A 288,358-nucleotide genomic window follows, 5' to 3' on the forward strand; every position below is an offset into this window, starting at 1 on the left:
AGCATGTCACTTGACTCAATGACAGACCTTATGAAGCCTATTCGTGCGTGACTCAACATCTTTATTGGCCAATAAAATCTGTTAGACCAATCAATGCATGTACATGTAGTCTTCATTTTCCTTATTTCAAGCAAAAGTTAAAGTAGTGGAAAAAATAAAGGGCATTATATCCAACTATTTTTCCCGACTCGTGGATTGATAATAACCTGCTCGCAGTAAGACCTTACCACTCAAAAATTATCCAGTCCTAAATGATAACCTCTCCTTATTTCTTGGTTAATCCTTACACATGCATGATGTCTAAGCATATTTATTGATGAATTGTGATTGGGTCTCATTCATGGCTGTACTATTTTGAGAGGTCTGTGTGTAACTTGTACTACTGATCAGAGACTGAATCCAAACTATAGGGGAAACAATATTTATTGTTACTATTCTCTTTTAAATCTAACCAGCGGTTGTCAAGCAACAAGTTAAAAAAAGCAATTTTTCTTACAATCAGGGGCCATAATTCAGGAAGTTATGGTCTAAAATGCGCGAATATTGAAACATTGAGATATTTGGGATATAAAGATATATTTTAAGTTTCATCAAAATCAGATAAAAATTGTGACTTATAGAGGGTGCACAACCTTGGTATTACATACTTTTACACTATTTGGGTACAAAGGGCGGCCATTTTTGTTCAGATTTTTTACGAAATTATAACTCAACCTTAATTGATGTGTAATGGTGATATATTAAAATTGATTACAAATTATGAATTCTAGTGGGTCAACAAGCTAAAAATGTGCGACTTTTCGAAAAAATCAGGGGCCATAATCCAAGAATTTACGGTCCAATATGTGCTAATATAGAAAGAAACAAGATCTTTGGGTAATAAATATACGTTTTAAATTTTTATAAAAATTGTGACCTCTAGGGTGTCCACAAACTAAAAACAGATTTTTCCTACAATCAGGGGCCATAATCCATAAAGTTATGGTCCGATACATGCCAATATCGAAAGGAACCGAGATCTTTGGGATATAAACCTATATTTCAAGTTTTGTCAAAATCAGATGAAAATTGTGACCTGTGTAGTGTCCACTAACAAATTGTGGACCTACGGATGTCCAGGGGTGACGGATGTCCAGGGGTGACGACAGTAGGGACTATACGTCCACATGAAAACGTGGCCATAAAAATTCTGCTATTGTCAGAAATGCACAGCACTTGGCTACAAGTAAACGGGACTAACTATAAACTTGAGGTTGACAGGTTAGGTAACCTTCATTATTCTATTTATTGTAAGATTATTAATCATTTCCTGCCAGTGCGCCCGAACGTCCCTTTTCTTCTCCCAGAAAAATTTTGAAAATTGACAACCGCAAACCCATTTTCCAAGCATTTCAGACCAAAGCAGAAGGCAAATTTTTGATTTCCTGATACAATTAGATAACAGAATGACCTAAGAGCACTACCATTAGATGAATTTGAGAATTCTAGTACACTTCTTTTTTTGTGTTGTTTGTCAGTCATTTTTTTCCTATCTTTTCTTTCTCCTGTCCTCTCCTTCTTTCCTCCCCCTCTCCTTTCTTTCTCTTTTCTTTTTTTTTTCTTTCTCTTTTTTCTTTTTTGTTTATAGGCTTTGGCCCACTTTTTTTTTAATGAGCTTAGGCCCACCTGTCACGGACAGGTGGACCCAGTCCGGCACTGTTTCCTGCATATCATTTATTCTTAATAAAGAAATATATTTCAATTAAGAATAATTTATGAGAGTGCAATAGATGATCCAATTAAGTTCCAGGGAATACATCTTTAATTGTCAAAATACATAACCACATATCATTCTTAATGTACCTAAATGACTAATCACAATTTCGGTAACCTTCATGATTTGCAATTTTAAAAATATAGGTTGCCAGGCAACGAAAAATGCCCACACAAGCTAAATTGCCTGTCAACAGGGTTGTCATATATTTTTTCTTTTGTAGATGAGAGCATTTATAAGCCACTGATAGCAATTTCATACCGATTGGATGATAACTTTTGTCGAAATGGCATTCACAAGTTTCTATACATTTCATACAGATCAGACGATTACTTATCATTAAAGCACTCACAAGGTTTAACAAAGTGAAACAAGGACCATAACTTTGGTAGTAATTTACGAAAATTGCTGAAATTCAAGAAGCTTCTTTGTTTCACCAATTTGAATGATGCATATAAATTTCATACAAATCGAATTATAACTTTTGTCATTAGTGCATTCACTAGGTTCTACAAAGTGAAAAAAAGGACCATAATTCTAGAAATAATAAACAGAAATTGTTGAAATTCAATAGCCCTCTTCATCTCACTAATGTAAACAACATCAATAAAAGATCTGATGAAAAATGTAGTGGGTAGAGTGTTCCCAAGAAATAGTGGATGACGGACAATTATATACAACCACATTTCCATATGGTCATATAAAAAGAGCTACAGCAAGTTTGATTTCAACAGGGTAGATCTTGCAACTTCTGCCATACAGATAATAGAAACAGGAATGCTAGTAAGAGCTTACCAATACTAAGTTGTTTAAGACACAAATGCACTTCAAGAAAGGAGTTATAACATACACTCTACACAAATTAGCTACTTTTGGAACCCACAACTTGGTTACCCAACATTTCAAATACACTTTGATATAATAATGCAGATGTTGTCAACTTAGGTCACACCCACTGTGGTTCATGAACAAACTTTCAAATAAAAGAGAAGAAATGATTACTAAACATTTTTTTATTTTTTTATTATTGCATTTTGGTCTGTCTTTGTGGATTGACCATATGAAATTAAGTAATAACATTCATTCATCCACTAAACAATTTCTTTAACTGTACAGAAATAGTGGATTGATTTTCCTTCAAATCTTAATATTGTGTTCATAACAGAAACTGGGCTACCATGCCTATACTGCCTAGATTAAGCAATTAATGACAACCCTAACAATCAAAATGGCAGATTTAAACAGATTTGTTTAGAAATGGTTTATCAATCAACTAGAACTTCTTTCCACATTAACTGTTTACTTTAGTAATATATTTTAAACATTTATAATGTATTTTTGTTGTTAATAAATTATTTACTTTTATTATAGTTAATAAATTATTTACTTTTATTATATACAAGCACATACACATAACTGTTTTAATTAACTAATAATCATTTACACCTAAAAGAATATAATACACCCATTCATTCTCAATGTACATGGATTACAAATTGTATAAATTAAAATATTGATAAAATATCTTTAACTACATGAATAATCATTTCTATGACTTTACAATACTCTCTTCTGTATAAAAACAATCACATATAATTATATACATTGACTAAAACATCCAGATCTACTTTATTGCGTAATTTAAATGTTACTAACACTCAACATTCTAATACATCCTTCTCATCAAATAGGTTAATAAGCCCCTTCAAAACCTTCCACTGGGTTAAAGTCTAAATGCAGTCTGTTGACTTGCCAAAATGTAAAAATATTTTGAAAACATCTTTCTAAAATAATTTAATATTTTGCATAATATAAATGATCTGTTATAGGAGATTTCAATTCAATACAACATGCTTATGATTACAGAATTCTTTTTTTTTTTGCGAGATTCATACAAATAAGTCCCTTTGATGATAAGATATATATATATATATCGAGACACAATGAAAATGCAGCATTGTAAATCTTATTTGGATGCTCACATAACCATCTGGAGACTGATCAATCATTTCCAGCAGACAGTGTCCACTAGAGATCAGCCAATGTCTGGTCATCAACCTGTGACAAAGCATTGACAAGACTGGCACATCATGCTACAACAACTACAGCAGTGCCTTTTCATTGTGTCTTGGTATATATTAAACAAATAGAAGTCATATTGCCAATTACAATAATTAAGTATACTATAACATTATTTGCTACAGACTTTGCACTATATTTTTATGATATCAACAATATAATAAAAATGTACATGTCCCATTTGGGGATCTATTGCTTGTCTTATCACAGATAATTTTTAAAACATTAAATGGAAATTAACAAATTTATGGATGGATAACAAGATGATGATGATTATTTATAATGATGATGAAATATTTTCTGTACAAGTAATTATGAATTATGAACAATCTCATTACAAAAAATGGCTAAAGGGACTTCTGTGAACAAGGCAAGTTTGTGTGGGGTTTAACTGTTTCACAAAGGTTAAAAACCTTTTTGATAAACATGGTAAGTCTGATGTATTTGGATGTCACAGTATAAAATCGTACCCTCTATACCACCAATGTCTATGTAATTTGTTGTAGTTCATATAAAATAGAACAATAAATGTTGATATGATAATAAATAAGTTGCCCTCCACATTGTGAGATCACACGCATATCTTTTGGTATTATACAAATAACAGTTTTATATAAAAAAAATAGCACCTGAAATTAAAAAGAAATACATGATCAGTCAATTATATAAGCAATTTTTAAACAAGAAGTTTGTATAAACAGATAAGTATGTGCTATACACATATGATACTTGATGATCGGGCACTCAGGGGAGTATTAGCACTATAAAGTTCTTTTATTTATGGTACATGTGGAGACTTGTTTCCCTAACAAGCGCTATGAAATTCACAAAAATTTAATGCGCTCTTTTTAGGATAGCAGTCAGTACTCCATACACACACAGCAATTAAATACTGACTGCCAATGTTTTAATTTAATTAGACAGTTCCAGTAAAAAGATCTTTGAACTTACCTAAATATCGTCATGAGTATTGTCTTCGCTTATAGTTGGTAAGCCAGTTTCACCATAATAACTAGGTCGACACCGCATTTTAAAGAATAAACTATTACTTAATCGCTGAGATTTAGGAATAGGCTCTGGTACTGATTCTTCGGCCTTTAATAGAACTAGTTGACATTCAAACATCTCAGAATCAGTTATCTAGAATACAAACATTTTGTTTTAATACTAATACAAATTTAAACATGAAAACTAAACAATGCCTTTTTTCTAATTGTTGCAAATGATACTGCCAAAACATTAACTAAACCATCCCAATTAGAAGTTTAGGTAGCCTCTTTAGTTACCATTTGGATCAAAATATTTTATTAAAAAAGAACAATTCATCCAATTGTTTATTTAAGATCACCAAACTTGAAGAATGTAAAATACTTACTGCACATATTGATTGTAACTTCATTACAAATACTGACATGATGGAATCTAAGAGATCAGCTTCTCTTAAATACTGATAGAAAACACATATAGCTACAGTGGACGGCTGAAATACACAATATAAAAATATATAACATTTTAATTCAATTGAAAATAAGGATATATGTTGTCACTTTTATAGACTCTAAATATAAGATTTCATTAATATCATTTTGATTGAACAAAATGGCACTGAGTACACCATAAAATCTATGTCTATTTAAAGATTTATTTGAAAGCTCAATTTATTAACAACTTACTTTAAAGAAATGACTATAGCCAAATCTTAAATATTTTTCAGCCATATCAATAATTCTCTCCACAGAACATTGAGATCTAATAGCAGGGTAGTTCTCTTGCAATATTTCTAGAAAATGGTTGATACAGGTAAGATATGTTGTCAGTGGAAGTCTCCAACCAAGTTTACGTAAAATAACACTCTCCATTCTACACAGGTCAGATAACTTCCAACGATTTCCATGTAATTGACACAAACCAGTCCCTGATGGTAAATCCTATAAAAACAAATTAAAAAAATTATTCTACACTGATAAGATGAATATATTACATGTTGCACGATAATCACTACATGGTACAATCACCACAAAGCCAAGCTGTCATTGGATAATCACCAAGACTATTTATAAGGGAGGGTCAGAAGCAGATTGGTATTAAAAAGAACTATTCCTGCAAGAATGAACAACTGTAGCCCCCACCTCTAATCCCAACGGCCAATGCATCACACCCTCTTTTTCAGTACACCTGTCTGTCTGTTCAATAATAATGCACGATGACTCCGATGAGCTAGACTTTTATGTCTAAAATGCATTCCAACCTGAAAGTTATTCAGGGGTAGATAATCATTCTTAAGTTTTATTTACCTCTTCCTCTTCATGGATTTTTGTTGCAATAAAATAACAAGCAGCAGCTGCACATGACAAATGTTGAGCTTTAACCTTAAGAGAAAAAATTTATCAGTCAATTTATGATGTCATTATCTTAATTCATTCAATACAAAAACTAAACATTTAAAATTTGGTTAACTCTTCCTCTCAAGGAACTTGGAAATGTCAGTAGACTTGAACTCTTATGATCGATAGATAGTGCATTTAAGATTGATTTATACATTAAATTGTTTTTTGGTTATTGTACTTGTACTGTAACTAGTTTAGTCTACAGTTGATAATAATGGAAATAATAATATTACCTTTATTGTTGCTAAAAAGCTATCTAAAACTCCAATAGCCAGAGCAAATGTATCCGGGGCCCCATCATAAAAAATATGAAGACAGCGAATATTACTTAATGCTGATATACGGGATGTATGAAAGCCTTCAGGTAGTTTATTCACTTGCTGTAAAATAAAATGAAATATGTAAGTTATGCAAGAGAAAAATCCTAACAATAACTGAAATAATTGTCAGGCTGTTGATCTTTACTAGGATTCTATTGTTGTTACCTACACAGGTTTATAGATGCCACAGCAATGAAGGATATACAGTGATGAAAAATGGTATGGATAACTTTCAGGATTGGACCAGCTCATATACTGTAGCTACATGTACCAATTAAGTAGAGTAGATACTTTTAAAACTTATGAAATAAATTTTATAGTCTGCAATTTTTATCAAAAATATATTTTGTACAATCTTACGGTTACAGGACTTACCTGATTAGGAATACTGGCTTGCTTTTCAATAGTAGCCTTTAACTTTTCTACTGCTTTAATCACGGGGGTCTTAAAATGGATGGGGGAAAAAAAGAACATTAAAATTATGTAAGAAAAAATTACATACAAAAAATGAAAACTTAGAATTAAACTAGGCTTGAATTTTTGCTAAAATAACAAATTTCTCATGGCTTAATCCATGCTAAATATGTACCCAGATCAAAATATCAATGCTAGATAATCTCTTGGCTTGAATTCAAACTAGGCCCATCAGGTTCTCAAGTATCAATAAAAGATGGCTCGGTCTTGTTAGCAAGCAGCATAGAGATTGATGAAATTTCAATTTATAACTTTATAATAAATACTGTATGGAATTGACCCATTTGAACAGATATTCATATTAGAGAATCAACTTTAACAATATTGTACATTATGTAGATTGTAGTTTGCATTTTGCAAGTGATTCATGTAGTGCCAAAGCCCAAAATGACGCATCCCGACATTTTACGACCTAAACTCTGTTCATGCAAACTAGTTTAATTACTAAGACGGGGCTAGTAAAATAATAGATTGTAAATAATTTTTAATTTACTTTATCCAGTTATATAAAGGTTGTTTTGGGACTAACAACATTTAGGTTAGGTTAAAGTAGCTAAGTCTAACTCAACAATATCATCAAAAATCTTCGACATTGAAGAAAACGATCTTACAGGGAAAAGATGGGCTTCTGATATCCAATATTCAAGACAAAATAAACATTTCACCATTGGTTCCAAATCGTGTACCATAATGCGTTTCAGCGCCATTTGGAACAAGGGGCTCAAAAAAACTGGGCTAGACAAATTCCACAAGTCATGTCAAATGGTGAGGCTATATTCTTATCAGGAGAGCATGCGCAATAAATAGGCCTACCATCGGTGTAGACTGAAAAAAAATAGACGCTAAAAATTGCCATTCACATGAGACTTCTGCCGTATTTCTCTGTAGAAATTACAGTAAAAACAGAAAGGATTGAATGTAAATCAGTTTATATGAAATGAAATGGGGTTTAACATCCTCTTATTCTGCTCTTATACTGGGCTAATGAAGACGGGCATACGCCATACAGTGTACTATGAGGGAAATTTTGCCCGGGCAGCAGCACTATCGCCTACTCTTATATCAAATTCCAACTGCCAGGGGATCTTTTATGTGCATTCCAATATATACACGGAACCTCGGTTTTTCGTATCATTCGAAGGACTAGACAGCTGTCCTTGTCAGGCCCTCTGTTCTGCACCACTGACAAGAGGAAACCATGTCGGAAAATCCTGATGAACTTTCTCGGCCAATGCAGGGATCGAACACCCGACCTCCAGGCTAGCGAGCCAGCGTCTTAACCAGCTAGCCACCGTGGCTCCCCAGTTTATATACATTCATATAACATTATTATGTGTTGCGACCCATTTGTGTCAATTTCTAGGTCCCAAATATTAGCTCCTTTACAAGCTCATGATGAGGTTAGAGAAACAAGAGATCTTTAGCATACCGAGATCATTTAAGATTTAATTTCAGCCAACTACTGCCAATTTGGCCTAGTAAAACAAAAGGGCTTACACAATGACAGGACACCCAGCAGTAAGCTCTCTACTTAGTCTTAGGACACTAACTAACTAGGCTAGCAGTAGCATTAAAGGACAATATTGGTGCCAGTCATTATCACATATGTGATAGAGCTGGTTAAACACATTCCAAATATAATTTTAAAAAAGAGATCATTGCTACGATAGCTGAGTAATACAGTTTTCCAGAATCGGAAGTGACGAACGCCAAAGGAAAACATGAGTCATCACTCTATATAACTGACTGATGTGACGAGTGATAACTATGGGACGAGTGATAACTATGGAAGCCTATAACTACCATTCATAATTTCTACTTTTCACCTCTTCAGAACACGAAAGTCGAAAAGTCGGAAAAGTAGAAGTTACGACAAAATGTGAGGCGACAAGACGATATACAAGCCAAAATCAACTCGAAAATAGGAAATTAAGAAATAACACACCGCGATAATAGTGCCCCCCGTTATTTTCTTAATTTCTACTTTTCGACTTGCATTTTGGCTTGTATACCGTCTTGTCGACTTTCGACTTAGTCATATTTTTGTATTTATTGATGTCAGTAAGGCGCCAACACGCTATACAAGCCAAAATGCAACTCGAAAAGTAGAAATTAGGAAATTAACACACTGTGCTATTAGCGACCTATGATCTGTCGTACTGTCGACTTTTCTACTTTTCGCCTAGGAAGTTGTTGTAGTCTCTGCCTTGCAGGTCACATTTGAATACGCGCATACCGACATTAGGAAATTAAGAAATAACACACCGCGATAATAGCTCCCCCCACCCCGTTTTTTCTTAATTTCCTATTTTCGAGTTGATTTTGGCTTGTATACCGTCTTGTCGCCTCACATTTTGTCGTAACTTCTACTTTTCGACTTTCGTGTTCTGAAGAGGCGAAAAGTAGAAATTATGAATGGTAGTTATAGGCTTCCATAGATAACGGATATACGGGCGGATGTCTGCTCACTTATAATTCATTCGAAGACCAAAAGTTGTTGTATGAGATTGTGAGAGGATATCTGACAATTCATAAAAAGAATTGACTGCCACTAGATAATGAACACGAAAGAAAAACAGAAAAAATCTGTACATAACCATGTTTTTATAAGATATAGAATGAATAAACAAGGGAATGTACGGACTATTTCTATTTTTCTGGTGTTCTCTTATCTAATGACATTCAATTACTTTATATTGAATTGTCAGGAAATCTCTTACAGTCCCACATATCAACTTTAGGTCTTCGAAGGAATTATTAGTGAGCAGAAATTCGGCTGTATATCCGTTATCACTCGTCACATCAGTCAGTTATATAGAGACTAAGAGAGATGACTCGTGCTTTCCTTTAACGTTCGTCACTTTCGACTCCGGAAACCTGTATTACTCAGCTATCGTAGCAATGATCTCTGTGTTAAAATTATATTTGGAATGTGTTTAACCAGCTATATCACATATGTGATAATATCATAATGACTGGCACCAATATTCATTGTCCTTTAAGCATACCAGCACCTCCCCATCCCCTCAGACACACACCATTTAAGTCCCATAGAAAATGCACTTCACTGACTTCACTGAAGGTAAAATAAATTAGTCTCACCAAAGTCTCTGTGACAATAGTATTTTTTAATCTTATTGTTTTCATGTCAGTGGAAGTCTCAACAGTCTTATCAGATTCAGCTGTCACTGGCAACTTCTTGTTGGTTTGCTGTGTCTTTTTATTTCCTACTTGCTTCTTTTTATCAGATTTAGATCGTCTTAAATTCTTCTTGACTACCATTTTGGTTTTAATATTCTGTTCTTTTTCTCTTCTCTTCTTTCTGTCTTTGTCGCTGGGATTTTTTTCTGCGACAAGAGACGCCTTCCCAGCTCTTCACTTCTGCTCCATTGTGTTGTTAGTCTGACAGCTGATGGTTTCGAAGTTGGCGCGCGTGCGGTTAACTGTTATCTCTTCTGTGATTGGATGATCTAAATGAGAAATGGTTTGATTGGTGGAACCATGACATTGACATAAAGAAATAACAACAACAATAAAATATTTCAATTAGCTTTAAAAACATAAGATTAAACTAGTCCAATGGTTTATTTAGTATCTATGTGTTCTTAATTATGAAAAACTTACCTCATTTGTGCTTAACGGATTGCCGATTACTTGATTATAGCAAGTAAACGGGCACCTGCAATTTTGACAGTTCTAGGGAAACACTTCTAATTAGGTTAACCTTTTGTCCGTTTTCATACGACGCTGTTGAAATAGGTCGCAATTAACACACTATTATTTTGGTTTTTTGGAACACATGTACTTAAATGTACTGTATGAATTATACGAAAGTGTTTCTGTCTGTATCCAATATTTGCTGAAACAGAACAGAAAAGGAAAAACTGATGTAGGGGCCCAGAGATTTTGACAGCGCGCAGTAATATTTCCATCAGTGAATATACCGTGATTATGTTGTTTCTATTTATAGCACACGCAGAATCGCTTTCATTACGTCAATTTTAGATCCTTTTTTCGGGTGAAACTAAACAACTTAATTCAAGATGTGCTAGAAGAAAAGGAACGGCGTTTAATGGACGGCATTGTGTCCTTTTCCTCCAACATTTACCGAGAATTCTCCGAGGTAAGGTTACATACTGCTTTCATCATAAAATTGAGTTTTGACATTGAAACTAAATTGCGAGATGGAATGACCTAGAATATTGTACAAAATACATAGAAACTGCAACTGGCTATGTGAATTTCCATCAGTCGGAAATATTTGCAGATTATCCCAGTAAATACTGAACGCTCTTTTTGCTTTTATCAAAGGAAATAGTATGCAAACGTCCACGATAGCGACAAAACTGGCCAGTATTCATAGTTTATGCTTTTATTTCAAGCTATCGTTCCCTTTATTCTGCTTGTAATAATGGCCGACAACAGAATATTACGGACTTCTTTTTGAAACCCCAGTCAGCAAAATTCAGTGAGCCACTTATTCTGCAATTATTAAATTTAGTTATATCCATATCATTTTAAGTCACTACCCTCGAAAGAAAAAATAATGAATTAGGCCAACATCTTTTCTTTTTTGAAACGTAAATCTAGATAAGAAAACAGGATTTATTTTTTAGGGAATACAAGAACTGGGTCAAGATATTTTAAATGTCAAAACATGATAAGGATATCTTGGGATTTTTAGTTTAAAAAAATATGAACAGATAAAAATATATTGGTGAATTTCAATTTTTTAAAGAAAAATTTCCAAAAAATGTATAATTATATAGAAAAATTAATGTGTTGTAAAATATATTGACCAAAGGTTTTGGCTATTAATATTATGACCATTTTGACCAAAGTGAATTATGGCCATATGACCACATCTTATTATGTAAGGCCCATGGTAAAACAAAGGTAGAAAAAAAAAAATGTAGAATTAAACATCAAGTATACTAGATATCAAACTGAATCAAAAATGCTGTCTGACATTTTGTTGACTTTATCTTTTGTAAAATATATTTTTAGGTGTTGTGGTGTGTGGGTGGTGTTACAAGCAGGGATGAAACTTCACAGTGGTATGACTGCTAGATCACTAGCGCGGCTATTAGGGGAGGCTATTAACAAAGAGCAAAAAAATTGGAAACCAATTGAATATAAACCAACAGATATGGTAAATATAGTTACATATGAGCATTTTATACCAAAATATAATTCAAACCATTAAACACTTTGTTGCCATTTACCAGAGTGGCCCATGAGGTTCAAAATTTGATGCTGACCTGTGGTTTATCTCATTGAAAATCACTACTTTAGGAATAACAACAACCTGGATTTCAAAGCTGCATGTATCTGTAGTTGATAAAGGTGAATGGATTGAAATGTTATAAATAAATTCCCCGTCTTCATTAATAGTCCAGTCGGAGCAGAAGGGTAGGGCATTAAATCCCATTTCATTTCTAAATAAATTCATTGGTGTTGCTATCCATTTGAAAGATCCTAAAATGGTTGCAATCTTCAGACTTTTCATAATGAAAAAATGTAAACAGTAAGTCCTAATTTTAATCAGTAAAAATAAATTTCATAACATTAAATTCATGCTCTAGAAAACATTGTTCTCAAATTGTAAAAGAAAATAATTGTAATTTGATAAGTTTTCTGAAAGAAATACATACATGCATTTAGCATACATTTATGGTTTGATACTATATAGGTTAGTGCCTAAGGCAAGTTTTGTGTATTTTTGGTCTGATAGGATGTTAATATACATGTAGGTTGTAGCTTTAGGGTTATAGTACCTATACAACCCATAAATCATTTATTTTAAGTTTATAAGAATATATTTAATACAGCATGTGTGTGGACTGCACGTAAACATTCATAAAGTCCTCAAAGACTTCTTTTCTAAGGATACAATTTGCATGAAAAGCAGTATGACTACCAATTCTTGATCTTTATTATATTGTCTATACTTGTACAGACTATAATTTTAGTATCTATTATATACTGTATACATGACATGTAGGTAGGCCTATATAATGTTTAGTACTATACTCATACATTAATCAGCTGATTGTATTTGACAGTTCTATAAATAGTAATATGTATTGTGTAGGTCATACATGTATCATATGTTAAACATGTACCCCACATTGAACATAGCTGAAAAACATAAAATATGATTCATGATTTATATATTGATATATAATTCAGTAATCATGTACGATTTTAAACTATGAAGATTGTATATTCATATTAAATATGAATATGTTTTGCATACCTCCATTGACATGTATTATCATTATGGAATGTTTCTTAAAATCTATTTATTTTGACTTTTCGGATGAAGTGCCAGACCAGGAGAATGAGGTCTCAAGTAACTTTGATTAAAATGTGTGCAAACATCCTGCCCAAACCAAAAGGGTTAAAAGTTAACAATCAACACCTTTAAGAGTACTGGTTTGACAGATGCTAGGTGTTTTTTGTTATCATGCCTCTCTAAACACTGCATCCTCCATTGACATTTAATGACCCATTCAATGTTTATTGCACACTGACAAATTCCATTGCATAATGTAAACATTTATAACCCCAGTTTACAGGTCACAGAAATGTGTGAAACCAGCTCATGACACTGGTGCAAAAATTCATCATTTCAAGGTTATCCCCCAAACACTAAATACTGCCCTGTTTAACAGCTTACCCCATGTTGAGTTAACTGGGTCATAACCTCAAATGAATCTATTGGTGGATGAGTAGGCCCAATAAAGTCTTATACTAACTTATAGTAAATAGCTAAACAATTTAGCCTATCTTTAATATTAATTGCAACTTGCAAGAGTAGAAACCTGTTTTCAGCACCTTCATTTTTATGAGGCAAAGTATATCTTGATGCCTTACAACTTGGCTCTATTAATAACATATCACATGGTAGCTAAGACATAAAAATTACGTCAGTATAAAATTATTAGGGAATATTTGGACATTGTTACTGTGACTAAAGTTGGGATTTTTGTTTTCTTTTTTATAATGAGTCCTATCAGCTTTTAAATAAAACAGTTAATCTGACTTGAATGTCTTCTATCCTGGTATTATGCAAGTACATTTGTATATATTTTCATGAAATATTTCTGATATAAAAAATAATACAGTCTGGAATACTTGTTTTTGGACAATTTCTTTTTGTAACCTTTTCAAAAAATTTAGCCATAATTTCCCAAACTGCTCAATAATCTAAAACTTAAACTTTCACACAATCGATGGAAATCAACTATTTTAGAATAATTGAATCAACATTTACTTGTAAATCTCTTATACCTAGTAAAATCTGGGACTGCTCTTTCGAATATGATTACGTATGTGCAATATAAAAACATTTATATTTTCATAAAATTTTGGTCATTTGTTATAAAATGAAAAAATATCATAAAAATTTAAAATTTCATTGTTTCTCATAAAATTATCAAAAAATTTTCAAAATATAAAATTGACCATAAATCGCTACTCCCAATAATAAATTTCTATACTAATAAATCCGAATGTGAATAAAAAAAGTCATCCAGGCAATCCCCAGCTTGATCTTTCTTTCATTTTCTATTTGACAGTGTTCAGTCAATGTTATGTGTGTATACATGTATGAAGATGGAGAAGGTGACTGCAATGCAAATTAATACCACCAGTGCTACTGGTGGGACATTCTTATCCACATACCACTGGCTGAACACGAATTCATGGACCAGTGATAGGTTATTTACTGTCAGTGCAGTTATTTAAAAAAAAATCATAATATTTGATAATGATAAAATCATAAAAAGTCATGAAATGTGATAAAAAAATTATAAAATTCCACTAGAAACTTCCATAAAAATATAAATTTGACAAAAAGCTGTGTACGTTCTCTGAAATGTGCATTCAGGTTTTGAAATAAATAAAAGGCCTGTGGCTGATTTAAACTGTAGGAAAACATGTCTGCCACTGACAATCCATTGTACATACATATAAACAGTGGAGTACCATACCATCAGACATGCACAACACATGTATGTGTAATTTCTCTGATTTGATTGATTTGTAATCAATAAGTCTATTTTTTAATTGAGAACCTATATGTACATGTATGAAATTTCTGACCTCAAACCTTATGTCCTGAGTTTCGAACATTGCTTACATACTTGCATATATGAACATAAAAAGAAATTAATTAGAATATTTCATACTAAGACAATTAAGTTACTTTTGTATTTTATAAGCACTGAATATTTTTATTTTGGTGGGGGTGGGACACACGTACATGTAGTTCTGATAAGTATTAATAGAATGCAATGATTGGCAGCATATGTTGTAAAATACTGATCTTGTAAGTGGATTCTGACGTATGTACATGTACACACCCCCACAATAATATTGAACTGTTAATACTACTGGAACAACAGGTTGTTCACAATGACATCAATATTTTTGTTGTCCCCATTCTATCAGAGAAAGCAGGAGACATATTAAAATTGGTTCAACAATTTGATTTATCGAAATTTTGAAACACAACAACACTGCTTCTACAGTAATGGAGGTAGAATATTCATTAGATCAATATCTTTGACAGTGGTCAAGCAGAGTAATAACCAATTTAATTGGTTGATTTGATACTTTATAAAAAAGATAAATGTGCATATAAATAATGAAGAAAGCAGGGGACTATTAAAAGGGGTCCATCCGACTGTTTGTCTGTCCGTTACTCTCTTTCGAACACAATAGCTTTCCTTCTAATTGATCTAGATTGTTCAAACTTAATGTAGGTGTTTATTAGGTGAATGCCTTGATAGAGTTCGAAGATGAACATTTTCTGCTTAGGGTTATTAAGCAGAGATAAGTGATTTGATTGGTTGATGCTTTGGAACCCAATAACTTTGGTTCTAATTGGGTGAGAGCAATGAAACTCTCAATCTGATTAAAATACAGATCTATATTTCGTTTTATTTTTTTTATACTTTCGATGGCCTACACTACATGAAGATCTGACAAGTTATAGCGATAGGTCACGTCAGGGGTCAAAAGACTGACTTATGACCCTATGACGTCAGACATTTGATTAACCTATCAGCATTGATGTTACTAGTGGATTACCCACAGTTCCGTGAAAAACACGCCCAAAGCTCGCCGTAACAGACCGTTTCATTGGCTTATCCCTGACACCATTCAGAACACAAGTTAAATAACAACTCTTCCAGATCCAAGTGTAGTAAAGACAAGTAAAACGAAACTTTGAACTATAAAAACGAAACGAAATAGGATCTGTGTTTTAACCAGATTGTGAAACTCTTGAGTATATATTAATACATTGACTTAAGTTCGATGATGAGAATTTTCTGCTTAGGCTAAGTAGCGATAATCAATTTGATTGGTCAAGACTTTGGAACATATCAAATGTGCTTTTAATTGAGGTATAGATGTTTATTCAGCGAATGTCTTTACTGAGTTCAAGGATTAATATTTCCCGTTAAAGCTAAGCAGAGCTAAGCAATTTCATTGGTCGATGCTTTGGGACAAGATATAACTTTGAATCTAATTTATGGTGAGTGACAAACAACAGGTACTTCAAAGCTTGACTGAGTTTGATCGTGAACATTTTATGCTTAGAGTAAGTATAGATATTCAGTTTGATTACTCAACACTTTTGAAAAAGGTAAATGTGCAATTACTAATTAGTTATGTGTCATCTGTTTATTTTGGGATTTCAGTGGGGGACATCAGCCTCACTTTTGGCTTGAAAAGGCCATTATTGCCAAAATTGAATAATTTGATTCACCAGCAAATGCAAATTTATATAGAGGTGAAATTTTTAGGTTGTTTATGTGTTGACCTACATATAATTCTCTACACTATTTTTATTGACCTCATTTCCCTTTACCCCTGGTATCTATTAGAGGTGAAAATAATACATGGTTGTATACCTAATCATAAGTCAGTAGTGACCTTGACAAAATCTCTGCCCAGATTTAGTTGATAGAATATTGTTGGCACCCTGACTGTACATTAATATATAGTTATTATATACTATGTGTTAATTTATAAATGATTACTGATATGTATAGTGGTGATACTGGTATTGAGAAACAATAACAAACAACATGTAGAATATTCTAGCGATTACTGTTAATAACCACGGTAACAGATGGAGAACATGTGTTATTCATCATTTCACTCATGTTTATATGTCATTCCTTATTTACATAATACACTACATTGTACACATTGTTATAAAATTCAATAATAGATAATATGTCATTAAAATTAATGACTCATCTACATTATGATTATTTGTAACTTTTAAATATTGACTTAAATATAAACCTGAATAGACAGATGATAATAGTAATTCTAATATCTTTATTTCAAAACAGTAGAAAGATCAGGTTTTTCTGCCTGCCTTATATTTTGCCCTTAGTAACATACAGTTCAAGAATAAAATAATGTTGCTAAAACAAACTTATTTATATGGCTAGCTTTATGAGTTCATGCATTGCATATGAGTTCATGTGTTGCATATGAGTTCATGCGTTGCATACAAATAATTATTTGTACAATGTAATAAATGAGAAGACTAGAATAATAATGTGTACTCACTTATATGCTTACATTCTTGTTTGACTTGCATTTTAATGAATTCTGACATGTTAAAATAAAGCAGGTAAATTATGATAACATTGAATACAACATGACAGAAAGGTATAATAGTGAGCATATCCTGCCTCATGCATGAAATATCACTATATATAGCTTACTGGAGCATTTGTGGATTTTCACAGTAAGAGTTAAAAGATTAATACAAAACTATAGTTTTGTTGTCGGGAATCCCAAATTTCAATCTTCCTTCATTATCAACAGTTTTGTTGTTGGGAATCCTAAATTTCAATCTTCCTTCATTATCAACAGTTTTGTTCCTTATCAATTACCATACAAACCTATCAAGATCTTTATTATAACAATGTCTTAAAAAGACTGACATCTAAGGTATGCTCAAGAAATGTTTTATTATTTAAGTCTATGGATAGAAATTGAGCAACTTATTATAATTTTTTGTATATTTTCAGATAACCAGTGAACATAGAAATGAAGGTGTGATATGGTTGCTAAATCTTTTTAACAAGTTTCGATTTTCACCAGAAACATTTGGTGCTGCTGTTGCTATATTGGATAAATTTATTGGTCTTGTTAAGGTATGTGAACATTTATCTCTATAAATACATCTGAATCAGAAATATTACAGGTACCTTTAATTACAAGTACATAGTTCAACTGGATAAATAGATCTCAAATTGATGCACCTTCCTGTATTGGTTCTGAGCCAAGGTGCATCTGTTACAGACATAATGTGATCCAGACTCATGACTCTGCTATCCTATGGTAAAATGTTTGTACCTATATATATTGTACTTTACAGGTTCCCCCTAAATATCTGCGCTGTGTTACTATTACATGTCTTTATCTAGCAGCCAAAACATTGGAAGAAGATGATGTAAGTGTGTTTTATATTAGGTCTTTGATATGATACATGTATACTGATATTAACATCTTTTATATATCATTATTTATAGTGATGCGACCAGTGGGACATTAAATTTCATTTCATTTAATGTGGTGTTTTTAATGTTTCTCAAGCACTTTCAAATCAATTGATCCATCAATCTGTAAAATGAATACTACTAGGAGTAATCATTGCTTTTAGCATTGGTAATTTTAGATATTTTACACAGTTTTATTAGTATAAAGATATGGGTATTTAAACTAATGTTGATCTATTGTTTCTGTTATAGATTGTCCCAAGCACACAGGGTTTTGCTAGAATCAGTGGATGTGGATGTTCATTGTCCGAGATTTTACGGATGGAGCTGGTCATTTTGAAGAAATTGTGCTGGTCTTTACCTACGACCTCATCCATTGATGCATTGCATATAGTAAGTACCATATATAAACTCACTAGGGTGTAAGGGACAAGAATTATAAGACTTACAGTGCCTGTCTGGTCAGGTATGGATGGGGTATATTTGAATTATTTAATTTTGAAAGAATGTGAATTTCGAATGGAGATTAATGAATACGTTGGCTAAAAAATTATAGAAGTTAAATAGCTCATGAATATGTTTGTCAAATGGATAATTAAAATAAAAGACTGATGATTGTTTTATTTTAGATCCATACTGTGCTGCTTCAACACCACCCCTATCTATTGGATGGTCTGAAAGACATGACCCCGTCACGTCACATGTCAATAATTACACGTAAATTATTGACATGTCTAGGACAACATAGATTGTTGATGTTTCCACCTATAACAGTTGTTGTGTCTATGTTAAGTCTAGAACTAGAGCAGATGACATCAGCCTGGTTTCCACTTATTGCTTTACTACAGCAAATGACTAATGTAAGTTTTCTTAAATCCATTTTGGGAAATTTCTTTTCAGTTATTGTACAGGCAATTACTGCATGTTTAAATAAAGATTATCCTTGCCAGAAATTTTGTTACATATACTTAAGATACTTTCCTTGTTGTCTTGAAACCTTAATATGATATCTTCAAATCATAATATGATGCCTTGAAACCTTAATTTGATGCTTGAAAGTTGAAACCTTAATTTGATGTCTTGAAACCGTAATTTGATGCTTTGAAACCGTAATTTGATGCTTTGAAACCGCAATGCTTTGAAACCGTAATTTGATGCTTTGAAACCTTAATTTGATGCCATCAAACCGTAATTTGATGCTTTGAAACCATAATTTGATGCCTTGAAACTTTATTTGAAAAGAATAAAATGTAAATTAGTACCATGTCCCTACTTGCTGATAAATTTTCATACTTTATAATTATTTGATATTTTTATTATTTCAGATTGATAATCAGAAGTTGATTCACTGTAGAGAAGTTATAGCCAGTTATTTGAGTTCTGTCAGAATGTCAGTTACACCATATCAGAAGATCCTGCCACAGAAATCTAAGAAAAGGAAGGTAGAACAGATTGATGATGATGATGATATATATGACAGCATTAAACGGCTCTACAATGAAGATCATATAATGGAAATACCAACAATTCACGGGTCTTGTAGTTCAGAATTACACCAAAACACTGAGGAAACATTCTCAGTTCATACTGTTTGTGCAAACTAATTTGTACAAACTAGTTTCATTATACCCATTTTCATTCATCGTTGATCATTATTCTATATAGTTTATTCTAGATTCGTTCAAAATATATGTTGACAACTGTCAAGCACATGGACGGACAACTGTCAAGCACAGCTATGCAAGACAACTGTCAATAGTAGTGTAAAACAACTGTCATGTCTGGTCAGTATAGAAATGCTGACAAGATTTGTCTGTTCAGTGTGAGACAATTGTCAAGTATCTTTTGTGGAAAACAGCTGTTTGTCTTGGTCAATGTATGGCAACTGTCAAGCATAGTCTATGGCACAGCAGTCAAGTGTAAACTGTACAGCATAATTATGTGTGCATTATATGTTATAATTAGCTGTATATCATATATGATTTGCAATATGCTTTAGCTAATCAAAAAACAAATGTAGAGGGCCACATTATGAATAAATCTGATTTAGACATGTGGTATGAACGATTGCTGTTGATAGTAATAATGTATTATAATGTAGATAAGTATAGTAGCTTTTGATGATTGCTAGAAATACAATTCTAATCCAATATTTTACATGTATTTAACTCATAAATATTGATGTCTAAAATTACAGTTTGCAGAGATATATTTAAACACATGATCTTCTCAATAATTCAAATTTAGTGTTATCTCTGGTGGATTTATTTTTATTTGGGCTGAACATATATTTTAATAACATTACTCTATATAGATTAAGTTATTAATGCTTAAAGGAATATCTGCAGTTGATAAGATAGAAAAAAGCCCTGTGCAATTAAGCTTATTATGAGAGCCATCAAAAGAAGCATAGATATGACAAGGTTTCCAAAATGTCAACTTATTAAAATATTGTAAATCATTTGTTTATAGGTCATCATCATTTCATTTGTTTATTTTCCCCAATAAATAATGTTGATATTTTGTAAAGCCATGTTTATAACTTCGATACTGAATAATGATTAATATCTTGTGATATTGATATGCACCAGTTGTAATTCCAATATTAAGCAGTATTCTATACATATGCCATTAGATTACAAATGCTTGAGACCTCTAGACCTTTTTATTCCTTTGTTTTATCTCATTATTTTAAACTGCTACCTATGGGGAAGTTAAGTAGATGGAAGCCAAGAAAAATATATAAATATTTTCTGTTTTTATTTATTAAATTTGTTTTTTTTAAAGTTTATTTTAGTATACTTTCAAGATTTTAAAACAAAGCTTCTGTTTTAATTTTTGTAATTTCTAGTAATTGTTGTTGTTAATTTAAAAAAAAAAGATTATTATGTAGTTGCTTAGTATGTTATTCATTTATTTATCATTTCATTATTATTGAGTTTATTCATTATTCATCATAATCTTATAAAGTATTAAATACAAAAGAGGAAAAATCATGTTTTATGTAATCAAAATTTAAAACATTATCATTTTTCTTCACCAAAAAAATCACAAGAAATCGTGAGAAAAAGTATCTCAAAAAAGGAACAAAATGTTTTCGAAAAGATTTAAAAAATATTAAAGTCTTTCATTATGTGTATGTTTTATATATAATCTTACTGTCAGCTCTTTATCTATGTACTAATAGAAGGCGTATGATTTATTGATACTATATTATGTTTTTCGAAAACAGTTAGTATATTTCTGATTTTATGTTAAACAATTCTTAGCTGTACTTTATGAATAACCATTTATCTTTTCTTCTTCCTGCAAAAATATTAATTAATTTATTAATTAATACTTTTAATGTAGGGTTATTCCAAAAGAGCTGAACAGACAAATATGTAAGATGCAGGTACATTTTCTTTTAAATGGTTATTAATTTTTGTAAAGATAAGGTATTTTTAAATACTTTTTATGAGTGATAATATAAAACTTTTAATATATTCAATCACTCGGATAAGAAAAGTCCCTTATATTGTAATGTTATCCATTTGTGGATAATAGGAACAAGGCAGCAACTAGTTCTGTACATTTTTTCGATCAGAGCATAGCTTGCTATCTATGTATTAGGTTATAGTTGTGTTTATTTAAAGCTAGAAACCATCTAGAATGTCAGTTAATTAAGTTGTACCAAAAAGATATTATTTAACATTCCTGTGTATATTTGGAGGAAATTTATCAAAGACATTGACAAGTATTGAGTAATTCATATTATAAAATGAAAAGTTTTTTCTATGTGAATTCCAATTTCTTTTTTATCAGAAAGAATACTTGATTAACAATTTATTAAGAATATAAATTTGAACTATTTCCTCCATTTATATACACATCTTTAGTTATTGTATTTTGTAAAAGACCTGCATCATTTTATCATTTTGTATATAGTACCTTGTAGTGACATTAAGTTAAAATGTTTCATGTAACAGCAAGTTGATACAAACTCTTATCACTTTAAATTAAAATCTTTGCACTAAACAAACTATTTTTCTGGACTAATTATTTTGTTGAAATGATGTAAAAACCATGATAGACAACTAAATTAAATGTATCTACATAATAGTTTTTGCAGTAGTGCTGTTAGTTATATCATCTGTTGCAGTATTTTGTCCTACTATCATCATTTCTTTCAGTGCATGATATAAAATATTTATGGTCAGTTTAGGTTATATTTTATTTGAATGTATCAGTCATGTTGATTGACATTTGAACTGTTATAAATTATGGTGAGTTTTGATTATATTTTATTTGAATGTATCAGTCTTTGATTGATATTTAAATTGTTAACTGTCCATTATATTCAGCATTATTAAATCTTCTCTTCATGCGAAAAAATAGTGTCATTTAAAATTCATTATTGGATAAAGATCCTTGAATTATTTTGTAAAAGTGAACAAAATGGTTTATAATTCATTTGGAAAAGAATAAAATTTGAATATTTTTTTAAGGAAAATTTAAGTCCATTTAAGACAGTTATTTGGTGTTTGATAATTGAAATTAGTTTTGATAGAGAAGTAAAAGCAAGGGATTTGATAAAAAGAAGTAAAACCACCTGATTGTAGGAAAAATTACCTGTAAACAAAAGACTATTTGTATTGTATATGTCATTGTTCTACTGGATAATCTTGTCTCTGATTCAGATTTTAGGTAGGGTGAGGTTTAAGTTTTGTGATCTGTTCCAATTGGGATTCATTACTCTCTTAATTAGAACTGTTTGTGTCTGCTCATGTTTGAAACCGGTTGTATCCTTCCCCTTCTTATACTGTACAGAGACTTATTATTTAGTGAATTATTAGGGTTGTATGATATGATGCTGTGGATTCACTGCTGCTCATAATTGCCGAGCTCAAGAAATTCTCAAAAGTTTATGGCGGAAAATACTGATGCTCTATTAAATACAATTTTATTACACACTGTATAGTGTCTGATATATCTGGTACAACTTGCTTACTAATATTTGTTGCTTGATTGTTCTCCTGTAGGATAATGGTCAGGTTTGATCTGAGAACCAATTTCTTGCATGAGTTCACAAAAGGGTGCACTACCTGAGCAGTGTATGGAACTTTATTGACAACTTACTGTATAGTTTTCTTTTACTTGGAACTATGAGCAGTAATGAATACATCATACTTATTCAGGCATACAATGTTTAATGCTATGTAAAAAGATATCAGCTGATACCAGCCAGGAATTTTTATTTAATGTCTATGATAGAAGTAAAGAAAGTTTTATTATGAAAGGAAGGATGAAGTGAGAAAGAAAGGTTGATTTGTATGATTTACATCTATCAATGATATATACCTTACAACTTGTAATAAATATTTTAAAATCAATTTACTGTTTGTGTTTGTCTAGATGATTTGGTCTAATGCATGCACTGTAGATCATAAGGCTTGTTATTTATGCATGCCATAGGGTTGATTCCAGGTTTATACTTGAATTTAGATTTATAAATGTTTTGGATCTTTTAACTTGGTAGCCTCCTTGGGAGAAACTTCAACACATATTGATAGATATATTGATGGGATTTAATTTCTTGCTTACTATGTCAGGACTGCTGAAGGTGAAATTATGGTTAATCATAAATTTTAGACTAAATAATGTTTCCAGAATATAATATGTGGTCGGCAAACAAAATGCCCATTTAGTAACGGTGGTGGTTAGATTCTAAAGTTAAAACCAATATTTCAAGAATTGCCATTGACCACTGATATCCTCTTTTACCAAATCTAATCTGACATAGTGTGAGGAAATATAAAAAGATGAATTTACAGGGATATGTTCGTATTGGTTAATAAATCTAGTTATTTCAACAAGCATGTTGAGATTCTTATTCTCCATGTTACATAAAGACTATATATATAGCAGGTTTAAATATTACATGGTGTGCCTGATAACAAGATTAAATTACTTTATTAAATAAGCAATTAATATAGATTTCTTTATCATAAATATGGGTGGCTTTCGAGGGTATCTTTGTCTATAAAATGGCTATCAGTCACTATTTAAACATACTGAATAGGGTATGCCACATTTAAAAGTAATAGGGTATGACATAAGCTGGTGATTTAAAACGGACTACTTTTTATCTCCATATTAGGTAAATTGACTAATTTAGGAATGTAACCATTCTATTTTTAGATACACCTACATATTGAACTGTCATAATACCAATTGTGTAGAAAATAATATATTTGGGTTTGTAAATTATATAATAAACAGTAAACAAATGGCCTCCCGCCCTAAATACAACACTATTAGTGTTATAGTAACAGTATATACTTTGATCTGTTTATGACAACATAAACAAAACAAACAATGCATATCTATTTATTCTACTTCCTTTAAATAGTCATTGTTGTATGTGCCCACACACATTATTCATACTATTTTAATTCTTCCTTAAACTGAACAAATAAACTTATGTAATGGTGGTATAATTTCCTGTAATAATATTATATGAACGCATAAGTTGGCCATGATCTTTTAGCACAAACCTAGTAAATCTAAAAAATAGAACTGTCAAATATTCCTACAAGAATATCTAACATGAAACCTATAATATTTGATATTATATTAGATTCACTTTTATAGGCCCACATTTTAAATAGGATTATTCTAAACACTCCTGTCCATCCAATCGTGTGAGTCACAGTGAGTAAGATGCTGGTTCACTAACCAGGGGTTTGAGCTTGATGTTGACAGAGAAAGTTCTCAGTGATTTTTCAGTGTGGTTCGTTCCCCTTATCAGTGCTGCAAGATGGGGCCTGGCAATGAAAACATCTAGTCATTTGGATGGCATGCATGTTTAAGACCTCTTGACAGTTGGAATTCGATATAAAGAGTAGGCCGTTGTGCGGCTATCAGAACAAAATTACCTTGTAGCACACTTACTATATGGCATATCCCCGTCTTCATTAGCCCAGTCAGTGGAGCAAAGTAGGACATTAAACCCCATTTCATTTCCATACAATCATTTTTTGAAAACTTTCTGGCATTGTTTTTTTTTTCAAAAGCTTTTCGTCTTGTACAGCTAGAAATGAGGAACCCTAATAAATACAGAAACCTTGTGAATAATCCAGAAGTGACAGATTTTGAGAACACTGCAGTACTGTAGTATAACATTCTTGCCTTCCTTGAAAATTCTGCCAGTTAGTGTATATTCACACTTCACAGCCTGGCAACATTTGTCATAAATATTCCCATGCCCAACAGTAAGTTTCAAATTAAACCCAATGAGAAACCAATTTTACAAACCAAAGCAACCCCAGTTATTAAGTAACTAAATTTATTTGAAACATTATCTGAAAGTTAGATACTTCAGTGTTTGTGTGGTAAATCCTCCATCTGAATTTTGATGTATCTTCTCCTTAAAATTTGCCAAACAATCAAAGCAAGTTTGAAAAAAAATATATGAAAATCTCCAAAAAATATCATTGTGTTAAATTGGATGTAAAAAATTCAAATTGGTTTCTTAATTCTGATGTAATTTTATATAAATAAAAGTTAAGTCCCTTAAGTAGAACAACACAATTTATATTTTCATTCTAGATAATATCAATCTTTTACAGTTTATTTACTGATAACACATTCCATAATGTTTCTTTCGATACATCATCATTACATACACAGCAGTCTCATTTTTCATGGTGTATTTGTTGATATACTGGGTTTAATAAACAATAGCTATGACATGACATCTAGTGCATGACACACTCAACAATTATAAATACAAAGCCATACAACGGACTTTAACGTTGACAACTTATTATTTCCATTAAGTAAATTATGTGGAATTTTACGCCATCATCATCAATGAAAAAGTATAAAACAGTCCCGATAGACGTGCTTTGATTTTAGGGTTGCCTAAATATTGATGTTTATATATGGGGGAACCACCGCTGCTCAGTGAATAAGACGTTGGCTCGCTAACCTGGAGATCGCTGAATTTTTGGTTGTGGTAACCCCTTGTCAGTGGTGTAGGACGTATAGTCATTTGGATGGGATGGAAAACCAAGGTCCCTTGTACAGATTCTCATACACATAAAAGAACCCTTGACAGTTGGAATTTGATATAAGGGTAGGCAAAATTTCCATCACAGCACACTGCGTGGCGTATGCCCATCTTCATTAGCCCAGTCGGTGTAGAAAAGTAGGACGTTAGACCCCATTTCATTTCACTTTGGTATAAATGTCTAACAGGAAAATTTTAAAAGAGAAACCCTGGGGTATATGTATATCCAAACACAAACGTATAAAAATGTAATATTTTAATATTTTTATTTAGGTTTATGATACAAGTTAACACACAAGACATCACACAATCATTATGTGAGATTTAGATACATAGCTGGTCATTATTGCTATAATAGTTCCAAAATAGATAATGAAGAAAGAATAAATTGAAGATTTCAGTCAAATTACTTTATTCTGAGCGAAGTTATCAGTGTTTGAAGATGTCGCGTAGATTGTTTATTGTCTTACTTGACAAAGGAGACTGAGTCTAGATTATTCATTTTTAAATTAAATTATTAAATGGCAATCGTGATTCGATCCACTTAAATCTTGTCCATCCGATAATCTAGAGAGTTAATTATTAGCTTGCCATGTGAATAAATGTCTAATTAATAGTTTATATAACATTTGAAGCCAAAAGAAAGATCTGCAATAGGCAGATTTAGCTTTTACATAAAGCATCTTTGATGTAAACAAGCCATTTAAAATATACATGCACTTTTTTCTTCCATTTTTGTACAATTCTGATGCGGACTTATTATTCGATAGTCAAAGAAAATTAATTTTATTATTTTGCAGTCAATGCTAAGCTTCATGAGCTAATTTTTCGCTTTCTGGTCGGGGCTAAGATGCAATTATTTCTGTTGGTTGTGGGGGTATCCAAGACATACTCCTTATCACATATCTCGAAAGGAATTTTTGAAAATTTTCTGAGACTTACTAAAAAATTCAATTTGATCAACTGTACAAAATCATATGTAACTGGGTTTTAAAACTTTAAATACACAATGTTTTTTCACTGCTTTTATGAAAATATAACACAATTAACTCTGTTCTTCTTTAAGTAACTTTACCATTGTTTCTTCAACTTTATCCAGATTTGTTTTTCCCTGACATTCTTTCATTACTCTACTACATATACTGTTAAAGGCAGCCACCTTACCTCGTTTACTACTCCTTACCTATAAATATTTATATATTTAGTACATTACAAAAATTATTAAATATTTACTAGTATTTAGACAGGGCCAGATTAGGTAGATGGTCTACAAGATAGTGCCTGATCCAGATTTGTCTAATAATTTGCTCTGTCTGGCCGCACATGTTAAGTCCAACTTTTGGTTACTCAAACTCAAGATTTCTGACTGGCTTATCACAAAACCACATTATTTTATTGGATTTTAATTTTTCTAGGCAACCCAAAACAAACACCATGTTAAAGAGTACTTACCAATTTTGGATTATTTTTAATAATGAGTTTACAAAGTGATTTGATGTCTTCTGGATCAGTTATTTGATATAAATTCTCTTTTTCTATAATATCTTTAACTTTACTATCAGGTCTTGATAACATTAATGCTAATACCTTTAATATATAAAATATATAAATACAAAAAACCTGACACAATATTCTTTTATTCAAGCTACCAATTTAAATGAAATAACCTATTCTTTGTTAGGGTTTTGTTATTGTTAAATATTTTATGTATATATGTACATTCCTGTGAACATAGCAAACCCCATCAGTGTTTGTTTTTTTATAGTATTACAGTCAGGTATTTTTCAACATGGCATCAAAAATGTTATTAAAAAAATGTTGAAATTCATAAAGCATTTATCTGGAGAAGGAGTAAAAACAGAAGTGACAACCTAAGCCCTTTGGCCTGATGGGCTAAAAATCTGAAATCTATGATTATGTTTATCTATATTATTACTATTGTTATTTCTTGTAAATATTAATAGATTATTCGGTTTTGGAACTATAATAAACCTATAGATTTTTAAAATTTAAATGATAATTCCAAGATTTGAATATGAAATCTCAAGCTTAGATTATTATAGTTACTTACTTTACTGATTGTCTCTGTAGAAATGACATCAGCCTCTACAATATCATAAAACTCTTTAAAATCTTCAACAGACAAGGGACTAACATAAAAAAAATAGTGATACCATATCAACCGTAAACTAAAAGCGTGACAAGATATTAAACATAATTTATTTTATATTGTAGTGTACCTTGTAGTGCTTTTCAAGGAGTGTAACATGCATTGTTCTAAGTATGACAGTGCTTGGATTGGTAAATTGTCAATAAGGAAATTGTTGCTATCTCAATAACAGAAATAATACATATAATCTGTATTAAAATCAAGTTGTCAAAATATCTCAAATATAGACACACAATGATGTAAACTCTAAATGGACTTGACATCTGGTTTTAAGACATTGCGTAAGTATTATAAAAATTATAATATACTCTTTAAAAAAAGTAGGGGATATTCAGAAACAATACAAAACTGGGGAAATGCAATGCTGTTTTTATTAGAGGTAACCAGTGTATGTTAATAACAGGCCAATTGCCTACACATGAACATAAACAGTTCATATGGGCGGCTTTCTGACGGCCCCATTGCACTCGCAAAGAGATACATTGTCAAAAGTGAAAATGGACGTTTTTGATTTTTGTTTTAATAATGAGTAATTGCTCCACCAATCCACATTCAGCAATTCGTCGTGGCATGCTCCTAATCAACCATCCAATCACGATTTGGGGCAATCTGACCCACTCCTCTTGCAGTGCCACGACCAATTCTTGCAGTGTTGTCAGTTGACGTTGACGTCGACAAACAAATCTTCCGATCAAATTAAATGTAACACACTAAAGCAAAGATTCGCTAAACAGTAAATCGTATGCAAGAACCGATAGGAAAGCAAACATGGAAAGGATAAACCAGCACGCGGCAGTTTTCATCAACCCTTCCTTGAAGTGTCAAATTTGACAATGAACCCCTCTCACGTGTATGGTGCTACTGCGTGTCGCATATGCAGCTCAGTGGTTCTGTTGGGGCGATAAGTTCTTCATCTGTGAACATACTCTCAAAGTATGTCAAGTGTCCATGACTATTTATCATATTGCAACCTGCATAGGTATTTGCATTTCAATATCCCCTGGGTTTTTTTGAAGAGTACCGGTATATAAAGGAAATATCTGATACAATTGAATTCACATTTGTGGTGTAAGGGCAGACAACAGGTAAGTGGAAGAGTTATCTCCCCTGGACAATCTGTACACTAAACTTGATGACTGTTTCTAATTTGTACAGTACCCAAATCAAAGTAACCTACCTGTCTTCAGCATGCATCTCTACAGCCTTTAACTGTCCCAGATATTGATGAGTAAGCAATGAAGCTACTCTCTTTACATTCCGTTTACCATCTTTAATAACTTCTTCAAAATATTTTAACAAACTATCATCATTCTGTAATTATATTAAAATTTATACATCAAATGTTCTAGGACACAGATGGCCTCAGACATAACAAGCCAAATATGCCCCACCAAAAGCTTACTGTATGGAGCATATCATCTGACTTTTGAACTGAGAAGAAAAGCTTGTTGCTTCATATTCATGCTATACTGATATACTAAACTGTAAGTTACAAAAAAAAAAAATCACAGAATATTTCTCACCTAATTAAAATTTGTTATGGATATCTAAAATTTAAGTGTCTGCCTCCATGTAGTATAGGTTTTTATTACTTGACAATTGACATAATGTAATTGATTTTAGAACCACAAATTCTTTTATTTTATGATTGTGGAAGCATTTCAGAAAGAGTTGACACTTAAGCTATTTTTTGTATTGTATAACACTAATAAATACAGATAGACAAACTCATTTTGATTTTATTTTTGTGGTGTTTTTTTTAAATCATACATGTACCGGTACATTATTTTTGAAAAATATTTAATGAATAATTTTTTGAAAACTGACGTGAATATATACTATTCCTTTGTGCTAGTCATTTTAAGACATACATATGGCCTGGAACAAGAATTCAAAAGTAATTGTAACTTCTATCCCCCTCATTCACATACATAGATAGCATCTATTTATTGATATCATTTTCCTTGCAACAAAGATGCTCTGGCTAATACTTGCTCTCTTGTTAAAAATGTCACAACTTACAACTAAAGTAGCAATAGTAACTAATGATATATCTTCATATTTCTTTTGAAGACGGTTCCGTTTCTCACTGGGTAATTCTGGTATGTTATTTTGTAACTGGTCAGTAAGGACTACTCTGTCTGATGGGATATCAGCTGGTAATGACTGACTGTTATATATATGTAATGGTGGTAGATTAGGCTCTGGCATAAAACGATAGTCTAAAACCTTTTCTTTATCTCTCATGGCAATTGTCTTGCTGAAATATTAATAATAACACATTGCCATTTGCATTACTATCACAAATAATTTACATACAAAAACATCAAAGAGTCATAATTTGCATTTACATGTAATTAGACACATTACTTCTATACATACTTTTTGAAGGGAAGTAACTCTTCCATTTACCTACTTGTCTCCCCTTAGACCACAATGTGATATAATAAACAATCACAAAAATGTTTTGTACAAATAATCTAACTATCAGTTCATTGCCACTGATAACTTACAGATTTGTTCACATATATTACCTAATACTAGCTTAGTGACCCAACATTGCACATCTAAAAAAAAATCAATTTTTCTAACATCCATAATACATTAATTGTCAATTTCATCATTAATGCTACACCAAATGCAGCATAAGTAGCACCATCAAATTAGTTGCAAACATTGGTTGTTGTGAAGTTATTTTAAATTTGTTAACTTTAGTCAGTTGGTTTTATGTACATGCAGTAAACAAAAAACCCAACTCTTTTATACATATATATTACGATAAACATAGAAGTACTTGTACTATATCTACTTCCAATTTCTCTCTACATATATATAGATTCTTCTCTAACATTTATTCTGCACACTTTAATAAAGTATATTAAATTAAATCTTACTAATTTCAGTGATTTCAAAGGCCTAAAGAACTCACCCTGTATTAACATCAAAATTCCTTGTCTCTGTTGTAATTTTATTTCCAGCTTCAAGCTCTTTAATTTGTCTTTTGATTTCATACTCTTTTAAAAAAATAATAATTTATCTTTAAAATAAAGAAGCCAAAAGTTTGACAGATGTTTCCCCCCCCCCCCACACCCACCCACACTCCAAAATAAGTACCTCTAATTAATTATTTACACAAGCTATTGATGTACCGGTAATGAAGCTTTACACTGAGTTTCATCATTCCCTCTCAATTAGATTCATAACTATTGTAAATCTCCACAAATCATATTACTTATCTCTGCTTAGGCTTAACAGAAAATGCTCATCATTGAAGGTAATCAAGACATTAACCTCACGGACAACTAATCCAAGTTTAAACATTCTGACTCAATTAAAAGCAGGGTTATTTTCCTTAAACCAAAACTTGAAATGACTCAATATAGATCTTAGGTCAATCACCTATTGGGTATATAGCGAGACCACAAATATATGTACCATTATAAATAATTTTAGAAATTCATGATGATTACCTATAGCTTTGACCATATATCTTATACTATTGAGATTTTTAACTTCTGTTCTGGTACCATAGGCTTCTCCTGGTTTATTTACAGATATATTCGCATCCACTCTCAATGATCCCTCTAAATATATAAAATAAACATTTATACAACATTCACTCTCAATGGTCTCTCTAAAATATATACAATAAACATTTATACAGCATACACTTTCAATGATCATTCTAAAATAGATACAATATACATTTATACATCATACACTCTCTATGATCCCTCTAAAATATATACAATAAACATTTTATACATCATACACTCTCTATGATCCCTCTAAAATAGATACATTATACATTTATACATCATACACTCTCAAAGATCTCTCTAAAATAGATACAATATACATTTATACATCATACACTCTCAATGATCCCTCTAAATAAATGTAATAAACATTTATACAGCATCTTTTCTTATTGATCTTTCTATATACGTTATTTACAACTCATCTCTAAATTCATTTCACTCATTTCACCATTGTCCTATAATTCAGTCTTCATTCAAAAACATTCTACAGCAAGAGAGTTAATGGTCTGAAATGTTTGACACTGGTCCATCTAATAGCTAATTTGATGGTTGACAGATAGTTTACTGAATTACTTTAAATCATAAATTTATAGAAAACTTCATATTTCTAAAGATACATTTTCATTTATTCAATAGGTTACTTATTGCAAGATGTACCTACAACAATACCAAATATTGTGTCTGCAAAAATGTTTGAAATAGTAGATACCAGTATCATATATACCTGACATTTTGCCATCACAAGTTCCAATAATTTGCAGGATTTTCTGAAGTTCTTTCACAAAACCAGCAGCTTCTTCTCCAGTAGTAAAATCGGGCTGTGTAACAATCTCCATTAGTGCTATTCCTAAAACACATATGCACAGAAGGTTCAGTTCTGTCTATAAATATTTATGATACCGAACAAGGAGCAAAGTGAACTATATGGTAGTAAATTTTTTATATTTTTTTCTTGGGTGGGGTGGGATGGGGGAGTATTTACAATGCCCATGTCTCACAGTCTCAGCGACTAAATTGATTCATCCTGCAAGTCTGGATAATTTAATCAATGTCCAATTAATAATTCAGATTACATTTCATACCCAAAGAAAGACCTGCAATTGGCAGAAAAAAATTCTAGTTGTATATATATCATTATTATTACCAGCTCTGTTAAGATCAATAAGACTTTTTTTATCTTCATCATCATGTAGACTTTTACCACTGTCTTGCTCTAGCTGTATTTGAACTAAGTTGGCTGTTTTTGTCATTGGTTCCTTACTAACAGTAGGATCAAATACAATAAAATCTACCTGACCTCCAACACCTATTGGTTCCCTCTGTTGTGTAATCTGATAACCTGTCTAAATAATTAGATAACATTTACATTAAACGCTCACAAGCAGCTAAGTTGACTGAGCAAGACTATCATAAGGTTTCCATAAAGAAAATTCTTAAATCCTGATAAGGGCCTTATTCTGTATGACCAAGTTGATGAATAATCCCATTATATAGTATGACCAGTAGTTACATTGAAGATCTCTGGGATTTGTGCTCCAACACATTTTCCCTATTTATAGCCATTTTGTGGTTTGGCTTGCAGAGGAGAGATAAAATGGTCAGGTTCTATCATTCTGGAATGTTTTGATATATTTCATATGGATATACATGTAGCATTTCTGCTATTATTTAAATTGACAGTTTAATTCTTTCCAATAATAAAGAGAAAAGGGAGGAGCTCTATGAGATTAACTTTTTTCAAAAGATTAAGTAGAAGTCTAGTTGTTGACTAATTCTAGTTTCAGATTTGACTTGCAGTATTGACATAAACATACAATTGATTATATTTTAACTTTGGCTTTATCAATGAACATAATATTTTGAACTAAGATTGTTATCTGTCAAAAAAAATCAGCACATAAAATTTAATGAAATTTACCCAGATCAACTAGACCTAGCTATCATAAAGTACAACAAGCCAACAGTCATGATGAAGTCCCCCACCGTACTTACTAACACATTTACCATTTTATAAAACATTGAGCAATCCCATAACTTATCAATCTGCTGAACCGGAGTAGAAAATGTTATTATCAAACTTGTTGAAATGAGCATGTACAAAATAGTATTGATATTATGAAAATACACCAAGTTTCAAATTGATTATCTTTTGTTTAGTCTAAGCAAAATTAGAAGCAGAGTTATTGTGTTCCAAAAGGGATGACTGCAGAAATACAGACAGCTGCTTCGCAAAGTAGAAAATGTTCATCACTAAAGACATTCAACTGATGGGTAGTAAAATTTACTTACTGGCAAGTCTGCATAAAAATAATGTTTTCTATCAAACTTCGAAACTTGGTTAATTTTAGATTTTAGTGCCAACGCTGTCTTTACACCCGCTTCAACACATCTTCTGTTTAGCACCTACAATAAAATCACTTTGTTAAAGTTGTTCATTAAATTTAAATCCACAGACATTTTACAAAATATTACAACATAGATGGAGATTGGTGAGGTTCCCTAAAACGCCTACCATCCGCACCGAACATGCTAGCTATAAAATCATTGTCGAAACATCCTACAAAATTGTCTTCTATGGAAATGGTTAACTTCAGTTAACTTTGAATTAGAATAATTGCAGAACTTACAGGTAATGTTCCTGGTATTGCTGCATCAAAAAAAGAAACTTGGCTGTTTATTGGTGCAGCAAATTTAGTAGATGATCCAGAAAAAAGTTTGCTTTCTGATGAAATCTGGGCATGAACTTCCAAACCAATTACACTCTCCCATTTCGATGACTGATGCTTTGTACTGTTAAAATAATATTATCTTTCTTATCAATTCATTAATTATGCACCAAAAAAAATTACTTCGGGCTGTTGGCTTGCGTATAGTATTATTGGCTGGAATTCTTTTTAGACCGATAGCATCAACGACCAATGTGTAGTACCATGCATTATGTACAGTAGGGTAGCATGCAGTTCTAGATAGCAGACAATATATATCAACCTCGCATGTACTGTGCGCTACGTAGCTGACAATATATATCAATCTCGCATGGGCTGTCCAGTCGGTTGTTGATTTACATCTTTTGTGTTAATTGGCATAAAATGATGTGGCGTAAAATGAGTAAAAGGCACCAATTCTGTCCAGACCATTTTGGGTTACTACGTCCGATTTATACCACCATGGCGTGGATTTAGGAGGGGGGGGACGCCTTTTCCCCTTAGAATCGGAAGGGGGGGACGAATAGGTCTCTGTCCCCCCTCCCCCATGATTTTGATCGCCAGGACAGATTTTCAGGTTTATATCCACATGATGGTGAGCTTGTTTCTACGTATCTGGAGCTGAATCGGGACTTGGAACAAGAATTGCCATTCTTCGAGCTCCAGTGTTCAGCCAAATCTATTTCACTTGTGCACGAAGCGTTCCTCATTATGTCACCTGAAGTGAGGCAGATGTTCCCTTCTGTCAAAGCTCTTTTCGTCTCACACTGCTGAACCCTGCTCAGCCGAGTGATCCTTCAGCAATTGATGGCGTGTGCGGTGCATAATGACCCCCTTCATGTCGCCAAGATATTCAAAGAGAACAGTCCTGATCGTAGAACGAACGTCTTTGGACGATTCACTTAACAATTAATATTTATGCAGCTTTGATGTAAGTAGTCAATTTTTCCATATTGTCATCATATTACCCCTAGTTACAGCTTTCATCGAAATAACACTGGTACAGTAAACTGTTCGTAATGATTTATTTTGTTTGGTAATAAAATGTTCAAGATTCCAGGGTTCATCCATCCCCCAAAATTTATGACAAATCCACGCCCTTGTATACCACACACGTTATCAATGCCATATGATGTGGCGAGAGAGAGAGAGAGAAATGGGGTTTAACATCCACTCGACACAAACTAGGTCATTTGGGGACTAACATATGGTTTTTAATTTTATTTCAATAATTCACTTGCACATAGGGGTCTTTAGCAGTGGGAGGAAACCGGAGGACCAGGAGAAAACCCACGAGGTTGGACAGGCGACCCTACTCCTTGTCACGTACAACCGGGGATTCGAAACCACGTCAGTCGACTCAATGACAGACTTTATGATACAGAGCGCGCACGCTAACCATTCAGCCATCCAACCCCCCCCATATGATGTGGCATCACACATAGAACAAATTGGGCGTGACCTTAAAGGTCAGTCATCTTGTACAGTACACTACAGAGTTAAAAGAAAGCTTTTGCATTACCAACTGTGCAACAGATAGAGTTGTATGGTAAAGCTTTTAAAACAATTTGTTTACTGGATTAGAAACATTGTGAAATAATTAAACACTTAGTAATCCAGTGTGAAGACTGTAATGCATAGTTGTCTTCTACAATCTACATCAGACCATTCTCAGCTTTCGGTTTTTTCTACTTCATTTACAGTATCATAACATTCCATTCCTAGATTTGTAATATTGGCTAAGCACTGGCCATGAACCCATGACCTCCAGTCTGCACAGACGTAAGTTTAATCATGGCAGATGAATTCGAACGAATGTTGATTGTTTTTTGTATCGCACAATTCTAGCCTACATGAAAATTTTTAAATAGTGTTGAAATATTTTAAATTTGTGTCAGATGTGGTAAGAAATGATTTCTTTTGGCGAACAAGGAAGAATCACAGTAAAAAATATACGGTACTTAGAGTTAGAACCGAGGTGAAAAGAAAGCCTTATTTTTATATTAGACGTGGACAGGGTCAGGCAGTAACGGATAGAGATTGATTAGACTAGAGAGACGAGCCGAGCCGGCGATAAGAATCCGTTACTGTTGTTACTAAAGTAACTAAGACTATGGCAGAAGTGAATCAACATGACATGGAAAAATATACGACTAACATACACAGTTGAGTGACTAACTCATTACCTATAGAGAGATCTGTTTCTAGCAACATATATATTTTGTAAATACTCCCTACCACAAAATTTACAAGCAAATGCGACACTTCTCATGGGCGCTGCCATTTTATAAATATACCTTTCACACCTTCCAGAAAAGAGAATATTCAAGGGATACTAACGGATGCAGACCACAATTAACAAATTTTGCTCCAAATTTTGTACGAGGTTTGCCACTGAAATTTTGAGATACACATACTAACACGTGTAATTATCCGCCGTACATATCACAGTAACCAACCTCCTAACTATGTTATCCTTCTGCCTCTAAACCATGAATACTTACCAAAAACCTGACAGAAAATATTCTTCTTCAATTCTTGACCAAAAAATCAACACAAAAGGCCACGCAAAACGGGAGAGAGAATTGCTATTAATAGACGAACTGTGATCTGCCTCCTATATGCTTGGAAATAATTCTGGTACATTGCCTTGATTATCTAAATTATAAATGTGAAGGTATTGCATGTACCTCTCATAACTAAGAAACCAGTGACTCAGACTAAAATTAAAAATAATTTCAAAATTTCAATCCCAGAAGTTGACCATTTTCGTATTTTCAGTGTGCAGTATTTTTCTTGAATTCGAACTACAAAATGACCCCCCTTTTCTATTTTAAAACAGAAAATGGGGGATAAGTGATATCTCTCTGAGGTCTCCAATATTCTTAAGATGGTAGAGCAAGAATAAATTGTCTCCTTTAAACAAAAGAATAGTTTCTTTATTTTTAATTTGCATTTCTTTTGCATTTTAAACATAAAATTAAATACCCCTTATGTAAGAGATAAGAAGAAAATGTACATGAAATTAATACATGGAAAAAAATATAGCTTACATATAAGAAATTCTATTAATCTTGAGAAACTATTAATTATGATGAAACTTTAAACCTTTGTACCTATTTTTCTAGAAGGATCTAATGTCATATCATCTATCAAAAAATGCTTATTTAGGATTAAACCCAATTAATTTCATGATGCATACTTGACTGACCTGAACTGAAATAAAATACAGGTTAAACATTATTCAGTAGAAACTGTGACCCAATTAGCTTTTCTATTTTTTTTCTTACAAATCATCAAGAACAGATTAATAATTATTAACACTATGTGAAATATTTTTGATATAATATGTACAATTTCACATTTTAATAACCATACAATGAAGAACCATGATATCCAATAATTTACAATTACATGTACATATACCTTTGGCACTACATTATAATATCTATAAGACATGACATTCATTACATTATCAAATCTATTCCATCTTTTTATGACTAAACACTGCGTATGAAATCATATTAATTGAATCGGTCAAGTAAAATTTGAATAGTCAACATTAATTCATGAAAGATGATTACTTTATTTTTTGCACATGGAATGTAGAATAATAGAAACTTTTTTTCATAACACAAAGGTACCTAAATCCAAATACCTTTTTTAAGGACATTAATGTCAAAAATTGAAAAGAAAGCCTTGAAGAAAGTAATGACATCATATCGATTGTTAGTAATCTACACTGATAATTATGTCCACAATGGATACAAGAAGCTTCTTAATATATGATTCCAGTATATACAAAAACAATGTTATAATAGATATATAAATGATATTTTTAAAAAGATATACACCCTTTTTAAAGCTTAACAAGAACTCTATGGGAAGAGTTCCATTGTGGTGTTGACAGCAGTATTTAAAAATAAGGTCATGGTTCACAAAAGGCAAGGGTGGAAGATAATACTCATGATGAAATAGAATTACGTGTATATATAATACAAAAGACATCAATATAGGTTAAAGTTAGTGCTAAATTTTGACATGTATGGCAAAAACAATACATATTGGTACTAATGGTTACCAATGTTACAAATTTAAACAAAAAAAAAACATTTGGTGGTTTATTACATGACAATTATCTAATAGAAGTTCTAAATATTTATTATTTTTATCACTCACATTAAACTCAAGGTCTAGAAGAAACAGTACTTTCCCTAACCTTGGTCATAATAAAACGAAATTGGTTTTAACATCTTAATATTCTGCACGGACTGGGTTAATGAATGTAGAGTTAAACAACACAATTTTTTTGCATTCATAGAAACATGGGTTTTCCTCTTAGTGTTTTAATGTCGATAATGAGCTACTAAAGGATAATCCAGAATATTTCATACAATATTTGATACATTTTTCATTTGAACTCCACATAAACTAGGAAGATCTACAAATAACAGTTGTTAATTTGATTTGTTGCTATGTACAGATATAGTTTACAATTGTTTTTTACAAAAGAATCACAGTGTGTACATAAAATATGCATTATGCAATAAGCAAATAAAATAACTTTAAAGATGCATAAGAGCTAAATCTGCCTATTGCAGATCTTTATTTTGGCTTCAAATGTTATATAAACTATTATTTAGACACGTTATGGATAGCTGAGATTTAAATGGATAGAAACACGATCGCCATTTAATAAGTTTATTTAAAAACAGATAATGTAGACTTAGTCTTGATTGTCAAGTACCGTTGCTACGATAATAAACAATCATTGCTACATCTTCAAACACTGATAACTTGGCTCAGAATAAAGTGATTTGAATGAAATTTTCAATATATTAATTTTTCAATATCCATATTTGAACTATTATAGCAAGAAAGGTCAGCTCTTCATCTAAATCTCAAATATAATGCATCTTTAAAAGTCTCTCTTTATCAAAAAAAAAAAAAAAAAGAAATAAAGATATGTATTGTTAAAATACAGACAGCCATTTCCCCAAAGACATTATGTAATTCAACAATGGCCTGTCAGGGAATTGCCAGGCATGTACCACTTGCTTAGAAATACAAATAATATGTTGACCAATAATTCGTTGTTGTAGTTTAACATTAAACAGATCAAAGTGTCTAAACATATAACTAAGTAACTCATAAAAAAGAAAAGTTTTACAAAATAAATTCATTCCAAAGACTTCTCCACTCTTGTCCAACCATTTTACCACATAATAACAAAAATGTCTTGTGTGTTATAATGTAGCACTGGACTGGACCAACAGACAGGTACCTCTTTACATTCATAATGTCATAAACTTCTACCTTTTTTATGAAGCATTTAATATTTTCAAATAAAATGCATAGAGAAATACAAGATTATGTTTTTCCACAGGGTAAATGAAGTAAAAAAACAGGTGGATGATTCTCTACGCTAGTTTAAATGCATTTTCTAGTTTTTTGGTTTTTAAATAATTTGTTACAATAAATACAATTTATATACAAACACAAAATATATGGTCCTTCAATTTCAAATACACGACACACTTATAGTTATACAGACAATTAAGGACATTTATATTTACATATATAGGTGATATAAAAATTCTGATAAACTATATATATATATATCTAGGAAAAAAAAAATAATTACTACCCAAAGCCTCTTGTTGATCTTTACAGATCTAGACAATGATAGAAGACTCATTTTTTAAATAAATTTGATCACATTATTACATTTGATTAGCTAAGAATATGTCTATTGAATTATCAAGTTATAATAAATTGCAATGAGCTTCTGCCTCATAAGAGGACGAATGAGATCATGATCATATGACCAGTAGCTGTGTAATAAATTGAACAAGTATATGAACTCTATATTATATAATTTCTATGATTAAATGTATATCTATAAATGATGGTGTCTATAAATGGAATTCTACTCCCTTTATGTCTAATGTGTCATACTTCATTAGTCAGGTCTGAATATTGGAACTTTGGGAATAAATTCAATGAGCAAAACCTGAAAAGAGAGAGTTGAAATATATGAACAATAATTACACCATGTCAATATCTATCTATACTAATATTTGTGACTTTTGTTTGTCTCTCTGTTTGTCTGTCTGTCTGTTCGGGGTTGGCGGCTACACTAGGTCTGCCCCCGAGTCTGAAATTTGGGGTATAGGGGTAGCTCGGACCGGGGAGTAACATAGGCCAGGTGGCGTTAGTCTACCATTTTCGGTTTCGGGGTTATGACCCCGGACAAAGCCGGGCATTCTTCTAGTAAGAAATAAAGATAAATGTTGCTCTCTGACGTCCAATTACCAAGAACTAAAAAATAATTTAGGTGTCCAGCGCTGCCCAAATCAGTCCAATTTCGTACAATGTCATATTTACTGATTTTAAGGTTCCAGATTTTTATTTTTACTTTTCTACCACTCGGTGAAAAGCGCTCTGAAAAGTACAAAATTGGCTGTTGTTGTTTGCTATGGGTTTTGCTTTGTTTATGTCAGTACTGTGTATAAATTTAAAGTCAATCAGATATTAACTTTAGCCTCTAGACCATCCACAAGACTTTTCAAAGTGATCAAGGGCCATAACTCTGGCAGTAATTATCGGAAATCGCTGAAAATCAATAGCCTTTTTCGACTCATGACCTTAAACACTGTGTATAAATTTAAAGTCAATTGGATATTAACTTTGACCTCTAGAGCGTCCACAAGATTTTTTGAAGTGATCACGGGCCATAATACTCTGGCAGTAATTATCAGAAATCGCTGAAAATCAAAAGGCTTCCTCGTCTCATGACCTTAAACACCGAGTATAAATTTAAAGTCAATCGGATATTAACTTTAGCCTCTAGAACATCCACAAGCAATAGTGGACGCCAGTCGGCCGGGGGCGAAAACAATACACAATCACATTTCAATGTGTGCGCATAAAAATTAATGTACATGCCAATTACAAACTACAGAATTCAAATTTATACAAAGCTGTGTTTTGATCTTTTTGTCCCATGAGTCCTGAATACGAACTAACAGTACATGATGAATAGATTTCATCATTCATAAATTCAGTCAGATCCATATTATATTATAATGTGATGGTAATCAAAAGTATAAAACACAAAACAGTCATTTTCTCCTGTATCGATTCACATTTGACGAGCTGAATACGAACTAAAAGTATAGTACATGAAAATAACTTCTAGACAACCCAATCATGGAACAAATCAACATAGTAAGTATAAACTCTTGTGAACCAGAGTGATCACTGATAACTACAAGGTAGCATAGGAAGTGGATTTCTGGGAAGTGCAAACCAGTGTTGACATACTTACATATTCCATCATACTACTTGAATCACAACGCTGTTTACTTAATCTAAAATGTAATCCCAACTAAAATAAAACATAAAAAAGAAAATCAATAAATATCTTATGGCTAATTATTTCAACACTCTTCTTACAGCAGTAAGATTCTGCTGAAAGTTAAAAATCAAACTCTTGTAGAAGGTCAAATTATATCGGTTTTCAATTGCATGAAAAAACTGGATTATAATAACAGATAAAAGTTGATAATGATAACTCATTTATTTACAGGTATAATAGTCTCTTCTGAAAACCAATATAAAATGATTAGATTAAAATCATATGGTAACCTACTTTATGGTAAAGATGACTATTTTCCCAATCTAAACATTTTTCTATTGCATGTCTTGTCTGAAAAAGAGATAAATTAAAATCACTTAGACTATAAACTCAATAATAATACTCCTTCTGTCATGTTGATAATGTATCTTTTAAATATCTACATATCTGATAACAACCAATTATTTTTACATGTACATATATCATATGCTTTTCACATATATGAAAACAAATGAAGTCGGGTTTAACTTATTCATTTTCTGCACCAATTGAATGAATGAATGAAATGGAGTTTTATGGCATGTCATCTCCAACTGGGCTATATTGTGCCAAAAACATATGGTGAATTTAACAAGACAAATTAAAACAATATCACAGACATTTATATATGTAAATAAAAACAAATATCACATTGTCTCCTTAAAAATGTTAGCAATTTATCATATAGCTCTGGTTGAGCAAATAGCCTAAGTACTGATTGGCACTGCACCAATTGGGCTAATGAAGACAGGCATTTCATCCACTCTGAATTCCGACTGCCAAGGGTTCTTTTATGTACATGCCAATGTCTACACAGGATGGGATCTTGATTTTGCATCCCATCCAAACTACTAGTCACTTTCCACAAACCATGTATCATGATTGGTATTATGGGCATGGCTGTAAACAAACAAATTTTCTTTCAAAACACAAATGTGACTTTAATGGAAGGAAAGAATACTAAACCTATTTACTTACTCGTTTACTGAGACAAACAACTGGCCATAAAGAACAACCTAAAGTACAACAACAACACACACAGCCACAAAATAACCATTTAACATTGACAGGTAAAGCTTTCTTTAATACACTATTTAAACGAGTCATAGTAGCTTTAAACTCTTCTGGTGCTACCTGAAAATACAAGGTCATTGATATCCATTTTTAAATGGACAATTACAAATTTACAGTTTAAGGAAGAAAGAAATGAAATGGGATTCAACATGTTACTTGTTTGTAAAGGGAGAAACTTCCACTTGAGACAAACCTGTTCATTTCAGGAGTAACATAATATGTTTTAAATTTATTTCAATATAAATTTGAATGCGGTATGGCGCTTGCGAAAAGGGATCTTTAGCTGTAGGAGGAAACCAAACAAAACCATGCCATGTGACTCAATGACAGATCTTATGATCTAAAGCATGCTTGAGACAATTCAGCCACTGACACCCCCCCCCCCCATGACGTATATACATATACATTTATGAATATCTACAAATTAAGTCAATGACTTAAACTTGTCACTAATATTTACTAAGGTAAATGAGTGTAAGACTTAGACAATGTGTACAATCTCATCTACATATCAAACAAGATCTAACTATTAAATTGTACCTTTGCTGAAAGACCTGGTGGAAATTCTGTATCGAATTTATTACTGAGACCAAATCTGAAATTTGAGAATCAAACTTTTAGTATAGGTTGAGTATTCATGGTTATATGGCAAATGGTTAAAGTTACCTACCCAAACACATAGCAGGCTGTAAAATTTGATTCTACTACATGTTGCATCTAGTTCTACTCTTACATATCAAATGATAAACTTAGAAAATATGGGCACGGAATTAAGTATGTTTAAAATACAGATGTGACGTCATCCTTTGATGTTGGCGTACCATTATTTCAAATAATGTACAAGTAGCTTGCCAACCGTACACTATTTATACTAGATGAAATATTGGACTCATATGATGATGTATTTCATTGAAATGCACATGTGGGATAGTAGGGTGACCCACCATAAATAAATATCTCCATATATCTCGACAATTACGCCACAATATTTATATATATGCCAAGCCTTAAATCAGTTTCACACAATTATAGTCACTAAATAAACGATCATGTTGTACTTAATAAGCTATGACCATTAATCATGTATAAATAATAGACTGAAAACTGGTTCCAAGAGTCGTCCATAACATCCAGACACTTTTGAGTAAAAGATAGGTTATGTGCCCTTTTTTTGAAATTAGTCTCGCTTAACCAGTCTATCGACCATTCTACGTCTGATTGACAGGTCGGGATAATCAAGACTACTTTTTTACGAAACATAACAGAAAGCTAGAACAAGAAATTGAATTTAGAAATAAGCACGTTAGGTAGCTCAACAATCGTTTTAAGAAGCTTGTAAAAGTAAAATGAAACTACTGCTAGTATCATGTTCCTGTCTAACCCGAGTGATTCAGAGATACTATTTGTACTAAACCAAAAGATGCCGCTCTTAACGGTACAGTTAATGATAAAGCGATTTAAAAAATGAAACGAACGTAATTTCTAAATCTGCTGTAATAACCAAGAAGCTTAGTTTTACTGCTTTTCAAAATCGTCAACAATAAATTTTTTACGGCTGTAATAGTTGATAGATTTGTAGAGAATTGCACGTGCCATGGCTATTTATAGTATCATACTGTCAGAAAGTTGGTCTCGGCACGGCGGATGTGCAAGCTTCAGTGGTAGTCTCAAACTATCAGCGGTGGACTGTATTTCTGTGAGTACATGGGTCACCCTAGGGATAGTTTCTGTATTTCATAGCGCTCCTTGTATATTACTTAATGCAGTGATTCTCAACCAGTGTACTGCGGCACACATCTGTGGAAATGCGAAAAACCATGTGATCCCAATGGAGTATTCACTGGTGTCTACTGATAAGTTCATAGAGCTGTGTTTTTCTTTATTTAGTTTGAGTCATGTCTATGACTAGTCTCTGTCCATGGTTGTATGTTTTTATTTTGAAAAATTCAAATATTTTTCATATATATACTGAGCGCCATGGAAAACGCATCACTTAGTTTTTGTATAACAAAATGATCCTGTAAACATATCTTATTTATTTTGCTTCTTATTGTGAACAATATTCAAATGGTAACACATCAATAACAACACATTTGTACACTTATGGATGTTTAATCTGTAATCAACGGTACAAAGTCAGAGGGGTCAAAACCAAAAGTACGACACAGATGTCAGTAGCACGTGTGTCCTCCACTGGCTCTTACGCTCGCTGTGCAGCGACGTCGCATGGAATTTACCAATGTTTGAAAGAAGGCCTGGGGCAAATTGTTCCATTCTTGGACAAGAGCAGCTTCTAAAGCAGCAATGGTGTGCATCTGTGGTCACGATACAGACGGCGTCCAATCTCATCCCAGACATGTTCTATCGGTGCCATGTCCGGAGACATGGCTGGCCAGTCCAAGACATTGATGTTGTTAGCAGCCAGGTAGTTCATACTAAAACGGGCGGTATGCGGACGTGCATTATCCTGTGCTGAAGTGCTGAAGTTGTGGGTGCGCTCGAAACATCGGAACAACAATTGGTTGCAAGACATCATCACGGTAGGCTACAGCATTAACGCGACCCCTGCAAATGTGTAGGGCGGTACGGTGATGAAATGTGAAGCCTCCCCACACCATTACACTTTCCCCACCCCATTGATTCGTTTCGAAGACGCAGCAGTCTGCAAGATGTTCCCCAAGACATCTCCGCACACGTTGACGGCCATCAGCGTGACAAAGTTGAAAGCGACTCTCATCACTGAAGAGCACACTTTGCCAGTCTACTCTTCTCCATGTCTGGTGTCCTTGAGCCCATATCAAAAACGCCGCTGACGGTGATGATCCCTGAGGATAGCTCCAACATAAGGTCATCGTGCACGGAGTCCTACTTCTCTTAGACGACGTCTTACGGTGTTGGCACTTACTGGTCCTTGTCTTCCGACGACTGCTGCACCTGTTCGAGTCGCTGGGTGGAATCTGTCACGCAGATGAGTGACCCGGATGTAGCGGTCTTGAGCCTGGGTTGTAACGCGTTGTGGACCAGGACGTTGACGGTCACGTGTTGATCCAGTAACTCGAACACGTTCCACCAACCTTACAATAGTGGACTGATGACAATTGAAGTGTCTGGCAATAGCCAAGTGGACATGCCAGCGCTGGACATTCCCATGGCTTCATTCCGTTGATTTTCAGTAAGTCTCAGCATCTCTAGCTCGATTCCTTCACACGTCCAACAACAAATTACGACAGATTGACGTTTCACAGTTCATGTACTGCACATTAAGTTGAAAACATGCTTTTAAAGGGCTCACACACAATGCTGCACGTGAATATTGGGTTTTTCATGTGCATCTTGTGCAATTTTTTTTTGTGCACACGGGCAGATATTTTTTGTGTGAAACAATAGTTCATAGTATTGCATAATATTATACATTCAAAACGACCTAGTAATAAAATATTTGGGAAAAAAAGTGATGCGTTTTCCATGGCGCTCAGAGTTTTTAGCCAGTTGTGCCGCTGTTTTTTCATGTGTTCCATCCAAGGTGTTTAAGATCATCTCTGGTAAAAGAAAATCCATTGTAACCATAATGGCTCACACAGTAGTAGTCCAGTTCTTAACGTAGGTCTCATTACACTCGCTCTGTACATTTAGGGGTGATGATTTTCCGTGATCGCGGAAAAAAACGCGGAAATCGCGGAATTGTCCACGCAAAACGGAATTTGAAATCGCACACGGAAAAAGACGGAAAAGTCGATATTTGCTGATACTAAACACAAACTCAAAACAATTTTGCAGTTATCCAAGTATTTCATCTTTTTATTCATAAAAATCGGAAATATTGAATGATATCGCCTGGTTTTGTTACTGTCTATTTTAGTATTTAGCTACTTTCATTTCATCATTTAGGAATCATAATTTTAATCGAAACGAAAACCCGTCTTTCATGTATCCCTGTATAAAATTACTCTGTAGTTTAACTTGAATTAAACATTGTAATGTATATATATATGGCACGTCGAATTACCCAATAACACCCAATAACTGCCCAATAACACCCAATAACTCCAAAATAACACCCAATAACTCCAAAATAACAACCAATCACTACAAAATGTTGACTTTGGAAACACAAAATAACAATTTAGTTGAATTTAAGAAGCATCGGTGCTTTCTGTCCAAATCGGAGTTTCACGCTCACTCGCCTGAAGGGAGATAACTCGTATATGTGATTTTTGTTGACAAGAAATTAATAACACCCAATAACTGCTTAATAAAACCAAATTGTTGACTTTGGAAATACAAAATAACAATTTAGTTGCATTTAAAAGCCTCGCAACGTTGATCCCAAATCAGAGTTTTACGCTCACTCGCCTGAAGGGAGATAACACCCAATAACTGCTCAATAACACTCAATAACTGCCCAATAACACCAAATTGTTGACTTTGGAAGTACAAAATAACAATTTAGTTGAATTCAAAAGCCTCGCAACGTTGAGCCCAAATCAGAGTTTTACGCTCACTCGCCTGAAGGGAGATAACTTGTGTATGTGATTTGTGTTTAAAAGAAATTAATGTACGCTTTCGTTGCAATTCGTTTCAATTATACATGGGCGTCAAATATGGAATAACTATTTCAGCCCCTCCATGGGTATCGTCTTGTGTGTGTGTGTGTGGGGGGGGGTCTTTACCAGTGTGATGACCCAGAGAGAACCCACAATTCTGGACAGACGACACTACTTCTTGACTTCTTGTCAGGTATAACCGGGGAATCACATACACAAGTTATCTCCCTTCAGGCGAGTGAGCGTGAAACTCCGATTTGAATATCAAAACCAGCATAGTTGGATCTGCAAGACCTACACATGTAGTCTTCACTTGAACATTGAAAAAAATTCAACTGAGTAGTATCTATTTTTTCACAATCTGAATGGCACCAACGTTGACATACTTCACAATATAAGCTTTGAATATGGCGAGTTTCTTTCAAACATGATCCGCAAGGATACTCAAATCGGGGATTTTTCCTATCATGTATAATTAAAACAAATTGCAACGAAAGCATACATTAATTTCTTGTAAACAAAAATCACATACACGAGTTATCTCCCTTCAGGTGAGTGAGCGTAAAACTCTGATTTGGGATCAACGTTGTGAGGCTTTTAAATTCAACTAAATTGCTATTTTGTACTTCCAAAGTCAACAATTTGGTGTTATTGGGCAGTTATTGGGTGTTATTGAGCAGTTATTGGGTGTTATTAATTTCTTGTTAACAAAAATCACATATACGAGTTATCTCCCTTCAGGCGAGTGAGTGTGAAACTCCGATTTGGACAAAAAGCAGCGATGCTTCTTAAATTCAACTAAATTGTTATTTTGTGTTTCCAAAGTCAACATTTTGTAGTTATTGGTTGTTATTTTGGAGTAATTGGGCAATTATTGGGTGTTATTGGGTAATTTGACGCGCCCCATCAGAAATAAGCCGTAGCCTTGTGAATCCAGCCCTTATTCTCGAAGAAACGGTAGTAACTACGAAGATGTCTGGATAAATCGCGACTACAACTAGCAGCTGAGAAAAGTGGCTTTGTCTGCTAAAAAGATGAAACGAGCTCACAAGATGTAATTTTCTGTTATTTAATTCGGGAAACAGGTTTAAAAAATAACTAGTCATTGAACATTACAAGTCATTCACAATTCAACATTTGTTATCATTGGTTTAAAATGATCCGTTTTGTAATAAAAGGCATTTTAAGATGTTTTATTCATTTATTCATAAAATAACATTTTATCTCGAAAAAACGGAATATGGTCAGCTCTGAAACGGAAAATAACGGAATTAAAAATACTTAAAACAGAATTTGCTATTTTCTGAAATGGAAAATCATCACCCCTATACATTCAGGAACTGGCCTATTGATTCCTTGTCCAAAACATTTCAGGGGGGGGGAAATTGGAATCTTTGAAAAATTGAGAATCTTCAGTCATTTATTGTTTTGCCTAGCCCAATTACAGTCAAATTTTTTTCACAAATTCCAATTTCGACTCACCTGCTCAGTGCTCACCTAAATTTTGCTTCATCTTACATGGTCGAGATACGTAAATTTGTGCGTTACCCTATAGTTAGATTTCAATGGCTTCTGCCAAGCTGTTTAGCAGAAGGGGGCGTACAAAATGGAAATGGACGAAAATAATGTAAATATTGGAAACAAGTGGCTATGATATCGTTTTGTGGGAGTATTTATGCAAATCAAAACGACTAGATTGAAGAAAAAACATATCTGAGTGAATCGACAGAGGTTTGATTGCCTGACATTACGAATCGTTGAAAAAAACGTGCCGAAGCGAGAGCAGGTAAAATCGAATCTTCAACAGGCATTGCATTCCTGTTCCTTTTTATTATATATTGTCTGGTTGGACATGGTGTATGCATATAATATATAGGAGCTTTTACGTGTGACGTACTCCCGGTGTCTATTTTTAGCCTGTCCCTTTTCTATCCGTATCTTAACATGGTAAATGCTAGGGAAAGCGGGGTTTTCCCTCTTTTTCTCTTTATAGAAAACGTATTCTTTAATGCCACTCTTGTTTTAAGTTGCGTGTAGCATTCAAAATAAATTACCGATTTCAAATCATGTCTAAGTTATTATTTTTTTGTTTTAATGACGATATACTGCGTTGTAGCAGACGATATATGTCAAGCTCGCACACGGCCCAGTTGACCGCAGTACGCAAAAGCATTACAAAGATGCATTGCTGTATGAAGCCGATTTATATGTTTTGTTTTAATTTTACTGCAAACAATTAATAGATAACATCTGTTTGGTTGTAAAATGCCATGAAATAGAGCATAAGAGTAAATTATAGAATGGGTAATTGGAGATGTTGACCTGCGGTTCCACGAAAGAATTATTCAAGACGATATTAAAATTTAAGCACGACCGTAGCACATCATGCCACATCTAATAAAAAAAGAGAACAAATAATAATCACGATGTAAAGATTGTACCGAGTCCAGTTACATATTTCCATTCAACAGTTGTTCTCTGAACCAAATACTGAATAAGAAATTGATAAAATGGACACAAATGAATCGTTCTTCTTCTTGGTTGCGGCAAGATAAACTGATTGGATTAAAATTTCACTGAGTGCCAAAAGCTGAGCCAAAACGATTTATGTGACTACAATTAACAGAAAAAAACAGTTTTAAAAATATTCACAGATTCAACTTGATCGTCGTTTTATTCTTTTTGTTATTCATATCCCATCAATCAAGAGGAAAATTTATAAAAATGGCTGAAGTTTTACCCCGTGCACCAAACAACTATTTTATCATTGGTTAGAGCCGTCTAAACGTGGGGAAATTTACAATAGCTATTGGCTAACAGCACGCATTCATAAACAATCTTATTTGCATATTGCATACTATTTATAGTATTATTAGCTGGAATTATTTTCAAGTCGACAGCCCCAAACAAAGACCAACATAGTACCGTGTTTTGTGTCGAGTAGGGTCGTAGCATGCGTTATAGCAGACGATATATCAACCTCGCAAAGAACTGTCCAGTCGGCAGTTGAATGTAAATAGGATAGACCATTTAAATCTTTTGTGTTAATTAATATATAACATCTATTTGACCGTAAAATGCGTAATAAACTTCACTTAATTCTAGTTCGGGCCATAGAGCACGGGTCAGTCATCCACTTGTTTCAATTGCAAACGGCCAATTACGGGTCTGGTAACTTGCCGTATCTTTCCTATATCGAAGTTTTTGTAAATATCGCTTTCTGACATCGGTCGGTAAACCTTACGCGTATATAGAAATGGCGTTCAGTTCCATTTTATGTAAAAGAAGCTTAATGTACGACGGTATTTTCACAAAAAAACACACACTGGCCTATGGGTTTCAGTCTATGAATAAGGCCAATGTCTGCGCATGACCGAAAATGACGTCAAAATGGAAACCCGTAAAAGCTCCTATACGGATAGAAGGTAAGATTGCTGTGATTACTGCTAGTCCTAGTTTAGATTAGTTTAGGGTATTTGTTAATTGTTGATCAAAAATAAAAAGTTTAAAGGCTAGTATATTATAATATTTATAAATAATATAGCATTTTTTAATTCTTAATCCTGGAATAATTTTCCAATCTGGCACTAAATACTACATGGTAACCACCGCTTCCACGGAGAGTGATAATCACTAATTCAGACTGGCATTTGAAAGTACGACTGGTTGACCTCGTTAAACAGTTTGTTATGGTTTTTTTTGTTATTATTAGAACGTGAACACAAAGTCGACAGTGTAGCGTGAGTGAGTGACGACAACAATAAAATAAGCCACTGGCAAAATAATCTAATCTGGCCTTTTCTCGTCCATTTTACTCCCTTTACTTACATCGTGACATTTCCTCCTCCCCTAACAACAATTGGGTCTGGAACAGTTATCATTAAATCGTCTGGAATTGGTTCTTCGTCTTCACCTTCCTCATAAATCGTGTCGAAGTCAGCCATTGTTGTTTCCGTCAGTCACCTCAACTAACTGTGACGTTTGACTCAATTTTGTGAAGGGAAGCAACTCTTAACTGTGTCAAGAAACTGAAAGTAAACCAAGGAAGTGAAAATAGGTCACAAAATAGGTCACAAAGATTGATTCCATAAATGTCGACAACTTAAATAAGTTACAGACAAAATTTTGTATATTGTTCGTGGGTCAGGAGACCTTATTTTATACCAGATTCGACCATTTTATTTAATGCCGTGTTACGATTAATTTTATACAATATATGAGGTTAAAAATGAAAAAAAAAACCCCCAAAACCCACAATATTCAGCTGGGAGTGCACTAACCTGATAGTCTACAATTCAGACTACATGTTTACAAACTAGAATTTTTGCACCTGCTCTTTGCTTTTACTTGTCCGCGTTCTTTTGAGAAAGCGTGCTTGTCTGTGGTGACAAACCGGTTCAGAGATTTACCTAAAACAATCACTATAATTATTATGCAAGAGCTAAATATGCCTATCGGATCGTAGGTTTAGACATTAAATGTTATATAAACTATTAATTAGACATTATAACATGACAAGACCATAATCAACTCTCGATGCCATCTGATGGGTCCGTTTTTGAACAGATTTGAATCCGATCTGCGGTTCAACGGCAGTTGATCGAGACTTCGGTGATTATCGTAACAACGGTAACAATGACAATCGAGGTTACAGTGTTATTGAAATGAGAATTTCTCGGCCCAGACTGAAGTAATTTGACTGAAATTCTCAGTATATTCCCTTTACATTAACTAATTTTTAACTATTACAGCGAGAACTGTCAGCTCTTATATGTAATCTTCCATAATGCCGTTTTAACCAAAACAACCTGTATTTTTATGTTTTTTCTTTCTTTTTATATGTATAGATATTTAATTTTCACTTAAAGTAGCTAAGTCTCTATATTCGGAATTAAAATCACAAATTATAATTCAATATTGGTCCATTTCAACATGATGTTGTTATGTTGCCGTGAAAATGTGGGATCCTAATATCTAATATTTAAGACACAAAGGACGTTTTAAAATATGGTACACGAGTCGTCTGCCACATCGTTTCGGGCGTAAAACCACTGGATAAAGAAAAACATATCCTTAATTACAATGCGGCAGTAAATAGTAATGGCTGATTCACAAATGATTAAATAATAATAAAAAACGTGAAGAATGGGCTAATTAGGCGTAAACCATTGTCGTTTAGTTTGCACTGTTCGTGTATTTCACAGAACATAATTGATTAGAAATTACTTTTTAAAAAAAAAAAAAATGAATATAAATCACTTTATATACACTCATATTACATTAATTATGTGCTTTTAGACCGATTTATGGTTTAAAAAATAGAGCCATACGCCCTTTATCTTTACTTTCTTAAACAATTCTGGCAAAAAAACGTAAATAAATGGACGATAAGAGAAAGAAAGACAACTCTTATTGTCATAGGAGTGATTATGCAGTTTTTATATATTAACTAATGTTTCAATTTAAAAAAAATAATATAAGCAATATAACCAGCGGCTGCCAGAAAAGATACGCCCACATTTTGCAAGAGATGGATAGAGAACAAGCTTAAAAAAAAAGCAAAAAAAAAAAAAAAAAAGCGATTTTTCATACAACAGGGCCATAATCCAGGAAGTTATGGTCTGAAATGCGTAAATATCGAGATATTTGGGAACCAAGGACCTTGAGTTATAAACATGCATTTCAAGTTTCATCAAAATCGGGTGAAAATAACTGTGACCTCTTGAGTGTCCACGAGCTAAAAACGTGATTTTTCGTACAATCAGGAGCCATAATCCATGAAGTTTCGACCTGATACATGCTAATATCGAAAGGAATCTTTACAAAATAAACCTATATTTCAAGTTTCGTCAAAATCGGATAAAATTGTGACCTGTAAGTGTCCACAAACAAATTGTGGATTGACAGACGGACGCACGTCCGGACGGACAGGGGCGACGACAATATACGTCCACATGAAAATGTAGGTGTTTAAAAATAATTGTAATTTTACGGTTACTTGGCCCCTCAATATAGGGTCGGGTGGCATCCCCTTGTTAGTGGTGCAGGTCGAGGAACAGTGTCTAGTCGTTCATATGGGATGAAAAACTGAGACTCCTTGTACACATTGGCGTGCACGTCAAAGAACCTTGACAGTTGGAATTAGAAAGTAGGCCGTTATATAGTACCTATATTTCCCCCAAAGCACACTGTATGGCGCATGCCCGTCTTCATTAGCCCAGTCGGTGCAGAAAAGTAGGGTGTTAAACCCCATTTCATTTTATGCAGATCCGCCAAGTTATAGTGCAATGAAAAAACCCTCGAAATTTTCTTTGTTTTTGTTTTATTTTTCTATTATATACATTAATCATTCTTTAATAAGAAATTCTTTAACGACAATTATTGAAAGCGTTGACTAGCAAATACTGATGTTCAGAAGTGTGGGAAACTAAAGTGACCGGGAAAAAAACGCACAAGGTTTAACAGACCTTACAACTTGGCACTTACAATCCTTAAAATGCCAGTTCAGTGTTTCTCGGATTTGGAAATGCAATGAAATGAAATGAAATAGGGTTTAACGTCATACCCATTGTTCGCAGTATTCTGTAACAAAACTAGAACACTCGAGAGGTTACTATTAAGTGTAAATTATGGTGGCTGATTGGTATCATGTCCTAATGTCGTGATGTCGCCTTTCATAACGCGACAACCCGACAACCCGACATCACGACATTACGACATGATACCAATCAGCCACCATAGTAAATAGAGCTTTATCACCCAATAATACATTCTACAGTAGATATCGCTTGTGTGATATATTTCATAAACTACTGCGATATCTCCTTAGGAGATATCGCTTTACATGAATTTGATTGGTCAGTTGAAAAGGAACTACTTTTTTTTGTTTTCAAAGAACGGTTCATTTCTTATTAAAAGTACCTTTTTTTTTAAATTAAAAATGAACTATTGTTATTCAATTGACCTTGATGGAAACACTGGGTCAATATAGATGAATTCAAAATATTTAATATCAAAATTAATTAAAGATACATTATGGGAGATTCGATAACGAGTTGGCAGTTCTCACTATAATATTTAAAAACTACATAACGTAAAGGCAATTTGCTGAAAATTTCATTCAAATTGATCCACTATGAACCGAAAACTAAGCGAATGAAATTTCTGCCTAGCCTCGGTCATCTTTACTAAAGTCAGTACGATAAACAGCATAGTCTCGATTATCCATTTAATCGTTTAATCGAGAAAGAAAGTTATGCAGTAAATCGGCTCACAATCCACTTAAGATCGCAGGCTAGCGATGCCATCTAGAGTCGATTATGGTCTGGATAAGTTAATTAATGTCTAATTAATAATTTAGATAACATTTCAGGCCTAAAGAAAGACCTGCAATAGACATATTTAGCTCTTGCATAATGTATGTTTAATTAAGAACTTTGAATTAGTTTTTCATTGTTTGTTTGTCTTTTATTACTGTTACCTTCTTTGTCTCAAAACCTCAAACTCTAACCACGTGCTTGCCGGATTGTTCATGACTTATTATTGTTTACGTTTTGAATTGTATACTATGGGCACCAAAATCTTCTAAGTTCTTAGGCATAGGCGTACGGGCCGATTTTCCCGGACTGCAGTTTGAGAACTAGACATCCTGAAACAAAATCAGAATTGTATGATTTTCCGTAACTCTGAACTCCGGTTGGGAATTGCATCACACCACCCAATGGTCATTAAAAGTCACAGATTTCGGGCACTTCATTTTGTGGGTAGAATAATTTTCAGATTTTTCGTTTTATAGCGCCTAGCGGAGCGAATTTTCTGGAACTGCAGTCTGAGAACTAACTATCCTGAAACAAAATCAGAATTGTATGATCTTCCGTAATTCTGAACTCCGCTTGGGAATTGTATCATCCCACCCAGTGGTCAGTAAAACTAACAGATTTCGGGCACTTCATTTTACGGGTAGAATAATTTTCATATTTTTCCTTTTATATCCACTAAACCATCACTTTTTTCATCATCTGGCCACTGTCCGAAAAATTTGATGATCGTCCGAAAAGAAATCTTCCCCCCCACCATCTGGGAGAACAAATCGGCCCTTACGCCTAAGCATTTAGAAGATTTTGGTGTCCCCATATAGTATACAATTCAAAATGTAAACAATAATAAACCATACATGCGCCCCCCCCCCCCGCGCCCCTCCCACTCATACGCCTATGTGCTCGGGCCTCTATAGGCCTTAATCCGACCCTGCGTTTCCGTTTCTTTTCTATACGCCCACATTAGCTCTTCTGATCACTTAGTTGCAGTGGGTGTATGTTTGGTTTCCTGACGGCTTATCTTTATGTTTTATATTACATTTACACTATATATATATATATATATATGGAGAGAGAGAGAAATGGGGTTTAACGTCCACTCGACACAAACTAGGTCATTTCGAGACTAACATATGGTTTAATTTTATTTCAATAATTCGCTTGTGCGTAGGGGTCTTTAGCAGTGGGAGGAAACCGGATTTACACTATATAACAGTGAAGTTTAACACCATTTTAAAGGGCCAATCCCGATAATATGTTAGAGAATAAAACTGCTTAATTTTGGGTTAAAATCCCTTAAAATGATCTACATAATGGCTGTGCAACTAACTCAATATTTGTGATACATTTTCAAACAACTCAAACCTGTCAGTCTTCATCTGGAACTGGAGACTGGTGTCCCAAGCTGTATTATGCGGTGTCTGGATAAAACCAGACTTTTATTTTATAAAAATAAAGTGTAGTTGAAATTTACCTTTCATTATCAAGTACAGCACATGGGTCATTCACTGTATAGATCTCTTTAGGAACGGGAATCGATTATCAGGTCATTCAACGAAAAAAATTGGCCCGAAATCTTGAAAGGGTTAGGTGTCCGCTAAGCATTTTTTACGTTCACGTCCAAACGACTCAATATTTTGAGCTGAAATTTTGGGACAAGTTAAATAAACCATTCCTCTGTATTTTGGCGCTTAAATTTCTTACGTACTCAGACTTTTTGAGACTCAAATCGGGATAATCCCTTTAAATAAGTTTAAATTCAGTTGTAACATGAACGTGAAATCTTCCATTTTTTCTTTTCGTTGAATAAGCAGATTGTTTTCCCTCTAGTAGATTGGGTGGAACTTAACCGTGCAATAACTAGACATGTTCAATGTTATTGCACGCTTTTGCTGGTTTACACTAGTTTTAGTAGAAATCATATAGAGAAGTGGGGTGGGTTTCCTGTGCAATAACAACAAGCATGTTGAGCAGGTGTCAATGTTACAAGTCATTTATACCAGGCTTTATTCGTTAACTCATGAAAACCGTGCTATAAATATAACTTGACCTAACCCTTCATGCAGCCAATGAACAGGTAACTATTTTACCAACCATGACGATGTCTTGACTTGGAAATGGTACCAATAATATTAGCATATTTATATTTATTTTGATCTTAAATTATCATCCTCTAATTTTGCATATACATGTACAATGGAACCGCCAAGGCCATAGTTCAAGGATTATATTTGTCGACAATTTCCATTCCCTAAAATAACATTACTCTAATGTTCTAACCCTTAATAATTGATAGGATAGGGTTCGTCCTCTCATGACCCCAAGCTTCACAAATCATTTGAATCAAATCAGTTACAAACTGTAGCCTCTATCGCGTTCACAGTATTCAGAAGGGAGGGGGTAACCCCGGAACGGAAGGCCGTAACACGTAAAAACGAAAACATTCGTCCTCTCACAACCCCAATGCTTCACACATGATTTAAAAACATCTGTTAAATACTGTAGGGGGACAGGTTGGCGACATTATACGCTCACACTAAAATGTGGCAGCATAAATAAACCTGCGAAACGGTACCATGGAACTTCAAATTGTTGTTTACGGAACAAGATTTTTAAGGGCCTTTAACATATAATGAAGCAGATTGCAGATTAGGTCGACCCGCCGCAGATATAAAGCAATAAATTGGAAAAATTGAAGTTTTAGTTAGCTTATTGTAATTTTTGGACCCATGGTGAGTAGATTCATCGCCCTTTTTGAGTAAACAACAAAAACGCTTCCTTGCATTTTATACACTACGTTTTTCTTTCCATGTTATAGAAAAATATAGAAAAGGTTTGGAAAATAAAATTTATGTACCTTTATCCTTCAGTGGCATATAGCATTGGACACAATACAAAAATATACAATTTATATTGAAAACAATCACTGGCAAAAATGTCGAAACGTCGTGATAAGGCCTATATGTAGCAGGGATTGTTTTTCATGTTGTGTCCATGTGATGTTTTTCGGTGTGAATTAAACTCCACATTTATATAAAGAGCAGTTTTTAATTTCTTGACGATTTTGTATCCAGTCGATTATTATGGATCTGTAGGCTACTTAATTGTCAAAGTCTGGAGGATGTTCGATGCAGCGGATTTAGTGAACCAATAAAATAAGTCAATTTTTTTAAATAAAAAAAAGGCTAAAGCATATTTTTCAGTTTTCAAACTGCGGTGGGATATGAGTTGAAAGTGATCGCTTTCTCATCAAATGGTTAAATCTGTCCTGTAATGTAGGACTACAGGAAGCTGTGGGGTTTACAGGCTGGTGAATACTCCCGGAAATTGAATCTCTGCTACTCCCGGTGACGTCAGAACAAGTGTTTTCCAAACCAAGCAGACAGCGTAATCCCAGAAATGCAAACAGAAGAGCTTCCTTGTAATTTATCGTCTCTTCGTCCGTCTCCTGTAATTCAATCCCATGTTCGTGTAGCTTCGAAGTGAGAATTTCCACGAAATACTTGTTAAAAGCACCACCTCCTGTGATTAAAACCGTACAGTTGTGGTCGTCCTCTTTTGGGTATAAATTCCCAACACACGCTTCTGTTATCTTGTTGACCACGTGCTGTAGAAACGTTCGCATCAAGTCTTGGATAGTGTAAACCGTGTCCTGAAATTCAGAAAAAAGTCTTAACGTTACCTTGGAATCTGAAATTAACAAATTATTAAAGAGCAATTGATTTATATTAGCGAGAACTAACGTTTTTACAAATTATTATTTAGACAACATTCATTCACATGACAAGCCCTGATCAACCCTCTAATCCACTGAATGGCTTAGATATTCATATCAGCGTTAAACGCTAATATGGTCGTCCAAGTCGAAACTGCAGATAATAGGACTGACAATAGAGACTTTGTTTAATATCTTGGCAATGATACTTGACAATCAAGAATATGAACTGTGGACGGAGTTTCCGTCTGCTACCGATCGGTAATTCTCAACAATCGTCGGAGACAGTTTATGACCATTTCTTGCCAAAGTTTCAAATATTCATAACTTCACTTGAGATAAAGACTGAAATTTTCAACATATTCATTTAAATGAACCCCTTTTAAATAGATAATCGGGTGTGCGTATACGTTGATTCAGCATTCACAAATGAAATAAAATAATATCATCTTTGGAGACCCTCCACAGCCCAGACTCTGAGGCCCCTGAACTGCATCACCTTAAGTTCACTGACATGTTCTAACGCGGCCTTGCTTAGGCCATTTTTATACTTGGGGCGGCTGTGGCTCAATGAGTAAGACGTTGGTTCGCTAACATGGAGGTCCCGTGTTCGACCCCGGTGTTGGCCGAGAAACGTCACCGGGATTTTACGGCGTGGTTCCCCGTTGTCAGTGGTACAGAACGGACTCCCGACGAAGGTACTGGCAACGAACAATGTCGTTCTAATGGTACAAAAAAAACGTGGCCCCGTGTAGACATTGACGTGCACGTAAAAGAACACTTGACAGTCGGAATTCGAAACAAGAGTAGGCCGTAGTGTCGCTGTCCGGGCATTTTTCGCCATAGCACAATGTATGGCGTATACACGTTTTCATTAATCCAATCGATGCAGAACAGCAGGACGTTGAACCACATTTCATTTAATTACTCCCAGTGCTATGAAGACGGCGACTCTATGGATTTAACTGACATTTCTTGCGACTTAGATGTTACTGTAGATGCAAATAATCAATACGATGTTAATAGATAACAATAACAAAGGGACAGATCAGTTCTTGGCTGTTATAAAAGAGGGGTCATGTGAAGGTGGGGTGTTTCACAAATCTGATCTGGAAACCCTAACCCTAAAGCGCAACACAGGTAATGGTAGTCGTGGACCTCAGATTCTGTATTTAGCCGTCATATATTGTATTGACTATCATAGGCACTTACATCTAGTAGTGGGAAAATGTGCTGGATTATCCATTCCATTCCTAAAGATTTTGGAGGTTCCATTTTATAGTAATCCAATTCATCTAACTGCTTCAATAAATCTATTTTAACTACTCCCATAGATGCTATTTGACCATCTTTGTCATACTGCAGGTCTGAATTATGTAATTTTGCCAATCGATTAAATACGATATTACAGGGAGATACATCGTAACCCTGGCTTCCTCGAACCCCAATATTAGCGATGCCTCCAAGATTAATACAAATATCTGTCTGTTGGAACAAATAACGTTCGCCCGAAGGTGCTAAAGGAGCCCCGTGTCCCCCTAAGGCCAGGTCTTTGGACCTGAAGTTTGTCACGTAGGGCGAAATCAAGTATGCAGCCGCTGTTTCTCCGTCACCAAGCTGAAACGTAAACCCCTTGTCCGGCTGATGAAAGACGGTATGTCCATGTGAAGCAATAAAATCAACCTTGATCTCATACTCATCGACGAAAGCTTTCACTGTCTTTCCAATATAATGACCGTAATCAACATGCAGCTGAATCAGTTGTTCACCAGATAATTTCATCGATGTTTTAAGTCTTTCTCTCCACTGATCCGTGTACGGAACAGTCTTCGCTTTTTCAATGCGATAACTCCACACGTCTGTTTCGATATCGCCGGTAAACTCTGCAAAGCAAATATCCAAACCGTCCAAGGACGTACCCGACATAACACCTATACCGTGGAAAGTGGCCATATTGCAGCTGAATTTGGGTTAGTCAAAGTTATAGCTGTTTTCTGTTTAGTCTTGTATCGTGTCCTACATAATATTGTTGTGATAAAGTTAGGTTAAGCTTGCCTTGACTTGTAAGCTACAATCTAAGTGAACATGTGGTATAAAGCTGTACTACCCGGTAATAATCAAGTATTGATCTACAAAAGGGCATGGGCGTCGATTGGATGGAGAACGAGAGGCATGTCATCTCAATTTTTATACGCCAACATTTTCATGTGGACCTATATTGTCGTCGCCCCTGTCCGGACGTCCGTCCGTCCACAATTGTTTGTGAACAGTCTACAGGTCACAATTTTTATCCGATTTCAATGAAACTTGAAATATAGGTTTATCACCCTAAGATCTCGGTTCCTTTCGATATTGGCATCTATCGGACCGTAACTTCATGGATTATGGCCCCTGATTGTACGAAAAATCATGTTTTTGGCTTGTGAACACTGTAGAGGTCACAATTTTTATCCGATTTTGTTGAAACTTGAAATGTAAGTTTATAACCCAAAGATCTCGGTTCCTTTCGATATTCGCGCATATCGGACTGTAACTTCCTGAATTATGGCCCCTGATTGTACGTAAGAACACGTTTTTTGGCTTGTGGACCCTATAGAGGTCATAATTTTTGTCCGATTATATAAACCGTATTAATATATCACCGTTACACCCTAAGGACGGTTGAGTTCGAATTTCGTGAAAATCGGCCCAAAACTGACAGACAAAATGGCCGCCGTTCGTTCTGAAATAGCGTAAAAATATGGTATATCAAGGTTGTGGACCCTATAGAGGTCACAATTTTTATCCGATTTTGTTGAAACTTGAAATGTAAGTTTATAACCCAAAGATCTCGGTTCCTTTCGATATTCGCGCATATCGGACCGTAACTTCCTGAATTATGGCCCCTGATTGTACGAAAAATCGCGTTTTTAGCTTGTGGACCCTATAGAGGTCATAATTTTTATCCGATTAAAAAAAACGTATTATTATATCACCGTTACACCCTAAGGACGAATGAGTTCGAATTTCATGAAAATCGGCCTAAAATTGACAGACAAAATGGCCGCCGTTCGTTCTCAAATAGCGTAAAAATATGATATATCAAGGTTGTGGACCCTATAGAGGTCACAATTTTTATCCGATTTTGTTGAAACTTGAAATGTTAGTTTATAACCCAAAGATCTCGGTTCCTTTCGATATTCGCCCATATCGGACCGTAACTTCCTGAATTATGGCCACTGGTTGTACGAAAAATCGTGTTTTTAGCTTGTGGACCCATTAGAGGTCATAATTTTTATCCGATTTAAAAAACCGTATTATTATATTACCGTTCCACCCTAAGGACAGTTGAGTTCGAATTTCGTGAAAATCGGCCCAAAACTGACAGACAAAATGGCCGCCGTTCGTTCTGAAATAGCGTAAAAATATGGTATATCAAGGTTGTGGACCCTATAGAGGTCACAATTTTTATCCGATTTTGTTGAAACTTGAAATGTAAGTTTATAACACAAAGATCTCGGTTCCTTTCGATATTCGCGCATATCGGACCGTAACTTCATGAATTATGGCCCCTGATTTTACGCCAAAACGCGTTTTGGGGCTTGTGGACCCTATAGAGGTCATAATTTTTATCCGATTTAAAAAAAAAACGTGTTAATATATCACCGTTACACCCTAAGGACGGCTGAGTTTGAATTTCGTGAAAATCGGCCCAAAACTGACAGACAAAATGGCCGCCCATCGTTCTCAAATAGCGTAAAAATATGGTATATCAAGGTTGTGGACCCTATAGAGGTCACAATTTTTATCCGATTTTGTTGAAACTTGAAATATAAGTTTATAACACAAAGATCTCGGTTCCTTTCGATATTCGCGCATATCGGACCGTAACTTCATGAATTATTGTATGACAAATCGCGTTTTTAGCTTGTGGATCCTTTAGAGGTCATAATTTTTATCCAATTTAAAAAAACCTTTTTATTATATCAACGTTAAACCCTAAGGACGGTTGAGTTCACATTTCGTGAAAATCGGCCCAAAACTGACAGACAAAATGGCCGCCGTTCGTTCTCAAATAGCGTAAAAATATGGTATATCAAGGTTGTGGACCCTATAGAGGTTACAATTTTTATCCGATTTTGTTGAAACTTGAAATGTAAGTTTATAACCCAAAGATCTCGGTTCCTTTCGATATTCGCGCATATCGGAACGTAACTTCCTGTATTATGGCCCCTGATTGTACGAAAAATCACGTTTTTAGCTTGTGGACCCTATAGAGGTCATAATTATTATCCGATTTAAAAAATCATATTATTATATCACCGTTACACCCTAAGGACGACTGAGTTCGAATTTTGTGAAAATCGGCCAAAAACTGACAGATAAAATGGCAGCCCTTCGTTCTCAAATAGCGTTAAAATATGGTATATCAAGGTTGTGGACCCTATAGAGGTTACAATTTTTATCCGCTTTTGTTGAAACTTGAAATGTAAGTTTATAACCCAAAGATCTTGGTTACTTTCGATATTCGTGCATATCGGATCGTAACTTACTGAATTATGGCCCCTGATTGTACGAAAAATCGCGTTTTTAGCTTGTGGACCCTATAGAGGTCATAATTTTTATCCGATTTAAAAAAACGTGTTAATATATCACCGTTACACCCTAAGGGCGGCTGAGTTTGAATTTCGTGAAAATCGGTCCAAAACTGACAGACAAAATGGTCGCCCTTCGTTCTCAAATAGCGTAAAAATATGGTATATCAAGGTTGTGGACCCTATAGAGGTCACAATTTTTATCCGATTTTGTTGAAACTTGAAATGTAAGTTTATAACTCAAAGATCTTGGTTCCTTTCGATATATTTGCGCATATCGAATTGTAATTTCCTGAATTATGGCCCTTGATTGTAGGAAAAATCACTTTCGTTTAAGCTTGTTTTCTATCCATCTCTCGAAAATGTGGGCGTATCCTGCCTGGCAGCCGCTGGTCTAAAAAGGAGGGGTGGAGACTGGGCCTCGGACTGTCAGGCGTGGTCCAAGGACCCATCGACCCCGATTGGAAAAAAAAACATTGACATTTTCATTTCTAAAATACATAAAATTCATTTTTGCATCCACTACAAAAATATAAAAGCCTAAATCCGCGGAGATCTTTCTTTAAACCTTAAATGTTACCTAAATTATTAATTGGACATTAATTAATTTACCAAGACCATAACCAACTCTCGATGTTATCGGATGATTGCGATATTTAGTGGATTTGAATATGATTTGTGATGGATGAATTAACCGTAAAAAATGGATAACTGAGACTTTGTTTATTATCGACATTCGTAACAAAGATAGTTATGACGATCGTTTCTAGTCTGAAATTGAATCGCTAATATCTAGGTTCAGAATTAGCATATTGTCTTTTTATTATCTATTTTTAAACTTTTATAGCGAGAACTGTCAGCTCTTTATCAAATCTTACCTAATGCCTCTTCTATGACCTTGGTCGTATATTGTATCACCTTTTTCCGTCCGTCGGTCCATCCATACTTTCTTGTAGATGCTTCAGTTTTTATCTGACTTTTATGAAACTTGTATTATGACAAGACAAGTATCCCTATATGCAGCCAAAATTTATAGCTTGCTTAGAAACATAATTCCGCTAAAAGGTCTTCGAAGCTAAACAAACTATACATGTTTTAAAAGTTTATAAAACCAGGAGCACAAATCCGAGACTTTCAGGAAAAATGTTTGCAATAACTCGATTTAGGGCCTGATAAACATCGTCGCGTAAATGCTATAGTTATACCAATAATTCTGAAGTTGGCATAAAATTGAATATTGGCGAAAACACCCGATACCTCCTTCCTTGGCAAAGAATAGTGTATTGGTTAAATTTTGATTTAAACAAAAATATCCAAAACATAAATGGCGAGACTGAACAAGGAATCGTCTAAATCCATTAACAATACAAAAGAAAGAGTTATTTCCCTTTATGTCAAATGTCTGCAATCGATAACAGACAGTATTTATGTTGCGTGATGCTGTTGTCTACGATATCATCTTAGGTGGTAGTAGACGTAAAACTCTAGAAACGTACGAATGCTGATGCTGTAGGGCGTACAAGACCGGAAATTATGGGCTGGGTGGCTAGAGTCTGGTGTGCCAGGAGATATGTTTGGTAATGGTTGGGCAATATGGTTATGAAGTTATGGAGACCAGAATCTGTCAATAGTATTGTAAATCACATTTAAACCACGTGATCTTTTCCACTAAAATAAAAACCCACACCCACATACCCTTTCAATAAGACTCTACAGTACGTTTACTACATGTAGCTGTAAACCTCTAGTTCAGATATGATTTAAGACCAAATTACAAACATATTTAAACTGAAACCGTATCTATAATTGTGTAATTTGCTAACAAATATAGATATAAGGAGGGCCCGCGACAGGGCACTGCGGGCCCTATCACAAGCAACTCGGTGAAGGGACCGGGTGGGGGGGGGGTCTTCTCGCCGTTCGGAATCTAAAATTTTTAAAAGATACATATATATGTATTTTGGCGTACATCTGGACTGATATTCAAATACTTCCCACGCCAATATACCCACATTTAGAAAATTCATCGATTTCCTTCTACTTAACGCTCGAGTAACAGTGTGTGTGTGTGTGTGGGGGGGGGGGGTCAATAATTTATACCAACAACTTTTTTTAATAAACATTATTCGGCATACCTCTGGTCCCCTCTAGGCTTCGAGCCCCTGGACAAATGTCCCAGTTGTCCCTCCCTCTCACTGACCCTGGATATACGGTAAAAACTAATTATTTATTGAAGTAAATCAATGAACTCCGTGTTAAAATTATATTTTAAATGTGATTAACCACTTCTATCACATAGTATGTGATATTGGCTGACACCAACATTGTCCTTTAATACAAACATAATTATCTGATACGGAGTGACAGAGCAACTCAATAGCTACTCGTTTCATAAGTTTGTTTCTGGTTCGTCTGGGATTTTGTTTTAGCGTACCTAGGATGACGAATACGGTAATACTCAAAGTCGATATAAGGACCATCTTTACTCCCGATACTAGCTATTCCTGAAAATCTGTCAGTAATTTTGTCTCAGTAGTGTGAATAGTTCTACGAGCGCGGTATATTAGTGTTTATTATCAACAATGCAACATCACATTAACTTGTCGGTGTATAGCTAAATAGATAGATAGATAGAAATGTGGTTTAACGTCCACTCGACACAAACTATGTCGTTTCGGGACTAACATGGTTCAATTTTATTTCAATAATTCGCTTGGGCGTAGGTGTCTTTAGCTGTGGGCGGAAACCGGAGTAGCCGGAGAAAATCCACGACGTTGAACATGCGACCCCACTCCTTGTCACGCCCAGGCGGGGAATCGAAACCACCCCACTCGGTGAATAAAAACAACAAAAGTAGGCTAGTACTTTAACAACTTGTATAAGATCTTATTCTTTATTAGTTATCATAACCACAACGAGGCCCCTCTTCTTAATTAGGTATCTAATATTTACATTCACCTAAATAACACAACATTCACAAAACCTGGTATATACATTTTAAATTTACACATAACCATGTCAACCGTCTAACAAATTTTTACCCGATAGCCTAATATAGCTCTATATAAATGATGAAATGTCACGACAAAAATAACCCAGTGTTATATACTTCCAGATTACTATTAGTATAGCAGTTTTAAATTATTTTATAGAAAACCTGACTTTTTTCAATTCGTTTTATATTCCATAGTACAATTTATTTTGTTACTCAACATCTGATAGTCTCGGTCATTCCAGTATATACTGTACTGTTTGCATCAAATTCGTTGCAGTCGTCGAAACGGAACATCTGATAAATCTTGTAAAGGCTAAAAGTCAAGAACCATTGCAGATTTCGTCAAAGGTCACGAATTGTGAATAGGGTTAGTGAACGCAATGTTAACGAAATTTAGGGTTAACCCTAACCCAGGACGTAACCCAAATTATATCTAGCGACCTTTTCGATACTGTGACGTATAAATAGCCTACGAAACGAAATAAAGAAATAAAGTTTTCAAATATGATTGGAAGAGAAGATATCTACCACCACTAATTTACCTTGAAGGTAATTGGTGGTATGTTTCTGATTGTTCATCAGCTGTTGCTTTTGTTTCACAGACCAGAGCACCATGGCATTCATGGACGAAACATCACTCAATAATAAACAATAAATGTACATCATACATGTATTTGTGTGTATATTTTAAATCCCATTAAAACAATTTAGGTTTTAGTAATTATTTGGGGCTATAAACTGTACAAATTGTTTAGTTTCATCCAGAGGAATATGGAGTTGATATTCTCGTAGTCTTGCTTTAACTATGTAAATACTATTTTTAAATCAAGTATAGTCTACTAATATACATATAACCAACATAACCGTGCTTTCAGCTTATCAACTGAAAATTTATCGATGTCATTGCACCCATTTGCTTTTATATGTTACCGATACATGTAAACGAGTTTGTGTTAATGTATATAAATTTTAACATCTGTTTTATCCATCTTTTACGATTGGGCGTTGACCCCATTTCTTATGCCAAATGGAATATCGCCATTATATAAAAGAGGCAAATTAAAGCCTAGATACCCGATAATCTAATCACTTCTTTACCAAAGCGAAACGAATGACGCAAAAAGTCCGACTGATAAAAACAAATTAAAAAACTTAGTATATTAAACTACTTTAGAATTTAGAATAAATTAATTAAAAATAAATTTGGCACATTCTTTAAGTATACCATTGTCGTGAGTAAATAGTACTGAAATCAAAAATACTAAACTAAATACAAAATCTTTGGCACTATAACGTTAGTTATATGGGCTGATATTATCAACCATATCTAGGCTGGCACAAACAACGCCCATTTCTCATTTCTTTTCGCCAAAATGTCGGACAGCGAACATCGAAGCATGGATCATTGTTGACTGTCGGAGCAGGGGTGGTGGTTGTGGTAGTTGTAGTTGTTGTGGTAGGTGTGGTTGGAGCTAATGTGGGTAGTCCTTGGGCACTATCAATACTTCCGTTATTTTCTAACAGGTATGCATCTATGTCCGCTTGGCTCATAGTTCCCCCGAGAGCAATATTAGCCTCTTGTGCTTCTTCTAAAATTACACACCTTAAACAAAGACAAGAAAACAATTAAAAGACGTTTCGGGAATCACTACAGCTGTGTATTTTAAGCTGGCTAGGGGTGGGGCAGGGCAGCAAATATCACTAGCATTTTCTGACGGGACCCCCATTTCAAGTTCACATAACCTTTTTGTATCTTGGCAACATGGGGAATAACCAAAATGATCACTGGAATTACTATGATCGTGATTGGGATTAACTAGAATGATCAATGGAATTCCCAAGATGGTCATGGCGAATTAGCAGAATGATCACTGGAATTACTAAGATAGCCATGGTATATAACCAGAATGATCACGAAAATTGCCACGATGGTTATGGGGAATTACTAGAATGATCACTGGAATTACCAAGATGGTAATAGGGAATTACTAGAGTTATCACTGGAATTACCAAACCAAGCATCGTAAATACAGACCTGCATTGGTTTTCGTCATATACGGTATTACGCCCACAATCTCGACTTCCTGGACAGATACAAGTACAACTCTCGCTATTCCACCTTTGTCTGGGGTTGTTGCATATGTATTGATGTCGACAAACACAGCTACATTCATCGGAAATAAACCTTTGGTTAGGTTTACAGTCCCTTGAAGTCAACCTGCATTGCAATCGACATGATCTGTGAATCGGAATATTTACAGCCAATGGACCAACCCAGTCTAGATGTAACGAACCCTCTTCTCTGGCAATTGCTTTTAGGACCTGCAAACGAAAAAAAAAAACGATAATCATGACAGATTGGAGTAGATATATGGTTAATTCAGACTGAAAGCCTCTTCGAAACTTTTATCATCTACAATAAAATACAAACTGTCATTTTCTCGCCATATGAGTGCCTTGTTAACAATGTCTATATACTTCCAGAGTAATGTAAGCTAGTTATGCAAATGTTTGCTAAATTTTGATTCGAAATTTTCAGGCAATGTAAGTAGACTGTATCGTCACAATTAGGCGTTCGGTATGCATACTTTAAAAAAAACACAGGCGTAATGGCAATTTGCCCGAAAATATTCTTTGTCGCCCGAATATTCAGAATGAATTAATTATTAACTAAAACGAATTTTCCACAAAGCTGTAATGGTTGTTTATTTTGAAGTAATTACACAATTGCAAAACAATATAAATTTACAATATGTTAAACAAAAAACAATTTAATGTTGCCCGAAAAAAGGAAATAACGAAAAACGGTTTGGCACTTACATGAAGTACTGTGGTTTCAACTTCATCAGCTACACACGCAAGCTTAGCTGAAGGGCAGCACCCTCCACATCGCATGACCCTCGTGCATTCCGGCCAGTATATCGTATTGGCTGTATCACCTGGAGCCCTCGGAATCTCCACCGCCATTGGTCTCGGGGAACACTCATCAGGAGCAGCAAGAACCAAACCTATGATAATAAAATACAACAGAGCAGTGAACACACAGTACACGAAATTTATGAATTATAAACATATGAATTATAATAAATACCATAAATCTCTTTGATTCAGGTGAAAATAAAGTATTTAATAGCGTTGATTATGATGATAATTTGATTATTTATGGGACAAGCTACCTGACATCACCACAACTTGTACTTTACAAATGAGCTTAGCGAAAAAAAGGTGATATTCAGGTGTCCTGTGATAGTTAAAATATTATGCCCTTTCATAATACCTATCATAATTGTGGATGAAGGCAATATATGCTACATTTTATTTATCAGGATTTATATACAATGATCCATTGTTTTATCTAGTAACTAATTTTAAGCGACAGAAACAGCTCCAAGCAATGTACACGGGCATTATCAGCTCATTAAACATAAATTATGCAAGAGCTAAATCTGCCTATTGCAGGTCTTTCTTTAGGCCTGAAATGTTATATAAACTATTAATTAGACATTTATTAACATGAAAAGACCTTAATCAATTCTCGATGCCATCTTATGGGTCGGATTTCACTGTATTTGAATCCGATCTTCTGCTCAACGCCCATTGATGGTTTGATGGTTAAGTCCAAAATTGGATAATCGAGACTATGTTTTTTATCGTACCGACTTTATTAATGATGATCGAGGCTAGGCCTAAAATTCAATCGCTAATATCTCGGTTCAAAGTGGAGCAGTTTGATTGAAATTTTCAGCATATTCCCTTATCTAGTTTTTAACTATTATAGTGAGAACTGCCAGCTCTTTATCTATGGGTTTGATGTCTGCTTCCGGATCAGGTTCCTTGAAAATGTTGTTCTCTGTTAAAGAACTTAACAATTCCGTAAAGCCTAATTGATGCCAGTTTGAATAATATATAAAATGTATATCCACAAACGAAAGGTGATGACCTATGATCGTTCATAATTGCTATCTGACAGAAATAGGAGCGTTCACTGACATACGTTCTTTCGTGTGTGTGAATCGTAATAGTTCCGTGTACAACATGATTCATGGCCTAGTTTGTAATCTCATACTGGATAGACACTACGACATGAATCAGAAACAGGTAGGTTTGACGTTTCGTCATCTCGGAGAATAAGTGTACGAATTTGTGCAAAGCAATAAACCACCCTATATATTTCTGACAAATTACTATTATAGGGTTCTTGATTTCCGCCCTATCCGAGTAAAAGGTAGGCTACAATTCAAGTATATTCTTTAAAGTATGACATCGAAAACGAGGGGATCACTTTAATGTTCAAAAGGATACACTACGATTAAGGCCGATTGCAGTATTAATTAAAGATACATTATGGGAGATTTTAATAGATTTGGCCATTCTTGCTATAACAGTTCAAAAATAGATGATGAAAGAAGAATATATTGCAAATTTCAGTCAAATTACTTTATTCTGAACAAAGTTATCACCATTGTAATTTTTGACTAGAAATAGGAGTCAACTCTCTCTTCACCTTCTCCGAGAATGGCCGATCGTTTGATTGACAGGCGTTAACTCCACCTACATAATCTCGATTATCAAGTAACGTTTTCAATGGCTGTGGTACCGTTAGCCTATTCAGTTTGAGACGGGGTTGTAATTCAATTCGTATCACATTTATTTTTACTACAAATTAAAACTAAGACTTTTAATATATAGATAAGAAGCGAAAGTTTGAAAGGAATGGACCAAATCAATGAGGCATAATTATAGCCGACTTCTTGTTAGCCTGCGTGTAGGCCTACTCTTGTTCTGTAACTGGTAGGCGTACGTAACTCTTGAAGCAGACAAATAGGAAACAGTAATCCAATGGACTGGAATTCAACTGGGATGTTTATTAATTTCCATAATATATAGATAAGAAGCGAAAGTTTGAAAGGAATGGACCAAATCAATGAGGCATAATTATAGCCGACTTCTTGTTAGCCTGCGTGTAGGCCTACTCTTGTTCTGTAACTGGTAGGCGTACGTAACTCTTGAAGCAGACAAATAGGAAACAGTAATCCAATGGACTGGAATTCAACTGCGATGTTTATTAATTTCCATAATTTTTCTGTAAACGCAAGTGACAAAAGAGCGTATAACACCGATATCCAAACTCTCATTTTAACCACAACTAAACATAATATCAGGGCCGTATATATCGATCTTTCAATCAAATTGACTGACATGCGTCCTCGCTCAACAGCGGCTTTGCTTCGTACACTCTATCATTTAGCCTCGATCTAAAATTTCCGGGAGTATGACGTCAACGTAACGGTTAATCTCCGCTTACGACACCATTTAAAAATTTAATCAATCAATGAAATCCTGTTTAAATCCAAGCCGAATCCAAGCCATCCGTAGGTCTACCGACTTGATTTTGTGCTTGTTGTGTAAATAAAGACCTAATTTATAATTTCTATGGCATCTGAGGCCTAAATAAAGACTTGCAATAATCAGATTTAGCTCTTGCAGAATGTAGGGCCTATGTTTAAGTGTAATTTTACACCACAGCTAGCGTTTTTGAATGTAATACATTTCCAATGGTAACCAACTAAAAGAATTACATTTAACAAGTGTACCCGATATTTAACACCTGAATAGGTGTAATTGTGAGGTGTTTTGGATAAGCTACACCACTTATACCAATGTTATACTGCATTTACACCAACGGGTGTAGCTATTATTGGGGAATAAATCATAGAACAGCGTTAATTTTACAACGTTTATTGGGTGGCAAAAGTGTAATCGATATTCATGGGTACTGAACACCAGGATAGGTGTAGTCCTAATTGTAGCCGCTAAAGGGTGTTTGGGATGAGCTTCCCCTCTACAAGCGTTTTATTGCATTTACACCAACCCGTGTAATTATTTTAGGGAAACATTCCTCCGAATAAAGTGTGAATTTTACACCGTATCTTGCGTTACAAAAGTATTTTTTGTAAAATATGGCGTTAAATTGCACTAGTAACAAAACTATAACTCATAGATTAGGCCTATTTTAGCTTGTATACACTTAGAGACGTGTAGGCCTAAATGTTCCAAAATATTACCAAGAACAATATCTTAATTAATAATTCTTAATTCAGGTGAGGTGCATAAATGAATAAATCACATTATTCAGCTAAGTTTTAAGGACATGTGTATTGGTTTTTCCTCATCATTTATATTCATTGTAAATTGATACAGATTGTCTAACTGCCCAACAGCAGTTGAATTTGAATCAGCCTGATTGGGTATTTTTCAATTTAATGTCGTTGTAAAATGAAGCGAAGTAGCCGACGGTCTATATGTAATCTGGGTCGGGCTAAATGCCCTATAGGGGCCTACTAATTATCATTGAGACCGATAGCCAATTTCAAGTTTTCTGAACTTAAAATGGAAGTGTAAATCACAAAACATCCTTGAGGGGTAATGCTTAATCTACACCCACGGGTGTAAACTATTTAAGTGTAACATTACACAGTCAGGTTACACTACTGGAAGTGGCAGCTAGTTTCCACCTGATTTGATGTAATGTTCTACACTAGTTGGGTGTTATCTGTTTACGCCACTAAAGGCTAAGAGTTACCCCTATTTAGGTGGCAACTAGTTTCCACCGGAATTGGTGTAAACTACCCTGGCTAAGAGTTACCCCTATTTAGGTGGCAACTAGTTTCCACCGGAAGTGGTGTAAACTACCCTATTATTTTTAACTGTGTAGTAATTATTCACAAAGCATTATGGGCTATAAACACCTGCTCCATAGAAGTGTAACTGTAATGGTGGCTAGGGTCGGGTACTTAGCTGGCGACCCCTATTAGAGGCTATCTTCAAGATTCGATTTGTAAAACCAACATCTAATTTGTCACTCAGTTTTGCTTAACGTCGAGACGATTGTCATATGCAGGTCAGGGTATACACCACACTGATCTGCAGTGAATATTCGCTAGGCCGCTACAATCACTGATAAGGATGACATCAATGCGACTTAATGAGTCTCAAATATTAACTTTTTTCCATTCTAAAACATTTTTTTGATGTATTAGAAAAATAAATAAAGACGTTTGACGTATTTGTAGGTAAAAATTATTTCCTATTTAGTGTAAATGGGTATTAAAATGACTAAAAGGCAACATTCTGCCCGAAACAGTAACGTCTTATGTAAACAATGCACGCGCCATTCAGTCAATCTTTTACAGAGATATTTTGTAATTAATTCTCTGTGAAACAGATTGGGTATACACATATTCGTGGTTTTAATCGTGGAGATCTATGCATTGAGTCGTAGTCGTAGCAATCGTGTTGATCGTATCAAAAGGTATCCGAACGTATCTGCACGTACCAGATCGTGGACTCAATAGAGACTTTTGGCAAGCGGAATTTTCCCATCCGTATCACGTATTCGTATCGTATACGTGATACGTTGCGTCAATGTAGTTTTAGAGTTTTGGCAGATTTTCGCGTCGCGTACGTGTGCGTCGATCAACTGAGCTTAGTTCTATAACAGCATGATGGCAGATATCTACCAAGATCACCATCAGTACTAGTCAAGTGCCTATTAGAGCCGACAATTTCCCGGAGGGAATAAAGTCGCCCGACACTCGCTGAGCTATTTCAGCGTCTAAAAGTAGCAAAAAAGACGTTAAAAGGACACGACAATGATATACGGACCTTTTCCGTATGAAAGCTGTTCGATACGTGCTGCCGTATCCGTGTGACGTATCACGTATGAGAAATGCACACACATTGATGACGTCACACGCAAAATCCATACGGATACGCGATACGGACCAAAAGTCTCTAATATAGGGACAATCCTATCGTAACGCATCGCACTACAGTGGGAACCTAGCATAAAGTTGGCTAAAGCTACCGATTCTACTCCACCTCTCTAAAACACATGATACCAGACATTCAATTTGGAAGTTCTAAATATAACAATTTATGCCATGCTCTTGAATTTAAGAATATTTACCTCCGCTAATATATTCTTTCTCGCCGCTAGGGCTGTTAGCTGCCGCATATGGATAAACTGAAATTAAAAATACAGTTAAAATATATAGAAATAAAACCGAGGCTGATGTTCCTCGCTAAATTCCCAAAATAAATACATAACACTCATTAATTACATTTACATTTATCTTTTTATATAGCATCGAATTCAAACTGCAGTGAAGGGTTCTTGATGCACGCCAATATTTGTATACGGTATCTCGTTTTTTTTGCACCATCCATACGACTAGATGCTGTCCCGCACTACTGACATCCCGAGGAAAATGAAATGAAATGGGGTTTAATGTCCTACTGTTCTCCTCCGACTTGGCTAATAAAGACGGGAATACGCCATACAGTGGCGCTACGGCCTACTCTTATATCGAATTCCACGCCACTTGACTCATGCCAGATCTTATGAATTCACGCGCACAGGACCACCAACCACCACTTTATATAAAGTGCTGACAGTTCTAGATATACTTGTTTAAAAATGGATCATGAAAGGGGAATATAGTGAAAATTTCAGTCAAATTACTTCATTCTAAGCGGAGTTATGAATGCTTGAAGAATAGCCTAGTCTTTTAATATAATTGAAACATAATTGTTGGTGGTATTTATAAAGGAATCGGTGGCTAAAATACTAATATAATTCACAGAAATCATAATCTTTGTATAATAGCTAACTGTTTAATTCGTTGAAGATTAATACCGGAAAAAAACAATCCCTTCTTACCATCTTCAATAGACATGGGTTGGCCATCTTTAACTACCATAGCGAGGAATTCTTCAACACTTCCAATATTTCTTAATCTTTCTAAATACGTTTCTGCTTGTGTAACTGCTAACTGAAATATAAAAATGTAATTCTAGAGGTAGGGTTCATTGGTAGATTGATTTTATTTTTTATTATTATTGTGCGTCGATTATATCATTTTTAAGTCGTAAATAGTCATTGTAATTTTGTTTTTCAATTACATTCAATATCTAAATGTATTTCATTCACATTCACATTTCACTTCACATCTTTACAAACAACTAACTCGTTTGAGGTTAACAGAAATGTAATGAAACTGGGTAGACCTATAACGTTCTATTGCTCTCCTCCGACTGCGCTAATGAGGACGGGCATACGCCATGATAGAAATTTTGCCAGGACAGCTGCGGCACTACGCCCTACTCTTATTTCAAATTCCAGCTACCAAGGGTTATTTTACGTGCACGCCAATGTATACACGGGACTCGGGTTTTCGTTCCATCCAAGTGACTATACGCTGTCCCTTGTCAGGCCCTTTTTCCTGCACCACCGACAAGGAGGAAACTTCATCTGCCAACACCTATGACTTTGTCGGCCAAAACCGGGATCGAACACGGGACTTCCAAGTTAGCGAGCCAACGTCTTACTCACTGAACACCGCGATTCCTTTAAAATATAGAGATACATGAATAAGATTTTGTAATTTGACTATATGCCTATTCAAAATGCGTATAACACAACACAGTTCCACCCATACCCCGTGTCGAGTGGACGTTAAACCCCATTCTCTCTCTCTCTCTCTCTCTCTCTCTCTCCTATTCCCATGGACGAAAATATAGCCTATTATAGTGGTGTTGATTGTTCCACCCCAACATCACCAAATAGATGCTTTCAGTCGACTTATTCTAATTAAACTTTTTTTGATTATTTTTATTTTGATTAATTCCATTATTTTGATTCTTTACACTGTAAAAATATTTGTGATGTTGTCGATACGCATACAGATCAGGCATGGAATAGATACGATGAGAACGTGACACGATCCAGCCGGTAAAAACTGGGTTTATTTGTTCTTGGCGCGACCTTTGAACCATATGACGATAGCCAACCAGTGTTTATTTATACTTATGGGGGGAGCCAATTTGTAATTATTAATTAATGTTTATCTGACACTAATTAGTTTCTTTAGTGTATATAGATCGGGTGCCAACTACGTGGCCATGGTGTTTATAAATAAAGACAAAGAAGATAAGTGATGCTATATCTGCGGTATCTTTTGTTTAGAACGGACGTTATAAAAACTAGGGAAGATGTACAGATAATGTACTCCTAAAGAGGCATATGTAAGATTTAGATAACGAGCTAGCCGTTCTTGCTATAATAGTGCAAAAATAGATAATAAAAATTAACAAGCGGTTGCCATGGAAGATACGCCCACGTTGTGCAAGAGATGGACAGGCTAACAAAGGCAATTTTTCGAACTAATAGGGGCCATAATCAAGGTAGTATCAAAAGGAACCCAGATCTTATATAAACATATAATGTTAAGTTTCATCAAAATCAGTCTAAGTATATTGTGACCTCTAGCGGGTCCACAACCTTTGTATTACATTCTTTTGCACTATTTGCGTATTTAAACGGATAATAATTGTGACCTCTAGTGTGTCTATGAGCTAAAAACGCGAATTTTCGTACAATCAGGGGTCATAATCCAAGAAGTTACGGTCCGATATGCGTAAATATCGAAAGGAGCCGAGATCTTTGGGTCATAAACATGATTGTTTATAATCCATGAAGTTACTGTCCGATAAATGCAAATATCGCAAGGACCCGCGATCTTCAGGATACAAATCTATATTTCAAGGTTCGTCCAAATTGGATAAGTATTGTGACCTGTAGAGTGTCAACAAAAAATTGTGGGCGGACGGACATGGGCGACGACAATATACGTCCACAAAACATTTCAGTCAAATTACTTTATTCTAAGCGAAGTTATGCATGTGTGAAGATTTGAGAGGCTGACAATGGCAAATCAACAGGTCATATCCTCGATTGTCCAATACTATTGCCGATAGAATACATCAAGTCTCGATTTCAGTCCGCTATTCGGCCTGAGTGCCGCCATATTAACGTAGATGTGGCGAACATTGACTAATCCACTCAATATCTAAGTCATCCGCTGATCTATAAAAGAGTTGATTATGGACTTGTTATGTGTATAAATATCCAAATAATAACATTTGAGGCCATGAAAAGACCAGAAATATGGAGATTTAACCCTTGCATAATGCATCGTTAACATTTATATTTGTTTCAGTCTCTGAATCATTAGGTTCGTCGTTGTATTTATGTTATACAAATATTTGTGGTTTTCAGGTTTTGGGTCACTTGTGAAAATCATACTTTCTTTGTTGATATCAGTTATCTACAAAGGACAAGTAGACAGAAGATTCACACAATGTACTGAGAAGGATGAAACAGCTCTTGCCTCTTTGAACGACAGGAAAAGGATGAACAATTAAACCTACTTACATATGACACGGTAACATTACCAATAAGTGCAAATTAAAATGTCGCGTGTGAAAGGAAACATGCTGCAAGATTACAAAATGCGCTAAAATTTCAAAAACTAACTCCGTTTTAATAGAATGATGCCTAATAATTATGCAAAAAAAAGGGGGGAGAAAAATATCTTTCCTGCGTCATCGATAAAATACAGGAAAAGTCCTGCGGAGAGTTCAGTTGCCTAAGTAATTTTTGTTCCATTTGAGATGGTGCCCAATATAAAGTTTTAAGATATCATTTTCCAGGCGTTATACATTAAATATTACACGTGGTGTGAATGGTCTATTAGTTTTAATGTCAAAATGTCGTCCATGTTATATTAATGAATTATCTCAGCAGTGAAACTGGAAATATGTCTTTAGTTTCTGATTGAAATATAAAATGCGCAATTATTATGGGAATAGTACACGGGGTGTATTTTAATTTGACTACCGGTACACCTCTTCGTTTTTACCCCGAAACTGGATTAAATTAAAAGTATACCAATATTTCGTTCCGTTTTATTTTCAGCTGTTGACTCCTTAGAGTGCGCGAATAGAAATGAAATTAAATCAAATGGAGGGGAATTAACATGATGTATGATTTTCATCATTCAATATTGACATTATGAGTTCCGTTTAATTTTCGGCTGTTTTTTCCACTTCATCTTGGCATGTCGAACGTCATATCATTTTAATTAGATTATACACTGAGTAAAATATATGACAAGATTGACTTTTGGTTTTTAAAGAAGTGCATGCATTAACATTCGAAATTGGTTTGCCAATTTAACTTCCAAAGTATTTGAGAAGTGGTATTAAAGGCTTTAGAAATATATCCTGTCCTATGCACGATACACCTCTGAGAGAAATTGAAACTTCATAACGAGTGGTGTTGTTGGGTGTTTTTACTACAAATACGGCTAATAAATTTATTTTCAGAAAACATATAGGTATATTTCGTCAACATTGGCTTTGAATGGTGCAATCTGAGGTAGGTTTTGCTCGGATCATTCAAATTTGACATGTGTATCATGGGTGTTATTGTTTATTTATTACATGTGGTATAAATCAATGATAAATAATAAACCACACATTTACCATTGTTTAACATATTTCATTTCGTTGTTGCACTCAAATTAGAAACAGCGTATACAGTATATCTTATATTTTGCGGTAGGTTGTTTCGTAATGTTGGTAAAGATTACAGCAGCCTACTGAGTAGGGCGTGTTTAGTGTGTGTATAATTTATCGGTAAATTATAAGTTTAAAAAATAAGATCCTGTTCCAGTTTATTTTGCGTTATTAACGCAATTCTGAGAACGGGATGTATTTTTTCCGATGTCTGAAGAAAACGTCTTACCGAATGCTTCAAGATACATTCTTACGAACAATTATGGCAAATTTGGTATATATGGAAAGCCGTGATTACCCGGAAAACACCCATGGGACAAACACTGGGCAAAAGTGTCTAAGTATCACTAACTGGCAACCCGACGGCTTATTGTCTGCCAACTTGACTAAGGGAGCGGTTATTTCTTGACCGAATGGTTAGGCGGTTTAGGGAACATTGAGGGGTGTAAACGTACAACAGACTCTACAATTAAGCGGTGTAAAAAGAAGTTGACAGAAGATAATCCAAGAATTTACTTAGGCTTCAGTATGTATGGTAAATGGACAGTAAGTAACGACAAATACATTCTGAAAATGGGCCCTCCCTCAGTGACAAACATGACTTCTTAAAATAGATTTTATATATCTTGGGGTATTTCCTCCCGATACAATGTTTTGAGGGGGATCTGAAGCAAATTATTGATGCTTGATAAATTAGTTTGAATATGTTTTAGCCCAAATATATCATCAAATCACCCAGTTTGTACACGGGAAGGGATCTTTGAGGCGTAGTTTGATGTGTTGAAAGTATAGAATTATGAAATAAACAATAAGATGACAATCTATCAAACCGGGATACGTTACACGAAACGTTCAGAATTAGTCTAATTTCAAATAGCTATAGATAGCACTGCGGTAGTTAAATTCCTCCGCAAACATATAATCAGTGGTGTATTCTATGGTTTCTCACGCCATTTGTAATAAACAAAGAAAACCATATTCTACAAGACAATGCAGAAGTAACCAGTATTGGCTGAGTCATAAACGACAAAAATAATAATTTTTAAAAAAAACCGTGTAGAATGGACTGCCGGTGAATTCGGGCTGTTCACATATTTCACAGAACATAATTGATTAGAATTACAATATATTTTTTTTTAAAATGTGGATATAAATCACTTTATTTACTTTCATATTACATTAATATGTGCTTTTAAACCAATTCTCGTCTATTTTAATATTCCTGTTTGAGAAATTTTATCATATACGATCGGTTAATTTATTATAAATTGAAAAAAGTTTTTAAATGTTTTTGAACTATGATGCGTAAATACTTGATAAATAAGAAAAAAAAAACATTTCAACATATCTAAAACACCAGGTGTGAAACAGACGTATACGTCATATTGTTTTAAAATGTGGGGCTATGTTTACTTTTCCAAAATAAAAAAAAACTCAGTTGGTTGTTACTTTATCAATGTATGAAATGTTTTCTCCACGGGAGATTGCCTTAAATAAATTTTCATAACATTGATATTAAGCATAACTTGGCGCACGGTTATTAATGTCAATATCAGAAGTTGTTCATATTTTTAGAGTGCAAATGAAATAAAAATGTATATTGTATGTTATACGGTTCCGCACAATAATAAATTAATGTTTGTATATTTTTTATTGCACACGATTCAGTAAAATTAACAGCTATTTGACCACTCCGATCGTTCCGACCCAGACCTCCAGAAAAGAAACAAAAACGAAAAATAAATTTATACCAAAATTCATTGATGTTGTGAGCTCAAGATTGTTGCAATATTATCAATTAATTTTAAATGTATTCTTAAAAATTAACGGGACACATTTTTTAAAAATTTTTTTGCTTTTAACGGTCAAATGATTCTTTTCTCCAAGAATTCGTTTTTAATTTTTTATCGCCTTACAAAACGGACTTTGGATGGCGTTTAAATAGTCTAAGATATCAATCCACGGGGAAAGTGAACGTTAACCCCTATTATTTATTTCTAAATTTATTCTCTCTATTTAAGCGGTTTTATTTTTATTTTTGTTAAGAAAATAAAGCTTTTAATCAATTGAGCCGTAAAACATAAAACAATTTTAATATATCAAAAAAGTTTTTACTTACCAGGTAAGTCGCGTACGACAACAAAACGACAAAATTCGGCATCATTATTATCTTTTCTTGCGAGAGACAGATATTCAAAGCTGTGATTTCAATACTGGCTTGACTCGGTTACAACGATTATTTATATAGCTCTTGGGCACTGCCAAACTCAAGAAATTTGAGTAGTTTCAATCAACACTTGCCACTTTAAACTCGTTTACCATGCCATTATTTTTCAATGTGAAATGCCTATGTCTATTTTGAACTGGATAACCTAGTCAACACGCACCTGCGTTAGTTCACGTGGTTTTACGTAGGTCCGCGAGATTAGAAACCGGAAATGGCTAATGGGGCGCTTTGTGCAAAATAGAAAGTTCAAGTTGTTATTGTGTTTTTGAAGACAAAGTAACATTCTGCAAGATGGAATTGGTTTATAATGTTGATTTTCGAAGCATTCCACGTTCCAGGGATTGGAATATAGAAGAACAGAGTCATTCGTGTCTTTCCTGCCGAAATATCTTTGCATTTAGTCGACCAACTGTCCAAAATATTAACAACCGGTACGGTGCCAGGCTTCAAAATAGTCGCATCACGTGACATTATTTACATTATTTACATTACCTCCACTTCAATTGACTCACTTAATTAATAAATGGCCTAATACATGTGTAATTTGCTATCTATTACGTCAAAGTATTAATTAGTCTATTCGGTGAGAAATAGTACAGTTGAAATGTGTTGTTCAGCGATATGTTTATTTTCTAATTAAAATGTAATTGACTTATATACTATTACTAGACACCACATTATTAATATAATGAAATAAATTTTTGTTTTGTACTAATAACTATAAAAACTATGGTGGCTGATAGTGGCCATGTTAAATCTCGCCCTTTTCATAATGCGACAACGCGACAACACGACATCACGACAGTATTGGCGCAATCATACGACACTTAACTCTGTCGTATCATCGTGTTATTTTTATCCTACAAGTCACAAAAATACAGCTGTACTCATTACACTCATTACATCGGATTAGATACAATAAGACTCGTCAAAAGAGATAATAGGAAAGTGTTGATTAATTATTCGTTTTCTCAAAATAATGAAACATTTTGCGCCCAAAATTGAATTATTGGTATTATATTCAAAAAATCTAGAATTATAATAACAGGACAAAAGTGAGTCAGCTATGTTAATTCCTTGAATAAGAAGTGGTGTCGGTAGGTATCGAACACACTCCGAAAGTCCCCTACGCACCCCCCCCCCCTCTTATTTTGTTTAACAAATAATTTCGGAATCAATAAAATGGCAGGTCCCTATCAATGATGTTTGATACGACTGGAAATTAATGTGTCTAAAATTGATTAAACAACATAGGGTAGTAAATATTACATTTCGAATCCGTATCAATGATACATTTACTCAAAATGTTCCTTCCAATGGATCACCATTTAACTTGAAAACAAGGGAAGCAGCCGATCGAAGAAAAAAAAGATTTTAAAAAACAAGTTTCAATATGACAGTCGTGGTTCGGTCATGCATTTACATCCGTGGGTGTCATCCTTTCTTTGAAAGTAATGATTGTGCCAAATTTGAACAAAGTCCATCTAGATTCGCGGCCTGTAGGTAAAGTGTTGACAGATAAAACGAGAAAAAAAAAACAGACCTATAAAAATATATTTTCTAAAACTATTTTAATTTTGAAATTATATTATTTTCACATTTGCCAAGTGTTTTAGCGAATAGTTATAGAAAGGGTCTTGTCGATTAAGACTGTAGCGCATGTGCAATGTGCAGTTTTAAACTTCCGAGACGACAAGTCGATGATACGACAGTTTAGTGTTTTGTCGTACCGTCGTATCATCGACTTGTCGTGGCGATAAGTCGATGATACGACAGCACGACAAAATAAGGTCGATGATACGACAAAATCAGACGATCTTACGACAGTTTGTTCTGTCGTAAGATCGCGTGATTTTGTCGTAAGATCGTGTGATTTTGTCGTGCTGTCGTATCATCGACTTATCGCCAGTTTAAAACTGCACATGCGCTATAGTCTTTATCTACAAGACCCTTCTATAAATAAAAAAACAAAACTGACACAGTTATATGGGACAACAATCACTGTTTTATTATACACAAGCACAACGTTTCGATAAGTATTCTCTTATCGTTATCATTGTGCTTGATAACGATAAGAGTATATTTATCGAAACGTAGTTGGAATTCGATATAATGGTAGGCCATAGTGCGCTGTCCTGGCAAAATTTCGCTCATAGTATGGCGTATGCCCGTCTTCAATATGACAGTAGTGGTTCGGTCATGTATTTACACCCGAGAGTATCATCCTTTCAGAGGATCGCGTGGCTACGTGGGCAAGACGCTGGCTAGCTAGCCTGGAGGTCGGGTGTTCGATCCCACACTGATCAGAAGTGAATATTCGCTAGGCCTCTGATAAGAATGACATCGATGCGACTTAATGAGTCCCCAATATTAACATTATTCCTCCGACAAATTTAATTCTAAAATTTTTTTTTTTATGTATTAGAAAAATAAATAAAGACATTTGAAGTATTTGTAGGTAAAAAATATTTCCTATGTAGCGTAAATGGGTATTAAAATGAGTAAAAGGCATCATTCTACCCGAAGCAGTTACGTCTTATATAAACAATGCACGCGCCATTGGTCCAATGATTGACACCGCGTGACGTGATTGCAGGTGTTGAAAACAGACGACTTTTTTCACAGATTGGTTCGATCCCTGCATTGGCCGACAAAATTCATCAAGATTTACCGACGTGGTTCCCCCTTGTCAGTGATGCAGGACGGAGTGCCTGACAATGACAGCTGTCTAGTCGTTCGGATGGGACGAAACACCGAGGTCCCGTGTACACATTGGCGTGCACGTAAAAGATCCCTTGGCAGTTGGATTTCGATATAAGAGCGGGCCGTAGCGCCGCTTCCCGGGCAAAATTCCCTCATAGCACACTGTATGGCGTATGCCCGTCGTCTTTAGCCCAGCTTAGGAGAGAACAGTAGGACGTTAAACCCCATCTCATTTCATTTCATGCCATCCTGTCTTTGAAAGTAATGATTATGCCAAATTTGAACATCTAGTTCCGCAGTCTGTAGTTATACCAGAGGGTATAACTTAAAAAAAAACAGATATATGAAAATATATTTTCTAAACCTTTTTTAATTTTGAAATTATATTGTTTTCACGTGTGATAAGTGTTTTAGCGAATAGTTGTAGAAAGGGTCTTGTAGATTAAGACTATAGCGCATGTGCAGTTTTAAACTTCCGAGATGACAAGTCGACAAGTCGATGATACGACAGTTTGGTTTTGTCGTATCATCGACTTGTCGTCTCGGAAGTTTGAAACTGCACATGCGCTATAGTCTTAATCTACAAGACCCTTTCTGTAACTACATGTATTCGCTGAAACATTTAGCACACGCGAAAACAATATTATTTCAAAATTAAAAGAGTTTTAGAAATATATTTTTATAGGTCTGGTTTTTTCTTTGTTTTTTTGTACGTTTGATCTGTCAACACTCTACCTATAGGCCGCGAATGTAAACTGACTTTGTTCAAATTTGGCACAATCATTACTTTCAAAGAAAGCATGACACTCTCGAATGTAAATGCATGATCGAATCACTACTGTCATATTGAAATGTGTGTGTTTTTAAATCTTTTTCTTCGATCGCTGCTTTCCTTGTTTCATGTTAAATGATGATCCATTGGAAGGAACATATTGAGTAAATGTACGTTATCACTGATACGGATTCAATATGTAATAATATTTCTCATGTTTAATCAATTTTTGACATATTATTTTCCAGTTGTATCAAACATCATTGATACCATTTTATTGATTCTGGAATTATTTGTAAAACTAAATAAGAGACGGGGGGTGGGGTATGAGGCTTTTAGAGTGTATTCATAGTTGAAGATATTACTTGGCCTTTTTTTACTCATTTAGGCCCCAATCCCATCAGTGATGTCAAAGGGATGCAAGCCTATATGCGATTAAGGTCAATAACGGCTGCGAATCGTTTTCTCCACCTCATAAAAAAACTCCTGCATCTATTTGGGTGACGTGGGGGGGGGGGGTATGAGGCTTTTAGAGTGTGTTCATAGTTGAAGATATTACTGGGCCTATTTTTACTCATCTAGGCCTCAATCCCATTAGTGATGTCAAATGGGAGAGAGAGAGAGAGGGGGTTTAACGTCCACTCGACACAAATTAGATCATTTCGGGACTAACATATGGTTTAATTTTATTTCAATAAATCGTTTGCGCGTAGGGGTCTTTAGCAGTGGGAGGAAACCGGAGGACCCGGAGAAAACCCACGAGGTTTGACAGGCGACCCTACACCTTGTCACGTACAACCGAGGATTCAAAACCACGCCAGTTGACTCAATGACAGGCTGCGAATCGTTTTCTCCACCTCATTCAAAAAAAAAAAAACTCCTGCAACTATTGGGGTGACGTGCTGCACTATGATAATGCTGTGATTTTAAAGAATGTGACCCGATTTGTTTTTTTTACAATCCCCTTCCCACCCTGTCTTCTGAAATCATTTTTAAACTATCGCTCCAGTCATCTATAAATATTGGTGGGTGTCGTACACATGGCAATGAATGCTTACTTGTTCGATACCTCCCGACACCACTTTTTCTTCAAGGAATTAACTCACTTTGGTCCTGCTATTGTAATTCTAGATTTTTTAAATATAATACCAAATATAATTCACTTGTGGACACAAAATGTTTCATTATTTTGAGAAAACAAATAATTAATCAACGTTTTCCTACTATCTCTTTTATATTTATCAAATCTACTACTTAGGCCTATATATGATGTAATGAGTACAGCTGTATTTTTGTGACTTGTAGAAAGAGACCAGGACAATAAGTCGACACCTCGACGTTACGATAAAAATAACACAATGATTCGACAGAATAAAGTGTCGTATGATTGCGTCAATACTGTCGTGATGTCGTGTTGTCGCGTTATGAAAATGGCGAGATTTAACATGGCCACTATCAGCCACCATAAAAAACAGCTTATAGACTATAATATACACTGCTAGTCTCGGTTCTCAAAAATATTTAGGCCTACTCTACATGTAGTTCTACCGACCTGTTGGTCCCGATTCCATTTCAGCTCTGAGTAATTGTGCTAAGGCTTTTACTTTTATTAATATATTTTAAAGTTAATTTTGATTGTAATTCACTTTAGTACTTGTTTGTTTATTATTTGTCAGCGAAAATAATGAAGATAGGTGACACCAAAGTATCTTTCTAGACGCCTGCAAATAGCATTTTGCAAGGCATATTTGATAAAATAAAAAAAAATAAGTTTGATAGCCTATGATACATTGATGTACTGGTATAGCTAGAAAATAGGTTGACAAAGGGATTGTTTACAGTTAGATCTATCCATTTTCATTGACTGCACCAAATTTCATACACGGTCGCTGAATCTTGAGTTTTCAAACCTTTTCACTAGTTTTATCTTGTACTAATTCTACATTTAATTTGTGTTAGTGATGCTTTGGCTCGCGAGAAAAATTTCACCTTCTTTCATACTTTAGTAACTTTACCCACTTATTGAAACCCCTGCATTAGTACGGTAAAAATTGTGGGTATTGGGGGGGGGGGGGCAGGGGGACTGTTCTTTACCATGTGTATTGACATGATTTTGATAATTTACAATAATCATTGTGTTAATAAATAACTGTATAAAACTAAACAGAACGATCTAGTTAATTAGAGAAAATAGCCTGATTCTTTGTGTATTACGCTAGTTTGATTTGATTGATGTTTTGCTTCTGACTTATCTTTTGAAGACCTTGCCATTATGTATAACCTGGCTCACATACCTCACTGAAAAGGAGGTTCCATAATCTATACAGTGGTCATGTCTGTTTTGCAGTCCATGTTTTTATACGCCCACATTTTCATATGGGCGTATATTGTTGTCGCCCCTGTCCGTCCGTCCATCTACAATTTGTTTGTGTACACTCTACAGGTAACAATTTTTATTCGATCTTGACGAAACTTAAAAATTTATAGGTCTATCTCCCAAAGATCTTGGTTCCTTTAGATATTGGCATATGGCTGACCATAACTTCATGGATTATGGTCCCTGATTGTACGAAAAATCACGTTTTTAGCTTGTGGACACTCTAGAGATCACAATTTTGAAATGCATGTTTATGACGCAAAGATCTTGGTTCGTTTTGATATTTGTGCATATCTGATTGTAACTTCCTGAATTATGTCCCCTGTTTGTACGAAAAATCACGTTTTTAGCTTGTGGTCCCTCTAGAGGTCACAATTATTATCCGATTTAAACAAAAATGTTTGAATATAACACTGTTACACCCTAATGACAGCGGAGTTCGAATTTCGTGAAAATCAGACCAAAACTGCCGGACAAATCGCCGCCTCTCGTTCGCAAATAGTGTAAATATATGGTATACATGTATCAAGGTTGTGGACCCTCTAGAAGCCACAGTTTTGATCCGATTTTGATGAAACTTGAAATATATCTCTATAACCCAAAGATCTTGGCTCCTGTCAATATAAGCACATATCTGATCGTAACTTCCTAAATTATGGCCCTTGATTGCATGAAAAATCACTTTTTGTTTTAGCTTGTTCTCTATCCATCTCTTGCAAAATGTGGGCATATCCTGCCTGGCAGCCGCTGGTTAAAAATGTATAACATAAAAAACAAAGCTGAAAAGTGATAGAACTAGCCCATCAGATAAAAAAAAATATCATTGTTTACACTTTAATAATACTGACCATAAGGTCAAAATTTTGCTAGTTAAAAAAAAAGAAATACATTTAGCTGTTATCGTATCATTTTGTAGTGAATTGAATAAACTTTATAGTGAACTGAGTTTGTAGCCTTAAAATATAGTACAAAGTTCTCATATATAGGTCAGAAGTGAGAAGAAAAAATACTTTAAAGCCAAACTGGTTTGACATGCTCTGACTTGTAGTCTTGGTAGAAATTTGATATTTTTGTGAACTTTGGCACGTAACATATCTATACATTTCATGGTGTTCAACACAACATGCATAGTTTGAGTGTCATGGTAGCCAGTCACCACTGATATGTGCATATCTGCTGCCATGACGATCTGTTTGGGGATAACCAACTGATTGACCCATATGCATTTAGTCCTTACATGTACTTACAAGTTTTGAAATTGATTCATCATATGCTTTCTATATAAAAATTCCACCAAAATACTTAGATCAAAGTGCTGCAAAACAAGACCTTAATGTGAGCTAATTAATGATGATGTAATTATCTAGTAAATGCTGTTTATCTTAAAATTACAAGAAACCAGATAAAGACATTGTTGAGATCCACTTATTGCATTCATATGGAGCTTGTCCCAGCGATAATCAAAATCCGATTAACCCAATTTGGTATTTTATTTTTAGCCTAAATCAAAGAGGTTTTAATTTTTTAAAAACACAAAAGAAATCCCATCAAGACCCACCAGTAATAAGGCTAGGTGTTGTGAATGAGACTTTCTTGTTTTCAAACATAGAGTTTGTGTCATCATTTACTGTACAGCTATTCTACATTAATATGACAATTTTATTCTGCATTCAGTATTTACAAATTTAGCTCTACATCACTTGATTTGTTTTATACAGTTAGAGATTTTGTCAATCCAAAGGCAACAAGCCATTTACAGTAATGGAAAATATTTTAATTAACTGTACAGCTTGGCACAGAATTTGCAGTGAATTCAAGGAACACATAAGATATATTTTGCCTTAAGTACATGTACATGTAGGTCAGTGCATGGATTTGATAATAGGGTGAAGGTCTAACTTGTGGCATGTTCATGGTATCATATCTTTGGTTTTTTATTTGAGTAATCTTTTGCACTATACATGTACATGCTGGGTGTATAGAATAACAACCAATATTAAATGTATCGCCACAATAACACATTCATTGAGCAAACTGGATTATTAATACTACTCTTAGAAAACAAGCTCTTCACATTGAGAGACTTACAGTATTTTTCTTTCATTCTATGCTTTACCAACATTAACCATTTTGTTTTTCCACTGATATAAATGGGTACTCCATCTTTGATTTGAATGTCTTCAATAGCCCAGATGGTGCAGTAAAGTAGGACATTAAATCCCATTTCATTTCTTCTTTGATTTTGGTCCAAAATAAATTGTTGATATTATGTAATATTAAGTACATTTGTGTAGAAAAAAAAATTCATGTAGAATGGGCTGGTTTGTACGAAAAAGATAGCCTAATTATTATTACCGTATTTGTGTAATAGACACAAAGTTAGTGGTAATAGTGTTGATTGATGCAACCATTTTTGGACTAGGAATTTTTTTTGGAATAAAAGTACTTTTGATTGTGTAAGGTCTCAAATTCTATTAAACTTTATTCTGGCACGTCAATGTTTTAAAGACTTCTAAATAAATGTTTGGGTCTTGATAAAAAAGTATTATATGATGAAGTTTGATTGTGTATATTTTCAGTGATTGTTACCTGTATGAAATCCAGTATAAAGTATGTGTATTAGATCTAGATAAACCATGGGATGTATATACTGTTACTACTGGTAATATACCTATATCTTATATACTCTGGGATACTTCTGGTTCTAAACTCCTTGTCATCAATACCCAGGGTATGTTTCAAGTATGGACAATGCCGGTAAGTTCTATTTAAAAAAAAACATCAATGGGTGGGGGTATGTGACTGTGCACTAGTTATAAGACCATTCATTTATGCAGGTGTAATGAATTTGGTTCAGGTTGACTGCCTAAATTCATGGGTTTTCTCAAGGATCTTCACATTTCTCCCTCTTTTTAAGTCCCCTACTTGCAGTTTATTGAAATCAAATGTAGCATATTATGTTACCCAAAGTGACCTAATTCCTGGTGAGTCAACCTTAAATCATGTTTCTCTCCCCATGTTTTTAAAAAATCTAATAGATTAATAGGGATAACTGCTCAATAAATCACATAATAAAAGATTATGAATGAAATTATTGGGTACTTTAAGACAAAATGGTTGATTGCCTTCTTGTCTCATTAGTATCTTGTTTTGTAGTATTTAGAATATCAAATTTGAAGGAAATTTTCATTTTGTTCTTCATTATATTCATCAGTTCTAAATGGATTTTGTCTTACGAATTTGTTTAAATTTCTTTAAGGATCATGTACTTAGTCAATGGAAATTGTTTGGTTCAACTTGTTTAAAAGGAGAAGAAATAATTAAAGTGGCATGGTTACATAATGGCATACAGGTAGGTTGGAACAGAACATTTCATTTCTTTGATTAAAATGATAATCTTAACTGATGTCTAATGCTCAACCTATATGACTTTCCAGGACTATTTAGCGTTTAACACTTGTCTAGGTCAGAAAAGTAAGTGTCTAGTCGCTTGAATGGAACATTAAATAAAGGTCCAAAATATAAATTTTTGTCGCCTATTAAAGATTGAGTGTAAGTTGAACGAGCAAACACATCCAGGCAAAATTTGTACCCCAATTTGCACACATTACCATGTTTGGCATATTAATAAGACGTTATATTCCTTTCAGTTCCATAAAATTTGTTTACTGGATCCTATAGAATGATTAAAACAATATAAAAATCAATTGAGAATGGATCAAATTCCTCTTTGACCACACAATGTGATTCTTCTAACCATATTTGTTTTATATAAAACTAAATGGCTTGAATGTTTTGTTTATAGGTAATGTTTAATCCAGATAAGAAAGATGCTGTTATGTATAATGAAAAGTTTTTAAGGAATCGTATAACTCCTAGTGTTAGTAATTTTGGACGGAAACCAATGGATGGATGGATAGCTGTATCAAGTAGTGGTTTAGTAAGTTCAGTCTAATCCAATAATAATCAACCTAAAGTGGTATTAAGCTGGAAATATTTTTCAGAATTTAACAAATAGACAATTTACTGGTGTTGCCAAGTCAATATGCTATTTTTTGAAGAAATATTTGAGATTTTCAATTCATATTGAATATAATTAATAAAAACGATCTTCCACTTTTAAAATAGTTCATATCTCCTTCCTAACAACATCTTGATAGGTGTTTTGTGTGTTGGTAAACAGATTTCAGTTAGTCATCCCCTATTTGAATCCCTGACTGACCATATGAAAGCCGTACTCTGTCCTGTTTCGCAGAAAAATCACTCCTTACTTTCTTGGATTTAGTCAGAGATACCTATGGTGGTTGGAAAAAATTTGTCAGTAACTGCACTCATTGCTCTCTGAACAAGTCTGTAGGAAAATGTTATAACCTAATTTTAGAATATTAAAATGACTTTTTCAGGTTAGTGTTGGCTTATTGCAAGATCAAGACCCCCATATTATAACTAGTAAAACTAGTCTAGCTTCTGGTCATATACGCTTAACTCAAGTTGATATAGCCTTTAATACCACTGGTGAAGTGGTACTTGTTGTTACTGATGGCAGTATATCTACTACTGTACTGTGTTTCTACATCAACATCACCATACAACATATAACATGTACAGTAACATCAAAACCCGGACCAGGTCTCTTCATGAAATCACAAATGGAATACAGCAATAAGGATACTCAACTGGTTCAAATAACACATCTTAATTTCATGAATAGGGACAGTGCCGATACCTTATTAGTCTGTGCTGGTAGTCATGGATACAGTTGTGTGGAGGTTTGGCAATTAGTGGAACAAATGATGCCTTTAAGTAGAATATTCCAGAATGCAAAACCCGATTATTCTTACAAAACTCCAAAATGGATGCATAAAGCAACTTTTACCTCAAATTCCATGCTTACAAGTATTGCCACACCCATTTTATATATGGGAAAGAACTATATTGATGCCCCTGGCTTCATGTCGTATTTTGCTTGTACTTACAAAGATGGAAATATCAAAATAATTCACAGACATACGATCCAACCTATTCATTCGTGTACCTTGGAATCTCTGGGAGTGTCTGGACCACAGAAATTGGATAAAAAAATTAGAAGTATAAGCCATGTGAATTCGTTAATTCAAACAGGATCTGGGTGTGGTTTAATTGGTGTTAATGGTAATAAAATGGTGTTGATCCGTGTATTTAATATGAGAGAAGGACCTATACAGTTATCTGCACCTATTGTTATACTATTGTTGGAATATATGATGTGTATTGGCAATGATTGGTGGGATATCTTCCTCGCAGTTAAACAAGGTACGTTACTCAAAGAGAATCAGTTTATTGTTTAGTTTCTAATAAAGGTCACAAAAATTTAAAAGGTTGGAAATTGAATGTGTTGTGTGGATTAGGTTTTCATGCATTAAAGGCCAATGTTGCTGTCCAACACGTTTACATACATGTATGAGATCAAATATGTTTAACAGATTAAAAAAAAATTCTTTGCTATGATTTATTTGTAGCTTCTGTAAATTTCAGCTCTTTTGATTCGTCAAAGGACAAGTTGTAATATGAGACTCTGAGAGGATATTGTCCTGCATGATATTTATCATTGTTATTTTGCTGTTAACAGTGGACAGTTTAAAATAATATTACATTAGCATACTCTGGTGAAATGAATATTTAATTGTATGGATTTTGACAAACTTTTTATAAGCCCACATCAGGTTCTTAATCCATTTTAAAATGAACCGGCCACGGGTAGGCCTAACGGATAGTCGTCTTTTCAACAACAAACATGTTGGTTTATGCATACTCTATTCACGACAGTAATTGCATAATTCACTAATTGCATAACGTATTCAGGATAATAATAGCTGAAACTCCGAATAAACAAGACCTTTATAATTGCATACTTGTATTCATACATCGGTATAATATCGACATTAATAGTCATATTATTATTTCACCAACTTGCATTGCATATTCCTACTTTTGCTTTCATCCAACTAAACACAAGTTATGAATTAGTAAAAACTACAAGTACATGCAAATGTTTTTTTAAATTATATTATTCGTAAGCACATGTTAATATATATAAAAATAACAAAGTATATAAATAACAAAGTAGAACAAATCAGTTTCCGTATATAGTCGGAACTCGGAAATATGCTGTGCGTGCGAAAGGTCACGTGGCCAATTGTCGTGATTGAGTTTTGTTTTATTTTTAGTGTTACCAGTATACAATTGTCGGGATTTAATGCAGCAGGAATAGTTCGGATATCTGAGAGGATCTCTTTCTCAATTTCACTGGATATTAAATAAATAAATTCACCACAACAATTAAAATCACGATATAATTTTTTTGTCATTTCATGTACACTGTACCTGCTGTTCTGTCAAATCGTTCAATTATTGTTCATATTTTTCGATGGCAATGTTTCTTTTTGCTATGAAATACGCATTTCGGATTAACGCCCGGTTTGATATAATTTTTATAGATTTGGGAATTAAACTCTTTGTTCTGCCATCGTCTTTCTTTGCTGAGCAGGTATGATTGTCAGATTGATATGGTCTTTTATTGCCAATAATTTGGTTGACCTATATTGGACGTGGGAGGATCTCCGGCTTTTGGAATTTCCATTGACGACGTGCATGCTTGAAGTTCAAGGTCAACGCCGCCATCACTATCTTCAGTTAAATCTCATTTACGTTTCCTGGTGTCATTCTGCGAGCCGTTCAAGTACTTGGCATGATTACCTCAATTAAGTTGTTTATTTATGAAATAAGCCGAAGGTATTCATTGTAATGATTGACTCTTTGATGGGTTTCTTAATCGACGAGTTATAATTAACTCTTTGTAATCGGCCGAAAGTAGATTGATTTATGATACCATAGTGGCTGGTTCATTGTTTTACCAATCGGCCTGATAATTAATTCATTGTAAATCGGCCGAAAGTAGATTGATTTGTGATACCTTAGTGGCCGGTTCATTGCTTTACCAATCGGCTAGATTAAAGATCAATCGGCTAAAGCCGACAAAAAACAGCCGATTAAGATCCCTGGCCCACATGGAAATGTGGTTGTATATTGCCGTTGGTCCGTCCGTCCGTCCATCGTCCTCAATTTTTTGTGAACACTCTACAGACTACATTTATCATCTGATTGTTTTGAAATTGATATATGTTGTTTGCATAAGTGAGATGAAGAAGCCTATTTAATTTCAATAACTTCCGTTAATTTCTACTGGAGTTATGGCCCTTGTTTCACTTTGTTGCACGTTGTGAACGCTCTAACGACAAGTTATCGACCGATCTGTATGAAATTTATATTTATATGTATCATTTAAATTAGTAAAACAAAGAAGCCTATTGAATTTCAGCAATTTCCGTTAATTACATCTAGAGTTATGGCCCTTGTTTCACCCTGTAGTACCCTGTAAATGCTCTAACGACAAAAGTTATTATCCAATCTGTATGAAATTTATATGTATCATTTAAATTAGTAAAATGAACAAGCCTATTGAGTTTCAGCAAATTTCCGTTAATTACATCTAGAGTTATGGCCCTTGATTTACTTTGTTGAACTTTGTGAACGTTCGAACGACAAAAGTTATCATCCGATCTGTATGAAATTTATATGCATTATTTGAATTAGTAAAACGAAAAAGCCTGTCGAATTTGAACAATTTCTGTAGATTACTTCCAGAGTTACGGCCCTTGTTTTAGTTTTTAGAACCTTGTGAACCCTCAAACGACAAAAATTATAATGTCATCTGTATGAAATTGTCTATTAAATTCCCCTAATTACCTGCAAAATAAAAATTATGTGACAACCCTTGTCGACTGCTCGGACGATTTAGCTGATGTGGGCGTATGTTTTGTTGCCTGGCAACCTATCTTTTATTATTCAAGTTGAGAGATCATTGCTTGTTATCAGTTTACAATTTTCTTCCTCTGTAGGTATGGTGGAAGGGATATGTCAGCGTTTATCAGATAATTTCCAGAAACAGCATGGCTCTATGCAGGAATTTCTTAGAATGCGTTTAATATCTCTTCAGATGGCTCTGTATAATTTTGTTAATAATGGACAACAGAAAGCTGCTGATTGTCGAGCCTTACTTATATGTAATTCCATCTCCTCAGTTCTTAAAGGCATTCTTCGACCAAAGACTGTGTCAGCTCAAGATAAGGTAATTTTGATTCATGATTATTCAGATATGAAATAATTTGTGATAAATATGGTAAAGTAAATGGGAATGATTATTTTGGAGAGGTATTAAAACAAGAGGCACAAAGACCTTAAACAACCACTGGTTAAGAGTACATTTATGTGTTAATCGAAGATATCGCTTGATTAGAATACAATGTATGAGCGCCTACAACAAAGGACCATTTTTGGAGGAGAAGTCAAGTGTTTAAATCATACCCCTCTCAGGTTGCTCTAACTTTAATCTAATAATTCAGGACAAGCAACATGTGATAAACACACTTACTGTATTTAGTTGAAATCCATCAAATAGTGTAGGAGATAAGATGAAAATATATGAATTTACCCAATCAACATGCTTCTGCTGCATCGCTATGGGGTTAAGCAACTTCATTGGATCAAATTTGAATAACCGTAGCCAGTTTGATCAGAATTGTTGAAATCATCAAACACTTTGGCAAACAAAGTTGAAAATGACTAATTTTTTATGGACGACAGACATACATGTAAGCCATTGGGGTTGATGAACTAAAAGATTAAATTCTGTTGTTACACATGGAAGGGCATTTAAAAGTGTCATTCAATCTTCCAAAGTACTTTAACTTGAGGTTTTTTTTCTGATCATTGCAAAGATAATTGATGAAAACAAAGTACATGTACATGTACATCAGTGGCAGTTGATTTTTGGCATATTTTTTCAAATCATTGATTGTTTAGATTGAATTATCTTCTTTCTTTTGTTGTAGAGCCCAGCTGAAAAACTTACCATGGTTTGTACAGGTCAGAAAGAGGCTGATATAGACAGTGTTATACGTAATCTTGATACAGAAGAATTTATTGTAGAAGCCTTAAAGGCGGGAGGTAATTCTGAAAGTAAGTGAACTAGAAAATGTCACCTTGTATTTTTATACACCCACATGGAAATGTGATCGTATATTGCCGTCAACCCCGTCTGCACGTACATACGTCTGTCATCCACAATTTCTTGTGAATACTTTACAGACAACATTTATCATCCGATTATTTTAAAATTATCATATGTTATTTACATCAGTGAGATGAAGAATCCTATTTAATTTCAATAATTTTTGTTTTTTTCTTCTGGACTTATGGCCCTTGTTTCACTTTGTTGAACCTTGTAAACGCTTTAATGACAAAAGTTATCATCCAATCTGTATGAAATTTATATGGATCATTGAAATTAGTGACACGAAGACTCCTATTGAATTTCAGCAATATCCAATAATTACGTCTAAGAGTTATCGCCCTGGTTTAACTTTGTTGAACCATGTGAACATTCAAATGACGAAAATTTTCACCTTACCTGTATAAAATTGATATGCATCATTTAAATTAAGTGAAACAAAGAATCCTCTTGAATTTCAGCAATTTCAAATAGTTACTTGTAGATTAATGGCCCTTGTGAACACTCGAATGATGAAAGTTATCATCCAGTCTGTATGAAATTTATATGCATTATTTAAATTAGTGAAATGAAGAAGCCTATTGAATTTCAGCAATTTCTATCAGTTACTTCTAAAATTATGGCCCTTGTTTTACTTTGTTGAACTTGTGAACGTTCGAATGACAAAAGTAATAATCCGATCTGTATGAAATTTATATGCATTATTTGAATTAGTAAAGCGAAAAGGCCTGTCGAATTTCAACAATTTCTGTAAATTACTTCCAGAGTTAAGGCCCTTGTTTCAGTTTGTAGAACCTTGTGAACCCTCAAACGACAAAAATTATAATCTGATCTGTATGAAATTGTTTTGTAAAAAAATACCCCTAATTATATACAAAAGAATAAATATACAACAACCCTTGTTGACCGCTCTGACAATTTAGCTGCTGTGGGCGTATGTTTCGTTTCCTGGCAACTTATCTTTATTGATCATTGTAAATTTGATTATTTTCTTTATACATACATGTACAATGTAGCTATAATTTGAACAGATTAGTTGTTAGATATTAAATAATTAAAAACAAAACAATAATACCAATATTTTGTTTTGTTTTCTGTATCAACTTGGTCTACAGACATTTCTTTATAAGGCATTTTCCAGTAATATACAGGGGGTTGGATGGCCGAATGGTTAGCACGTGCGCGCGGTACCATAAGGCCTGTCATTGAGTCAACTGGCGTGGTTTCGAATCCCCGGTTGTACGTGACAAGGAGTAGGGTCGCCTGTCCAATCTCGTGGGTTTTCTCCGGGTCCTCCGGTTTCCTCCCACTGCTAAAGACCCCTATGTGCAAGCGAATTATTGAAATAAAATTAAACCATATGTTAGTCCCGAAATGACCTAGTTTGTGTTGAGTGGACGTTAAACCCCATTTCTCTCTCTCTCCCCCAGTAAGGCCACACAAAATAAATGTCTTGTTTCTCGGGCAACTGACAGCTGAAACTGTAGGGAGGGAGGGCGGTTTCTTTTTTTTTTTTTACTCATTGATGGTGCAAAATAAAATTTGGCTATTGCTGAAAATTGTTGGGGCGGGAGGGCGGTCTTTCTTTTTTTTTTTTTTTAAATGAGAAAGTCATTACTTGTTTACGTTTTTGCTTTCCGTTATATTCAACTTTATTGTACATACTTAAAACATAAACCCAAAATCAAGTCTACTAAAACACTGAGACTGAACACTGACTGAAAGGAAAATAATTTTCCATATTTAATTCACATAATTGAAATTGGTTTAAAATAAAATTCCATATACGACTATGTAATAGCCCTCCATAAAGACAACAATATTTTTAAAAACTAAGCCTCTTTCACCAGGTGTATCAAAAATAATAATCATGGTAAACAGTATTTAAAACTAAATCTAGTATCGCCGGTTTATTTATAATTATTTACCGAATTCCAACCAATGCATGTCACACCGTGTCATCGGTATTGGAGATTGCCGGAAATACTGTTTCTTGGGATATTCGGTGTGTTTCTCAGGATATTCGGTGTTCTATCCGGTGTTTATATTGAATGACTATTTAAATCTAACTAACAACTGGTCAGTAAAACCATCAAATCGGTAATCCAATTATTATTTTCCGGATTATCGAAACTACCGTAAATGTGCTAATAATGACCCAGATTCTAAGGTATGCATTATGACGACTATCGTCATCGTATCGTATTCTTAGCTATAATTAATTAACCTGTTCTACGGTTCATTATTTTATCAATAGGATTTTCCAAACAAGGACCGACTGAAGCCGGCAATAATGAGCCGATTACGATCGAATGATTGAAATATTGTCGCCAATGACTTTTAACACGAATCAAATTCTAGTTTATCAGGGGAGGTAATTAATATCACGTGATACAAAATGGAGGTTCTTTCGATATCAATAAAAAAGGCAAATCTGCCAAACTTCGCCATTGTTCGGATAAAAAAGACAGCATGTTCATCTGAATCAGTTTTAATACATTTGAATAGATATACATGTATGGCGGATGTAGGTACATGCGGGATATTTTTTTTACGACTTGCTTGTCGATGTGCGGGCGGGCGTTACATATTTATTTTTTTTCATCAAGACTAATAAATAGACTGCACGCGCAACCAATTTTGCGTGCGGGCGGTGCCCGAGAAACAAGTTATTTTATTTGTGTTGCCTAATATACAGGTTATACAAAAGTTCGGTGAAATCTTTTGAAAGGCTTTGATTGGCAGTCTATTCGAGGTCAAAAGAACTATTACTTAAAACATATTTTTAGATGTGAATGGAATGACCAACCAAAAAAACAAAAATAACATCTAATTTTAATAAGATTGTGTAATTGTGGTCGTACACTGGGGGGATGGTTTGATTGTCCCATCTTGATTGTTCTTTCAAATTATAAAAATTCTAATTTCAGTGTCTCTCCAGTTTTTACAGCCATTAATACAATGGGTAGCTAATTTCTGTCTACATCTATTATCATCTATACCTTTATATCAGAGTTACTGTAGTTTCCCTGGATCATCCTTACTACGTGATGTTGTTGTACTTAATAATTTACGTGAACTCTTAGTAATTATACGTATCTGGGGTTTAATTAACCCCGGGTGTTTACCAGTATTTACAACTACATCACAGATTGATTGTTTGTCCATCTTATTCAAACTTTTAACAAAAACATGGCTATGCAGCAAAGAGGGAAATATTGAATATGATGAAACTTTGAATGACGAATGTTTGTTATTACCAAATCAAGTTCTTATACCAGATATTAAACAGAGTTTTGGTGGAGAGAATTACAGTTATTCCGTCTTCTCTCAGCAGCTTCCATTATTTTTATCCACAGGTGAAGAGCCAGATTTTCTCTTCACATTACAGCAGACACGAGCGTTGTATATACCAGAATCAACAGTAGAATCACGACAAAAATATGACATTGTACGACAGATCCATCTCGGTATCAAACCATCAGGTCCAGTTCGAGAATGTTGTCGTTGTGGATCCTCATCATTATTAAATGCCCCTGCAAACTCCTCCATTTTAAAATCTTGGGAACAAAGATTTGTTAAAACTTGTATTTGTGGTGGACATTGGAAAGTTGTGAAGTAGTGAACAAAACCATGAAAATGTCTGATCATTTTGAAATTATTGCACAATGCAGATTTAAGGGGCTAATCCCGATAATTTTTGGGAGAATAAAACTGTTTAATTTTGTTTTAAAATCCCTTAAAATCCTCTACCTAAGGGCCGAGAATCTAACTCAATATTTGTGATAAGTTTTCAAATAACTGAAACCTGTCAGTCTTCATCTGGAAATGTAGACCGGTGTCCCAAGCTGTATTATGCGGTGTCTAGATAAAACCAGACATTTTTTGTATAAAAATAATGTGTAGGTGAAATTGACCTTTCATTATCAAGTACAGCATTTGGGTCATTCACTGTATAGACCTCTCAATGAACGGGAATCGATTATCAGATCTCCCAACGAAAAAATTGACCCAAAATCTTAAAAGGGTTACGTGTCCGGATAAACAGTTTTGATGGTCACGTTCAAACGACTCAATATTTTGAGCTGAAATTTTGAGATACGGTCAATACACCATTCCTCTATATTTTGGCGTTTAAATTTCATACATACTCAGACTTTTATTTTTGAGACTCTGTTCAAATAAGGGATAGTCCCTTTAATGTTTATTATTTGACTTTGTTTATGACAAAAGTCATTGTGAAAACATCTTCTCATTGGAATGAGAAATATGAAATTAATATTGATTAAATTATCAAATTAGTGTTTTAATATTGATGACCCAAACACCATTATAATATCTCCAGTAAATGAAGAAAGTCTGATAACAAATATTGTAAATGTTATTGTATACTGATGTTTGTTTTTAAAAAAATCGATTACCTGTATGAAATGTTCATTTTCTTTGTTGTCATCCACCAATTTCCCATTAGTGTATTCTTTAAGATGTTGATTTTTCTTGGATTATTTCTTGCCATCCACCATTTGATTTGAAAGGTTAGATTCCAGATATAATGTAGCACTTTGGTCCTTAAGACAATATTGGATCTTTGAAAAATTGTTGCTTCATTCTGTTTATAGTGTCAAATCACACATAGTTAATGAACATGAATATGAATATATAGTTATACATAAAAAAAAAGTGATATTTTGGTAAATCATAACCATTGTCAAAATATCCATCAAATTCTATCTGTTTATTGACCTATGGTTGGTAGACCAAATAAGGTAATGTTTCCTCCTCTGGTCTTGTGAAATCAAGAGGTTTATTCAAGGCTACCTAAGATGTGAAGAAATTAGGGGGTTATAAAAGAGGGTGTCGAGCGAGACTGGGCAGAGCTTACCCAGATATTCCTAGCAGCTATTATTATTGAGAACGAGGAACCTTCAAAGCCATTACAGCTTAACAATAAAGTTGTAAGAACCATTTATTCTGTAGTGTTATTGTGATCACGAAGAAAACAAACAAGAAAAGAAGTCTGATAGTACGGTACTACAATAATACTAAAGTAAAGAAATTTGCTGTGGTTGTTCAGCTCATGTTCTGAATATGACACAAATACAGGAAACTGGTTATTGACAACAGAGTTGTAATTGGAGGATGTTAGTTCAAACCTAAATATCTATACCCTGGGTATCATACTGAACAATGGCACCTTGTCTGAGGATACATGATTTGTATGAACATTTGATGTTTATTGGGAACTGCATTTAAATATAGTATTTGATAAATAAAGATGGCCTCATTTGCAAGTCACGGCTCTCTACTTGTCAGTAACAATAACTTTGATGATGTGGATCAAACCATACATGTAGCAAAGGTCTTTTAAATTTATTTATTCTGCTTTTTGACAGCTCTCCTTTTCTTTATATTTAACCGTATTGGTTTATGGGAACTATTCAGATTGTTCTCAGTATTGTCAAAGCAAGAAATAATTCTTGATGATAATCTTTATGATGTTTGAAATACCCCTTCAAATTAGATTTAGAAGTGTTAAGAAAATGCAAATGGGAAAACTTAACTAGAATGGTCGTTTTATTAAGGATCTACTTGAATCTAGCATTGCATTGCACACTTCTCTGATCGAAAGTTAAAAATTACATGTATGTGTCTTCAGCTAAAACCTTCGGCTAGAAAGTACAGTGGCCCAAGAGAACAGGCAAATAAAAATTTGTTTGTCCAACGGGATTGATACATGTATTAAAGAGAAACTGATATGTTTGTTGCTTACTTTTAAAAAAGTGATCTAAAAAAAAGAATTTATATTGCATTTTATTTATTAACAAAGGATAAAAATAAATATTTGTCAAATAAAAATAAATATTTGTCAAATAAAAATAAATATTTGTCAAATAAAAATAATATTTTATTAACAAATATATACATTAAACAACATTTTTACATTATGAATTTAACTGACACAAGTCGATATTTACAAAAGTATAACAGAATCCTCAAAATAAATAATTGAATTCCATTATTAATGACATCACAAAAATAATCTTACAAGACTCTTCAAATAGTGTGCGTAGATATATCTGTAAGACCAATTTCGGTAAAAATGGCCATTAATCAGAACTAATTATTACGGTAGTGCTTGTTCTTTCAAACTAAACCAACAAGTCATACATTAAATTATGTCCATTAAAAGTTGAGGATGAAAATATATTTAAATTCTTTGCCATTTAAGTTTGTCATTATTAATAAAATAAAAGCATGTCAATGGATTAAAATCAACATATTAACAAATATATACAATAAATAAACAATTTGGCAGTGTTTATATTTCTGCCTGTACAATGGAGACGCATGTTCGCAATAGCATTTTTGGGTTATTTTTTTTGTATTTCATTTAAAGTAATAAAAAATAAGAAAAAAAAAATCTGTAAAATTTAAAATAAAAATCTTTTAAAAATCTAAAATAAATCTATATATAATTTAATCAAGACACTACTGCAACAATGGGCCACAAAGTATTTCTGGTCGCTCTAGTCTTGCTGTATACTGGGTCTGGATACTCAAAACGCTATTGCGACCACAGGCCATGTCTGGAATTATTTTTTGTTTTTCATTTAAAATTTTATTTCTTTTCTTTTCTTTATTTTAAATTTTAAAAGATTTCTTTATTGTAAATTTAAAAAGAAATAAAAAATTTTTGGTTTCTCTTTTTTTTTTTACTAATATTTTTTATTACTTTAAATGAAATACAAAAAATAACCCCAAAACACTATTGCGACCATGGGCCACCATACTGTACCCATCATTTCTGTGACAGGAACAACAAATCAACATTTCCGAATTTTTTAACTTATTGAATAATACCTATGTATAAAACAACAAAAATAGTAGGGTAGAGGTGCACCTGTGGCACATGATCACTAACATCCAATTATCGAGTCCTAAGCTCCAAAACAACTACACTCCATCTTTCCTTGGGGTGAGGTCAACTTGGAGTACATTTTATTTCCGCATTTTCGAACTAGGAAACCTGAATGCTGCAAAAGCTGCTTTTCATGATTTGTCAACTGGAACTAAATGCAGCATTCCAATACATAGTAACTTGGCAAATAACTAATTTCAAAAACTCTTATATTGTTTATAAATTCTTATCTCTTAATTGAATTCGAAAAAATCCTGGTTTCTCTTCTGCATACCTGCAACATATAATAAACCCCCATGGCATTAGTTAAATATAAATACCAATAAGTTGAAAGTAACATTCAGAGACAATATTAAAGGAGAAGTTAAGCTGTTGCAGATTCTTAATATTTTATTTCTTATCTTGTATTGAAATTGTTTCGATCATGGGAAACCTTTTAAACACACATGTTGGATGTGCTATCGTAAAGAGACAGAAACTAGGTCATTTCGGGGCTAACATATTCTTCAATTTTATTTCACTAATTCTTTTGCGCGTAGGGGTATTTAGCAGTGGGAGGAAACTAGAGGACCCACAGAAAACCCATGTCAGGTAGAAGTGGGGAATCAAAACCACACCACTTGACTTAATGACAGACCGTGTGATCCAAAAACGTGCATGTCTTAACCATTCGGCTGATACAACCAATAAATTTCTTTGTAGAAACATTAATTTTTCCTGAATGAAATTTAAACTTTTGTGTTTCGAGAAACTTACCTGAAGTTATTGGACGATAAAAAGTTGATTATAGCTGGTCGTATTTTAGCTACACCACCTCGACTATTTAAACCTCGACCTGTTATAACGAAGAAATGGGTGCGTCTTCTTTCAGGTCTCAAAAAATTCTCTATAAAAATATAATATTAGAAATTTATATTTATTCAAATTATGGATGAGAAAACATTTTAGCAGTGTTTATATGATACATCTTTTGTCACCTTGAACATTTAACAGAATGATCCATTTCTAAAATGCAAATTGATCAATGCCTCATCTACTCAACCATTGATCAATGCCTCATCTACTCAATCAGATTGTTTGCTCCAAGGTTTCAATTCGTGTAAATATTTACCTCTTTCTTTCTGAGCTATAACTTTATTGAGAGCTGATATAGCTTCGTCCACATGGAATCCATGTAAATCTAATGTCATACCATCTTGTACTTCACTTCGTCTACAAAATAACAATACTAAATGTGACCATATTTATTCTGACTAATACTACATGTATCAACAATAATAGTCCCTCTCCTAGGGTCACCCCTCTTTCTATGATATGCTGTCTTTGAAGTTTTACTTTGAATTATTTAAATAGTCAATCAAGGATGACCAGCTAACAACTACTAATTTGTATGCCAAAAGACAACATCTGACATTCTCCCTAACCTAACCACTGAAATAAACATTATTTAATTGTATGTAGATAATAGTGTAGAATTATTATATACCTCATATCTAATATCTTTTGTGAAGCTCTCTTATTTGCTTCTTTGACTTTAGTGCTATGAAGATGGCCCTGTAATAGAGAATTATGTAAATTATTAAAAGCACTTGAACTTTGTGTCATTAAATATATGCATCGCTGAATAACAGCACTGTCTATCTAATATATTCATCAATGAATAACACCATCACCATCTATTAAATATATGCATCACTGAATAACAGCACTATCTATCAAATATATTCATCAATGAATAACACGATCACCATCTATTAAATATATGCATCACTGAATGATAACAGCACTATCACAAAAATATGCATCACTGAATAGCAACAGCACTAGCTATCACAAAGCAAGATTTGCATGACAGCTAAATTAATTATATCAGGTTAAAGATTTTTATAGCTCACCTGTTGTGCATAGAATGATGAGACTTCTGGCATACCACGTTGAAAGGCTTCTTTAGCTTTTATAAAACAATTTTGTCGGAGCATATGATGAAGATTGGCTTCACCTCGAAGCTCCTGGTAATTTACATCATCCGAATCAAACGTTTGATATTCACGATGCTGGACTTGTTTATATGATGGTGTCTCCAACTAGAAAGAGAATAAAATATAAATTATCTTGGGCAAGAGATACTTTTATGTTTAGCCTTGTGAAAAACTATCTGGGTTTGGAGTGGGTCTAGAAGAATTTGAAAGGGGGCCTTGAAAAATGTTCTACATATTTTGCATGCAAATCTTGGTAGTAGAGGGTTAAAAAATACAAATATTGTTTTGGTAAAGGTGTATAAATGAAATTAACCCTAATTTATAACAACATTATATTTCTAATTGAATCAGGATTGGGGAACAAAATGTGAAGCATGTCTTCCCTCTTCATGATATTTTTGTTTCACAACACAACTTGTGCAAATGTCATAATAAATTTTAATGTCAATCAATATCATCATATCCTACCAAATCTAGCAGACTTTTTTGTTTAGCTTCATCTATAAGTTTTTTGTAATATTCTTCTTCAGCTCCTGGTGTCATCACTGGACCAATAACAGATTTAATAGCTGTATCTGTATCTTCATAACTATATCTGTATAAAAAAACCCAACAGTCTCTTCTTTAATAAAGGCTTACAGTGCAAAGATTGCTTTTAAATCCTAAGGAATACTCAATTAAATTCAAAAGAATACAAAAGAACTTTCAAATTGTGTCTCTAAGCATATACAATAAAATGAACTTTTAATTTTTCAAATGGAAACCAAAATTTCTTCTTAGAAAACATTTAGATTACATAAAAAAAATCCCTACCCATTAGCTTGAAATATTTCTTCAAAAAGCCCTTCTTCTAGACCTGGGAACTTTTCTAACAGTTTCTGTCTTTTTAATTTTGTTGCTATGGCAATGTGGTCTCCTGTAGATTCTAAATACTTTAGCTGAAGAAATGAAATTATAAATGTATTTATATTTAGACAAGCAACTATTCTACACCCCGATCATGATAATAATGTTGGCTGGCTGATCATGATAATAATGTTGGCTGGCTGATCATGATAATGTTGGCTGGCTGATCATAATGTTGACTGGCTGATCATGATAATGTTGGCTGATCACGATAATGTTGACCGGCTGATCATGATAATGTTGGCTGACCATGATAATGTTGACGATTTGTTAATATATGGAGCATATGAAAGGGGCATATTATTTAATATTCTGTTTAAAATTCATTTTGGCTCAATCGGTTATTTTAGCTGCACCTGAAAGTACTGAGTAAAGCTATTTGAAGGGCCTCTTTGCAATTTAATTGAATCAACCAGGATATTATCTGCCATTGATATTCTGGTTTTTTTATTAAATGTAAAACAATCAATTTAGATACATTTTAGCATGTATTATCCCTTGAAAAATTGGATATTGTTCCAAAAATGCCAATGATGATCAGAAGTTTTTAAGGCTGTCTATATAATTTTGTTCGGCGTGACCAGTATGTGGATCATTTATTGTATAAGATTGTAATTTATAACTTACATGTTTTTCTCTAACCACTTGTCGATCTAGTTCTTCTTGTATAATATCACCCAATGATACACCTTTATTTTTACGCTTTATTTTCCTTTTAGTATTATCTGTTTTTTTATCCTCATCTTCTTGTATTATTCTAGCTAATGCTTCATCTATAGAAATAAAGTTTAATTGGTTTTAAATTTAAAGGTAAGCTGGATTATTTCATTGTTGGGGGAATCGCTTGCTTCATTGTTTTGTTATTTCATTCACTCATTCCCGCTAATACATGTATCTCTCTCAAAATTGCCTTTATTTTACCCTTGTTTTTTTTTCTTTCATGCAATGGGTATTTGTTTAACAATACTTTCAACATCAAATGTATTGACAACTTTGATTGGTCGCCCAGTATGATGAAATTGCAAACAAAGACAATGTAATATTACAGGGATTTGTCAATATGAAATATCTTGTAGAAAAAAGGGTGTCAGATATAGTAAAATAAGTTTAAATTTATTGGTTTAGATGTCCTAAATGCTTAAACTTAACTATACTCACCATTCATAAGCTGCCTTTTTTTCTCTATGCTGCCATTTGCTATTGTAGATTTCAAACATCGATGAATTTGTTTAGCTGCCTTTAGATCTAAAAATACTTCCTGATCTTCTGTAAAATAATTCAAAGGGAAAATTTTAACATATTCGTGAAAATTAACTAAATAAATCATAATTTAATTGCATTACAGATAAAATACAACAAAAATTGATTTGCATGGTACCCAAGTGTGTAGCTACCCCAGTATACATGTAGCTTATTGTCAATTTAAGTGAGGCACAAAACTTTTCTACAATTATCTTTTAAGAATTTTCCTTCTTTTACATACAAAATGGGTCACTCTAAATGCGCACGGAACTTACATCAAAATTTATTACAAACATCCATATCTAATTCTCACCTGATTTTGATTTTGAGTGAGCTGGTATTATGTGGCCAAATAATTGTTCTAATTGATGTACAAAATCTGATGATAATGATATAGATAATTCAGTTCCAATATCATCAACCATTGGTAAACTAATCTCAGCTTTATCATTACTAGTTTTTGATTGGTTCTGTGTATTAATACTATCTACACATACAGAACTATTTTCTGTCACAGCACTATTACTAGTAGAAACAAAGTCTTTTTCTGAATTAATATCGATTGAGCACTTTCCAGTCAACTGTTCAAGATGTTGCAAGTTACTAGTTTTAAGAGGTGAACTTGAAGATTCATTTCCAAATGTCAACCTTTGACCTTGAATCTCATTAACATATTCCTCATTAGAATCATTAGAGCTATCATCATATTCGGCAAGCATTTCAAGATCGTTTGTTGATTCAAGCACCCCTTCACACTGTAATCTATCTTCATTCAAAAAATAACTCATTGAAGTATAGTAATCAGGGTTTTGTACTATCGTTTTATTAATCCATCGTCCTGATGCACCTTTAAAAAGATCATTATCAACATCGTCCTGTGAAACACTTCTCATTCTTTTTAGTCCATGAGTTTCAATCTGTTCTAATCTTTTCATGCCATTTCTGATTAAATCATTCTGAATTTCATTTGTTTCGAGTTTATATAATTTAATATTTTTTCTACAAATATCGAAGAGAGATGTAGGAGAAGTAGCATTTATATTTTCGGCATGCTGGGTATCGTCCGACCTTGATAAAGAAACACTTTTACTAAGCTTGAGCATTTCTGTTGCAATTTCTTCTTTATCGCAAGATGTCAAAGACAAAGAATCACAATCTAAAATCAAATTAATAGCCCATTCCACATCATTATGACACATTTCCAAGACCTCTTGCCTTGACATCTCAGATAAATCTGGGAAACTGTTGCGTAAAAAGTCTAAATTAGGCTGTAGATAAGATAAAATATTGTCCGTGTTGCAGCCCCGGTCAAGTTTATTTACTCTTTTATTAACAGAAGAATTTTCTCTGATAGGTGTTAATTCGTTGATATCACGACTTTTTACAAACATTGTCTTTAGAAAATCTTTTTTCGATTCATCTAAATGTGAACCATCAGTATGTGTTGAAGCATCACAAGTTTCGATGGTTTCTTTTTTGACGTCTGACACAAGAGGTATAACTATTGAAGTGTTCTGGTTTTCATCAATAGCAAAACTATTCCAAGTTTGTGATTTAAATTTATTTTTCAATTCTTTATCAATAAGGGCAACACGATTTTTTCTCTTTTTTCTAGATTTTGGTTTTGGCGAGTTGCTAGCAGATGCTGAATCGGATGTGTTGTCACTTTTACCAGAACTATCAATCACCAAAGACACTAAATCTTTCTTATCAACATCTCCACCATCTCCTTTTCCTTCCTTGTCAAGGAATTCCATATCCTTTTTTTCACTTTCTTTTAAAGTTTCAGAAACTTCTGCAGCAAATTGGTTTTGTTTTTCTATAGAAACTGTATTTGCAACATCACAACCCCCCTCTGTATTAATAAGATCAGGGCCTAAAACAGTATCGTGAAACTCATTTGTTCCACTTTCTTTATTGACTTTATGTATTGATCGGACTGGGTCAATCTTTTCAGAAATCTGTTTATCATCCGCGGAAGGGTTTAAAATTAGTTTATCCATATTCCAACTATCATTTAAAACAATATCTTTTTCTTTTTTAATGGACTGGAAATTTTGATTAAAATCATTACAATTATTTTCTGATTTTTCAACTTTAATGTCTGTAGATTCAGTTGTTCCATCTGTTTGAGAATTTTCAGATGACTTATTTCGCACTCTTTTATTTCTTTTAGGTTTTGGGCTAAGTGGTTTAACAGAGGTATTTGTATCTGTTGGATTGGACCAAAACAAATCACTAGTCAAATGCAGTTGACTAATCTCAGTCATTTCTGTTTTCGGTTTTATGTGACATGAATTATTAGTCTTATTAGAGTCAACTTTTTCTTGATTGTTTTGCAATGATTCTTCAGAATCTTCAACACTTTCTCTTTTGATATCAGAGATAAGACCTGTATCATCAAAATTTTTTTCCAACACAGAATTATTGTTATTTCCCTTCTTTAGGACATGTAGAGTTTTGTTCATTTCCTCTTCTTTCACCATCTGTGGCTGTATTGTCTTTTCTCCTTGTGATTTTAACTGAGTTGGAATAGATCTGAAAACAAACAATAAAAAACAATCATTATAAATCAATAGATGTTAAAGACTAGAACATTGTGGGATACATCACCTAAGTTACAATTTGTATTGTCAGGATTCTCGATAATAACCCAAGTCCAAGGATTTTTTGAAAATGGTACAAAATAGCAGAATAAGACTCAAAGTCTATTTCCTTAATTTCTAGAACCTCTTACACATATTCTAAGCCACAAATAACAGATTATTATTACAATTTTTCAAGTGGGATCAAGGGGATGCTGCTTTAAAGAACTGCTCTTTGTTGTAAAGTTAAAGGGTAACAATGAAGTAAAATTGGGTTATACTCATTCTAAAACTGAAAACACTTGGTTAAATGTGTGTATCAATTCGGTAATTGATAAGAAAAATTATTTTTGTATACAAAGGTGAACCATCATACTGCATTTACTTTATATGACAACGCAAAGTAGTTCACCTGATTGGGAAACCCAGTAAAAAAAAGGGGTTCAGGCAGAAATTTTAGTCACCATGTACACAAAGAGAGTAAGTTTTTACATGTTTTTAACTATCCAATGTTGACCAACATCTAGAATTGCAAAGGGAAAAAAGACATACACGTAGCACTATGTCCAGAATATTTCAAAATAGTCAATGAGATGTTAGCTTTCAATATGGGTCCACATTATAACATCAATCCAAAAGAAGTAACCACCTTCCTTGCCATAAAGAACAGTTGATAAAATAAAAGTAAAATCTACCTATCTGTATTAGTAGATAAAAGTTGTTCAACAGTGACATTCTTGTCATATCTATCTTTCATTTTATGTATAACATCCTTACTCACTCCATGTATATTTTTCCTGAAAATTTAAACATATGTTTTAAAAAGACCTTAAACATCTTTAAAATTTAATAGATATCCACACAAAGCATGGAAATACATGTATGGCCACATAGTAGCTATGTCTCAACAGCTATCCAAAGGAAAACTTGGATGTTGACCAAATTTAATAAGGATCTAGCATCCGTCGATGATGATGATGATAATAGTTCTTATATTGCATACAGATCCATTAAAGTAAATGCTCAAGATGCATTTAGCTCTCCGCTTATCACAAGATAAAAACACAGTTAATGTTAATAAGCAGTCAAACAAGATAGGTCTTAAACTGCTTCTTAAAACAGCCAAGAGATTGTGGATTTAATCGTTATGTTATGTTATGTTATGTTAGATTGTGGATTCTTTATGGTCAAAGGTAATAAATTCCATGGGTTTAGTACAATGTATGAGAAGCATCTATGACCGAATGACTTAAGTTTATAGTTAAGAATTCTATACATGTACATGTACTTCACAAGCTTTTCTGGACAAATAATATATCTCTGAGATTACTTAAAATCAACAGGGTTCATCCTGGTTGAGGAACACTGAATAGCGGTAGGATGATCGCCAACTCAACCAAAATTTGTCAAATCTAAAAATACCACAATTATGAATAAGGCTTCACTTAGCTATAGATAACGGATGTGTGTTGTACCTAATACCTATAATCTATATTTTACATGCCATAGCTGATCTCTTGACAAGCTGATAACTAGCTGTGAACTTTGACCTGCACAAACAATTGTCTACTAAACCTGTGGTTGACAGGATGGATTTCTTTCTTCGGTAGGAGAATAGGAATTGCCTGTAACCTACGGATTGGTAGGGTAACAGGAATACAGTATTCAGACTACACTAGATGACCTAGTTAATTGATATTTTCTCATCAAATTTTCCTTTATATAGCTAAACCATCTATTGGTGTAATATCATATGGTATGTTAATAAACTTACGCTTGTAATTCTCTGGCTTTAAATTTCCATGGTGTATCTGGTTCCATTATAACAATATTATATCCATTCTGTAATGCCTAAAATTAATAAAACATTACAGATTTAACTAGAAAAACTGTCATTGGTAATATTTGAATCTGTATAAATGAATAAATTGACTAGATATATATTTCAATACTAAAGATGCATTTCACAATTTGGAGTAACATAAAATGAAAGTTGCATCAGCCATTGAAACTGTATGTACATGTAACATTCACTTCAATGTTGAAAGCATATTTTCTATTTCAGGAAGGATGTAACACAAGCCAAAATAAATGTGTGTACAGTAAATTAATAAATAAACTTAAAATCGTAACTTTATACATTTTTATAATTTTATTTTAAAAATGTGGTCAATATACTTACAGATTTAGCATAAGGTTTCATCTCCCATATCTTGGTATTAGTATTATCTATAATAACAGGATTGGTACCAGCTTCCATGGCATTTATAGCTGAAAAACATATCATTTAATTAATCTTATATATCATAAATAACAACATTTAAATATTCATATCCCATGCATATGCATTTTCCTGATATACATGTAGTAAGTATGTATCTAACCTCTGATGTCTAGCGTATGACAAGAGTTCCCCACACTTATATGTGACAAGAAGTAATGTCACCTGCCTAAACTTTAGGGTTTTCTTTGGGTTCTTGATTGTTTCACAAGAGTTGTAAATACATATAAGCATCCTTCGAAAATAAAGGGTTGTGGAAGTACATGTATATCAAGCTAAATGTCTATAATGCTAATTGTAAACTGTCATTAATAGTTGAGATGTGTTCTTGGGATGTTTATAGTTGTGTTGGGTTTAATGTATAAAATGTATATCATTCCTATTTATCATCCAGGAGTTTTTAACATTCATGTACATGTTATAAGTTATATTAAAGGGATATAATACATGTACAAACCTGGAAATACTGATTTTGGATGTATAACGTACCTGTTAAATGAAGTACATGAGTACATGTACATGTACTTGAGATTTTGAAATTTACTATTTAAAAATATCAATAAAAGGCTGAAAAAAGACAAATCTGTGCCCGACAAAATAAACGACACCAGACGTTTTGTGCCAAAAAAAGTTTGAATAAGTAGTGCCTGATATTGTGACAGGTGTTTTAAGTTTCCAGACTTGAAATAGCTAGATATTGTTTTAGATGTATCAAAACTAACCCCTCTGTCTATTCCATATATGAGCTGTAGGGAGGTCATTAGGTTCAAACATATAGATACCATCTTGTATAAAATAATCATCTGTTGATAGTATTATACCGTTACCTTTAATCTCTCTATAATATATAAACAAACAATTCTTAAGACAAATTATACGCTGTAATAAGAAATTCAATTAAAGTACCCTACACTAAGGTTAAAGTAGACATGGTTTTTACTGTATCCCAGTATTCACATGATAGAGGTGATCAGAACTGAATAGACTATATGTCAACAATGAAATTGTATCAAATCTTTTTAATCTGATTAAATCCAAGTTGGGAGATTATCTACTGTTGATATTTTAATTTTGTTTTCTAAATCAAATGTTAAATAATAAATTTGTTTAGTAGATTTTAGCATGGATTTAGCTGTTGAGAATTAGGTCTTGTCTGAAAAATGCAAATAAGATGATCAGCTTGAAATAATAACGGGTTGAAAAATGTGGATAGCTTTTGGGATTCTCTAAAAGTTTTCATTTTTGGAATATTTGTGAACTATATGTTGTTTCAAGAAATTAATAAGTACAAGTGACTGCAAGATGGTTTTGTTTTGAACATATACATGTACATGTATATACATGTATTTCTTGATATTTTGGAATTTTTGTTTGTGTGTATTTTAACTTTAAAAGAGGGCCTTCAATTCATAGCTTGTCAAGATATATAAACATTAGGCTCTACCTTGCTAAATGTGACTTGCCACTTCCAGGTAATCCTCGTAATAAAACAAGGACTAACTTTCCTTCTTTTAAATAATTACTCAACAACTCCCTTGGTGATAAAACCTTCTTATTGTTCATATGATGATAGGCATGTTTGTTGACCACTCTCACAAAACCGTCTTCCGATATTTTTGGCATGGTTTTTGGAATATATGGCATCCTTGGAAAAGGAACATGGGGATATCTCTGACCATAATGCAATTGTTGGGGTAGTTTTGGTCTTATACGGTTGGATGTAGATGGTCTGGGAGAAGTGGTTGATCTTTGATGAGGTGTAGAAAAATGGGGTCCCTTAGGCATCATAAAAAAGGGTTCTCCAAGATAAGAACTTGATTCCAACTTATCACAGTGTAGTCCCGGCTGCTGAGGAACAAAAACTGGTGCTTGTGGAGAAAGTTGCTTTAGATCTGTTGTATCGCAGTTAGTATTAACAGATGTATTTGATGTTTCATACTTTGTGTTTCCCATCATATCTTTCAAACGATCATATGTAACAGAAGTTGAAGTGGATACTGGTAAATGTTTATAAGCCATAACAATACTGCTATCATCCATGATTGTAGAATGACTACTTTTAGTTTGGTCACAATCCTTTTTAAATTGGGTATTTGTCACTTCCCTCAATGTTTTATCTCTGTTTTTAACAATATTTAAATGTGCATGTTGACCTTTTGTCTTTTTAATATGACCTTTAGATAATTCACCAAGGATTGGTTTTGAGCTGATGAAATCTTTGCCATTATCGTCACAAGTATTTGGCCTAGATTTACATGTGTAATTATCGTGAATGATGTGACAGGTGTCATCTGGTCCACATTTATCTGCATCTGTTATCTGACGGTTTTCAGTCTGCTGTTTGTCTATACTAGTACATGTATTTACATGTGAAAGATGATTAACCAGTGGTTCAGTCAATGTACATGTAGCAGATGCATTTAAAACTTCGCTCGATAACCCAAATGATCCACCATATAAGGCCATATAAGACTGCAAAGAATCTTCTGTGACAGAGTTTGATTGTGGGATAAATTTATTAAAGGCATCAAAATTAAAACCATTCTGAATTTCAACTTTCGTCTGATCTTCTTTGGCATCACACACTTGTGTCATGGAAGTACCTAAAGAAGATGACTCTGTCTCCCTGGAGTCATTGCTGGACATTGATTTGGGAGTGATTGAAGAGTTATTTCCCTTGACATGTGATTTTATAAACTTTTGGGGTAATTTCTTAACATGATCTGATGCATGTGTTGGGGTTTTCTCCTTCATTTTTCTATTTTCTTTTTTTACAGGAGTAGTAGTATTATTCGAAGAACCCATGGAGGATTTTGCTATGGATGTTAAAGCAACATTTTTATGACTTTTAATTTTTTCTTCTCTATTTGTCGCTGTGGTCATTACAACAACATCTTGATTAGGAAGTGATTCATTTACAGCTGATGATGCTACTGTCGTCTCTACACTATCCAGAATCTGTTGCTGACTTTTGACTACTTCACTTGTTGGTTCAACAGTATCAAGTAAACTGAAGGCTATCAAATCAAGTTCTGACAAGGAGCTAGTTTTCACTGGCTTGTCACTTAATGGTACCATAGAAGATAAAAATTCCACTGCTTCTTCCACTGTTAAAAATAAATTACCCCAAATTATTAATCGTTATCAGTTTCCATATAAGCCCCTACAATCTGTATAGTATAGAGTATTAAATATCTGAGGTTGTCCAAATTTATCACTGGCAAATGTAGTGATTATAAAATCAGTGTTATTTGATTTCACAATAAATAATAGGCCTATCAGTTCATTGATGAAGATGCAGATTGACACATTTGACACTTTGTAATTCTTTTATTTTTATGAATTTCTGTTCCAATGTCAAACAAAAGGAACGTAAAGTCGTAAGTTGGATTGTGATTAAAACATGGGCCTTGTGCCCATGATTAAACCATTAAAAAAATACTTACCTATCCATGATTTTTCTATTAGCACCATTTGGATAACATCTGGATCTATCTGACCGTCAAACATTTCCTTCACGGTTTGTAACATTTGAATCTGTTCTTTTTTCGTTGGCGACTTGTCCAAAACGATTGGTATGGGGCCTTTGACTTTCTTTTGAGGGCTTGAACTTCGATTCCGTTGATGTTTTGACATTTCTGTAGATAACTACAAGCATTTCTTATAGAATGAATAGAACCTGACAAATCGTTAGTGATTGACATTTACAACTTTTCAAGGATTGTTATTGTCCTGAGGTGCACTTCTTTACGTGTTGACTATTTTTGTAACTCTGCGCATATTTTATGCGCACTCGTCTTTGCCTAACATGCATGAGAGGGGCGTTTTGATTGGTTTTGCTTATTTTATTCCCAGGAGTTAATTTAGAGTTATCACTAAAACCAAATAGATTACAAATAATTTCCATGATTATAAATCGATATCAACACCCAGTCAATTAGTTAATATGGTTGGACATAATACGATATAGACTAAATACATAAAGAGAAAATAAAGTAAAGACTTTCTGACAAATTTATTCAACCAATCAAATCGTACGGCTGAATATTTGGTCAGAAACAGTATAGTGCCCTTTCGCGCCGTTTCCTGCTACAAACTCCTAAATATTTGTTATTTTGTGCATGTCAACAAAGGTCAAATTGATTTACGGGACAGGAATATTTACCGTATATAAACCAAACGTTGAATGACATCAGGCTTATAAACTTAGGTCACATATATTCATTAAAGCAGGCGATACAGGTAACTTGCTAAAGAAACTCCCGATAAATCCAATCCATCATGGCGGCTGAAATTTCTGTGTTTGTTGATCAACATGATGAACCTATATATAACTTGTGTTCTTTGTTACAAACCTTTTATTACTTTTGTATCATCACCGGTAGTAATAAATCTGTGAACTCTTTTCGTGGATATCCACGTTTAAAAGAGCAAGGACGTTGACTGGACCCCGTTTGAATAATGTCAAAACTAGACAATCAGAAAGTGTTTATTAAAATCGGGTATTTATAATTTCACTGACGATTGATTTAATCAGGGTTTGCAATGCAAACATAATTTTTCGTTTTGAAATAACATAAGACAAAATAACAGTGATAAGCATAGGACACTTCCTATCCTTCAGAATCAGAATTAATATTTACAGAACCCAACTAAGCCTAGTACGGACCTTACTCTTAATTCCAATCATTTGTATTCAAGTTGAAAAATGACCCAAATTGTGTAACTTTAACAAGAAAATCATGTGAAGAGCCAAATCAAATATGTCATTAATGGCCTTTATAAGATATTGATTATTACATACATGTGTAATATACAAATTAATTGAGTAGGCAAATATCTTAAAGTGAAGCCATTTTATTAGAAACATCTAATAATCAGACAGACAAGGCCCAAATAAACTTCAATGATAGATTCAGATATAAGCTTTTCATTTATCCTGCAAATAAACAATAGAGAAACGTATGTTTAATTGCATATCGCAGGGATAAATCTACGATTATTGAAAGTCCTAAACTTAACTGATAGAATGTACTAAAAGAATATACCAGAATCCATTCTCACTATAGGCTACTCAATATTGTTGTTGCACTTTCAAGGAAAAAAGGGTAAAACAGCTAGATTTCTTTGATACCTTTGGCTTCCGTGGAACTATATATTAAGTATAAATTGGTTTAATTTTGACAAACTGGAATATTTTTACAAAGTTAAAACTTGTTTATATATATAAATATTGTGGTATAACTGTCGGAATGTTTGGAGATACCGGTATTTATTTATCGTTGGGCACCATATCAATATGTTTCATTATTCTTACTTTTAACACTTAGTAACCTATTTTGCACTAAGAAATGGTCGGATGTAATGGCCGCTCGTCTTTTGCCTTTTCAGTCTATTTTTTTTTAATTGATGTTTAAATTGCTATACCTTGTTTAATACAACATTTAGAGACTATAAATGTGAGAAACTAAGTTAAGGCTTGTCATATATAAATATTGTGATATAATTGTTGGACTATTTGGAGATACCAGTATTTATTTATCGTGGGGCACCATATCAATGTTTCATTATTCACACTTTTAACAACATTTTGTCCCAAGAGCTCTTATTTAAAAAAAATATAACTGAATGTTTATACTTTATTGAAATTTGTGACTAAAACAAAAAGACTACTATGGCCTTTATAAATGTATATTGTTTTTTGTGCAAATCTTTAATATATTTTTTACTTTTTTTTATCCTAGATGCAGTAAACAATAAAGTATGAGTAGTAAAGCTATTGGGAAGTCCACTAAGGTGGTCTATCCGCCTGGCTGTAAAGAGATCAATGAAGAACTCAGTAAGGATGAGTTAGTTAAGCGTCTCAAGGTACATTGCATTAAATTTCTAAATTTTTTATGTCCACTTCTTGATGTTGTCCTATATTGCAGTCTCAGTGGAGGCTACTGTCTGTAATCCATGTCTTTTAAAATTGATGTGGGTTAAAAGTCTTTTTGAAATGAGAAACCCTTTTTCAGTATTTTTTGATTGATTATTTAAAATTCAATTAAAGATACATTATGGGAGATTAGATAAAGAGCTGGCAGTTCTCACTATAATAGTTAAAAACTAGATAATGTAAAGGGGATTTGCTGAAAATTTCAGTCAAATTGATCCACTCTGAACCAAGATTTTAGCCATTGAATTTTCGGCCTAGCCTCGATTATCATTACTTAAATCGGCACGATAAAAAACATAGTCTCGATTATCCATTTCACGATTAAATTATGGATGGAAGTCGAACAGGAAATCGGAACCTAATCCAATAAACATTGCAGGCTAGCAATGACATCCAGAATTGATTATGGTCTGGATAAGTTAATTAATGTCTAATTAATAATTTAGATAACATTTCTGGCCTAAAGAAATACCTGCAGTAGGCAGATTTAGCTCTTGCATAATGTATGTTTAAGAAATCAAAATCCCTCGGATTAAAAAGAGGCCCACCAAATATTTTAGCGAATATTGTATGTGGCACAGACTTCTTTTGATCATAAACATGTAATATTTATATTGTCAGCAGAGCGTTTCATTTGATGACAAATTTCCAATTTATCATGGAATTTACTATTTTTGGATTGATGGTGGTATTCATTTTAGACATTCAACTTGTACAATATATACTGATATCTGTCCTTTCTTATTTCATCAGAAAATTTATTTGTAAAATAGACTACACTAATATTTTGTGTATTTCAGTTATTAGCAAGAGCATTTCAAGATATGAGTCAAGATGAAAATGCACAGTTTTCAGGACTTGCATTGATGTTGGCTTCAGAATTTTTCACAGATCATCAAAACAAAGATGTTCGTCTGTTGGTTGCATGTTGTATTGCTGACGTGTTCCGTGTTTTTGCTCCCGAGGCTCCTTTCAACGACAACGACCAGTTAAAAGAAATATTTCTCTTTTTGATCAAACAGCTACGTGGTTTAGAAGATCCAGAATCTCCCTCTTTTAAACGTTACTTTTATCTATTGGAGGTACGTTTTTTAATTAACACCTACAACAAATGTTTGATTTTAAGAAATATTATATCATTACATGATGCTGTATAGTTTGAGCTTTTGTAAACATGAAAATCCTTTATTAAATGCATTAATTATGATCTTTTTAATCTCCTACTTTTAGTGAACCTTTTGTCCTAGAAAAGGAAGACTATCCTCATCAAAATAACTATTTTCTATTGAGTACCATTTATTTCACACAGGCAGGCCTCAAAAAATGTTAGGGTAATTTATATGTACTACATATGAGCCAAGAAGTGCCTGAAAGTCCATAATTTAGATTATGCAGAGTCTGTATGAACAAGGAGGCTAAGTGGGTACGACACTGGCTCTCTAGCCTGGAGGTCACGGGTTCACTCCCGGTGTTGGCCGAGAAAGTTCACGATTTTCCGGCGTGGTCTTCTTGTCAGTGGTGCAGGATAGAGGGCCTGACAAGGAAGGCTGTCTAGTCATTTGGATGGGTCCCGAGTACACATAAAAGATCCCTTGGCAGTTGGTATTCGATATAAGAGTAAGAGTAGGTAAAATTTCCCTCGTCGTAACACACTGTATGGTGTATGCCCGTTTTCATTAGCCCAGTTGGAGTTGAACAGTAGGACGTCCAACCCCGTTTCATTTCATTTCATTACTCTATGAACAATAATTTACATCTTGGTTATTGCTCTCACAAATAAAACTATTCATGTTCCTCTTTATCTGTTGAGTTTGAAAGGGAAAGGTCTTTGTCTATATAGAACTATTTTATTCTTAAAGCATCAACCAACCCACCTTACCGTCTAAATGTTTATTTGTTTTATTTTTTTCTTTCAGAATTTGGCTTGGGTAAAATCGTTTAATATTTGTATAGAATTAGAAGATAATCAGGAGATATTCCGTTCATTATTTAAACTGATGTTTTCAATTGTCAGGTAATCTTCTTATCTTTAAATTCCTTCAATTCTCTGAAAGTTCACCTCTTTCATTTTACTGCTGTGCACGTTATGGTATATTCAAATTTTGTGTATGTGTTATTTAATAATAGTTTTGAATATTCAAAAACAAACAAAATTATATTGATTGGAAAGATTTATAGTTTCTAGAAATCTGAAAATTGACCAAACCTGGTCTCTATATTGGTCATGTCAAGTAATTCAAATTACATTCAACTATTAAAGATACATTAGTTAAGACTCTAAGAGTTTAATAAAGAGTTGGTCATCCTTACTATAATAATTCAAAAATAGATGATAAAAAAAAGAAAATATTGAAATTTTTTTCAAATTACTTCATTCTCAGCCAAGTTATCATTGTTTGTAGTTTTGACAAGATGTGTGCACATTGGTTACCAAAGCACTGGTATAATCGGGACAGCCTCGCTTTTCCATTTTTAAATTAAATTTTTAAATGGCGAACCGTTTTAATCTATTTAAAATCTTGAGTATCCGATGCCATCGAGAGTCGATTATGGTCTTGTTTTGTTAATAAATGTCTAATAGTTTATATAACATTTCCGGCCTAAAGAACGACCTGCAATAGACATATTTAGCTCTTGCATAATGTATGTTTAAATGATGTAGAATATTAAAATAGTAAATTTAGGGTTTGTATTAAAAAGCACTCTGTGGCCAATTTGAAGACTTCTAAACATTTTATTTCTCTTTGAGGGTTTAGCTCAATGGAACTAGTTAGATGAATTTAAATTGAAAGTTTTTATTTTTATTTGTAAATGTCATTTTGCATAAGTTATTTAAACATACATTATGCAAGAGCTAAATCTGCCTATTGCAGTTCTTTCTTTAGGTCTAAAATGTTATCTAAATTATTAATTAGACAAAAATTAACTTATCAAGACCATAATCAACTCTCGATGCCATCGTTAGCCTACGATATTAAGTGGATTTGAATATATTTTTGATTGATGATTTAACATAAAAATGGATGATCGAGACTTTTATTATCGTATCAACCATATTAATAACGACCAAGGCTAGTCTGAAATTGAATGGCTAATATCTCTGTTCAGATTGAAGCAATTTGACAGAAATTTTCAGCATATTCTGTTTTCATTTTCTATTTTTTAACTTAACTATGATAGCGAGAACTGTCAGCTCTTTATCTAATCTTACCTAATACCCTTTAAACGTGTATTTTTTTAGTGATAAGCATTCGAATAAAGTGAAGAATTTTATGTTGGATATGATGGGACCTTTGATATCCGAATCTGATTCTGTTTCACCTGAATTATTAGATACTATATTAATCAATGTCGTGGAACCACAGAAGGTAGGAGATTTCATAGATACAAATTAATACAAATTATATTGTGTTATGCCTAAACAATATTAGTTAAATTTCACTAGTCAGTTAATTTTAACATTGTTTTGTTTTCATTATACAGATTTGTCTGGAATCTAGTTGGGGAATTCATTGACTTTAAATTTTTGTAATTAATAAATTAATTTTGAGTGTGTTTATTGTATTGGTTGTATTTTAAGATACATGTTTTTATTATATGTAAATTGAATTTAATTTGAACCCTCTTTGATTTATTATCATTTATTAGTTCCGTTTTGGGTGAATTAAAGTGACTTTTCTTTTTACTTTCAGTCACAGAATAAATGTGCTTATAATCTGGCAAAAGATTTGTTGAGAAGAACGAGTAATGCTATAGAACCCTACATACAAGCTGTAAGTATAGATGCTACTGATGAGAATCCTATCTTCTTGTAATGAATGTCAAGAAATGTATGTTTCTATAACAATAGTAGTAGACTAGTAGTCGTGTTGTAATCCATCCATGCATTTTTTATTCTTGATAATTTATCTTTTTGAATTGCTAGGAATTATACAAACATTCAGGTCTTCTGGTTGTTACATTTAATATGAAGTTAGGCATGCTTGAAAGAGGCAAAGTTTATATTCCATCAAAAACAATTTGATGTCATGAATATTCTTTTACTTGTATTTGTATTTTGTTTATTTCAGTTCTTCAACAATACATTGATGTTAGGAAAGACATCTAAAAGTGATGTGTCGAATCATCTGTATGATCTGATATATGAGTTAAATCAGATATCACCTAATGTATTACTGGCTGTTTTACCTCAGCTAGAGTTTAAACTCAAGGTACATCACTCAGTTTATTCAATCTATCTATTAGGCTACACAAAATAAATGTCTTGTTTCTCGGGCAACTGACAGCTGAAACTGTAGGGGGGGGGGGGGCGGTTTATTTTTTTTTTTACCTCATTTCTGGCTAGAGGATGGTGCAAAATAAAATTTGGCTATTGTTGAAAATTGTTGGGGCGGGAGGGTGGCCTTGTATTTTTTTTTTTTTTAATGAGAAAGTCATTACTTGTCTACGGTTTTGCTTTCAGTTATATATTATACATTCTTATAGAACATAAACCCAAAAATCAAGTCTACTCAAACACTGAACACTGACTGAAAGGAAAATAATTTTCCATATTTAATTCACGTGATGTAGCTTACTAATGGTAATGGTGACAACCATAATTTAAATTGGTTTAAAATAAAATTCCGTACGACTATTAATAGCTGTCCATAATAACGACAATATTTTAAAGAGTAAGCCTCTGTCAGCATGTGTATCAAAAATAATCATCACGGTAAACGACACTTAGATCTAAATCTAGTATCGCTGGTTTATAATGATTGACCTAACTCCAACCAATGCATGTCACGTGTCATCGGGATTCGGGAAATGACTGTTTCTCAGGATATTCGGTGTGTTTCTCAGGATATTCGGTGTTCTATCTGGGGTTTATATCGAATGACTATTTAAATTTAACTAACAACTGGTCAGTAAAACCATCAAATGTGTAATCCAATTATTATTTTCCGGATTATCAAAACTACTGTTAAATGTGCTAATGACCCAGATTCTGACTAAGGTATGGTGACTATCATCGTATCGTATTCGTAGCCACAAGTTATAATAATTAACCTGTTCTACGATTCATTGTTTTATAAGTAGGATTTTTTCAAACATGGACCGACTGAAGCCGGCAATAATGAGCCGATTAAGATCGAATGATTGAAATACATTGCATTGTTGTCAATGACTTTCGGTGTTTAACACGAATCAAATTCTAGTTCACAAGGGGAGGTAATTAAAATCATGTGATACAAAAATGGAGGTTCTTTCGATATCAATAAAAAAGACCCGTAAATGAGCGTTTACATCTGAATCAGTTTAATACATTTGAATGGATATTCACGTATGGGGCATGTAGATACATGCGGCATATTCTTTTTATGACTTGCTTATCGATGTTCGGGCGGGCGTTACATATTTTTTTATTTTTCATCAAGACTAATAAATAGGCCGCACGCACAACCAATTTTGCGTGCGGGCGGTGCCCGAGAAACAACTTATTTTATTTGTGTTGCCTTAGACAGTTTTCCCAAATTGTTTAACCCATCCAGTAAAATACAGACCAGATATTAAAGTACTCTACCATCAATTTATTGTAACGGACAGCAAAAGCCTGTTCCCAATTCAATTCAGATATTCTGAATAAAATATTGCTTGTATATAAAAAAAAAAAGGGAATGACAATGCTTTTTGCAAGGAGATTATTACTAAGTGCTAGAACTATCCCGATGTTAACCCTGACTGAGTAAATGACCTTTGGCTGCATGTGACACTAAAACTTAAGATGAAAAATAATACCTACCTAATGGAGGCCGTGGTAGCCAGGTGATCCATATCAATTTTAAGCAGGTTTTCCTCATATTGTCTTTCAGATCTGTTTGGATAATTGAAAAGTTTATAATGAAAGTGTGCCATGAATAAAATAAGTAGAAAATAAATATTTGTTATATGAGATGTGGTGTCTAGTTAAATATTAATTATTTATATATTTACAGAGTAATGAGGAACCAGAAAGAAAGAATGTTACTAAATTGTTAGCTAAGATGTTTTCTGAACCTGAATCAAATTTAGCCTCTCAAAATAAGCCGCTGTGGATATGCTTTCTTGGAAGGTTTGTATTTCTTTTAAATTCTATATCTATTAGAGGTTAATTTCTTCTTTATAAAGAATTTAAAAACTGTATTTAAAGGAGCTAAGTCGCTAATATTTGGGACCTAGAAATTGGCACAAATGGGTCGCAACGCATACAATAATGTAATATGAATGTATATAAATTGATTTACATTCAATCATTTCTGTTTTTACTGTAATTTCTAATCAGTTAGGTTTGGCGAAATACGGCAGTATTCTCAATCAAATTTCAATCTCTAGCTTCTGGTTATTCCAGTTTACGCCGATAGTATTTATTGGGCATGCTCTCCAGATAAGAACATAGCGTCACCGTTTGACATGACTTGTGGAATATGCCTAGCCTCGTTTTTCAAGTCCCTTATTACAAATAGCGCTGAAACGCATTATGGTATACGATTTGTGTACCAATTTTAAAATGTTTATTTTGTCTTAAATATTGGATATCAGAATGCCATCTTTTCCCGGTAAGATCACAACATCAATGTTGATTTAAACCGACAAATAAATCATGTTTTCAATGTTGAAGATTTTGGATGATATTGAGTTAGAGACTGAGCTACTTTAAGTTATTAGAGATCTAATTTATAATAAATGGATCTCAATTGCGACTGTTAGAGTGGAATTCGAATGACACAACCGTATGGTTTCAGAATAAATTAGTCTATTGAGTGTACAAGATCTCTGCCTACGTTTAATCCAATTCTCTTCATTTTGATAAATGTTTATAGGAATGAATTTATATATTACAGGTTTAATGATATCAGTATATCAGTTCGAACTATCTGTGTTCAATATGCTCAATATTTCTTTCTACATCATCCAGAATTAACTAAAGAAATATTAGGTAAGGATTTATTATAATATTATTTATTTCATTATATGGCTTCATAAATTCATGCACATACTTTGAACAAGAAAGAATATTAAATGAGCAAGCTGTGTCGACTTTTCTTAAAAAGATAAATAAGATAATTATGAATTATTTTTACAGAGCAACTTAAAGTACGACAACATGATCAAGAAGAAACAGTACGAGTGGAAGTTGTTAATTGTATATTAAATGTTGCTAAGAAAGATTTTGATTGTTTGTCCATGGAAATGTTTGCATTTATTAAAGAAAGAACAAGAGATAAAAAGGTTAGTTTTCACTTCTTCTTAGTGTTGTGATTCATTAATTAAATTTTAAAACCATTGACATTATGTTCTGTTCATAACACAGTCGCATGTAATACCACATTAGTGATATCTAGGTACATAAAATTTAAGGCAAAGACAGATTGTCATCTCATAATAATACCATTATAGTCCGATCGTCAATGTAAATCCGTCGGCTTTTTGGGTAGAAATCGTGGAATAAGCTTTATTTTGTAGGTTTTGATGTTTGATTACAAAAAACCAATGTTGACATTTTTTTTGAGTAGGTCTTCACGGTATGGGTGGCCATTATTTGAGGGTAGCCATTTTGCGATAATATTCCAAATTATTTTTTATTTTCACATTATTTATAATGTTATCGACATATCAACTGTGATTTGGCAGTGTATTAATATTGACGGCATTCATGACTATATCTCAAATTGTTTTCAATCATTTCATGATTATATTTCCAAGATGGCACCCATTTTTAGCGGTAAAATCAGTCGATGTGCTGATTTCGATTATGAGTAGTGTTTGGTGTCAATATATATGTTTTCGGGGTCACAAATTCCATTCCTGACATTTACAACCTTGTAAAATGATCACATGTTCATATACTTAGCATATTACCAAGATGGCGGGCATTTTTGGCCTGAAAATGAGACAATGTGCAGATTTTGATTTAGTGGTAGTGTTTGGTGTCAATATATATATGTTTACGGGGGCGCAGAATCAATTTCTGACATTTACAACCTTGTAAAATGATCACATGTTCACATATTTAGTATATTTCCAATATTGCTGCCACTTGTGGCGGGAAAATCGAACGATGGGTTGATTTCGATTAAGTAGTTGTCTTTGGTGACAATATATATGTTTTCGGGGAGGCAGATTCGATTTCTGTCATATACAACTACGTAAAATGGTCGTATGTTCACCAATTTAGCATATTTCCAAGATGGTGGAACGTTTTCTAAACCCATTATTAGCATTTATTTATCATCGATTTTCCTGGGAAAGTAAAGCCTATTCCTGGCATGAAGGGAAAACGGGCATAGCGGCAGCGTTGTGCTTACGCCGCGTGCCCATCTTGCGCCTGCAACGACCACACCAAGCGCTTACTACAAGATCTATCTACGCTCATTGCCAAGATCTTGCTGCGCGAAAAGTGTTCCCACCATGATCTCACGGTTACCAGTCAGACCGGGATACTTTCTCACCACACTCCGGTGACATGCCTACCAGGCGTAAGGCGTTCTCTCGCCACGCCTATAGAGACTGTGCCATGCTCATCCGTCCTCATTCACTTTCAAAGCAGAAAACAAGCAATCAAGAACATTTCATGGTTTTCTTGAGGTTTCCTCTTTGGGTGCTAGACTGGAGCTGATGGACGAGGCTCAGTGTCTTCCCTATATATACATAAAGGTCGTAACAGCGTAGCAAGCATATGGCCAGGAGCTTCGTTCCAGCCTGGCAGCAACGTGGATGATAGTGGTGGGGACGTGCCTGAAAATGAAATACTTGCTAAGAAGCCCTCATAGCATAGATTATGTTATCAACTGACTTCCAAGATGAATGTAGAACGAACATGTGGAATGATATTGCGCTGGAGTTCAACTACTACATTGTTGGATAATATACCTAATGGGTAAACTCGGCACAGGCTTCCAGGAACATGCTACAAGCTTATACATAACAGAATTGGATTCAGAAACCTTTACAGTAATTTGTTTAGAAAACGTCCTGCCACAAACAAAAATATGCTGAATGTGTGAACATACCACCATTTCACGCAGTTGTAAATGGCAGAAATCGAATCTGCGCCGCCAAAAAACAAATATTGACACAAAAACGCGACTACGTAATCAAAATCAGCACATCGTCCCATTTTCCTGCCTGACATGAAAGCCATATTGGAAATATGCTAAATATGTGAACATGTGACAATTTTACACAGTTGTAAACGGCAAAAATGGAATCTGCTCCCAAAACAATATATCCTGGTACCATAGATGACTACTTATTCAATATCCGCACATCGTTCCACCTTCCCGCCAAAAATGGCCGTCATATTGTAAATGTGCAAAATAATCATTTTACACAGTTGTTACTGACCGAAATGGATTCTGTGCCCTTGAAAACATATATATTGGCACCAACGACGACTACTTAATCAATATCAGCACATGTCCTATTTTCCCGCCAAAAAATGACCGCCATCTTGGAAATATGCTAAGTATATGAACATGTGATCATTTTGCAAGGTTGTAAATGTCAGGAATGAAATCTGTGGCCCCAAAAACATATATTTTGACACCAAGCAAAAATGGTCGCCATCTTGGAAATATCAAACTGAAATGATGGAAAACAATCTGAAGTATAGTCATGAACCCTGCCAATATTAATACATTGCCAAATCACAGTTGATATGTCGATAACATTATAAATAAGGTGAAAATAATAAAATAAGTTGGAATATTATCGCAAAATGGCTACCCTCAAATAATGGCGTCCCATACTATGAAGACCTACTCAGAAAAAATGTCAACATTGGATTTTTGTAATCAAACATCAAAACCTACAAAATAAAGCTTATTCCATGATTTCTACCCGAAAAGCCGACGGATGGGAATTAACAAACCGAATCCGACTATTAATTGGACAATTTTGTTTTTGCCCCCCCCCTCCCCAAAGGCATTGCCATTTTTTTAGATCAATTTAGTTAAGCATTATTATGCACAACCAACTTAATAGAAAATTTAATTTTTTTCTTTTGTAGTTTAAGATACGTAGAGATGCTTTGTTAGGTCTAGGTCAGATGTATAAACATATAATGAGTCAAGAACCAAGAGAAGAACATAATGTAGCTAAAGTAGCATGGATTAGAGATAAAGTCTTCCATGCTTATTATCAACAAAGCAATGATGACAGGTAGATCTATTTTATGTACACATTTCTTTTTGATTTTAGGGAGCCATTGGCTTGCTAACCAGATGGTCTCGGGATCACTCTGGGTGTTGGTTGAGAAAGTTCCTCTGGATTGTCTGGCACAGTTTTCTCTTGTCAGTGGTGCAGGACGGAGGGCCTAGAAAGGACAGTGTCTAGTTGTTCAGATGAGATGAAAAACTGGTGCATGTACACATTGGCATGCACGTAAAAGAACCCTTGACAGTTGGAATTCGATACAAAGAGTCAGCTGTAGCAAAATTTCCCTCAAAGCACACTGTATGGCGTATGCCCGTCTTTATTAGCACAGTCGGTGTAGAAAGTTGAACCCCATTTCATTTTTATACGGCTGTCTGCCTGTCGTCCACAATTTTTTTTGAATTCTCTACAGACGGCATTTAATTTTTAGAGTTGTGGACCTTGTTTCACTTTGTTGAACCATGTCAACACTATATCAACAAAAGTTATCATCCGATCTGATTGAAATTGATTTCAGTGTCTTGTAAAAGTTCCCATTATCTAAAAAAGATTAAATATGCGACAACTCTTGTTGACTGCTCAGACAATTTAGCTACTGTGGGCGTGTGTTTCGTTGCCTGGCAACCTATCTCTGATTTCACCACTAAAGATGATCACAGAAACTTTATTTTTTTAATAATCCATGACATAGTTATACACATGTATTGATGTTATATTTTGGAAGAGGTTATTTGTAACTGCAATATTTAGTGCTAGGGTATGGGCAACTTCTTATTGATATTGAGACAGTGTAAAATAAACAAGCTCATGGAGTGGTTGGTACATGAAACTTCAATGATCTGGGGTTAGGGTTAGTTCATCAATGCTTCAAAAAATATTGATAAGGCCCGTTTTCCATGTACGTCTTGCATTTCTCTTAGACCAACTTTTTTGGCAGCTTGTAGATGTAAAACTGTTCTAAATACAGTATTTACAAGGTAATTGTAATTGATAAAAACTGTGGTTTTGAATAACCTCATCCTCATATTGTAGAGAAAATATATAATATAATTAGTAAACTATTAAATGTACATGTAATATTTTATATCTTACAGATTATTAGTAGAGAGAATATTTAATATTTATTTAGTACCATACCAGATATTGGTACAAGAGAGAATGCAGAGATTGTTACAATTATACTGTCAATTAGATGAAAATGCTGTCAAGTAAGTAATAAATATTCATTGTATAAAATGAAATGGAATGATTTTATGAGAGAAAAAAAATAGCAATGGCATTGTCTGATTATATGGAATGTTACTGATTTTTCTAGATGGTTCAGTAGTTGGCAACAGATTACTTAATAAAGAAATCTTCAAGAAATCAATTGAATTAGACATCTTCTTGAAATTACTATCTTCAAAATATTTAGCATATCTTGCACTTGAAAGTATTGCCCTTGTTATAACAAGACTGTAATTTTTTTATTTTTTTTTTTGCTTACCTTATAGAGCAATGAGAGAAATGTTCAAACACAGAAGCAAGTAAGTAGATTTTATGAAAGAAGATCTTAGACTGCTGGTCATAATTTTGAAAAATATTTATATATATTTTATCTCTTTTGCTGACAGTACATTTTTCAATTATAAGAATATTCCCAACAGATAAGATTTTTTAAGGGTTTGAGAAATACATTGAGAGGTACATTTCTGTTTGAGAGAAAGTAACCATTTTTAATGTCTGCTCTTTTCAGCATAAAAAAATGAATGTTTATATTTACTTTTATATCAAATAAAGTCATATTATGATCATATTTTACATTGTATTTTCAGTGCCCGTCTTAGTACAATATCTTTATTAGAAGGCTATGACCTTGCTGATCAGCCCAATGCTCCTGCTATATTACCCAGACTCACTGCCTTAGCCAGTAAGTTTAATATATTTGTTTATTCAGACAATATATCTACACTACCTGTCTTTTATATACATCCATGTCGGGACTAATTTTTCATCATTTGTTATAGGTTTGTATTCTCATGACAGCAATCAGCGAGAATTGATTAAAACCAAAGATGCTTCTTTTTAAAGAACTGAGCATAGATGAATTTTTTCCTAAAGGAACTTGAGTTTGTGTACTGAATACAGGCATATTTTTATTGTCCCAAAAAGTGGCAGATAAATTTGGTTCAATTTTTGTAATTTTTGCAAATACTTTGTCAGGATTCAGATGTTAAGATCACCAAAAAGTTCTGTGCTAATCAACTGAAAGATATTCAAAAGCTAAATTTGCCTATAGCAGGTCTTTCTTTAGGCCTTAAATGTTATATAAATTATTAATTAGACATATATTAACATGACAGGACCATAATCAACTCTCGATGCCATCGGATACTCAAGATTCTAACTAGATTAGAATGATTCGGCCATTTAATGATTGAATTTAAAATTGAGGAAGTGAGGCTAAGCCTCGAATATACCAGTGCCAATAATAAACAATCAATACACACATCTTGTTAAAACTACAAAAACTGATAACTTGGCTCGGAATAAAGTAATTTGAATGAAATTTTAAGTATATTCATTTTGCTTTATCTATTTTGGACGTATTATAGCAAGAAAGGCCAGCTCTTTATCTAAATCTTACATAATGTATCTTGAAAGATATTCTCAAAATTTCTCTAGCTATTATGTTCTTTCAGATATTTTTTGTAGTAAACAATTGAATCTGTGTTCTGTTATAAATTAGAAATACATTTCTTGTTTTACAGGGTCTCTACCTGAACAACAAAAACCTCAAGAACAGTTGAAAAAGTTTAACTTAATTCTACGTGATGATCGTAGGATGAGAAATCTGCTCAAAATGATTATCTCCCCAGAATGTACTTGTAAAAAAGCTGAAGAAATAGTGGTAAATTTATTATTAAAGATTGGGAGTGTTGAGTGGTCTAATGGACTAACGTGCGCTTTAGATCATAAAGTCTTTCATGAAGTCAAGTGGTGTTGTTTCGGTTCCACACTTGCACATAGGGGCACCTGTCCAACCTCATGTGCTTTCTCCAGATCCTCTAGTTTCTTCCCACTGCTAAAGAACCCTACACAAAAGTAAAATATTAAAATAGAATTGAACCATATGTTAGTCTCAAAATGACGTAGATTGTGTTGAGTGGACATTAAACCCCATTCCTGTCTCTTTCTCTCTCATTAGTAAAGTTATAAACACATCTGATTTATCGTTAGAAAATCTGTTTTAATGGTTTTGAGAGTGCTCTAGTATAAAGCACTCTTCTAATAGCTTTTGTAATTTAAAATCTCTTGTGTCATTTGCTTTTTTCTGAAATATATCCAATTTTCTACACCTTAATTCACGCTAATATGTACTCAAATTGATTATTTAACATTGGATTAAGAAAACAGAATCAAAATATCTAACGGATTAAAAAGTAGTCCATCAAAAGATTTCCACAAAAATTAGAGATGACTCAGACTTTTGATGACTATCCTATATATTGTCTCAACAGAATTGAATCAATTTTGGACCGATATTCACGATAGAGATTAAACTTTCAAAATATTGTAGTTTGCAAGTTATTAATAATCCATCAAAGAATAATGAAAAGCTTTAATTTTAAAGGTAGAATTGTAATATTGTTATTATTATTGTATATTATAGAAAGAAGTCTTAAGAAAATTGGGTTTTAATTCTGGTGGACCCAATCATCTTTATAATATGGTGAAATCTTTATTAGAGAGAATAGCACCTGTGATGATTGATACAGAAGCTATTGATGTATTAGTTAAACATATAGATGATGTAATTACTGGTAAAACATCCCTAGAGGGTGGTATAGATAACACACCAGAAAAGGGAGTTAATTTATTATTGGTAAGATGGCATTTCTTTAATCATAATTCATGAAAAAAAATTTTAACATACAAAATATTCTGAGACACTTTCTCTTTGGTAAATTGGTATATGTAATAAAGATGACAATGAAAAAAATAATATAAAATATAATCTGGTTTAGTAAGATAGTGAAATTAATTAAATGAAATTACAGCAATTAACAAAATAAAAATACTACAAAAATGATCTTGATACATAATATATTATTGATTGATACTATGTTTAGAGTGTTAGACGGTGTGTGTATTATGATTACAATTTAAAACATCTAATACAAAAAAAGAAACTGAGAAATAATTTAGCACATTTTATTTGTAGAGGAACTGTTTTGTAAATCCTATTGTTTCAATATATGTATTGAATTTACGTTGTTCTAGCATTTATCAATATAAATTTTATTATTTTCAGGGTTTGTCTCAAGCTTTTCCACATTATTTCCGTACAGCTGATGTATTTGAAAGATTTCTTTCTTTCTTAAAACAGGATGATGATGTTGTTTGTAAGTATTTATATAGTTTACATTATAGTTTTATCGTGTTTATCTTTAATGTCTTGGTAAGAGTTGTAAAGCTGTGATCTATATCGGCTGTTTTTCATCAGTAACAACTGATAAGCCGATTTATAAAACAAGGATCTAATCTACTTTTGACTCAATGATAAAAGGTTAATTATTACGTGTTGATTAAGAAATCAATCAATTTGTCCTCTAATCCTTAAATGTGATGGAGGGTTGAAATCACAAGGTCTGTCGTTGAGTCAAGTGGCAAGGTTTCAGTTCTTTGTTTGAGGGTGACAAGGAGTAGGTCACCTGTCCAACCTCATGGGTTTTCTCCTGGTCCTCCGGTTCCCCCCCCCCCCCCAGGTGCTAAAGACCCCTACACACAAGCAAATTATTGAAATACAATTGAACCATATGTTAGTCCCAAAAGTTTGTGTTGAGTGGACCTTAAGTCCATCTCTCTCTCTCTCTCTCTCTCTCTCTCTCTCTCTCTCTCTTAACTGTGATACCTTTGTGAATGATAAATGTAGACCAATTCAGTTTACTGTACACGTAATTACCACATTGAACTGATTATTCATAACATGTACAGTAAGCAACCTATTGGTATCCCAAAATATTTTCTATGCACTCTGAAATGCCAATTTATTTTAGTCATTTTCTCTGTCGGTGAAAGTTTGATTAATTTTAAAGTGAGCCATATTGTTATTTACATTATTAGGTGGTGTAACATTACAGATATTAAATCATACTGGAGCTAGAATACAAACCATGCATCCTAATATATATACGTAAGTAATCATTGTATCTATATCAAAACATATAATTGGAAGTCAATTCTTGTTTTGGGTTCTTAGACTGGTTTCATGCTATGTAAGTCACAGATTCACATATAACTCCTGTTTAGTTACCCCAACCTAGTTTGTGTCAAGTGGATGTTAAACCCCATTGCTGCTGCTTTTTCTCATGGTGAGTGACATCAAAGAATAGTTCCTTACAGATTTGTCATATTCCTGATAAAAATTGTTCAACATTAATGGTTTGAGAATTAATTTTTGTGCACAATGGAAGTAACTTGCATTATGTTTATAGTTCTTGTGATATGGTACTTGCATTATGTTACATATTTATATTTTCAGTGATATAGTACCTGTATTATGTTATATATTTATATTTTCAGGGATATGGTACCTGTATTAGTGAGTATAGCGAAGATGGGTAATCCTAAACAAACTAAACATGCTATACGTTGTATCAGTACAATATGTGCTCAAAATAAAGCCAGTGTATTAGGACAGATTTTCGAGGTAAGAGACATATTTCATCTTTTCGCCACCATCTTTTATTTCTTGATTCAGTTACAGAAATTTAAGAAAAATTTATTGCTCAGATCAATTACAGATTTCAGACCCACTTTGATTTTAAATTTTACATGGGAATGATGCATCATTTGCATTTTCGCAATATCAAATTTCTCACGGCTTAATCCATGCAAAATATGTACTCTGATTGATTAATCAACATTTAATTAAGATAATCTCCTGGTTTGGATGAAATCAGATTTGAAATGGGGTCATAGCGAGCAGCATAGATCTATAAATTTAAATTCAACATAACTTTATAAATACTGAATGGAATTGGACTGATATTCCTATTAAAGATTAATATTCACATATTGTAGTTTGCAAGTAATTTCTATACCGTTAATTGATGCATCGAGTCTTTAATCTAGGATCTGTACATAAAATGTAGTTAAAATTCTCTCTTGTCTTTAGGTGATCAGAATAATGTTTTACTGGATTCTAATCACTTGTTTTCTATTTATAGCATGTCAAGAAAAATCTTCATCCTGATTCGGCAAATTATATCAATTCCATCGTAGCACTTGGTCATATAGCACAACTTTGTCCAGAAGAATTTGGTGGTGAAATGAAAAATATAGTATCAAAGATAATTGTAAAAGATTTAATGATGCATGATAGAGTAAGTATTTACTATTATTCTTTGTCAGTCTTTATATGTTTAGATTTCATTTGAATCATCAAGTAATTTGCAAACATCTTGCAATCTGTTGGGGTAGGATACCAAAGATTACATTTCTTGGTTAATGGAAGTGCCATATTTTATAACTATTTTAAATAGATGGGTTTGGACGGTGTCATGGTTTGATTCGGTACCTTATTTTTCTATACGCCTACATTTTCATGTGGACGTATTATGCCGTCACCCTTGTTTGTTTGTTCACATTTTGTTTATGGACACTCTACAGGTCACAATTTTTATCCAATTTTGACGAAACTTGAAATATGGGTTTATAGTCTTATACTCAACAATCTTTGTTCCTTTAGATATTGACATATATCGGACCGTAACTCCAAGGATTATGGTCCCTGATTGTACAAAAAATCACGTTTTTAGCTTGTGGACACTAGCATGATAAATCATTTCAAATAGGTTCAAACCATGTCAGTGGTATTGTTACTAGGTTGTATGCTTTTAGTACACCATCAGTAAAATATAAGCACATCATTCTCAGATAGGTTCTCATGTAGACAAAACACATGGAAGAAATTACACATTGATCTTATTAATAATATTAAGTATGCGAATGTATATTAATGATGAAAGGCGTCACAGATGGCAATTGGTTTGAAATGCTGGGAAATGGATCATTAGTCTGTTATATATATGTTATGAGTCTGATCACAGTGTAATTCTGGTGTTTACTCTTTCTGCTCCCTCTACTAAAGGAATCTATGTGCATGGAAAATGATGAAATAAAGATAAGCTATTGATTTCTCTTTCTCTCTATAAATAGACAAGTGGACCTGAAACTGATGAAAGTTGGTATGCTGATCATTTAGTTACAGAAGAAACACAAGCTAAGGTATTTATTTTCTTTTCTCTATATATTACTTATATTTAATTATAAAGGATTATTTAATACATCAGAATTTGGAAACTTCAGGTCAAAATGTATGACTTTATAAATGATAATCCATTTCTTGCAATCTGATGAATTCTTAGGGCAACCATATCAATTTAATCAGCAAGTAAACAAAGTTTATTGTGTAATTTGGGCATGTTTACCATATTAAGATAGACCTTTAATAGACATTAATTGTCCCCCGCCTTTCGAAGAAAGCAGGGGACTATTAAAATGGGTTCGTCTGTCCGTCCGTCTGTCCGTCTGTCTGTCTGTGAGAGAGATGAAACTTGGTGTATAGTTTCATTACATCAATACCTTGACTAAGTTCGATGATGAGCATTTTCTGCTCAGGGTAAGCAGAGCAATAAGCAATTTGATTGGCCGAGACTTTGGAACACAATAACTCTCCTTCTAATTAAGCTAGAATGTTCAAAACTTGGTGTAGGTGTTTATTAGGTCAATGCCTTGATGGAGTGTGAAGATAAACATTTTCTTCTTAGGGTAAGCAGAGATAAGCAATTTGATTGATTGATGCTTTGGGACACGATAACTTTAGTTCCAATTAAGTGAGAGTGATGAAACTTGGTGTATAGTTTCATTACATCAATATCTTGACTAAGTTCGATGATGAGCATTTTCTGCTCAGGGTAAGCAGAGCGATAAGCAATTTGATTGGCCGAGACTTTGGAACACAATAACTCTCCTTCTAATTAAGCTTGAATATTCAAACTTGGTGTAGGGGTTTATGAGGTCAATGCCTTGATGGAGTGCGAAGATCAGCATTTTCTGCTTAGGGTAAGCAGAGATAAGCAATTTGATTGGTTGATGCTTTGGAACACGATAACTTGAGTTCTAATTAAGTGAGAGTGATGAAACTTGGTGTATAGTTTCATTACATCAATACCTTGACTAAGTTCGATGATGAGAATTTTCTGCTTAGGCTAACGAGCAATAAGCATTTTGATTGGTCAAGACTTTGGAACATAACAACTCTTCTTCTAATTGAGGTAGAATGTTTAAACTTGATGTAGATGTTCGTCTTGACTGAGTTCAATGATTAACATATCGAGCTAAAGCAAAGCAGAGATAAGCAATTTCCTGCTTTGGGACAAGATAACTTTGATTCTATCTGATAGAGAGGGATGAAACTTAGTGTATAGTTGATAATCAGTTTGATTGCTTGATACTTTGGAAAAAAATAGATGTGCGATTAATTAATATGTGTCATCTATTTATTTGGGGATTTCGGCGGGGGACATCAGCCTCACTGTTGACTTGTTTCTATAAAGAGATGGATTGTGTATAGAGTTTTTGTTTATTGTAGATTCAAGCATTAAAGTTATTAGTGCGATGGTTAAAAGGATTAAAAAATAACTCGTTTAATTCTGGCACATTATCTACATTACGATTACTTTATACTGTTATCATACATGATGGAGATCTCATGGAAAACGGAAATATCAAGTAAGTAAATCGCTGCTTTGATCATAAGAGGATCTGCTAAGGGCAGGGCTGTCGGTAATTTTTCACAGTTGATTAGCAGCACTGCTAATCAAAAAGTCCAATTTTGCCAAATTTGATTAGCAAATTTAAAAATTGATTAGCAGTTTTTCAGTTTCAACGTAAAACACCTAAATAACAAGATATTACTTTAATTCATAACGAATTGAAATATGATTAGATTCCATTCTGACTATTCTTAGATTTTTTAGCACTGCCACAAGTACTTGTGACAGTTTGTGAATGTGATGTAGACATTTAGTTAGGTCTTATGTCTGAAGCCAATTCTTGACAGTGACTTCCGAAGCCCCACTCATTTTAATTGTAATTTTTTTGTTACGTTAGAAATCTTCGTTAGAAAACAATTTCGTCTGCTTTGTATCGTGTATTATTATTTTTGTTCAATCGGGCGCACCTCGATTAACTAGACACACGCAATATAAACAATAATATTTTACGGGAATTTTTACTTTGATTTATCATTTTACAATACATTAACATGTGTTTATTTTTTTTATATTTTATTTACAATACGTGGGAGATACACTGGATTTATTTCTTTCAAAATGAATATGATATAATTACTTGATGTCTCACAACGTGAGTGGTACTACTTGATTCCCTATTTCCGGTTTAATAGTCCCTATTCATAGAGTTATGTCCCTGTGTTATATAGTATTGTGTCTGGGCATTTCAAGAAAAAAATGTCACACGGAGAATTCAGTTTTGTTTATAAAATTTTATTCAACATTTTATACACGTTGAAAGTGTTGAGTAAGCCTTCTAGTCTTCAAAATGCGGATTATTCTTGTGTCAATATCCAAAATGACAGGCATATTAATGATTCGCAGTAACTGCGAAACAAAAACGTTAGATTTTAATTTTTGGTTAGTTTTATACACGTTGAAAGTGGACAAAATATGTATCGCAAATTGCGCTGCGATACTGGTTGTCGGCACCCCTGGCTAAGGGTATCCCATAATGTGCAGAACATGTGACATGGCTGTTCTATATGGACATAGATTTTCTTGTAATCATTTATTTTTTTATTTGCAAACATTTTCTTGGTTGTATCTGGCATAGTAACCGCTTGTTGATTTCAGAATACACCATTTCTTATTTTTCAAGAGAAGATGCCAACCTGACCTTAAAATATTTCTTTCAGTAAACCAGAATTGGCTAGATTACGGTTACAAGCAGGTTGTTGTATGTTAAAACTAGCTGAAGAACCAGGATATGCTGAAATGGTGACATCTGAACAATTTCTGGCTTTGGCTTTACTTATTATAGTAAGTAAAAATTTAATACAGACAATATTTACAAAAATTACACCTTTTTGGATATAATAATGCTGTTTCTAATTGAGGTAAAATGTTCAAACTTGATGTAGATGTTTATAAGGTGAATGTCATGACTGCTAAGCCGAGATAAACAATTTAATTTGAGGAACACAATAACTCTGCTTCTAATTGAGTATAGTGATGAAACATAGTGTATGGTTTTATTACATCTGTATCTTTACTAATAGGAATTTACTGCTTGAGTTTATAAAGTAAACATTGTGCAAGGTTCTTTTACTTACCTTGAGATTGAGGCTGGGGCCAACAGACTTACTGTTGGCTTGTTATCACTGTGGATGTCCTGCCACTGCTGATAAGCTCTGCAAGCAAGCTTATTATTAGGCTACACAAAATAAATGTCTTGTTTCTCGGGCAACTGACAGCTGAAACTGTAGGGGGGGGGGGGGCGGTTTATTTTTTTTTTTATCTCATTTATGGCTAGAGGATGGTGCAAAATAAAATTTGCCTATTGTTGAAAATTGTTTGGGCGGGAGGGCGGCCTTGTATTTTTTTTTTTTTAATGAGAAAGTCATTACTTGTCTACGGTTTTGCTTTCAATTATATATTATACATACTTAGAACATAAACCCAAAAATCAAGTCTACTCAAACACTGAACACTGACTGAAAGGAAAATAATTTTCCATATTTAATTCACGTAATGTAGCTTACTAATGGTAATGGTGACAACCATAATTGAAATTGGTTTAAAATAAAATTCCGTACGACTATTAATAGCCGTCCATAGTAACGACAATATTTTAAAGAGTAAACCTCTGTCAGCATGTGTATCAAAAATAATCATCACGGTAAACCACACTGCGATCTAAATCTAGTATCGCTGGTTTATAATGATTGACCTAATTCCAACCAATGTCACGTGTCATCGGGATATGACTGTTTCTCAGGTTATTCGGTGTGTTTCTCAGGATATTCGGTGTTCTATCTGGGGTTTATATCGAATGAGTATTTAAATTTAACTAACAACTCGTCAGTAAAACCATCAAATGTGTAATCCAATTATTATTTTCCGGATTATCAAAACTACCGTTAAATGTGCTAATGACCCAGATTCTGACTGAGGTATGGTGACTATCATCGTATCGTATTCGTAGCCACAAGTTATAATAATTAACCTGTTCTACGATTCATTGTTTTATAAGTTTTATAACATGGACCGACTGAAGCCGGCAATAATGAGCCGATTAAGATCGAATGATTGAAATACATTGCATTGTTGTCAATGACTTTCGATGTTTAACACGAATTAAATTCTAGTTCACAAGGGGAGGTAATTAAAATCACGTGATACAAAAATGGAGGTTCTTTCGATATCAATAAAAAAAGACCCGTAAATGAGCGTTTACATCTGAATCAGTTTAATACATTTGAATGGATATTCACGTATGGGGCATGTAGATACATGCGGCATATTTTTTTTATGACTTGCTTATCGATGTTCGGGGGGCGTTACATATTTTTTATTTTTCATCAAGACTAATAAATAGGCCGCACGCGCAACCAATTTTGCGTGCGGGCGGTGCCCGAGAAACAACTTATTTTATTTGTGTTGCCTTAAAATGAAAATATACAATGATGAAGTTGGATTGAATTTAAAATCCACTTCTTTTTCTCTCTAAACAATAAATATATTTTGTTTGTATATGTTTCAGGATAGTTGTTATAATGTGAGATTAAAGTTTGCTGCCAAGTTACATAAAGGATTATTATTAATGAAACTACCCCTGGAGTATATGAGTATATTTTCTCTAGGAGCTAATGATCCTTTAAAAGAAAGACGTGTACAATTGAAACAGTTTTTACATATCAATGTTCAGAAAAGACGTGAATATTTAAAACATCCAGGGCTCCGAAAAACTACACGTAAGTATAATCTTTTTCTTTTTGTCTAATTAAATTTCATACAAAGTGTTTGTGTTCATGAATTTGAAACAGTTGACAATAATTACTGTCAGAGTTATTGTTCTTGGTAATTTGAAAAATCTTGTTAACACTCTAAAGCTAAAGTTACTATCCAGTCGAAAGAAAAATGCTCCGTTACAGGCTAAAGAAGAAATATTTGACAACCTTTACGGACAGCTTGAACAACTTAAACGCTGTGTGTTTCGTTGCCTGGCAACCAATCTTTTATGAAGTAACTATTTTAAATTAGAAGAGGGTGTAATTATTATTACTTTATTTCAGAATTGATGACAACTATATTACCAGATTATGTTTTACCATATACCATCCATCTTCTAGCTCATGATCCTGATCTTAAAACATTCGATAATAGAGATGCACTAAAGAATATCAAAGAGTAAGTTTAGATTTGAATAATAGTTATTGCGTAATGGTGTTCTTAAAATAATAATAAAAATAGAAGAATTTAGAAGATTTTTAGTCTTAAGGGCTGGCAACTAATATAATATACAATTAGTAATTTTTGACTTCTCCCAAACTGCTTGATGGATTTCATCAATATTTGGTAGATTAACTGGAATAATCTCCCTTCAACATCTTATCTCATTAAATGATGTCAAACAGTCAATAAGAATTGGTTTAAAAAGATTTCATAAAGTGGATATTTCTTTGTTTGTTTCTTTTAATGCTTACTTGCTATTCACATTATTTTCAAGATGTTTATTTTTCATCTTTCAGATGCCTGTATTTTATTATGGAACCTTTAATAGGAAGGGCAGAGGACTATAATTATGCCTTTTTACGTAAAATGATTGAAAATATTAAACAAACAAAAGATGCCATGGGTCCAGATAATGAAAATCTCAATAAGGTTAGTCTGATTATACAATGATAAAAAGAGTATTGTATGTTGTACAGTAGTGTAGATTCTCAATGAAATAATGATAAATGCTGATATCCCATAATCAAATGTGAATTCTAAGGAAGCTTGTCTTTGTAAATCTGTACTAGCAAGTCTGAAGCATTGTGGTATAAATTGTATCGAACTGAATAAGTTCTCATGCATTAATAATAGTTCTTTCAATTAAAACTATTGGGTAACCAAATTGTTTAACGCATGGGTTTTCTCTGGGTCTCTAGTTTGTCAAGTGGACGTTAAACCCCATTTCTATCTCAATTAAAACAAATCCCAATCTGAGACCTAATGTTTCTTGTTCTGTTATGTAAAACACAGAATATTGTTTTTGACATTAGTCCGAACATCGTAGGTTGGCTTCATTATATTAAAAATATTTGTGGTCATAGAATGACAACTTTCTCTGATGTTTTGCAAAACACAGAACTGTTTTTTGATTATAGTGTTAAACTAGATTCGATTTTTTTTTTCTATTTGAACAGAAATTATATGCAGTTTGTGATGTAGCTCTTGGTATTATGTTGAGTAAAACTAACATAACGTTAAAAGATTGTACGTTTGAACCTCAGTTACCATCTAAACTATTTACTACCATGGATAAGGTAAGATGAACGTTATACACAGCAAGGATATCATTTCTTTTTCAGAAATAAATTTTCTTATTCTTAGTCTCTAAATAATCAGGAGGCCCAGAGAGTAATCTCTGTATTGGCCTAGAAAGTTCATGATTTTCTAGTCTGGTTCCCCCTTGCTAGTGATGTAGGATGGAAACCCTGGCAAAGTCTATTGTACACATTGTCATGCATGTAAAAAAAAAAAAAAATTGGGTGGTGGGAATTCCTGTATATGGAAATGCTACTGTCTCGGAAATATATCTTAGCACACTGCCTGGCGTATACCAGTCTTCAGTAGCCATGTTAGTGTAGAAAAGTAGGAAAATAATCTCCATTTGATTTGTAAATTTAATAATATACAGATATTTTGTATATAATTGTAATTATTTTATAAGAAATGTTGCCACTTGATGATTATGATTTTCTCATTTATTTACTTTTTCGTTGCAGGATTATTCCAACACAAAAAGTTATTTACCCAAAGATTTTAATTTTGATGCTCCTAAGGTAGGATATCTGTATATAATGTTTGATGGGTTGTTAGTTTTTGTCACAAACACCATTTTCATGACTTTGATTTCATGTAGTGGTCTATGAAGTCATGCGAATAAGACATCAGATGACTGACTTGAATTGGTTTGTATTCTGATGTAGCCCAAGAAAAACCTGAATAATTTTTCAAGCATGGTTCCCTCTTGTCATGGTTAATGCCTGCTGGACTGAAAAGGAAATTGTCATTGGGATAGGACAGAATACAGAATTTTACCCCTTTCTGATGAAACCTTTAATTATGTTTATATGAAAGTGACTTTGTCCTGATGAATTATTGGAGAAAATCATGGAGTTACTGCTTGATAAAATCACAAATGTCATAATTATTCCTTGAAATTGTACGTGTAGCTATTCTTATATTCCATGAAACCATTAGATATTCAATGAAATGGTGAGTATAAAAATTCTTATGTTCTTTTTAACAGAGAAAAGGCATACAGGCATTGATAGATGGTCCATCCAAATCTAATTCAGCTAAACTATATACCACAACAGAAATTATTGTAGAAAGTCCAGCACCAGTTATAAATCGAAATCCAAAATCACCCCGAACAAAACGAGAGAAGAAAGTCACTGAGAAAAAAACAGATAAAGGGTATAACATATTACGATTCACAATAGTTTCAGTTGTATTTGCTTTTTCGATCCCTGCATTGGCCGAGAAAGTTCATCCAGATTTTCCGGCGTGGTTCTCCCTTGTCAGTGATGCAGGACGGAGGGGCTGACAAGGAAAGCTGTCTCGTCGTTCGGATGGGACGAAAAACCGAGGTCCCGTGTACACATTGGCGTGCACGTAAAAGATCCCTTGGCAGTTGGAATTCGATATAAGAGTAGGCCGTAGTGCCGCTGTCCGGGCAAAATTTCCCTCATAGCACACTGTATGGCGTATGCCCGTCTTCATTAGCCCAGGTTAGGAGCAGAACAGTAGGACATTAAACCCCATTTCATTTCATTTCATTTCCTTTGTATTTGCTTTTATTTGTTCGTACATTGACAGATCACATTCATTTAAAAAATGACACTAAAATTGGAATCATTATGTTGTGAATCAAGAAATCTGACAAATAGAGACATTTTAAAACTTAAACAAAATATGTCGTAATATTAATGCTATTTAATGTTTATAAAACTTTTTAGAGATTTAAAATGCAAGTTCCTAATTCTCTTGCTTTGCATTGAAAAGATCCAATTAAGGCCAAGGAAATGATTCAGCTCAGTTAAAAGTCTGATTTTTTTTGTATTTTAGTAAAGAGAATATCAAAAAAGATGATGCAGACTTGCTAACAGAAGATGAAGAATCGCGGAATGATTCTATAACCAGTGAATCAGAGGAAAGTAGAAATTCCAGTCCAGAAATACAAGTTCAAAAATCTCGCAAAACAAAACAAACAAAGACTGCTTCCGCTTCGTCGAGTGAAACGACAAACAATAATAACGTTAAAGCAGGAACTAAACAAACAAAAATGGATGATTTCAGTTCGGCAGGCGCGTCGTCTAAACCATCTAAATCGCTAGTCAATGGCAGTACTAAAGACACTAAAGGTGGTAAAAAAACAAAAACTGTTAATACAAGTGATAGTGAAAGCAGTAATCTGAGTGGATCAACACGGAAACGACAGGCAAGTTCAGATGAAGAAACACCAGTGAAGAGAACACGAAGAGGGGAAGAAACAGATAAATCACGAACAGCAGCAAAAACGTAAGTACCACGGTGCAGCATATATTACTGACATTGGTCCAAGCTATTTTATTTCAACAACCTGCTTTAGCACCATTTATTTGGTCTGTCATTGAGTCAACTGGCGTGGTTTCGATTCCCTGGTTGTACGTGACAAGGAGTAGGGTCGCCTGTCCAACCTCGTGGGTTTTGTCTGGGTCCTCTGGTTTCCTCCCACTGCTAAAGACCCCTACGAGCAAGTGAATTATTGAAATAAAATTAAACCATATGTTAGTCCCGAAATGCCTAGTTTGTGTCATGTGGACATTAAACCCCATTTCTCTCTCTCTCTCACTATCTATTTTTGTTGATATATGCCTGATAACGACTTGAGAAATCTTGTTGAAATGTCGCAGTGAAATAAACCATAGTAATTGTTTTCCATAAATAGTGTTTTACCTTTGTAATGACCTAGCTAATTTCTTGCAGCAGATAATGTTATTACCCCTCTACTGTGAAATAACATATTCTTAGTCAAAAAATTGAGCTTTGTGGACCTTATTTATATTTTTATGAGATAGATACCTATTATTTTACAGTCAAGTGGTTAAAAATGTCAGTCCAGAATTAAGTGGTAGTGATTCTGAGAGCGGTCCATCAACAAGGGGATCATCACGGAAACGGGCTGTATCCCCACCTCCCCAAAAATCATTACCCCCTAAAAAGTAAGTTGTGTGTTTAGATCAACTGATGCATATTTATCATCGGCACGTGCGTACATGTTACCTTAATGTAATCTTCATGATAATAAAATATAATAAAATGAAGTCACATTTTAAATGCAAAATTGTAAATAAATATGATTGGTTTCTTTGTTGGATATGTGCAAGAAGCATTAGTAGTTATATGTTACTACTTTTTCGAGGGATGGTCTAAAAACCAAATTTTATTGTGACTAGTCAGGTTATTATTGTAAACATTACATTATGATTGGACATGTAAAGGAATGTGGGAAATGGTATGCTTGTTTTTGCTTTTGATGTGGGTAGTAATTGTTTTATTTGATCTCTGTGTAGTAATTATATTACCCTCTTGTTATATGTGTATTTTCAACAGGGTTTCCATAAATCTTAAATATGTATTGATAAATGATCTCCTCTGTAACACAAGCAAAAAAAGTTTTTGTTAGCGAGAAATTAATTTTTATTAAAACCAAAAGTGATGTAGTTGGTTCAACACGCTCATTGGTCTCTATAGTAGGCATACTGATTTAGCATAGGTTTGCTGCTGTATCTTGTTCACGTGTCGTCGTTGGATGAGAATCCAACCAAAGGGACTGTTTATTTAGATATTATAAATATTGAACTATGCTTACTATAGAGAACAGTGAGTGTGTTGAACCAGCTATATCACTTACGTTTTTAATTAAAATAAAATTTCTCGCTTACAAAAACATTTTTACTTGTGTTACAGAGGGGATTATATATGAATATATATTTAAGATTTATGAAAACCTAGTTGAAAATCGTTTGTCCTCCCCTTTAATTTCCTTCATCTATATGGTACATCCAAATTTTACACTCCTTATTTTCTGTACGTGTTAGGCAAATACTTGGTTTATCAGCTGCAGATCATTAAAACTTTCTACAATGTTGATCATAGGATAACAATTCCCAATAGATATTCTGCCAGTCTTATGCAAAGGAATGTCCGGTTGTTGAAGGAATAACCAGAGAGGGGAATAGCTTGAAAAATATGGATGTTTGGTACATGTACTAACAAAATATGGTCTTTACATTTAAAAAATGGGATGAAAATGATCTATTACCATTCATGCCATATTTTTTTTTATTAAAGCTGCTGATGGTCCTTTGTATTTTTTTAACAAAATGGATTCATTTGGATTAAAAATAGTCCCATCAAATTATTTTACTTAACACTTATAGGTGGTGCTGGTTTGTGTATATTGTCTGAAATGAACAAAATTGAACAATTTTTCGACTGACATTCACTTTAGGGATTCAACTTTGACAATATTATAGCTCACAAGGGATTCCAAATCCCTCAAATGACAATCGGCAGCTTTTAGTTTTGGGGATCTATACTGATAAACATGGTATAAAAGAAATAGTAGTAGGACTAACCAATATGAAGGTAGATATTGTGTTGTGATGTGAAAGTATTCCAGAAATTCACCAAGATTTTTTAAACAGAAAAAATTGCTTCAAAAATTTGATCAATCATTAATTTCTGGAATTTAATTAACTAGCATGTGTGTGTCTGCATGTTTGTTTTGTTATTAGATCCCGAGTGACACGAAAAACTGTTAGAGACAGCAGTGAAAGTTCCGAGATACTACCATCTCCTTCCAGTGATATTCTGGACTCATCACCAGTAAAGAGTGATACCAGAAGATCTAGATCTACACCTACCAATACTGTTACCAAGAAAAATACACGCTACGTGTAAGATTTACCTAAAAAAATATTCCTTATCAATTATATAGATAATAAGAAGCATGGAGAGAAACAATAAAATTAAATATAGGAACTCTTTCATATGTGAGAGCTGCGGTGACTTGCTAACCCCTGAAGGTCTTGGGTTTAATTTCACTGTTGAACAAGAAAGTTACTCAAGATTTTGGCTTGGTTTCCCCATGTCTGGTGCAGGATGGACAGCATGGCAAGAAACAGTGTCTAGTCATTCAGATGGGACAAAAAAATCACGGTCCAGTGTATACATTAGCAATAGCATGCATGTAATAAAATCTGAAACAGTTGGAAATAGAAATAAAAAGTAGGCTGTAGTGCCAATGTCCTGGCAAAATTTCACTCATAGTACACTGCATGGCACATGGCCTACTTTATTAACATGGTGGGTACATAAAAGAAAAATGATAAAATCCCCATTTCATTTCATTTTATTTGTGTGATAAAATAAATTGATTTGATGTGTTATTGCAGGAAATACAAGCTCTAATTGATAAGGATGGTAGGATATGCTACACACAATACCTTACAAATCTTGAAGTAATGGTTAAACTACAAAATAACCACAATATTTGTCAGTTTCTAACACCTCATGTTTTCTATTTAGCCCAACAGAAAATAACTTAAGATAGATTGTATACAATAGACATTAGTATACAACCAAGACTTCAGAAATGTTTTTCTTTAAGGACCTGCCACATTTAGCTGTAAAGCATTTGAAAAAAATCTGTTTCCAGAAATGAAAATATAATTTTGTATTAACTGTCCATTTTGACAATTAAAATATGCATTCTTTGTTAATGAATGGGTAGTGTTTGTATCTTTATTTTCACGTGATAGTTTTAGATTCCTAACTCACATTCATTTATCTCATTCCTTTTTTTCCTCGATATCTAGTATTGTTGTTCCACTTTTAATTTTTTATCATTTATCCCATTGCTTTATGCCACCATTCAGTCAGTCACACTTCCATTCAAAGTGCACGGTATGATAAGAAATAGATCTGTGATTGACAAAATACAAGTTAAAAACATCTGTCATGTAATTTTCACTTAGACAATGTTTGTATTTATTTGTGTAGACGTAAAGCGAAGACTAACGGTACATCTGATGGTGAAGATGCCAATACTCCAGAAACCGACAGTCAGTCTTCACTTTCCCCTCGTAAAATAGCCATCTTAAAACAAGCCATGGAAACTGGTGACATGGACTCACAACCTACTGTAAGTTTAGTATTGGCTTAAAATTGAAGAGTAAAGAAGTTCATTTTGATGATAAATCATGAAATTAAGAAACTGATAATGCCCTTGAGAATAATAGAGCACAATCGCAAATCTATTCAGTTTTGTATCAGGGCAATTTTAAATCTTATGATGTTTTTGATGTGGGTATCTCAATATATGAAATATATAATGTTTCTTTCTTGTCTGTTCTAACTATCTCTGCTTGTGCTTGCTAGCATGTTATATAATCAATATACACTGGTTGTGGTACTTAATCATTCAATATTTTATTGATGGCAATACCAGCATCAAATTTATTGTGAAGTTTTTATATCTCAGATACTGATTACTTTGAAAACTGTATTTATTATAATAGTTCCTTAGGCCACGCCAATTCAGGCATGTCCCACCCATGCACCTCATTATGGCTGATCTGGAAATATCTTTATATGCCTACATTAAAATGTAGTCGTTCGTATATAGTTTGTCATTCCCATCCGTCCATCATCCACAATTGCTTGTGGATACTCTCAAGTCTACAAGTTATTATCTGATTGGCTTGATACTTATTCAATATTTTAAGTTCATGAGACAAAGAAGTCTATTGATTTTCGATAATACTCTCAGAGTTCTGGACTTTTATCACTTTGAAAAATCTTGTGGACACTTTAAGACTTCTTGTGCTTGATCACTTTTGAAAATCTTGTGATTTGAAATTTATGTTCATTAGACAAAGAAGTCTAGATTTTGAATGATTCCTATTTCTCGAACAGCCAATGTTTGCACTAGGAAATACTTGAAGCCAATCACATTTTAATTATTTCTAATACTTCATTGGTTGTTACTTAGTGCAGTCATTGTTTTTTAAGGCGAGCGATAGCTCTCCAGCACCTGCCGCTCACCTGAATGTCGACCAAGGGGAGTTTTTTTTCCCTCCCCTTAAAACTGAAAATCGCTCTCCTGAAACCAGGAATAATCCCATTACATGCAGTTATTAGTCTTAGAACCATTTCCCATGCACATAACTAATCACACTCCTTAATATCAGATCACTCTCCTTAATATCAGATCACTCTTCTTATCAAAACTGGGAGAGTTTTTTGAGGGGAGCGATTTTTTCAATTCGTTGATTGTGGGGTGCTTTTTTGGGGCTCTCCTCTGAAATACAAACAACAACGACTGTTAGTGTCTTGTAAATGGTACCATTACTTACAAAAGAATAAACATGTGACATCTTTTGTGGACTGCTTTGATGACATGTGGACATGTTTTGTTGTCTGACAACTTATCTTTTACCAAGAAAAGTCACAATGGTTGAAATCAAAAAGTCTGGACTTGATTAATAGCCTTATGTATATAATTTTAAAAGAAATATTTTCATTTTTACAGATCAAAAGGCAAACAAGAGGAAGGAAAAAATGAAAAGAAAGTTAAAAAATAAATTAAGACAGACTGTTTAGTAATGGCAGCTTGACACATATTATTTCAAAATAATTTAATGCTGCTTCATGGTTAATGATTGAATTCTCCACCATCTAAATGCGGAAAACAAAAATATTGTTTATGTGAAAATTTAATACATGGAGAGCAGTTTCCTGGTTAAAATTTACTTGAAGAGTTGCTTTCCTTGAATTATTAAGTAGAATAGATGATGGTGTTACTTATAATTCTTAAGATAAACATTAAAAATGACTAGAAACATCTGATGAAATAATAACCTTTAATTGTCCTACCATATCGAGGTAATTAAATGTGTTGATTTAAATGATAATCGGTCAGAATTTGTTGGCAGTTATTAACCTTAAAAGAATTGTTCAACAGTTTGTATAGTGTATTTAAACTAAATGTACATGATATTGTCATTCATTCATCACTGTATTCACACATTTAAACATCTGTTATTATTGTATTATTATTTGGACTCGTTTAATTTGTATATAGAAATGAACATGTTGGTTGCATTCTTACTGTAGATTCTAATGTAAATATTTTAGCAATTATGTTGACTCAATCCTGTGTCTTTTCCCTCTACCCCTTTTCCTTCTCTAAAAGATGCATTATGTAAGAGCTAAATCTGTCTATTGTAGACCTTTCGTTTGGCCTCAGATGTTATATAAATCAGTAATTAGACATTTACATGCCAAGCCTATAATCAACTCTAGAAAATCTGATGGTTGTGATTTTCAACGGATTTAAACACGATCGCCAGTTAATAATTTAATTAGAAAGTGGATAATCAAGACTACACTATTCTTAAATGTTGAATATATTCCCTTTTCATTATCTATTTTATAACTATTATAGCCAGATCTGTCCGCTTTTCATTGAAGTCGTACATAATGCATCTTTAACATGTTAGTGAAATGAATAGGCTGCAAATTGCTACATTTTGTTAGAAAAATCTCTTGCCATTGTCATGATAACTAAATACAATTATAATAGACTTGTTTCAATATTTCAACAATACGATAGTTCAAAGCACGCATATTCACACAACAATGACTATTTCAGTTACTTTCAACAAATTTTATAATAAATTCAGTGCAGAACAAATGTAATTTTATTGTAAGGTAAAAATATGGAGATTTTAAATGCTACAAAAAGCGGTGTCAGATTGCATTCTCTGAAGTAGGTTTTGTTAAACGAGGCATTACCACTTCAACCAAGAAAATAAATATAATTAGATTTAAAATGATTTTAAAACTTGTCAAATTATCGACAATTGAAGTAGCTGAACTATATAAAACTCACACATCTGTATTTTAGAAATGGAAAGTCACTGTACTTGAATAATACAATAGAAGTGTAACTAGTTAATTTTACTAACAGAACTATCAAATATCCACAAACTTCAGGTTCTGCTTAAAACAATAAATGAATTGGATTGCAATAATTTTCTTTTCTTTTTAATCTTTTTATAATGTCGAAATTTAAACATCATATCTGAAATACATTTTAAGTTATCGAAACATGAAAATTAATGTTAGAACAGTGTATTGTTATAAAGAGACAATGATCAATAAGTGCTGTATTTTGTTTTATATATATATATATATATATATATTGTGTATAGATCATCATCACAATGGTTTTATTACATCATCCATTGTTTCACTTCAATATCATCTCTCATTGAAGACCAAAAAAAAAAATCACATTTATCTTATCATCCATGTTAATTTAAAAAAAAAAAAAGTTGTGTGTATCATTTATAGGTGGGGAACAAAATTATGTGAACATCACTAGTTTCTTTTCTGTACCAGTATTATTTTTATACCACCATCAAAAAATGGTGTGGTCGCATATTATAGTCATTCCCGTCAGTAATGAAAAAGTAAAGATCATTCAACAAGTTAGTGCTCTTGTTCTTAAAGCTCTTAGTGAGCTCTAGAGAATTGAGAAGACAATTTTACTGCGACATTTCACTCATCCCATTTTAGCTTTTAAGAACTTTCGGTGTAACGGTTTGTCCAACAGAGTTATTGCCCTTGACACTTAAACACACAATCTGTGAAACCCACTAAACTGGAAATATTTGCTTAAGATAAAAAAAGAATAAATGTAGATGTCAAAACTACTGGCTGATGTATCATTGTTTCCTGGCAACTTAGTTTTTTGCAAACATATCTGCTGATGAAGCCTTTTTCAAAAAGAATATGCCAGTTTATATCTGTTTTATGTCTTCTAATCATGTTCAAGTTGCCCACCATTTTATTTTAGTTTGAATAATGAAGTTCATATAGTTTATGATTTTTTGAACTGTTTTTGTTTTTCATTTTCTTCTGAGAATAAAAGCTATGCTTGGTTGTGAACCAGACTTACGGAAAATTTGAAATAAATTGTTTTCCCACATGATGTCACTCGTATCTATTATAGTTATGAATGCAAAAATATGAATAGTGGGAACAAGAAGGAAAAAGACAAACCATTGGCAAGACACGTAGAATGAATTCATAAGCCCGGTTGGTTAAACCTATACTTGATTATTCCCATCCTAGAATACTATTGGCCAGTCTTGAATAGTCTTGCCTTACGATTCGCAAGGAGAATATTTGGTAGACCAAATCTTTTGTTTCGTAGCATCTGATAGCACCTTGGTGCGCAATCGTATTATTGAGTAAGGCGCTGGCTCGCTAAGTAGTAGTTCAGGGTCCTGTTTCTCGAAATCTTAACTAAAGATAAAATCCAAATTTTATTAGATACTTCAATTTTGATTAGCTAAGCACTAAAATCAATCTAATATTATCCAATTAAATTACTAAAATTTGGATTTTATCTTAGTTAAAATTTCGGAAAACAGGACCCAACTCTGAACGTAGGTCTCATTACACTCGCCCTGTACGTTCAGGAACCGTCCTATTGAATCCTTGTCGAAAAAATATCGGCCCCCAGTCAATTTTACTGGGCAACTTTTTACAGCTAAACGGTCGTGTGTCAGTCCCTGTGAACGCCTGAACAATGTAAAGGGATATTTTAGTGAGAAAATAAGACCTTGCTTTCCTCGCTAGAGTCAGCATGTGCAACACAACATGCTGTTAAATATACGCCCCCTTCGGCTTCTGCTAAACGGCTTGGTAGAAGCCATTGAAATCTAAATATAGGGTAACACACAAATTACGTAACTCAACCATATATATAAGACGAAACAAAATTTAGGTAAGCTGGGGAAAAAAATTAGAATCTTTGAAAAGTTGAGAATCGTCAGTCATTTATTGCTTTGCCTATCCCAATAACAGTCGATATGTGGGAAATTTCGCCCGGGCAGCGGCACTATGGACTACTCTTATGTCGAATTCCAACTGCCAAGGGATCTTTTACGTGCACGGCAATGTATATACCGGACCTCGGTTTTTCGTACCATCCGTCCTGCACCACTGACAAGGGGAAACCACGTCGGAAAATCACGATGAACTTTATCGGCTAATGCATACTTATTTGAGTAAATTATGAGGTCCATGAGTAAACTAATATTTTTGCAAATAAGTATTTTAAAAACTGTTTGCCTTAGGTTATTTCTGCTTCAAATGGCACAAAGATAAAACAAAAAGACAAACTTGTATGTCATTTCTGTGTATTTTATTGATGAAAAGAAAAACTAAATTCTGTACTTATTTGATGCGGAATATGAAACGTGGAATTGTCTGTTTTTATTATACTAAGTGAAATAAACTAATGTAAGTTAATATTATGAACAACTATAGTCTTAGAATATCATATTTCTATTTCCTTTGGACTTTGTTTTATTGTCATCAACGCCCTAACCCTGAACAACATGTGACGCCAACCCAGAACTGATAAAACAGGTCATTGTTTTCGGATTTGGTATTTAGAGTGAGTTAAATTTACAGCTATTAATTATGTAAATCAGTGAGAAATAACTTCATTCGAATTAAATAAAAATGTCCTCATTATTACTCGCCCAAAGTTGAAATGGGGGTATATTGTCTTCACCCGTCAGTGGACATTGTTTTCTTTTACACTTACTGGGGTTGTTTGGCCATGTTTTGGGAAAAAACACCCAAATAACTGGAAACTAATAATTACTGGAAAGAGCCAGTTAACTAAACTTCAATCCATTTCCCGCACTTTTTGTACAATAATGTTATCTCTGTGACCACGAAAGTTTGATTTTGATTGCCATGTGTTTCTAGCTATTACAGTGCTTTGACAGCCATTTGATTAAATTTTGTTTAACTGGTTAACGTGTTAAAATTTTAAAGTTAACGAGTTAATTATGGAGGCTACTAAAACATGGTCATTTCCGTACCCAACCTACGGAAGTGGACCATCACTTTCATACAGGAATACAACTGCATCGGCTGCATTAGGCTGGTATTAGAACTTTGGATTTACGTGAGCTAGGGAAAAAAAATCCGAAATGTTTTAAGTTTCATCAAAATCGGATAAAAATTGTGAGCTCTAGAGGGTCCATTACCTTCGTATTGCATACTTTTACACAATTTGCGTACAAAGAGCGATCATTTTGTCGGGCAGTTTCTTTTCGATTTTTCCGAAATTCGAATTCAACCTTCATTATGGTGGAATGGTGATATATTTAAACGTTTTTTAAAACCGGAAAAAAAATCCAGGAAGTTACGTTCGGATATACGCATTTATCAAAAGGAACCAAGATCTTAGTGTGTAATGGTGATATATCCACATGTGTTTTTTTTTAAATCGGATAAAAATTGTGACCTCTACATGGATCGCAAGCTAAAAACATGATTTTTCGTACAACCAAGGGCCATAATTCAGGAAGTTCGGATCTGATATGCGCAAATAGTTTCATCACAATCGGAACAAAATTATGACCTATAGAGGGTCCAGAACCTTGATATACCATATTTGTACATTATTTGCGTACGAGGGGCGGCCATTCTGTCTGGCAGTTTTGGTCCGATTTTCACGAAATTCGAACTCAACCGCAATTACCATAAAATGGTGATATATTCGAAAGTTTTTGTTTTAAATTGGATAATAATTGTGACCTCTAGAGGGACCACAGTATAAAAACGCGATTTTTCGTACAATCAAGGGCTATAATTCAGGAAGTTACGATCCGATATGCACGAATATCGAAAAGAACCAAGATCTTGGGGATAAAAACATGCCTTCAAGTTTCATCAAAATCGGATCAAAATTGTGACCTCTAGAGGGTCCACAAGCTAAAACCGTGATTTTTTGTACAATCAGGGGCCATAATCCATAAAGTTATCGTCCGATATATGCCAATATCGAAAGGAAGGGAGATCTTTTGGAGATAAACCTATATGTCGAGTTTCGTCAAAATCGGATAAGGATTATGACCTGTAGATTGTCCACGACAATTGTGTACGGACAGACGGACGTCCGGACAGGGGCGACGACAGTATACGTCCACATGAAAATGTGGGCGTATAAAAATGAAATGAAATGAAATGGAGTTTAACGTCCTACTGTTCTGCTCCTAAACTGGGCTAATGAAGACGGGCATACGCCATACAGTGTGCTATGAGGGAAATTTTGCCCGGGCAGCGGCGCTACGGCCTACTCTTATATCGAATTCCATCTGCCAAGGGATCTTTTACGTGCACGCCAATATGTACACAGAACCTCGGTTTTTCGTCCCATCCGAACGACTAGACAGCTGTCATTGTCAGGCCTTCCGCCTTGCATCACTGACAAGGGGAAACCACGCCGGAAAATCTGGATGAACTTTCTCGGCCAATGCAGGGATCGAACACCCGACCTCCAGGCTAGCGAACCAGCGTCTTAGCCACTTAGCCACGTGATCCCCGGGCGTATAAAAACAAATGAAACATAAATATCAGAGAAAATAGCAAAATATTAAAAATGTACAAAATATTTTCATACAAGTCATAAGCAAAGGGGATGGGGGATCTTAGTGGCTTAGTGAGTGTAAGATGTTGGCTCGCTAAGAAACATGCACTAGTTCAGAAGTTATAAATTGGAAAAAAACACTTTGCTCATTAAAAAACAAACATAAAATGAAAATTGTGTACATAAAAGGAACATTCATTGCATAATATACAAGCACCAGGAATACAGGCTATTAAAAAAATAAATGAAACATAAATATCATAGAAAAGGCCAAATATTAAATAATATGTACAAAATATTTACATACAATTCATGTATGTGACTAATTGGGTATGAGATACCGGTGTTTGTTTCCATAACAATATTCAAAATTAAAAACACGAATTAGAATTCAATATTTGTCAATTTCAATCAATATTGATGTTATCTTGCCGTGAAAGTATAGGATCCTAATATCCAGTATTTAAGATACAAATACCATGTTATAATCAGTACACGAGTCGTGTATTCTGTGATTTCGGGTGCCACTTTGTAATGAACAAATAAAAACATATCCTACAAGACAATGTGGTTGTAATCAGTAAAGGTTGATTCACAAACGACAAAATATTAATAAAAAAAGCCACACATTATTCAGTGAATATTCGCTAGGCCCCTACAATCACTGACATCGATGCGACTTAATGAGCCAAAAATATTAACTTTTTTTCTCCGACAAATTAAATTCTAAATCATTTTTTTAATGTTTTAGAAAAATTAATAAAGACGTTTGGAGTATTTGTACGTAAAACTTATTTCCTATTTAGTGTAAATGGGTATTAAAATGAGTAAAAGGCACCATTCCGCCCGAACCAGTGGCGTCTTATGTAAACAATGCACTCACCATTGAGCTAACGATTGACACCGCGTTATGTGACGTACGTGTTGAAGGTAGTCATCTTTTACAGAGATATTAGAAGACTTTCGTAATTCACTGTGAAACAGTTTGTAAAAAAGCGTGTAGAATCCATGGATAAAGCAGGCGTAAACGACTGCCGTTCAATTTGAACTGTTCACATCTTCCACCGAACATAATTGATTAGAAATTACAATATATAGTTTTCAAAAATTGAATATAAAAGCTTTTTTTTAGTAATTCTGTGTATATTTAATATAAATTTGATTTCAAGATATTCCTATTTAATGCTTTAAGATTTCTATAAATTCTGGAGAGAATTAATAATTGCTTGTGTTAGCGAAGGATATTTAACATTAAAAACAGAAAAAAAAAGGATTTAAATAACAGGTCAAATACAACAGATAACTTGATAGCTTTACCATCACTGTATTCTTTTCCAGAATTATAAAAAAAAATTGAAGATTTAATGTTTAAAATGTATGGTTGGGTTCTCTCGTTGTTGTTATCATACAGAAATAATCTTCCAAGGATGTTTCGTCCTGAAAAAAAAAGTAGACTACAAATACACTTTCTATGGTTCACAATGTTTAAATAAACAATTCATTTTGCCACATATTGAGTGTCTATTTGGTTTCAACTCTGCATAACACTTTTTGTAACTTGCCTAATTACAGACCCAGTCTTGAAATTTGGGACTAAAATGGAAATTTTTACTATGGTTGCTTTGGAAATCTTTTACGTGTACCACCAATTTGTACACTTAACCATATTAACAAACAGCATATTACCAACAAGTGGTTCAAAAACTATTACATAGACTAACTATCTTTTCCATACAACTCAGTCTTATGGTTTTTGTCTAATTGGATTAGAATACAGGCTTTACATATTTGTGAATCATATTACAAATTCAAAATATTACGTCACTATTTGAAGGTAACTGGTCATTACAAATAGCTACTCTCCATAACAAAAATGCATGAAAGATAGGTCAACTAGTGTTTCCAAATCCTGATTCCCTACTACATGTACATCAAAGTAGCGCCCATTTACTTGACAAATATCTTATTATTTGTTTGGCCCATTCATTTTCTATTTCTACCGATGTCTGACAACAATCAATCTTTTAAAATCTATTGAAATCTGAAAGAAATTTGAAAAGTAAAAATATTTTCCACTATACTGCTATCTACTGTAAAAATACAAATATATTTTTGTTTTCTTGCAAGTGTGATTACCTGGTTACCAACATGTATATAAATTCAAGCAGAGTGCAACATCTATATTCACCCAGGAAATAAACATACATGTTGAACAACCTCGTCTGATTTAGAGACTAATTTACTTTTAGGGTAATCGAGAACGAAACAGTCAAGCGAGTAAACAACCACCCCAACCCTTACGTATTGTAGTAGAATCTTGATGCACAAGATTCCCTCAATATAGAACGCAACAAAGCGGTCCGTTCTGACAAGTTTAATTATACAGTAGTATGGAAGTTGATAAGAATAATCATGGTCAACGTACCGTAGACTGCAATTTTAACGGTGGAAAAAGAAGTTGGCAGAGGATAAATCGAAAATTTATTTAAAGGCTTCAATATGGACCCTCAACGCAATTATCTCTGTTAAATCATACTCGGGTAGTATGTAAGTTGTCTTCCAATTAACACGTTTTGCATGAATTTGAAGTAAACTTTTGATAAATAAGTTAATTTTGAATGTTTGAATATATCAAATCACACAATTTTGTACATGGGAAGGCATCTTTAAACAAGACAAAATTGCCAATATAAAACAACCATAATACGCAAATAGATCTACTATACGATAAGTACTATTTCTAGCCTAGTATAGTATATAAAGTTGTGGTTGCTTAGCTTCTTAGCAGTCTAACAGGGGTCCATAGATTTACCCAAAACACCTTTAATTACCCAAAACAACCTGTATTTTGAATAAAACAATACATTTTTATAGTTTTTTCTTTCTTTTTATATGTATACATGTAGATGATTTAAAATATTCCCTAAACTTTCCAATTTGTTTTAATAGTTCTGAAAAAAAAAGCAAATAAATAAAAAATCAAATTAAGCAAGAAAGCCAACTCCCATTGTTATATTCATAGAAATATTTCTATGGTTATCGTATAGGTGATGAAATGAAATGAAATGAAATGGGGTTTAACGTCATACTGTTCTGCTCCTATACTGGGCTAATGAAGACGGGCATACGCCATACAGTGTGCTATGAGGGAAATTTTGCCCGGGCAGCGGCACTATCGCCTTCTCTTATATCGAATTCCAACTGCCAGGGGATCTTTTACTTGCATTCCAATATATACACGGGACCTCGGTTTTTCGTGTCATCCGAAGGACTAGACAGCTGTTCGAGATTTGTTTTTCGTTATATCTTTCTGATGAAATATAAATGTAATGTTTGGTTTCTAAAAGAAATTTTATCATTATATGAAACAACCTCCTATGAAACGGCTTTGGGATCCTTCCATTTATTTCCGGCTTAAAGATAGATTGCCAGGCAACGAAACATACGCCCACAACAGAGTTATCGCATATTTTATCTTTTATCGGTAATGAAACATTTATAATACACTAAAATCTGATTAAGAGTAATTATCAGATAAATAATTAAAATTTGTTTGGCTTCGAGTTCTGCCCCATGCTAACGTTTAGAATACAAAACATTTAATATCATGGATTTACATGTGGCTGTTCAAGTTATCAAAAAGGATTGAAAATCAATATACTTACTCGTCTCAGGACCTTAAACTCTGTGTATCAATTTGAAGTCAATCGGATATTAACTTTAGCCTCTAGAGCGTCCACAAGATATTTCAAAGTGATCAAGGATCATAACTCTGGCAGTAATTATCGGAAATCGTTGAAAATCAATGGGCTTTTCGTTTCATGACCTTAACACTGTGTATAAATTTAAAGTCAATCGGATATTAAAATACATTATGCAAGAGCTAAATCTGCCTATTGCATGTCTTTCTTTAGGCCTGATATGTTATCTAAATTATTAATTAGACATTAATTAACTTATCCAGACCATAATCATATCTCGATGTCAACGCTAGCCTGCAATATTTACTCAATTAGGATCCGATTTGCTGCTCAACTTTCATTCATGATTTAATCATTAAATGGATAATCGAGACTATGTTTTTATAGTACCGACTTTAGTAATGATGATCGAGGCTAGGTCAAAAATTCAATCGCTACAATCTCGGTTCAGACTATTATATTTAATGGAAGTTTCGAGAACAAATCTACCTAGATTAACGTCAAGGTGACCCATTTAAAAACCAAATAGAAAATGTTGATCTCCTAATTTGTACACCATCCTTTTCCTTACAATAAGGTTTTATTTAATATTAAAAAGAGTGCTTTATAATAACAACTTGTATTATAAACAAACATAGTTTCCCTTTCTCTATAATTCACTGTGATAATTTCCCATTGATAATACAAACTTTTGTTATAATTATACATATAAATTCATTTTTCATGCAAGGAATGGCTGAGCAGATTTTTTCGAGACGGAGAAAAACCTATGGCTAAAATAACTTTGACATAGCGGCTGAATGGTTGGCGGGAGGGGACTGCTTATTAAAATTTTGTATTTTTTTATGGAATTTAGGTTTCATTTCAACCAACCAACTAACACAAAAATGAAAGAAGTTATTATCTCGTTCATGCCTGGGTTCATTTTTATTTTTGCCAGAATGTCTAAAGAAATTTCCTAAAACAAAGATGGCGCCGTTAAAAATAAAATGACCATATAAATTCAGGACAGATTGTTTACCTACTGACCCGAGCTGAAGGGATTTTGGTCACTCTAAGCATTTGAACAACTAATGATAATTAAGCACAATTCCAGAGAAAAATTAGATAGGTTCATAAGATTGCTGAATTACTGGAAGGCTTTATAACATTTTTGTATTTTGCGGTTTTGTATTTTCTGTGTCCATTTTATTTTTCGAAAGTATCACTGCTCTAAAACAATGTCAGGACGCTGTTGATGCTAACTTCACTCTAAATATAGCCTACTAGTTTCAGGGTATCTAATATAATAATCCAAGGAAGAATTTGCCACACAAAATATCATATAGTTAACTTAGAAAACAATATAAGGTGTCTGAACAATAAATCCATTATGAGATACATCTGATATTGTTTTCTAATTATGTAAGAGTAATTAAATTTGATTGTTTTCTTTTTCAGTGAAGCAATAATGTCGAATTTCTATTTTATCAACTTATTTTTTCACACGTACATAGAGTCAACTTTTAAAAACACCCATTTGCTAAAATTCACATGTACATTATGTATTCCTTTGATCTAAGAGATTAGTGGGCCAATAAAAATCAGGAACTTGCAGACATTTTTACCACAGACATCTTAACGACAATTAACATGCAAGTCTTTCTGGCTATTATCTGAGAAAAATTAACAAATGATAAACAGCTCAGTTGGTATTTTTATCAAAGAAAAACAAATGTTGTGTAAAATAGATTGTTTTGCAATTACTAATACTTTTGGCAGGTTTGACCAAACTATGATCTATTAGATCAAAGTGATTTTTTTTTGCCGTTTTGGTTTTTTCCCTTATGACCACCTCCCAAAGAGGTCACTTTACAGCATCTGTATGCCTCGTCTCGACCCCACCCCTCCACCACCACCACACCACTCACCCCATGAAAGAATGAATGGAAATGGCTCTTCATAGTCACAATCCCATCAGTTCCTAAACCTGTTAAAATTGTTGACGTTAAAATTGTTGACGTTACACATTACGTGCGTTTTTGTATGAAAAAAACACAAGATTCTATGTAAATCTACACAAGTTTGTGGTAATGCAATGCACAACAACACAAGCTTGTGTAGGATCGTTTTAACACAAGTCCTTGTGTTGAGATCCAACACAAGATTTTTTACAGTATGGGGAAAACTCGCCGGACGTCCCTAATTTGCCCAATCCACCCCACTAACCCATTTACTAACCACACGAAACATGTTGTAAAATGTTCAGCAAATTCACATGTATCAAAAGACCACCTCCAGACATTTTTCATGGTGCGACATTTTCATGCAGTGACGAAGTACCCTACCATGCGGAACGTACAAACTGTAAATCGGACCTTACCCATCAGTAACTGACTAACCGCGCTCACTGTAACTCTTTATATCGAGAACGAACGCATCTCTTGATGACCTTGATGATTCTGATCATGAACCCTTGACAGACAAATCCCATTCTGATCCAGACGAGGGAGTATACTAGTCTTAGCTGCTCACAGACTATTGAATTACCTTATACAGAACATTTCAGACATGTCACATGACAAAATTATATAAATCACAGGTTTTATACTGAGATGTTTATTTCTGTCGATGCAGATTCTCTCGTCGCTAGGAATGGTAAACAGTTCAAATTATCTGAAGTTCAGCGTCACCAGCTCGCCCCACATTACCCCCTGATACATATAACATTCTTCGTATTCGTCTCTCACGATGATGGGGGCGTGACCTCGAGTGTAATGAGACCTACGTTCAGAGCTGACCTAGTGGAAATCCTGCCTTAGCCGCACTACTTTAGTTTTATTCACTGTTATATAACTGGGGTTACTCATTTAAAGATATCCAGGCTGTTCAGTTGAAAAAAATTTGCTTGTATTTTCTTTATAAAATGGTTTTCTATTAATACAGAGAAATCAAAAGAGAAACATCCAAGTACTTAAAGAAATCGCCTTTGTATTGTGAATTTTCAGCTTAACCTTTCTTTGTGAAAAAATAACACAAATCAAAGATCCAGTGTAAAAAAGTAATACTAGAGCTTAAAATTTACAACTGAAAGCCATTTTCAGATACTCAAGACATAGCCTAGTCATTGTTATGATTTTAGAAACTGAACTTAAAAAGAATCGAACCATTTCGCTATAAACTAAATGACCATGTCGCGCATCCAACAGAAAAGTGCTTTAGAGAAAAGTTTTCACCGTCAGATCTTTTTAAATTCATAGAAAGCCAAGAAGTGATGAATTGTAAAAGGATTTAAGAAATGTTGGGTGGATTAAAGGGTAGGGGAAGAGGTGTGAACATTTTGAAGATAAATATTTCACTGAATATACATTGACAACAGGAAAGAAATGAAGTTTAGCGTCTCTTGAACACAATGCGTCTTTCATTCTGAGACTTAGGCCTACATAGGGTACATTTAGACAATTTTTTCGGGTGGGTGGGGGATTTAAGTAAGACCCTTTCGGCACGTGAGCCCATTATTTAAAGAATATATTTTAACCTCTGCTTAAACATAAAATGCATTAATACCAAGCTTTAAAGACGTTTGTCTTGATGTTAACGCCCAAAGAAATATATAGTTTCCGTACTACTTAGTTACCAATATATTATATAAAATGTTATAAAACCAGAGAAGGTATTATATTATTATATCAAAACGTAAAAAGTATATTTGTATTTAAGAAACTTCAAAGACCTAGATTAAATTTAATTGTCTCACTCGGGTGTCTTTCTTTTCTTACATCTTATTCTCTAAAATATTATGTTAGGCTATATATATAGAACGTGTGAAACGGAAATAAGGATATCACAGACTGTTTTAGTGTAAAATGAAACAAATTGCGTTTTCAAGCAACTTTGCCTTAGTTCTTTTCTCGGAAAACTCGCCCTCGTCTGCTCCATGTCCCGCTTTTTTGAGGAAAGCACCTTCGTTTGCCCCCATATCTCTCTTTGAGAAAAACAAAGCTCGTTTTCACCTCTGTATAGTCATGTGCAATGCTAGTATGCTAGGCAAAATGATTTGGCCCGGACAGCGGCAGGTCTATCTATTTGGAATACTGAAATAGTATGTTTGAAACTGGGGGAAAATACCTCCCCAAATTTCCGTCCCGTCAACTATCACCACTAATGTAATAAGCTCCTGGTTTAAGACAAATTACTAATACATTACATCATATTTGACACACTAATTTATTACCGTCAAATGTTTCATCTCGTCCTTAATACATCCTGGTCTTCTTCTTGTCTTACATATAGAAATGTGAATAATTTGTAAGAATAGAATAGACCATAACCTACAATCGCGCTTATAAAATGACCCGTGTATTTTCTCAATACTGTAGAATGTAGGGCCTAATCGTTGGGATGGGACGGAAAACCAAGGGCCCGTGTACAAATCAATTGAAATTCGTTATAAGCAGAGTAGGGCCGTAGCACCGCTGGCCGGGAAAAATTTCTTCACAGCACAATATGGCGTCATAGTTTTAGTGCAGTTCTATGATGGCGTATATCCGCCTTCATTAACCCAGTCGGTGCAAAGAAGCAGGACGTTAAACCCCATAATATACTAATATCTGACACTTTTTTGGTTGCCCGTTTTCATTAGCCCAGTCGGAGCAGAATAGTAAGACGTTAGACCCCATTTCATTTCATTTTATATTGGAGTGAAGTTGGAGCCGCGGTTGCTCGATAAGGCACTGTCTCGATAACCTGGGGGCCCCGGGTTCGATCCCGGTGTTGACTGACAAAGTTCCTCGGGATTTTCCGGCGTGGTTTCGCCATGTCAGTCACCCAGGATGGACAGGTGGCCTGACATGGAACAGCGTCTATTCGTTCAGATGGTCTAAAAACTGAGGTCCCTGATAATTTGAATTCGAAGTAACAGAATAGGCCGTAGAGCCGCTGTATGGGCAAAATTTATCTTGGATTATCATAATTTTCCAATATCATTTTCTTCGACTAATTATCCACGGCAGATCAATGACATTTCAACCACCATCCAATGCCTCACTTAGGTCTCAAATGAAATGGGGTTTAACGTCCTACTGTTCTGCTCCGAACTGGGCTAATGAAGACGGCCATACGCCATACAGTGTGTTATAATGAGGGAAATTTTGCCCGGACGGCGGCATTACGGCCTACTCTTATATTGAATTCCAACTTTCAAGGAACTTTTACGTGCATGCCAATCTGTACACGGGACCTCGGTTTTTAGTACCATCCAAACGACTAGACAGTTGTCCTTGTCAGTCCCTCGTCTTATAGATGAATTGGTGAATTGCTGAGATAACGCTAATTAATAAGAGTGTCTGTTGAATAAAACTAAAGCACTTTGGCTCATGATTCAAGTGGACACAGAACACAGTTTACCCTGGCAGAAAAAAATAATAACTAGGCCTGGCCGAACTATAGGTCTATTCACCAAAGCACCCCCGCACAGGGTGTCCCGGGATCGATTCCGGTTGTGGTGGTGCAGGACGAAGGGCCTGGAAAGGAACACCCTCTCTTCATTAGGATGGGGTGAAAAACGAGGCCTCGTGTATATTTCATGTTATTTCTTTCAGTTTTATTCCTAAACAATAAAGAATGCACCCATGGCTTACAGTATTTTCCAAATTCAACAGCCAGAAGAAGTGTAAAAAAAACTCTTTACTCCTCAAATACCCAATTCAAATGAGCCCTCAAAGTTCGCAAAACATAATAATTAAGCTGAAAAATGATATTTGTATAAAGCTATTTACTTAAACATACATTATGTAAGAGCTAAATAATGACATGCTTAAACTTAATACATATTATCCGAAAATAGTTTAGACTAAAACATAATCTTGAAACCTAGCTGGTTTCTTGAGAGTTCGCTTTCGGACGACTTACTACAATCTGGTTGTTACTGTCTCGAATTCTTTGTAGGGACAGATGATCACATGATATTGGTTCGTCGTCATGGATGAGCTCGGCGTTTAGTCCTTCGTCATAGAGTAAATTCGATATTTTAATTCGCAACATGTCAACTGGTACGACTTGAGCTCACTCCACCCCCATTTATTTGTTTACGCTAATTTAAAATCTGTATTGAAGTGGGACAACTAAACCAGTGGTATCTCACTATTATAGTCTCGGTTTATTTACCCAAACAAAACGGGCGTTCAGACTAAAAGTAGCAACTAACAAGAGGAAACAAACAAACGTTTATTTAACATTAGAGATCGGTGTTAACCCGAACGGTGCATCATACTTCAAGTATTGGCGAAATACAGCGAGTGGGAAGTGAGTGGCTACCAAACCTCAAGCAGACAGCAGACGTTCATTCCGTACAGGGTCAAGCTCAGAGATGATGCCAGACAAACAGAGCCTCTACGCCTCGTCTCGTGCAGGAATAACTCCCATTGATTTGTAACCTGTGGTAAAGTAACGAGTTTAACACCCGAACCGCATAACTGTACAACCATGTAACGTCTACAGTTCAAATTGTGTTTTCTTTTCTCTGACTTTAACTTTTATTTTCCGGTTTTCTCTGCAACACGTGTGACATGGACTAACAGTTAAATTCGTGTTGCTAACGGAACGGAAGTCGAGCAAGGTAAGATGAAACTTTATTTATTTCCCCGCTTTATTTGAACTTTTCCACTAATCTAAATATTTACGACAAACTTTTCTTATCTTATGTATGATTTCAAAAATATTTTTTCGTCCTAAGCGATGAGGTCATATTTTTGGGGGTAAATTCTCCGTAGTGTGGTTCCAGTTAATACAAAAGCAACGAATAAGTACGAGGGTGTGTCCTAACAATTGTATCAGTGTATTACATACACCAAACGGTAAAATTGTTAAATTTAAACTTTATCACTGCTCGATATACAGCAAACATTTTTAGAATATTCATTATAAGTATAATTTTGTTTCCAGTCATGCAGATAAAAACAGAAACGGTTTATCATTTTTTATATAATTTGTTTTATATAGTCAAATGACGTGAAATCACCGCCAAAGTATATCATGAATAATGTGGTCCTATGACACAAAATGTGGAATCAATTTTATTTTCCATTCGTCTTATCGGTAGTCAGTGCAGCAGAATCACATACATGTAGGCTTAACCAAATATCTAACCATGGCTGTGGAGAACGTATATCGGTAAACTATAACGAAACAAGCTTATGGCCAGATTGATACTGGACATATTCATTTCTATACTAAACAAACAGTTATTAAATTTCTTATCTCTTTTGAAGGGCGATTGAGAGCAGGCAATTGTGCTTCTGTTATATTCTAGACATGTTCTTTTTTTCTCACTTTTGGGGTCTGTAAACAGGTGTTAAAGCCTAAAGTCCTAAACAATATAGACACATGACTTAATGGCGAGTTTGATCGACCGGTATCCGATTTATGGATCCTTATATTTACGTTCAAATATTTAGAGTGTCGGCATTTTAAGTCTTTGGAGTTCACGTTTATATATGTAATCGTATGATGCAGTATCGGGAATAGTATTTCAATGTAACAAAGAATTGGAGAAACAATAAGGGATTGGTCAGTCATAAGGGCTCTTCATGAAATGATTAGTAAATGAATAACATCGAATGTTTTATTTTAAATAGTGATCCCCGCTGAAATCAAGACCGGATTAAGCTTGTATGGGACCCATGGCTGAAAATGTCAATGAGGCCCTTGCATCAACAGTGAAATTGGGACATATTCTGGTCATTTTCCGCCACACTCATACAAACGCAATTTGCATGTAGAGATCAATTTATTTGGCACACATATATAAAACATAATAAAATTGTTTTAGAACTGTTGTTTAAATATATGAGATATATTTCAATCAGAACTGGATTAAAGAGGTGTGTGTGTAGTGGTGGGGGCGACGGCGCCGCAGTCAGGGTCCCCATCATTAAACGGGCCCTGATTGGAATATAATATCTACTATGTATATTTGAACCACAGATAAACAGAAAAGGCTGTTCTACCCTTACGCTCACTTTAAATAATGTCAAGAGTAGTAACATCAACAATACGTCAAAGTAATATTTAAACAAAACGGACATGGTGATATGATGAATATTGATATTACATCCGACTGTCAGCTTATCATGGCTAAAATCACGTTTGTGGCAATTCGAATCACAGACTAGACAATGTCATGGAAATATTGCAAATATTTGATTTGTATGTAATTAGAAATGGTTGACGTCGTTACCCAAATCAAATGACATTGGCCAATAGGACAAAGTAATGTATTTTATTTTATGTTCAGTAGTGGAATACCGCGTTTTATCAGTGAAATAAAAGTGTTATTCCACTCACTGGCTAGTTGTTTTTACCTAAAATGATTGTAAAATCATAAAATAAATAGAACATTTGTCGTTTTGTCGTGAATAACATATTTTATTTCATCTCTAAGCAAGAAAACGTTTATATTTATAAGTTTTCTTGCTTAGAGATGAAATAAAATATGTTATTCACGACAAAACGACAAATATCCTCTATATATACATGTACTATATATTTGTGTGATCAGTTGTCTTCTTAAGAACTCAAAGTTCACCCCCATTGTCCACCTTTTCATATGCACAAATAGATACAATTTGAAGGTATTAGCGCTTCAAAGATCTTCGCCGATCGGTCTACTCTTATTTCGAATTACATCTGTTAATGGTTCTTTTACGTGCACATTAGCGTGTACACAGGATCTCGGTTTTAGTCCCAACCGAACGATTAGACGCCTTTCCTTGCCAACCCTTACAATTTGTACAACAGATAAAGGGAACGACACTGGGAAATCCCAAGGAACTGTCTCGGCCAACACCTGAAAGGAACCCCAGATCTCCTGGTAGCGAGGCAGCCAGTGCCGGATTAAGTCTCTGCTTTCCATAAGGCACATTTCCATTGGTGGCCTGAAAATACGTGCGTGAAAAGGAGTAGGGTTGCCCGTCCAACCTCGTGGGTTTTCTCCGGGTCCTCCGGTTTCCTACAACTGCTAAAGGCTCCTACTCGCAAACGAATTATTGAAATAAAATTGAACCATATGTTAGTCCCGAAATAACCTGCTTTTTGTCGAGTGGACGTTAAACCCCATTTCTCTCTCTCGCAAGCGGATCCATTCTTCAGTGTTTAGGTCCAGATTAGTGCTATTCTGAGATTTAATCTCCGATTTTCTGAAGTGATATTCTGAAAAGCTGATTAAATTTTAAAGTAACATTTTGTAAACTTTGATTGTCATAATCAATCATTGTTCGAGATTACCATAAATATAATATTCTGGAACGTTGACTTAAATCTTTGACTGAATCACCCCAAAATTTAGTCATCTCAGGGCGGTAGCTTAAGAATAAATTAATTGTACTGATATGCCATTATGATGTATTAATTGTTGATAGAAATTAATATTTGTCATTGATTTCAGACAAACTGCAGTGTTATATTGCTACGACAGTTCACATCGATCGTATTACGCCGCTTTGTCAAAATATAAATTATACCGACATTGAGATATAAGACACGAAAGACAGTCGTGCGGAACGTTTTTATAAATAATGGATTTTAATCTTAATGTGCCTTATGACCAACTTCGATCTAGTGTTCTCCCCCAGAGCGTATTTGTTTACGCTCGTACGCCAGCTACTGAAAAACGGCACTGCCCAGGTGAAAGCAATTTTAACTATTAAAATTCCATGTTAAACATACATTATGCAAGAGCTAAATCTGTCTATTGCAGGTCTTTCTTTAGTCCTGAAATGTTATCTAAATTATTAATTAGACATTAATTAACTTATCCAGACCATAATCAACTCTAGATGGCATCGCTAGCCTGCGATCTTAAGTGGATTGTGAGCCGATTTACTGCATAACTTTCCTTCTCGATTAAACGATTAAATAGATAATCGAGACTATGCTGTTTATCGTACTGACTTTAGTAAAGATGACCGAGGCTAGGCAGAACTTTCATTCGCTTAGTTTTCGGTTCATAGTGGATCAATTTGAATGAAATTTTCAGCAAATTGCCTTTACGTTATGTAGTTTTTAACTATTATAGTGAGAACTGCCAACTCGTTATCGAATCTCCCATGATGTATCTTTAAGTTATTAAAATCGATCTTCTTAAAATGCATAAAATTTAAAATTCCATTTTAAGTTATTACAATCGATCTTTGTAAAACACATAAAAATTAAAAATTTCATTTTAATTTTTAGTTAATGCTTATAGTAAATTTATGTGAAACAGGGCCCAGCTGGTATTATAACAGCTGTGAGTTAAATATCAAGTTTTAGCTATAATGCTTGTAGAAAGATTGATCTTAATGATGTGTTAAACACTTGGTATAATGATTGATGCTACAACATAAGCTAAAATTTTAAAGAGATGTTTCAGTGAAATACTGAAGCCACACTCGCCTGTGAACCATGACGTAGAACAGAACTAGACCCAGCGTGTGTTTTTGACATTCCATATTTACGAAATCCATCCAAATAGGGTTACCTGACATTTTTTCTGTGGAGAGACAAAATACTAAGCCTTACAGTTTGGATATCGACAATTTGACAGGTCCGTAGCTAACTTGAGGGGAGGGGGGGGGGGCAATACGAAGCCAACGACCAACGTGCCCATAAAGCCGAGATTGGTTGGGCGCCCACGACGAGATTGAGTCAGGAGAACATTCTAAGGGTTGTGCCTTCTTAAATTTGAAATCTCAACGGAATTATGGGCTATAACTTGATATATTTATAGAATAATATTTAAGACTCAAAATAAATGGCACAAGGGAAAAGGCGACTGCCTTCTGGGTATACCAACTTTGATACGACAAATATTGAGTCCCTACAACATTGACAGCCATTATCTAAAATAATAAATAGCCTAAAATCGGAGAATCCTTCACATGATGAACGTATTTAATGTTACACAATATGATTAACACTGTTTATATACAATTAAATTATGTAGATCAATTTACTAGATCACGTGAAAGTGGTGCTTAAACTGACTCGGCCTAATTATTAGGATACTTAATTAATTTGATTGACACTGTACTGAAACTAGTCTCATTACAAATTGATAAGGTACTTAAAATATATAAAATTGTTTCCGGGGCAACCAAACCTTCTGTAAATGGTCTTGTGGTAACTTCCGGTTCGCTTGAGAAACATGTAGGCCTGGAAGGTTCGTTCGAAGATAAGCTTGTTTTAGCGATTTTAAAGGAGATTAAATAAATTATACCAGTTTACCGAATTGGTCCCACAGCCAATTTCACTCGATCATAACAGTCACTGGCATGCTTGGCCACAACAACGCCATAATTATATGGGATTTATATGCACAAGAATGTTCATAAAAGTGAACTGATTTTGATGATAGACGGCTCTCTTTGGTTTCCCGAGTTATCAATTGTAAACGTCACTAAGATGTGAACTGCGCAAAAAATGTCAATTTCTTATTTGTGTGCAGGGCAGTGGTAGAAACTGGTATTCATTTGCACATGCGTATTTACTGGAGTTGCGCGTTAACTTCCACACAGGCTGATATATCCGACAAAAAGTCTACATGTGTTCTAAAGTAAAGAATTTGTAGTTTATTAGAATGGTGGCCATCTGGTAATATAAGTACATGTGGTTATTACTAGTAGGTTAAACTATAGGTAAGCCATTAGCCCATTTCACATACATAATATATCACAGTGTAAGTATAACTATATGAATATATATCTGGTAACTAAGGAAGTTCGTTCGGTCAGTGAAGTAAAATCCTCTGTTCCCGATTCATCGCACGTCGGCAAGTAAATGTGATAATTTACATTATGAATAATAAGAAATGTGACTTTAAAGGAGCTGGTCGTCATTTCTATTTTTCGGACAATACAATATCAATTTTTTCACGCTAAAATGTATTGAAATAGATTAGGGATGTGAAATCTTTTGAAACCGCACGTGTCCTAGGCGTCATATATAATAATAACAGTCCTTACATTAAAGTAGTACATATTTTTTACTTTTGAGATATTTGTGGACGATCTGGCCTGTTGTGCCTTTAATGCAGATACAGTTTTAAACCATAAAACCAGGCATCATTCTATTAAATCTAATATGACGGCCGGGTCAAATCCTATTCTTCATCTAAAAATATTAATTATACCAATAAAATATGCGAAGTTGTTAATTTGTTAAAGAGATACTAAGAAACCATCTTAAATGTGTTCAGTCATCAAAATTTAATGGCATTTTGGATCAGTCAGTCGATGACGAATTAAATTTTGAGTAGTTTTGCTGTTTACGTTTATCACCATGTGGATGTTTATCTATGTATTTAAATAGTTTATTGTTTGCGTTGTAAATAAAACCACAATAAATAAAGTACCGGTATTTAGGTTGATGAAACCTTGGATTGACTAGATCATTTAAATAAATAACCTCATGTCAATCATTACAAGATATATACTAAACAAACTACTTCAATTTTTATACAAATTCTTGTGTTTATTAAAATTGAAAGCCTGTCCTCTTTGAAAATTTTTTTCTGGATTTTTATTTACGCGAATGATTAAAAATTTGGAGAAATTGTACGTATTTTGTAAGAAATATGGTTACTTCTGCACAGAAAATGCTTCAAGGATACCAACACGTGTTTGACCTATTTCTGGGGTTAACCAATAAATAATGTGGTTGATTGTGGTCGAGCGATAACCCATCCACTTGCAGATTATCTTTCAAGCCATCTCCGTACAGGTTGCAAGTTGCCACACATGTTGGAATGGCACTACGAGGATGTACCCACCTCTGTTCTCCAGAAAGCCTTGTGACTTCTGTGGTTGAATAAAATTATTGTAAATCATCTATTCATCATTTGTTAGTCAGGAGTGAAATGAAATGAATGGAAATTGGGTTCAGCGACCTATAAAGGGGTTATTGTCGCTTGAATGTAAAAAAAACATTTAAAAAAAACGGCCCGTGTCAAAGAGACATAAAGTGGCATTATGGGAGTATAGTTAAAGAGTTGACTGTTCTCCCTGTAATAGTTAAAAATAGATAACATAAATAGAATATGTTGAAAATTTCAGTCTGAACCGTTATATTAGCTTTTGATTTTTAAGTCTAGACTTGATCATCATTACGATAAAAACATAGTCTCGATTATCCAGTTTTGGATTTAATCATCACTGAGCGTTGAGCAGCAGATCGGATACAAAACCAAAGAAAATCCGACACATAAGATGATGACATCGAGATTCGATTATTGTTTGGATAAGTTAATTAATGTCTAATTAATAGTTTATATAACACTTCAGGCCTAAAGAAAGACCTGCAATAGGTAGATTTAGCTCTTGAAATTTTCAACATATTGCCTTTACATTATCTAGTTTTTAACTATTATAGTGAGAACTGCCAGCTCTATATCAATCTCCCATAATGCATCTTTAAACTAGCGGCTCGTTTTCTTTATAGAATACGGGCACAGATTCCTGGCACACAATAATTTATGTAGGAAGTAAGAGTACCGGTACCTATTCTGGCAATTCGTGACAGCTTAGAGCTATTGTGAATATGTAATATGCAGCCATATACGCCCGTTTCCTTCTTATATTACCCTTTCAATTCAAAAGCTTTGAAGTCTATTATGAAAGCACCATCTAAACAATCTGCACTAAATGACGGTAAAACTCGAACTAAAAACACGACCCCCTTCTTTGTTTAGTCAGTATTACCGTTATTTGATTTAAAAAGTGAAATCAAAACAATTTTTAGCGTCTGCCGGCTTAGAAATGTCTGCTATGGCATTCTAGAAAAGAAAAAACGGACAAAAACAACACTAAAACCCAAAACTAGGAAAGTTATGTTAAGTATCTCGTTTTACCCGAATTTCTCGGTATGTGTTTTCCGTTTCTTTGAAATGTATGCATTTTATTTGAAATATGATATCGATATTCTGTATTTATTCAACTATTTGTTGCCAAAATATTTGAAAATTTTTAGATAAACGAAAGCAAGGTTAATCTAAAATATAATATATTTATTTATTCTATTCGAAGGTTCTAACTTAAAGATCTTATCATATCGGGATGTATAGCTATAAGGCTGAGTTTCAGCATGAGGCGGTATGCGGCATGGTGTCCGAGCGAGTAAGGCAACGACTTACTAACCAGAAAGTTCCTGGTTGGATGTTCTAGCGCAGTGTCCCCTTCAATCTCGGCTCCCAGAGAGAAGATCCAAGATGGCGGCTCAAACTCGCGTTTGCGTATTTTACGCTCATATCGCCGAATCACCCACATTTCGTGCGACGAACCGATGCCTAATTGTCGAGAAATCGGCAGCATTTCATTCAAACAAATCCAGCCAATCAGGAGCCACTCGGGGAGGAGTTTAGGAACAAAATTCAGACTGATTAATGGCCGGCGTGATTGCCCAGAGAGAGAGAGAGAGAGAGAGAGAGAGAGAGAGAGAACGAACGGCAAACTTCTCTTTGAGCGCCAAAATTGGTGCCCCCCTTGTAAGTGGTTCAGGACGGAGCGCCTAAAAAGGAACAAAAAACAAGGCCCAATGTACACATTGGCGTGCACTCAAAAGAACGAGTTGAAATAGAGAGGAGGACATAGCGCCTCTGTCCGGACAAAATGTCCCTGACTATCCGGCTTCATTAGCCCTGCCGGCTACCCTATAAGTTTCTAATATTTAAAGGTCTCGGGTGTTGTCAAAAGCCAATACCACCATTTGTATAAACTTTCTATGGATAGTCCGGAAGTTAATAATACTAATACATTATTATGAATGGTAGACCACATGCAACATTTCTACTTGCAAGCCCTCTAGTACAGACACTATTGTGAGTTCTGGCATGTTACGAAGTGTCGTCGACGTTGGCGTAATTTGATTTTTTACTTCAACAGATAATCTGTTGACAAAATGACTGCATAACATCCTGGTCGTGTTTGTCGCAGCGTATTTACGGGCACAGAGTAATGTGCTATATTTATTTTATGGTAAAAAATAAAAAAAGGTGTTTAATGACAAAATTCTTCTCTCCCAAAAGCTATTACACCACATGTAAACAGTGAAATAACTTTCACTTTAATTGGAAACTTCTAAAATAAATACCATTCTTCATTGTTTTACGATTGCTACATTAGAGACGCCGTATTCGAGAGGTTAGGACGAGAAGAAACGGTTATTACCTCTAGGGACGGATTGTGCCTCAGACCATCGGACGTGATCCGATTTGAAAACAAATTGACATATACGCCACAATTTTTATCCGATTTCGATATTCGCGCATTTCAGACTATAACTTCCTGGATTATGGCCCCCGATTGTACGAAAAATCGTTTTTTTTAAAGTTTGTTCTGTATCCATCTCTTGCAAAATGGGGGTGTATCTTGCCTGGCAACCGCTGTTTTTTTTTCAAAAGAATTAAAATTCATCTTCGCATATAATATCACGTCACTTATTCTTCATCAGGTTGGGGGCCCAAGCTAGTTGGTGCGAGGCCCCATAACTATTCAGCCCTCTGATGAACACCTTGAACAGAAACTTGGCAGTCCGGGGAAAATGAAGGGGTTGATGAGACGTGAAATCCATTCCAGTGCATTCCAGTGCAGTGTAATTGTCCCTCTCGTGTGAATAAAAATCCTGGTTGGTTATTTTAGATAGCTTCCAATTCTGCTAAAATACTCCAAAGCAACGATTTGCTTCGTTATATCTTCAATAATTTATAATTGTCAAATCTGCATTACATCTAGGTGTGTTTGATTATTCAGTATCCGAATCTGGATTCCTTTATTTATATATTCAATAATTATCCCATCACAAAGTTGATACATATTTTGGTGTTGAATCACATAGTGAACTATCAGTAACCTGAAATAAATGAATCCGGATGGGAGCCATGGTGGCTCAGTGCGTAAGGCGCTAGCTCACTAACCAGCAGGTCCGGGATTCGATCTCCGTGTTTATCGATAAAGTGCCTAAGTATTTTCCAGTGTGGTTTCCCCTTGTAAATTTTGTAGGAAAAAAGGCCCCGGCAAGGAACAGCGTTTATTCGTTTGGGTGAGGCCCCATGTATATACCTTGGCATGCAAGGTTACCAGATTAAACGTGTGCCTTGATTGTTTTTCAAGTATACGAGTATTACTAGATAATTTATACATATATAATTAAGCCTTTAAATAAATCCCACCTATATTTACATGCAAAATTTTATTTTAAAAAACCCACACACATGATTTACATAGTTCACTGTTTATAGAAATCATTTAAAGCAGCTAAGTCTCTAACTCAATATCATCCAAAGTCTTCGACATTGAAAACACGAATTATTTGTCAATTTAAATCAACATTGATGTTGTGATCTTACCGGGAAAAGATGGGCTTCCGATATCCAATATTTAAGACAAAATAAACATTTTACCATTGGTACACGAATTGTGTACTAATGCGTTTCAGCGTCATTTGTAATATGGGACTCGAAGAACGAGGCTAGATATATTCCAAGTCATGTCAAACGGTGACCCATATTCTTATCTGAAGAGCATGTGCAATAAATAATGTCGGTGTAGACTGGAATAACCAGACCATAGAGATTGCCATTCGATTGAGACGTCTGCCGTATTTCGCCGTACATAACTGATTAGAAATTATAGTAAAATTAGAAACTATTGAATGTAAATCAGTTTATATACATTCATATTACATTATTATATGCGTTGCATGCAACCCATTTGTGTCCATTTTTAGGTCACAACTATTAGCGATTTAGCCCCTTTAATGGTATAATCCATTTAGAGGTAGACACATGCTAGAGTCAACTATGTTGATTTATCAGTTATAAGAGGATTAGAGATCAGTTTCCCACGTGAAAAAGTACAATAAAATACAAAGAATTCTAAATACGTGATGAATATATATGCAAATCTATTAGTTTTTTTTCTGTATCTGTAAATTTGTTTTAGATTGGAGTAAAATGGACGTAATCGAATTACTCTACACATTACTATACTCCCTGTTAAATAGTAAATTGGCCTACGATTAAAACCATTTCTAGCAAACAATAATTGTTGACTTTAAATAGAACTTTCTAGATTGTCATTCAGTGAGCAAACGGACTGCAAACGGCATGTCATACCTTGATGATTATAAAACCTAGTTTAGCACGTGCTCTTACAGAGACGAACTGTGTTTATCAGAAATTGCGAATTGGATCAGAAGGTCTGCCATTGAGTCAGGTGGCGTGGTTTCGATTCCCCGCTTGTACGGGAAAAGGAGTAGGGTCGCCTGTCCAATCTCGTGTGTTTTCTACGGCTCCTCCGGTTTCCTCCCACCGCTAAAGACACCCACGCGCATGTAAATTATTAAAATAAAATTGAACCATATGTTAGTCCCGAAATGACCTAGTATGTGTCGAATGGACGTTACCCACCCTCCTCTGCCTGACTTTCTCTCACAGCTTCTAAACCACTTCTTAATCGTTACCGTGGTGTCAAGGAAAACAATTATACCAACCACCTAAAAAGTATTAGATTCATTTTTATTAGTACAAAAAAGAAAAAGTCCTTGTAGTTTTGAAAAAAATCCACACCAAATCGTTATACATACATGTATATCTACCGATATCCCAGCTTCTGGACCAGTTCGGATCTCAATCTTGGATCTTGACGTCTAAACCTACATTTTTAGGATCAAAGAATACAATAATACCAATAAAAGCACCATAATCCTCCAAAATATTATGGCAACCGTCTTGGATCTTCAAGTTTTCCATGCAGTGCTGTCCTCCTACACTTACTATTAGTAGTATGTTTCTCTGAGCGTATCAGCATTTTGGAATGCCCGGAAATATATGCCAGCGTAACCCCACGCGATAGCGCAGCAGGAAATGTGTTGCAAAACCCGGTTGATAAGAACAGGTTATATAAAAAACCCGTCAACAAAACCAGTATCACTTTAACATGGATACTTGTCTGGCCATTTGAATTATTGTACAGTCTAAATCCTTCTGCTCAAAATTCTCCCACCATCTGTTCATAAAAAAGTACATACATTCTATTGCACACCGAACTAACTAAGACCTTATAAATATGTCCATCAAGGTAAGGTACAGTGATAAACTATAAGTTATAAGGAATGTACTGGTGTCTGAAAGACAGAGATTCTTTATACAACTTAAAGGGAACTATTTCTTACCTACATGTGTTTAGTAAATTATAAAGGGTATCGAAGTGCACATTCAATGAGACAACTTGAGTGTTAGTAGTCGATAACGAGTGTATTCTATAGTAAAACCATGGACCCAACTTTAATTAAGCACAATCGGTTATTTAAAACCTTATATAAAAACATGACATAATTATTATTACTTAAAGATGGTGGTGTGAAACCAATGTAATCCACTTGAAACTTTAATGACCATAACTTCAGACAGAATTAAGCGATTTGAATACTTTTTGGAACAACAAAACACACAGAGACCACAATATCCAAGTTCGTGAAACAGCCCTTTACAACCACATACAAATATATAAAGTGCCAAAATTAATCCGAATGGCAATATGAAAACAAAGACGTAGCATCCATCTCAGTTCAATAGCAAAAGGTATCGGATGGAGTAAACATGCACTGCTTCCGATAGAGGGGTAACGGAGACATAAGGTGACCCCCTCCTTTAAATCAACACCCTTTTGTTATATTATCTGCAGTATAAGGTATCTCTTGTTATAGATAACTGGTTATCATTGCTGTCAGATGAAACAAGACTATGAGAGACTCCACCTTGTATTTATCACAAGGTTATTGAGACCGTCCAAGACTGAATAATCGTGGATGCTAGTAGTCAATGTGAGATAACTGCACAACAAAACACAGATATAACAAACGATAAGGAATTATACCAGATGCACATTTCCAGAGCAGTATGACATTGTGATGGACACACTAGTAACCATCAGGGACGATATCGTTATTTTTTTTACACAGTTTCAAATGAGAACAATGGGTTTCTTTTAACAATTTCCCTAGTTCAATTAAAAGTAAATCTTTATTTCAGTCCGATTTAAATATTTTTGGTCTAGAAAAATTTAACAACTTCTTTGGTATCGTTTCTCCGTGAAGTTCAGCTTGAATCATTGTGACAGGCCAAAGCCATTATTACCAAAAATGCATATCTCCATTCGCTAGATGGGTGGGAGGGGACAGGTCAAATGATCACAAACTTCTTATAGCAGGTTAAATGATCAGCAAGAAAGTAACCAAAAAGCAGCTATTAGGCAACTAGTCGCAATTTTACATTGATTTAAATCAATTAAATATTGTCATTTCTCAATGGGACGATGTTTAGATATAATATGTGTTATTTTTAAGTAATTTTAATAAATAGGAATGCAATATGCCTTCGAAAATATCACATTTTGGCAACAGAAAGTGTTTAAAAGTAAAATGATTTCAATCTGACATTCCATCAGTTGTAGTAATAACGGTATTCAAATACCGTAAGAAATGTAACCCTTAACTTATAGTTATCATATTGTAATCTACATCAGTCAGATATTACTGGCATCAAAAGTTACCCGTCGTCAAGCACGCTATCACCTAGCAAGAAATCGGTTATATTACGTTATACGATAGCGTTGAGTAGACTACCTACATCCTTATTTCATTACTAATAGTCAGTGTGCATCATTACTTAAGAGACTAATTTAAAGACGCTCAATTCTTTTCAAGCTTGTACGATGAAATTATTAACAAGGAAATGAAATGGGGTTTAACGTCCCACTTTTCTACACCAACCAGGATAGTGAAGTTAACTTTGAAGTTAAATCGTGTTTCATCATTCGTTATTGGCGAATAACGAGACAGAACATGTTTCGTTATTCGGGATCCAAATAAAATTATTATTTTTTCTTCAAAATTTCATATTATTATATGTCATAAAACCATCCATTTTGCTTTTCGAGCTTGAATAACGAATAACGAGACAGCACGTGTTTCGTTATTCGAGATTCAAAATTTGAATAACAACTTCATATCATTAGTGTCAATTTGTCAAGTAAACAATCTATTTTATTTTCGAGCAAGAATAACAAATAACGAGACGTTATTCGGGATTCAAATTTTGAATGTAATAAATTGTTAAGTCCTGATTGTGTTATTTGGAAATATGTCTACATTCCAACGTATTGTCATTCCGTGTAAAATGGATCCAAATAATATTTTGATTACAGATGCCACATATCCTGATGGCAATGCTCAAATTTTTCTAATAATGACAAAAGTTGAATTGTGCTATTCATTGGGAATCGATTATTTGTTTGGGAAATAATATTTACAAACCCATTAACAATTTATAACATAAAATGGGGTTTATAGTCGAACTGTTCTAAACCGACTTGGATGTATTGACTTACAAGATGGATGTATCAACAGTAAAAAGCCCTCTTATCACTTCTATGTCATAAAATAACCCATTTTGTTTTTCGAGCTTCAATAACGAATAACGAGACAACTGCTGAGGCATCCTTCTTAGAAGTGAATTAAATGAAAAACACAGTTTACTTGCCAAATGGGCAGCGATGATATGAAATCTCTAAGAATTTTTTCAATCCCGAATAACGAAACACATTTTGTTTTGTTATTTGTTATTCGCCAATAACGAATATTGAAACACGATTTAACTTCACACTGCCCATACACCATGCAGTGTGCTATGGGGGAAATTTTACCGGAACAAAGACGTATCCGCCTACGTTTAGCCCACGCCAAAATGTACTCGGATTGATTATTTACCATATAATGAGGAAAACGAAACCAACATTTCTACGGTAAATAATATGTAGGGATGAAGATTTAAAGATTTTTCACAACATTTATAAGCGGCTCTGTCTTGTTTATATCATCTGCAGAGAGTGACAGACATTTTAACTCATATCTTTGATATTTTTGGACTAATGTTGCTTTTAGAGTTTCAACTTTCACGGTTTCAAGACCCTTCACATGACGCACGGCGGCTTTAAAGTGTATTGGAGACTCTTTCAGACTATTGCAAACGCTAGCCGTTTACTACTTGCAAAATCGAAGAAAAAAACCCCATTTAATCCACTTTCTTTTCCTTGGAAAGTTGATACCAGAATAAAACTAATTAAATTTGATGAAACCGGATGTCAATTACGTTTCGTTTTATTTTTGTGGTTATAGTAAAAATCAGAAAAACTAAATGAAACGAAACTGTAATCTAATTTTAGACCGCAACCAAATATTTGTAGAATCTACAGATTGTAAACTATCTTTACGATAAACTAAAACATATTTATAATCAGCATATGGTTCTCGCCAAACTAATCAAATTATATTTATTGATAACATACAAAATCGAGGTTTCTTCAACTTACAACCTCCTAGACTCAGTTATAAGACGTTAAAGACACATTGTAACACAGCTCAAGCTGTGCACGATGTGCAGTACTAAAATAAATTAAACAGAATATATCAGATATATACAGATATAATTGATATACACTGGATTAAGATCAGCGTGCCGACGAAGTCTACATGTACCAATCTTCAACAATTACTCAAAAGAATAACATTTAAAAACTGTCTCTGCTTGGCAAGTTCGGAAAAAAAATAATAAAGAACAACAATAAACTATGTACTTTTAGGAAAGGCTCTAAATTTGTGTTTTAAAAAAATATGACGTCGTAGTCTCGTATGGCGTACCAGTCATCATACATGGGTCACGCTTTCATCTTAAATATTGGTTTTCTTTTTTTTTCTCTATCCCTTTAAAAAGCCCAATATAGCTTTATTTTGATTGTTGGTTACAAGCAGAAATTATGTAAACAAAACATAGAGACGACACGACACTTGTTTGTTATATTTGCTACGTAGCATGTCAGTAAATAATCAGTGTACCAATGCAGTCTTGTGCAAGCTTAATAGACGATTACCATATTTCACTTGCAGCAAATAAATAACAACTCACAAAACAAACGTATAAAAGAAGGACAACGAAAACGGCAATTTTAAGCAAGCTCACAAGGAGCGTAATCTTTCCATCGTATTTTTAAAAAAGGTAGCCATTACCCGGATATTTATTTTTGAAGAAAAAGACACATAAAGAAAATAAATTATGACGATCATTGTTTTTGTCACTGTTATAGTTTCATTTTAAATTTAAATAATCCCACAGTTTTGCTCCGACTGGGCTACGCCAGACCCCTTCAAACTAAACATATGCACCACAAACTTAATACAGCACTCACATAATGTAACTGTGCATACTGTAGACTATCTCTAATTTGACGTGAATAACACTGATTCTGTGGCATGATATCAGTATTTACATTATTTAAATTCGGTCAACTGTCAGTTAGTGACACATTGAAGTATTACTTAAATCAACATTTATATTAAATACCATAAAATAATTAAGAGATAAATAGATAGATTATCTCTCCGTGTCAAGCCTAACTGTTATCTCTGTCCATAATTCAGGTAGATTAATGAAATGACACGCCCGTTTAATGATAGGACCTGTATACGTTGTTAGCCAAGAAAGTTCCCCGGGGTTATCCGTCATAGTTTACCTTTGTTAACGGTCCACAATGGAGTCCTGCCAAGGACAATATCAAAATTAATCGTTCGGATGGAACGACAAATCGAGGTCATTGGCGTGAAAGTAAAATGTACCATTGGCAGTTCAAATTCTAAATAAGAGTAGATAGCGGTTTTTTCCAGACAAAATGTCCCTCATTGTTCACCCATAGCCTATGCCCGTCTTTATTAGCCCGGGCTTTAGGCTTTAGTTCCGCTTCCACCTTGGGTGATTATCGAGAAGTGTTTTCCAAGAAACTTACCAGAGAAGCCACGGCTTAGTCCAGCAGATCAATTAGTAGGCCTATTTGATCTCGTTTCTGTAAATAAAGACACGTTGTCTTCTCCGGATGGGACAGAAAAGTGGAACATTAAACCCTATTTCATTTCATTTCTAAGGGTCATTGAGAATACTCTATTTTTGTCTGTTGGTAATGTCATAAAGAAAATTTCCCCAAGAATATCATTGGATATGTCTAGCTAGGTCATCATGGAATTACTTAACATATGTTTATAATTATTCAATAAAATATCAATATGGTATAAGATAAATCGATGCAATTTGGGTAATCGACACTTCCGTGCAAAAATTCTAAATTTGGTCAATTTCTTACATCCGTTTCAAACTTCTCACGACAACAGGTGTTAAATATATTGGTAAATTATATAAGATAGTTTATTAACAGTATATTTTTAACGGTATAAATGATTCGTTAGATATACAAATTGTCAAATCCTTAGATAAAAAGAGGTTTTATATTATCAGGAAATGTTTATATGATATCAGTAGTTTTTACAGTATTTCATTTCTCTTTTATATTTACTTTCATCTACTTGATATTTTGCTGTAGGTTCAATATTACCATTGCCATTTTGTGGCAAAGGTCCATTTCCTCAGTTGTGTCGATTATGCATGTATTGTACCACATTAGCATGCATTGTTACCAACGCTAACCAAGACCAAGTAATTTGGATTTTAACGGAACAGTTCCATATTTCACAGGATGTCCTTTGATACAAATGGATGTAAGTATTCTAATCAAACGCCCAAATGTAACGACATAGTCCAAATACCGCGTCAGATAGTTTTAGCTAAAAATATCGAGATTTTTGGAAATTATATAACAGCGTTATGTAACTCAGATAAGGAATTTTGTTGTGTTGATTTACGTGCAATGAGCAAGCCTGCTAAACCAGACAGCCACACACTACATGGTAATTTAGACAAAGCTTGTCCATCAAAATGAAAGTGACAGTTTGTTTTCATTCGAATAATTATCGCTATAAGGTAATTAACATGTTTTATTCGCTGAAATATAAATGGTAAGGCTCATTTAAAGTCTGTACGTGCATTTTCCAGTGATGCACGACGGAAATCAAACCCAATAAATGAGTCTTGAGTCCGTATTTGATGCCGGAAGAGTCGAATAATGTGGCAAAATAATGTTTTTCGGGATATTACTGTTATTTCTTTCATTTTTATACGCCCATATTGAAATGTGGTCGTATATTGTCGTCGCCCCCGTCCGTCCGTCCGTCCGTCCGGCGGTCCGTCGGTCCGGCGTCCACAATTGCTTGTGGACGCTCTAGAGGCTAAAGTTAATATCTGATTGACTTTAAATTTATACACAGTGTTTAAGGTCTTGAGACGAAGAAGCCTATTGATTTTCAGCAATTTCCGATAACTACTGCCAGAGTTATGGCCCTTGATCACTTTGAAAAATCTTGTGGACGCTCTAGAGACCAAAGTTAATATCCAATTGACCTTAAATTTATACACAGTGTTTGAGGTCATGAGACGAAGAAGCCTATTGATTTTCAACGATTTCCGATAATTACTGCCAGAGTTATGGCCCTTGATCACTTCAAAAAATCTTGTGGACGCTGTAAAGGCCAAAGTTAATATCCGATTGACTTTAAATTTATACACAGTGTTTAAGGTCACGAGACGAAGAAGCCTATTGATTTTCAACGATTTCCGATAATTACTGCCAGAGTTATGGCCCTTGATCACTTCAAAAAATCTTGTGGAGGCTCTAAAGGCCAAAGTTAATATCCGATTGACTTTAAATTTATACACAATGTTTAAGGTCATGAGACGAAGAAACCTATTGATTTTCAACGATTTCCGATAATTACTGCCAGAGTTATGGCCCTTGATCACTTCAAAAAATCTTGTGGATGCTCTAGAGGCTAAAGTTAACATCCGATTGACATTAAATTTATACACAGTGTTTAAGGTCATAAGATGATGAATCCTATTGGTTTTCAGCGATTTCTGATAATTACTGCCAGAGTTATGGCCCTTGATCACTTCAAAAAATCTTTCTTCTTCTTGTGGATGCTCTAGAAGGGAAAGTTAATATTCGATTGACTTTAAATTTATACACAGTGTTTAAGGTCATGAGACGAAGAAGCATATTGATTTTCAGCGATTTCCAATATTTGCTGCCAGAGTTATGGCCCTTGATCACTTTGAAAAATCTTGTGGACGCTCTAGAGGCCAAAGTTAATATCCAATTGACTTTCAATTTATACACAGTGTTTAAGGTCATGAGACGAAGAAGCCTATTGATTTTTAAGCGATTTCCGATAATTACTGCCAGAGTTATGGCCCTTGATCACTTCAAAAAATCTTGTGGATGCTCTAGAGGCTAAAGTTAATATCCGATTGAGTTTAAATTTATACACAGTGTTTGAGGTCATGAGACGAACAGGTATATTGATTTTCAATGAATTTGTATGACTTGAACAGTTAAATCCATGATATTAAAAGCTTTGCATACAAAACGTTAGCATGGGGCAGAACTTTATAAAAACCAAACAAATTCTAATAGTTTTCTTATGATTACTTCGTGAGTTGTTGCTCTTAATCAGATTTTAGTGTATTATAAATGTTTCATTACCGAAAAAAGTAAAAATATGCGACAACCCTTGTTGACTGCCCTGACGATTTAGTTGCTGTGGGCGTATGTTTCGTTGCCTGGCAACCTATCTTACATGATGTTTGGGATCTCTAGACAATACCAATTTTCGGATCGGTATTAGGTTACTGATAATTTACTTCACTCTACAACTCTAAACAATACCAAATATTTAGGCTAACAATGCAAATTTATCAATTCATTGTATAAACCCGGAACGGGGAAGGATATATTATGGCAAGCTCTAACGACATGCACTGTATTGCTTTCACTTAAGATATCTAAACTAAAATAATACGAATACATCGAACCATATTGTAAAATACGTGGTGATTTGTACGGTAAGTCGATTAAGCGTTATTTAAACAAACTGCATTTAGATATCTTCCACAATACAGTAAAGGTATCACACTATGTCATATTGACTGCCCCCACCCCCCATATTACTCCTATTAGTCTTGACCATATATATTTGTATGTATATCAGATTATTATGTCAGAGGATGGATTGTCCCATGAGCAGGAGACCTTACTTCAACATAGAGATTTAGGACTAGATAATCCTGCGCACCAGTTCCTATTTCGGAACAAATGACAAAAATATAGTATATTTTACTTACTACCTTGGGGCTTGCCTGCTACAGGTTACAGGTCGTTATTCAGATGAAAGAGAAATACATTTAATAGACCACCGGCACCCAACATTGCGAATCACGTATGCGGATATAGCTGTTAGCTTGTAATCTGACCGAATATAGATGTAGAAGCCTAGCTTGACTTGTAGGCTATAATCGGTCAGTGAAACCTGTATGAAGGAAGAATCAATGACTTCAATATGTTGTTAAGTGGTGATGGAAATATCAGAGACGGCTCCGGAAATAAGAGAGCTTCCTTCCACAATAATATCGCCCTTTACTATATATTTTATCTATTATAATATCTATGATGCTTAGATGTTTCTTTAATGTCAGGGGGTAAAACATCCATAGAACTAGGTCAGTGGGCTGAGTACATGTAGACAAAGGCTACTGATTGCCTTAAAGACGTTTTATGCCACCCATATCAATGCGCATTTCATCACTTCAAATAGCTTTTATGTCGAATGCCTTGTCGGATGACTATACTCAAGCTTCGAGCTGATTCTTCAGTTAAAGCTACCCGAAACTAAGACAGTTTTGGACTATATATTTAGAAAGAAAGTAACCGATATCCTAACTACGTCCAAAAAGGAAGTGGAATGAAATGCGGTTTAATGACGGAACTGCATCTGAATGTTTTAACAGCAACGTACTCCCTCAAATATACCCGAAACGTTGTTTTTGTGTGCTTTTGTTATTAGATAGCTTTAATGATTGCGATTATTATTTGGTTTGTTTGCTATGTTTCTTTGGAAGATTAAAGTGTTTGGATATTCAAACACGAATGCTATTCGAATATTCGACGGGTCTTGAAATTTGTATTCGAATACTATTCGAATATTTTCAATATATTTAAAGTTGTTTATATTTAATTTAATATAATTCCTAATCAATTATTAAATACGCCAAATCTCTGTTGACTCGTGATCAATGCACAAGATAATATTTTAGCAATTGCCAGTAGATCTTTTACGTTAACTGTCAATTTGTACACAAGAACTCGGCCTTCCATCACCAATGTATTGGAATTCTTCCGCGCTGCATCCGAAACGAAAGGCGTCTCTTTCATTCGTGGGTGTAACACTGCAGCAATTTCCATCATTTCACGGAAATCATTTACGTCTAGTCGCTTTTCCATATAAGCAGAAAACTGTCTCTTCAAGTAATTCATCGCAATGGCATATAGATATGGTGGCTGAAAGCGTCCATTTAGATCGGCGTGTTTCTAGATACAACGCAAGAGTCGCCGTTAAGCCAACACGACGAAAAAGGCGCCGATCGGCTACTTTTTCGTCGTACTACCTTATCGGCGACCCGCGACTTTCACAACACGAGAGTCGCCGTTAAGCCACGCGCCGAAAAAGTCGCCGAAAAAAATCGGCGTGTTTTTCGGCGCCTTTTTCGGCGACTTGCTTAACGGCGACTCTCGCCTCGGAAGTTTATAGTTAGTTACATGCGCAATGGCTACATTTTACTTCTTGTATATATAAAATCAGAATGGAGAAGATTTTGGATGAGTTTGGGCTGTCGAGCTATATCAACATTTTCAGTGACACTAGGGCAAATTAAAATTTATGAGTGTTACAGACACGTGTACTTTCAAAACCTGTTTAGATACACTGGAATTAGATTTAAAATGCAACGTTTTTATATCACTAAATATTTCCCCATAGATTTAATGTTAATTCTCGTATCTTAGACCGGCTCTAACTTTTTCCTAAATTTTCGTTGGGTAGAACGCTTTCTGCCACAGATGGAGCAACATGTGGCAAACTCTTGCACAAAAGCATGTATGAGGTTTACCATGAAAAACTTGAAATACACAAGCTGGAAGTAGGGACAAGTAAACATGCAATTTTCGGCCCTACATTTCAACCTAACCGACCTCTCAAAATCATGAATATTCACCAAAACCTGGCAGAAAATGTATTTTCAAACCCCTTTCTTCGATTCTACACCAAAAATCGCCATGCAAATGGGGGAAAAGGGAAAGGGAGAGAAAGACTAAAAATAACTTTCGCCCTACATTGGTGGGTGACAGCGTAGAAATATTTGGTGATCTGTGTGCGTAAAATGTAGCCATTGCGCGTGTAACTAACTATAAACATCGCGGGTCGCCGATAAGGTAGTACGACGAAAAAGTCGCCGATCGGCGCCTTTTTCGTCGTGCTGGCTTAACGGCGACTCTCGCGTTGTATCTAGAAACACGCCGATCTAAATGGACGCTTTCAGCCACCATATATAGATGATATCGTACAGTAAGTTTTCGCTACACAATTGTTCAGAAACGTGAAGTCTCTCAAGTAGGTCACACACTGATTTAGCTTTCACCCAGAATTCAGCATCGGGCTCCCTGGCTACTTACCGAAAAACTAACTCTCAAGACGGTATGTCGGGGTAGCACCCTTACAAGCTGAGAGAGAGAGAGAGAGAGAGAGAGAGAGGGAGAGAAATGGGTTTAACGTCCGCTCGACACAAACTAGGTCATTTCGGGACTAACATATGGTTCAATTTTATTTCAATAATTCGCTTGCGTGTAGGGGTCTTTAGCAATGGGAGGAAACCGGAGGACCCAGAGAAATCCCACGAGGTTGGACAGGCGACCCTACTCCTTGTCACGTACAACCGGGGAATCGAAACCCGAAACCACGACAGTTGACTCAATGACAGACCTTATGATACATCTCGCACACGCTAACCATTCGGACATCCACCCCGGTCCCCACCCCTCCCCTTACAAGCTGCAGTTAGGTAATCTAAATAAGCTTTGAATGTAAATTTGGCAGGTCGCCTTTAATAATATTTGAGAGCAAATAGAATAAATAATGTAGATATTCGAAAATATTCGATTATGGTGATTGCTATTCGAATATTATATTCGACGAGCAAATATTCGAATATTCGTGCCGAACACTAATTAAAGCCTCTACATTCGTATCATCCATTCAGTCAGATTTTTTATGCGCAGGTAAACTGCACAATAACAGCTGCCTTTACATTGAAATAGAAAGGTTTTTATTTTTATTCTGAGGTGCTAACTATCTGGCTTGTTTTTTTTTTTAAATGAACAGTAGACCATTCTTAAGTTAAGAATTTACTCAAAATTGTTCGCATTTTAACTAAAATATAGCCCTTTATAAAACAATTGTTGTTTCAATCTATCAAATACATCAATAAGAAACTATGTGCAAAGTTTTGTGTTTCTGGATCAAAGATATTTCTCATAATCAGTGATTGAAAGTTGAGTAAATTCTTAACTTAAGTCTGAGAATGCTTTGTGAACTCGGGGCCTGGGCTAGACCAGTCTGTTCCGCGAAGTTGCAATATTATGTGGTTTTAGTATAATAAAAGAAAGGACCATATTTAAGGTGCCTAATGATTTAAATGGACTCCATTATATGCATATACTGACATATAATAAATTATCAAGTAAAAGGTGCCAGTGTTTCAGTTTCTACATAATTTTTTTATCTGCTTCTAAAATTAGATTTTTAAACGTAAGACATATTTCTGTGCGGAACAAACGTACCTTGATATATAACATTTTAAGCACAATGCATACTTTTTGACCTTTATAATAACATGGTATAAAACACTATATAACTTTTAAAAGCTCACGTTGACAGCGTGTTGTTGCACAAGAAAGGCATTTAATCTCTAAATTATGGAGGACTTCCAGTAAAAATAACTGCATGATATCTGTAATTCTATAACCTAAAGAGTAGGTCTCTACTTGTTAAATTTATAGATTTAGTTCTATCAACAACATTTATTCAGATTTAGGTCCACACGGTCAAATATCAGTTGTAGGGTGACGTATGAATTAAAACAAAGATAAATTGGCGGGAAAATGTGAATGACCTCACTCATTGTATTAAAATGAGGACACATGCTGTTCTCTTGGGTGCTTTTCGCCGTACAATTTTATTCTTCGAATGGCAATTACTAACGTTCTCTTTTATGTTCACTACTAAATCTTGACTAAGTTAATAATGTTTGATCACGAGTCTACAGTTTTAATTTCGATATTATGTAACGATAATTACGAATACAGGTCTATCAAGAATTTAAGAAAAAATATGAAGCGTGTAGTTCTGACATTACAGGGAAGAATAAGGAAAGTTTTTTTTTCTCATTTGTAGGCGAGTTATGAAATATAAGATTTTCGGCAGTTTGTCAAACTATGTGAGAAGATGTGTATGGAACCTGTTGTTTCTATTATCTCATTCATACAATATATACAATCAGTAAGGTCAGAGGTTAAACTAATCAGGTGCTTGTAAAAAAAGAGGCCAGCTCAGGAGAAAGAATAATATAGAAAAAAGATGCAGCGAGAAATAACTGATGTCTACATACTTCATCTGTCGACATATGTCGTACCTACTTATTGTTGAGATTTTTCGAAGGGGCAGCTATCTAGTTGATTCTCATAGATATTTTCAAACGTCAAAATGTGTGCTTTTGCTATTACGTGTGCTATTTTACTTTGAAAATTGAAATCATAAACCTATAAACACCCGCCTATATTATAAAACTACATGTAGCCGTATCATACGGCCATAGTTAATGGTCTGCAGGGTTGTTATTATACTTAAAGACTGCGGCTTTAATTAGATAGCAAAATGTTAATTTGAAATGGCCATAACCTTAGTTGAATTGAGAACTGTGAACAATTTTGAATACTATTTAGAGCTACAGAATACTTCTGGGTTGCGTATCTGCTACTTGCATAACTTATATTTTTGTCTCCCTCCTTTCGAAGAAAGTAGAGAACTATTAAAATGGGTCCGTCCGCCCGTCAGTCTATCAGTCACACATTTTGGGAACACAATAACTCTGTTTCTAATTGAGCTAGAATTTTCAAACTTGGTGTAGGTGTTTATGAGGCGAACGTCTTGAAAGAGTTCGATGATGAGCATTTTCTGCCTAGGCTAAGTAGAAATATGCAATTTGTTTGTTCGATGCTTTGGGAAACGTTAACTCTGCTCCTGATTAAGTCAGAGTGATGAAACTTGGTGTAAAGTTTCATTACGCCAATACCTTGACTAAGTTCGATAATGAGCATTTTTGGCTCAGGTTAAGCGCTGTGATAAGCAATTTGATTGGCCGATACTTTGGAACTCGACAACTTTGATTCTAATTGAGTGAAACTTGGCGTATATCATTACATCAATACCTTGACTACGTTCAATAATGCACATTCCCTATAGTTTTATTACATCAGTACCTTGATTAAGTTCAATAATGAAAATATTACTTAAAGACACATTAGTTAGGAGTTTAATAAAGAGTTGGCCATTCTTGCTATAATAATCCAAAAATAGATGGTAAAAAAAAGAAAATATTGAAAATTTCAGTCCAATTACTTTATTGTCGCTGTTGGAAGTTTGGACTAGAAATAGGCATCAACTGTGTCCGCGCCGTCTACGAGAATTGCCGATCGTTTGATTGATAGACGATAACTCCACTCACATATTCACGATTATCAAGTAACATTCTCAATGACTACGGTACCCTCGCTTGTGGGGTCTTTCATCCCCATTTTCCGGTAGTTACGTCAGTGACTAACGGTAAACGTTAGCTTGGCTAGTCATTACTTGATTTAATTTTAAATGGACGACTGTTTAAATCCAAGCTGTATCCAAGCCATCCGAGGGTCTACAGAGTTAATTTTGAGCTTGTCATGTAAATAAAGGTCTAATTAATAATTTCCATATCATCTGAAGCCTAAATAAAGATTTTAAATAAGCAGATTTGAGATTTAGCCCTTGCATAATGTATAAGGTCAACTTCAAGTTTGGTCAAAGGTCACGAGATGCAAACCCTAACTCTGGACCTAGCCCTAATGCTTACCCTAACCCTAACCTACAATCCCGCCAACAATCACGTGCCCTAACCTTATTTACATCTCAGCGACCAAGACGAAGATTGAGCTGGCCTTAACAAAAAGATTTAGCCCTATTATGGTAACTATAATATAAAGACTTGAGCGTTCTAGAATGCTTAATCGCTTGATGTAAATTATTACAAGTTATGTTTTCTGTATTATAACTAAAATCATAAAATATGAGTTACATAAGTAAATATGTAGAGATAGAAACTATTCTCCATTCTTAATTACTGAGCCACAAGAACTTGTGAAAGTCCCAGCAAGAGTTAGTCTGACAGACAGCGATGATATCATCTTAAACTGCTGTCCATTTAAACATCTGTTTAACTAATAAAGTTCATTGATGTCTTGAACAGCTGTAATACTGGCATCATCTAACAACTAATTGAAATTTCATTATTACCTATATACCTTATTGTTGAAAGGTTTTCTGATACATGAGCATTTCATTTTTATTGCATTGTTTGAGAAGTCGCTGCAGATGCGCATTGATTATTTATGTTACTGGCACATGTTGGGGAGAACCAGTCTAGACTGATCTAGATGCGTGCACTTGGAGAAGTGCATATTATTTCTGCAGAGATATTCACATAGTAAAATATAGAGATGTTCACACAGTGAAACAGATGTCTACACACCGAATCGTGTGATATTCACACACTGAATATAGAGGTATCCATGGCGAATTTATAAGAATGTCCATACAGTAAGTCAAGTCATGTCCACGCATCATCGGGAATCTTCACTACAATATGGGCGTTCTCGGGATTAACACCAGGGCCCGTGAGAGGGAGGGGGCAGCTGGGACACTTGTCCAGGGGTCCGGAGCCTATAGAGGCGCCCGGGGGTATGCCGAGTAATGTTTTAAAAAAAATTGTATCGGTCCGGCGTCCAGGCTACAGTCTAAAGTTAATATACGATGGAGTTTAAATATATACACAGTGTTTAAAGTCAAGAGACGAAGAAGCCTTTTGATTTTCATCGATTTCCGATATTTACTGCTAGAGATATGGCCCTTTATCACTTTGAAAAATCTTGTGGACGCTCTAGAGGCTAAAGTTAATATCCGATTAACTTTAAATATATACGCAGCGTTTATGGGCATGAGACGAGGAATCCTATTGATTTTCAATGATTTCCGATAATTACTGCCAAGGTTATGGCTCTTTATTACTTTGAAAAATCTCGTGGACGCTCTAGAGGCTTTAAATATATACACAGTGTTTAATGTCATGAGACGAAAAAGCCTCTACACGTTTTCCTCTCTACGCTCGACAAGATTTGGATTCGCCTCCGCTTTCTTAAAATCCATTATCCACCCTGGATATCGAAACATTTGTCTAGAAAGGTTTACATAGTTTAATATGTTGCTTTTACTAATTGGTTTTAGAATGTCTATACCCCATTACCCCGTTTGAAGCCTACATGACACAAATATAGGCCTTTTTTCTGTTTTGATTACTGTTTTAAAAGCAGATGTCGTCAAATCTATAGTAACGAAGACATCATTCAGCTGCATGCTGTCAAATGAAAACGATATACAAATCAACGTTCTCTATCGAGTTGTCCTCCCTTGCAGTGTCTACACAGGCTAGTGAGACATCGGGTGCAAAGAATGGCATCAATCACTTTATAATATGTATGTTATACTTCCCCGCCCACCCACACTACGCTCAGTTTGAAATATCAATATTATGTTATGTTAAAATAGTATGTCTTTATTAGGAAGGGGGTTTGGGTGGCCGAATGGTTAGTGCGTGCGCGTTGTATTATTAGGTCTGTCAGTTTGAAATATCAATATTATATTATGTAGTACACATGTATGTCTTTATTAGGAAGGGGGGTTGGGTGGTCGAACGGTTAGCGCTTGTGCGTTGTATCATTAGATCTGTCACTGAGTCAACTGGCGTGGTTTCAATTCACCGGTTGCACGCAAGCGAATTATGCGAATAAAACTGAACCATGTGTTAGTCTCGAAATGCCCTAGTTTGTGTCGAGTGGACGTTAAACTCTCTCTCTCTCCCCCCTCTCTCTCCCCCTCTCTCTCTCTCTCTCAAATCTAGGTTAGACATACATGTATTGTGATTTATAACGAGCGATAAGCGCATTAAGCGTGCGGCCTAAGTTAATATTCGATTAACTTTAAATTTATACACAGTGTTAAAGGTCATGAGACAAAGAAGCCTTTTGATTTTCAACGATTTTCGATAATTACTGCCAGAGTTATGGTCCTAGATCACTTCAAAAAATCTTGTGGACGCTCTAGAGGTCAAAGTTAATATCCGATTGACTTATACACAGTGTATAAGGTCATGAGACGAAGAAGCCTATTGATTTTCAGCGATTTCCGATAATTACTGCCAGAGTTATGGCTCTTGATCACTTTGAAAAATCTTGTAGACACTCTAGAGGCTACAGTTAATATCCGATTGGCTTTAAATTGATACACAGTGTTTAAGGCCATGAGACGAAGAATCTTATTGATTTTCAGCAATTTCCGATAATTACTGCCAGAGTTAATGCCCTTGATCACCTTGAAAATTCTTGTGGACGCTCTAGAGGCTAAAGTTAATATCCGATTGACTTTAAATTTATACACAGTGTTTAAGGTCTTGAGACGAACAAGTATATTGATTTTCAAAGAATCTTTATGACTTGAACAGCTAAATCCATGATGTTAAAAGTTTTGTATACTAAACGTTAGCATGGGGCAGAACTTTATAAAAACCAAACAAATTCTTATGTTTTTCTGATAATAATTAAAGAGTTGTTACTCTAGTCTTAATCAGATTTTAATGTATTATAAATGTTTCATTACTGAAAAAAGTAAAAATATGTGACAACTCTTGTTGACTGCCCGGACGATATAGCTGCTGTGGGCGTATGTTTCGTTGCCTGGCAACCTATCTTTCATTCAGATATCAATACAATCATAACATTTCGCAGGTAATACTATCGATAAAATATGGTAGTAGCCTACATTAACTGCCAATAAATTACCCCTGTAAGCCTTTAAATACAATACACGTAGAATAAAATAGACAGTAATTGTTCGATTATAGACCGCTATGCATAATATTATGTACGTGGCTGTGCGAAAACAGTGGTAGGTCGCTAGTTGAAATTTCCATTATGATTCAATTTGATACTCAAATAACACGGTCTTTAATTGGAATGCGATATTATTTTGTTTTCGGATAAAGTATTCATTCATAGCATTTACGATTGTATAGGCACAACTACACTTTTCACTTATTATTCTATTATCAGTTTGTTATTTTGTAAAAGTTGTTATCACTGACCAAATCCTGTATTAATGACCACCAGATGACCAACTGAACCACGTGTTACGGTCAACTGAAGATAAGAGATTATAAATATAATTAGATCAACTCACTTAAAGATTGATAAGCGGTAGTTGAATACTTTCTGCAGCGTTTCCGGTACAAACTGCTAAACTGTTCTTAGAAATCTAAAAATTGTACCGAATTTTATGTCTTTAAGAAATTAAAGCGACACTCCCGAATTTGACATGAACTAGAAATATGCGCCTATTTCTGTACAAAGGTATTCGATTTCCGTGTGTGTGTTTTTTTTAAAAATATCATCTGTATCTAAGGGCTCAGATTTCAGTGTAAAAGTGTGAAATTCTTCATAGAGTTTCCCTTTTGTCGGATTTAGGGTGCTGGGAAGATTTAATATTTAAATATTTTCCAATATTTTATTGTAGCGGTTTCAGTCCGCTGTTTATCTGTATATACGTTGGATCAGGTTATAAATACCGGACCTCGAATGATAAACACCTGTCTTGGTTCAACTAAAGGTGATAATAATTAACAACAATTAATTAAACAATTACAGTAACGCCAGGGTTTAGATATTTGGCAAGTACAGGATTCCTGGCATCTATGGTGGGCTTGTCGGGACATGACAAAACATAAAATAAATGTGGTGGCATCTCTATTTTTAAATTTTAGAATCTTAGTTTGTAGCAATGTGATTGTGAAAAGTTTAGTGAACAGTTTGTGAACTATGGCGGAAGTTTCATTCCATACCAGCAACTTGATCTTTCACGGAAACTAATGGCACACTGCAGTTTGTTAGCGAATATGCGATAATTATTCAGTCAGTCGGCTAACGGCTATTTCACAACCGGATCATAAACATGTAAAACCCCGATATAATCTTCCTGCTGGGTAAGTATAACGCCTGGTTAATGGAGACAAGTGGAATAATTCATCAGAGCATTTGCATTGTGCACATAAACCATATTCTTTGATAAATACTTGCGTGTGCAGGATATTTATAGTAACATTCATTGCAAAAAATAAGATTGATCTGGTGTATATTTATCCGGAATATTGTTTTCCCTTGGTACGTCTATCAATTAAAAAAGTTTTATATATTGTACAGCTTCACGTGTTAACTTCCGGCTCAACATTTAAGGCATTCTATTGTAACCGTAACAAATCACTTTTTGTCAAAAGTGCACCGGACCTAATTAACATCGCAGTTTGTATAATACCAAGCTATTACGCTTGTCCGAATCTAATTAAAAGTTTATTACAGTTTCGTTTCGTTTATTTTATTTTTATACGCCCACATTTTCATGTGGACGTGTATTGTCGTCGCCCCTGTCCGTCCACAATTGTTTGTGAACAGTCTACAGGCCACAATTTTTATCCGATTTCAATGAAACTTGAAATGTAAGTTTATAACCCAAAGATCTCGGTTCCTTCCGATATTCGCGCATATCAGAACGTAACTTCCTAAATTATGGCCCCTGATTGTACGAAAAATCGCATTTTTAGCTTTTGGACCCTATAGAGGTCACAATTTTTATCCGATTTAAAAAATAGTATAATTATATCACCGTTACACCCTAAGGACGACTGAGTTCGAATTTCGTGAAAATCGGCCCAAAACTGACAGACAAAATGGCCGCCCCTCGTTCTCAAATTGCGTAAAAATATGGTATATCCAGGTTGTGGACCCTTATAGAGGTCACAATTTTTATCCGATTTTGTTGAAACTTGAAATGTAAGTTTATAACCCAAAGATCTCGTTTCCTTTCAATATTCGGGCATATCGAATTGTAATTTCCTGAATTATGGCCCTTGATTGTAGGAAAAATCACTCTCGTTTTAGCTTGTTTTCTATCCATCTCTTGTTTTCTATCCATCTCTCGAAAATGTGTGCCCGTCTTCATTAGCCCAGTTTAGGAGCAAAACTGTAGGACGTTAAACCCCATTTCATTTCATTTCTCGAAAATGTGGGCGTATCCTGCCTGGCAGCCGCTGGTCTCAGTGAAATGCAGCATAAATAATAAAACGAATCGATACTGGTCTGTATCATTCAGACCAAGAAGCTTTAATGATCTGGAAGCGGCATTACGTCTCATTTTGTTGAAGTCATCAACGCCATATTAGTTAACCCATAACAGCGTCTCTCTGATTATTTTGACAATATGCCGGGCTGTTCCGGGAAGATGGACTATATGGAGGGGGGGGGGGGAATTAGAAATATAATATTTCTTCTGAAAAAATTTATTTTGCCTTCTAGTCAACAAAATAGGGTGCCCGAAACCCCATTACTTTTTTGCTAATCTGCATTGTACGACAATTTTCGGGCTTTAAATTGACTAATGGATAAAAAACTTAAAATCAGTGAATAAAAACTGCTTGGCGCTACTCTAGGAGTAGTCACTCTGCGTTATGGTTGCATCATTTATTTTCTTTGTCAGTTTTTCGGGACGTAAATGTCTGTGAATGCAACTGATTGAGCTCAGATGCGCATTGGGTTGAATTTATTTTGCAAAACCATATAATTAAGGCTGTATTCACAGACAGAATTAACACCCCCCAACATATCCTTCAACGGCGCGCTTTGCGAATTCTGGCGACCGGCCTTTCCTGTCGTGGCCCTGAAGACTCTAATCGGGAATTCTATTGGCCATTTCATTCTGCCCCCACCCCTCACTCTCTCTCCCGAAATACCAACGCTAGATAATCTACCTGCTTGGATTCAGTCGGATTAAAAACCGGCCCATCAATTTGGTTTACGAAAAATAAGATGGCGACTGTCTTGTTATAAAGGGTACCGCATAGATTGGTAGAATTGAACCATTTTTGGACTGATAATCTTATTAAAGATTCAACTTTCACATTATAATAATTTGTAGAGGAGTCATGTAGTGCAAGAATCGAACTCAGTTTTTAATTGAAATAAATGTAATGTGATATTCTTCTTAAATAAGCGGATTGCTTTAATTTTCCATGGGTGAACATCTCATAAATTCTCCATTATCTCTAATAATTAATGAAGCTGGGGCCTCCGACGGACATTAATCAGACCAAACTTAGTGCACATTAGGGCGGGGAGAGAGGCGGCACATGCGCTAGAATGGGTTTACGTATATCTGAGCCATGGCATACCCATATATTGACACTTGGTTGAGAGATTATGACTTAAAAGTCCCGAAGATGTGAACATGAACATAGTTAGCAACAATAAGAACTAAGCTACCTATGAGTAAAGAAAAACAAGCATTTTGAATATCATTGAAATATTAACCCGACTTTGGAATCAAATCTGTAAGTCATTAATGGAAATCAGTGGAAGCTTGCATGGGTCCCTTGGCTTAAAATGCCAACATTAAAAACGATCATATTCTAGTCATTGTCCGTTGCAGACACAAATGTAATTTGAATGTCAATCTGGTTGATAGATAGATTTATTTGGCACAACATAATAAATAAAATTATAAATTATCATTTTTATACGCCCACATTTTCATGTGGACGTATATTGTCGTCGCCCCTGTCCGTCCGTCCACAATTTGTTTGTGGACACTCTACAGGTCACAATTTTTATACGCCCACATTTTCATGTGGACGTATATTGTCGTCGCCCCTGTCCGTCCGGACGTCCGTCCGTCCGTCGGTCCGGCGTCCACAATTGCTTGTGGACGCTCTAGAGGCCAAAGTCAATATCCGATTGATTTTAAATTTATACACAGTGTTTGGGGTAATGAGACGAAGATTCCTATTGATTTTCAACGAATTCCGATAATTATTGCCAAAGTTATGGCCTTGATCACTTTGAAAAATCTTGTGACGACACTCTAGAGGCTAAGATCTTCAGACGAACAAGTATATTGATTTTTAATGAATATGTATGACTTGAACAGCTAAATCCATGATATTAAAATTTTGGTATACTAAACGTTAGCATGGGGCAGAACTTTATAAAAACCAAACAAATTCTAATGGTTTTATGATAATTACTTCATGAGTTGTTACTCTTAATCAGATTTTAGTGTATAATAAATGTTTCATTACCGAAAAAAGTAAAAATATGCGACAACACTTGTTGACTACCCGGACGATTTAGCTGCTGTGGGCGTATGTTTCGTTGCCTATTGCAGGTCTTTCTTTATGCCTGAAATGTTATATAAACTATTAGTTAGACATTTATTAACACAAGACCATAATCAACTCTCGATGGCATCGGATACTCGAGATTTAAACTAGATTAGAACGGTTCGCCATTTAAAAAAATAATTTAAAAATGGGAAAGCAATGCACACATCTTGTCAAAACTACAAACAGTGATAACTTGGCTCAGATTAAAGTAATTTAAATGAAATTTTCAATGTTTTCATTTTACATTATCTATTTTTGAGGTATTGTAGCAAGAATGGTCAGCTCTTTATCTAAATCTTACATAATGTATCTTTAACTCCACTCAACCTATTAAACATACATTATGCAAGAGCTAAATCTGCCTATATGATTGCAGGTCTTTATTTAGGCCTGAAATGTTTTCTAAATTATTAATTAGACATTAATTAACTGATCCAGGCCATAATCAACTCTCGATGGTATTGGATTTCTCCGATATTAAATAGATTAGAACGTTTCAGCCATATTTTAATTTAATTTAAAAATGGAGGAGCGAGACTTAGCTTCGAACAACCGGTACGGTGGTTGCAATTATTGCATTATACGTGTTGTCAAACCGCCAAAGGCTAATATCTTCGCTCACAATTATAGAGTAATTGGAATGAAAATTTCAAATTATTCATTTTACATTATCCATTTTCAAACTATTATAGCAAGAATGGCTAGCTTTTTATCCAAATCTTACATAATGTATGTTTAATTTTAATATTTTGAGTTAACCAAAATGGCGTCACTGGCTTCATTCGTCATAATGGTAAAATGAAGTGATGCCGTCTTCGGATCATTAAAGCTGGATGGGTTGTCAACATTTGACTCATTTGAGATTAATAGGTCATCATCTAGATTATCCGGTCTTTTACATGATCATGAACAAAGTCTACCCATAAAACACGATGTCGACACCCATGAAATTTTTTTAAGAATTGCCATTTCAGAAAATCTTAATTTTGCTATGGAAAAATTTCTATCTTCATGGACCATATCTATGTTTTTTTTTTATGTTTTTTTAATTAATCCTAATACGTCGTCACAATTCATGTTTGTTTATAAATAATAATGCATGAATAATGGGATTTATTTTGGGAAGGGTCGCAACTCTTACTTGACAAGACTAAATCGATATAGGCATGTGATTTTAATTTAGAATGACATAAAACGTTAGCAGGGGGACGTGAAATATACCATTTATATAATGAAATATAATGAAATGGGGTTTAACGTCCTACTGTTCTGCTCCGATTTATATAGTGAAAGGCAAGAACTTACTCAAATAACCAGAAACTAATTCCAAAATTACCTGAACGATTTCGTCAAAATAGAGCAATATATGAATTCGCCTCATCGGTAAATACTCGTAAAGTGTGGAAGGTCATCATCTGGAACTCTTGTGGCAGTAATATGCTTTATTGACTGTGTTTGCTCAACTAATGTCTATGTGTGGTTGTCGGAATTATGCAAGTTTATTGAAAGATTTTGTTTGACAAAAAGAAAATCCAAAATAAACAGCTCAAGTTGTATTAAATCACGAATTGCAGTTTAAAAAATTAACCCGTAACCAGGCTAAAACGATAAATTAAATTTACTCACCGTGACCTCAGGAATAAAGGAGAAAATAGCTGGCGGGGACTCGAGGATATGGCGAGGCATGTCAAAAGTAGCTTTTAATTTATTGACATTTCCCCTTCGCAGCTCTTTTTAATGGTTTTGTGCAGTTTTTAAAATTAAATATGAATAGATCTAATTGATTTAAAATTGTATAATCAAAAACACCATTGCTTTAATTATAGTATACAGAAACAGACCAGGTTGTGTCGGCAGTTAGCTACTGGTCTAGTTGACATCAAAGCATACAGTTTGAATGGTCTTTTGTGTGTGCGAATTGCGATGAGTATGTATAGGGAACTCGCAACACTTGAAAAAAACCAAACAAAAACAACAAAAAAAAAAAAACCCACCCCAAATTCGATGGCCTAAAACATTCACTGGGTCATGCTGGTTAATTTGATACCACATATTATGTGGAGGTGGAGCTCGGCAATGAAGCGTGATTCGCCCGGGGCCCAGACCCAATTCGCCGGGGACCCAAATTCAATGGCCTTAAAGGGAATATCCCGATTTGAACAGAGTCTCAAAAATAAAAGTCTGAGTACGTATGAAATTTAAGGGTCAAAATATAGAGGAATGGTGTATTTACCCCGTCTCAAAACTTCAGCTCAAAATATTGAGTCGTTTGGACTGAACGTCAAAATTGCTTATCCGGACACGTAACCCTTTTAAGATTTTGGGTCAATTTTTTCGTTGGGTGACTTGATAATCGATTCCGGTTTTTTTAAAGGTCTATACAGTGAATGACTCATGTGCTGTACTTGATAACGAAAGGTAAATTTCACCTACACGTTATTTTTATATAAAAAAAGGCTGTTTTTATCCAGACACCGCATAATACAGCTTGGGACATCGGTCTCCATTTCCAGATTAAGACTGACGGGTTTAAGTTGTTTGAAAATATATCACATATTGAGTTAGTTGCTCTACCCTAAGTTAGAGGATGTTAAGGAATTTTAACACAAAATTAAGCAGTTTTATTCTCCAAAATATTATCGGGATCGGCCCTTTAAACATTCACTGGGTCATGCTGGTTAATTTGATACCACATGTGAGGGTGGAGCGCGGCGACGAAGTGTGATGGGCACATATACATATACACACACATTTGTATAGATACAGATTTTAAGCTATAATGCCTTTATAAAGATTTTAGGTAAAATTATTGCGGGGGGAGACAGTAGACTAAGATTTCAAGGGTTGACCCAATAGATTATTATAGAAATAGTTTAGGTATAAAGTAAGTTGATACTATAGTAAATATACAAGTTTTGTTGTAATAGGTTAACCAGGTCAGATTTATTCATAGATACAATTACTGTAATGTCATCACGTTTTCTTTAAGATTATAAAAGCCTTAATGTTGACGGTCCACTTGTTTCTACTGTAAAACATGGCTAACAGATCAATCTGGATATGGTTCGATTGTTCCAGGATCATTGGAGTTTTCTTGAAATGACTAGACCCGTTTTATTTGGATCAACAAAAAAGTAATTGTTGATTTCATTTGTATGCTCCTTTGTGTAATGGGTGACAGTCTGTTTTCTACCTTCGACTGGTCAAATCTAAATGTTAAGGCCTCGTTATTGTTTCCGATGATTGTTGGTTAGGGTAAGGGTTAGTGCAAGTCCTGTTTACATCCCGTGACGACATCTGCAGCTGGCCGTAATATTTTAGAATTACTAAACACGCCGACTTCAGCTTAATCTTTCGACACATAATCGGAAATGAAGCTTGTTCAACTAACCAAAATAGCATGTCGAATCAACCCAACTCAACACTTTGTTCTGATATAATAAAGTCTCTCTTAGATCCAAGTGTCGTGGTTTTGACCCATGTCCGTATGTGATAAGAAGTGGGGTCGCCTGTTCTGTCCCTCGTGCAGTTTATGTGCCCCCCCCCCCCACTTCCTTTTCTAAAGACCCATGCGACTTTATGATATGTCCACTGTTCTGATTAGCCGTACAGATACAGTGATATTTGGCTAGCCCAGCGGTACGATAACAGAGTCTATAAATAGCCATCGCACGTGAATTTCACTACGCATCTATCAAGTATACCGTTAGGAGCGGCATCTTTTGGTTTAGTACAAATAATATCTTTGAAACACTCGGGTTAAGCAAGGGTATGATACTAGCAGTAGTTTCATTTTACTTTTTACAAGGTTCTTAAAACAATTGTTGAGTTGCCTAACGTGCGTGTTTCTAAATTCAATTTCCTGTTCCAGCTTTCTGTTATGTTTCGTAAAAAAAGTAGTCTTGATTATTCCGGCCTGTCAATCAGACGGAAAATGGTCGGTAGACTGGTTAAGCGAGACTAATTTCAAAACAAGAGCACGTAACCTATTTTTTACTCAAAAGTGTCCGGATGTTATGGCCGACACTCGTAACCATTTTTCAGACTATTATTTATGGATGGTTAAATGGTCATAGCTTATAGATAGCACCCTATCTATGGCCACATGTATAGTGTTTCTATGTGTATTTCTAGAACAGACAGATTGGAAGCCATATCTTTGTCGGTTTCTTGGAAAATTAGCTTTGAAAATCAGCCCACATCGCAAAATAGTTAAAATCCCTGTATTTCAAATGATAACCATGCATCATAGCCTTTCATGAAACAATCTGATTGTTCATGAAATATTTTAAAATTTGAAGGTAATGTTGCTTGTTCACGTGTGTATTGTTCATTGTCTTTATGTAACAAATGCTAAATGAGTGGTATTTAACAAATCAACTATTTATTTTTAGTATAAAATTTGACGCCGGTTTTACTTGTGATGGGTGGTTCCTATGAACATGTCAAGCAAAGTTTGTCTAGTTGTTTACATGCCACGAACAAACCGAGGTCCCCGGTACAATTTGGAGGTTGGGATTCGAAAAAGAGTAAACGGAAGCATCGTTGTCAGGGCCAAATTTTCACGTAACCATAAAAGTTTGTCTTATAGTGATTGTAAAGTCGAAGCCCAAGCAACCCATTCGATTCTATTCCCTCTATATTGGTCAATCAACTGCAGCAGTAACCCTATATGAAATGTTCTTGATGAATCATAAAGTTAAATAAAACTATATCACCTAAATTGTAACCATTCCTTTGTAAGATATTTTTATCTAAGAAAAATATATACTAATGAATTGTCTTCCTCGAGAACCTGTTGCACTTCCGAGAAAAATCTCCGCCTAGTCACCGAGTCATGGTAAGATTATATGTTACTCCGCCCATTTTCCTCTTTCTGTTACATGGTACACATTTTTCTAGTTACGAAGAGATGTCATCCACCATTTTGTAATCCAAAAATGTTGTAAAACATTTCTGTGTTAATTTGATCAAAATGAGTCAGCCATAATGTGTTGGCCAAATTTCTTGACCTGTGACTCATGTTCAAAATTTGCCCACTGGAACCATAAATATACAGGGTCGTAACTAGCTCAGAGCAACCAGAGGGGCGAGAAGTGTTCTCGGGGTGCTGTAAAATTGACGGACAATGTATATCAATTTTTTCACAGGGAGGGGGGGGGGCGACATCAACCGATTATCTGTAACCGTCATCATTATGATCCTAATCTCATTATGTACTAGCATATTTACTCGACATTGTTTAACAATTTATGTTTGCTGGGGAGGCACACCAACCCGGTAAGATGGTGTGATATCAGCATGTGATATCCAACTTCTAAATTACAGTGAAGACGTACAACTCATTAGTCTAAAATGTTACTTAGTTCGCCTTAATGCGTTTTACTGGACATGTGCAATATTAAAGTTGAAGTTGGAATTTTAACAATCAATCTTCTCAAAAGAAGGGTGCAATTCAACCACCAAACAGTAAAGAACTGGACTATTTACAATCTTTAAGAGGCATTTAGTAACTGGGTAGAGCAATACACAAAAAACACATACTTATGGAAAAACAGCTACTTATTTATTTGGGCGACGTTTCGAAGAGTATTCTCTCAACGTTATCAAGCTAATACAGTAATACAAGAATAATGAGATCATATTTTCCCTCTAACCTGTTGACTGTATTGATAGAGGTTACTGCCACATCTCCATATTGATGGCGATAATAATCTTTAAGAGGCATTTAGTAACTGGGTAGAGCAATACACAAAAAACACATACTTATGGAAAAACAGCTACTTATTTATTTGGGCGACGTTTCGAAGAGTATTCTCTCAACGTTATCAAGCTAATACAGTAATACAAGAATAATGAGATCATATTTTCCCTCTAACCTGTTGACTGTATTGATAGAGGTTACTGCCACATCTCCATATTGATGGCGATAATAATCTTTAAGAGGCATTTAGTAACTGGGTAGAGCAATACACAAAAAACACATACTTATGGAAAAACAGCTACTTATTTATTTGGGCGACGTTTCGAAGAGTATTCTCTCAACGTTATCAAGCTAATACAGTAATACAAGAATAATGAGATCATATTTTCCCTCTAACCTGTTGACTGTATTGATAGAGGTTACTGCCACATCTCCATATTGATGGCGATAATAATCTTTAAGAGGCATTTAGTAACTGGGTAGAGCAATACACAAAAAACACATACTTATGGAAAAACAGCTACTTATTTATTTGGGCGACGTTTCGAAGAGTATTCTCTCAACGTTATCAAGCTAATACAGTAATACAAGAATAATGAGATCATATTTTCCCTCTAACCTGTTGACTGTATTGATAGAGGTTACTGCCACATCTCCATATTGATGGCGATAATAATCTTTAAGAGGCATTTAGTAACTGGGTAGAGCAATACACAAAAAACACATACTGATGGAAAAACAGCTACTTATTTATTTGGGCGACGTTTCGAAGAGTATTCTCTCAACGTTATCAAGCTAATACAGTAATACAAGAATAATGAGATCATATTTTCCCTCTAACCTGTTGACTGTATTGATAGAGGTTACTGCCACATCTCCATATTGATGGCGATAATAATCTTTAAGAGGCATTTAGTAACTGGGTAGAGCAATACACAAAAAACACATACTTATGGAAAAACAGCTACTTATTTATTTGGGCGACGTTTCGAAGAGTATTCTCTCAACGTTATCAAGCTAATACAGTAATACAAGAATAATGAGATCATATTTTCCCTCTAACCTGTTGACTGTATTGATAGAGGTTACTGCCACATCTCCATATTGATGGCGATAATAATCTTTAAGAGGCATTTAGTAACTGGGTAGAGCAATACACAAAAAACACATACTTATGGAAAAACAGCTACTTATTTATTTGGGCGACGTTTCGAAGAGTATTCTCTCAACGTTATCAAGCTAATACAGTAATACAAGAATAATGAGATCATATTTTCCCTCTAACCTGTTGACTGTATTGATAGAGGTTACTGCCACATCTCCATATTGATGGCGATAATAATCTTTAAGAGGCATTTAGTAACTGGGTAGAGCAATACACAAAAAACACATACTTATGGAAAAACAGCTACTTATTTATCAAGCTAATACAGTAATACAAGAATAATGAGATCATATTTTCTTGTATTACTGTATTAGCTTGATAACGTTGAGAGAATACTCTTCGAAACGTCGCCCAAATAAATAAGTAGCTGTTTTTCCATAAGTATGTGTTTTTTGTGTATTGCTCTACCCAGTTACTAAATGCCTCTTAAAGATTATTATCGCCATCAATATGGAGATGTGGCAGTAACCTCTATCAATACAGTCAACAGGTTAGAGGGAAAATATGATCTCATTATTCTTGTATTACTGTATTAGCTTGATAACGTTGAGAGAATACTCTTCGAAACGTCGCCCAAATAAATAAGTAGCTGTTTTTCCATAAGTATGTGTTTTTTGTGTATTGCTCTACCCAGTTACTAAATGCCTCTTAAAGATTATTATCGCCATCAATATGGAGATGTGGCAGTAACCTCTATCAATACAGTCAACAGGTTAGAGGGAAAATATGATCTCATTATTCTTGTATTACTGTATTAGCTTGATAACGTTGAGAGAATACTCTTCGAAACGTCGCCCAAATAAATAAGTAGCTGTTTTTCCATAAGTATGTGTTTTTTGTGTATTGCTCTACCCAGTTACTAAATGCCTCTTAAAGATTATTATCGCCATCAATATGGAGATGTGGCAGTAACCTCTATCAATACAGTCAACAGGTTAGAGGGAAAATATGATCTCATTATTCTTGTATTACTGTATTAGCTTGATAACGTTGAGAGAATACTCTTCGAAACGTCGCCCAAATAAATAAGTAGCTGTTTTTCCATAAGTATGTGTTTTTTGTGTATTGCTCTACCCAGTTACTAAATGCCTCTTAAAGATTATTATCGCCATCAATATGGAGATGTGGCAGTAACCTCTATCAATACAGTCAACAGGTTAGAGGGAAAATATGATCTCATTATTCTTGTATTACTGTATTAGCTTGATAACGTTGAGAGAATACTCTTCGAAACGTCGCCCAAATAAATAAGTAGCTGTTTTTCCATAAGTATGTGTTTTTTGTGTATTGCTCTACCCAGTTACTAAATGCCTCTTAAAGATTATTATCGCCATCAATATGGAGATGTGGCAGTAACCTCTATCAATACAGTCAACAGGTTAGAGGGAAAATATGATCTCATTATTCTTGTATTACTGTATTAGCTTGATAACGTTGAGAGAATACTCTTCGAAACGTCGCCCAAATAAATAAGTAGCTGTTTTTCCATAAGTATGTGTTTTTTGTGTATTGCTCTACCCAGTTACTAAATGCCTCTTAAAGATTATTATCGCCATCAATATGGAGATGTGGCAGTAACCTCTATCAATACAGTCAACAGGTTAGAGGGAAAATATGATCTCATTATTCTTGTATTACTGTATTAGCTTGATAACGTTGAGAGAATACTCTTCGAAACGTCGCCCAAATAAATAAGTAGCTGTTTTTCCATAAGTATGTGTTTTTTGTGTATTGCTCTACCCAGTTACTAAATGCCTCTTAAAGATTATTATCGCCATCAATATGGAGATGTGGCAGTAACCTCTATCAATACAGTCAACAGGTTAGAGGGAAAATATGATCTCATTATTCTTGTATTACTGTATTAGCTTGATAACGTTGAGAGAATACTCTTCGAAACGTCGCCCAAATAAATAAGTAGCTGTTTTTCCATAAGTATGTGTTTTTTGTGTATTGCTCTACCCAGTTACTAAATGCCTCTTAAAGATTATTATCGCCATCAATATGGAGATGTGGCAGTAACCTCTATCAATACAGTCAACAGGTTAGAGGGAAAATATGATCTCATTATTCTTGTATTACTGTATTAGCTTGATAACGTTGAGAGAATACTCTTCGAAACGTCGCCCAAATAAATAAGTAGCTGTTTTTCCATAAGTATGTGTTTTTTGTGTATTGCTCTACCCAGTTACTAAATGCCTCTTAAAGATTATTATCGCCATCAATATGGAGATGTGGCAGTAACCTCTATCAATACAGTCAACAGGTTAGAGGGAAAATATGATCTCATTATTCTTGTATTACTGTATTAGCTTGATAACGTTGAGAGAATACTCTTCGAAACGTCGCCCAAATAAATAAGTAGCTGTTTTTCCATAAGTATGTGTTTTTTGTGTATTGCTCTACCCAGTTACTAAATGCCTCTTAAAGATTATTATCGCCATCAATATGGAGATGTGGCAGTAACCTCTATCAATACAGTCAACAGGTTAGAGGGAAAATATGATCTCATTATTCTTGTATTACTGTATTAGCTTGATAACGTTGAGAGAATACTCTTCGAAACGTCGCCCAAATAAATAAGTAGCTGTTTTTCCATAAGTATGTGTTTTTTGTGTATTGCTCTACCCAGTTACTAAATGCCTCTTAAAGATTATTATCGCCATCAATATGGAGATGTGGCAGTAACCTCTATCAATACAGTCAACAGGTTAGAGGGAAAATATGATCTCATTATTCTTGTATTACTGTATTAGCTTGATAACGTTGAGAGAATACTCTTCGAAACGTCGCCCAAATAAATAAGTAGCTGTTTTTCCATAAGTATGTGTTTTTTGTGTATTGCTCTACCCAGTTACTAAATGCCTCTTAAAGATTATTATCGCCATCAATATGGAGATGTGGCAGTAACCTCTATCAATACAGTCAACAGGTTAGAGGGAAAATATGATCTCATTATTCTTGTATTACTGTATTAGCTTGATAACGTTGAGAGAATACTCTTCGAAACGTCGCCCAAATAAATAAGTAGCTGTTTTTCCATAAGTATGTGTTTTTTGTGTATTGGACTATTTACGTTGTCTAAAAGCTTCAGCTCAAAATATTGAGTCGCCTTAAAGTGATCGACTATTGGATGGCAAGAGGTAATTAAATGGTAGTCTCTATCATTTAGACAACTATTGAAGACTAGGAGGTACTGGGTGACCGAGATTAATTAAATGTTAGCAGTAACCTGCATATTATAACCCTATAACAGGCTAGAAAAGACCCTCTCTCCGAAACCCGAAATTATAGCGGGAAGTTCTGTTTATTTAAATTATACAATACAAATGTATATCACACTGAATCAGTACACCTAAAACACACATGTTCTAAATCGCCTTTAAAAATAAATATGGCACTTCTGTTTGGGGCGCTAATGGACTCTAGGGTACAAGGACACGTCAAAAAATAGAACCTTGATCTAGCGGAAGACGAAGAGCAGTGTGATATCTTGGTTTGTTTTGTTAGACTAAAATACATATGGTGTCCATATTTGACTCACTAGATAGTCTGTATAATAACATATTATTATGTACATTGATCTATATGGAAAACATATAGGCTACACCTATGTACAAAACACAGCCTGTAGTTACTTCGTAGTTTGTATTCGTGCTGTCGGGACATAACCAGGTACACGTTTATCTTTGTGGGTAAAATTTATTTGTTTTTTTAAAAATTTTTGATACTAATCTTATTCGAGAATAGCTGTTTAGAATTATAATTACTACTTTAGTAAAATTATTTACAAGGAATCGGTATTCCAGTGTTAATATTCATAAATGTGAAATTTGACATAAGCTATCGCATAAAACGTCGAATCTGTAAAAATAAAAATAATGTGTGATGTACATTCATATTTATTAACACACTTTAATTTGTAATGTATTTCTATTCTATGTATAGCTAGCCATTTTGCTATGTACGTGTATGTTTCTCTTGATAAGTGGTTTTCCAACATTGTTTCTACGATAACGGTCAAGCATTATATTTTATACATTCCCCCGTTTTTCGAAGAAAGCAGTGGAGTATCAAAATGGTTCGTCCGTCTGTCTGTGAATGCCATATCTAAATTCGATGCTCAGCATTTCTGAGTTTGTCGGTTCTAAATGATTGAGCTAGCGAAAGAAACTTGGTATACTTTCATTACATCAGTACCTTGAAGAAGTTCGATAATGGGCATTTTTTCTTTAGTTAAGCATAGTGGTAGGTGCTTTGATTGGCCAATGCCTTACAGAAAAATAAATGAGCAAGTAATTAATGAAGTTCGTCTATTTATTTCAAAATTGAACCTGGGAACAACAAATTGACTATTATTATAAACTTAGACTTGCGCAATGATTTTATTTTAAATATTTGCTATGTTTATTTGTATACCTTATGGAATTGAGAACTGTATTATAGTTATTGTCCTTGGAAACGTCGAAAGTCGCCCTTCAATATGCCGATGATTAAGAAATGTTCTATTTGTAATAATGTACTATTTAATCCACACAGTATGATCATATATCTACAGGGCCGTATGTTCTAAACTTAGTTTACACCGGCGATTTTTTATTTAAATTTGAGTGAAATGTATCCCATTACTTTGTAAATCGACCGTTTATTTGAATTTAGCCATTTGAAACGCGTTCAGTAACACTATAATGTATTATTTTAAACTTGCGTCTAATACTTCTTAACGAAATCTCACTATTGTAATAGCAGTGTGTATTGGTTAACACGTCAAAAGACGTGTTAATGTTTAACAATGTGGTCGTATATTGTCGACTCCCACATCCGTCCGGCGGCCGGTGAGCCGGCGTCCACAATTGCTTGTGTGGACGCTCTAGACGATAAAGTTAATATCCGGTTGACTTTAAATCCAAACACAGTGTTTAAGGTCATGAGACGAAGAATCCTATTGATTTTCAACTATTTCCGACAAGCACTTCCAGTGTTATGGCCCTTGGCCTATTTAAAAAATCTTGTAGAAGCTCTAGAGTCTAACATTAATATCCGATTGACTTTAAATTTATACACAGTGTTTAAGGTCATAAGACGAAGAAAACTATCCGATTGACACAGTGTTTAAGGTCATGAGACGAAGAAGCCTATTGATTCTCAAAGATTTCCAGAGTGTTTAGGGTCATGAAATGAAGAATCCTATTGTTTAAGGTCAAAAGACGAAGAAGACTGTTGATTTTTAACGATTTCCGATAATTACTGCCATAGTTATGGCCCTTGATCACTTTAAAAAATCTTGTGGACGCTTTAGAGGCTAAAGTTAATATCCGATTGCCTTATATTAAATACAGTGTTTAAGGCTCATAAGACGAAATATCCTATCAATTCAAATGATTATGGAAATTGATATTAAATGTTTTGTATGCTAAATGTGAGAATTGGGCAAAATTAGAAATCAAATGGGTTGTTACTCACTTGTTGACGACTTAGCTGCTGTGGGTGTATGTTTCTTTGCCTGGCAACCTATCTTTACAAATTTGGAAGATACATGTATATTTATGAAAGTTTGGTTATTTTTCGTTTCAGACTAGAATAACATTCCAGTACCCATGAACCAAGATTACGTACATATCATCGATTATTAAGCAGCAGAAACTTCACATATTCCAAACTAGTTAATAAATTAATAAGGTTTGTAGGCGTATTATACATTTTCAAAACCCCGCCAATATTATTCATTCTAATGCATCTTGCTTTTTATTTGGGTTATATGAAGTATTCAGTGTACTTTCTAAGCAGGGCCTTTTCTAAAATTCATCCGTTTAACTTTCTGACCAAACGTGAACAGCTAGTGTAAACTAAACATATAAAGATATCTATGATAGATGGTATAGTGTGCATAATGATCAGCTAATCCGACAGTCGGGCAAAATGTTAACATTTTAAACCCAGCATTAACTTAGAACTCTTTATATTTTTTAAACTCCGCCGACTTGGCAAATAAACTCGAGCAATATTATTTGGGCTATCAGACTTTTTTTTTGGACAAATCTGATGATCCTAAAATCTTAGCCTAATGGTTAACTGTCAAATAATCGATATTATAAAATCGAACATTAGTCAACTGGTGCACATATAGAACTTGTATAAGAACACCAAGATCATTTAACTCTAGTCAGTATAGCCAAACTTATTCTATTTTTGTAAATACAAGAATAGTAATTCAGAGTTGAGTTTATATAAGCAAGTTTCATTCGCTCGTTAGCCTGGAGGTCGGGTGTTCGATCCCTGCATTGGCCGAGAAAGTTCATTCCGATTTTCCGGCGTGGTTCCCCCTTGTCAGGGATGCAGGACGGAGGGCCTGACAAGGACAGCTGTCTAGTCATTCGGATGAGACGAAAAACCGAGGTCCCGTGTACACATTGGCGTGCACGTAAAAGATCCCTTGACAGTTGGAATTCGATATAAGAGTAGGCCGTAGTGCCGCTGTCCGGGCAAAATTTCCCTCATAGCACACTGTATGGCGTATGCCCGTCTTCATTAGCCCAGTTCGGAGCAAAACAGTAGGACGTTAAACCCCATTTCATTTCATTTCATTTCATTTCATTTCATTCGCTCGTCTATCATAATTTCACTCAATCATGACAGGTGCATTAAATAAATTGTTTCTTGTAGAAGCCTAGATCGTAAACTAAATGACAGTTTAAGTTGATTCATTCATCGGGTATAAAGTTCAGCTGACATTTCTTTTAATTCCAATACCTAGATAATACAGGAATGTGCACACAGAATGTATACACCCTTGTGACTATTATTATTGCAGAAGAGGTTAACCTGGTATTTTACTAGTGTTCTTGTGCTGCCGTTAACCATTTAGTTTGTATCTTATCTTACGTTAATTTGTTTGGAATTTATAAATTGTCACAGAGTAAATATTTGTCCACATTGCTCTTGATAAGATATATTGTTACTTTCAATCGTTTTGTTTCTTTTCGTTATAAGATAAACGCGTTAAACAATTTATCATCAGATTAGACGAGTAAAACCCTCTGCATAGGTCGTATCTATGTCAATAAATCAAATATTGATGTTCTGAAGTAGATTATGAGAGTGTGACACTAATTAATCACTTGAATAAGAATTGTTTTGTTTATTGCCAAGTTACGAGTAGCTATTTCTTACGTTTACTTAGTTATACTATCGATTGTCGTGGCGAGTTGAAGCCTCTTGTAATAATATTTCAATTGACTGAAGTCCTGAATGCATACTTGTTATTCACCCGGCGACATATGGGCTGTCTATTTATAGACCAAAATTCGAAATTTTAAAATCTGTGTTTGTCACGTAGGAGATGTTGCAGGAATAACACTTGTATTATCAGTCTATTTGGTACAACTCGAATGATTAAGTTGCAAAGTTAGTGAAATCTTATTGCATCCCTTTCGCATAACAAGCGAAGGTCTGGGAAGACTTTTCGGCTCTTTAGTTTTGGTATGCAAAATACAAGGTACACATCTATTGTATATTTAGACTTGGGGTTAAAGAGTTATAAAATTTGCTCAACTTCCAAACTTGATATGTTTAATAATTACAAGTTGTGCCTCCACGAATTGAAGTTAATTGATTTTTGATGAATGTGATCATTACTGGCAGAGTTATGGCCCTTGATCAATAACTTGAAGATCATCGTTGGTAAGGTACAACGTAATCAATAATCGATCACTAATCGATAAGAACTTAGAATGGAATGGGGTGGAGTTTAACGTCTCGTCAGCACAATGCATGAACTTCTTTATGGGGATTAACGTCTTATCGAGATAATAAAGACTTATACACGCCATGCAGCGAGTTTTGCTCGGACAGCTGCACCAATACCAACTTTTATTTCGATTTAGAACTCTCGCTGGGCCTCGGTGTTTCGCCCCAACGCCCTTCCCTGTCAAGCCCTCCGTCCTGCATCACTGTCAAGGGGAACTAATCGGGTAAATCCCGTGGAACTTTCTCGACCCAAACCAGGATCAAACCCGGAAAAATCTGATTAGTGAACAAGCGCCATACTCACTGAGCTGCCGTGAGGACAATCTTCGATTCAAGAGGAGAATGTTATCGGGTCAGTGACCTTTTTGATTTCCAACTTCATGCGTGCTAGCGAACAACCGGACACACTTTCTTAGGGTTCTTCTTGGTCCACGCTGGGAGTTGAACTACTAGACCACAACGACACCGGAGGCCAAGGAGATGACTAAATTCAAATCTTTTATACATGTATACCATTTTAAGTCGAACGGGTATTTTCTTTGTAACGGTTATTAAGTTTTTTGTGTGTGTTCATTGTCATTGAAGCTAGTACCAAAATCTAGCTGTTTCAAAATTTTTGTACCAGTTGGAATCGGATGTCTTAACCTAACAAATGTTTAAAATGTATGTTAAATGATTTATATAAAAGAGACCACCAGTATTGTAGAAACCAAAATACCCAGTGAGAATTATGAAAGTCAGTATTTCCGTCATCTGTTTATCATCTGGTCATGTACAACTTTGATATTTGCAGATGTATTTCTTATAGAGTAACTTTCATTTCTACTTGAACCTCATTTTTTTAGTTTGAAAAAAAACAACAAAACAAACAAGACAATCCAAAATATTCTTCTAAATGGATACCTCATTGGAAGAACTATGTTTTCGTATAAATATAAGTAACTATATATGGACCCCGAACAATTTGACTCACAATTCTATTTTTTATTTAATTTAAAAGAAACAGTTCTTCGAATTGGTTGCTCAAATGTTTTGTCGCATTAAAGAATATCTATAATCTTAAAGATAGTTCTTTGAATTTGGACATCGACCAATTTGAGAAATCTTAAATTTCCTGTTACAACATATCCTCCACCATCACTTTTTATTAATTCAAATACCTAGAATATACAGATGACCGATAATTATATCTTTAATCTATAGGATTTGCATAACACCGGCTATTTCTGTTAATCTTCTGTTTCATATTTGAGCCCCAACAGTCACCTAGTTCTAGACATTATATAGATCAATATGCACATGTTACACACATGGAGAAGGAAATTGGTACAAGGAAATGAACAGACATACAAGAATATGGAGTAAATTGTAAATTATGGGTTTTATATTTTTGTATTCATCATTTGTAGTAATATGAGTAAAGGTCTTCTGATGTAGAACACGTGGTTGTCATTACATGAGTACCTGTCTGACTCCTGGTTCCTCATCTAACTCTTATTTTGCGAGGTGGTATATCACCTACTAAAACAGTTTGTTGAAAAACACGGAGATTTGAAATGTATGGCAAAAAGTGGCCAAATATCATACTTAATCAAAGTGTTGACAAAACATGGTAGCTATATAATTGTTTACTATTGACCAGTTGTAGTTAACAGAAGACTAACCATGTTGAGTTGTATTATGCCAAACTATGTTGTTGTTAGTTAGTTGTATTTTACGTCCGCTTCCACCGAGGTGATATCGCAGACAATAACATGTTATGTATACAAGGTGCAATAATTTACAATGTGATTAGTGACAAAGAGGATAATTAGGTTTTTATATATATGAACAGAAGACAATAGATAACAGCAAGAGACATGTGATAGCAGGTGCAAAGAATAAAGAGTTTTATTGGTAGTGTAGGGCGGTTTACGCTTCCTTCTAGAGGACATTTTTACGTTTCGCCCTACTGTTAATTGATTAATTTTATTATTTTATGTATCTGGTCATGCCTATATTTATTATTAGTGTAGGGCGGTTTACGCTTCCTTCTAGAGGACATTTTTACGTTCCGCCCTACTGTTTAATTGATTAATTTTATTATTTTATATATTTGGTCATCCCTATATTCTCAATAAAATCCCAGACAAGTTGTGATGTCCAGTATCTATCGTCAGGTTGTGGAGAAAGGAGAGATTTGAGACAGAGAGTTTTTCCCCTCTCTGCTAGATTCTTAATTACGGATTGACGTTCTTTGTTTAATTGATTACAGTTGATTAGCAGGTGTGACGTGGTCGCAATTTGTCCACATGGGCATTTAATTGGTGTAAAGGTGAAGTCTTTTATTACGTTTATCGTTTTAAGCCTCGTGATGAGTTGGCATATTTTAATTGAGGGTTGATTGACGTAAACCTTGTCTACAAGATTGCTATCAATTTGATAGCGATGAGTATTCTCTTGTTTTAGAAGGGTTTTCCATGCATTTTTAATTTTATCTTTAGCTATGCTTGTGAATTCCTGACTGCTGTATTCTAAATTTTCTATATCATTTAGTGGCAACCCTTCCTTGGCTAGCTTGTCAGCTTGTTCATTGCCGAAAATATTGATGTGGGAGGGGATCCATGCAAGGACTACCTCTCTTCCGTTATTCTTGATTATTTGATTGATATCCCTAATTTGGTGGATTATGCCCTGTCTGCTTTTGGAATAATCTGATTCGATGGATTTGATACTACTTAGGGAGTCTGATAGGATAACGACTTTTTGGTGTGTTTGAGTGGCTAGCCATTCTATTGCAGTTTTAATGGCCATCAGTTCTGCGGTGTACACAGAACAATGTTCTGGTATCCTTTTCCTGATGTTTAGCTTTGCTTTAGGTATGAAAATGCCGTACCCTGTTAATCCCTGTGTATTATTTTTCGATCCATCTGTATAGATTTTGAGATAGTCTGCCCATTTGGTGTCTATTAGTTCTAATGCTAGTGCTCTAGCCTCTATGGGATTAGCGTGTTTGTTTGTAACGTTAATTAGGTGCGTGTTGATGATTGGATCGTAATGCCAAACTAATTTGTGGATCCCTTTTATAGAGCTTCAGGCTAAATTATTCGAAATAACCAGGTTTAGCTGTTTATGGATTATGGGTGTTCACATGTGATACGTGTCAGTAGTTGTCAATAAAAGTTATAGAATAATGAATGCTTAAAAATTGATTTATTGCCTACCATAATTCATTGCTCAAAATATACAAACAATTTATGCACATATTCTCATTTTTAATTTGCCATTTGGACTACGAATTCTTAGGAAATTATGTATACCGATTTGTATAAACAAACAAATTGGATTTATCATGACGTAGAAGGCTAACATATGGGACCTTGTATTTATAATAGAAGACAGCAGAAGAACACAGTTGGGTTATTGTCCGGTTAGTATAGAGATACATTTATATAGGAAACTTACTACAGGAAGTTAAAGCAATATTTCAAGTGATGTGTCTGCAATATGCATCCATATTTACAAACACACATCAGTGTTTCTTTTGTATGCTGAGAAGTGGTGATCGGCGCGGCATCACAAGACACTAGTTCACATTAATATTCTGATATACACAAAGAAGTGAAATCAACGATCCCTACGTCTTGGGTGTATTATCATAAAACAAGAAAGGTATGAGATTTTTGGTCAGAGTTTATTTAAGGTTACAGAAATAGAAAATGTCTAATTTTAATGACTGTGTGATGTGTGAACTTTGAAATGATGAAATCGGTAGCAATATGTAATATTAAAGATACATTAGGTAAGAGCTAAATATGACTAATCTTATAGAAATGATTAATTAGAGCTTTTTTTACGTAATAAGCCCAAAATCAACTCTGTAGACCCTCGGATGACCTGGATACAGCTTGGATTTAAACAGTCGTCCATATTTAATACATCAGGCTTACCAATTTAACCTTTACCGTTAATCACTGACGTCACTACCGGTGATTTCCGATGAAGGGCTTGATAATGGAGGGTATCGTAGGCATTGAGAATGTTACTTAATAATCGAGAATATGTTGGCGGACTTATCGTCTGCCAATCAAACGATCGGAAATTCTCGGAGACGGTGTGGAGAGAGTTGATGCCTATTTCTAGTCCAAACTTCCAACAGTGATAACTTCGTTCAGAATAAAGTAATTTGACTGAAATTTTATCATCTATTTTTGAATTGTTATATCAAGAATCGCCAACTCGTTATTAAAATCTTAACTAATGTATCTTTAATTCAAACTGACAGAACCGCTTTAGATTAGGCCAACTATAGAACAGAACTTCATTTCTTTTATTGTCAGTTTTTATCTATGGACATAATATTTTTTCCGAAGAATATTTTTTTTATCTCGAGAAGACAAATCAATAGGTTAATTTAAAATAAATCTACACTTTATTTATTTTTTCTTCACAAAAAAGGTTGAGCCGTGTAACTTTATTTCGATTTGAACAATGTATGCAATGTTATATTTTATTTATTACTTGGTTATTATACTTTGCAGTCTCAATATCTGAAACTAAATTCATTTACATTCACCAATTTGCGCTTTATATTCATAAAGTGAAGAAGTCGGAAATGGATTTATAAACGCACACCTTGAAATGTGGTCGTATATTGTCGACACCCTGTCCCTCTGTCTGTACGTGGACGCTCTAGAGATTACAGTTAACATCTGATTGACGTGATATTTATAAACAGCGATTTTTGATAATTACTGTTGGAGTTATGGTCCTCGATCAGTTAGAAAAATATTATGGACACTAACGTTATGACTTTGGTACTATGGGTTATGTAGATATATTAAGTAGAATCCAAAATTAAAATGATAGGTTCGATTGAATTCTCTTCAATAAGACACACACTTAGATTTCATAAAGAAAAATGCAGTGAACCCTAAATCAACGAAACTTCCCCCGCACCGCCTGTCATTTGTATACGCCCACAAGGAAATGTGGACGTACATTGCTGTCGCCCCCGTCCGTCCGTCCGTCAGTCGTCCACAATTTCTTGTGAACGCTCTAACGCCAAAAGTTATCATCCGATTGTTTTAAAATTGATATATACTCTTCAAAAAAGTAGCCGATATTCAAATACAAATACCTTTGCAGGTTATGATATGATAAATAGTCATGCACACTTTACATGCTTTGATAGTATGTTCACAGATGAAGAACTTATCGCCCCAACAGAACCACTGAGCTACACATGCGACACGCAATAGCGCCATACACGTGGGAGGGGTTCGTTGTCAAATTTGACACTTCAAGGAAGGGTTGATGAAAACTGCCACGTGCTGGTTTATCCTATTCATGCATGTTTGCTTTCCTGTCGGTTCTTGCATAAGATTTACTGTTTAGCGTATCTTTGCTTTAGTGTTTTACTTTTAATTTGCAATGAGACGGCTTCAACATGATGAATGTCTACGTGCTATTGGCATGCTTTAAATGGGTTCTACACAGCGAGCGGTAGCCAACTTGCTTAATGTGTCGCAGTCTGTGATCACCAGACCCGTGGAACCGGTACCAACAAACACCCAATGCTGATGATAGACCTCGTTCAGGTCGTCCTAGAACCACTACACAAGCCCAGGATCGATACATTCGTACACAGGTTCTGCGAAATCGAGGACAAACGGCCAATCAGCTTTCTGTAAACTTGTACCAAGTTACAGGAATTCGAATTACACCCCAAACGATTAGAAATCGGCTACATGCAGCCCGTTTGCATGCGTGAAAATCGCGTGTTGTGCCTCCATTAACTCGCCAGCACATGGCAAACAGGCGTCAATGGTGTAGGCAGCGTAGAAATTGGGGTAATCGTCGATGGGCGCGTGTAATGTTCTCAGATGAGTCCAGATTTACTCTGGATTTCACCGATAGGCGTGCTCGCGTTTGGAGGCGTGTAAATAAGCGTCATGCTAATTTTAACGTCAGACAGCATGCCAGATTCGGACGTGGGTCTGTTATGGTGTGGGGAGGAATCACTATTGCATATTATTGAAGGAAGGGTCACTGGTATGTACTACCGTGACCACATCCTGGCACCGATAGTTCTGCCCTTTGCTCAACGTGCAGGTCGACATTTCATCTTTCAAGATGATAATGCCCGTGCCCACCGCGCTCGTGTCGTGAATGACTACCTCCAGCGTTACCATGTTGTCCATATGCCTTGGCCAGCCATGAGTCCTGACCTTTCGCCTATAGAGCATGTCTGCAAGAATTGGCCGTGGCACTGCAAGAGGAGTGGGTCAGATTGCCCCAAATCGTGATTGGACGGTTGATTAGGAGCATGCCACGACGAATTGCTGAATGTCTGAGGATTAGTGGAGCAATTACTTATTATTAAGACAAAAATCAAAAAAGTCCATTTTCACTGTTGACAGTGTATCTCTTTGCGAGTGAAATGGGGCCGTCAGATAAGCCGCCCATATGAACTGTTTATGTTCATGTGTAGGCAATTGGCCTGTTAGTAACATTCACTGGTTACCTCTAATAAAATCAACAGTGCACTTCCGCAGTTTTGTAATGTTTCTGAATATCCCCTACTTTTTTTTGATTTTGAAGAGTACGTGTATATGTTGTTTACATTAGTGAGATGAAGAATCCTATTTAATTTTCAATAAATTATGTTAATTATTTCTAGAGTTATGGCCCTTGTTTCACTTTGTTGCACCTTGTGAACGGTCTAACATCAAAAATTATCTGCCGATATGTATGAAATTTATATGCGTCATTTAGATTAGTCAAAAGACGAATCCTATTGAATTACAGCACTTTCCGTTAATCACACCTAGAGTTATGGCCCTTGTTTCACTTTGTTGAAGCCTATTAATTTCAGCAATTTCCGTTTATTACATCTAGAGTTATGGCCCTTGTTTCGCTTTGTTGAACCTTGTGAACGCTCTAACGCCAAAAGTTATCATCCGATCTGTATGAAATTTATATGCATCATTTAGATAAGTGTAACCACGAACCCTTTTGAATGTCAGCAATTTACAATAATTACTTCTACTTCTAGAGATAGGCCCTTGTTTCACCTTGTTCAACCTTGCTAATGCTCGATTGATGATAGTTCATCCGATATGTATGAAATTTATATGCATAAATTTGTGAAACGGGGGTCTATTGAATTTCAGCTATTTCCGTCAATTATTTCTAGAGTTATGGCCATTGTTTTACTTTGTGAACCTTGTGAACGTTCGAATGATAAAAGTTATCATCCGATCTGTATGAATTATTTAAATTAGTGAAACGAAAAACCCTGTCACATTTCATAATTTTTCTGTAAATTACTTCCAGAGTTAAGACCCTTGTTTCAGTTTGTAGAACATTGTGAACCCTCAAACAACAAAAATATAATCTGATATGTATGAAATTGTCTTGTAAATGCCCCCAATTACCTACAAAAGAATAAATATGCGACAACCCTTGTCGGCTGCCCGGCGATTTAGCTGCTGTGGGCGTATGTTTCGTTGCCTGATAACCCATCTTTACTTCAATTTAGATTAAAACGATAAATGACACAATTGTATGCAACAGTATTGAATATTATATCTTGTCGCTCCTCACATGAACAGTAGAGTATTGAACAGTATCGATCATTATGTTGAAATTGTGATGTGGCCACATCAGGGATCGAACACGGAACCTCCAGTTTAGCGAGACAATGTCTTACTCACTGAGCCATCCTGGCCGCTTGTTGTAGCCCTTTTTTATGTTGTATGTAATAGTAACACAAATATGGTGTATTAATTCGTGAACATTCTTTGCATATTTTTAAAGAAAAAAATAAATCATACACGTATTTGTTAATTTCATGTTTTTATTTCTATGATACATTTAAGTATATTAACTGTTGACATGTGTGTGATATTATCACCCGGACATTTGTATCTTAATTTGAAATAAAATACGACGAAAATCTGTAGATAAGAAGATAAGAGCTGGGATTAATTATAAATCTTTCATATTTTTTAGTTGAGTGTTTATAGAATGTGAATGTAGCATATCAGTTCACTCACGAAAGTTATAAACTACCTTACTTACAAACAGGAAGGTACAATGGCTCACATAAATCAGGCTAGCCACTGGACTGAAACTTTAAAGTAGCCGAGTGTAAAAGTGGGTTGCGGGATTGTCTTATCATGTGAACACACATTATAGATATGATTGATAAGTGTGGCTGACTATATTAGATTAGAATTGGGCTATCATGTGATGTGAAATCTTTTACGTCAGGTGTATAATATAGACACTGATTATGGGAGAGGACTAGTAACCATAAAACGGTCATCATTTATTTCATTAGGTAAGTTAGAAGCGATCTGTAAAAAAATCTCTAAAAAGGAAACGATGAAATGTCATTATATATTGTGTTGCAAGCTTCGAAAATAAAATCCAAAATGATTGGTCCAATTGGTTATAAGTAGCGAAGGATGTCGGTCACAAGACATCTAATACCACTTCACATTTATTTGAGAATTTCATCTGGTTAACAGATTATGTTGTAACTATGAATGTAATTATAGTCTCATCTGTTCTAATTATCATCAGATTAATCAGAGCTTAAGTTTATTTTAGGCTTTATTAAATATAAAATCTTCTTCAGATGTGTACATTTTTAATTTGTCCTGTTTGATATTGTCTTTATTCACAGTGTATTAAGCCTATATATTTTTTCATGTCGCCTGATAAACACAGTTCTTTACTGGGGATGTTTCCTTTCATTGTATAGAAATCATTTTGAAAAATGGCGTAATTCGTGTGCTAATGTTCTTTAAATGATGATCGGAGTAAACGACGAATTCACTCATGTATCAACAATTCTATTTTACCAACATGTCCCTTATACACCCCCCCCCCCCGAAAAAAAAAGAATTGAATAGATTATAGGTTACGAGGATTTTTCATCACCAGTCATAATAACGTTAGCATGTCCCTATTGTGAAATTCCATATACAAAGTTCATGCGTGCTATAGTATAAAGATTTTAAGATATTCTAAGGCATGCAGGTTGGGGTTTATTTCATGACAATGGTTATACATTCGGTTTACTAAATCTTCTGGTATGCAGTTATGAAACTAGACAGTTATCTATACACTTACATTACTGGTTTATTTTTGTCCCCCGCATATTGAAGAAAGCAGGGGGCTATTAAAATGGGCCCGTCCGTCCGTCCGTCTGTTTGGCCGTACACTTTTTGGGAAAGAATGACCCTGCTTCTATAATTGAGCTAGAGTGTTCGAACTCGGTGTAGGTGTTTATTAGGCGAATGCCTTGAATGAGATCGATGATGGGCATTTTCTGGTGAGGCTAAGCAGAGATACGCAATTTGATTGGTCGATGCTTTGGGACACGATAACTTCGCTTCTAATTAAGTCAGAGTGATGAAACGTGGTGCATTTTCGGCTCAGTTTAAGCAGAATGATAAGCTATTTGATTGGCCGAGACTTTGGAGCCCGACAACTTTGATGCTAATTGACGTATACTTTCGAATATCTACTTTTTAAATTTTAAAATGGGATAAACTATGGTGTAAATTATATTGTAACCTAATTAATATAGTTTCATTACATCAGTACCTTGACTAAGTTCAATAATGAACATTTGCGGCGTCGATGTTTTGGGACATGATAACTTTGATTCCAATTGAGTGAGAGTGATGAAACTTGGTGTGTAGTTTCATTACATCAAACTCGAAGTATAGTTTCAGTACATCAATACCTTGACTTAAGTTGGATGATGAGCAATTTGATTGAGAATGGTGAGACTTAGCGTATATCATTACATCAATACCATGACCAAGTTCGAATACCTTTACTAAGTTCGATGCTAAGCAGTTAGTTGGTCGAGACTTTGGAGCTCGACAACTTTGATTCTTAATGAGTAAGAATGTTGAAATGTGGTCGTATATTGTTGTCGCCCCCGTCCGTCCGTCCGTCTGTCCGGCGTCCACAATTGCTTGTGGACGTTCTAGAGGCTAAAGTTAATATCCGATTGACTTTAAATTTATATACAGTGTTTAAGGCCATGAGACGAAGAAGCCTATTGATTTTCAGCGATTTCCGATAATTACTGCCAGAGTTATGGCCCTTGAACACTTCAGAAAATCTTGTGGACGCTCTAGAGGCCAAAATTAATATCCGGTTGACTTTAAATTTATACACAGTGTTTAAGGTCATGAGACGAAGAAGCCTATTGATTTTCAGCGATTTCCGATAATTACTGCCAGAGTTATGGCCCTTGATCACTTCAAAAAATCTTGTGGACGCTCTAGAGGCCAAAGTTAATATCCGATTTACTCTAAATTTATACACAGTGTTTAAGGTCATGAGACGAAGAATCCTAGTGATTTTCAGCGATTTCCGATAATTACTGCCAGAGTTATGACCCTTGATCACTTCAAAAAATCTTGTGGACGCTCTAGAGGCCAAAGTTAATATCCGATTGACTTTGAATTTATACACAGTGTTTAAGGTCATGAGACGAAGAAGCCTATTGATTTTCAGCGATTTCCGATAATTACTGCCAGAGTTATGGCCCTTTATCACTTCAAAAAATCTTTTGGACGCTCTAGAGTCTAAAGTTAATATCCGATTGACTTTAAATTTATACACAGTGTTTAAGGTCATGAGACGAAGAAGTCTATTCATTTTCAGTGATTTTCGATAATTACCTCCAGAGTTATGGCCCTTGATCACTTTGAAAAATCTTGTGGACGCTCTAGAGTCTAAAGTTGATATCCGATTGACTTTAAATTTATACACAGTGTTTAAGGTCATGAGCCGAAGAAGTCTATTTATTTTCAGTGATTTTTGATAATTACTGCCAGAGTTATGGCCCTTGATCACTTTGAAAATTCTTGTGGACGCTTTAGAATGTAAAGTTAATATCTGATTGACTTTAAATTTATACACAGTGTTTAAGGTCATGAGACGAAGAAGTCTATTCATTTTCAGTGATTTTCGATAATTACTGCCAGAGTTATGGCCCTTGATCACTTCAAAAAACATTGTGGATGCTCTAAAGTTAATATCTGATTGACTTTAAATTTATAAACAGTGTTTGAGGTCACAAGGCGAAGAATCCTATTGATTTTCAAAGATTTCTGATAATTACTGCCAACGTTATGGCCCTTGATCACTTTGAAAAATCTTGTGGACGCTCTAGAGGCCAAAGTTAATATCCGATTGACTTCAGATTGATACACAGAGTTTATGATCTGGAGACGAACAAGTATATTGATTTTCAATGAATTTTTATGACTTGGAACAGCTAAATCCATGATACAGTATTAAAAGTTTTGTATACAAAACGTTAGCATGGGGCAGAACTTTATAAAAACCAAACAAATTCTAATGGTTTTCTGAGTTGTTGCTCTTTATCAGATTTTAGTGTATAATGTTTCATTACCGAAAAAAGTAAAAATATGCGACAAATCTTGTTGACTGCCCGGACGATTTAGCTGCTGTGGGCGTATGTTTCGTTGCCTGGCAACCTATATTTACTTCTCTTAAAAGGGTTAGGGTTCGGGTTAGTATTCCCCTAAATACTCATTTGTATAAAGCGGCCATTTTGGCATGAGTTCTGGAATTTGTTGCTTCTAGTGGTGATAATATTTGTACCGTGCGGTAAGGACGGTCAGCCCTCGATAAACTACTAGAAGGTTTTATTACTCAACAAATACCTTCTCGAAGTATGTAATAAAATCTAATCGGGTGCCCCGTGGTTAATCCGGCGTTGCTTGTAGGATATGTTTTCCTTAATTCATTACAAATGGGACCCGAAATCATAGAATACACGACTCGTTTACTGATTATAAAATGTTCATTGTGTATTAAATATTGGATATAGGTTCCTATATTTTCACGGCAAGATAACAACATCAGTATTGATTGAAATGAACCAATATGGAATTCTACTTCATGTTTTTAGTTTCGAATATTAGGTTAGAGGTTTAGTTCCTTTTAGTAAATGTATATGGGTCACGAACGTAAGGTAGAAATATGATACAATATAGTGAATTTTATACTCAAGTCTTAACTGTTGATATATTAATTGGGTTACAATATAATTTACACGATAGTTATCCCATTTTAAATAAAAGAAATAAGATGTTCGAATTCTTAAGGAACGGAGTTGGTATGAAATCTAGACTTTTTGAAAGTCCTGTGATTAAAACACATGCATTAGAAACCATGAAAATAATAACTGAAAAACCGCCCCCCCCCCCACCGAATATAGAAATGTTGAGGTGATCTAATTGTATCAAATTACTAGTAGTTATTGCAGCTAGACCAGTATATAATTGAATATATCTGACAAGCTTACAAGCCACATTTGAGATCTTACTATGGAAATTGTTTACTCATTGGATCTTCCGTGTTATTTACTTTGCAGACAAACAGATATTTGATACGTTTATTAGAAACATTGAAGGAGGGGGGGGGGGTAGTTATACCAATATTAAATACATTTAGCTATGGTAAGAAAAACAACAATAACGTCCACCCACCACAAATTAGGCCATTTCGGGACTAACATATGATTCAATTGTATTTCTATAATTGGCTTTCGCGTAGGGGTTTTGTGTTAGAAAATCGTGAGGAACTAGGAATTCTGGTTAAATGCATAAAGTTATAGGTTTTCTCCACGAAACTGTCACTTTTAGTTAAGGATTTTCTCTTTTACTTTTGATTTTCTACTTTTGACTCTGTATCTCATTTTGAACCTGATGCCCCTCTATACTAGTTATGGACTTTATAAACACAAGTTTCATGGTCGAGTGCACAACTAAAATTGAATATGAAAACAGAGACCTCATTCTATACTTGGTCATGGACTTATAAACACAAGTTCCAATGTCTAGTTCACAACTAAAATTGAATGTGAGAACAGAGACCACATTCTTTCTTTGATTAACATAACAATACACAATTTAATTTTAATCATCCGTGTATAAAGGTACGGATAATCCGTAGAATACCACACTGTGCCCTGGTTTAGGCTATGGCATGCGAAAATATCAGATAATCTTCGTGTATATATACACGCATTTTGCATAAACTTACAAAAGCCAGTTTATGACACACAAGACAAGAGAGGGGCATTGTAACGGACCAAACAGGGGCGGACCCAGGAATTATTTCAGAAGGGGGCCTGTCAGGTTTCTGAGCCAATGTAGCAGGGGACACAAAAACTCTCCTTCTAATTGACCTAAAATTTTCAAACTTGGTAAAGGTGTTTATTAGGTCGATGCCTTGGTGGAGACATTAGCAATTTGATTGTTAGATGCTTTGGTACACGATAACTTTAGTTCTGATTAAATGAGAGTAATCAAACTTGGTGTGTAGTTTCAGTACATCAATACCCTGACCAAGTTCGATAATGAACATTTTCTGGTGAAGGTAAGCAGAGCGATAAGCAATTTGATTGGTCGAGACTTTAAACACACTAACTCTCCTTCTAATTGAGGTAGAATGTTCAAACTTTGTGTAGGCTTTCATTGGGTGAATGCCTTGATGGAGTTCGATGATGATAATCAATTAATTAATATGTGTCATCTATTTATTTCGGGACTTCGACGGGGGACATCAGCCTCACTGTTGGCTTATTATGAATTAATATGATCACATTGCGATTCGCTTTCATTGATGCAAAGCATTAAGTGGGACATTAAAGGATCTAAATCACTAATATTTGGGACCTAGAAAATGACCTAAATGGGTCGCAACGCATATAATAATGTAATATAAACTGATGGTATATAAACTGATTTATATTCAACTGTTTCCGTTTTGACTCTAATTTCAAATCAGTTATTTCCAGCGAAATACTGCACGAGTCTCAACCGAATTGCTATTTCTAGCGTCTGGTTATTCCAGTCTATTGCGCATGCTCTCATTGGTGTCACCGTTTGACATGAGTTGTGGAATATGTCTAGTCTCGTTTTTTCTGGTCACTTGTTACAAATGACGCTGAAACGCACTATGGTACACGATTCGTGTACCAATGGTAAAATGTTTATTTTATCTTAAATATTGGATATCAGGAGCTACACCTTTTCCCGGTAAGATCACAACATCAATGTTGGTTTGAATTGACAAATAATTCGTGTTTTCATCGTGTAAGACTTTGAATGATATTGAGTTAGAGACTTAGCTACTTTAGATAAGTCTTTGTCATCACCTCGCGCTCTGAATGCCCATCACATAAACGATAAAGCACACGACCGTGACACTTTTCTCATAAAAAAGAGTTCTTTTACTATTTTATGTAGCTGAGCAGGGTGGTGGTGGTTTTGGTGTTGGGGGTGGGGACTGTGGATTCGCCCCTGCCAAAATTAGACGAATCAGTTTTAATGGTTGTAGACTGCCATGTTTTGTAAAATGTGGTCTGTTTTTAGTTGTTCTTTCTCCCCATCGAAACCATTCACCCATTCGTCCCCTTCGTTAGAACCGTCTGTAAAGGGTGGGGTGGGGTAAACTCATTCTGTACTCCAGGTGCAAATGCAAAGCAGGAGAATCTTTCTTTAGATCGAATTCAAAAGGCAGTTCCACATCTCAAGTCATATTGGTTAAAAATGGGTTTACTATACAAATGGAGTGCTAAATTTAAAGAAATTCCTGGATAGCTTGTCTGAAATTGTCAACTCAGAATATAGAGCGTTAGATTTACTTTATGGGAAATGAAATGAAATAGAAATGGGGTTTAGTGTCCTGTTGATCCTCGTTAAAAAAAGGATCGTTTTGATGATGTCCGGTGGTTTCGCCACCCGAGATGTGAAGTTCTGTGTTTTTCCATTAGAGCAGTTTGTTGGGTAGATTTCGATTATCTACATAGTTAAGAATGAAATATTTCACTTAAAGGACACCTGTGTCGGAGGCAGAATTGAAAGGTTACTCATTTACTGTAATTGACTGACAATAAGTGTACATTTCAATACTTTATTGGTTTATTGAAAAGACCGATCAATTACCTTTTGAGAAGTCCATTTTATTATTTAAATTGTAATGTATATGTTCTTAATGAACGTATTGATCAATCGTTGGCTTTATGTGTGTTTAATAAAGTAACAATTATGCGTTATTTCTTTTTCGTCAATGATTTAGATTGGAGGTAGGAGAAAGTTGTTTTTTTCTAAGACGAAACACTGTCTCATTTAATTAGTTACATATTATATTTAATTCTGTGACTAAGGTTTAGGATGTATATTAGAATTTCCGCTTTAGGATGTTGAAATTGTTCATCCAGACGTTCAACTCAAAGACTAATCTGCAGTAAATAAGACTTTCGAATTACCGATGTTCAGCTTCGTGTGTTATATTCATACGGTAAAGAATCGAGACTATTAATTTGAATAGAAATATTAGCAGAATCGGAATTTAAAATGAATCCGGATTGAAATCCGACCATGTTCGTTACAGTCAAGGTGCGTTCACACTGGGAATTTAGGCGTCACACTCAATTCGCTAAAATCCTAACTGAATCTGTAATTATAACGAGTCCGTATATTTTTCCGAATTCAATATGGAACAACTATTTCCAATCGGATTATTCGCAGTCAAAATTTGAGTGTGGCGCGCTTGATTCAGATCAACGGGTTCACTTCTGCTTCTGTTTTATCGCTTGGAGGGAAACGTGTGTATTTTCCGAGACAAACCAATAAATGGCCGACCAAGCTAACGTTTACCGTTAGTCACTGACGTCACTACCGGACACTACCGATGAAAGGCCTGCCAAGCGAGGGTACCATAGCCATTGAGAATGTTACTTCATGATCGAAAATATGTGGGTGGAGTTATCGTCTGTCAATCAAACGATCGGCAATTCTCAACATTTTCTTTTTTTATCATCTATTTTTGAATTATTATAACAAGAATGGCCAACTCTTATTAAAGTCTTAACTAATGTATCTTTAAAGTATCGACTGCTTTATTATAGAGTTTACACAGCTTTATATTATTATATAATGCATAGTATTGCAATTTACGTTTCGGCGAATTCTTTAGTGTCAAAATCTAGTTGTTGTGAGTCACGATTACCTGAATTGTTATAGTTATAAATAATGTTTCATCATTTTAGATTAGATAAGTGTTGTAGGTGGGGTTAGGATATGTGAGATCTGCGTTGATAAACAAATTAATCAGATTATAATTCGAATGGGTACATGCGTACATTGTTTCATTTGATATGAATGCATAATAACATAACAGGTCTATATAGTTCATTTACTGGTGAAAGACTGGCAGTGGGAAATAAAAAGAATGCTTCATTTCAGGTACTAATACTCCCTTAATATTTAAAGAGGGTAACTTTATGTCAAAATCAATCAGGTTAAAACACAGATCTTACTTCGTTTCGGGTTTTTATAGTTCAAAGTTTCGTTTTACTTGCCTTTACTACACTAGGATCTGGAAGAGTTGTTATATTACCGGCGGTTTTATACGCCCACATGGAAATGTGGTCGTATATTGCCGTCGTCCGTCCGTCCGTCCGCCCGTCGTCCACAAATTCTTGTGAACACTCTACAGACTACATTTATCATCTGATTGTTTTGAAATTGATATATGTTGTTTGAATTAGTGAAATGAAGAAGTCTATGTAATTTCAAGAAATTCCGTTAATTTCTTCTGGAGTTATGGCGCATGTTTCACTTTGTTGCACCTTGTGAACGCTCTAACGACACAAGTTATCAACGATTTAGCTGCTGTGGGCTTATGTTTTGTTGCCTGGCAACCTATCTTGGTTGAAGTGAGGGATAAGCCAATGAAACAGTCTGTTACGGCGACGTCTTGGCTTGCCATGCACGGAACTGTGGGTAAACCACTAGAAACGCCAACGCCGATTGATTAATCAATGTCTGACGTCATAGGGTCAACGTCGCTCGTACGACCAATGACACGACCTTCGAGTACAACTTGTCAGATCTCCATGTAGTGTAGGCCATCGAAAGTATAAAAAAATGAAACAAAATATAGATCTGTATTTTAATAAGATTGTGTCAAAATAAAGAATTTGTAAATGAGATATATCATAGTTTTTAACAGATCTATTACAAATTTGGTGTGAAGCATTGGGTCCATGAGAGAATGAACCCTATAGATATTCAGCATTCTGCAACCTTCCTTTCCGGAGTTACCCCCTATGCCGAAAACCTTGGGAATGCGATTGTATCATCTGAACACAGAGCGAATGAGTCTTATCGACCTCCCCTGTTCCCCGTTCATCTCTTGCAGAATGTGTGTGTATCTTGCGTGACAGCCGCTTGTTAAGTTTAGTGTTTTTCATTTTTGGCCCAAAATATCGACACATATAGATACAAATTTTACAATTTAAAGCTTGAATAGCTGACCGTAATATCCATTTGTCTGACAATATCTAACTTTTCATGGCTGAACCCATATTATGCTCATATTTAATATCCCACTGAGAAAGAAGAAGCCATGTACCAATGGCAGTATAGTTTTCAAGTGATTTAAAGTCCCCCAAATGACGATCAGTGGCTTTAACTAATGCTTTAATGTTTGTACCGTATAGATTAATTTACAGTTTATGCGCTCAAATGTTTAAGCAGAAAATAAATTGCTTATCCACTATCGCATAAATAAAAAAAAAATATATGTATGGCTAAATAGAAGTCTTGTCATGGAACCGATACACGGTTTCCTGGAATTGAAAGAGATTTTTCAGCATTAATTATAATAATAAAAATTATGTTTCTCAATTCCAGGACTCTGTGGGTTGGTTGATTGATTAGTGGTGGTGGACATTCGCTTCTGCATTAGCAACAAAACAGAAACAATGTACTATGGAATTGTCCAGGACAATTTTCTAAGTGATTCGGTAAATTCACATTACAAGAAGAGTTGACTAGTGTAATAGTATTAGGTAGTATATAGCTTTGATGCGACGAGGTCTGTGTTGCTTGACGTTCTGCCATGTATTCAAAAAGAAGTGATACTCATCCATCCAGTTTTGAAAATTATATAGAACTGACGAATATTGTGTAACAGCGCTTTTATAAATATATGATAGTCAATTTGTCGTGTGAGCTGGTTAGTCGTAAACAATGCTTCCGATTGGTCGTCAGTTCTTCAGGAAATTACAAAGTGTTTTAATTGCTTTGTTAATAGTATGTGTGCTTTCTTTATTTTATTTCAATGAAACAACGACTACACATTGGTCAAGATTCCATGAACACATGATGGCCAAATTGCCTGACTACTTACCCAATTCATTCCGCGGAACCCATTTCAACATTACCGGAAATATGTCCGCTTCAGTATTAGTTCCCAGTGATGACAGATCTCTTTCCGATGTCATTGATCGATCCAAAGAATATTTTCGTGAATGGTTTGACAACAGGACTGATGTAGAACCGTATGTGAATGAAGACCGTGATCATCCTGTTGTAAAAGATTTTATTATTACTAATTCGGGTTTATGTGGTGATTCGTCTGTAGATATCTTAATATATTTCCATAGTTCATGGAAAAATACGGAAAGGCGGCGCTTGTTAAGGGAAACATGGGCCAGTAAAAGTGTATTTCAGAATATCTCGATTAAAACTATTTTTATTCTGGGGAAACCGCCGGATGAGAAATCCCAGTTTGCAATAGATCTAGAGAACGTCGTTCATAGAGATATTATTCAGGGTGATTTTATAGACAGCTTTAAAAACCTTACTCTTAAATCTGCCATGGCAATTCATTGGATCAACACTTATTGTCTACAAGCACGTTATATCATTAAAGCTGACGATGATATTTTTGTGAACATTTTTAAGATTGTTGAAGATTTCATTCCACTTCTTTCATATCGCAATAATACAGTATTGTGTCATTTTCACCGAGCAGGAGCAAGTACAATAGTGCGTAACCCCAAAAGCAAATGGTACATACCACTAACCGTTTTTGAAGGAGAAGATCACTTCCCTCCTTTTTGTTCGGGATACGTGGCCATCTTCACAAGTGACTTAATACCTCTGTTATACGAGTCATCTTTCCATGCACCGGTTATACCAGTTGATGACGTGTATATGTTTGGTTTGTTGCCTTATGAACAACAATTTATGGAATTCATTGATATTAGACAGAATTTAACTTTAAATAAAAATCTTGGTTTGAAACAATATGGCGGCCAGGAACCACTGACATACGTGGGTGCTAACGCTTGGGATATTGGCAATATGGAGAAATTTTGGGCACTGACATTGAATAAACTCACTCCTTGGGGTAAAAGACGAGCTGCAATAAGTGTTTTACGTGATAATATGGGACTGAGGTCTTTGTAGGCATTTTGTTGATATTATTAAATTTTATTATGTGGTGTTTATGTGTCGGCTTTATTTCATTTCATATCGTCCTGTTATACTATAATATAGAGGATTATGTGTGTACACACTATTTATTTATAAAACTACCCCCGTAAGAAATGTTGGGAGAGGTTTTTCCCGCATAGCCTATTATTGCCATATTAATCCAGGGTAAGCTTGGCTAGGACCTGTAGACAAAAAAGTACCCGAATTGTCTATGATGATGTTAAATATTTTATATCATATAGGTGACGAAAAAAATATAAAGCAATATGTTGGTCCGAAAGCTGTTCCCTCTCTGCATTTGGTGTATTTAGAATCAGAATATGCTATATATTAAAGATACATTATGAGAGATTCGGTAACGAGTTGGCAGTTCTCACTATAATAGTTAAAAACTAGATAATGTAAAGGCAATTTGCTGAAAATTTCATTCAAATTGATCCACTATGAACCCATAACTAAGCGGTTGAAATTTCCGCCTAGCCTCGATCATCATTTAGAAAGTCAGTACGATAAACCGCACAGTCTCGATTATCCATTTAATTGTTAAATCGTGAAGGAAAGTTATGCAGTAAATCGGCTCATAATCCACTAAAAATCGCTTGCTTGATATTCGAAGTTGTGGCTGAGTGCAAGCTTCGGGGTTAGTTTCAGATAGGATCATCATCAATAACCAAAACGATACGGGATGGGTGGGTGGGCAGAATAGCCAAACAGATTAGTTTTGGGGTTGATGTAAAATGTAATCTGCTCTCTTTGATATTTAATGTTGTGGCCGAGTTCAGTCTTCGTGGTTAGTGTTGGAGACATGGTCATCAAGCAGCAACATGATTTGGGATTGGTGTGTTGATAGATGAATACACCCATACACGCCCCTTATCACTAGTTTTAGCAAATCGGAGTGGTGGTTTGGACTTGAAGCGCATGGTAGGTTACTTCCGGAAAATGCAAAAAACTTGCATAAGCTATGTGAACATACCATATAAATGGGATGTATTTTGTGTTCTATTATTAATCATTGTGTGATATATATTACTTCTCGATTAGCCACCCAGTCTAATTAAAATTATACCAAAATTTCGTTTCGTCATGCTAAAGATCAACCAACCACACAGGGGTTTATTTTTTTTTATATATTTACATTAATATGTGATCGTATGTTATCGCCACCCCTTTCTCAGTCCGTCCTTCGGTCGTCCATAATTCGTAGTGGATGTTCTATATCATAGAGGCTAAAGTTGTCATCCGACTGATTTACAATCTACAAACTGTCATTAAGTCCATTTCAGTTCTCTAATACACTTTTTAAAGGAACTTCACTGACTCCCTATTCCATATTGAATCAACTTATTTTTTTACACTCTGTTACTGAAATGACAACCTATTTTCTAAAATCAAACTGGTTATGAGCCCGGTGATATTGGGGCGGGGCTTGCTCGGCTGTTACTTAGTTTCCGTGCGATAACTTTGTTCTAACATTTGAAGAAAGGAATGTAATGTATTTATTTTTAAATATTTTTCAGAAACATCTAAGTTGACCACCAATAGAACTTCCAAGATGTTAACGTCCTACACATCTGCTCAAAAAACTATCTGTGCCTTTCTCTTGTCGGTGGCCATATTACTAAGTTATTTAATTTATACGGTGTCTGTGCAAGGTCATCTTGACGTAAGTCTTGGTGACCTTAAAGTCGATGCCATTTACCAGCGAGCAGTTCAAAAAGATGACGGGAGCATCGAGCTTGTGTTACACATTCCTAATTCCAATGGTGTTATGAGCTCTATTGAAAAATCACAGAACTTTAAAATTATGCCCGAGAGATATAAATCAAAACGAGAATCAATGAACGATACAAAAAAATCTCCAGCAAAAAAGACTCAATATCCATTAACAGTGGCCAGTCCCTACATCATAAACAGTCCAAATCTGTGCAAAAATGTTACGAACTTAGCTTTTTTAACTATCGTCCACACTGCCACAGACCACTTCGATCGTAGACGTATCATCCGAGAAACGTGGGCTAATAAAAAGTTGTTTAAAAATATATCAAGTAGGATCGTATTTGTGTTCGGTTTAACAAGGGATCCAAATATACAAGCGTTACTGGAGAACGAACAAGTTGTACATGGTGATATTGTACAGGGAGATTTTCTGGATCATTATCATAACTTAACACATAAAGGTGTCTTGGCTTTTAGATGGGTGTCCGAATATTGTAACCATTCCCAAATAATTGTTAAAATTGACGATGACGTCTTCTTAAACCCGTTTCTGTTGTTACTAAACATAATTCCGAAATATAAGAACAAGAAAAGGTTTATGTTGTGCCACGTGCGTAAAAAAGGTACAAGTGGGATCATGCGCGGAAAGAATTATAAATGGAACGTGGAAAGCGATCAGTTCAGAGGGTACAAAAACTACCCAGTTAATTACTGTAATGGTTATTTTGTTCTCATCTCTCCAGATATTATATCAGCCATGTATCGTGCTTCCTGGTTGACGCCATTTTTCTGGGTTGATGACGTGTACCTGTACGGTCTGCTGCCGTCCAAGATAGGTCATGTGACACATGAGGATATACGATCTCACATGACGTTAAATATGAATACCGGTAAAAAATGTTACGCGGATCCCAAGCCTTGTAGCTTAATGGTAGTAAATGCATGGAAACCAGGAGCGGCGGAAGAAATGTGGATGAATATTTTGAAAAAATTAACTAAAGAACAAAAGCAGTTGGTTAATGATGATTTTTTGTTTACGCACAACTGATTTATCATAGATCTCACACAAAATGTGCTTATGTACCCGAAAGCTTTGTAATGTGGACACCAAGACGCTTATTTTAAAAGAAAACGATCTGTAATTCATTCACATAGCCATAAGGTGTGACAGTCTCCCAAACAGGGTTGTCTTCCCTTGCAGTTCACGACAGCGAGACTTGCATGGGGGAAGGTGTTATTTTACTATCTATCGATGATATCGATACCAATTCCAGTCTGCTTAGACTTACATATAGGCGTCTCAAAGGTGTTATTTTACTATCTATCGATGATATCGATACCAATTCCAGTCTGCTTAGACTTACATATAGGCGTCTCAAAGGAGGCCTTCGGGGTAGGACCTGTCGTAAATCATGCACTGCTTTTTTATACAGTCAAAAGTTTTGCAAATTAATATACATTCTGCATGTCAAAGTTAACACGTACTCACACACTTTAGGGTTTTAACATTATATGCAAATTAAACACCGCCTATTCGTGTTTGTCATCTTTTTGTCGTAGAATTTAAACGAGGTAGTTTTCCAAAAGTTAATCACGCTGTATAAAAATGTATCAATAAAACAAGCTAGAATACAGAGGTTGGGTGGGGTGGTGCGGGGTAGTTTTCTTTTTGATATTTCAAACTCGGAATAAAGAGTGTTTAGAATATCGTGAATATATTGTCCTCATCGTTGTATTGTTTACTCGTGAAAGCTGCGGTGAGTTAGTGAATAAGGCATTAGATCGCTATTTTCGGTATTTTCCGACGTGGTTTCCACATTTAAGTGGTGCAGGACCAAGGGACTGACAAGCAACAGCGTTTAGTTCCGCGTACACTTTAGCATGCAGGTAAACGAACCATATACTTGGAATTCGAAATAAGAATAGACCGCAGTGCTGCTGTCCGGGCGACCTGTTAGGGCAGACATATACAATTTTCGTACTACTGCGGGTAGCCAATATTATAAGATGTTATAAAATATCAGAACTCACAATCAGCATTATCCTTTATTGAATAAAACGTAATATGTATATATGTATTTATCATGCTTCAAAGCGCTAGAGTAGATTTATTTGGTTCACCCCACTCGGCTGTCTTTCTTTTCTTATTGGTGATACATTACAGCTACGCGACAATATTACGTGGACATATGGAACGGAAATGTGACAAACTGTTTTTATGTAACAAATTGCAGTTTTAATCGACTAAGTCGTGCTTTCTTTTTTATATAGGAAAATTGATCCGAAAAGTTTAAATAATATAGTTTACTACAATACTTTCGCCTGCATCGTTCCTGAAGCATATAATGTAATCTGAAGGAGGGTTGGGTGGCCGAATGGTCTAAGGTGTGCGCTTTAAGCGCCAATAAACGCACAAACTTTTTCATCAATAGTATTGACGTCAAATTATTTGACGTGTTTTTGATTGTGTATGGGCGATATTGATCGACGGCCTAAAAGTATTGATGTCATTATATTCTAGATAGATATTTTTTGCGCAAACCACCAATAAGGCTATAGCGCATCCATTGTGCCAGTTGGGCCCGAACTAAATATTGCATAATATATATTGAGTGTGTGGGGCAAACGTCAAAACTATTGAGATCAATACTATTGATGAAAAAGTTTGTTCGTGTATGGGTCGCTTTAGATAAAAAGGTGGCTGTTATAGAGTCAATAGTCGCGTGGTTTCGATACCACACTTATACGTGACAAGGAGTAGGGTTGCCTGTACAACCTAGTGGGTCCCCCCCCCCCCCGACTGCTAAAGATCCCTATACGCACAAGCGAATTAGTGAAATAAAATTGTATCATAAATTAGTTTCGAAATGACCTGTCGTATTGCATTGTGTCTGTTTTTTTAATCTGAATACAGTTAGTGCATAAATGGCAAAAGAAATTTAGATCCTCGGACATTAATAGCTCTTTGATTTAGTTGAAATTAAGGTTGATTTGATGGTAAGTACTATACGAGTGTATGTTTGTTTCGAAAAATTCGGTGCATGTTGAATTGTTTTAAAATTTAGTTTTCATTTTTGACCCAAGATGTCTACACAATAGATACAGTTTTACAGCAGATTGTCTCCACACAAAACAAATTAACATATAAAATCCAGTGAAATCGAGAACTTTATTTTGGATCCAAATCAAAGAGATTTATATATAGTCATCCAAAAGTGCCACAGCGCCAACCGATTGTCTCATGCCATAGTCAAAAAAAAATAAAAAATATAAAGAACTATATACTTATGTGTCAGTATATTTATAGTTGGGTATCCTAAAATGATTAATATCGAAAATGTGGTATGATACCAAGAAGATAATAAGGAGGACGAGGGCTCACCTCGGCAACGGACAAAAGTGACGTAGGGTTTGGCCTCATGCGTTGGTGGGGGGGGGGGCAGAATAAAGCTTCGTATAATACACCATAAAGAACTTGCTTGGTAATACAATGACACTCTCCGGTGTCCCGGCACCAAAAAGACAAATATGCTACTCTCGTCGTGTTAAACAACCCTTTTATTCACGACAACACAAAAGTGCCATAGCTGGATCTCCAGGTGACGCGATCATGTCGCACAGCTTCAAGCAAGGATGTATGGGAACTCGTCACACGGTGAGGTAGCAAATCGTATCAGACTGATCAGCAGTGAATATTGGCTAGGCCACTACAATCATTGAGAGGGATGATATATGTGCGGGTTAATTATCTCGCAACTTCTGAAAATTAGATTCTACAACATTTTTATACGCCCACATGGAAATGTGGACGTATATTACCGTCGCCCCTGTCCGTCCGTCGTCTAACACCAAAAGTTATCACCCGGTCTTTGTGAAATTTATATGCGTGATTTGAATTAGCGAAACGAAGAAGTCTATTGAATTTCAATAATTAATTCATGAGTTATGGGCCTTGTGTTACTTTGTTGAATAATGTGAATGCTCCAACGATAAGTCATCATCTGATCTGTATGAAATTTATATGCATTATTTAAATTAGTAAAACAAAAAAGCCTGTCACATTTCAACAATTCTGTAAAATACCTTGTGAACCCTCAAACGGCAAAAATTATAATCTAATCTGTATGGAACTGTCTTGTAAAGGCCCCCAATTACCTACAAGGGAATAAATATGTGACAACCATTGTCGATGATTTAGCAACTGTGTGTGTATGTTTCGTTGCCTGGCAACCTATCTTTTGAAAAATGAATAACAACGTCTTGCCAAAGACAAATTTTTATTTGAGCATACGCTTTAAGTTTAAGTTATGTCATGTGATTGTTGCATGTGGGGCGCATTCTTTACTCCTCGAGCAGATTGCAATCTGCGCTACACCTTTACTCAATTATTTTAATTATATGTCTCTTTCATTATTCGTATATTTTAAAATTATAATTAATATTTAATCTTTGATCGCAATAAATATCTTACTTTAATAAACGACCATCCTGAGTTAGGGTGCGTCATAGCTCCATTCAGTTGTTTGAGTAAACAGAGTAGATTTTGTTTGTATCATCAGTCTGTTGGCCAGGTCTATTGCGAAAGATAAACAAAGGTGTTTGAAGTATATCGACCAAAATAGCAAAAGTCAGTTTTCTTGGAATAATTCAAGAGTTGACAGCATTTGATTTAAAGGAGGCAAGTCTCTAACTCAATATCACCCACAGACGTCGATATTGCAAACATGACTTATTGGTCAATTTAAATCAAAACTGATGTTGTCATCTTAGCGTGAAAAGATGGGCTTCTTATATCCAATAATTAAGACAACATGAAAATTTTAAAATTTTGAGTGCCATTTGCAATGAAGCGACTCGATGAACGAGGAGACTACTACCGGTGTAGACTGGAATAACCAGACACTAAATACTGCCATTTAATTTGGACTCTTTGCGTATTTAGCCGAACTTAACTGATAAGAAATTACAATAAAACCAGAAACATAAATCAGTTTATATACATTCATATTACATTATTATATGCGTTGCGACCGATTTGTGTCCATTTCTAGGTGACAAAGAATAGAGATTTAGCTCGTTTAAATGGAATTTATATTTACACATAATAACTAACATGTTTTAAACATGGTTCAACGCCATAAACTATAATTTTCAGCCAAATTTTTCTCAAAAATCACTTTCAGTTTGAAAGTAGTTCAAAATCCGACCACCTCTCATACACCCAATTTTGTAGATAAAGCAATCAAAATTGGTCAGAAGTTCCTTATAGAGACCTTTAATAATTCCACGCATCATATTCATGAATAAGAGTATTGGGATCAAAATATTTTCAACAAAAGTTACCTCTACCCCCCAAAAGTACCTGAATTGGTTAAATTCCTCCAACATTGAATGTAAGTGTGATATGAAGTTTGTTTTGGTGTCTATGCATGGGTTTTTGATAGCAAGCTATTCAGTGGGACCATATTCAACCATAGACAAAGTAAGTGTTGGAGACGATATTAAGGTCGGTTTTGAGGGAGATAAGGTCCAATGGGGGAGGAGATCCAGCCGGTTGTGGAGGAGACACGGTTGGTTTGGGAGGAAACACGGTTGGTTCGGGAGGAGATAATTGGTCGGTTGTGGAGGATATAAGGTCGGTTGTGGAGGAGATATGGTCGGTTGTGGAGGAACGTTTGGTTTGGGAGGAAATACGTTTTGTTTTGGAGCAGTTAGTTGTTTGGGGACGATATAAGGTCGGTTGTGGAGGAGCTAAGGTCAGTTCGGAAGGAAATACGGTTTGTTTGGGAAGAGATACGGTCGGTTGTGAAGGAGATATGGTCGGTTGTGGAGGAACGTTTGGTTTGGGAGGAAATACATTTTGTTTTGGAGCAGTTAGTTGTTTGGGGAGGATATAAGGTCGGTTGTGGAGGAGCTAAGGTCGGTTCGGGAGGAAATACGGTTTGTTTGGGAAGAGATACGCTTTGTTTGGGAGTAGATACGGTAGGTTGGAGAGGAAATACGGTAGGTTGGAGAGGAAATACGGTTGGTTTGGCTGGAGACACTGTTGGGTAGAGAGGAAATACGGTTTGTTTGGGAGAAGACAGTTTGTTGGGATAAGGTTGGTTTGGAAGGAGATAGACAACTGTTTCATTTAAATCAAATGCTGCCAACTGAATTTTGTATTTTGGCAGATTGGCGTCAAGTCATTATCATTAATTTGGCTGTGCAGAAAAAATGAACAAGGTCTGCGATATCACCCTCGGTGGAAGGGGACGTTAAAACATTAAGAACAACAGCAACGGGGTTATAAGAAGGCTGTCGCAATACCTCTGTGAAACAGATTGAAACTTTATAGGCCCTATGAGACACTAACCACGGTGTCACAGTAGAACCCCACGTTAAGTGTTGCGTTGTATACGAAATCTTCATAGACCTTTGTAAATTCAAACTAGCGATGATACAATAATATTTTGTACAACAATGAAGCAACTACCTCATAGGTATTTTAAACGTTAAACACGTTCAAAAGCTGCGATGTCTACCCCGGCTTCTAAGCCGAGGCGGCTAATGTTAGGTCTATCACTCTAGGAACGCCGTATGACGATCTAAAGGAACCTTAATCGCACTTTTTTATATAAAGAGGATACGTGCATGATTCATAGACTGGACCCCGGGAAATTGACCAGGTAGGCCTACTTCCTTTACCTGATTTGTCACCTGCACAGAAGCTATCCTGGATTTAAACACAATGTTCTAATATGGGAACTAAGGGGGAAGGGTGGATGAAGGGTGAACAGCAATGGCCCAGATATAGATATATATCTACGTCATTGGTGAACAGTCTTCTAGCATGGGAGACCATTTTGGATTACCAAAGACCTGTATATGGAAAGTTATGACAACTCATTTACAGGCGCCATTTTGGGTCCCACCCAACTATGACGCCATAAAAACTATGACGTCTTGGCGTCATAATATAACTTTACTTAACAAAATGTTTTATTTTTTTCTTGGTATAACGTTTTACGGGTCCTAAACAAATTGCAAAAGAAACCAATGCAGTTTGTTTCAATGATAAATATGTCAGACAAAATCATACTCAAAATCGGCCAAGGCAAAATGACATGATTAACAGAATTCAATTTGGCGTTCTTCAGGAATTATCGGAGAGCGATATCTCGTACTGAGTGTCTTTCAATGGTGGGAGGATAAATAATTTCTTTTTAAGAATGAGTTCGCGAGAGAATCATGCAAATTTTTTAAAAAAAAACTGGCACAAGCGGTTTCGGGCGATTTTGACCAAACTTTGCAGAATTGATCATTGGGTACCCCATATACCCAACATGAAATATGAGGGTCAGCAACCTTGTAGTTACGGAGAACCAGCTATGGCCATTTTAGAGTTAACAAAAACGTCATTTTTTAAAACAAAATTCCCTAAATTTAAATATTTCCCATAAATTGCCTATTGATTTTTTATTTTTTTAAATTATTTTTTTATACGCCCACATTTTCATGTGCAGACGTATATTGTCGTCGCCCCTGTCCGTCCGTCCACAATTGTTTGTGAACAGTCTACAGGTCACAATTTTTATCCGATTTCAATGAAACTTGAAATATACATGTAGGTTTATCATCCTAAGATCTCGGTTCATTTCGATATTGGCATGTATCGGACTGTAACTTCATGGATTATGGCCCCTGATTGTACGAAAAATCACGTTTTTAGCTTGTGAACACTGTAGAGGTCACAAATTTTATCCGATTTGGTTTAAACTTGAAATGTATGCTTATAACCCAACGATCTAGGTTCCTTTCGATATTCGTGCATATCGGAACGTAACTTACTGAATTATGGCCCCTGATTGTACGAAAAATCGCATTTTTAGCTTTTGGACCCTATAGAGGTCACAATTTTTATCCGATTTAAAAAATAGTATTATTATATCACCGTTAAACCCTTTCGTGAAAATCGGCCCAAAACTGACAGATAAAATGGCCGCCCTTCGTTCTCAAATAGCGTAAAAATATGGTATATCAAGGTTGTGGACCCTATAGAGGTCACAATTTTTATCCCATTTTATTGAAACTTGAAATGTAAGTTTATAACCCAAAGATCTTGGTTCCTTGCTATATTCGCGCATATCGGACCGTAACTTCCTGAATTATGGCCCCTGATTGTACGAAAAATCGCGTTTTTAGCTTGTGGACCCTATAGAGGTCATAATTTTTATCTGATTTTAAAAACCGTATTATTATATCACCGTTACACTCTAAGGACAGCTGAGTTCGAATTTCGTGAAAATCGGCTCAAAATTGACAGATAAAATGGCCGCCGTTCGTTCTCAAGTAGCGTAAAAATATGGTTTATCAAGGTTGTGGACCCTATAGATCTCGGTTCCTTTCGATATTCGCACATATCTAACCGTAACTTCCATTGGGCCGTAATGGCCCCTGATTGTACGAAAAATCGCGTTTTTAGCTTGTGGACCCTATAGAGGTCATAATTTTTATCCGATTAAAAAAAAATATAGTGAAAAACGGCCCAAAACTGACAGATAAAATGGCTGCCCCTCGTTCTCAAATAGCGTAAAAATATGGTATAACCGATTTTGTTGAAACTTGAAATGGGTTAGTTTATAACCCAAAGATATCGGTTCCTTTCGATATTCGCGCACATCGAATTGTAATTTCCTGAATTATGGCCCTTGATTGTAGGAAAAATCACTTTCATTTTAGCTTGTTCTCTATCCATCTCTCGAAAATGTGGGCGTATCCTGCCTGGCAGCCGCTGGTTTATGAATGATCTTGTCTACTATATATGACTAATAAATTTTTCCGAAACCATTTGAGGCTATGAGGAATTTTTTTTGAGACGTAGTTTTTGCTATATTGCTAAAACATGTAAATTTCATGATGCTATATCTCACCCACTGCGGGGCTGGGGACAATTCTATTAATAATGGAAGTTGAGGACTACTAATACTAATATTTGGTTTTGACAAAATGACTGGCCCGGATTTCTTTCATATTAAATTTGATGGTCGAACTTGAAGAAAATGACTTCATTTTTGACATCATTTTTCCAATAAAATCATTCATTGCCTGGATTATTAGGGCTGATAATGCCCCATGCAACCGCCTTCCAGCAACCCTGTGTAGGGCCGGTACAGATGATTCGGGAGTTCCACAATGATGAGTCCTTGGATCTGCCCTTTCTGTAAAGTATACTGAGAATTTAGGACAACTTATCGATAATTATGGTTTCTAGGACGACAATCTTATGCAGATGATACACAGCTGCTCAAAAACTGTTCCATCCCCTAATTATTCTGACATCAAATTGTGTACACATGACATTAAAGATAGGATGACAAGAGATCTTTTGAAATTAAATTAAATTGAATTAAGTAAATCAGAATGTATATATTTTATGTGGTGCAAATACACATCTGAAAAATACAAGTTCAAATGTGTCCTCTTAGGGTCCAATTTGAGCATGGACAGTCACATTAGTGAAATTTGTCGAAACTGTTATCTTCTGAACATTGGCCATATAAGACACTTTATTAGCCAGGAAGCAGCTGCCACATGTTCTTTGGTATTCTCAGGGATTGACTACTGTAACAGCTTGTTAGTAGAAACATCTAGTGCCCATATTAAAAAAAAATCAACTTGTACAAAATAATGCAGCTCGAATTCTTAACAGATCATCAAAATACTCTCATATTACTCCTGTTCTGAAATCACTCCATTGGCTGCCAATAAATGAAAGAATCCTCTAGAAAAGTCTGTCTTTGACGTATCAATGTGTGAATGGCTTAGCTCAAATATACTTATCTAACCTTATGCAAATACATGTTCCCTCGTGTAACCTCCGACCGAACATATCATCATCAGTTGTGTTGCTCAAGGTGGAAATTAAAATCATTCGGATACGGATCGTGCTCAGTGAATGCGCCAAAACTGCGGAATAATCTTCCAGAGATCATTACATCATCCCAAACCCTTTCTTGTTTTACATCAAGACTTAAAACTCATCTTGTTATCAGGATTATTTAAATTTCATTTAATTGTATGCGCAGTGGACATGCCCCTGTACATGGAGTACGTGCGCTATACAAATGTTCAAAAAAAGTAGGGGATATTTGATTTTTAAGTGTTATTAAAGTCACCTAATGAAACTGACGAAGAAACAAATGACAAAATGAAATGAAGTTCACATTCATCGATTTATTCCAAATGATCGTTAGACTAAGTAAGGCACAGACTGACCATTATAAGGGTAAAATGATACCCGGGGTCAAACAGCAAAGTTACCACAGCATCACAACCAAGTCAGTAACGGGTAAATCCTCCTCTGTTTGCCAAACAAGCATTGATCCGACGTGGCATACTCCTAATGACACGTCTAAGGTCATTTTGGTCCAGATTGTCCCATTCCTGTTGCAACGCAGCAGCAAGTTCTTGGACATTGGCAGGACGTTGTTGACGTTGACGTAACCTCTGTCCAAGCATGTCCCAGACATGCTCGATGGGGGAGAGGTCGGGACTCAGTGCTGGCCAAGGTAATGTGGTGATGTTCTGTTGTTGGAGGTAACCTGTAACGATCCTGGCCCTGTGACATCTTGCGTTGTCATCCTGGAAGATGAAACGGCGGCCATGACGTCGTGCGAACGGCACAACATGGACTGCCAAGATGTTGTCCCGGTAGTACTGGCCTGTAACACGCCCTGCAACAACATGTAAAGCCGTTCTTCCAGCAACAGTGATGCCTCCCCACACCATAACAGAACCACCCCCAAATCGATCATGTCTGATGACGTTAACGTCTTGGAAGCGCTCGTTTCGACGACGCCACACCCTCCTACGTCTGTCCAGTGAACCTTGACTCATCTGAAAACATCACATTGCTCCAGCGTCGATTATCCCAGTGTTGACGATCCCTACACCAACGACGTCTTGCCTGAATGTGATGATCTCTCAAACAAGGGATCACGCGAGGACGTCGGGCGCGAAGGTGACCCCTATGCAGTCGATTCCGAATCGTCTGGCCACTCACTCTCACACCAGTGTCTGTTTGAAGACGAGCGCTGATCTGATTTGCTGTGATGACACGATTTCTCAAGGCCAAGGTACGGATAAATCGATCCTGGGCTTGAGTTGTCGCCCTTGGTCGACCTGAGCGTGGTCTGTCCTGTACAGATTGTGTATCACGGTATCTGGACCATTGCCTGCTTATGACAGACTGAGAAACATTCATCGTCCGCGCCACAACCGCCTGTGTTGTGCCGATCTGTAGCATGCCAAGGGCACGTAACCTTTCATTTTGGGTAAGCCGACGCATATCAAAATTTGTTTTCTGGTCACTAAAACAATTAAACTGATGTTTCCACCCTGGAATTCAATGCCACAATGACTGTAACATTCAAAGTCAGAGTCGTGCAAATCTTGGGTTGGACCCCCATGATGATCCCAAGCATCACCTGCATTCCATGCGGTAGCTATTGGTGCGTTTGGGCGTCACATGTAACTGGAAATGTTTCTTCTGTTAGGTTCTATAGTGACTTTTTTCGTAGTCATTTACATATTTTAGTATTATGCCCCCAAAATCAAATATCCCCTACTTTTTTTGAATAGTATATTATTATTATTAAGTTAGATTTGCACTCCAGCATTCAAGATGGCGGCTTCAATCAGCTGTTCATTTTCCCGTTTTTTGCACAAATAAAATGCGGTTTAGTAGCCAGTTATCGGAAAGAAACTACAATAGCATATTCCTGAAGCAATAGCCCGAGAAATACCGCTCTGGCCATTGCTGGATTGACTTCTGATACTTACGTTTTTGAGGGAGTGTGTCTCCCTTCCCGTTTAATCAAATCGCTCCTGTACAGACTTTCGTTTAATCTGGGGTTTCCCTAAGTATTGTTCGTCTTCAAACAGTATTGTTAACATTGTAGCCGTTTTGATAGCCTCGTTTGTCACGCAATTAGTTTTTCTGCAATATTCTGCTATGCACTGGTTAATTGGGCGTAATAAATTTCGTGAATCATGACGTAACGTTATGTAAACATATTTGGAACTCTGTTTAAACGCGAATGATATTGTTACGCAGTTAGGTATTGGTTGTTAATCGGACTATTGACCAGTCATAAATTGGAACAGAAATTGGCTTTCATTACGGCAGTGTTGAGTGGGATTAGGTCTAATCAAACGAAAACATACGGGAAGTATATGCTACAATAGTGACATTAACGTTCATATACTATTTGTTTTTGTATTTTTGAAATATCGGTTGTTTCGTTTGTCAGGTATAGACAGATGTATATGACTACTACACTATTTAGTTTTTACGATTTGCTGTTCAAAAATTCATCATTCTTCTACTAGATCATGAGATTATATTGGCGAATTAATAAAATGTTGAAAAATAGTCTAGAGAGATTAATTGTATTTACCAAGAACAGATCTGTTGGCATTTACAGTAAATTAAGCGTTTCAAACTTCATCGTTTGAAAATTTTAACGGTGTAATTGTGAGCTCAGTTTTCGTGATCGATCTATAGCGATATTTTTAATTTGAAATACTTATTGGTAATAAGTATTTGTAGTTTTGATAATGGAACATTTTTAAACGTGAATTATTTGATGGAACTATATAATGTGTTTATATTTATTTGTTTATTTCTATTTCTAGTATGGCTTGCTCTTAATGGAAATGGAACCCACGTTAATTTGGTTTCCAGTGCCATGTTACACTTTTCAGTGTGTAAATAAAGCGGTTTATTTTTCGTGATTTTTGTTGAAAATAGTTATTTTTGGACAAAAATGAAAATTATTTACTACTAAACGGGTCGAGTGCCACCCAATTTTTTTCTTGATCTTAATACCATAGATCATTGCCTTTTCAGTCAGCATTCCAAAAAAAAAAAATACTTAAACCCGCAGTGGGTGAGATATAGATAGAATAAAATGACAAAACTAAATTGAGCTATTTTGGTACCTTGCATCACTAAGTCCCATACTAAAAACCGCTCCATGAAAGTCCATCAAATTTTCAGAATGTATACTCACTAACCATATCTGCTATCCTATAACGAAGTAGTTTAGTTGTACGCCATAATTGAAAAGTGGCCTGAAAATGATGATTTTTTTGGCTTTTTTCGGCCTTAAAATTTCAAAAAAATTTCAACACTCTAAAAATTAATCTAAAATTAAGTGGCAGTGGGGATTGGAGGGGTTACCCATTATACATAAAAAAAAAAGGTGAAAATCGGTCACCCACCATGTGCCGGTCCTCAAACACAGAGTGGTTATGCAATCGAAATGTGTCGAAAAATCGAATTTGACAAACATCAATTTAAAAAATGTATTTGTCATTTGTTGGCGCGGTTTCTTTCAAAATGATTACCAAATTCAGTAATATAATACCATTTAAAAACAAAATAAAAATGAAAAAAAAAGAAAAAAGAAAAGAAACAACATTAATTTGGTAATAAAAGGGCAGCGATAATCTACAAAATTTAATTTCGAGAATTCTTGATGGTAGAAATTCAAAATGGCCGGCAAAATAAATCCAAAATGGTGGAATTTTAATTAATCGTCATTTCTTTCCGTTGGGTATGACTTGTGATATGAGGTATATATCAATCCCGAAATGGCATAGTTGCTCTTAAATGAATATATTGTTAACACGCTTTAAACATCTAATATCTAGGTACATTGAAATAAAGATCCATTATAATAGTTTTTAGTTTCGGTTGAATCATATCATAAAAGTATCTTATTTCATAGTTTTACGTATTTGTCGACATTAAGGTGTACCGATTCTATTGTTCCATTTAGCCTATGAATTTTCTTGTTTCACTTGACTAAACGAAACATTTTGTAGGAATGTAGGCTTTTACAGATTGAACAAAAAGCTGATAAATGTTTAGATGCGTGGAACATGCACGAGGCGATTTGTAACAAACCTCAGACACGATATATATTTGATGCTAGTTGAGCATGAGAACAACATGATTATTTCATTGGAAATGGGGCGCAAATACCCAAAGGAGTCGGACAAACTCTAAACCAACTGCGTCTCCTGCACTGGGCCCCTTCAATGGCTGTCTACCTGTGGAATAACATGTACATTATTTGTATCTGTTAAATTTGTGCGGTTTATATAATAGATTAATATTATTATTTACATATGGGCTGGTAGTGATAACCTCTTACCCAAAACAAATTCCAAAAGAAACCAGGAAGTTTCGGAGAGCTATATCTCGTATCACATGTCACTTATGAAACATATACCCGAAACACATGTCACGCTAGACACCTTTTATTTAAAGCGGAAATTGCAAATTTTTAAGTTATATTTTTAAAATTTATTAAAATAAAGCCTGAAAATAGATGGTATCCATAAACAGTCCTACCTTGTTAAAGAATAATCCTATTAATCCTATAATTCACTATTGCCAGCTGAGAAATTGGCAAAAATATCATTTTCCTCTTCATTTTCAAACGTTTGAAAAAGCTACTCCATGGTGGAGAATAGAAAACAAGGGAGGTAATTGTGTTATTATTTCCTATGTAAATGAGTTTTAAGTGTGAGAATGACACCTATGATCGTATAATTTTGCGGAATTCTATGACATATCTCCTGTCGGGGACAGCTAGCTTCTACACAACAGTATGATAGGACATAAAATAGATAGTGAGTATATAGGTACAGATACTTTGGACCCAAGATCGCGTCTTTGTACACTTGACGTCATATTTTCATGACGTCATATGAAATGTCTGACTTCACAGTGTTGTCGCAACTGTGGATTATCAGACTACGACGTCATTGACCGATCTATCTGTCACCCATTGTGTAGGTAACGACTTAAGCAGAACACAGGAGAACTTAAATAACCTCTGTATAGATAGACATTTATAGTATAAGGCTACACTTTGGCTAGTTTTCCAAACCGACAAACATGCCCATATTTGCCAAGAAAATATTTTGTCGAGGCCCTGACGTGTCACGGTAGGCCTATATTATTTGTTGATTGTGAAGAGTGTGTAGAAAACCAGAATGTGCTCATATATATATATATATATATATAACATTCTGGGAAGTATGACGTAGGTGGATCGCTGCGACCCATCTACGTCATACTTCCCAGATAGGCAGCCTAAGTTTGGGATGTGTGCAGTATGTTTCAAAGATGGTAATTTAATGACGTCGTGTCACATGGTGTCTGACGTCAATAAATATTTGACGTCTGCGGGCGATGGACGTTAACTGAATACATCCGCCGTAATAAAGACCTTTTATAGATAGAGGTGGAACAGTATTCACTTTATTGTCGAGTCGATTTGGCACATTGTAACTTGTCTCCTATGTGTGTGTATCCGAGTGTTGAAGGCATTCTTAGCTATACACACTGTACATTGGATATCGTGAATGACCTTCCTGCGGAATAATACACATTCCTGTCTCTTTTTTGTAACGTCAAAATTCAAGATGTCGAAATACAGACGCTTTCGAGTTGTAAATATTTCGATTTGTGAAAAGGCCTAGAATAGTGGTTTGTTTTTTTTAAAGTTTCATATAAGCCATAACTTTAATCACCAAGTAACCCTATTTTAGGAAAAGAGATGGTCAGACGATAAGAAAGTACCGTATACACACTCACAAGACACCACTTTACAAACTTCGCTGACGTGACACTAGGCCCTAACACTCACGAGTCACAGTCACAATTGACAGTCAGTCACGCAGTGGCAGTAGCCTGGGTAGGGCCACGTTGGCTCAGTCACTAAGGCGTTGGCCCAGTAACCGGACATGGAATGCCTGATTCGATCCCAGTGTTGACCGAGAAAGTTACTCGGAATTTGTCAGCGTTGTTTCACCTCGTCAGTGATACAGAACGGGGCCTGGCAATGGCAAGGATTAGGAATCAAAGATTGAATGAAGGAACAGTTGGTGTTTAATCGTTCGGTGTGACAAAAAACCGAGGTCCCGCGTGTAGGCACAGTTGCGATATTATTTAAGGTGGTGTAGTTATTGGCATGTTACACGTAAAAGTAAAAAGAATCCTTGACATGAAAATTTCCCCTCGGGCTCAACAATGACAACATGCTCATGGATGGCGATCCGCACCTAGCCCGCTTATTCAATTATTGAGGACGTTGATTTTGTTGTTATGTTAGTATGTTACTGTTAGTGTTACTGTTGTTAGTAAGCCTACTGTTAGTGTAACTGGGCCTTTGTCCTGTTTATGATATTATGGGGCTACGGAAAACATAATCAAATAAATTATTAAATTATGTCCTTTTAGGCTGCAATATAAATCGAAAAGGCCCGTGGTTTTGAGAAGACGTTAAGTCAAGTCAAGTTTAAACTGTAACTCGACCTAATCCTGTCACTTACTATTAGTTTAGTATCACGTCAGACTCAGCAGACATATCCCGTTTTATTTTTTCCCAAAATAATGATGGTTTCGAGTCAAGGACTAAGGACACTTCAATTGCCAAATTATAAATGAACGTTGATTTAAATCTAATAATTTAAAGTAATAACATTATATGCTATTTTTTTCAGGGCCAGTAAGTTGTACATAGATAGATATTTTAAAAGAAGCCTAAGAACTTACGACCAGCTAACATGACTTCGGGTAATTTAACTGGTTTCGATAGACTGTCGTCAACTCAAAATAATACTCTTTTTTAAAGTGCGTAAGGCCGTTTTCCATATACGCGTTTTCGCCGGCGCAACAGTCGGTCTACATGGAAATATTATAAATGGGACCGTTCCAATAAACCAACGAAAACGCGGGCTGAGACGCTGCGAAAAAGCGCATATGGAAACCGGGCTTAAAAACTTCACCTACCGAGTCCAGGGCCCGGTTCCTAGAAAATTCTTAAAGTAAGCACAAAGTCATGCTTCACTTTTTCTTACGTAAGAAACTTATAAAAATACCGTCCCTAGAAAATTATCAAGATCATTCTTACGTAAGTATAAGTCTAAGCACATCGTGACTGGTAAAGTTTACCATAAACTGAGACTACGACGCTCTTTAACGTCATAAAAACAACTTTGGTATGCGAATTACGTCATAAATTTGTCGTCTGCCTCATTGACTTCATATATATATGCAATCTGTTTCACAGAGAATTACGAGTCTAGTGATAAATCTCTGTCAAAGATGACTGCCTTAACACGTGCTGTCACAGCACGCGGCGTCAATCATTGGCTGAATGGCGCGTGCATTGTTTACATAAGACGTTACTGCTTCGGAGAAAATGCTGCATTTTAGTCATTTTAATACCCATTTACACTAAATAGGAAATATTTTTTACCTACAAATACGTCAAACGACTTTATTTATTTTTCCAATACATAAAAAAAAATTTCTTAGAATTTAATTTGTCGCAGGAAAAAAGTTAATATTTCTGGCTCATTCAGCCGCGTCGATGTCATCCTTATCAGTGATTGTAGCGGCCTAGCAAATATTCACTGCGGATCAGTGTGATATATATGGTTGATTTAGATGCATTTGACATGCCCCCTATACACATATAAAATGTGCCACAAGATAAACAACGCAGACACATGGGCAATTCCATGCAAATGTGGACATGGCGACATGGTTAGTAAAAAATGAAACAGCAATTAGAACCATTTTTTTTAAGTTTGTCTGGTCTATATATTCTTTAGCCCCCACTTTAGGGTTTGGAATTGTAAAGAAATTGTAAAAATTCTAGTGAACTTTTTATATAGCACCATTAGTAATATCGTTAACTGATTTGTAGTTATATAATGTTTTTGATTTAAAAGTTCCTATAATTACTAATTTAAATAATTTTTTTCTGAAATCAGAAAATATAAATCTTCTCTTTATTCAAAATAATAACAACAAATGTTGATATTCAAATGAGTCAGTTTTATAGTATATAATACGAAGTACATGGCACTCGTAACGTGAGTAATACAAAAAATGGAAAAACAATGATGGTTGAATTTTTTTTATGGTTACGTCAGCCATATTTTCTATATAATATCTACTTTTGACCATGTCATGTACTTAATAAAATGATTCAATATAAAATGTCATTTATTCCCCATATAATGGCACCTACAAATTTGTAACGTGAGTAACAGAATCATTTATGTAACGGGAGTAACGCAATATGTGATGTGATTGTATGAAAAATCGAGTTCCTCTACAGTTAAGAATTTTTATCCTATATAAAAAACAGTTTGAATATATCACTGTTACACACTATATCGGATTGTAAGTTCCCGAATTATGGCCCCTGATTGTATGTAGTAGTTTAGCACACTTTCCGAGGTGTATCGGTGAATATCAGGACAGTTTTGGTCGAGGGGCCCAGCCGAGGCGGCTCCCGACCAAAACTGTCCTGATATTGACCGATACACCGAGGAAAGGTGCTAATAAGTTACTTACATCACATTTCTATCGAGTATTGTGAAGCAAAATGTGAAAAATAGTATTTATTATCGAGTCGTTTCACCCGAAAAGTGACAAATACTTTCTGCTCTTTCATTATTTATCCCTTTCTGAGCCTCGCGTTACATTTCATGGTAGAATGATTTCGCAGTGGAGAGACGACCTGAGTAGTATTTACACGTGCGTCTTGTCATCACAATTGATTAAAATAATTATTCAATATTCTAATTTATATATTTTGCATATTAATATAAATCAAACCAAATTATGAAATAGATGCCAATTGATATGTATAATAATTGATTTTTGTAATATGTTGTTATGTTAATTTAATGTCATGGTATATGTTTTTGAACTGCCATGTAGTTCCCCCCATTTTGTTTTGTTACTATGATTTTGACTAGTTGTTTCATGAATCATGTACATTGTATCGAGCCATCGTTATCAACTGCGATCTAGATCGGACTAAACGTCTGCTACTTATTGCTTTATAGGTATCTAAAACGGTATAAAAGTATCTGTGTATCAGAAATGAACAGTACTCTCTCTGCACATTTCTGATACACGGATACTTTTTATGCATGTATTGCAAATAAACAGGACAGGTTTATCAAAGGTTGCCAGTGGCAACGAGTAGAAGTGGGATGTAAGAAAAGTCACATACTCACGTGGTGGACACTGTATTATTATTATTCTAAATGAACTTGAACATATACTTCAATAAATTGAAATTAAAATTTTTGTAAGCTTATTTTTCGAAAATTTTAGATAACTTTGCACTGTTTAAAGGAGCTAAATGAAAATCGCTAACATTTGGGACCTAGAAATTGACAAAAGTGGGTCGCAACGCATATAATACTGTATATGAATGTATATAAACTGATTTACATTCAATGGTTTCCGTTTTTACTCCAATTTCAAATCAGTTATGTTCGGCGAAATAAGCCAGTAGTTTCAATCGAGGGCAAATTTCTAGCGTCTGGTTATTCCAGTCTACATACGCCGTTTGATTTGGTGCAATGTGTCTAGCCGCGTCCCTCGAGTCTCTTGTTACAACTGGGGCTGAAGCGCATTATGGTACACGATTCGTGTACCAATGGTAAAATGTTTATTTTGTCTTATAAGTATTTATAAGTATTCTTTAGTTTTGATTTTACAATATGAATGTAACGTGAGTAACGTAACGTAACAACATTTTTCTACACGCTTCATTAAAAAAATCAGATCCTTTTCATATATTATACTTTATTGCAATAAATACTTATTATAAATAAGAGATTAGACTTGAAGGTAATATTTATGTGCTAACAAAACATCAAAATTGTGATGTCCATTCCATGTAACGTGAGTAACACCATGTTTTTCAGATCTCGTCCCCAAAAATTATTTCATTTTTCTTTACATTCTAGCTTATTATTTCCTTTCATCATTGATGGATGCCCATACACAATATTTAACATATCAATGTAGATTGCTGTTTGTAGTCTTAATCTCAATATGGATGGGGTTCTTTAAATGTAACGTGAGTAACGCTGGAAAGTGGAATTGCCAACATACAAACTAACTGAATAATTGTGAGAGTGCCTGTTCTTAAAGTAGCCTGTGTGTTTGTAGCCTATTGTTTACTAATTGACAAGTAAATAAAATGGTTTCAGGGTAGAAGCGAAATTTTCTATAGCATTCTTAATTACTTTCGGAGAAGGATTTTCTCTGTCTTGTAATTGTCTCTTTGGTATCAAAAGGTGTCGGAAATGCCGTCGAATAACTCTACGGTCAGCCATCTTTTTGAAGCAGAAACAGACTTAAAAAGGTTGGCAAGCAAGCCGTATACCTTGCTTGGGACTTGTGCTTAGATTGACTATGTTTGAGAACGAAGTTGTGCTTAAGATTTTTCTTGGAACCCATAATAACGTCCTTGTGCTTACAATGAAGTCTACTTAAAATCTAAGCACAAGAACGTTCTTAAGAATTTTCTGGGAACACAAAATAAGGTAAGTTTACTTAAATGCAAAGTCTACTTAAATCTAAGCACAAGAACGTGCTGAAGAATTTTCTAGGAATCGGGCCTACTGGTCCGCAAAATAATTAGCACGTACTTGGGGCACCGATGGAAGGAGAGTATAATTGACGAATATATAACAGCATTAGTGAGTGCTTTGAGATAAATAGAATCTCCTACAGTACGAGTTGATAATGTAAAATGAACGAGGCTTTGCCGAGTTTTTATACGCCCACATTTTCAGATGAAAACAAGCGTAGAGATGGTGTGAAATTCATTGTTATAAAATTGGCTCGCTACGACAGAGCGAATTGTAAACCGTGCAAATGGCGGCTTTTCGCGGTATTTTCGTGCCAAATTCTTGCATTTAGAAACGAATAATTAAATGTACGTGACGTGGACGCGAGTATTGTGAAGCAAATTTACTGAACATCAAGTAAAATTTAGTCCACCTGTTGCGGTAGTTTACTTGCTACCTGTCAGTGCCCTGTTTCTCGAAATCTTAAGTAAAGATAAAATCCAAATTTTAGTAGATACTTCAATTTTGATTGGCTAAGCACTAAAATCATCCTAATGTTATCCAATCAAATTACTCAAATTTGGATTTTATCTTAGTTAAAATTTCATGAAACAGGCCCCTGAGCGGTAAATCGCCTGTTGGCGACAAGTAGACAAGTAAACAATTCGAGTCTAATAACCCACAGTCGCTTTATGACATTACAAAGTCATGTCAAACGGTGACCTCATATTCTTATCTGGAGAGCATGCGCAATAAATACTATCAGTGTAAACTGGAATAACCAGACGCAGAGATTGCCATTCGATTGAGACTTTTGGCGTATTTCGCCGAACATAACTGCTTTGAAATTAGAGTAAAATCGGAAACGATTGAATGTCAATCAGTTTATATACATTCATATTACATTATTATATGCATTGCGACCCATTTGTGTCAATGTGTAGGTCCCAAATATTAGCGATTTAGCTCCTTTAAATTTAAAGGCAGTTCCAAGTTTGTTTTAGCCTGTACTAATATTATACACTTTGCAATATATGCGTCATTAATAAAATAGGCTACGATCGAAATACACCGGTGCTTGACAAAATACACAAATTTAGAGAAGAGTAATCGTCCAGACGCATTGTCCATTTAAAATAATTCGGTAGTTCTTCGGCCTCAGTTCTCCCCATTGGCGTAGATATGATACAGACATCTTTATGGATTCAAGTTTATTAAAGATACATGAAAGAGAGCTGGTGGTTCTTGCTTGATTTAATAGTGAGAGTAACCTCATTGAAATGTTAATGTTATACATAAAGTTGTCTATATAAAATTTAGAAGGTGAATTGAATTTGGACCTTGTTACCATGCATTTCTCATTTGATCGGAAAGTTCACATAGATATATAAGTTTATTTTCTTATTACAATAATTCATTAGCTTACTGTTTGTATTTTAAACTTTCTTTTTCAGATCGATGGCAGAAGGTAAACTTTCATATTATTTATAATCAATTAAATAAACTGAACATTTACTGAGCATATTTATATTATGTTAAAAAAGATGATGCTTATATACTCAGCCAAATTAAAAACTCGTACTGCCACACAACGTCTTCTCATGGATCTCAGAACATTAGTAAACACTACCTGAGGAAGACGTCGCCACTGCTCAGCAAGAGCATGTTGAAGGTCCTGCAATGTCAGTGGTGGTTTCACTTGCTGACGAACACGTCGACCCAGTTCGTCCCAGATGTGTTCAATAGGATTAAGGTCGGGGCTAAGCGACGGCCAATCCAGGACTTGGACACCGGCATTTCTTAAAAAAATTCTGGGTAGCAATTGCTGTATGGGGTCGAGCATTGTCTTGTTGAAACGTTAGTCCAGGCCCATGTCTCTGCATAAACGGAAGAGGTACAGGTTGCAAAATCTGATCCCTGTACTGGACAGCATTTAAGTTCCCTTGGACAACAACAAGAGGAGAACGTCCATGTGCACAAAAAGAACCCCAGACCATGACGCTGCCGCCACCAAATCGGTCAACTTTTCTGACGCATACTTGAGCGTAAGGTTCACCTCGTCTGCGGTACACTCGGGCCCTGCCATCGGCAAATCTCAAAGTGAATCGAGATTCGTCACTAAAGACAACCAAATTCCACTGTCTTTGAGTAAATCTTATGTATCTTGTGGCCCACACAAGTCGGTTACGGGGATGAAGAGGTGTCAATATTGGTCCATTATAGGGCCTCCGAGCTCGAAGACCAGCAGCCTGCAAGCGATTTCGAACAGTTTGTGCAGTTACCCTTCCACCAAACATCTCACTACTTGTGGAGGTTGCAGTGACAAATCTGTTTCTAAGATGACGTAATCGTATTGCTTGATCTTCCTGGAGTGACGTCACACGTGGCACTCCCACCCTTGGGCGGTCGGCAATAGTTCCAGTTTGAATCACTCTCATTCTAAGATTAATTATTGTCTGGTGTGAACAATTAAAGGCTCTTGCAACAGTGACCACAGACTGACCAGCATAGAGCCTTCCTATAGCACGTAGACGTTCTACATTTGAAAGGCGCAGCATTTTCTAACAAAGATGAAAATAACAATTTTAATTTGTTTTTCCAGTTCAAGTTACGTATGCGTGTTCAGTTTAAGCAAACTTGCATCGATTGACCTCACGAGTTTGTGTTTGCACGCGTTTTTCAGGTTTTTCATCTTTATATGCTCAAAAGTCATGTGATCCACATGACTTTACAATTTTATGAAATTAAAGGCTTCTTACTACTTACTATCGTTAGAAACACTTTAAAATTTATTTGACTTACCAGAAAAAAAAAATTTGTTGAAATTCATCAGTGTCAAGTTTTTAATTTGGCTGAGTATATTTTAATGCTTATATTATAATATCTTGGCCATTGGTATAGCCCCACAGAGTTGCTCCTTTTTGGACAATTCTGTGAATATATAGTTATTAGTATAGTATTTATCTTTTTGATAAATTGGTTTATATACATTTGATACATTAACAGCTTTTGTCAACATTTTTGTATCTGATCTGTAAGACTTATCTTGTGTTGCTAACTAAATTGATCTTCATTTAATTCTTGTACATCTTATCATTTAGTAATATAAAAACTTGTACTTCCAGTTGGCATATATGTCATTCCTCAAACAAGCTAAAGATAAATCCAGCCCAGGTCTAAAAGAACAAAAGCAAAGTTTTGCTACGTTAGTGAAAAATAAAAGACGCAGTCAGTTTGGACACACGTCAGGTGCCCAGGTTCCTGCTCCGGTGGCAACTCTCAAAGAAAAACAGGTAATTACATTTAAAATGGATATAACTCTTTGGTTTGGGTCAAAAATAAAATTTAAAAAATTCATTAGATTTTATGCATTGAATTGGTTTCTGCAGTGACAGTTAGTTTTTGTTTTGTTATACGCCCATATATGTATAGATACATCTAGTATTGAGATATAACCAATTTTGTGTTCACAGTAAGCCAAAGTATCAGTCTAAGGTATGACAACTTTGCAATGTTTGAGTCTTTGACATCCTCTGTCTGCAGACAATTAAAACTGAATATGTTCAAAAGGACATAAACCAGAATGCCAAAGTTTACTGTAAGTTTTGACTTCTAATAATACTAATAATATGTCTGTTTTCACCCTTATAAACTAGCTAGAGGCATCTTTAAGTTCAGCTGAAATCTTTTGAAGGGTCTATTTTTAATCCAAGCCAAAAGATTGATATTGTTTTCTTTGATATTTCTTGAAAAATACAAATGACACACAGAGGCTTATTTAATCATTCAAAACAAAAAATTTGAGAGGTAGTCTGTAACAAAAATTATTTGGGTAGTCTGAAATTCGACAAATTGAAGAAAATGGGGTAGTGTGAAATTCGACAAATTGAAGAAAATGAAACACCAAATTTCATATTAATTAAAATATCTGTATTTAGCATTAATTATAACAATCTATAACTTTAAAATCTGAAAGTGAAACCAAGCAATCTTCTAATTGGTTTTGGGAGCAGTTTATTTATATAGATAATAGAATTTGAAAACAAATTTATATACTAAATTTATCTTTCACTTGTATAGTTCTTCGGACTGATGTTTGCTCTGCTGAGTAAGTTTTAGGTATCATGGGAGTTTTAATTTTGTATTCTGACATATAGTAGTTACTAACCAACAAGCTTTTTTCGGAAGTTGTTAAAAATGTGACTGGAATTTATAGTTACTTAATTTAGGACTCATAACTTTTTTTTCAATTTTAGGCCAAGGCTAGAGACAAGCGTGAAGAAAGGAAAGGACGTATAACACCCATCCATAAACATATACTTGAAGTTGTTGGTGAATATCTGCAGATTGATAAAATAGCTGCCGAGGACTTTGTATTGGATTCAGACAGGGTAAGATTAAACTCTATGCCTATGATGCCTGGGAGTAGATCATACATTTGATTGGCTGCATATTAATATGTAACCAGAACATTGCTAAAGTTTTATGCATGTAATTCTTACCTGCAACCAATATATTCCGTAAAGTCAGAGTCTGACGAATGTATAAACTGGGGTGTACCAGTAGTTTGGCAATGAATAGTGATCCTAAAAATTGGGAAGTTCTTTACATGTGGTTCAGTTTTGTAATTATAACTCATGAATATGAATATCAACAAATAGTAAAATTTAGTTAATATTTAGAAGTCTTTCAGCTTCCATACAATACTGTTGCTGGAAATCATTTCAAATTTAGCATATCTTCCTGTTTTGGACAATGTCAGTGTTTAACTTTTGCTGTTGTTAAAGATTGATAAAAATACCATCCTTTTAAATAATTCCATTCAATTTTTGATTGCAGCAAATGGATATTTTTGACCAATTTCTTGCTAAAGATAAAGGTAGTAAAAGTCTGAAGTTTTATTATCAAGAAGGTGAAGTTCCAGCGTTAGAAGGTCAGTTCATTAAAAGGAAAAAAAACTTCTAAAATTGTTAACTAAACTAAGATAAAGTGGGTGACTATCTATAGGCTACTTGTATTATTATTTGAAAATCCATTATAAGTAATAAGGGGCCTAGATATTAAAAGATAGGGCCAATCAAGAAGGACTTGAACTGCTCAAATTTTATCAATATGGTACATCTGGTATTCAGGAATTTGTCTTCAGAGAAACCTCATTTTTATTGGTAAGCTTTATATCAACATTTCTTAACATTAAATGCACCATTTGATCCCATCAAGCCGTCTGTAATTGGTTTGTGTTACCTTTTATTTATAGGAAGTTTCTCACATGTTTTAACATGGATATATATTGGTCTGTCCAAGTTTCTTTTCAGTTATTATTTTAAAAACTGAATATATCACCGTTACACCCTAAGGATGGTTGAGTTCGAATTTCGTAAAAATCGGACTGAAACTGACGGACAAAATGTCCGCCCCTCGTTCGCAAATAGTGTCAAAATATTGTGTATCAGGGTTGTGGACCCTCTGGGCTCTGGAGGTCACAATTTTCATCTGATTTTGATGAAACTTGAAATGCATACTATAACCCAAATATCTTGGTTCCTTTCTATTTTCGTACATATTGAATCGTAACTTCCTGAATTATGGCCCCTGTTTGTACGAAAAATGGCGTTTTTTTAGCTTATGGTCCCTCTAGAGGTCACAATTATTATCCGATTTAAAAAAACGTTTGAATATATCACCGTTACACCGTAATTTTGTCCGAGTTTGCATTTCATGAAAATCAGACCAAAACTGCCAGACAAAATGGCCGCCCCTCATGTCCTACGCAAATAGTGTAAACATCTGGTATAGCAAAGTTGTGGACCCTCTAGAGGGCACAATTTTAATCCGATTTTGATGAAACTTGAAATGCAAGTTTATAACCCAAAGATCTCGGTTCCTTTCAGTATTCGCGCATATCTGATTGTAACTTCCTGAATTATGGCCTCTGATAGTACGAAAAATCGCGTTTTTAGCTTGTGGTCCCTCTAGAGGTCACAATTATTATTTGATTTAAAAAGAAATATTCGAATATATCACCGTTACACCGTAATGTTTGTTGAGTTTGAATTTCGTGAAAATCGGGCCAAAACTGCCGGACGAAATGGCCACCGCTCGTACGCAAATAGTGTAAACACCTGGTAAATCAAGGTTGTAGTCCTCTAGAGGTCACAATTTTGATCCGATTTCGATGACACTTGAAATACATGTTTATAACCCAAAGATATCGGATCGTAACTTCCTGAATTAATGGTCCTTGATTGAACAAAATCACGTTTTTAGGTTGTGGTCCCTGTAAAGGTCACAATATTTATCCGATTTAAAAAAAAACATGTGAATCAATCACCATTACACACTAAGATCTTGGTTCCTTTTGATAATCGTGGATACCTGAACTTAACTTCCTGGATTATAGCCCCTGATTGTTCGAAAAATCGCATTTTTAGCTTCCGGATTCTATAGAGGTCACAATTTTTTTTTGATTTTAAAAACTGTTTAAATACATCACCATTCCACCATAATGAAGGTTGGATTCGTAATTCGGGAAAATCGAAATGAAATTGTTAGACAAAATGGTCGCTCTTCGTACGCAAATTGTGTAGAAGTGTGTAATACGAAGGATGTGGACCCTCTAGAGGTCACAATTTTTATCTGATTTTGATAAAACATAAAACATATCTTTATATCCCAAAGATCTCAGTCCCTTTTGATATTTGCACATTTCAGGCTATAACTTTCTGGATTATTGCCCCTGATTGTACAAAAAATCGCATTTGTTTTTAGCTTGTTCTCTATCCACCTCTTGCAAAATGTGGGTGTATCCTGCCTGGCAGCCACTGGTTCTACATACAACAATGCATTTATCTTATTCACAGAATGTGGTAGAGCTATACCAGGAGCTCCAAAGGGCAGTAAAATGTTGCGATTATTCGTAACAAGTGGTAGAGGAGAGGCGTTGACAGGAGTTTGTGTCTATTTTCTTAGAACAAGAGTAGATATTGCCTTGTCTATTCGCAATGTAACTGAGGTAATATTATAATAAGAATACCAAGAAAATATTTTGGTTGTCATATTTGAATTCAAATTCTAGGTAAACTAGCTGTAAAAAGTTCAGTGTTATTCAATTGCAGGTTGAAAACTGCAGGTCCAGGGTGAAATAGATACAAATTTTAGATATGTACTTTGGATTTAAAAAAAACATGATGCTTGTAAGCTTTTTAGAACTCGCTTTGTATGTCTGAAACCAAAATCTTGGCCTCCACCCAGGGCTTGCTAATCTCCCCATTACACCCATGATTTAAACTCGGTCTGTGAGTATAGGATAAGATTATTTAAATTTTCATGTTGGTGGAGGGATTTTTATACACACACACCTAGTTTGGGCGTATATATTTGTTACCCTGCCTGTCTGTCCGTTAAAAATTGGCTTGTGAAGGCAATAGAATCTACAGTTTATGGTGAATCATTTTCAAATTTTGTGGGAAGCATTGTGGTCATGAGAAAACAAACCCTATACTTGATATTCAGTATTCCATGAACTTCCATGTACCAGAGTTATGTTCCTTTTTCAGAAAACATTGGAGGCTATAGATTTTAAGGCCATACAAACAAAAAATGTTCTGGTTCTCATACAATCCTTATCAAATATCTGATGTGGGAGGGAGGTTTTATTTTTGTGTTTTTGTTTTGTCAAAGGCTAAATGTTTTCTTATACACATCAAATTGCAAGGCACTACTTTTATCTCATGTTGTTTATAGGAATGTTTGATTATCTAGTATCATTTATGATTATTATTACCGGTAACAGATATCAGGGTTGTGTACTTGTTCAATGAGCCTATATGGATTCATTCAAATTTTCTAATAGATTTACTTACTGTAACAGTGATAAAATATTTATGTACAGTAATTAATGAGAGTGTTGTTATTGATTGAAATAAAACAGGTTATGGTTCTCTTTGTATTTGACACCAGATTATCTCACTCAGAATATTTTTTTTTTTTTTTTCAAATTTGATAGGAAAAATTAGGATTATGAGAGGATGAACCCTTTTGATTTTCAGCATTCCGCAACTTTCCATTCCGGATAGAGGCTAACCATATCGATTCTTTTTAAATGTGATGGGAAACTTTGAGGTCATGAGGGGCCAAACCCCATTATAATCAGCGTTCAGGGACTTTTCGTTTAAGAGTTATCCCCCCTTTCCTGAAAACCATGTAATCAAGATAAGATGCAACTCTTTTTAACAGAATTTTTCAAGCAAATTACCAAAACAATAAAATCTTCAGATAACTATGTCTTGAGTTTCCAGTTTTGGCCCTATTCAGTCCGAATATTTTTCATACCAGAGTTTTTGTATTTGGTCCAATGTAAATTACAGGAACTCAGACTTTGGTCATAGAAAGCAAAATATTCCTTTTTTATACACCCACATTTTCATGTGGACGTATTATGCCGTCCGTCCGTCCGTCCGTCCACAATTGTTTGTGGACTCTCTACAGGTCACAATTCTTATCCGATTTTGACGAAACTTGAAATATAGGTTTATCCCCAAAAGATCTTGGCTGCTTTCGATATTGGCATGTATCGGATCGAAACTTCATGGATTATGGCAGCTGATTGTACGAAAAATCACGTTTTTAGCTTGTGGCCCCTATAGAGGTCACAATTTTTATCCGATTTTGTTGAAACTTGAAATGTAAGTTTATAACCCAAAGATTTCGGTTCCTTTCGATATTCGCGCATATCGGACCATAACTTCCTGAATTATGGCCCCTGATTGTACGAAAAATCGCGTTTTTAGCTTGTGGACCCTATAGAAATCATAATTTTTATCCAATTTAAAAAAACGTATTATTATATCACCGTTAAACCCTAAGGACAACTGAATTCGAATTTCGTGAAAATCGGCCCAAAATTGACAGACAAAATGGCCGCCGTTCGTTCTCAAATAGCGTAAAATTATGGTATATCAAGGTTGTGGACCCTATAGAGGTCACAGTTTTTATCCGATTTTGTTGAAACTTGGTCTGTCCAAGTTTCTTTTCAGTTATTATTTTAAAAACTGAATATATCACCATCACACCCTAAGGATGGTTGAGTTCGAATTTCGTAAAAATCGGACCGAAACTGACGGACAAAATGTCCGCCCCTCGTTCGCAAATAGTGTCAAAATATTGTGTATCAGGGTTGTGGACCCTCTGGGCTCTGGAGGTAAGGCTGTGCAAAAATATCGATATAATCGATAATCGGTAGAAGTTATTTAGCGATACGATAATCAATATTGGTGCAGGTGTTTATTAGGTGAATGCCTTGACTGAATTCGATGATGAGCATTTTCTGCTTAGCCTAAGCAGAGATACGCGATTTGATTGATTGATGCTTTGGGACACGATAACCTTGCTTGTATTGGTGTATAGTTTCGTTACATCATTACCAAAATTAAGTTCGATACTGAGAATTTTCGCCTCAGGTTAAATAGTGTGATAAGCACTTTGATTATAATTGAGTGAGAATGAAACTATGCTTATGTCATTACATACATACACTGAATAAGTTTGATGATGTGCGTATATCATTACATCAATGCCTTGACTAAGTTTGAATACCTTAACTAAGTCCGATGATATTAAGATGCATCTGTTCGTCGGTCACCATTTTCTGCTCACATTAAGCACTGATAAGCAAAATGATCAATGCTTTTTTAAAAAGATAAATAGGCAATTAAAAAATGTGTGTCATCTAATTACTTTTTATGCGCCCACATTTTCATGTGGACGTATGTTGTCGTCACCCAGTCCGTCTGGATGCCCGTCCACAATTTGTTTGTGGACACTCTAAATACAGGTCACAATTCTTATCTGATTTTGACGAAACTTGAAATATAGGTATATTTCCAAAAGATCTTGATTCCTTTCGATATAGGCATTTATTGGATCAAAACTTCATGGATTATGGCTCCTGATTGTACAAAAAAATCATGTTTTTAATTTGTGCCGTTGACACTCTTTCTATCTGATTTAGATGAAGCTTGAAATGTATGTTTATAACCCAAAGATCTCATTTCCTTTCGATATTCGCACATATTGGACCTCAACTTCCTGGATTATGGCCCCTGATTGGATGTAAAATCGCATTTTTAGCTTGTGGTCTCTATAGGTCAAAATTTTTTATCTGACAAAAAAAACGTTGAAACATATCACCGTTACACCCTACTGACGGTTGATTTTGAATATCATGAAAATCAGACCGAAACTGTCTGACATAATGGCCGCTCCTTGTACGCAAATAGTGTAAAAGTATGTAATACCAAGGTTGTGGACCCTCTAGAGGTCACAATTTTTTATCAGATTTTAAAAACTGTTTAAATATATCACCGTTACACCATAATGGTGGTTAAGTTTGAATTTCCTAAAAATCGGAACGAAACAGCCCAACAAAATGGATGCTCCTTGTACGCAAAATATTGTAAAAGTATGTAATACCAAGGTTACAATTTTATCCGGTTTTGATAAAATATAAAATATATATTTGTGTCACAAAGATCTCGGTTCCTTTCGCTAGTAGCACATATCAGACCATAACTTCCTGGATTATTGCCCCTTAGTGTACGAAAAATCGCGTTTATCTGAATTTGATGAAACTATATATTATATTTATATGTTTATATCCCAAAGATTTTGGTTCCTGTAGATATTCACGCATAATCGACTAACTTCCTGGTTTATGGCCCCTGATTGTACAAAAAATCTCTTCTTTTTTGAGCTTGTTCTCTATCCATCTCTTGCAAAATGTGGGCGTATCTTGCATGGCAACCGCTTGTTCAATTTGGCGGGATACGTAGGCCTCACTGTTGGCTAGTTTTGACATCTTTCAAAATTTTAAGTTAAACATACATGATATCTATTGACTTTGGTTGGAATTTAAATGTTTAAACAAAAAGTCTTTTCATTATTTTAAAGGAGATACAGTTTGGTTTCTTAGATCCTAAAAATCAAGGAGGTCTGTTAGGTGTGTTTGAATTAATTTTATCCAAAGTTTATCAGCCAGCACTTGATAAATTTAAAGTATGGGGTGAAATGGAAGTTACACCAGAGGGGAGAAAGAGTAAAACACAGTTTAAAGCCCTCCAGGAAAACTTTGTATCTTATTTAAAAAGTAAGTGTCTCTAAGTCTAATGCAGATTGATAGTCATGAATTTCCAGTCGTATTATTTTTAAGATGATTACCCACTCTAAAAACTTATATAAATATAAGTAATATTTTGCTCCTGACAGATTACTGATCTTTGCATTAATTCATTTTTATACGCCCTCATGGAAATGTGGTCATATGTTGTTGTCGCCTCTTTCCGTCGATCCGTCGTCCACAATTTCTTGTGAATACTCTACAGACTACATTTATCATCTGATTGTTTTGAAATTGATATATGTTGTTTAAAGTGGGATAAAGGAGCCTGTTTAATTTCAATAATTTCCGTTAATTTCTTCTTGTTTCCAACGACAAAAATTATTATCCGATCTGTATATTTTTATATGCATTATTTAAATTAGTGAAACGAAAAAGGCTATTGAATTTCAGCAATTTCCATTAATTACTTCTTCTAGAGTTATGGCCCTTGTTTCACTTTTTTTGACCTTGTGAATGCTCAAACGTAAAAGTTATCATCCGATCTGTATGAAATTTATATGCATTATTTAAATGAGTGAAACGAAGAAGCCTATTGCATTTCAGCAATTTCCATGGCCCTTGTTTCACTTTGTGGAACCTTGTGAACGCTCCAACGACAACAGTTATCAGAATATCACCTGATCTGTATGAAATTCATACGTATCATGTAAATTAGTAAAACAAAGAAGCCTATTGAAATTTCAGCACTTTCCAATAATTACTTCTAAGTTATCGCCCTTGTTTAACTTTGTTAAACCTTGTGAACGCTCGAATGATGAAAGGTATCATCCGAGCAGGATGAAATTTATATGCATCATTTAAATTAATGAAACAAAGAAGTCTATTGAATTTCAGCAATTTTCAAAAATTGATTCATGAGTTATGGGCCTTGTGTTACTTTGTTGAACAACGTGAAGGCTCCAATGACAAGTCATCATCTGATCTGTATGAAATTTTTATGCATCATTATTAGTAAAACGAAAAATACTGCCGAATTTCAACAATTTTTGTATATTACATTCAGAGTTAAGGCCCTTGTTTCAGTTTGTAGCACCTTGTCAACCCTCAAAGGACGAAATTATAATCTGATCTGTATGAAACTTTCTTGTATATGCCCCCCCCCCCCAATTACCTACAAAAGATTAAATAATGCAATAACCCTTCTTGACAGCTCAGAAGATGTAGCTGCTGTGGGCATATGTTTCGTTGCCTCGCAACCTATCTTTCATAATCCCTCTTAATAGTCATTTAAAGATGGGTTCCCAGAAAAGTATTTATCAGGTGGTTATTTCCAATAAAAGTATGGTAATTTTGGTATATATGGAAAGTAGAGATATCCAATCTTACTAGAAAAATACTGGATTCTCCGAAAAATACTCATGGAGCGTATACAGGACAAAAATGTAAGGGTTCCCTAATCGACAACCTGACAATTAGGAATTTCTGCACGCGTGATGTCAAAGGTCACACGCGAACATTGAGCGCTTGATGTACAAGTTGATAAACTTTATGAAGTGTTAGACGTACAACATTTTCTGAGATGAAAATGACGGAAAAAGACGCGGGTGTGGATAATCCGAGAATTTAATTAGGATTCGATATTTATAATAAATAGTTATCGATTAAAGACAACATCGTCTTATGTATGCAATGAATTCTCCTCTGACTTCCGGGGATCACGTGGCTAAGTGGGTAAGACGCTAGCTCGCTAGCCTGGAGGTCGGGTGTTCGATCCCTGCATTGGCCGAGAAAGTTCATCCAGATTTTCCGGCGTGGTTCTCCCTTGTCAGTGATGCAGGACGGAGGGGCTGACAAGGAAAGCTGTCTAGTCGTTCGGATGGGACGAAAAACCGAGGTCCCGTGTACACATTGGCGTGCACGTAAAAGATCCCTTGGCAGTTGGAATTCGATATAAGAGTAGGCCGTAGTGCCGCTGTCCGGGCAAAATTTCCCTCATAGCACACTGTATGGCGTATGCCCGTCTTCATTAGCCCAGGTTAGGAGCAGAACAGTAGGACGTTAAACCCCATTTCATTTCATTTCATTTCCTCTGACTTCCAAGAGAGGTAAGTCACGTGACGTAAACATGACCTGGTTTGATCAGATTTTTATAGCAGCAATTACAATGTTTGAGAAGGATTTGAAGCAAAATTCTGACAAATTAATTAGTTTGACTATGTTTTTAGTCCATATATACCACTAAATCACCCAGTTTGTACGCGGGAGCCCATCTTTAAAAATATTTTTCTTGACAGAGAAAAATTTGGTTTGCCTTGTTTGCTTTACTGTTAGATAAAAGGTATACCTAAAAACAAATATTGCATTGTTCATTTATAGGTGCCCAGACTCATGTTCGTGAAGGTATAACACTAGTTGATTGTGAGAGCGATAAGATAGATTTTGAAGCTATTAAAACTGTCACTGATTGTGTAGAAGTAGCAGCTAATCCAGAAATTGTGACTGTATTAGAGGAACTAGCATCCTGTTGGTGTAAACAAATTGAACAGGTAAACGGGCACTGGTATTCAGTGGTGTATGTACAGTTTGTGCCGCCTGTGTTCAATTAAAAATAAATATGAAGTATGGACTCGCTATTATTTTTATAGTGAGCGTATGAGTAGATATGCGGTTCAAATGAAAGAAAATATATTCTAATGAAGAAATTGATGATCAGTACTAGGGCTGCAACGATACAGTAAGCTCATGATACGATACACATAACGATATGGACCTCACCATACGATACATATCACAGTATTTTTTCTTTCCATGTTTACTTTAAAAATAAAAACAAGTACATGATATTTAATGGTCACATGTCACTTTATTAGCCTAGGCTTTTCCATCTGGCGTTTTTAATCCAAAAATGTTCCCATATCTGTGAATTTTGGTTCGCTGGAGGCAAATGTTTTATCCCCAGAAACCATCTTTCCTCCTTGTCAGGTGACCTGCAGGGGGTCATAGCAGAGCATTACAGTTGAATATCACAAGAAACCATCTTTCCTCCTGTTCTGTGTTTATCGAACCACGGTACGGACCATTAGTCCGGTCACCAAACCCAATATTTCGAGTGAGCCTGGGAATTGTATACAAAGTTTTCTTTATGATTGATTTTAGTAGCCTAGGGTGTTCCCTTACAGAATCTGCCTCGGTCACCCTTGAGAAATTCAAGATGGCGTGTAAGACGGCCGCTATTTCAAATAATCCCCTATATATAGCTCCCATAGTATTTATTCTAGGATGATAATTTTGGTGTCTTACTGTATGTTTCTGGGGTCAAGGAATACACTGAAATCGTTCATTATGTTGTGGGGTGATTAGATGATAGTAAAATCCAAAATGCCAGACACTATATATCGCCCTTTAACTCGTTAACGGCCGTTGAGGTCCATTATTTCACCAAAACAAACTATTCCTGAGACAAATTATATATTTCTGGATATAGGAGCATATGAGTGATGTGATAACACAACATGCATGCCTATCAGGAGTTCCAGGGCCACATAGGCCGACCGTGAAAAGGGCTGGGGGGGGGGGGCCAAAGCTGTTTTTTGAACAATTAAAAAATCTATTCACAAAACACGAAAATAACATCCACAGAAGTAGGTAATATTCAGTTTCATTGTTTAGTCGCGTTGCGACAGAACAAATGCAAAATACTGTACATTTTAAACCATCCCTAGTGTAACTGCAAGCAAGCGTACTACATTGGTATCACTCATGCATCCACATCTGATGAGCCACTGACAGACTCCGGAGCAAGTTGGCTGGATGTAGGCATCCAAAACTGGAAATGAATCGTCATCATCCCCACCTAAACCATGCACTGCTGGTAGCTGCATTATGGATGGCTTAGAAAATAAAGTATTTTGCGCTTGTGCTGTCACAGGTTGCCGCCAGAAGCACGAATAAAGGATTAAACTTGATATTACCTAGTTTTGTGGAGGTTTTGTTCGTGTTTTGCGGGTAGAATTTTTTTTTTTAAATGTTCAACAAACAGCTTGTGCCTCCCTCTTCAGGATTGACCCATGTGGCCCTTGAGCCCCTGATAGGGATGTATGTGGTGTTATTGTATCACACCTATGCTCCTATGTCTAGAAATATATAGTTTCTCTCTAGATATAGTTTGGTTCGGTGAAATAATCGCCCCCAACCGCAACTAAAGAGTTAAAGGACCATACTGTCTGACATGTTTGATTTTACTATCATCTCAGTGCATTCCTTGACCCCCAAAACATAGGTTAGACGCCAAAGTTATCATTCTAGACTAAATACTATGAGAGTTATGCGGGATTATTTGAAATGGCAGCCGTCTTAGACACCATCTTGAATTTTGCAAAACGCTCCAAGCTACTAAAATCAACCATAAAAAACTTTGTATACAATTTCAAGGTTCAGCCATAGTTCTGCTGGACTACATTAAGAAAAGCATTCAACCTTATTCAGTAACTAATTAATAAATGAAGATCTCTAATGATTGTCCAATCCCCAATTTTTAGCACCTGCGCAGAAAAATTAACAATATATTTGATACAAACAAACTCAAACCTTCTGTTTATTTCTTTCCGGTCAAATTAAAATACCAAATCTTCTGACCTCCAAGCTGACAAATACCAACACGCTTTAACACTGCAAGAGGGACGGAAAGTTAATATTTCTCAAATCCCTTTTCATACATAGGGAGATTTTTTACTAGCTTCTATTCACTATTTTGAGCTACTGAAGAGTGAAGACCTGATAATTGATTTAGTTATGAAAATGATTACAATTACCTTTTTTTTTTGCATGGTAGATATTAGCCGAGAGTGATCAGATGAGAAAGGAGGCAGATGATACTGGTCCTATGGCTGAATTAGAACACTGGAGACAACTAACAGCCAGATTTAATGCTTTATTAGAACAGATTAAAAGTCATAAATGTCGCATGACTATCAACATTATCCATATTGCTAAAAGTAAAATCCTGAAGAAATGGAAAGAACTAGATAAACGTATTACAGATAATGCGAATGAAGCAAAAGACAATGTCAAGTATTTATATACACTAGAGAAATACTGTGAACCATTATACAGATGTGATCCAGTAGGTCTACTGATTAATTTGTATCTGCAATTTTGTATTTTTATACGCCCACATTTTGATGTGGGCGTATATTGTTGTCGCCCCAGTCCGATAATTACTGCCACAGTTAAGGCCCTTGATTACTTCAAAAAATCTTGTGGACGGTCTAGAGGCTAAAACTCCATTTCAATTATTCATTTATTCTAGAGGCTAAAGGTAATATAAATTGTTTAATGTCATAAGGCAAACAATCAAAACAAATTCTAATGTTTTCTGATAATTACTTCATGGGTTATTACTTGTAATCAGATTTTCATATGTTGTAAATGTTCTCATTACTGACAAAAGAAAAAGTATGCGACAACACTTGTTGACTGCTCAGACGACTTAGCTGCTGTGGGCGTATGTTTTGTTGCCTGGCAACCTATCTTTGATGATTTTAATGTGTTTTTAGTGCCATTATTATTATACTATTAAGCAAATCATAAATAGTTATTTGACAGTTTATGTTAAAATTTATAAAGTATTTATATCATAAGAGGTACCATGTCGAAATTCAGAATATTTTGATAATATACTCCGTAAGGAAGAACCCTATCATATATTTTTGGATCGTAAATTTCAAGCATGTTTTGAGGAGTTATTTTTCTGTTTACATTTTGACTGTTAAAGCCATTGAAATTGAACATGATGCAGAATAAAATTCAAAATGGACTATATAAAATATAGGGGCATAAAATAGGAACTCTATTGAAATTCAGAACTATTCGAACCCCCTCTGGAACTATTAGATAATGTAACAAATTTGTTGTCCTTTGAATACTTTATATACGTGCATGACATAGTTTTATTACTATTAATGAAACAAATCTGATGTTAAATATTTTTCTTAATCGTGTTGATATACTGTTCTGCAAATATAAAATATTTGTTATAACAATTTGTATTACAGGTTTCAATGATTGATTGTTTAGTTGGTTTGATTAATGCCATCAGAATGATTCACAGTATATCACGATATTACAACACATCAGAGAGAATGACTTCTCTTTTTATTAAGGTTAATGTTTATTTTAGAAATTGCTCTTCTGGAGAGCATGATAGTGCTTTGATTTGCAATAGACCATTCCTAACCATACAATACATATTTTCAGCCCCATTAAAGAGGTGTTTTGTATTAGTTACTTTCCTCTGGGTCTGGTTTCTAAGTTGACTGCAGGCCAATATATCCCACACTAGTGATAACTTCAAGGCATTACTAGAAACAATACTTTGAACGTTGAAGGAATGGGGCTACGGCTTGGTTTAAATGAACTATTCATTTCTGAAAACATTAACAATATCTTTTTGAAAAGTTTATATATAACAGATACAGGTTTAATTGTGAAAACTCCCACCCATATATTAAAAGCAGCTAATCTTGACCGCTATATTTATTCAAATACCTTGACATTTTGTAATACGCAGACAACTCTAATACATTAGATCTATTTGATAAGGCCAACTTCAAGTTTGGTCAAAGGTCACAAGATGTAAACAGGGCTAGCGCTAATCCCAACCCTAACCCTGGACCTAGCCTTAATGCTTACCCTAACCCTAACCTACAATCTCCCCGACAATCACATGCCCTAACTTTATTTACATCTCAACAACCTTGATGAAAATTGAGCTGGCCTTAACTAATAGATTTAGCCCTCTATTACAAAAGATGATAGGATTCAGACCACAAAAAACACCACTAAATAGAAGTGCAAATTAAAGCAAACAGAATGATGTATGAACTATTTCGATTATTCTGCGAGTGAACTTAGATCAAGAAAAGTAATTACGATCTAGATGTGCAATAATTAATGTTAATTTAATGAGCCCATAATCTTGCTACCATTGCTTTTGGAATATATTTAATAAATGCACTGATACTTCGAATATATAAAATTCTTTAATTGTGTAGCTTTTCCCCCTGTAGTTTTGATCAATTTAATATCTGTTCTTTATAAGGTAACTAATCAGATGGTTACTGCATGTAAAAATTATATTACCGAGGAAGGCGTGAATGGGGTTTGGGATCAACCTCAAAGTGAAGCTGTGCAGAAATTAAAGAATTGTGTCAAACTTTACCGAACTTACCAGTCAGTTTTTCAAAGAACAAAAAAGAAGATTGAAGAAACTCCTGGTGAAAAACCTTTTGAATTCTCAGAGATGTATATCTTTGGAAAATTTGAAACTTTCTGTAAACGTTTGGATAAGGTAAATTTATATGATTTGGTTATCAGGACATCAAAATTTAACCTTATATATTTCATTATAAGTAATTGTTGAAACAATGAATCTCTAAAAAAAAAAAAAATTGATTGAAATAATTTTGTATGTAAATGAACAAATTTTTTTTCATAAACATTTTTTATACAGCCATATTTTAATGTGATTATATACCTGTCTACCCATCTGTCGTCCACATTTCTTTAATGTAATAGAAGCTTCAATTATGATCAATTCTTCCGAAATTTGTCTAAGTTGTTTTTTTGCAGAAGCTTCATTTACAATCTGATCTAACTGAAATTTGTATGACTTGAATAATTCATTTAATTGAACGAAACTGGTTGTTTTGAACAACATCCTTCATTAATTGCTTTTGTTTATATCGAACATAACTAATGAGAATATTTTTTTTACCAATAGATTATTCGTTTGTTGAATAACTTTGATGCCTTCTCGGCACTGATAGATTCAAAGATTGAAGGAATAGAACCATTTTCTGCAAGATTTCAGCAAATATTCTTCTGCATAAAGAAGAAACCATATGATGTTTTAGACCAGAGAAAAGTTGATTTTGATATGGATTTCGAAGATATTTGTCGTCAGCTTACAGAGCTTGAGGTGGGATATTTATTTAATGATTGACTGTATTACCCTTATTGGTATTATTTGGTGAAAAACGTCGATTTAGATCAAAATAAAGTATTGAGTTTGGTTGATCTGATGTGTTATTTCGATTAGTGAGGGGGGAAAGCTCCTCACAATTACATTTTTATACGCCTAGTGGTCGGATATTGTTGTCGCCTCCGTCCGTCCTGCAGTCTGGCATTCAAAATTGCTTGTGGACGTTCTACTCCCAGAGTTATGGCCCTTGAGCTCTTTGAAATATCTTGTTGACGCTCTAGATGCTAAAGTAATATCCAATTGTCTTTAAATTTATATAAGGTCATGAAATGAAGAAGCCTATTGCTTTTCAACTATTTCTGATAATTACTGTCTGAGTAATGGCCCTTGCCCCTTGATCACTCTAAAAAATATTGTGGACGTTCTGGAGGTTAAAGTTGATATCCGACTGACTTTAAATTTATACACAGTGTTTAAGGTCTTGAGACGAAGAAACCTATCCATTTTCAACGATTTCCGATGATTATGGCAATTGATATTAAATGTTTTGTATGCTAAATGTTTGAATATGGCAGAACTAGAAGCCAAATGGGTTGTTACTAGTAATCATTATTTAGTGTGTGGTAAATGTTTTCATTTTTGACAAAAGAAAAAAATATTTGACAACCCTTGTGGACTTCCCGGACAACTTAGCTGCTGTGGGCGTATGTTCCGTTGCCTGGCAACCTATCAAAAGATTGAATGTTACTAATTTATATTTTGGCTTACTGTGTTAACATTGGAACACAAAATTGGTTAAATCTCAACATATACTCAATGATCATCGAGGGAATTATCAGTGAGCAAGAATTTGCCTGTGTATTTGTTATCGCTCGTTACTTCAGTCAGTTATATAGAAGAATAACTAGGTTTTCCTTTTGCTTTTGTCACTTACATTTCTTCAAATATTTATTATGCATCTATCTTTGTAATGATCTCTGTGTTAAAATTATATTTGGAACGTGTTTAACCTATTCTACCAAATGTGATAATGGCTGACACCAATATTGTCCTTTAAATGAAATGTATAAAATCCATTCTCTTTCTCTAAATTATAGAATGGTCTACAAACGTTCATGGATACCTGTTTTAAAAAGATGAAAACTACAGTAAATTCTCTGAATCTATTAGTGAGGTGGGATTTGTTTTAAGTAATTGATAATGCTTTATTTTATATCAAGATTCATTTGGCAAATATTGAATGTCTTTTTTGGTATTTTGTCTTATGAAAGCTGATTTTTATGTGCCCACAAAGGCTATTGTCAGGCCAGAATCTTTAAATGCTCAGAGTTGTTAATATTATTTTTTTCAAATTTACAGGGATTGTTTTTCGTTTAGTCATGGAAAGAACAGTATCGCAATTCAGAATCTTTGAATTGAAAATTGAGAAGTTATCTAAGCATTTATGTTTAAATTTATGTAGGCGATACTGAACAAAGTTCTTGACAAAACATTTTAAGACTCAGTGTTTCATTAGGATATGAAAAAGAACCTGATAAAAAATTTTGCTCACAAATATATTAAATATGTTTTGCACATTTTGACATGTAATATATATCTCATATAATATTAATAAAATCAGTAATTACAACCCATAAAGCTGAGCTTCTTTGTTATATAAGCTTAATGCAGGACAGAATTCTCAACAGAATACATTAAACCTTAGTGAGATTGTTTGTTGAGGCATAAGAGAGAATATTGAATTTCCTAAACGGTTGAATCTTAAATTTCAAAGATTTATCTTTGTGTTCACATTTTGAAATGCAGCGCTGGATAAAGCTTGTATGGGACCTCTGGTTAAAAATGTCACTGGAGCCCTTGTATCAACAGTCGAAAGGTGGGCATATTCTGGCCATTGTTTGTCATACTCACTGAAAATTAATAGAGAATTTTATGTCCCCCATGTTAAATTGTACTGTACCATTTGACATTTTTAAGGTGCAAAGCCCCTTTAATATTGGGGTCCCTGGCTGCAGCCCATTCTACACCAGTCCCCCAACCCCCCCCCCCCCCCTTTAATACAGGCCTACACAAAAATTCAATTTACTTCCTGTGGCTGTATTAGTTTTATAATTATATTATTATATTTCAGATTTGAGTATCTGAATATCCCCAAATTAAATATTGAAGCTAAATACTCTTCTATGTTAACTCAATATGGCGCGGAAGTGGAAGTTATTACAAAGGTAAGAAGTGGAAGGTGACAGGTTATTTTTTCAAATAAATCAAATATTGTTTTCTTTCTTTTTCAAGTTTGATACAATATCACACATTTTACAGACCTGCAATAATGATTTTAGCCATGATATGGTGTAGAACTTCAGATGAAAAGGCAGTTTAAATAAACTCAAATCATTAGCATTAGCATTTATTAAGGTCTAATTATAATATAATCATAACAATTTAAATCTTATTAACATTGGCATTTATTAAGGTCTAATTATAATATAATCATAACAATTTAAATCTTTGGCAATATGGGAGTACAGGAATCCACTCATGTTCAGCGTAATATTATAACAATGAGACAGGCAAGCCATGGCTAGGCAGTAGATCTAGGTCTACCGGAATTAGAGACAGGTAAGAGTAAGAAGGCAGCTCCCGAAGGAACCGAAGGCAGCTCTCGAAAGACATCAACATGAAATATGTTGTCTGCAGTTGGAATTCTTTTAGCACCCATAAATGATTGGTGTCGAAAATACCATCCACAATACATTTCATGTCAAATGACATTAGTAACTTGCAAGTTATGCACAATATTTGAAGAAAAAATATTAATATTTTCCAACAATAACCCCCCAAATTTACTGTACGGTACTGTAAATAGGCCTTTACTATTATGGTAAATAAAAAGTAAACTGTTGATTATATTCATGATAGATTGTAAAAGCACCTCAAATGACCAAAAGTGCTAATCAAAATTTTGACAGCTATATTAGACAACTATATTACTTCATACATGTTAACAAAGTTTATCAACATGGCACAACTATGCTAAAGTAAAGCTAAATGGCACGCCATACTTTTTGTGTACAGGATATTTAAAAATACATGTACTACCTAAAGATACCCATCCTAACAGAATGACATAGAAATTGACTGTATTGTAGGTCTAGGGGTGGATTATAAAGTTTGATAAATCATCTTAAATGCCTTTCAAAAATGACATATATGAATATACTAGAGACCTAATATATTAAGTATAAACACAATGTCTTAAAAAAAAATTTTTTTATTAAATCAATTGAACTTTTAGAGATACAACTAGTCAAACTTCCTGATAAAATCCTTGAAAACAATTTCATTCTTAACATGATCAGTGTCCAGACATAATTTTATGAATACTAATTAATATGAAATAATTACACCGTGCTTGGTGCAGGAAAAATTGAAATGTGCAAAAATAGCAGGTTTATAAAGCTCACCAAACCAAAGTTTTGACCACAACAACAATAATAATGGATGTACAAAGATGTAAAACTAAAAGCTAAATCTGCCTAATGCAGGTCTTTGTTTTCGCTTCAAATGTTTTATAAATTATTAATTAAGCATTTATTTACTTGACAAGCCCATAATCAACTCCCTAGATATTTAATGGATGAAAACACTCACACCATTTAATAATTAACAATAAAATAGATGATCAAGATTTTGTTTATTATCGTAGCAGTGGTACTTCACAATTAAGACTGTCTTGTAAAAATTTTAAACACTCATAACTTCCCTTAGAATAAAGTAATTTGACTGAAATTTTCAATATATTCATTTCAAATTATCTTTTTTGGAATTATTATAGCAAGAACATCCAGCTTTTTATTAAAATCTTACATAATGTTTAAATATTGTGAATTACCTTTGTATTGTATAGTCTTGTACTAAAAACCCGAACTTCAAGATGCTCATCTGTTACCAAGCATATTTAGTATATATTTATAATGTGGCCAGTAATTTTCAATTTTAATAAAGTTTGTGCTGCTAACGCGTGGTGTCCATCACCTTGAATAGGTGTGACTGTAACTTCAAAGATAAATTTTAAAAAATTAATTTGATTTGTTATATCAAAAATTTATTTATGTTAGTCAAACAGTTATTGGTAATAGTAAATTCATTTTTTTGTAAACCAAATGAATGTGTACATACAAGTAACGGCTAGAATATCTTTCTGTTACCACTGGAATTGTCCAATTCTGGAAACCCTGTTATGCTATTTTTGAATATTATTGTTATAATAAACACAACAGTGATTAGCAACCATACGCTAAAGAAAATTATAAACAGCATCGTATCAAGAGTGCAGAAAAAACACCTAAAATGCAAGCGTTTCTTGAAACTTTGATTCTGTGCTGATGGCATGGGATGAATCTTTGCACTTTTGAATGTGTCTTGAACTCGTGGCTCCTTTAATGATTCATTTCTGGATAGTTTCTCTAATTTTTTTCGGTGATGGTGAAAATAAAGTAGAACGATGGATGCTATTGATATTGAACAGCTGATTATTAACAGACAGTTCATGTACATAGTAATGTAAACAAGATGTAATGAAGTGGTTGGCAGAGATTCACTTATTGTACTCAGGAAAACTGTCTGCGAAAGAAGCACTGTCAACGAGAAGGAAATCTTTTCCCCAGAGTCATCCGGCAGGCAAAAAGTAAACAAATTTAAGAATGACAGCATAAAGATGGGTATAATCACATTTTGAAGAAAGAAATAATACAAACGATCAATTTTGATAGTAACTATGAACAGGACAACCCATGATGAATAATCGATTTGATATAATTCTGTGCGAGTTAAAACAGCATTTAATTCCCATTCACCGTTACTATTGTCATAGAGGCTGTTTCTACCCTCGTGCGAATTTGAAAGTAAGACTACTTCATCTGATGTATATTGAAGTGTGTAAAAGAACAATTCGCAGGTTTGATTGTCATTTGGGAAGTATTGCATGTTTAGTGAACAAATAAGATTTAATGATTTTTGGACTTGCCACACAACTATTCCATCTGAATGAACTCGAACTCTTTGCCAACTATCCTCAAATATATTCATTTTTCCAACATATTTAAAGCAGGTTAGGGTTGGCAGCCAAACGATATCACTTGATGGCACATATGATTTGATTCCTCCAAATTCACTCTCATTCCACGACAACAGATCATCTTTCCAAGACATATTAAACACAACACTAATATCTAAGTTCTGTTGAATATCGTCTAATCCAATGATATTTAATAAATAGAAATCTATGTAGACATTAAGCGGCTCACTTTGATTTTTTAAGGGTCGGAGTTTCTTAGGATTTCTTGTTTCTAAGTAATCGCCAAGCCTTAATAAATCGTCTATTGATTGTGCTGTAACATCATAAGTTATGAACAATACATAAAGAATTGTAAATCCAAAAACTTGAGCTACACAAGTCATGTTGTATGCAGTTTTTATTTCCTATATAACATGAAAATTTGAATGTAAAACTTTCCCTTCTATTTAATTCAGGCTGGAAGAGTGATGAGCAGACTGAGTGTACCTTGGTCTCTGTCAGCTAGAACTGTCCATCTCTACTATATCATGGTTACATATTGATTAGAGTCTGCTACATTCATATGTGTTATCTGCCTTAAAGGGACAATAACACTCTTGCTTGCTTGACAGCTCCAAAAAATAAAAAATAGCCTTATTCTAAGTACTAGATGTGTTAGTGTCCTACCTGTTGTGTAAATTATCCATTAAATCCTATTTTACTTGTCCAGAGGGTTCAAAAATATTTTTAAATCCAAGTCACATTTGAAAAGCTTTACGTCAGGCTTTTCAAATCATTTAGTTGAATTTTTCCAATTTTTTAAATTAGGTGTGTTAAGATGAAATTTGTATAGCCAATTAATTGGAATATTGTAAAATAGTACAATTTGTTGACCAGAATAAAGATTGGGACATATTATTCAGTTACAACAAGAGTGGTATTGAGCCTTTAATCATTATCCATGTATTTGTTGTTAATAGAAAATAATTGTAAAGAATCCAAGCCATTATACAGAGAGTAATTTCGAAATTCCAATAAGCATATATACCGCTAATATTAAATATAATGTACATTCATAGAAAAAATTACCTATTAATAAATTGAAATGGGGTTGTATATTGCTGTCACCCTTGTTTTTCTAGCATGTCATATGCTTAGGCATACAAGCCAGGTATACACTGGTGAAATTAGTACTGAATAATGACATAACTAGTATCTCCTTAGACTCCATGCCAGTCTACTAGTACTACAGCTATGAACTGAAGAAAGGGTGGGGTGGGGGTGTAACAAATACTGCAATCTCATTTATAGCTGAAGAGTAAAATAATACTTGACATGACATCATGGTGTTTACGAAAATCAGATTTAATTCAAAAATCAAGTTAAAATGAATAAAAATAATGCCATACAATTTCATAGATTTTTTTACTTTGCATTGTTAGTAACAAGATTGTGTGACACTAATTACATCTAAAAGGGGTCATGTTTAAACAGAGCTATCAAAATGTTTACTAAATGATCAGAAGAAATAACCGATTAATTTTATCTGATTGTACACGTGGACACTATTAATTGCACGTAACCTTATAATGTATTTTATTAATGACCATTTACTTTATAATAGGCAATATTTATTCTGTTCTCAAAATTCTGATGGTTTTATCAGATTAACAATTTGCAATCATAAAATCAACGGCTTTTAAATAAATTATTGATTGAAAGCTTGTACCTTGCCTAATTTTCCTACCACTGTGTTGAAATATTGGAAAGAAATTATAGGGATCACATATAACCAGAACATTGTCATTTTGTGTGTCATGAAATAAGAGCTGTTGTTTTATTGAAACACAAAATAAATTCAATTGGAAAATGTTTGATCATATACGGACTAAGAGTACAATATATTACAACAAATTTCAGTGAAATAAAATATTACCAAATACTGAAAGTCTTCCCAACAATCACAGTGCTGTTTTTACAAGGGCCTTGGAGTCTTTGAAGGAGGACAATTTTATTTTTTTAAGGAAACCTTCAGTGTTCTCTATGAATAGTTTAAACTTTATATAGATTTGTTTTAACGAAAGATAAAACAAGTGACAATTGCATATCCATTTGTACTGCTTAGGCAAAACAGCGATAAGCAATTTGATTAGTGTGCTTGGAACTGATTCTAATTGAGTGAGTGTGATGAAACGTGGTGTATAGTTTCATTACATTAATACCTTGACTAAGCTCGATAATGAGTATTTTCTTGTCTATTAAGCAGACTGGTAAGCAATTTGAGCAAGTAATTAACAAATGTTATCTATTTATTTTAGAGTTAAGTGAGGCGACATCAGTCTCATCGTTGGCTTGTTTTCAAAAGCATCTACAGTATCTGTAAGGCGTGTCTCCTATGCTGTGGGTTTAAAAATCAAAATTTATTATTCTATTGTAGATGTATCATCGATTTAGAGAACATCCACCCTTACCTCGAAACATGCCTCCAGTATCTGGTAAAATATCTTGGGCTCGTCAACTATCTGAGCGTATCATAGAACCCATGGATATATTTAGGGTAACTTTTTACTTTACTATTGTGTTATCGCAAGATATAAATATGAAATTGATATTGAGGTGGAGGACATTAGTCGAACAAACATTTTGCCGAATTGCTTCCCCTTGATTACGATACATGGGCTAAGGTTTTGGAGATTTGTTCAGCTAATTAAACATTAATTTCTCGAATGGAATTCATTAAGCCCTAAAAGTAAGAACAGGCTCATCAGTGATGTGTAATATTAAAAATGTATTATATTTTATGTTCTCTATTTTTAGTTGCATCCAAAATGCCTGAGTAGTGAAGAAGCTAAGAAGATTATTCGTAATTATAATCGAATAGCTAGGATACTTGTGGAATATGAGATGTTGTATCATTCTGCCTGGTTAAAATCAGTTGATCTAGCTATAGAATGTAAGTTGTTAATATAAAAAAAACATTAACGACATTTCAGAATTAGGCATTCTTCTACTCAGTTCTAACCAGAACCATACTTTACTTTTCATGTGGATGTATATTGTCGTCGGCCCTGTCCGTCCGTCCACAATTTGTTTATGGACACTCTACAGGTCACAATTCTTATCCGATTTTGACGAAACTTGAAGTATAGGTTTATCTCCAAAAGATCTTGGTTGCTTTAGATATTGGCATGTATCGGATCGAAACTTCATGGATTATGGCCCCTGTTTGTACGAAAAATCATGTTTTTAGCTTGTGGACCCTATAGAGGTCACAATTTTTATCCGATATTGTTGAAACTTGAAATGTAAGTTTATAACCCAAAGATCTTGGTTCCTTTCGATATCCGCGCATATTGGACCGTAACTTCCTGAATTATGGCCCCTGATTGTACGAAAAATCGCGTTTTTGGCTCGTGGACCCTATACTATAGAGGTCATAATTTTTATCCGATTTAAAAAAACGTATTATTATATCACCGTTACACCCTAAGGACGGCTGAGTTCGAATTTCGTGAAAATCGGCCTAAAACTGACAGACAAAATTGCCACCCCTCGTTCTCAATCTCAAATAGCGTAAAAATATGGTATATCTGATTTTGTTGAAACTTGAAATGTAAGTTTATAACCCAAAGATCTCGGTTCCTTTTGATAGTTGCGCATATCGAATTGTAATTTCTTGAATTATGGCCCTTGATTGTAGGAAAAATCACTTTCTTTTTAGCTTGCTCTCTATCCATCTCTCGAAAATGTGGTCGTATCCTGCCTGGCAGCCGCTGGTTTATGTCCGTAGAGGGAAATACCAATTATTGGTTAGGTTTGGTAATTCCCATAGTCTGGATTTACACATCATGTTTCCTAGGAATGTAAATATGTAGCATTATTAACAGTGTGTTACCAAGTTAATATTGTTATAGTGACCACACAGTGCTTTCTGATAGATAATTCATATTGAATTGGTCTTGACATGCTGCATTTTGTAATTAAAACAATTGCTTAACATATGGCATCTTGTTTGTAAACAACTTTTATTACGTTTGATATACCTTGGTCAAACCAAGGTTTGTACTCGTCACTTTCATGATGTATTGATAGATTATTGTCCCCCGCCTTTCGGGGATCACATGGCTAAGTGGGTAAGACGCTGGCTCGCTAGCCTGAAGGTTGGGTGTTCGATCCCTCCCTTGGCCGAGAAAGTTCATCCAGATTTTCCGGCGTGGTTTCCCCTTGTCAGTGATGCAGGACGGAGGGCCTGACAAGGACAGCTGTCTCGTTCGGATGGGACGAAAAAACCGAGGTCCCGTGTACATATTGGCGTGCATGTAAAAGATCCCTTGGCTGTTGGGATTCGATATAAGAGTAGGCCGTAGCGCCGCTGCCTGGGCAAAATTTCCCTCATAGGACACTGTATGGCATATTCCCGTCTCCATTAGTCCAGTTTAGGAGCAGAACAGTAGGACGTTAAACCCCATTTCATTTTATTTGATTTCCCCCGCCTTTCGAAGAAAGCAGGGGACTATTAAAATGTGTCGGTCCATCCGTCCCGTTTTCTTTTCCGGAGCGTATCTCATAAACAGTTCAAGATATCTTTTTGAAACTCTGTACACACATCAACCTATTACAGCAGTTGTGTCTTTTGCTATTTAGGAATTTCTGGGATTTATATTTATTGTGTTTTCAGGAACACAAAATTGACTTAGTTTTTGGTGTAAAATTTTGTTTAGGAATTTGTCTCATAAACCATTCAAGATATCTTTTTGAAACTTAGTATAAACAGCAACCTATTATAGTAGTTGTGCCTTTTGCTAATTTAGAATTTCTTAGATTTTAAAATAATTTTTGTGTTTAAATTTAAACAACTTCCTCTGTTGAATAAATTTTGAATTTTTACTACACATTTGACAATGACTTAGTTTTTGGTATATAATAATTATTATCCTAGACTGTCTAGAGCATATCTCAGAAACTGGCCAAGTTACCTTTATAACACTTTTCATTCATTGCAACCTATTATTATCCCGCGCCGAACGAAGTTAGGGAGGGATATTGAAACGGGGTTCGTCCGTCTGTCCGCCCGTCTGTCCGTTCGTCCGGTCTGATTTCGTTTCCGGAGCATATCTCATAAACCGTTCAAGATATCTTTCTGAAACTTTGCACACATATCAACCTATTACAGTAGTTGTGCCTTTTGCTATTTAGGAATTTCTGGGATTTATATTTTTTTGTGTTTCCATGGAAACAAATTTGACTTAGTTTTTGGTGTATAATTTTGTTTCCGGAGCATATCTCATAAACCGTTCAAGATATCTTTTTGAAACTTTGTACAGACATCTACCCATTACAGTAGTTGTGCCTTTTGCTATTTAGTGATTTCTGAGATTTATATTTTTTGTGTTTCCATGGAAACAAAAATGACTTAGTTTTTGGTGTACAATTTTGTTTCCGGAGCATCTTATAAACTGTTCAAGATATCTTTCTGAAACTTTGCACACACATCAACCTATTACAGTAGTTGTGCCTTTTGCTATTTAGGAATTTTTGGGATTTATATTTTGGTGTACAATTTTGTTTCCGGAGCATCTTATAAACTGTTCAAGATATCTTTCTGAAACTTTGCACACACATCAACCTATTACAGTAGTTGTGCCTTTTGCTATTTAGGAATTTTTGGGATTTATATTTTTTGTGTTTCCATGGAAACAAATTTGACTTAGTTTTTGGTGTATAATTTTGTTTCCGGAGCATATCTCATAAACCATTCAAGATATCTTTTTGAAACTTTGTATAGACATCTACCCATTACAGTAGTTGTGCCTTTTGCTATTTAGGAATTTATGGGATTGACATTTTGTGTGTTTCCATGGAAACAAATTTGACTTAGTTTTTGGTGTATAATTTTGTTTCCGGAGCATATCTCATAAACCGTTCAAGATATCTTTTTGAAACTTTGTACAGACATCTACCCATTACAGTAGTTGTGCCTTTTGCTATTTAGGAATTTCTGAGATTTATATTTTTTGTGTTTCCATGGAAACAAAAATGACTTAGTTTTTGGTGTACAATTTTGTTTCCGGAGCATCTTATAAACTGTTCAAGATATCTTTCTGAAACTTTGCACACACATCAACCTATTACAGTAGTTGTGCCTTTTGCTATTTAGGAATTTTTGGGATTTATATTTTGGTGTACAATTTTGTTTCCGGAGCATCTTATAAACTGTTCAAGATATCTTTCTGAAACTTTGCACACACATCAACCTATTACAGTAGTTGTGCCTTTTGCTATTTAGGAATTTTTGGGATTTATATTTTTTGTGTTTCCATGGAAACAAATTTGACTTAGTTTTTGGTGTATAATTTTGTTTCCGGAGCATATCTCATAAACCATTCAAGATATCTTTTTGAAACTTTGTATAGACATCTACCCATTACAGTAGTTGTGCCTTTTGCTATTTAGGAATTTATGGGATTGACATTTTGTGTGTTTCCATGGAAACAAATTTGACTTAGTTTTTGGTGTATAATTTTGTTTCCGGATCATATCTCATAAACCATTCAAGATATCTTTTTGAAATTTTGTATAGACATCTAACCATTATAGTAGTTGTGCCTTTTGCTATTTAGGAATTTATGGGATTGATATTTTGTGTAATTCCATAGAAACAAATTTGACTTAGTTTTTGGTGTACAATTTTGTTTCCAGAGCATATCTCATAAACCGTTCAAGATATCTTTTTGAAACTTTGTACACACATCAACCTATTACATTAGTTGAGCCTTTTGCTATTTAGGAATTTCTAGAAACACATAAAATTATCAAATCTGAGAAATTCAAAATAAGAGGATGTAGAACTTACATTATGTGCACCTGTAATACCAATTTTTTTTCAGTTATAGTATATGATTCACTCATTATTTACTTTACGAAAGTCTAACATGATCAACATATTGTATTTTGTTAAGTTCAATTTTTTGTATAATTGTTACTTGAATATCTATATTTTGCCGCTTCAATGTTATGCTTTCATAAACCATTTTCTCATCAGTTTCTGGACATTCCTAAAGGAGAAGAGATTTTTGTAGTAAATCATTTACTCATAAAACTCATTTAAATACACATTCAACTATTCATCATTAATTTTAAAAACCTTGCTTGTATACATGTACATTTATTACTGTTACAGAGAGGAAGAAACATGAATAAATGTGAGGATTGTACTAAATCATTTACATGCCAGCGTAAATGTCTGCAGTACAATCGTAATGATACATTGCATAAATTATAGGATATATGATTCCTGTTCTAGGTTATTTGGGTATTTGCAAATGTACTATTCTTTCATTGATTTGCTCAAAACTTTGTAACAATACAAACAGCTACATGTATACATTACCAATAGCATAAAGAAGTTATTTTTCCTTATTTCTTCCAAACAAGTGCAAGGGCGCGGGATGTTGATGACTAGACATCTTGTTTTATTTTCTGATGACTGTCCTCCTGTCCCGATTTTGTTTCTGCAACATATTTCATTATCCGTTCAAGAAATATTTCTGAAACTTTGAACAAACATCAACTTATAGTATTTTATTTTCTGATGTATTGGCTGATTAGCTGGCTGAGGTAGGCAAAGGTTGTTGTGCAAACCTTACATGGAGTAGCTACCCTGCATTGCTGAGCTACAGTGATCAGAGTATGAATCTACTGACTAGTCCCATTGATATTCCAAGAAGTTGTTTTGCCTTGTGCCTTCCAGACAAGTGCAAGGGTGTGGGATAGTGATGATAAGTCATCTTGTTTTGCTAATTAAGTTAGTTACAAATCTGATTTAGTGCTCAGCTGTATCACAGGATAGCGTGACACAAGATAGTGTTACATTTAAGATTTGGTTCCAAGACACAATATGGTGTCTGAGACCGTTAGAATACACCAAATAGTTCAATGTTTATTTCAGGATAGCGCAACAAGACATTGTGTTACAGATATTAAGCATCTACATGAATTTTTCATTTATAAGGTGATAATCTGTAGAGAAAACAAGCGGCTGCCAGACAGGATATGCCCACATTTTGCAAGAGATGGATAGAGAACAAGCTAAAAACAAACAGGATTTTTTGTACAATCAGGGGCAATAATCCAAAAGTTATGGTCTGAAATGCACAAATATCAAAAGGGACTTAGATCTTTGGGATATAAAGATATGTTTTAATTTTCATCAGAATCAGATAAAAATTATGACCTCTAGAGGGACCAGAACCTTCGTATTGCATACTTTTGCACAATTTGGGTACAAAGAGCGGCCATTTTGTCGGGCAGTTTCATTTCGATTTTCTCGAAATTCGAATTCAACCTTCATTATGGTGGGATGGTGAAATATTTAAACGTTTTTTAAAATCGAAAAAAAAATTGTGACATAGAGAATCTGCAAGCTAAAAATGTGATTTTTCGAACAGTCAGGAGCCATAATCCAGGAAGTTACGTTCGTATATACACGATTATCAAAAGGAACCAAGATCTTAGTGTGTAATGGTGATATATTCACATGTTTTTTTAAATCGGATAAAAATTGTGACCTCTACATGGACGGCAAGCTAAGAGTAAAAATGTGATTTTTTGTACTTTCAAGGGCCATAATTCAGGAAGTTACGATCCGATATGCGCGAACCAAGATCTTTGGGTTATAAACATGTATTTCAACTCTCATCAAAATCGGATCAAAATTGTGACCTCCAGAGGGCCCACAAGCTTGATATACCAGATGCTCTACACTATTTGCATACGAGGGGCAGCCATTTTGTCAGACAGTTTTGGCCCGATTTTCACAAAATTTGAACTCAACAAAAATTACGGTGTAACAGTGATATATTTGAATATGATAATAATTGTGACAACTAGAGGGACCTCAAGCTAAAAATGCAATTTTTCGTACAATCAGGGGCCATAATTCAGGAAGTTACTATCTGATATGCGCGAATATCGAAAGGAACCAAGATCTTTGGATTATAAACTTACATTTCAAGTTTTATCAAGATCAGAAGAAAATTGTGATCTCTAGAGGGTCCACATTATTGATATACCATATTTTTACGCTATTTGAGTACGAGGGGCGGCCATTTTGTCTGTCAGTTTTGGTCCGATTTATACGGAATTTGAACTCAACCATCCTTAGGGTGTATGGGTGATATTTTCAAACGTTTTTTTAAATCAGATAAAAATTATGACCGCTATAGGGTCCACAAGCTAAAAATGCGACGATTCGTACAATCAGGAGCCATAATTCAGGAAGTTAAGATCCGATATGCGCAAATATTGAAAGGAACTGAGATCTTTGGGTTGTAAACTTACATTTCAAGTTTTATCAAAATCAGAAGAAAAAATTGTGACCTCTAGAGGGTCCACAACCTTGATATACCATATTTTTACACTATTTGAGAACGACGGGCAGCCATTTTGTCTCTCAGTTTGGGCCGATTTTCATGAAATTCGAACTCAACCATCCTTAGGGTGTAACAGTAATATATTAAAACAGTTTTTTAAATCGGATAAAAATTGTGACCTGTAGAGTGTCCACAAGCTAAAAATGTGATTTTTCGTACAATCAGGGACCATAGTTCAGGAAGTTACAGTTCGATATGCGCGAATATCAAAAGGAACCGAGATCTTTGGGTTATAAACTTACATTTCAATTTTCAACAAATTCGGGTTAAAATTATGACCGCTAAAAACGCGATTTTTCGTACAATCAGGGGCCATAATCCATGAAGTTACAGTCGGATACATGCCAATATCAAAAGGAACCAAGATCTTAGG

The 288,358-nt window shown here is 34.6% G+C and overlaps 11 protein-coding genes across 19 annotated transcripts; 4 read left to right on the top strand and 7 right to left on the bottom strand.

Annotated features, from left to right (window-relative positions):
• Nucleotides 1-2,751: 2,751 nt before the first annotated feature.
• LOC126830842 (cyclin-G1) lies at nucleotides 2,752-10,791 on the bottom strand. Its single transcript, XM_050561279.1, has 9 exons — nucleotides 10,638-10,791; nucleotides 10,116-10,483; nucleotides 6,915-6,983; nucleotides 6,453-6,599; nucleotides 6,127-6,201; nucleotides 5,506-5,760; nucleotides 5,208-5,312; nucleotides 4,784-4,972; nucleotides 2,752-4,461 (listed from the first exon to the last, which is right to left on the bottom strand). Exons 2-8 carry the CDS (start codon nucleotides 10,293-10,295, stop codon nucleotides 4,784-4,786), a joined length of 1,020 nt encoding a protein of 339 aa, XP_050417236.1. The 5' UTR covers nucleotides 10,296-10,483; nucleotides 10,638-10,791; the 3' UTR covers nucleotides 2,752-4,461.
• A 169-nt stretch (nucleotides 10,792-10,960) lies between these two features.
• Nucleotides 10,961-23,922, top strand: LOC126830843 (cyclin-I). The gene is made up of 7 exons (XM_050561281.2): nucleotides 10,961-11,136; nucleotides 12,021-12,165; nucleotides 18,080-18,205; nucleotides 18,430-18,504; nucleotides 18,803-18,943; nucleotides 19,180-19,410; nucleotides 19,876-23,922. The coding sequence occupies exons 2-7, from the start codon at nucleotides 12,055-12,057 to the stop codon at nucleotides 20,152-20,154; spliced, it is 963 nt and encodes a 320-aa protein (XP_050417238.1). The 5' UTR covers nucleotides 10,961-11,136; nucleotides 12,021-12,054; the 3' UTR covers nucleotides 20,155-23,922.
• Nucleotides 23,923-26,852: 2,930 nt separating this feature from the next.
• Nucleotides 26,853-37,334, bottom strand: LOC126830840 (glutamyl-tRNA(Gln) amidotransferase subunit B, mitochondrial). Its single transcript, XM_050561276.1, has 12 exons — nucleotides 37,207-37,334; nucleotides 34,943-35,105; nucleotides 34,605-34,718; nucleotides 33,460-33,658; nucleotides 33,040-33,162; nucleotides 32,244-32,357; nucleotides 31,703-31,787; nucleotides 30,796-31,033; nucleotides 29,951-30,084; nucleotides 28,675-28,753; nucleotides 28,056-28,190; nucleotides 26,853-27,786 (listed from the first exon to the last, which is right to left on the bottom strand). Exons 1-12 carry the CDS (start codon nucleotides 37,302-37,304, stop codon nucleotides 27,649-27,651), a joined length of 1,620 nt encoding a protein of 539 aa, XP_050417233.1. The 5' UTR covers nucleotides 37,305-37,334; the 3' UTR covers nucleotides 26,853-27,648.
• A 634-nt stretch (nucleotides 37,335-37,968) lies between these two features.
• Nucleotides 37,969-52,011, bottom strand: LOC126829945 (cysteine-rich hydrophobic domain-containing protein 2). Its single transcript, XM_050560144.2, has 6 exons — nucleotides 51,866-52,011; nucleotides 44,034-44,088; nucleotides 43,398-43,553; nucleotides 42,675-42,731; nucleotides 42,351-42,410; nucleotides 37,969-41,033 (listed from the first exon to the last, which is right to left on the bottom strand). Exons 1-6 carry the CDS (start codon nucleotides 51,979-51,981, stop codon nucleotides 40,983-40,985), a joined length of 495 nt encoding a protein of 164 aa, XP_050416101.1. The 5' UTR covers nucleotides 51,982-52,011; the 3' UTR covers nucleotides 37,969-40,982.
• Nucleotides 52,012-58,186: 6,175 nt separating this feature from the next.
• Nucleotides 58,187-61,141, bottom strand: LOC126830137 (anhydro-N-acetylmuramic acid kinase). The gene is made up of 2 exons (XM_050560399.2): nucleotides 60,281-61,141; nucleotides 58,187-59,005 (listed from the first exon to the last, which is right to left on the bottom strand). The coding sequence occupies exons 1-2, from the start codon at nucleotides 61,019-61,021 to the stop codon at nucleotides 58,553-58,555; spliced, it is 1,194 nt and encodes a 397-aa protein (XP_050416356.1). The 5' UTR covers nucleotides 61,022-61,141; the 3' UTR covers nucleotides 58,187-58,552.
• Nucleotides 61,142-66,504: 5,363 nt separating this feature from the next.
• On the bottom strand, nucleotides 66,505-81,374 carry LOC126830156 (vascular endothelial growth factor C). The gene is made up of 6 exons (XM_050560448.2): nucleotides 81,177-81,374; nucleotides 75,360-75,471; nucleotides 74,607-74,663; nucleotides 69,458-69,645; nucleotides 68,673-68,959; nucleotides 66,505-68,240 (listed from the first exon to the last, which is right to left on the bottom strand). The coding sequence occupies exons 1-6, from the start codon at nucleotides 81,219-81,221 to the stop codon at nucleotides 67,955-67,957; spliced, it is 975 nt and encodes a 324-aa protein (XP_050416405.1). The 5' UTR covers nucleotides 81,222-81,374; the 3' UTR covers nucleotides 66,505-67,954.
• A 116-nt stretch (nucleotides 81,375-81,490) lies between these two features.
• LOC126830148 (mediator of RNA polymerase II transcription subunit 16) lies at nucleotides 81,491-101,212 on the top strand. The gene is made up of 8 exons (XM_050560423.2): nucleotides 81,491-81,715; nucleotides 89,716-89,893; nucleotides 90,396-90,488; nucleotides 90,942-91,076; nucleotides 91,540-92,428; nucleotides 95,074-95,303; nucleotides 96,067-96,193; nucleotides 99,176-101,212. The coding sequence occupies exons 1-8, from the start codon at nucleotides 81,576-81,578 to the stop codon at nucleotides 99,865-99,867; spliced, it is 2,484 nt and encodes an 827-aa protein (XP_050416380.1). The 5' UTR covers nucleotides 81,491-81,575; the 3' UTR covers nucleotides 99,868-101,212.
• A 916-nt stretch (nucleotides 101,213-102,128) lies between these two features.
• Nucleotides 102,129-115,918, bottom strand: LOC126830144 (uncharacterized). Its single transcript, XM_050560416.1, has 16 exons — nucleotides 115,604-115,918; nucleotides 113,602-115,264; nucleotides 112,880-112,995; nucleotides 112,059-112,147; nucleotides 111,651-111,727; nucleotides 110,572-110,673; nucleotides 107,605-109,829; nucleotides 107,208-107,315; nucleotides 106,677-106,822; nucleotides 105,957-106,081; nucleotides 105,612-105,738; nucleotides 105,060-105,248; nucleotides 104,651-104,718; nucleotides 104,276-104,376; nucleotides 103,921-104,050; nucleotides 102,129-103,438 (listed from the first exon to the last, which is right to left on the bottom strand). The coding sequence occupies exons 1-16, from the start codon at nucleotides 115,791-115,793 to the stop codon at nucleotides 103,381-103,383; spliced, it is 5,514 nt and encodes a 1,837-aa protein (XP_050416373.1). The 5' UTR covers nucleotides 115,794-115,918; the 3' UTR covers nucleotides 102,129-103,380.
• Nucleotides 115,919-116,158: 240 nt separating this feature from the next.
• On the top strand, nucleotides 116,159-151,653 carry LOC126830146 (sister chromatid cohesion protein PDS5 homolog B). Of its 3 annotated transcripts, XM_050560418.2 has the most exons (34): nucleotides 116,161-116,399; nucleotides 117,902-118,025; nucleotides 118,896-119,177; nucleotides 120,012-120,109; nucleotides 121,337-121,463; nucleotides 121,788-121,868; nucleotides 122,166-122,306; nucleotides 124,074-124,189; nucleotides 124,959-125,053; nucleotides 125,201-125,346; nucleotides 128,126-128,277; nucleotides 129,366-129,479; nucleotides 129,765-129,797; nucleotides 130,086-130,180; nucleotides 131,022-131,161; nucleotides 131,924-132,136; nucleotides 132,566-132,656; nucleotides 133,378-133,447; nucleotides 133,837-133,963; nucleotides 134,484-134,639; nucleotides 135,475-135,543; nucleotides 136,910-137,049; nucleotides 138,251-138,374; nucleotides 140,098-140,308; nucleotides 140,630-140,744; nucleotides 141,086-141,218; nucleotides 141,746-141,865; nucleotides 142,328-142,384; nucleotides 142,855-143,024; nucleotides 143,676-144,128; nucleotides 144,686-144,811; nucleotides 146,390-146,551; nucleotides 147,657-147,798; nucleotides 149,188-151,653. In XM_050560418.2, exons 2-34 carry the CDS (start codon nucleotides 117,921-117,923, stop codon nucleotides 149,218-149,220), a joined length of 4,437 nt encoding a protein of 1,478 aa, XP_050416375.1. In that variant the 5' UTR covers nucleotides 116,161-116,399; nucleotides 117,902-117,920; the 3' UTR covers nucleotides 149,221-151,653. The 3 variants fall into 3 exon arrangements, with proteins under 3 accessions (XP_050416376.1, XP_050416378.1, XP_050416375.1); XM_050560419.2 differs by lacking the exon at nucleotides 146,390-146,551 and having other exon boundaries at nucleotides 116,159-116,399; XM_050560421.2 differs by lacking the exons at nucleotides 146,390-146,551; nucleotides 147,657-147,798 and having other exon boundaries at nucleotides 116,159-116,399.
• Nucleotides 151,654-165,017: 13,364 nt separating this feature from the next.
• LOC126830154 (beta-1,3-galactosyltransferase 1) lies at nucleotides 165,018-237,232 on the top strand. 7 transcript variants are annotated; one of them, XM_050560446.2, is made up of 3 exons: nucleotides 165,018-165,414; nucleotides 210,720-210,824; nucleotides 233,752-237,232. In XM_050560446.2, exon 3 carries the CDS (start codon nucleotides 233,787-233,789, stop codon nucleotides 234,996-234,998), a length of 1,212 nt encoding a protein of 403 aa, XP_050416403.1. In that variant the 5' UTR covers nucleotides 165,018-165,414; nucleotides 210,720-210,824; nucleotides 233,752-233,786; the 3' UTR covers nucleotides 234,999-237,232. The 7 variants fall into 7 exon arrangements, with proteins under 7 accessions (XP_050416403.1, XP_050416400.1, XP_050416402.1 ...); XM_050560443.2 differs by lacking the exon at nucleotides 233,752-237,232 and adding an exon at nucleotides 230,642-232,241 and having other exon boundaries at nucleotides 165,027-165,414; XM_050560445.2 differs by lacking the exons at nucleotides 165,018-165,414; nucleotides 210,720-210,824; nucleotides 233,752-237,232 and adding exons at nucleotides 216,281-216,300; nucleotides 230,642-232,241.
• A 35,663-nt stretch (nucleotides 237,233-272,895) lies between these two features.
• Nucleotides 272,896-282,404, bottom strand: LOC126830491 (neuronal acetylcholine receptor subunit alpha-7-like). The gene is made up of 4 exons (XM_050560879.1): nucleotides 282,398-282,404; nucleotides 278,673-278,888; nucleotides 278,002-278,273; nucleotides 272,896-272,949 (listed from the first exon to the last, which is right to left on the bottom strand). Exons 1-4 carry the CDS (start codon nucleotides 282,402-282,404, stop codon nucleotides 272,896-272,898), a joined length of 549 nt encoding a protein of 182 aa, XP_050416836.1.
• Between the last annotated feature and the right edge of the window lie 5,954 nt (nucleotides 282,405-288,358).

Source organism: Patella vulgata, chromosome 8, assembly GCF_932274485.2.
Source record: "Patella vulgata chromosome 8, xgPatVulg1.2, whole genome shotgun sequence".
Taxonomy (NCBI): Eukaryota; Metazoa; Mollusca; class Gastropoda; family Patellidae; genus Patella; species Patella vulgata.

Bases quoted from the DNA above. Each gene is read 5' to 3' on its own strand.
- LOC126830842 (XM_050561279.1), bottom strand. From the start codon at position 10,295: ATGGTAGTCAAGAAGAATTTAAGACGATCTAAATCTGATAAAAAGAAG. The intron at 5,761-6,126 runs GTAAATAAAACT...TTGTTTTTATAG, and splicing joins AAATCCATGAAGAGGAAGAG to GATTTACCATCAGGGACTGG. The intron at 5,313-5,505 runs GTAAGTTGTTAA...TGTGTATTTCAG, and splicing joins GCTATAGTCATTTCTTTAAA to CCGTCCACTGTAGCTATATG.
- LOC126830843 (XM_050561281.2), top strand. From the start codon at position 12,055: ATGAAACTTCACAGTGGTATGACTGCTAGATCACTAGCGCGGCTATTA. The intron at 18,206-18,429 runs GTATGTGAACAT...TGTACTTTACAG, and splicing joins AATTTATTGGTCTTGTTAAG to GTTCCCCCTAAATATCTGCG. The intron at 18,944-19,179 runs GTAAGTACCATA...GTTTTATTTTAG, and splicing joins CCATTGATGCATTGCATATA to ATCCATACTGTGCTGCTTCA.
- LOC126830840 (XM_050561276.1), bottom strand. From the start codon at position 37,304: ATGGCAGCGCCCATGAGAAGTGTCGCATTTGCTTGTAAATTTTGTGGT. The intron at 28,754-29,950 runs GTAGGTTACTTT...TTTTTATGTTAG, and splicing joins GAGATGCATGCTGAAGACAG to TCCCTTGTCTGTTGAAGATT. The intron at 28,191-28,674 runs GTAAGTAACTAT...TATATATTAAAG, and splicing joins CTACAGAGACAATCAGTAAA to GTATTAGCATTAATGTTATC.
- LOC126829945 (XM_050560144.2), bottom strand. From the start codon at position 51,981: ATGGCTGACTTCGACACGATTTATGAGGAAGGTGAAGACGAAGAACCA. The intron at 43,554-44,033 runs GTACAATTTAAT...TTGTATTTTCAG, and splicing joins CACCAGGTCTTTCAGCAAAG to GTAGCACCAGAAGAGTTTAA. The intron at 42,411-42,674 runs GTAGGTTACCAT...GTTTTATTTTAG, and splicing joins ATAGTCATCTTTACCATAAA to TTGGGATTACATTTTAGATT.
- LOC126830137 (XM_050560399.2), bottom strand. From the start codon at position 61,021: ATGGCCACTTTCCACGGTATAGGTGTTATGTCGGGTACGTCCTTGGAC. The intron at 59,006-60,280 runs GTAAGTGCCTAT...TCTGAATTTCAG, and splicing joins ACATTTTCCCACTACTAGAT to GACACGGTTTACACTATCCA.
- LOC126830156 (XM_050560448.2), bottom strand. From the start codon at position 81,221: ATGATGCCGAATTTTGTCGTTTTGTTGTCGTACGCGACTTACCTG. The intron at 74,664-75,359 runs GTAAGAAGGGAT...TTTTAATTTCAG, and splicing joins ACCCATGTCTATTGAAGATG to TTTATCCATATGCGGCAGCT. The intron at 69,646-74,606 runs GTAAATATTCTT...TTATTATCATAG, and splicing joins GAAAGAATATATTAGCGGAG to GTTTGGTTCTTGCTGCTCCT.
- LOC126830148 (XM_050560423.2), top strand. From the start codon at position 81,576: ATGGAATTGGTTTATAATGTTGATTTTCGAAGCATTCCACGTTCCAGG. The intron at 95,304-96,066 runs GTAATTTTGATT...CTTTTGTTGTAG, and splicing joins CTGTGTCAGCTCAAGATAAG to AGCCCAGCTGAAAAACTTAC. The intron at 96,194-99,175 runs GTAAGTGAACTA...TTCTAATTTCAG, and splicing joins GGCGGGAGGTAATTCTGAAA to TGTCTCTCCAGTTTTTACAG.
- LOC126830144 (XM_050560416.1), bottom strand. From the start codon at position 115,793: ATGTCAAAACATCAACGGAATCGAAGTTCAAGCCCTCAAAAGAAAGTC. The intron at 115,265-115,603 runs GTAAGTATTTTT...TATTTTTAACAG, and splicing joins AATAGAAAAATCATGGATAG to TGGAAGAAGCAGTGGAATTT. The intron at 109,830-110,571 runs GTAGATTTTACT...GTTTGTTTTCAG, and splicing joins TTATCTACTAATACAGATAG to ATCTATTCCAACTCAGTTAA.
- LOC126830146 (XM_050560418.2), top strand. From the start codon at position 117,921: ATGAGTAGTAAAGCTATTGGGAAGTCCACTAAGGTGGTCTATCCGCCT. The intron at 124,190-124,958 runs GTTTGTATTTCT...TATATATTACAG, and splicing joins TGGATATGCTTTCTTGGAAG to GTTTAATGATATCAGTATAT. The intron at 146,552-147,656 runs GTAAGATTTACC...TTATTTGTGTAG, and splicing joins AAGAAAAATACACGCTACGT to ACGTAAAGCGAAGACTAACG.
- LOC126830154 (XM_050560443.2), top strand. From the start codon at position 230,981: ATGCTTCCGATTGGTCGTCAGTTCTTCAGGAAATTACAAAGTGTTTTA.
- LOC126830491 (XM_050560879.1), bottom strand. The intron at 278,274-278,672 runs GTGAATTTGGAG...TCCTGTTCATAG, and splicing joins TCTGTTGTCGTGGAATGAGA to TTACTATCAAAATTGATCGT. The intron at 272,950-278,001 runs GTTCTACTTTAT...TTTTTTTTTTAG, and splicing joins CAATATCAATAGCATCCATC to AGATTCATTGTTTCAACAAT.